At 43.5% G+C, this 288,358-nt stretch overlaps 1 long non-coding RNA gene and 1 pseudogene across 1 annotated transcript; one reads left to right on the forward strand and one right to left on the reverse strand.

Moving 5' to 3' along the window:
• Positions 1 to 6,733: 6,733 nt before the first annotated feature.
• LOC147578544 (uncharacterized) lies at positions 6,734 to 154,907 on the reverse strand. Its single transcript, XR_015254305.1, has 3 exons — positions 154,782 to 154,907; positions 141,261 to 141,378; positions 6,734 to 6,805 (listed from the first exon to the last, which is right to left on the reverse strand). It is a non-coding gene; the product is annotated as an uncharacterized LOC147578544 (long non-coding RNA).
• Positions 154,908 to 260,843: 105,936 nt separating this feature from the next.
• Positions 260,844 to 261,160, forward strand: LOC112872021 (large ribosomal subunit protein eL42-like; annotated as a pseudogene).
• The last annotated feature ends 27,198 nt before the right edge of the window (positions 261,161 to 288,358 follow it).

The following is a 288,358-nucleotide window of genomic DNA, read 5'->3' on the forward strand; positions in this document are numbered from 1 at the left end:
AGCTTCGGCTGAAGGCGAGGAAAGGATTGTGCTTGGACGAGGAGGCTGTGTGTGCGCATGTGCACGTGTGTGCGCATGTGCACGTGTGTGTGCACACGTGCGTGTGTTGTGTGCGTGCGTGCATGCACGTCTGTGTGTGTGTGTGTGTGTGCACGTCTGTGTCTTGATGGGGAAAGAAGAGGAGGAGGACAGCGGGAGAAATAGCAATTTAGTTTGCAGAGAAAACTAACGGAGAAGAAAACACGTACGAAAATGTTGACAAAACCAATAACAAAGTAGTTAAGAACGTACTGTCTGTAAAGTTTTTGAAGTATTTTGTTCTGTTATCAGTATTTTTGTTTAATAAGATGTATTATGTTAATATGCCAGTTAAGGGATATGGATCTTTCAAGTCTAAGCACAAAGACATTTTTCATCTGGCAAGTGATGAGCTTTGCTTTTTCAGAACAGTGTGGATCGGGTAGAAGTTTTGAATACTTTTAGAGAAAATATGTGAAAGAGTTATCACATTCATGTTGCCACGATTCTTTTAAAAATCCGGTTTAAAAGTGGATGGAAAGTAAAGAGGAAAACCCCCAGGCATTCTCAGATAATATCCCCATCCCAAATGAGTGAAGATTTATGGTACATTTAGTATCATATAACATCTTTTATATTAGAGTTGTAATAGAAACTCTAGCTATTTCATCTTTTAATCTGTCAAACGAATTGCAATATACCCATTGAAAAATTCATCCAGGATGTTGGAGAGGTGATCATTTTGTCATTATGAATAAAGTTGTCCTTTATGATTTGAAATAAAAATTTTACTTTAAGCATTCAGAGGCTCTAAACTAGTACCTGTTAATTTAAATTAAGCACGTTGCCTCTTAAGGGTCCTGCAAAAGCCTAGTTATTTATTAGACTCTACCACAGAAATATTTAAAAGCCATTCAATGTTGTTTTTAAAGTTGGACATAGGAAGTGTATGATTACCTAAGTCTCAGAGAGATTGGGACTTCATGGCTGCTTTGCCATATTTGATCAATAAATACTTCTGTAAGGGCAATGCTGCATTTATCCTGTTGTCTGTTATGTACTGAAAAGGCATTGCCCTAAAATTACAGAAGATCACGTATTGTTCCTCTTGTCATCTGCACTGCCTTCTTATTCAGGAAGGTTGTCATACGAACCGAAAGTACAGTAAACGCACACATGTGCTTTCACAAACTGATCGATTGTATGCAAACATTGTTGGTGTTGTCACTTTCGGCTCCACTAGAACCAAAAGGAGCTGAGCAGAAGCCGACCCAGTTTCTATTCGTTGCCGGGCCAGGCTGCACATTCACTGCCAGAGACTCACCAATAGGGGTCTCCAGTGTACCACAGAACTACTTACAACCACTCCGTTATGATTATTTACAGTATGCCGTCCATGAAGACAGAAGCAAAGGGGCAGAACAGATTTTTATGGGCTGGGGCTGATACTGGATTTATTCAAGGAGTGAAAAGGTGACGTCATGAGTTGTAAGTGATGAGGAGAAGCAAAGACATGTCTAGGTTTGGTGTGCGAACACCTTACACCTAACTGCAGACACAGCCTGAATGTTCCTCAAGTACAGGAAGGAATCTCCAGGCAGCTACATGGGTGTTTCCAAATATTTAAATGTGTCTTTGTTTAGATGAAACATCCAAAAGAGTGAGTAAATTTCTCTATTCTCACTGGAACGTTTAGGCCATATTTAGAAAGAGCAATATAGGTTCATGATATATAAAGCGTGTCATAACATACTTTCTTTTTATGCATCATGGAATTCCTTTGTGCCATCCATTCTGTGAGAAATCAGTTTTTTAAACCCTTGACTAACAAACTAAGACAGGTTTTGGAGTTTGAGGGTTAGCTCCCTTTGCAAGGCAAAGATATCTAAGGCAACAGATAGTCAAGATGCCTTTCTTATCATTCATTTATTCATTCAACAAACATTTACTCACTCATGCTTTGTGAGGTCACTGAGTACCTAAAGGAAACGGGGAGAAGAACATTCCGTGTGCAAAGACTTGGAGGCTGTTCATGGAATGACAAGTTATGTGCAGAAATGGAGTGAACTTTATGAGATGTGTTGGTTTGTTTTTCCTGAGAAGGGAGAATGGGTGAAGCTCTAAAGGATCAAGACAACTTTGGTGAAGGTGAATTGAATTTAGAGTTCAAGGTTGCGATGGAGAAGAAAGGAGCCCAGGCAAATATAGAATATCAATTTCCAGGAAGCTTAGAGGGATCGTCAAAAATGACCCCATTGCAATGAAGCACGTAGCTGTGTGAAGGCTGATCCAGTAAAACCCCCTGTGACCAGCACCATTGTGATCTATTTCATTTTCCCACATTTAGGTGTGGCCAAAGTGTTTCATCTAGGCTTGGAAATGAGACAATGACTGTAATCCATTTGTGTCATCCTAACTAGCTGGATGAGTTAGTTAGGAGATAGTCTCTTTGGTCTTCCCCAGATTAATTTTTTATCTATAAAATGAGAGATTGTATCACGTTATAGCTGAGGTCAAACATGGCTCAAAGTAAGTCTGAAGACACCGTCAGGCAGGCATATCCCACAAGACAAAGGAGTTGGGAGGAGCTGTATCTTTTAAAGGAAATACCACGCAGGATACTTAAGGAATGCTCTCATTGCTCACGCACACGAGAGAAAAGCCATTGAGGAATAACATGATGAAATGAGGACCAAAGAGCCCAAGTTCAGAAAATGATACTGCAAGATGTGAGAACAAGACTCAGACATCAGAGGCGAATATTATGAAAGATTCTAGGCTCCCTGAGATCATCTGAGTGAATGCAGCAAGACTGCATTTGGGCAAAACTGATTTCTTACATAACCTCCTTTCAGTCTAAAGTAAGTTGCTAATATAGGGCAACACTTGAGGATGGTGTGAGTAATTCTAACTTGAGGGATGCCAGAGGGCTTCCCAGAAGAGAATCCTTGGGCCCTCCCACGACTAATGAACGGTGGTTCTATAGGTGGAAAGTGGCTGGAAGGGCACTTTGAGTTAAAGGACCAGCATGATCAGGGGCGCCTGGGCGGCTCGGTCGGTTAAGTGTCCGACTTCGGCTCAGGTCATGATCTCACGGTCCGTGAGTTCGAGCCCCGCGTCGGGCTCTGTGCTGACCTCTCAGAGCCTGGAGCCTGTTTCAGATTCTGTGTCTCCCTCTCTCTCTGCCCCTCCCCTGTTCACGCTCTGTCTCTCTCTGTCTCAAAAACAAATAAATGTTAAAAAAATTTAAAAAAAAATAATAAAGGACCAGCATGATCAGATAACAATCAGAACCACGGAGACTTCTTAGGGTTGATGAGTTACATTCAGAAGCAGAGGAAACCGACTTGGGTGGACGGATAAGGAGAAGAGTTTTCTAACATAGTATTGGCTAGGCAGATAGTCTTCTGTAGATGCCAGCTATGAATCTGTAGAAATTCTTGGGGTCTTAAAGGATAGAACGGCACCAAGATGGTGAGACAAAATGACAAACAGAATTCGCAGTCTTACAACCTTCCAGGTTATAAAAATGGCTAGACATAGTTGGCATAACCCTTAATAGGAATATATACAGGTGATGGATGTGGGAAAAGAAATGTCAAAAATGAAATTTAGAAAATGATTCGCTGTGTACATTGGACAGGAAATGATCTAGGGTTATAAAGTTGAATGTAAATCAATAGTATAGCTATATACATTCTGAGGGCCATGTGTTGGGGTCTCCCAAAAGGTAAGAGAGCTTTGAAAGAAGATTCTTTTGCTACGCCATCCCAAATTCTTTAGTTCGAGGTATAAGATAGACACAGCACTTAGCAATTTCTACTCTTTGGTAACCATTCTTGTGGAGAAATATGGATATAAAGCCATTAGAAGTTTGTAAGTCAATTTGTTAAAGCCAACATTGATTGTAAATACCGCAGATGCTCTTGTAAAATTCAACACAGTGTTTAGTCCGGAATTGGGGTGAAGTTGGGGAATGGTATAAAACACGAAAGAAATAGATACAATGCATTAGATTATCTTTCAGTTTATGCAAAGTAGAAAGATGTAAATAAATGGAAGGATCAAAAATGACTAAAGCTGGGGCGCCTGGGTGGCGCAGTCGGTTAAGCGTCCGACTTCAGCCAGGTCACGATCTCGCGGTCCGTGAGTTCGAGCCCCGCGTCAGGCTCTGGGCTGATGGCTCAGAGCCTGGAGCCTGTTTCCGATTCTGTGTCTCCCTCTCTCTCTGCCCCTCCCCCGTTCATGCTCTGTCTCTCTCTGTCCCAAAAATAAATAAACGTTGAAAAAAAAATTTTTTTAAAAAATGACTAAAGGCATAGGAAACAGGTCCTTGAAAGAATATTGTAACCATTCTGCTTATCCAGCTTAGAGAAAGGAGAACAAAAGTATGTCATAATTACGCTCTATAGAAAGGAGTTTAATAAAACTAGTGATCAGTTTTAGCTCTTTACCTGATTAGGTTTAACTTGAAACATCCTCAGATTACAGAATTACAGACATTGAGGTTAGTTGAAAGAATGCTGATTTTGCTAATAGAAATGATTATTAAGTATAGGAATTGGCCCAGGATAATGCCTGGACGTCAGACTGACTCACTGAATTTTAGCTCTTCTGCTCAGTAACTGTGTACTTCACTTCTCTGAGCAAAGGGACCTAACTTCTCTGGGCTTCCATATTTATATCAGTAAGGTAGAGATAAACAAAAAACAATTTTCATCTCAAAGGATTTTGCGAAGATTAAACGTATTAACACAACAGAAGGAGTCAGCACAATTCTGAAACATAGCAAATGCTCAATAACAATGAGCTTGTATGGCAATCATTCTTTTTGGCACAGCTTTGAGCCTTGCTGGCATTATATACTGACTTGCTCACGGTTGTCCTTTCTTAAACAGGCGCGCGGTGGCTGCGCACAAAATACTTCTAGATGTTATGAGGCAGAATTGAATAACAAAATACCGTTGACAACTCAGCGTGGAAATAGGTTCCGAGAATTAATTGAAGGCATGGAATGCCTTTGATGGGCAGCTGTCCATCTCTGATTGCCAAACAGGCAGAGACACAACTGTCCCAAAGCTCAGGATGGTCTGAAGCTGGAGCCCAGCCCCATAGTCAGTGACAATGTACAGTGGTTGATGAGTTAGTTCTAGAGGCTTCTGAATTTTAATGATGCTGGAGATGATATTGTGTGTCCTTCAGCTTGTTAGAGTGACACCAGCACTCCATAAATCATAATACCTGTGTATTGTAAAATCGATAACAAAGTGCTATCTCAGCGCTAACCCTTAATAAGTTTTTCAGTGCTCTAACAGCTTAAACTTTGCCGTAATGCTATTGGACCTGTAGGTTAGGATCAGAGCATGCTTAATTTGTTTTGTAATAGAGACTTTTCACTAATGAAGGACCGATTAGTTAAGCTTTGGTTGCCACTCTGGTGATCAGTTGGCAGAACAGCCTCTGCAATTAAACTCGTGTATCTCTGTCCTGAAGCAAAAAAGCAGGCTTAAACAGTCAATAAATGTTAATCCAGTCACAACCTGTCTCTGCCTTTGAAGGCTGCCCATGAGGGTTTTTTTTTTTTTTTCCCACATCACATTTTTTTTCATCTTGTTTTAAATGTGGTGGTCCCCATGGAGTCGGGATGTGGCGTACATGACCTCCCACGGTTCTGTAATAAGATCTGGCATGCTAACAACATTGTCTACAGATCTGTCATCGATAGGTCTGTCTGTCCCCCCCCCCACCTCATCTCCTCGCCTCTTTATCCAAGGTTGAAGAATAAATGAGCAATTGAAACACATGAGACCTCCAGAAGAAATTGGCTAAATATGTATGCAAAAACGAGGGTCCGCTTTGTGTTGTTGCTAAGACATATATTATGGTCTCTCTCTCTCCTAGGTCGGGATGGTGCGGGAAAGCCTTTGCCTTATTTGCTTTTATTGCAGTGAATGGGGGTTGTAATTGTCACATCAGTGCTAGGAAGTGAGAGCTCAGGGCAGACCGGCAAGCAAAATGAAACTTCAAAATAATTTCCAGGGTAGGGAGAGAGGGAGAAAGGGGAGGCGGGATGGAGAAGGAAAACCTGGGAAATGAAAAAAAAAAAAAAAAAACCCTCAAAACTATATAATGCTTTCCATGTTATCTGTGTTCTCAAGCAGAATTCCAGATATTTTTCCATTGTTTTTTTTTTTTTTTATTACTCTTTCACATAAGAGAGAGGAGGGAAGACTGACAGCCAGAGAGGAAATGAGCTAATACAGATGGTGCTCCACAGATGTGTGGATGAATGAGAGAGAGTGGTCTGAAAATGTAAATGTCTTCTGTTGGATCCAGGACCGCATGCTTGGGGAATCAGTGACATTTGTTTATTTCTCTCCCTAACTAGGAGCTTGCATGCCAACGGGGCATGCATGGAGACCATTTGACTTTATGTAATTCAGTCTGCGATCCCTGATTGGAGGATTCAAAGTTGTGTGAAAAGGTGGCGCAGAGGGGAGTGGGGGTGAGAATACAGAGAGTGAGTTTTCTGGGAGTCACCGGCGTGGGGTGGCGGTACTGAAAAATGATCCGATGAGCGAATCAAAAGAGTGCAAATCCGAACAGGGAGGTGTCGAATTTAACTTGCCCTTAACCTGGGTTTTTGGTCTTTTGTTTGGTACACTAGCGATTTACGATAAAATTTTGTCTTTTAAAATTAGGTAAATTGGTACTCACCAGAGTCTCAATGTAATTATGCTTTTCAAACTTTCTGAAGCTGAAGAACTCTTTTAGGTGGGTCTTCTTCCTGGAATGCAAACACTGGATAAGATCTAATAGCTCAGGAACAGGCAGGAATGAATCGCATCCCTAGGAACTCATTTGTCTTAGAAGAACGCCCCCCCCCCCCCACCCAGTGATTCCTCTGCAATTCACTGTTTTTTCGGAGTTTCAAATACACAGATATATTAACCCTGCCTTAATAAAGGCAGGCCCTTTCAATTATTCAATTATTCAGCCAACAAATATTTATTGAGTGTTTACTATGTACTTCTTACCAAGCCAGGTACAGAAGAAACAAGGTAAAATAAGACAAGCATGGTCTCTGCTCACTGTTGGGAAATCTAATACATGCAAAGAAATAAAACAACAACAACAAACAACAACAACAACAACCCAACAAAATCAAACACAAATATATTGATCAAGAGCACTGAAGGCAAAGAATAATTAGCATTACTCAAGTAATTTATGACCCTAATGGACATTGAGCCCACATGCCGCAAGCCTGAAGTCATTCAGTTAATGGTGTCTTTCTGAGCTCTCATTCTGTAGAAAGGCACTGTGTCAGATACTGTGAATAATTGTCAAGAATGTCCAAGATATTCAGCTCTCAAACGTTATAATGGTATCTTTCTCCCCCAAGAACCTAAGCTGGAACATATACGGCAGAAGATTTGTAATCAATTAAAGAGATGTAATATACGTAACGTATACAGAGACCTCATTTCCTCATTTTATATTATACATGTTTTGCCGCACTGTTGGTTGTAAGGCGTATCATTTGAAATGCACGATTTAAAGGAATCCTGCTGTGATGCCTTTTTTTAAGAGGAGGAGAATCTTTTTAGTGTGGATACATTCCTGTAACTATTTTGTTCTCCAAGTCTGAATTTTGGTCAGTGGGGTTTCCTGAATAGGACTGAATGGACAGATGTGCGTGCAGACGTGTATCAAGTCTCTTAGTGAGTCTGAGTAACCAAACAGGCAGGCAATGCAAATTGACCCTGTCAGGGAGTTTCTTAGGCAGAACCGACTCTGCAGCCGGTGGTCAGTGAGGGTCACTTTCTCCTGGACTTTGCATATTCCCCATGCTACCAACAAGCCCCACACCAAGGACAGTCATTCTGAATTAGCGGCAGGGAGTAAGCAGGAATGGAGAGAAGGAAATCAATATCATCATCAGTGTTGTTTAACATTTCTTTGTTAAGCTTTGCAGCCTAACAAATATTTTACAACTCTTTTTGTTCCCTAGTCTGGTTAACCAAGAAACAAATCCGGAAGGCGAGGAGCTCTGTTCTCAAGCTTCTGGGAGGGAACTTACTGTTCTCCTTAACCAATTAAAGGCCATTAAAATCATGTGGTTTTCCCATAAGGCTCTAATTTAAATAGATAGAAGCCAGGATGTTCCTACTGGAGGCACTCCATATTTCTTTCATTTATGTAGGGATGGCACAAATATCATCCCCGTGGGGAGACATACAGCTGGACGGAAGAATGGTGTGTGTTGAAATGGAAAAGAAGGTTGTTTGCAAGGCGGGAGCCTCCTCTGCCCCGTGGCCTTTCCCCACTGCCTCTTTCCATCCAGGGCAGCACTCAGTAGGGCCAAGAGTCAGTCGTCTGACGGGCTGGTGGCCCCCAGTCATTCTTCCTAGTATATATAATATGAATGGACAGAAGGGTTTCTCATGGGACACTGGTCTCCAAAGAAGCAAACACAGCTTGTTTAATAGATAGGTATAGCTTAGCGGTAAATTGCAAGAAAGCATAAAATTAATCTTTCTTAAGGCAGAGCCCCTGAAGTTAAACAGATTGGGCAGCTACCGTGTACCTCGGTAAACTGAGACCCAGTTTCAGATCTTCGTAAAAGTGCCTACATGACTTTTGGATGAACCTCTTCTGAAGACGATTCAGAAGCTTGCATTTAATTCTCGATGTGTAAATCTGTCTTAACAGTTCCCTGGGAAAGGGCTGTCAGTGTTTCTCTGGTGGCGGCCCTCAGACCCTTCTCCAGTTCGGGTTTGCCAGGAGAGGAGGGCATACGAGGAGTCTCAGGCTCTAGAAACCAAACCCCACTCTCCCCACGTTTGTTAGGATTCGACGCTTCTGCTGACGACCAGCCAGGCTAATTTTTTTTTTTTTTTTTTTTAAATTTTTTTTTCAACGTTTTTATTTATTTATGGGACAGACGGAGACAGAGCATGAACGGGGGAGGGGCAGAGAGAGAGGGAGACACAGAATCGGAAACAGGCTCCAGGCTCCGAGCCATCAGCCCAGAGCCTGACGCGGGGCTCGAACTCACGGACCGTGAGATCGTGACCTTAGCCAGGCTAATTTGAGAGTTATTGTGGGCAGGAACTGAAGAAATTACCAAGCCCTAGTTCCACAGTAAAATGAGTCAAGGAGAGGAAAGAAAGGCAACTGTATAGTAAATTACAGCAAGCAGCGTATAGTTTTTGAGGCCTGACACACCGTTTGAATATCTGCTTTGCCATTTAACTTTGTGACTCTGGGTAAACCTCTTTAACCTCCCGGAGCCTTATTTTCATGGGATTGCTGTGAAATTTTATTGAAACACGCATATATAAGGCGCTGAAAGCAGGAGCGGGCGCAAGGGTCGCTGTTCTAGACATATTGATTTCCCCATCCTTTTCCTTTCTTTTCGGTTTTCTGCCGAATTCAGACACTCATGCTGTTTTAACCTTTTAACCTAAAACGTCTACCGACAAGACAAAACTCTAATTAGCGACGGGAAAATGAGGCCAGGGCTGAGGCGATCACGTTCAATGTTATTTGGGTACAGGGTGTGCTACAGTAAGTCCATGGGGTTTGTGCATTCTCCATGGCTTCTTGCCCGGGTGTAGAAAACGAAATTATCATTTGGAAGCATTAATGGATAATGGAAAACACCGTTGTCGTTGCAAAGCTTCTCTCGCAGTAAGTCCTGTCAACGTGTAGGAGTTTCACTTCACCACACGACGACGCTTAACACGCGCTAATCGTGAAAAACCACCAATACCCCTATGATTGAAAGCATTGTACATTCTTTATTTCCAAATTGATTTGAGCCAAGCTACATCCTAGACCCACAGTGTGAAACAAAAATAATGTGTGGCAAGCAACAGTTTTTCCTAAGCTCCAATAACTCAAATATTTTCATTAAAATACACAGCACCCTAGACTCACTTGATGCCTGGAAAGGGCATTTATTTTTTCCTCTTTATTTTTAAACAAAGCAAGGAGCTCAAAACATCAGAAATAATGAAAGCAGCATATTTTTATTGCTCTGTTCTTACAAGAACTGATTTTTAATGAAATTTAGTTTAAAACAAAAAAATCTCGTTCCCTTGTTGAACCTTTTTGCGTGGCGCATTCCAGCCTGGGGCTATCTTTTATTGGCCAAGTTATAAACCCCAGAAAAGGGGTTTTATAGTGGAAATGCTGACAGAACCCGCATAGTGCTACTGGGTGCCTCTCTAATTAGTCTGAAATCCTGAAAGCTGAATTCCATAATATGTGGCCTGTACTGTAGCAAGATTACAGTGTGGGCCAAACCCCCAAGCTTAACTGGGCGTTTCATGCGCAATCAGGGCTTCGTATAGACGATAGACGACGGTGGAGCCTTTTACAGCTGTAAAATGCCAGTACTTGTAAGCAAGAGGAATCTTTATTGGTCCTCTTACTGATTTAAATGTTAAATAGGGCTGTTTGGATATTTTTTGATAATGGAGGAGTCCCCCCGCATGCCTTCCCTACTTTGCAGACGGTGAGGTTCTAACTAGGCCCGGACAGTCGAATTTCTAGGGATTCGTTGTAGCGCTTATTTAAACGTCTTCCATAAAGCCAACTTTGATTTGTGTTCAAGTGTTGGGGGCCAATGTTGACGGGGAAACGTCAGGCCGGGGCCCTCAGGTGAGTAAACAACAGGACACATGAAGCTTTACGCGCACCTACAGGTCTCCCACTTTGGCTTGCCGCCCTCTCTCCCCTGCCCCCACCCTGACTTGCCACGTCTAGGCCCCCTGTTTGCCTGGAACGATGACAGGCGCTCCCACTCTCTGGGTACAGGTCTGATAAACCTATTTCTCCTGTAGCTGCAGAACCTAGTGGAAAGATTTCCTCAGCTATGGTGCTCTGGCCTGGCCTGACGCCGGGGAGGCTTTCCCCGTTAAGGAAAAACAAAAGCATCAGCTTCAGTCAACAAGGGAGGGGACGTTCGACAGGCCACAGCTTGTGAAATAGGCCTCCCCGTTCCTCAAGTGGGACCTTGATTTCCCTCTTACTTCTCCTTCATCTTTCGGTTGGTTGGGTTCCTTCCACCGTGGATTTCAGTTTCCTGACGTGCTCTGCCATGTTCAAGAGGTGAGGGGACACACACTGAATAAGGCCCCTCAGCTCTCAGTGATTGTCCGAGGGGTGCAAGTAAGACTTTGATAACAAAGGAAAGGGCTGTGATAGCAAAATGTCTGAAAGACTAGAGGTTCTCAGAAGTAACATCCTGAACTGCCACCCAGGTGCCTTTTGGCTCAAGGCTCTATCTGTGAGGCATAGCGCTGGTCACGTGGAAAACTTAGAGAACATTTATTGAGACTGTGACAACCGGACTGTCTTTCTCCTAGTACTCCATCCCTTGGCACAGTATTTTTGATCCAGAAATCACTCCTTAGCAATTTTCAGGGCGTATAGTATAAGAAGACAGCAAATACCTGTGATAGAAATTACCTCCTTACAGTAATCATAAAAGCAATAGCAAACCCTTTTTTTTCTTTTTTGTCCTTTTTTTTTTGGTTAGGTGAGGTGCATGGGGATGTTAGTATGTTTACACTCAGCTAACACAGTTCCAATATGTTTTAAAAATCAATTATGTATTAATTATAAATATATAACTAAATTACGTAATACTTGCATACATATATAAATCGGACGTGTCATAGGAGAAAAACATTTCAGAGAAAAGTCATAAATTTGATCAGTAAAAAATGACGTTGGCCTTTTTCTCTCCTTTTTTTCCTTCTGTGAGAGAGTGACTTCCAATATGACCCAATGATTAGTCTTCTCTTTTTTTAAAATTTTTTTTTTCAACGTTTATTTATTTTTGGGACAGAGAGAGACAGAGCATGAACGGGGGAGGGGCAGAGAGAGAGGGAGACACAGAATCGGAAACAGGCTCCAGGCTCTGAGCCATCAGCCCAGAGCCCGACGCGGGGCTCGAACCCACGGACCGCGAGATAGTGACCTGGCTGAAGTCGGACGCTCAACCGACTGCGCCACCCAGGCGCCCCTAGTCTTCTTAAGATTTCCATGAATGTAATTTGGCGAACTATTCATCTTGGATTTCTCCAGGTCCGTTGTGATGACAAATATTTTGCTAATTGTTACACCATGGGTTAAACCATGTCTACTGCTTTGGGGTTGAGAAAATACATGATCATTCTGCCTGCAGTCCAGCGAGCTGGTCACAAAGTAGATGATCACCTCCTGGGGTGTGGGGATGTTGGAATGTTGTGTGGAGGGGAGAGAGAGAAAGAACCTCAAAGCAAGCCCTTGAGATTATTTATGCAACCATATTTGCCCGATTGAAAAGGCATTCTAATAAAGAAAACCTTGAGTGAGATAAATGACAGAGGACCAGTCACCTGTCTAGGATTCAGCCGATTAGACGTACAGCAAAGTACTGAGGCTCCCGGAAAGACACTGGAGCATGGGCACACCAGTGGACTCATTCTCAGGGAGCAAACTGTAGGTGGAAAGAGTTTACTGAAAAAGAGGGCAGACAAAACTTGACAGGCTGATTTTCTTAAAGTTTGCATGAAAGATAAAAATCAAAAATAGTCAAGGCACATTTGAAAAAGATTAGAAGGGAGAATTCATCCTAGAAGACATCAAAGCTTCTTACAGAGTTACAGTAATTAAGACATTGGGGTATTGATTAGAAGACAGACAAATAGGCCAATGAAACAGAACAGAAAGCCCCAAAATAGACATATGGGCATTTAGCAGTTGGCAGAGATAGAATGAGATTTCAGTGGCATGACAATTTAAAAAACGTTGCTTGGACAAATAGATATATAAGAGAAATGTAAATTTCTTATCTCATACTATATACAAAAATACATGTAAGATGTGTGATAAGGAAAAAAAAATTAAACTTTTTGGATTAAATGTGGAAAACATCTATGTAAAATGGGATAGAGAAGGATTTGTTAAATAAAAAGTATAAACCATGATGGAGGAGATTGATGAATTAGACTACATTAACTGTAAACTTAGAAATGAGCTGTGGAATAGATATTTGCAATACATTTAACTGATATAAGATTTGACTGTGTGTGTGTGTGTGTGTGTGTGTGTGTGTGTGTGTGTACAAGCATTTATTTTAAGTGCTGGCCCTGTAAATCAGCCAACCCTCTGGAGAGAATCTGGCAATATCTACAACAGTTAAAGTCAAGCATATTCTGTAGCCCAGCAATTCCTCGTCTAACTTAATACAGTAAAGAACTTTTGTTTGTGTATACAGGGAGTCACGTGTAAGACTATTCAGCACATTATGACGTGGTAAAGAATTGGAAACAACATAAATGTCTGTCAGTTATACATGAAATGGAAAAATAAATTGTAAAATCATTAAATGGAATAACATTGCATAGTGGTTAAAATGAATGAATTAGATAGCTCTGCATGTATATCTGTGGGTACATCTCAAAAACATATGGTTGATTAAAAAAGAAATTTGCAAAGAATATGTATAATATATATACACTTTGAAACTACTAATAACAATTTAAAAAATTCACTAGGTATTTCTATTTATGGGTGTGTGTGTGTGTATATATATATATATATATATATATTAGTATAATGATAAAGTTATGAGGGCTGTATTACATCTTTCGCATAGTGGTTTCCTCTAGGCAGCAAACAGGGAGAATAGTTAAATCTATATAGCTTTATAAGTTTTATAAGATTTTCTATTTGTATTTTGAATCTTATCCTCTTAATATTTTCATTTTATGTATAATTTACATAACATACACTGTTATTCATGTAGTAAAACACAAATATTCTTAATATTTAGGTAATCATGTTATGCAGTCATATGCAATAATCTCACACAAAATGTTTTCGAAGTACCTTTTCCAATTACATGGAAACAACTCTCTATACTAGTAAATCATTTTCTTCCGTATCATTTATTTAACTACTACCCTTTTTTGTTAGATTTTTTTTGTGGTATTTTAAATAACGTGTTTCTTTCTGATGATAAAAATAGTACATATTCACTATAGAAAATACAAAAACTAGAAAGAAGACATTTTAAATTGCTCATAATCCCATCACTCAGAGAAAATCAAGACTAATATGTTTGTGTGTGTGTTTTCCCATTCTTGTGTGTTTGTACATTTGGAGTATACAGACTATAGTTCTAACTTTGGAAATACTGTTAAAAACTAGCATGTGCAGGGGCGCCTGGGTGGCGCAGTCGGTTAAGCGTCCGACTTCAGCCAGGTCACGATCTCGCGGCCCGTGAGTTCGAGCCCCGCGTCAGGCTCTGGGCTGATGGCTCAGAGCCTGGAGCCTGTTTCCGATTCTGTGTCTCCATCTCTCTCTGCCCCTCCCCCGTTCATGCTCTGTTTCTCTCTGTCCCAAAAATAAATAAACGTTGAAAAAAAAAAAATTAAAAAAAAACTAGCATGTGTAGTCTTGCCTTTTTTTTTAAACTTAGCATTTTATCATCAGCATTTCTCCATATCATTAGATATTCTTTAAAAACTTAAAATTTAGTGGTTGTAGTTTCCATCAAGTAGACTGACCATAAGTCGTTTAACCAGGCCTATACTGTTGGGCACTGATGATATTTCCAATTGGTTACTATCATAAATAGCACTGTAATAAACATTCTCATACAGAAATTGCGGTGAGCCTTGGTGATTATGTCCTCATAATAGAATTTGGGTCCAAGGATAAGAATTTTTTAAGGCTCTAAATACACATTGCCAAATTGTTTCCCAGAAAGAATCAGGCAATATTTTACCCTTACACATAAATGATACGGGGATATATAAAAGACATTAAAAGTTTTATTCTCATATAATCTGTGGGCGTATATTAATTCATGGAATGAATGTGTCCCTGTATTTAATAGCAGAATCTATGCTAGTGATTTAATTTGCCTTGAAATCCATGAATAAAAGTAGATGTTATAAGAATAAAATGTTTTCTTAATTGATACATTGGTTATCTAACATGATAAATGTCCTTTTAAGGCACACTGGAAACTAAAAGGGAAAAAATTGACCGTTACTTTTGTGGGTAAAAAAAATGAATAAATCTGGAAATGCTATAAATTTATATGTAAATTATTAAGGGTGCCTCAAAAAATAGAGAGAAAATATACTTGGAAGAGGAAAAGATTCAATGCTTTTTAAATAATATGTACCATAATTGGAGCTTATTTATAAAACATTTTCATTATTAAAACCAAAACATATGGTTGTTTTTCATGAGAGTTGGCAAGTGTTTTTATTGCTTTATAAAAAATTATTGAATTATGCTCTATAAATCTAATCGGCATATAGATTTTTAATGGTATATATTCTCTTTCATTAACTTAGAGCTGTTTTCCATAAATACCAAATACTGGTTAAAGCTCAGACTGAGGGCGTACAAGGTTAAACCGAGGTGTTTAAAATTTAGATAAATCAAATTTTGAAATATAATTTTAGAACATGTTCTAGATCCTTTAGGATTTTTAAGGCAGGCTAATTTGGGTGATTTCTAAAGGAATGCTTTATTCCAACTTCCACTTTGGATATAAAGACCCACGGAAAAACAAAGACTTGGGGATGTTAAGTAGTTTTTAATTTCAGAAGTCAATAAAGGTCAGAGCTCTCTGGCCACAAAAATGAGTTGTTTCCTGTGTTCATTCTTTTTAACATCCACACAGACGTAAAATCTCGCAGGTATTTTTTGCCAGTCTCAACCCAAGAAGGAAGAATCTCATGGACATAAAGACAAACACTGTCACGACTGCCCCTTAGAACGTGAAAACCAATCAAAGTGAAATGGTTACATTTTGTTGAAGTTCGGAATTCAGTTCCCAGACTGAATTCAACTCAGGAGGTGCAGTCTATGAAAATAGTCTTTGTCTGTGTGTGTCACTTTCTGCCTTTCCGGAATGGGTTCTGAACTCCTCCACAGATCAATGCAGCCACCCACTGGGTGACTGAGGCATGAGGGCTCATATGCAGGAGGGGAGGGATTAGACAGTGGATGGGGAGGGAAGCATGGTTCTTCTCCTTGGAGCTCCTAATCCCAGCTGCCAGGTCCTATCAGTGTGTGCCACAAATGTTCCAGGGGTAAAATAAGGATATTGTAATTACTGAGTTTAAATCATGATGACTTTTACGGTTGAGAGAGAGAGAGAGAGAGAGAGAGAAGTTAAAAGAACACATTTTATCGGTCTCTGTGTTGCTTTAGAACTGGGAAGTTAGGTTATTTTCAGTTGCAGTCGTTCTCGAAACAGAAAAGCTGTATTGGTTTGCGTATATGGTCAATTGTCTAAAGGAACAGACTGTGGGGTTAACCAAATATAAGAACTAAATTTCATTGTTCATTATAGACGCCGCCAAGTTGTTCCTAGACATTTCATTCTATTGTAGGACATTCACTGTACCTCTGTGTGCACATGTGGAAACTAATTTAAATATGCATATTTAGTGGCAATAAAATATGCCCTTTATGCATATGTGTAAAAGTATTAGTCTATATGCCTCCATGCTTTCCCTTTGGTTCCTTATTGTCTGTGAAATTAGACAATATTTGTTCTCTACGCATAAAACACATCGTCAGTATTTGCAGTTTCTAAATGCTCATTTTCTTCTTTAAAAGTTACCATAATATCTAAAACATATACGGAGTTTTAAAAATGCCATGTCGAAAATTACAACGGGGAAGTTCCTTTTTGTGGAAAAAAACAACAAGTTTTAGGCAGACCCAAAAATGAATTCTTAGCTGTTGAATCCAAACTCCCAATATACCAGACAATAGTAAGAGTAGGTGGAGGAGTCCAGATTTCTTTTTTTCCAGAAACAAACTATAATTTGGTTTCTTTAGGATGATGATTAACTCGTTAATCAGTATATACTGATTGCTTATAATGTGCCCAACATGGACAAGTAAGACAAAGGGCTATGAGCCCTGGTTTTGTGCATAAAAGGAGTGCTAATTGATTGGGGGACCTTATAGCACAGGGGAAAACGAGACCAAAAGATGGCAGCCTTCTTTAGAATCCGATAGTGCCATAGGAACTTGTTCAGCTAATGATGTCTTCTCAGGCCACTTGGGCCCATTGTATTGATCATCAAGTGAACTAGCTCAAACAGTTAGGCATTCAGAAGACACAGCTACTACGTCCTCAACAGAGTCGCTGTGACTTTAGTGCTAGCAAGGAGCGGGGAGGCAATAGCCCGATGGTCAAGGACTTTGGCACTGGAGTTAGACTAGAAACAAGTTCACGCGCTTCACTGCTGTCCTAGCCATATACCTTGGGTAAGTGACCTAAACACCCTGAACCACAGATTCCCCATCTGTAAGTTGAGGTGTCTCCCTCATAGTGTTGCCGTAAGGACTAGAGGAGAGGTGCATGAGAACGCCTAGGACGTAAATATCACATTTCCTTGCGTCTAAGATCTTATTGGTTGGACAATGCACCCTGGGGGGAATAGCAGCTTTGGAGACAAAAGAAGAAACATTAAGAACAGACACGAAAATGAAACCTACAAATAGCATACACTTCCGTACTTCCCTCTTATTCATACTCTTAAGTTTACAACTTAGCTCTCTCCATATTGAGATAAAAAGCCTCTTAAATCGCTTTCGCTAATCACTAGTTTTGTGTATATAGCAAGACAGTGACACGTGGCTTTCTAGAGCGGACACTTGTGACCTTGATCTTGTTAGCACCTTTAGGACTAAAAATACAATTTTTGATGGCTATGGAAGAAAACCATGTTTTCACCTGCATGTCCTGTTTGGTTAAACATGCAGAGTTTTCTGCTTAGCTAAAAGAAGTTTTAAGTAGCTCTTCTTGAAAGTCAGATGGAATCTCCTGACAGATTGGTATCTGGTGCTTGAGACACCCTTAGGATACTTGAATGGGCCACAGCAGCCTCTCTTAGTTTTGGTCATTCTTAAACGCAACTGTTAGATTTGGCGAGTTTGATCCCCTCTAGTCATATTGCCAAGCACAAGACAAGCATTCTTCTGTGTCCCCAGTAACTTTTACTGCATCGCAATGTCATCTCTTTTTTTTTTTTTTTTTTTTTTTTTAATTTTTTTTTTCAATGTTTATTTATTTTTGGGACAGAGACAGAGCATGAACGGGGGAGGGGCAGAGAGAGAGAGGGAGACACAGAATCAGAAACAGGCTCCAGGCTCTGAGCCATCAGCTATCAGCCCAGAGCCTGACGCAGGGCTCGAACTCCCGGACCGCGAGATCGTGACCTGGTTGAAGTCGGACGCTTAACCGACTGCGCCACCCAGGCGCCCCGCAATGTCATCTCTTAAAAAGATATTTTCAGGACAGTTCAAGACCCGTTTGAATATAGTTCATCCACTTGTGATGCTATCAATGTAAATCACTTAATTGAGATGATAATCAGGCAACCAAATACTTCCTAAGCAAGCCTGATTGCACACACACCCCTGCAAGGACACTACTTGCCCAGAAGCCAGGAGTTTTCTTCTGACATCAACTATAAGATTCCCCCCTCCTCCTCAAAAATGCTAAAATGTTCCTCTTGAAGGGAAGGAAGTGGGTAGAGATCAGGCAGAGAAGGAAAAGGCCTTCTAGGAAGAAGAGGCAGCATATACAAAAACACAGAGAAGAGGATGTTGGAACAGTTCAACATGGGGGGGCATAGGATGTGGCTGGGAAATCACAATGGATTAGAATCTCGAACACATTTGTTAAGACAGTGGCTTGCCACTCATGGTAATTTGGGATGCAGCAGTTTGAGAATCCATAAAAAGTTTCCTAGCAAAAAAGTGACACGGGAAGCAGTTATGGTCCTTGTCAAAGTCACGGTCACAGATGGGAACTCTGGGCCAGAGAGCCTCAGATAGCTTGTCCCCATGGCCAAGAAGCTACCAAGGCTATTGTGACAAGTCTCTGTCTCCTCCCACTCACCTGTGATTAAGTTTGGCAGGGAAGATTTAGAACTAGGCCAAGTAACTCAGAATCAGAAAACAAAAAGTAAGCCCGTAGGCCTTAGGCGAGGGATAAAGAAACATTTAGAGAGGTGGAATTGCAGCATTTAAGACAGTATTAAAGAATTTAGGTGTTACATTTTCTCCTATTCCTTGTCACTGTCAGGTTGTGTAAGTGCAGTTAACTAAAACATCTTGCACTGTAAAAAAACACCTAGATGAAGATTCACATGGAGCACAGATATGCCCTTCCTCAGATCTCACCCTGGGTATAAGCAAAATGGTGGCACTCATGCTACCCTAGTCCAGCCACCCCAGTCCAGTATGATGTGCCTGGTGCAGCCACAGAGCCAGGCTAGAAGGACACAGGTTCGCTGAACTTGCCTTGTGGTTGTAACCTTGTTTCAATGGTTTCAACGTCTTACCTTCCAACATTCCCAACATTCCAATTCCAGTTCTCATCACAGAAGAGAATTTGTAGCCTGATATGTACGGATACATGCCATGTGAGGAGTTAACCTATGGAATCTGGGCGGGTCTCAGTGATGAGCAAAGTTTTAACACCCAAGATGGAAAAGAAAAGAACATTAATGCAACTGGTTTTCAAGATGACACTGGCTTTGCTCCCTTATCCAAGGAACCCTGGATTCCATGTCAGGAACGTTTTCTGTTCCCCGCCGGAGACAACGACTTTGGAATTAAGATGTTTTTTGTATATGTGAATTCATAAGGTCACCCAGAGTACCAATAAGAACAAATACATTTACAGCATGCTGGGATTTTCCCTGAATTTTACAACCTTTGGATATCGCAGAGCTCTATCTTAGTGTAGTGTTGGGTCAGAAAACATATTTAATATTTAAGCAAATACGTAAGTGTAATGAAGCATTGGTATACATATCTTCTGAAATTTATTCATAACATGAAACCACGATGCCTTCTGTTTTCACTCTTTGCTAAGCCATTTGTTCTTTATTCTAGAAATATAAACCAATGACACAATCATAAATATAGAGGCTTTATGGAGAGGGAGACCTCAAAGCCAAGACACAAAAGGGGGTAACACCTCCTCAACATTGCTGAAGAAGCAATGATGAAATTGTGATTTGCTATTTGAAGCGGAGACAATGGAAGGACAAACAAAAGAGGTTGAAGAATAAAACAAGAGGCTGTAGAACACCAGAATCTTTACAAAAAAACACGTTCAGCGCATATAGATATAGCCATATAGTTCCTGAAGGCATCATATTAGAGAATGTGTATGGAAGTGCTCAGAAACAATAAAGCATTATACAAATATGTGATTATTTATATCACTAGTACAGTTTAAAATAAGAAAGAGAGGGGCGCCTGGTGGCGCAGTCGGTTAAGCGTCCGACTTCAGCCAGGTCACGATCTCGCGGTCTAGGAGTTCGAGCCCCGCGTCAGGCTCTGGGCTGATGGCTCAGAGCCTGGAGCCTGTTTCCAATTTTGTGTCTCCCTCTCTCTCTGCCCCTCCCCCGTTCATGCTCTGTCTCTCTCTGTCCCAAAAATAAATAAACGTTGAAAAAAAAATTAAAAATAAAATAAAATAAAATAAAATAAAATAAGAAAGAGAAAATATTTCGTAACTAATGTGCTGTGTATGAGGCACGTTCCACTCACATGTCACTTAGGATCTAACTTAGACTGATCCTTCAGTGTTCCACGGAACCTTTTCAATCTTCTTATTTGTTTTCATGGTTTATGGATTTCTAATTATTACGACTTCTGTCATCTATCCCTGAGAAAGAGAAAGGCCTAAAATTATGACATAACATGAGGCACATTTTCAAGATGAAAAAAGAAAAAGAAACAGGAATATAGGACAGAAAGACAGCACTGGGAACAGAAAACTAACATTCAGAGTAATTGATCATTCAATGAACTCAATCAACACATTTCTATTGGGCTACACGTCAGACATTGTTAGGACCTAGGAATCCAGAAATGAAAAGACAGGAAGTTCAATGTTTACTGTTGTCTTGCGTTCCTTGAAGGAAAGGGATACTTATTTGAAGCGGATCGAATTGACTACGACCACCTTCGAGTAAGTTGAGTAATATGTTTTCTGGTAGAAGGGATTCTTGCAGCTTCATGAGTGACTTCGAGATAGCCAGAGGTAATGTTGTCACACGAGATGTGATATGTTGGGTCACCGGTCAAATGGTTGATCAGGTGTCAGTAGCAGTACTTAGGTGTAATTTCATAGGCTTTTTTCTCCATCATGTCAAAAAATACACAGTATTGAGAAATGCACAGCATCATTTAGTTTGAAAAATGGACAACTCCTACCCTAGTCAATGAACTGAAGGAGTGACATCAGGAATTTAATGGTGGCTTACTGGAGGACGAGGTGATATGACAGAAGTCATTCATTTATGAGAGTCACAGAACAAATGGGGAGTGGAAAGCTGTTGTCACTGGTCTAGGGTTGTGAAACATACTTAATACAGCCAAGCTGCGCTGATAACAGTTAAGGAACACTCACCTGGAAATTGATCTATACATTTGGGAAAGAAGATTTCACTCAGCCAAGTTGTGAATATCAAATATTGTCAAATTCCTGTCTGGGTAGCTGAGTTTCAGAAAGGCAACTATAAGGGGCAAAGAGCCTTGTATAGAGGGAGTGCATGTTCGTCTAGGAGATGGTGGATGGATTGGCATCCACAATGACATAGAATGGCATTCATTACCTTGCTGGATTTACGTGGCCCAGAGGCTGATTCTCAGTTTCACAAGTATAAAAACTTGATTTTTATGGGCACACCAGGAATGGATTTAATCTCTCGGGACTGAGCTCATGGTAACCAAGCTCATGAGACTGATGTATAAAACCACAACTTCTAATTTTCCATCTAATTGATGGTGGAAATGTATTTGTTCTTGGGATGAATCTATTCCAAGTCTGGAAAAAAGACGTAGTTTTTCCCTCTAGGCAATCGCATTGTAGTCAGAGGGTGACTTGGTAAGTGTTGAATCAAACCAAAGAAAGTTCAAAGAGTTAAAAGTTCAATTATGTCAGATTAACATACCTTGATGCATAAACTCACAACAGAAATGGCCTTGCCCAAAAGTTCTGAGAATCCACAGTCCTTGGACTGATGTTCCCCTGCCACGGCCAGTGCCATTTAATTGTTATTTCTGAGCTATTTCATTTTCTTTGCTTCCACTGTTTACCAAACTTCTCTGATTCACGAACAGTCAGGTGGTGGAGAGTTGCAAGAGAATCAGATATTATGTTCTAGAGGAACAACTTAGTGTGCCCTGGAAAACACCTGAAGAACTATTATGTCAGTTGGAAATGACTTTGTTAGCACTACCCAATTCCCTTGAGTCACTCTGCCCCCATAGGTCATGCAGCAACCGGCGAATGGATTAGATAGTGGCGATCGGGAATTGATATCAAGACCTGTACTGGTGTTAATGAAGAACCCTGACTGTGTGCCCGATGCGATCATGCCTTAGGCTCCAGTTAGAAAAAGAAAGGAAAGAAGAGGAAAGGAAGGGAAGGGAAGGGAAGAAAACTTAAAGCACAAGCTGAAATTGTGAGGGGAAAAGATCATGTAATAAACAGAGAGTCTGTAACCGTTAATTAAAGGTCAGGAGTCTCAGCAGGAAAAGTGTCTTCCAAAGGGATGTTCTTTGAGTTTTGGCCAAGCGTCTCTTCACCTCTTTCCTTAGCCTGCTCCACCTCTGCCCAGGAGTCCAAAACCCCAAACCTGGTGGTAAATATTGGGCCTCCTCCATGCGACTCACTGTATTAACTGAAAGCGGATTTGTGAAAATGGTTTTCTGCAACGAGAACGATGAACAGCGAGGAAGAATGCGAGGTGAAGGTGCTGTCTTTTTGAAAAGGCTTTTAAGCCTAAAACCGCTAAGCGTTCCAGGAAGGAAGTTTTCCTTTTGGAAAGTCCTCCTTCGTGCGTGTTCACCCTGAAGCCCTTAAATACGTCTTCCAGGCACCACAAAGATGTTAGCCAGCAAATTACACGTAATGAATGCTGGCACAGCAGCACAGCATCGGAAGAATTGACTCCAGGAATCCGAGAGTGAGCCAAATTAGCCCGAATGCTAAGCAGGCCCTATTGTTATTATGTCTATGAAGCACTGGGGTTTGAAATTTCCCTTCCAGACGTATATTTTACGGTAGGATCTCCCCAACAGAGCCCAGCTTTGTTCTTTCTTGAACTGTCTTTCTTCCAAAGCACGAATACAGGCAATGCTGCCCCAGAGAATGACACCGACAGTCGAGCAAATAGAGGTGACGGAATTGAAGCTGGAGGTCAGGAGGAATTACTGAATGAATGTGTATGGCCAGGCAGTGATTTACTCTTAATTGTATATAATCTCATTGTGATAGGAGGTGGGAGAGGGAGGAAGATACTCATATGCATTTATTATTTGTTAATCTTCTTTCTTCCTTCCTCCTTCCCTCCCTTGCTTCCCTCCTTCCTTCCTTCCTTCCTTCCTTCCTTCCTTCCTTCCTTCCTTCCTTCCCTCCCTCCCTCCCTCCCTCTCTTTCTTACTTTGGTACTGGACAGGATCTTGTAGAAGTATTAAACTCAATTTTAAGTCCTCAGTAAAAATAAGTTGTGGAAAATTCAAAGAAAGTTTATAAGAGACTTGTTGAAAAAGTGTCTTCCTAGGTGTACAGAAGGCCTCTGCTTTCCAAATTCTCTGCTGATGTCAGCAAAGCCCGTATTCTCTGAGAGCAAGTTTTGAGTCAGTTGCAACTCTGTTTTCTTTAGCCCCTAATTTTAGTTCCATCTCTAGTTCCTACTGAAACTCCCATGTCTTTGATTTGGCCCTGTCTGTTCACTTTCCCCATCCTAATCATCCCGTCTAGAAATTACAGTGGTAATCGGGTTGGTCCGTGGTAACTTCCTCTGGTCCATAGATCATCTCTGCTCACCCCAACCTCAACCTTAAACATCATTTTTAATACAGAATTTTCTAAGATAGCTCTTCTTTGTGTCTTTGGTAAATTAAGTATTTACTATTTCACCATCTTCAAAATGAATTAATAGGTATTATTTCGAGTCAACACAGATGTTCTTTGGGCCCCAAATAAGATGCACTTCTGGAATGGGGAGGTAAGATCATGAGGAATCCTGATAAACAGAACGAGGAAGTCACGTAACAAAATGTGTTTAGCGGCCTTTGGAAATCATCCTGAAGCAATTCACCTTGCAGGGAGAATTGCAAATCTATTACTGATGAGACTGGAGTATCTCTCCCAAATACCCCAATCTAAAATAGAATAAAGATAAAATAAGATACAAGCATATAGTATAACATGAAAAAACACAGTGACAGCTTGGTAACTTGGAAGAGAGGCATTGAATGAGAAGGTGGTAAGGGATTCTGTCCCAGATGCTCTGATTATATATGGCTAGTACATGTGCTTGGTCTGACACATTCTCATCGAGAGCCTAGGATAGGGTAATGTTTTACCACAGGGTAGAAATAGCCCTCAAGGACGTTCAGTTCCCTTTGCTTTCATCCTGAGTATGCCACGTGACTTTATGACTAACAAAGTCATAAGAGCCTCATTATGAACTGGGAACCAATTTATTGATTTTTTTGGTTGGAGCTACACGGTTGTTGACCCCGGGGCAGGGGAAACACCTACATTGTGCACGGGCCACTTGCACTCACAGGGTTAGGGTGAGGGTTAAGGTTAGCACTAGCATGAATGGAGCACGTGTAGACTCATCAACCTTAGATTAAATAAGAAAATTACATTTAAGAACCTGAAACTAAAAATTCTAACCTCAAGACAAAGTCTTTGCTCAAGAAGATCACATACCTCTAAGTCAAGCAATCTTTCTGTACAAAATCCTTAAGGACCCCCCCCGATGCTGGTTCTGAACATACACGTTCATAAAAATGACCTGAGGAGCTAATTAAAAATGCAGACTCTTGGCCCCACCTCTAAGGATTCTGGGATTCACTTTACTTTGAGAGACACCGCTTGACAGAAATCCTGAACTCTAGCTACAACTGTTTGGTATTTTTCGGTCTACAAATCACTCACTTCTGAGGACATAGCTTTGGATGCGGCTGTATGTGAACTTGCCCTACCTTAGTGGAGTGGCAGATGTGTGGCAGGAATACGGCAGCCCTCTCCTGGGCTCCGTGGCAGACACCCTCTTAGTTTATTCCAACACTTTTTCCTACCGAGTCCTGGTATAGTCTTGGAATCCTTCGCAATACGTGTTCCCAGAGATTACAACCAATTGGTAGGATTTGGCATGGAGTCAAATGAATTTTCTTTCCTTGTTCTCCATCAGTGACTCTCAGACCTGGATGCTCTGAGGAAAAAAACCTCATGTTCTAACCTTGGCACGCTACAGATGCATGGCATACTGCCTGACACAGAGTGGGTGATGGGTATTTCTTCCCTCTGTCTTCACATGTTAGGGGAGGCTCCCGATCTCCCGATCCTTGTCCTTCAACTGGGTAGATATCTTAGTAAGACACTATGAATTCCTTCTAGTGTCCGTCTATCTGTGTGGTCATCCCCAGGGTGACCGAGAAGAGGGCCCTTTAATCACCCATTCTGTTTGAGAGGATCGTCTCCAGGCCAGCAAGTTACCTTTGTTTGGGGAACATAGTCACGGCAGACTTTAAACCTATTAATAGGATATGCAAGGTAATGTCAGAACGGGAACTTAACTAACGGCCGGGGCTCTGAAAAAGCCCACAGTCCTCAGCTATGGATTTTCCACCCAGCTTTCTCTTTGAACCCTGGGAAAGTTCCTTGGTGGGTACATGGTCTCCCTTTCATACCGATAATCCGCTAGTAGAGAGGATGATTTAGAACCACTGGTAGAGAGGATGATTTGGTTTTTCAGTATAGAGACCGTCTGCGATTGGAAATGTTAGAATTTAATAAATAATTTAAATCGCAAGCATGTTGTTATTTTAGAAAAGCACAACTTCATGAAGGCCAGTGAGATTTTTTTTTAAACTATTCATATAGCAGGAAGCTGGAATTTGCTAAATAAACCACACACCTCATTTCACGTGTCAGACAACATTTGCAAATGTGGCAGAAAGTGGCTCATGCCTGATGGCTTTAGGGGTTCTGATTCATTGGTGGATGTGCATTATGGTGGAAATATTGTCAACGTCCTGCTGCTGTGGTGTTGGTTATGCCCTTGACCTTATGCGGCTCCTTCCCCTCTGTCTGCAGTGAGTTTCACTCTGCATCTCCACTGTCCGCTGTATCTGTGTCTTAATGGATCAAGCGATTTGTAGGACTTTGGGATGTCTTGCCAGTCACTCAAGTGCCTGACACAGTGCTGGGACACAAAAGGTAAACGTGGCAAATATTTCATGAATTATTCACTGATTTTTAGAGGCATTCATGGCTTAAGAGCTAAACAGTGGCCTCATACATCCAAGCCAGAGTGACAGAGATTTATTTCATGATGACTTATGATCAAAAGGCAACATTTTCCATCCATTGGTATGAAATACTTTTATATACCTAACACACACACGCGCCCCAACGTTATTTTCATGTAGCAAAGTAAAAATAAAATTTCCTCTAAAAAGACCAGATAGAGGCTGTGTTCTCAGCGGTTTTCTACACCATCTACAAATACTTTATACGCACAATGGCCAGAATTCCACTCGGGAGTAGGAGTATTCTTTCCTAGCTCAGTTGGGTCTGATTGGGTTCATTTATTTTGGAAGTTCACCTGGCCAATCTTTTTCTTAAAAAACAAAAACATCAAACGATCCACCAAGATAATTTATTAGAATCTCATCAATTCTTAGTCCTTCTGACATGAGGTCTCATCTGTTCTCAGCCTCACGATGAATTTAAGAGAAATTGAAAATGAGTGGAATAAGTGTGTCATTCAAAAACCTGTAGGATCAATGAATCTTGATGTTCTAGAACTGCTGGTGACCCCAGCAGTCAGCTAATCCAACTCCCTCATTTCGTAAATGGGGAAACTGAAGATCACTTTAAGAAAACTATCGGATGCCCCAAAGCTCGTTGGTGTCACAGTCTGAACTACAGGATCTCTTCACCCTCAGTCCCTTAACATAATTGGAACTAAATACTAGAATTTATTATTTGTCATCATTATTGGTTAAATGTTTCCACATCCTTAGGAAGCAGAGGTGAAACTGAAGTGGCTCTCCCAAACTTAGTGGATTCAACCTGGGAATTTCTTGATTCCCAGAATTTTTAAAACCTCAGTTCAACGAGATCGTGTGCAAAGCATCCAGGACAACGTTTGGCAAATAATAGGTGCTCAATAAAGATTTGTTTCACTCCTCTTTCTGCCTCAGTTCCAGCTCAGACATTTGGCATTTATTCTTTTCAGTAGTTGTACACTTAAAACATTGTTTTTGGAACTGTAGCTATAGCCCTTCTTCCCCTCTGCTATTGTTTTGAAGACCATTTGTATTAGACAAAAACAGGCAGGGGGTGGAAGATGAAGGTCTTGGACTATAAGGGTTTTGAGCAAGATTCTCTGAGACCCTGTGGCACAGGGCGTTAGTGGCTCTTGTAGTTGCGAGACTGGGTTATAATTTGTGTTGAAGCTACATGGGTTTTCAGCAGCAGGTTTTGTACATAACAGGGAGTTTCTGGATCTTGTTAGCTCAGGGCAAAAAGTCATGCTTTGGAGCAGTTACCCCAGCAGGAGGAGAAAAGATGATGGTTGGTAATTACATCAGTTTTGCACTGTTGAGCAGATGTTCTTGCAGATAGATTTTGGCTGGCATTTTCAGACTATCACTGGTGATTCTCATGATAGTGTCAGAGCTTCTACAAGTGGAGGGGACGGCGGGTCTGTAAAACATTGTGGGAAGGAGGGTGAGGGAACCAGACAGCAGTCTGGAAGTTAAAAAGCAACTCCTAAAAAGGGCTTTAGTGAGATTTACTTGGAGATGATAGTTTTGTGGGCTTGGATAATCAGATCTAATACGTATCTGGTAACTTATTTTGCGGTTTAACTTGGAGAATAATTTAGTAGCCCCTCGGTGTTTTTTTTAAAAGCAGATTATTATTATTTTTTTTTTAAGTTAAGGACAATTTAGAAAACAGATGAGGTTGCTGAACTCTGATTAGGACATAAAATTAATGAGGAAGATCAAAACACGTAGTGGGTCACAGAAAAGAACGGCCCAAGGGTGTTAACAAGAAATGCCTCCGATTTGGCTTTCTAGAAATTCTGGCCAACTTCAGGTCAGGTTGAAATCAACATGGTCAGCAATGGGACACCACTGGATAGCAAAGTGCCCTAAGGAAGAACGTGTTTTTCCCCCTGGGCTTAAAAATCTTTTTAAATTTAGGGGTGCCTGGGTGGCTGAGTCGGTTGAGCGTCCGACTTCAGCTCAGGTCATGATCTCATGGTTTCTGAGTTGGAGCCCCGCATCGGGCTCTGTGCTGACGGCTCAGAGCCTGGAGCCTGCCTCTGATTCTGTGTCTCATTCTCTCTGCCCCTCCCCCACTTGTACCGTGTCTGTCTCTCAAAAATCAATAAATCAATAAATCTTTCCAAAGATTTTTATTCTGTTCATTTTTTTTTAAATACTGATTTAAGTTCCTTCTCTCTGTGCTTTGGGATATATAAGTACATTCTTAGCACTAGATTTTGGAATCTTTGTTCGTTGATGTCATTTTCTCTATATGCAGTGATAAGAATTTTTTTAGCTTACTGACAGGCAACGTTAACCGAAAAGATGTACTCTAGTGCATCACTAATTACATTGGAATCCATACCATTTCATTTTCCCAGGCCACAGAAAGACTTTAAACACTGCCAATGTGTTGTCATGGGCTCTTCTGGGTAAATGACTCAAATAGGAAGGAAAGACGGAAGGAAGGAAGGAAGGAAGGGAGGGAGGGAGGGAGGGAGGGAGAGAGGGAGGGAGGGAGGGAGGAAGGAAGGAAGGAAAGAAGGAAGGAAGGAAGGAAGGAAGGAAAATATGGCACTAGTGGAGGTGTGGAAAGTAGGTGGATAGGAGGGCCTGGTAAACATTTCTTGTATCCTAGCGCCTATTAGCCACTAGAATGGGTTAATCAATGGATAAATGAAATGACATAATGTTCTAGAAAAGTCATTCCCGAGCACTTGGTTACCTGTTAACAGCATCGTAAAGCCAGTCACCTCTTACACAGAGGTAGTATGTGCCTTTTAGGAAACAGATGCTCTATTGTTTTGCGAAGCAAATATTTAGGCTCAGAATTGATTGGTAACCGCAGAAGGGGAACCATTTTGCCCGCTTCTATGGCTCTCAAGAGAGGAGCCAGCCCTCCTTCCTTCCATTCTTGATTTGCCATCAACTTACATGTGGCTTTTGTGAGTTGTCAGTTGCTTTCATCTTGCTAATCATTCGGTGATGTTTATTTTTCTTCTTTTACAGAATCTCTATTTCGACTTCTCTACAAAATGGGATCAGAGGTAGTTACTGTAATGTAACGGGATGTTTTCAATTAACAAAATATCAGAGGCACATTTTCGCATGCTAAACATTCTTCTGCAGTGATATAGAGTGTTCCATTGTAGAGACAAAACATGGTTGCTGGGCATTCAAGGTTTTTTTTTCAGAATTTTGTCATAGACTATGCTGTCATGAGCATTTTTCTTTTTGGCTAAATCTTTGCCGCATCCATGATTCTTCCCTCAAAATAATTTATATGAAAGTAGACTTACTGAGTCCAAGGGTGGGATGAACTGTAAACGGCCAACTCCAAGCACAGTGACAAATGGTGGGAGAGATATTTGGGAAGTGTCAGGATTTTCTGGTGTTCTCTCCCCTCCCCTCCAAAAGTGCCACCTAGGCCAGAGATAATTCGAGGCAAAATAGTAAAGTGGGAGGTAAAGATTTTTTCTCCCATTGCTTTCAGACTCCTTCTATGTTCTCTTTCCTTTCTGCAAACACCCACTTTCTCCTTTTCCAAAGCAGTGAATTTTAAGTTATAAAATTATGAAACTTATTCTAGGAAAGTCCATTTACGTTCAAATCTAAATGACTGAGATGCCATTACTTACAATTACCTTAGGGATAAAACCTCTGTTTTGGTAAATCAGAAGAATGAACATCCAAGTATGGGGTTGGAACATCCACTAGAGAGGTTAACAAAAACCCCTTCTGAATGTCTTGGAATCATACCTCACAGGCAGACATTCACTCCTAGCCAGGAGGCCATGCCTTGTATATGAGATTATGGATCTGTTTAGTGTTTAGCCTTAATGACTATCTCCACGTGTAGGTCATAAGACCTCCACTCCACTCATACAGTAAAGGGATCTCACTTAATTCTGGTTACTAAGAGCTTACAGAAGAATTATTCTTGTTAATAATCATGGCATCTGAAATTGAGCTTTAGAGCCAACCAAGGAGGGCTGTTAATAGGAAAAGGCTACTCGAAGTAAATTTACATAAAATGAAGAATCAAATTTCATAGTATTTGTTGCCAAATATAGGAAACTCTGGCTTAAAAAAGAAACCAAAAATTATCAAAGCAAATGTGTTTTCTCTAATGTCTGACCGCCTTCAGATCGTACTTGCAACTACGTGCCCATTCTAAAGACAAAGGACCAATCGAGAGTTGATTTTTGGTATGATCCTTCTGATGACACAGTGACAACATGACTCAGTGTCTTGCATGGCATGTTTGACCTTTTCAGTGTAAATGTGGAGTCAGTGCGTTTACAAAAAATAGTCTAGGCCAATTTTCCACAGGCCTTTTTTCATTCTTGGATACTTAAGTCATTGTCTTTTGAACTGCCTGTTGCGTTGTCAATTCTTAGCTGGTCCAACTTGGCCAAGTCCTCCCTTGTCAGTGGCCTTGCTCTGTGATGTGAGTGGTTCCAGGCTCGTGGGGACAGGGCACTTCTTTTTGACGAAGTCAATTCATTAGCGAATATGTTCACGTGCTGGTGACTTTTGTGTTCCTACTCAACCTTACCACGGTAGGGATCCAGGCAATTAATGCTTGGTTAACAAGCGACACCCTGTTCTCAATTTCTTGTCAGACGTTCCGTGCCAGGATATGTGTGTTAAGGAGCAAAGGGTCGTTCATTCCATTCTACAGATACGTACACTGAGGTAAGGGCAACCCCAGGTTCAGTCAGAAAGGTAAAATCTGGAATGGTGTAGGTTCTCTCTGACTGTTGTGCTCACCCACAACCCCACTCCACTCCTCTACGTCGTGGAGCCTTATTTCAAAGTGGCGTTGCTGGCAGGTGGGAATTCGACCATTAAGAAAAATACTGGCTTCGCCCCGGCCTATCCCATAATAAACCGAATGACAGAAAAACAAACGTCACTTATTAGACCATTGAGGTTTACTGTTCAAGTGATTAACTAAGAATCATTTGTATGATTAAATGCTGGAAAATAATTTGCTTTCCCTACGAACCTATAGCTTAGATCTCATTACACAGAAGTGCCGCATATTAGTTGAAGCAAATTAACATTCAAACACTTTCTGGAGTTGCCGCTAATCACAGGCTGTTAATTACTGTCATTACATTAGGCTGCGGCAGAGACTACCCAAAGAATCATTCTCATGATCTCGGTATTTGAAAGTGATCTTCACCAATAAAAACACACGTCAGACATACAGAAATGGCAAATTGCAGAAATTGCTGACGGGGCCGAAAATTCCGCTGACTAGAAGTACCCATGTAGTGATGGATGCATTCTTGACACAGTTTCAGTGTTTGGACTTAGGAAATAATGAGTATCAATGTCCTAGCAAGGGAATATGCAAAGATGAAGGGGCCCTTTTGTATCCTTAATTAAGGAAAGTAGTAGCAGAACTCGTTCACAGATAAGTGACTGTACATAATAATCATGTATTTATGTAAGGGACCGCTATGCTATATTACTGTAGTGGCAATTAGATTTTCACAAAGTCGTTTTAATAAAAGGCATACTTACATAATAAATAAACAAAACGGCTCATTTTCATAATAAATAAACAAAACCTCTCTAATTATACACTGGCTGAAAATAAAATGTTCTGCAATGCTAAGTTAAACATATAGACTCCAGCTGCCTGCCACAACGTGCCCCAAATATTTTTCCACCCCGCCGTCTCGGTCGCCCCGGGAACTCTGCTAAACAGGGAAAGGGTATTTGTGCATTTTGCCTGTTCTGCGCGAGGGAGGAATCCTTCGAGAATTTAGAGGTCGAAGCTTCCGGTATCTGCTGACCTGACTTCCTTTATTGCCCAGAAAGTCTGCTGTCCACCCTGTGGCTGCCAATAATTGGGATCGGCCACGTGCCAGGATGGCAAGAACCCAGGTGACCGCCACACACACGGGCTTTGCGGGCAGTCCTGTTCATTAGCAACGCTACGTCAAGGAAGCCTAGGCTGCGGGTCTTTGCGGATCCATCTGTAGGGCTCCTGATTCTGGCTTCTCGTTCAACAAACGTGTATCAAACGCCTTCTTTGTAGAAAACATTGTCCCGGGTGTTGTGGGAACACAAAGATGAATGAGAGACGGCTCTTGCCTTTGAAGAACCTAACAGCTTACGAAACAATCATCTTATCGGTGTAAGCCTCTGGTCCCAGGGGGCAGAATGGGAGCTCTTGGGGTGGATCTGGACAATCTTCCTCTGATCCTGTGACTGTGGGACCCCTCAGAGGACTTGGCCTACCACCTGTGAGTGTGGTTTCATCAGGACCGAAGGGATCCGTGTCCCTGAGTTCATAGGTAAGACACTGTCTCCTAAGGACTAATTAAGACACATTCGCGGCTATACATTCCTTCCTTCCTTCCTTCCTTCCTTCCTTCCTTCCTTCCTTCCTTCCTTCCCTCCCTCCCTCCCTCCCTCCCTCCCTCCCTCCCTCCCTCCCTCCTTCCTTCCTTCCTTCCTTCCTTCCTTCCTTCCTTCCTTCCTTCCTTCCTTCCTTCCTTCCTTCCAGATTTGCTCAGGGTCTGCTATGGGTGTGTGTCAACTTCTGGGGATTTGAAAATGAACATGATATAAGTGATTCTGCACAGAACTTGCAATCTGGTGGGGAATATAGATAAGTGGACAGGCACTGTCACTTTCGGGTAGAAATACGCGGGGCACGCAATGAGAGCACGAAAGAAGCACTCATAGACACGAAGCGGCAGACTGACTGGGATTTGAGAAGAAAAACTACCACTGGACGGTGCGAGTTTTGGCACGGGGGGTGGGGAGGGGGATATTCCAGCACGGTGTGTTGCAGGAGCTCAACGAAGTTCGATATGACTACTTTACAGAAGGCAAGGAAGTGGGAGCAATGACCCTGATACTGGAGAAGTAAGGCTTGTAAATAATAGGAATGAGTTTAAGAATTTAGGATTTATCTCAAGTGTTTCCTAAGGGAAACCACTGATGTTTTAACATAGGGAATGGCATGGTCAAGCTTTAAAAATATCACTTAAGCGGCACCTGGGTGGCTCAGTCGGTTGAGCACCTGACTCTCGATTTCAACTTGGGTCATGATCCCAGGGTCCTGGGATCGAGCCCTAGGTCTGGGCTCTATGCTGAGCATGGCGCCTGCTTGAGATTCTCTTTCTCCCTCTGCCCTCTCCCCTGCTCACGTGTGTGCTTTCTCTCTCTCCGAAATAAATCAAATGAAAAACAAAGTCACAAAATGAAAAAAAGATAGCACTTTAGATTTGCCCAGAAAATGAATTGGAAAGAGAGTGCAGTCAGGATGCTACCGCAGTGTCTACGTGGCGTGGCTGAGGTGCTCTGGGATGGGGTGGCGGGAGGTTAGCGACGAGTTTGTTTGGGCTGTTGATTGTGAAGTCTACTTGAAGGACTTCCAGATGGAAATGTCCAGGAAAGAGTTGGCTGTGAAAGCCCGAGGCTCAGGAGAAAGAGCCAATATGAAGCCTAGTCCTTGCCGGCGTCCTTTGTGTTTCTTTGCTTTTAGTTGCTTGGTTTCCCTGCATTTCACCGACAGAGGCGGAGATTAAAGTCAGTGTTTTACTCAACAGTGTTTCTCTCCCAGCATGTGTACTTACCTTTTAATTATCTTGCTTTATGTATTATTAAATATAGGAAATTGCGCTCAGATATCATGAGCTTAATTTAAACTGACAAAAGCAAAAGACTTTACGCATTAAAGATGCTATGCTTCCCTTTCATGCCTTTAAAGTTTCCATTTATTAAAAATGAGAAGTGCTTGTGTTCTTGTCTGGAAGAGGTCTCTGGGATCTATCCAACCTTGAGGCAAGTTCTTGACATGGTGTCGAAAGAGAGTATGATAGTACAGACACAGATCAGCTTTGGGTGGGTTTACAACACGCCCTCCCTCTCTGACAGGAATAGGAGCATGTTTAGCTGTAAGAAAGCACTAGAAGAGGCTCAGAAACCTAGGCTTGTTTGGGTGTCAGTCTACAGCTGGTCCACCAGTGTCCTTGCCATTTCTTTCTCCATTAAGGTTGTCTCAGTATTCAACTCCATGCCAAACCAGTGATGGGAATTTTTAGCTTTCCTGGGGAAAGCTGGGAGAGTTAAGCGGGGAGGTGGGGTCACCAGGATCTGCCTGCCAGCGAAATAAGAAGGGGTTACTCCCCTCAGAGCCATCTGAGGAATATGTGGGACTCGAGAAACCACGTGGCACAAATAAACTCACCCGTTAACACAGATACTCTTTCAAGATTGGAAGCATTGTCTCCCTCTCACCAGCTCACCAAGGAGAAACCACGATGCCATTTGTCTGCCCATTCGAGAGATCAAGGCTCCCTCGGCCGGACTCCACTTTGTGGTAGCTCCCAGAGCGACAGACAGCAACGGCATATGTTCTCATCTGACAGGAGACTCTCAGTCCACCCTGAAGTATTGCAGCACCATCCGCACTCTCTCCCTTGTCACTAACTACCGTCAACACATATGGCGGCCACTGGCCAGAGGTAAGCCAACAACCTGCTGAAGCATCGCCCTGATCAACACAGAGTCATGAGGCATCTCCTTTGGCCACTCTGCGTGTGAGCCTCTTCCCAACCCCAGCGTTTTCCCGAACAGAGGTGAACTCTGGCTTAAATGAATATGAAAATCAGCAGTATTCAACTGGACTCAGATGATGGCTGGCTGAAGTCTCTAGGAGTTATTTGTGGGGGACGGAGCTCAGCGATGGGGTCCGTAGAGGTTTGGAGCATGAGGGCGTATGGAAGGGTGCCGTCCCCAGGATGTGGCATGTTTTTCTAAGCACAAGGACGTTCTTTACATAACAATTACCAATATCAGCAAATTTGACATGAAATACAATACTCTAATTTACAGTCTTACAGAAGTTTTGCCATTTATCTCTTGCCCTACCCTGGGTTCCAATCTAGGATCACCAATTGCCTTTAGTTGCCACTTCTAACCTTGTTTTGTTTTGCTTCGTTTTTTCATCTGCCAGCAGTGCCTCAGTCTTCTTTGTCTTTCACAGCCTTGCATTTTTGAAATGTACGGGCCAGCTGCTTTGCACAATGTCCCGGAATTTGGATCTATCTGATGTGCCCTCGTGATGAGATCCAGGTTACGCATTTTGGGCAGGTGTACCACAGGGGTCATGGCGGGCCCTTCCCAGTGAATCAGACCAAGAATCACAAGATGCCGCTTTCTCCCAGTATCAGCGATGTAAACTTCAGTTCTCTTGTTCAGGTGGTGCCTACCAGGTTTCCCCTTGTAAAACTGCTGATTTTCCCTTTGTAATTTCTACACGGTTTGTAGAGAGTTACTTTGAGACTCTTTAAATATCTTGCACTTCATCATAATTTTACTCATTACTTTTAGCATTTATTGATAATTCTTGCTCAAACCTATTATTACTAGGAGGGTTACAAATGGTGATTTTGAACTCAATTTTTCTACATTTATAAGTTTGCATTCTACTGTAAAGATGAGCTTTTCCTTCTGCCTCATTTACTTTTTATGCATTCATTTATTCAAATCAATATGAACTCTAGACTCTCATACGTGCCATTATTTATTATTCATTATTTATTTTGATGCTCAAATTGCCCTAGATTTGGCCATTTGGAACCCCTTCAGATTGGCTCCTGTGTCTTTTGTGACGTGTCTGCATTATATTTCGATCACCCCCAAATTATTCTAGACTTATATGTCTTGTATTTTCTTTATTCCATTTTCCCAAGGCGATCCAATTTGCTTTAGTGGAAAATGTTACTTAGTAAGCAAGACCTGAGCATATATAATATTTTTTAAATAAATAAACAATAAAGAATAATAGAACTAAGCAGTTTTTCTTACCTAAAAATGGTGTACTTGTTGGAGGAATTATGGGAAATTATGGCAACAGCCATGAATACCTGCCTCTAGATGGCGTAGCCAGGCAGTGGGGAGCTTTGGTGTGGATGGAGGGTGAAAAGTTGAAAGTCTGAATGTCTTGTTACCTCTTTATCTTTTGAGGATGCCAAGAAAGAAAAAAAAAAAAATTCAGTAATTTCCACACCAACTCTCTTTTCTTCTTTCCTAGCTACTGAAGTTGCTAAACTTACTAAAAGCTAAACTTAGCTTCACAATGGCATAGAAAAATGCGTTCCATACAAATGAGCAACAAACAGAAGAAAATATGCATAAGCCAATATACGTAAGGCAAACCTCTGCATTTATTAATTCCTTTTATATTTGAAGAAACTGAGGTTCATGGAGATTGTATAATTTGCTCGAGACCAGATAGCTAATCTCAGAAGGGGGTTGCACCCCGTTTCGCCAATTTTGAGTTCCCTTATTATGCTGCTTTGCCCACTTTGTCTTTGACATTTAATTAAGTATTATCATACTTAATAATACATGCCCAAGGGCCCTCCAGATTGGAACTGGTTTGGGGAGGGGCTTTATTGTTTAGCTGTTAGCTCTATAGTCTTTAAAATAATAGCAATAGCTAATATTTCTAGAAAATTTCCTGTATATGTGTGTGTTATCTTATTAAGCCTCCAACAACTCTATGAAATGAATATCATCATCAACATCATCATCATCACCATCGTCATCCCATTTACAGCCAAGGGAACCAAGGCTTAACGCAAGTTAAATAACTTGTTCGCAGAAAAAGCTGGTCAATGGAGGAACTCAGATTTGAACCTGGGTAGTGTGGCTCAAAGCCTACATTATTTAACCATTGTGCTCTATCAGAACCCATCAAGGGTGTACAAGTATTCCCAGTGGTCCAATTGTTCTGCAAAGCACGCCAGCGGGCTATTCCTACGCTTGTAGCAACATGCCTCCAGTGCTGAAATAAGCCATTTCCCTTTCATGTATAGTTAACTCTCAACTAACCAGGTAAATTAAGAAAGCAACAGCAAGAGAGCTCACAAGTCGTGGATACTGCTTTGGAGTGCTGGGGCTATTCTCCCCAGTAGATGCTGCCTTCTAAATCTGTCCCCGACAAGAACATTCACTTGTATTAAGGGGGAATAGTTGTAAACTTGTTGGTTGAATGTGACATAGCAAATCGCTATGAAAATATTATTCCAGATAAACTATCCAGTAGACAGTGTACTGATAGACAATCCAGATCGCTACGTTAAAAAATCCAGCAAAAACCAAGTTCTCTGACCATGACAAACAGTAGTCAGGAAACAGGCTCACATGATGGTTACAAACACGGCCTCTGGAGTTAGGCCATCCATGTCTGATTCCTGGCTTTGCCAGTTGCTAGATGTGTGACTTTGAACAGATTACTTAAACCGTCCTTGTCTCAGCATATTTTTCCTGCTTTTTAATTTTTCTTAAAAATTTTAAACGTTTATTTATTTTGGGAGAGAGAGAAAGAGAGAGCACGCAAGCACACGAGCAGGGGAGGGGTAGAGAAAGAGGGAGAGAGAATGCCAAGCAGGCTCCACGCCATCATCAACACAGAGCCAGACATGGGGCTCGAACCCACGAACTGCGAGATCATGACCTGAGCTGAAATCAAGAGGCAGACACTTAACCTACTGAGCCAACCAGGCGTCCCCAGCATATTTTTCTTTCTGTAACACTGTCCACCCATCTACTTTCTTCCCTCTACCCTCTACCTGGAGAGAGGACTACTGATCCAAAGAATTGCTTAGAAAAACTGTACATTCATTGTAATTCTCACTGCTATAATCAACACATCCAATAATGCATAGTGGCTCAAATATTACACACGCTTGGGTTTTTGTCCCTGTAAAGCCCAAATGGGTGTTCCTAGCTGGTGGTTATTTAGAGATTTAGGTTCCTCCAGCTTGTGGCTTCACCATCTCAGTCTTGACTTCCAAGGTCACTGGGCTTGTGTGCACCAAGCTGGTAAAAGGGGGAAGAGCATGCAGAATGCATCTGAGAACTTATTCCAAGCCAGGCGTGGAAGTGGCTTGCACCGCTTGTACTCATATTCCACGGGCTGGATCTGAGCCACATGGCTGTACTTAAGTGCACATAAAATCAGAAGGTGTGCTCCAGCTGTGTGCCCAGGAAGAAGAGAACATGGGTCTGGTGAAGAGCTAGTCCACCTCCAATAAACATCGGTAGCAAAATTAAGTTTAGAACAAAAACGTCAGGCTTGCAATTTGCGTTGTTTTTTTTTTTTTTTAACGTTTATTTTTGGGACAGAGAGAGACAGAGCATGAACGGGCGAGGGGCAGAGAGAGAGGGAGACACAGAATCGGAAACAGGCTCCAGGCTCTGAGCCATCAGCCCAGAGCCCGACGCGGGGCTCGAACTCACGGACCGTGAGATCGTGACCTGGTTGAAGTCGGACGCTTAACCGACTGCGCCACCCAGGCGCCCCCAATTTGCGTTGTTTTAACAGTCATTAACATAGATCTGCACTTCTTTTGTTCTGACCCCAGCCCTCCAGGATGTACCTGGTCAGTTCACCTGATCTGAGTCTTGAATTGCTAAAATGGAATTTTACTATGGACATTTTAGTCAAGCAAATGCGATACTGTATAAACTCTGCAAACATTTGATCTAATACCAGTGATGGCATAGGTGGTAAAGATTGGCGCATTAACATAGTATTGCCATTACCAGAGGTCACTGTGTAAATTCCACTGCACAAACAGCCCATCGAGAGAAGTTAAATTTTGTCTACTCCAGTGAGCATAAAATACACGGTTGCATTTGACTCTAATATGTGTTAATTATGAAAATCAGCTCCAAGCAAAGCAAGCCATAATAATTAAAACCCATCTTTTCATCTTAAAAAAGCCTCCCTCCCTGAAGTATTTATGTATTCTAATGAAACGAAACTAGCTATGGCAAAGCCTAAATAATAACCTCTATTAAAGTAGTATGTACACACACTCCATAATATGTAATTATGTTGCACTTAAATAGCAACCAACACTGAACAAATCCATTCAGTGAACAGCAACAAAATAGATAACAGATTGTGAATGTTGCTACTTCCTTTATTGTTTCTTTCTAGTTGCTGGTATATGTAAGTTGTGAAAGAAAATACCACTTTGGCATGATCCTCACCCTCCTTCAGGCACTTAAAATTTTCAACCGCTGAGATACTGGCTCTAGGACATCAGATAGGATTGACTTCACATGTAATTCCAACCAGTTGTGGTGGCTGCTTGGAACATTGCATAAAATTGTGTGACTCTGTCCAAACTCACTGGGGAGAGTGCCGTGATCAATTAGTGATGTCTGCCCAGGCATCGCAATTGGGAATAGTGATATTCTCGTCCAATGTTTCCAAGCATGGTTACATATTTATTAAATAGACTGGAGATAAAAGAAAAAGAGAATAAGAAAAGGTCAATTTAGGTCCTTATATTGGATCTACAGTTTATCCTTTCAATTTTAAGAACCAGTAGGGTAAAGCGGACAAATCCCAGAGCCAAAAGCAAGAAGTAAAGCATAAAGTTACTTAAGCTGCTTTTTTTTTTTTTTTTTTTGGTTTGGTGTTTGTCTGTTAGTTTTGTTTCCCCAGGCCATCACAACGCAGCTGAGTCATAATGTAGCAACTTCTAATAACTTTGAGCCCCATATCTCAAATCCCTGGGTTCTATAAGTAAATACACAAAGAAACACTATGTGGCCTATGACTGTTAAATATCAAGGAAAAAAAATTAATATATTTCCCTTTTTCAAGACAGAGCAGCGTAAAGGAATTTGCATATAAAAACCCCAAATACACGTATGATCTAGAGAAAATGTTAAAAACTGCAAGTTTCTCTCCTACTTACGTGGAAGATCATAGTGGAACTTCCTTTGGAATCAAAGCATTTCTGGGGCAGAACCAGACGTGATTTTAGTTCTGCAGGGATTCAGAGCAGACCACCCTCCCTTATCACTCAGAAGAAAGAAGGCATGCATTTGCTTACTTGTTTGTTTCTTATTGTGCTTGCTGTATTCGTTGTGGGGCAACTTGAGTTTAATCCTAAACGACTCACTTCTTCTTGCGCCTCTAACCTCCCACTCCCACTTCCCGCCCCCCCCCCCCAGTGAATCATCTTTGCCTTGAAGTAAGCTCTTTGCTACATGCAGTGTAACAAATTGCATTTATTTGGACGATCCCATGTTTCTAAAGGTCTGCACATCCCCTGGCTCCAAGATCTCCCTTTCCAGAACGGAAGGTTTCCTTGGCACGCAGACTCTAACACTGATCTCCCGCTGACCTTAAAGTTTAAGCCGTAGAAAGTTCATTTTCATTAATTTTCTTAGCATTTTTATTTTACCATGTAAACATATCCCCAGAGGCTTTATTTCTGAAAGGAGAAATTACTCCCTCCTTCCCTCCCACTTGAATCTACCTTTTAAATTATATTTAAATGAACTGGAATAGATTTAGAACACAGATACGGAATGGTTTCTACACAATTGACTGAAAAAGGGAGATTTTATTGTTACATATTCTTAAGTCCTGCTATTCTCTACGTTTACAACTTCATAGTGATCTACAAAACTCATGTTCTAATTTTTCTCCATTTCACACCGCAGCTGAGTCATTCTCTTCCTATTGTAGAGGGAAGGACTTGTCCTAGTCTTTTATTTTCAACCCTAAGAACGGGTGTGAATGAGTCTGAAACTTTGTCTTTTCCACATAGATAAATATAAATGTTGATGCTATGAGGGAAAGTTATTGATGATAATTATAAACTCGCTGGTAGATTTAAAATGTTCTGTGAAGTTTTAACTTTATCCATCACCAAAATATCAGCCTTTTCCCCACAGCAGGACTACGATTGGCTTGTTTGCTGCTGCTGCTGTCAGTCATTCAGAGACGAAACAGTAACTAAAAATTCTCAGACCCCTACTGAAAATTTGAGAGCTGGTGCCTAGACAACATGGAGGAGATAGGACTTGTCACAGATCAGCATAGAAGGGGTATTCCACAGCACCTTGGTCAATCAAGCACTGGGCAGAAAGTTCTCCTTGAGTGTCCTGTTTTGATTCTATAGCGTGTGTATTAGTATATTAATATATAATGTATTTTAGGATATTAACATTATATGTTTGAATATTACATATTAGTATGTCAGTAATTATCTGTACTAGAATATTATATTCACATATTTAATATTTGATACTTTAAGTATATATGTTTTTTACTTCTCTTCCCTACTGAATACAGCTCCAATTGTGTTCCCAAATGAAATCTGCTTTGGAATAATTGATTTTATTTAATGGCCTGTTATTTGCCAGTTTTTTTTTTTATTGATAATTTGATTGGCTACAGGAGTAGGGACCTTTGTGGGGCAGGAGGTATAACCACCGCAGAAGTGCTGGAGAGAGACCAATTGGAAGAGCCAAGGGTGAGCTCGAGATCAACCAGCAAATGGTCAACAGCAAAACAGATGGGAGCCCTTTATCATCTCCAGGCACTTTCCAAACATAGAAATCAATAATAATTAAAGCAGATTATGAAAAGGCAATACTGGATAGTTAAATCTTTGGGCTTGATTGAAACTGAGCTCCATGCTTGCACGTGGAAATTTCCTCCACGGAGAGGGTTCAAGGCTTGCCAGAGAGAGTAAAATAAAGCTGTAGATTGGGTTAAGGCTCGGAAGCACAGCTAATACTTCCTGGTCATCGTAAATTATATACACACATATATGTGCATATATGTATACGTACGTGTCTATTTATGTGTGTGTATATTTCTGGTATGTGAGGATTGTGCAGTTACACAATTACAACGTGTATACACATTCCAGAAATCAGCATCACAAGGTGAACTTTGTACTGTTTTCTGGGCTGTTGGTAAGCCCTTTCTTGTCCACCCCTGATGTGATAGTTTTTGTTGGGCTCGTGGCTAACTCTGGAGCTAGAACTCAAAGCGAATTCCCAGCCTCACAGAAAGTCTCAAGGAGGCTAAAAACCAAAAACACTGAACAACTAGACAAAAAATGAATTACTTATCTGGGCCAATGCCTGCAACAGGGTTTAAGCAGCATGATAAAGACGCATTACAGTCCTAGTATCTTGGCACAGTGTAAGGAATCTTCCCCAAAGATCATGCAAATCCCGATTTCCTGACGCTATGTAACTTCCATATCTGCAGGAAAGCCAGTCTTTCAGTGAAAGCAGTCAAGGGGGAAGGAAATAAAAAGTGAATCAGTCTCTGGGCTATCGGGGTTTGGAGAGCAAAGTGGCAGACATTGCTCATCGAGAGGGGCTCAGCGGCTGGAGAAGACTGCAGCGGTCAAAAAGGTGAAAGGTCCACCACATTCCACGTAGCCATTTTGCCAGGCAGCAGTAGGGACTCCGAAGGCCACGCAAGTGAAGGGCAGAATGACCGCCGCCTCCAGGAGAGGCAGAGTGTCTACAGACAGCTGTGGCCACGGGCAAAGCAATGGTGCCTTGAGGGGAGATTCTGGAAGAAGGGACAGCCTCACTAAACAGCGAGATAGCAAGCAGGGCTCACCCACGGCACCGATGGATTTCGGTTCACGTGGCCCCACTCAGCCTACCGACACTCCTCTTCCCCAGCACTGCTTGCCAGCCTGTGGCCTCTAGCCCATTCTCTCCTCCGCTCCTAGTTTTCTGTCTTCTCACTTTATCCCATACACTGCTGAGCACATGACCTTTCTGCAAAGTCTGCCCAAGCAGAGTTAGTCTTCCGTGTCTCCTCTGGGCTTCCCTGGCTCCTGGAGCCTTTATCTCTCTGCACTGCCATGATCTCTGTATGCATCTGCTCTACCCACCTCTAAGTGGCTTTCAGAAAGACAGGGGTGGCCTCAAACACAAGTCTGTAAGCCCAGGGCTTCCTGCACTCACCGCTGAGTCCGTCCTCCCATGGTCATTTCCATCTCAGGAAATGGTGATCCGACCTTCCAGTTATTCAGGTCAAGAACCCAGTAGTCATTCTCGATTCCTTCCTTTCCCTCTTGAGCTCTTCTGTGCCCTGGCACAGAGGTCAAGATCTGGACCCGCATTATCTAAACCAATGGTTCTCAACTCTGTATGTTAGAAACAAGTGAGAAATCAAAAGCATTTAAAAAAATGACCGACGCTCTAGCCCCACACCAGACCAGTTAAATATGGGGCAGGGTTTAAGGTCCAAGCATGGGCATTAAAAGACAAGAGAAAAACCAAGTGGAAGCTTCTTAAAGCTGATGCCAATGTGCAGTCAGGATTGAGGAACCTGGACTCAGGTGCTGTATTAAGGATGCGAAAATCCCCAGCCCTCAACCTACACCTTGACCCAAGATGAAAAATCTGGGATAAGGACTCGGGTTTTCTCTTTTCTTACAGTCTCTCTATTTAACCACGCTGCACACTCATCTCAGTCTGACCCAAGTGAGGCTTCTAATATCTACCCCTAGTGACCCCCTGCTTTCCAAATGGTTTGCCTTCCTCATTCATTTAGCCTCGGCCATTGCTCCTGAACCCCGAGGACCCTTTTAGTGTACTTCTCAGTGTGCATGAAAATAATGTAACGTCAGCACCTATGATTTGTAGCTAATGGTGCACAAAATGATTAAGCTATTTCAGTAGAACCCACTACGGTCTGATAAATACTAGGAAGCTTCAAGTTGGTTACTTTAGATTTGATATCCTTTTAGAGGCTGCTTCCGGGCTTCCCCCGCAAAAGCTCTTGGGATAACCTGTTGGCTGTGGACTTTGGGGAGGCTGAAAAGCTATCTTGCACCCTTGCTCTTGGGATGCCATCCTCTGAGGTTAGTGAGAGAGGCCCTCCTCAGAGCCGCTGTGGCCTTGGCTTTCAGAAGCGGCATGGTCTGCATGACCCCAATTCCTTTCCTAGATGGAGTTGTTTTAGTTTTCAAAATTGCTGCTGGCATTGAAAGAAGGTGAAGCGAGAATGTGGAACTGATCTACAAATAACCGTAGCTTTGTTCCCAGGTTCCCAAGGACACATGAATATCAAAATAAAGCCAATGCTGGGGGGGGGGGGGGGTTCAACCCAAGTTCATCCTTCTAAAAGGACATGGGTGGCTTATCGGTCCACTTGGCCTCCACCTAGTTCCTCTGCTCTCACCAGGTGGCCTCACGCTTGCAGTTCCCAGGCTACCGAATGCTTATTCCTTCCAGCCCAGGCCCAGCTCTGCTCCTTCCCTTTTCTCCCTGGGAGGTTCATTTGCTCTGAAGCCTGTAATCTGTAAATAACCTGTGCTGGGTGAACTATGGAAGCTGAACATAAAGGACGTGTTTAAAATGTTCCGAGATGTGCGAGCTTAGTCTGTGCCACTATGGTTCACTTTGGGTCCCAGCAGCAAAAAACCCTGGTGAAGTATGGCAGGATGACTGACAGGAAATGAACATATTAGCAGAACCTCACGGTTTATCTTCCTCAGGGTAACACGGGCAGTATCTTATTTAGATGCTCCCTTAAGACCTGCTATAGCTTCCTATGCCTAAGCCTCCCACAGCGGGCATTCAGGATTGGGGGCCACTAGGTTACCAGTTTAAATCAGGTGTTTAGGTGAAAGTGAGTTATTTGGAGCTAAGGAGGGGCCACAGTTAACCACTGTGCGCTATTTTCTCCTGATGTCAGTGTGAACCCCAGTGGCCCCTGAACCACCACATGTGCACAAGACTGCTTCATCCTGGCCCACTTCACTCATGCCTGCCGCGCCCCCCCCCCCCGCCCCCGCCCCCCAGTCCCCACTCCACCCTAGACATCTGCTCCTTGAGCACATAAGAGCACGGACTAGGGCTTTCTTGTGGAGATCTCAACCCAATATGTAATGTCTGATCAATGATTACCAGGAATATAAGGGAGCAGGATGACATAAATAGAAGAATTATCAACCCATTGAAACGGACCCAGAATTGACCTAGATGTTAGAATTCGCATAATAAAACATTAAAACAGTCCTAACTGCCTTTCAGACATTTAAAAAGTAAGTAGAGGCAGGGTAGATACAAAAAGGATGCAAACTGAACTTCTAGAGAGGAAAGGTACAATGTCTGAAATGGGAAACACGTTGGAAGCAATTAACAGCAGATTAGAGATTGTTGAAGAAAAGAGGAGTGAACTTGAAGGCATAGCTATAAAAACTAGCCCGAGTGAAACTTGCAGAACAAAGAGGACCCAGAAAAATTAAAAGAGCAACGGTGAGCTGTGGGACGACTTCAAGCTACTAAAAGTGCAGTGCCCAAGGGAGAGAAGAAAGGAGGAGAGAAAGAAAAAGAAAAATATTTGAAGAAAACATGGCTAGAAAATGTCCAGATTTGATGAAAAAAGACTCACACACCTAGGAAGCTCAATGGACAACAAGCACAAGAAACATGAAGAAAACCACACCAAGTCACACCACAATAAAATTGCTCGAAATTAGTGATAAAGAGAAAATCTTCAAAGCAGCCAGAAAGTCTTAAAAACACTTTATGGATAGAGGAATAAATACAAGACTTAGAGTAGCTTTCTTGTCAGAAAGAATGCAAACAGGAAGACAGCAGTGCAGTGTTTTTAAATTTCTGAAACACACACACACTCACACACACGTGCGCGCACACACACACACACACACACACACACACACACACACACACTGGTCAGCAAAAACTAAACCCAGTGAAAAATCTTTTAAAAAATGAAAGTGAAATGAGGAACTTTTAGACATACCAAAGCTGAACTATTTCATCACCAGCAGACCAATTAAGAAATGTTAAAGAGACTCCTTTAGGCAGAGAGAAAACGATGCCAGGTGGAAGTATCGACCTAGATGAAGCAATGGAGAGTGCCAGAAAGGATGTCTACACGGATAAATAGGTAAGATGCTTTCCTAATTAGTTAAATCTCTTTCAAAGACAATTGACCGTTTAAGTAAGAGATAATACAATACACTGTGCAGTTTATAACAAATGCATAAATAAAACACATGGCAAAAACAGCATACAGATTGGGAGGGTGAATCTTGAAAACTTTGCTGTAGTGTATGATTCTACTCTCATGAGTTGTCCAGAATAGGCAAATCTACAGAGACAGAAAGGAGATTAGTGGTTGCCTAGGGTCGGCAGGGATGCAGGGATCGGATAATGGCTAAGGAGTATAGGCTTCTCTTAGGGATAATAAAAATGATCTTAATTTGAGTATGGTGATGGGTATACAACTCTATGAATACACTAAAAGCCATTGAGTTGTGCACTTCAAATGAGTGACGTGTATAGTATGTGAATTATATCTCGATGAAGCTGTTTCAAAAATATTTAAGAAATAATAGCAATTCTATGTAAGAAATGAAAACCCCATGAGGTCATTATCTCTCACAGGCATAGATGAAAAAATTCTGAACAAAATGTTAGCAAATCAATTCAATAATATACAAAAGGATAATACATCATGATTGGGTTTATCCCAGGAATGCAGGGTTGGTTTAACATTAGAAAACCAATCACCATATAAGAAACAAAAACAAAACAAAAACAAAACTCACATGATCATCTTAATAGACATAAGAAAAATCATCTGACAAAATCCAACTTTCATTTCACACAAGAACTTTAAGCAAACTAGTAAGGGAAGGGAACTTGCTTAACCTGATAAAAGGCATGTACAAAAAACCTACAGCAAATATATATTTACTGGTAAAGACTTAATCCTCTCCCCTTAAGGTCAAAAACAAGACTGGAGTATCTTTGTTTGCCACTTGTATTCAATATTGTAGTCAAAGTTTTAGTGCAGTCAGTCAAGGCAAAGAGATAAAAGGCATCCCAACTGTAAAAATAAGAAATAAAATTACCCTCATTTACAAGCCATGTAATTGTTTACAAAGAAAATCTAATAGAATCTACAAAAAGCTGTTAGAACTAATAACTGAACTTGGCAATATTGCAAGATATAAGATCAACATATAAAAATTAGTAGTATTTTATATACTAACAACAAAGATTCAGAAATCTAAATATAAAGCAATAACAATAATTTAATTCATTGATGTTAAAAATCAGTAAAATTTTTGGGTGCCTGTGCCTCAGTTGGTTGAGCAACCAACTCCTGGTTTCAGCTCAGGTCATGATCTCACGGTTTGTGAGTTCAAGCCCCACATCGGGCTCTGTGCTGACAGTGAGGAGCCTGCCTGAGAGTCTCTCTCCCTCTCTCTGCCCCTCCTCTGTGCGTGCTCTCTCTCTCAAAATAAGTAAATAAACTTTTTCAGAAAACATTTTAAAAATCAATAACATTTTAAATGGATACAATTTATAATTGGTATATTTAGGGATAAATATGAAAAGATGCAAGATCTGTACACTGAAAACTACAAAATATTACTGAGAGAAAACAAAGAAGACCTAAATAACCGAAGGGAGTTACCTTGCTCGTGGGTTGGAAGGCTCAATATTGTTATAATGTTACTTCTTTCCAAATCGGTCCATATATTCAACAGAACCCCAATAAAAATATCCGCTTGCTTTCTTATAGATAGTGGCAAAAAGAGTCTAACATTTGTGTGGGGCTAGAAATGACCTAGAATAGGCAAAGTACATTTGAAAAAGGAACAGAGTTGGAGGGCTAGTGGTGTCAGTTATCAAGACCTACAGTTATAGGGTTACAGGAATCAGACAGGGTGGTATTGACGTAAAGTAGACAAATGGATCAATGGAACAGGACAGAGAGTCCGAAATAGACCTAGCGGTATATAGAGAACAGATTTTTGACAACTGGGCAGAATACTTGAACAAACACCTCACTGAAGAAGATATATGGATGGCAAATATGCCCATGAAAAGATGCTCAATATCATCACTAGTCATTAGGGGAATGAAAATTAAAACCCCAGAGAGATATTGCTATACGTCTATTAAAATGGCTAAAATGAAAACCACTGACCATATCAGGTGTTGGTCAGGATGTGGAGGAACTGGAACGTTCGTACACTGTTGGCAGGAGTGTAAAAAGATAGGACAGCTTTGGAAAACACTTTGGCGTGTACTCCAGTCATTGTATTCCTAGGTGTTTATCCAGTAGAAAGAACGGATATGTCCATACCAAGTCATGTGTGAATGTTTGTAGCAGTTTCATCTGTACTTGCCAAAACCTGAAAACAGGCCAAATGACCATCAGCAGGTGACTTGGATAAATAAACCATGGTATATACCTACCATGGAATGTTCCTTGATAACAAAAGGGAGTGAGTTACTGATAAACGCAAAAACATGGATGAATCTCAACATCATACTTTGCGAAAGAAGCCAGATACGCAAAAAAAGAATACACAATGAATGCACCTATTCATATAAAACTCTAGCAAATGGAAACCAATCTATGGCGACAGAAAACATTGCAGTGGTTTCCTGGGAAGGAGGAGCAGGGAGGTTGGGAGGAAGGGCTTACACAAGGGCATTAGGAAATGTGGGGGCCATACATATGGCCTCCATGATTAAGATGGCTTCACAGGTGCGTACATATGTCAAACTCAAATTGTATACTTTAAATGGTGCAGTTTTCTGTATTTCAGTTATAGCTGCTTTAAAAAAGTGATAACAAAGTTGGTAGAATAAGGAAAGACTGAAAAGAAATGCATCTCTTATCCTGATTTTCATGATAGGCGTCGGGGTTTTCCTGGATCCCAGCTGTGCAACATCACAGGGGACCCTGGTCCCCATGCCCTCCTGTAGCTCCTACCTGTGCTGCTCCATTCCTGTTCCCTCTGCACTTACATGTCTGACATTTAAAGAATTTTATAAGGAACTGTGAATGAACAGCCCATTAAGTGGCTCATAAAAGTGACTTGTATAAGAATAGCTTCTCCTGTAACCGGAAGGTGGGGAGTGGCGAACTGATAAGTTTCTCGCTCCTGGTCTCAGCGGGGAAGGTCTTGGCCCTTTTGGGGGTAGCCTAAGGAAAGCCAGGAAGTATCATGTCAACTTAACCCAAACTAGGTCATGTTTACACCCTTCTATGGTAAATTCACGATCAGGTGATCAACTGTTACAGACTTGCGAAGAAAGTTCTAGTTGCCCCGTGTGCCCCGCCTACCATGTGTGAATGTCAGACATTCTCCTAGTGGCAGTCTTTTTAAAAAATACATCGTAAGCACTGACACTGCATCCGATCCAAATGGGAATGCTGTGTTCTCATGTCAGAGAGTTTTCCATACCATACCATTCCATTGCCTTGCAGCCATGACTGTTGGTCTTCAGAGAAGGCCAACCCACTGTGCTCCACAAATAGCCAGCCACCTTTGCCGAGGAGCCTCTAACGCGAAAGACACAAAAGCAACGTTAACTTACAAAATAAAGAACTACTTAACAGCATGGAACGGTGCATAAAAAAGGATGGACTGGTTTGAAAGTAGAGTTAATTACGGAACACCAATGGCGACCAATATATGCCAGGCTTTCTTGAACGTCCGTTTTATTTTTAGCTGAGAACAAACCCCAAGTGTCCTCATGATATGCATACTATTTCTCCTAAGCATCTAATCTGCATTTTCTTTTCTCCTCTTTTTTTTTTTTTTTTTTAAACTAACACGAGAATGTCACAACTGTTCCTATTCTGCACCAGGCTCTGCTTTCGCAGCAGAAACAGGTTTTATGCCGGAGCAAGTATTGATGTCTGTGAGAGCGTGCTGCCTGCTGCAGTGTTTACCTTCGCTGGGGCTGCCTGGCTATTGTCGAGCAAGTTGAAATGATTCATGGGTCTGACAGATGTCTGGTACAGCTGGATGTGTCCTTGATTATCCCAAAAGTCTGGACAGCACTGTCATTCACCATTGCCCAAATTATCTTTGTATTGACTGTGGAACCCTCTGTGACAGTGCTGTAATGGCTAATTACCCAAGATACCTTTGGTACTCACTTCCTAATGGTTTCGTGGAAGAAGAAAAAGACCGTAGGAAAATGAGAAAAAACATACCGAGAAAATAACATCCTGTTCTTTGCAAAGCACGCGGACTCTGGCGGGACACAGAATATATATTTATTTGCCATCATGCAGTTTATGCTAATGAAATCCAGGGCCACAATAGTGAAAGCATAGATTTCTCAGGAAACACATAAGGAGGAAATAAAATGTAAAGAACCTTGACAGTGATAAATTATGGACAATAGAAGGAGCTATTAGCTGTGAGAGAATTGTATGTATAACATACTTGAAAAAGGAATGACGAGTGGCCATTTGCCTACCTCATATGTTGCAGGGGGAAAAAAGAACATGTTCTGTTTAGCAAATAACCTCCCCAGAAATAGAGAAGAGGGAGGGAGAAAGGAGGGGATCCTTAGCAAAGCTGCCCGAAGGAACAAGAATTGAAAGCTGAGGTTTCATTTTTTTCCCCATAATGCCATAAATTAGCACATTTTGACAAACATAGCTCCCACAAAGCAGATATATATTAGGGGGGGAAAAAGATAAGGGAATAGAGGGTGCAAAATCCCATTTTGACTTTTAGTGGAGATGATGAGATCCCAGGAGGGCAGACAAAGCAGACTGGGAACAGCTTTTCACACAAAGAATACAGTAATTTGCCACGTCCTGTCCAGGCTGTGTTTGAATGTCACTCCTGTCTTAATTACCAGACTAACAAAGCTATTCTGTTATTCTGGAATCTCTGCCACGGTCCCTGCAATGCAAGACAGCGGTCGGGAAGCATTGCTCATGGATCGTTACTAAGAGAGTAGGCGAGGCAGGAGGCTTCCAAGGCAGTGGGAACAGTGGGGCCACCGGGGGGTAGGGAACAGTACTCTTCACGGAGGACTGTACTCTCGCTCTCGGGTTTTGGAGTGCGTAGGTGGGCACAGCTGGATGCATCAGCTTGTGCCGAAGTCTGGGACCAAGTCTGGGACCATAGTGCTTCTGCTCCACGTGCCCTTTGGGTGAGATGAAGCGTTCCACTTCTCCCCTCCCTGTCAACCTCATGCCAGGTACCCATAACACCTAAGACGTAATCCACCTGACCGCGAAGCCTTGGTTACTGAAATTCTAACTTAACCAAACTGTCCTTTTTAACTGAAGATAAAGAAGAAAGCCCTTCTCGTTTCAACCCGTTGCTGAAAGCAGTACATAGACATCATGGCACCCTTCTGGGTATTCCTTGGGCTAGTCTTCCGTGTTTCGGAGACACCTCAATCATTCTAACCAAGGACCACGGGGGTGGTTTAGGTGAGGAAGGTGCAGAAGTTTGCGCTGTATGTGCCCTGAGCTCTGGGCTGATGAACATCCCGGGTGGTGATTGTTTAGACACAGCCTAACAATTCTGTACCCTGTTGGCACCCATCACATCTTCCTCCTTGAAAAGAACTTAGAGTGAGACAATTTAGCGCATCGTAGGCTGGTTAGCTGAACTGTTTTGTACTTAAAAAGAAGCTTGCTGCCTTTTGAAAACATCCAGATGATGTATTTATGTTTCTTTTTTCATTAGGATTGGGGAATAATACAATGATGACACATTATAGAAAAAGAGAGGGAAGTGAAACATAAATCTTTGGTTCTACGCCCATCCCCAGGGAATAGTTCTCTGTCTTTTATATTCACTAAAGTTATTTTTTAAAAAATTTTTAACGTTTATTCATTTTTTTGATAGAGACACAGAGTGAGTGAGGGGGGGCAGAGAGAGAGGGAGACACAGAATCCGAAGCAGGTTCCAGGCTCTGAGCTGTCAGCACAGGGTCCCAAGCGGGGCTTGAACTCACAAACCGCGAGATCATGACCTGAGCCGAAGTCGGACGCTTAACCAACTGAGCCCCCCAGGTGCCCCTGTATTCACTAAAATTATTAAACACAGACAATTTCCTGATCACATTTGATCTATAATCATTAGGACTTTACTTGGAGAAGCTGGACATTGACCCAAAAGTATTCTACAAAGTATCAGAATGATTATTTTGTCAACCTTTAGTAAGTAAAGCTACTAAAAAAAGTAAATCATTCTTATTTCTTCTCTGTACTTTTAAAAGAGTCTAAGAAAGGGAAGATTTCAAGGCTACAAAACCTGGCGTGTCTTTCATACAAAGGTACCATCCGTCCTAAGACAAGGCATGACAAACGTAGCTAGAATGGCAAATTCTAGGTATAGTGTGGAGCTTGTGTGGAAGTTACTTCTCAAAAGGAAATAATGGTTTCAGGCTCCTAAAACCCCTGCTTATATGAATAGGATTTAGGGAAGAAATGAAAGGGGGGTCTGAAAATAAAGCAGGTTGCCAAAGCTTGGAGAGAGGCCTATCTCATTATAAGCAGATAATAGAACTTCTCTGTTACGCTGGGCTTTGAATTATTTCATAACTATATTAAAAACATGTCATGTAGTCACCTAACTGTTTCTGTTTCCGTCTCTCCTTACAGATGTGATACACAACTTAAAGTTAAAAGTATAATCTCTTAAAATGCCTTCGGTTATAATGACTTCTCTGAAAGATGGAAAACTCAAAAGTGAAACCAGAAAAAGGCAGAAAAAACATACTGATGCACTGTTATGAAATAAAAGTACTGCCTTATGAATAAAACTGTAAAAATGTATATTTAGAATGGTCAGCCTAGAACTAATTATTGTGGATGTAAGGCACACATGTTGTATTCACTAACTCACTCAGTGACAGCGAGAGACCAAAATTCTAGAGGGGGAGAAAAACCGTCATGAGAGAAAGAAAATAAAAGAGAGAGAGAGAAGAAAAAGGCAGCTCTGTGTGCTGACTTAAGAATTTGCCATTGAAGGGGCGCCTGGGTGGCGCAGTCGGTTAAGCGTCCGACTTCAGCCAGGTCACGATCTCGCGGTCCGTGAGTTCGAGCCCCGCGTCGGGCTCTGGGCTGATGGCTCAGAGCCTGGAGCCTGTTTCCGATTCTGTGTCTCCCTCTCTCTCTGCCCCTCCCCCGTTCATGCTCTGTCTCTCTCTGCCCCCAAAATAAATAAACGTTGAAAAAAAAAATTAAAAAAAAAAAATAAACGTTTTAAAAAAAAAAGAATTTGCCATTGAAGATCTGAAAGCATTTCCTGGGTGCGATTATTAATCAGTTATGTTACAAATAAAAACCTGTGTCACGGAAACATCTAGGAGGAGATGCAAACTCAGATACTTACAGGGGCCAGGCGCCAGGCAGGAACGTAATGGGCTGGCTGGTGGAGGTGTGACAAACGAGTGTGCCCAAACTAATGAGAGTATTTCCACCAAGTATCGCCATGTGGGAACATAAGCCTCATTTTGCCGGATCTCTTACCTTTTCAGGAAAACCTGAAAATCCAAATGTTTCGAGGTTATGAGCCCCTGTGGCCCCACAAGCTCCTAGTCTGCACGAGCTAGCCAAGTTCAGGGGAGAGAGCTGGGTTGGGGGGCGCTTACTGTGTTCAGTGGATTATTATTATTATTCAATAGACAGTGAGAACCATAGAGAACAGACGCTGTTTGGTATTAAGTCCTACATGGTTGATGGCAACAGGGTGCTTACATGCAGATACTTTAATTCAGTTAGTAGCACTTGTCGTATCACACCATCTAATTCACATGGTCACAGAGATGAAGGTCTGTCTACACTGCCCACTTTATAGGTTCCTCCTGTCACAGTGGTCTTTGCCTAGGCTCTCCTTCCCGATCTTCGTCATCTAGAAGACCCAACTCATTCTTTTTAAAAAAAATTTTAACAATGTTTATTTATATCTGAGGGGGGGGAGGAGGGAGAGAGAGACAGTGGGCGAGCAGGGGAGGGGCAGAGAGAGACAGAAAGACAGAATCTGAAGCAGGATCCAGGCTCTGAGCTTTCAGCACAGATGTGGGGCTTGAACTCACGAGCCATGAGATCGTGACCTGAGCCAAAGCCGGATGCTTACCCGACTGAGCCACCCAGGCGCCCCAGCCCCAGCTCATTCTTCAGGGCTCTGAGGAAGCTTTCGTCATGTCTTTAGCTGGGCTGGGGCCTTGTGTCATTACCCCTGGACCTCTCCTCTGCTGCACTATGACATATACGAATATGTAATTTTTATTGTTGGTATTCCCTCCTAGACTCTAGGCATCGTGAGGACAGGGAACGACGTCTTTACTCTCAGCACCTGCTTCAACGTCCAGTTGTATTTATGGTTTGCAGAAAGAGAGACATTTCAATGAGTCACGTAAAAATTTACATAGGTGCCCAAAGATTATTCTTGTCATTCAGAATCTTCTCTGCAGAGCCTAAATGAAAACTACATTTTATCTACTGTCAGGTGAACTTGTTACGTATTTCTGAGAGCTCTTCTGAATCTCTGTTCAGCTGGAGACTCTTTAATCTTTCCGGGGTTCCCGTTTCTCTTTTTCTGATATGTATACATCATGGAGGTTTCCTTAAAAATGTCCTTTTAGAACACATGCTCTGCTTTGTCCAGATGACAGGAAGGAAGAAAAATACTAATTGCGGTAAATTGTAAAAATAGCCACAAATTATTTCCCTCTCTGTATGCATGCTCTCAGATGGTCCCCTCACACAAGACTTGGCTATGTGGCTTGTTTTGGCCAAGGTGACAACCCAAATACGATGCAAGCAGAGACTCGGGCACTTGGAAATCTTCTCGCTCGCTGTTCTTGGAAACCCTGTGACCGCCATCATGTAAATAGGCTGGGCTACTGAGGATATGTAGGCCAATTATCTTCATTACTACAGCCAGTAGCCTGCAGACAGACAGGTCAGTGAGGTCATTAGACTGACCAGTCTCCAGGCGACCTGCTTGTCCGACTGCAGTTTGTATGAGTAAACCCAGGCAAGCCCCGCCTCTGTTGCTGGACCACAGAACTGTGAATTAATAAATAACTGTTGTTTTAAGCCACAAAGTTTTGGGGTGGTTTGTTATGTAGCAAAAACTAACCGATACACCATTTTTCAGGGTTGTGGCGCTGTTTCCACAAGACCAGACTGGAAAATCTGGATCTCGATTCTCCCTCCCCCTCCCCCCTCCACCTATGCGCGATTACTGTTGGCTTCAAAACTGCAGAAGCCATTCAACGTGGGAGAGCAGCTGATAGAGACAGGGAATGCGAGCGGAAGGGACGGAGTTCAATGCTGTTCTCCCAACAGCCCCTCTCCAGGGCTCATTAACACCAGAATGTGAGCAGCCAGCCGATCTGACAGTGTGGAAAGAAGAGGAAGAAGAGAGTAGGAGGTAGAGGGACTCAAGCCGCCTGCCGCTCAAATCTTACACAGAGAAAATAAAAGAACCTAGTGTTCTGGCATTGGATCACAATGTCCTTATTATATTTAAAAAATCCAGTTAAAATTTCTAGCCCCTGAAGGCTAAAGAATAAAGCCAAGCAAATATGGGGACTGTGCAGTGTATCCTTTTAATGTAGAGAAAACATACCCATTAGATGTGTAAGCCTGCCTTTGTTTGAGGCCCTTAAGCCTTTCTTAGCATCTTCAGGAAAACTCGTTGAACGAAAACATTTGTTACTTTCTAAAATGCTGCTCCGGAATTTTTGTTTTTGTGCTGAATCTTGACATAGTCGTTTAGCAAAGCAAGAACCACACAAACTGTAGCACGTTGTTGCAGAGTTAGGGTAGAAGAGGGTGAGTGTTTACTGAGTGCTCGCTATTTGCCAGGACTTTAGCTCATGTAATCTTTGCAACCACCCTATGGAGACTCTGTTTTATCTTTTATTAAAGAGATGAGGTTCCAAGAGGTTAAGTCACTTGGCCAAGGGCGCACAGTAGTTGGTAAGGTTATAAATTATAGACACAGACGTCAGTTGGAATCCACTGGCCGTGTTACCTCAGCAATAATATGGTACTTAATCATTAGCAATAATAATAATGATTATTTTTATCAAGGCCTTAATTATAGAACATTTTTCATTAAAAAAATAATAGCTGAAAATTATCGAGAGTTTACATGTCAGCAGTGTTCTAAGCACGTTACGCATAATAAATAGTTTAATCGTCACAAAAACCCTACGAGGTAGGTGTCTATATTGTCTCCATATTCGAGATAATGAAACCGAGGCACAAAGAGCTCAATTTGCCGGAAGTTGCATAATAAGCGAGGGATGACGCGGATACTGAATTTAGATCTGTCAAAGCCCAACACTTTCTATTAAACCATGCATCGTCACTTTTATGTTTTCCCCCAAATAACTGTGATATATTTTCAGCTCGTTGCTATAACATCTGCTGGGACGCTGGGTCTCCAAAAGAAAGGGTGAGTGGTCACTACTTAGAAAGTCTCAAAGAAAGCCAGCCCCCTGGAATATACCCTCAATGAGATTACCCGCCCCCCCCCCCCCAAATCTTGTTCCAAGAATCGAACCCCTCTCCTGGAGCATAGTGTCTGACAAGTGGTAGGAGCTCAATTTATATGTGCTGCATGGATTCAGTTCTCCTCTACAAGTAGTCGTAGAAGGGACAGAGGACGTAATGCTAGACGGCCCTTTGGGCTATTGGTAGACAGATATTATATTCGTGTCCTGGGGCTTCTATAACAAAGTACCGCGGTCTGGGTGGTTTAAAACATCAGAAATGTATCCTCCCCTGGTTCTGGAGGCTTAGAAATCTTGAAATCAAGGGTCTGGCAGGGCCATTCGCTCTCCGAAAGCTTTAGGGAAGGAACCTTCCATACCTTCTCTTTGCCTCTTCCACAAACCAAAGAATGCCACACAATGTGGCTTATGGCGCCATAATTCCAACCTCTGCCCCTGGCTGTATTCCCTCTGTGTGTGTCCGTGTCCGAATTTCCCTCTTTTTAGAAGCACACCAGTCACGTCAGGTTCAGGGCCAACCTTGAATCTAGTATGACCTCATCTTAACTTGCTCACATCTGCAAAGACCCTATTTCCAAATAAAGTCACATTCACAGGTTCCAGGTGAGTGAATTTGGAGGAGAGGGAATAATTCAACCCAGTATGGTTTATAAATGTAAAATATGTTGATGTTTGCAGGGCTAAACATAAGAAGAGGCAGGACCAAGCATACCTGGTCAAGGCTGGGAATGGCCTCACCCACCCCCAACAAACAACAGCCCCAAACTCCTTTCGGCATAGGTTTGATTTTTTTTTTTTAATTTTTTTTTTCAACGTTTATTTTTATTTTTGGGACAGAGAGAGACAGAGCATGAACGGGGGAGGGGCAGAGAGAGAGGGAGACACAGAATCGGAAACAGGCTCCAGGCTCTGAGCCATCAGCCCAGAGCCCGACGCGGGGCTCAAACTCACGGACCGTGAGATCTTGACCTGGTTGAAGTCGGACGCTTAACCGACTGCGCCACCCAGGCGCCCCGGTTTGATTTTTTTTTTAATGTTTATTCATTTATTATGAGAGAGAGAGAGAGAGAGAGAGAGAGAGAGAGAATCTCAAGAAGGCTCCACACCCAGCCCAGAGCTCGACATGGGGCTCAATCCCACGACCCTGGGATCGTGACCTGAGCTGAAATGAAGAGTCAGGCACTTACCCGACTGAGCCTCCCAGGAGCCTGTAGGCTTGATTTTTAATTTCAAACACCCATGAAAGCGACACATGGCAGACTGTATCGGCTAACTGATATCTAACCGCAAATAAATCTCTCTGAGAGCCAATCTGGGTGACAGAGAAAGAAAGAAAAAAAAAAAAAAAGCCCAGAAACTAAGGTAAGGAAGTAGGGAAATGCCACTGGACAAGCAGAAGAGGGGCAGAGCTCCCAGATACAGAAAGTCTGAGTGGATCCATGCAAAGACGAAAGAGACCTTAGCCTTCGAACAAAAGGCAGCTGAAAGAAGAGAGCTTTCTGTTGGTCACTGGCAGAGGCATCTGATTAGAGGCACCAAGGCTAATCACTTTCCAGGAGGGGGTATAGAGGGAAGACTCTGAAATGTTACAGAAAAAGCAAGGAAGCCACTGGGAATGGGTACCCTAGAATTCAGGACCTAAGGCAGGATGATAGGAGTCTACAAAATGCGTGCGTTTCCCGAGAAAAGATACCATGTGTTACGTGTTTTCCTATTTCTTTCCACTCGTGCCTGGCACCCATCGGAGGGTCTGCATCCCTAGCAGACCTGTACTTACTCGGGAAGGCAAAAAGGGAATGTGAAATAATCCTTCTCTGAAGCTCTGCCAGTCAGTGAGTGTATCTGGGCCAGTGCCATGGCCCCGGGGCGGGGGGGGGGGGGGGCCAGGTGGGAGTGGGAGGAAAGAGGGCTCGCCTGGCCCCCAGGGGAGGCTGGGAGGGGCAACTTCTCTTGGTTGGTGGTCTCGGCACGTCTCTCCAGGGGGTCACAAAAAGAACGTGGGGAGGGGTTGGACTAGCTGTGTGGCCTTGGGTAAGTTACTCGCCCTGTCTGAGTTTTCACTAAAACAACTAAGTGAAATATTCATGTAGCGCCCACCATTCTGGGCGCACGGGATAAGCTCAAAAATTGTTGTCCTGCTTTCTTTCCCTGATCATTGAATTCCTTCTTCAGATAAACCCGTTCTGTGATCTAAGTTTCCTTAGCTGAGTTCAGAAATGTTAATCTTCATCATAACTTCATTTGCTTTGTAAGAACCCCCTAGTCATCTGGGGCCTGAAGTTTCATTAGGATTTTAATGCCAGGACCTAAATTGAGTTCCTGGCAGAGGTGGAGTGAAACATACACGCGTTCTACACCTGACTGAATGGAATGCTGCTAGGGTTTAAATTTTGATAAATGCATAGCTTTCTATGTGCTTCCCAGTTCAATTTTGCTCTGTTGTGTATTGTAGGATTTATTTTAAACGCTCCATTTTAAAGGAAAGTTTCTCTTTTGCTGCAGGGGAATGGGGCAGGGCTCTGGGTGTAGGCTGTGAGGCAATCCCCTAGGTAAATTTGGTGATACTGTTAATGAAGAGTTTTAAAAAAAATGCTAATTAAGCTCTTTATTTAAGCACTCCAAACTTTCCTCAGAATGGTTACCATCCCAATGATTCAAAGTTGCAAAGGTATTGTAAACTTCTCTGGGGGGTATTCTTTTCAATAATGCAAATGATCTCTCCAGCTCTTGTAACATCATTTAAAAATGAATTTTGATTACTTCTGAGCTTGTAAAAAACCGGAATCATAAATGTGCTCATTTCCCACAATGAAGGGGGACAGGGAAAGAGAAAAGCAAAAGAATACATCACATTTCTAAGTAAGCAGTCACAAAAGACCTTTAAATAACTCAACTTCCTACCATATTTTATTATCTTCTCTCAGTTTTACAGCATTATCTACCATAGAAATGCAGGGAGATTTGTAAAACACTATAGCATTTAAGTCATTACATTTTATAGCTAATTTCTAATGTGGATTTGATTTTTTATGAGCAGAAAAAGAATCTAATTTGCATTAGTGACAGTAACTAGAGAAATTTAACACCTGGCCCTGGTTGTACTAGAAATTGAATATTAGGTACTTGGGTGCTAAAAACCCATTCAGATCTTCAAGGGGGATTTTTCATTTATTTATGTGCTGCTCTCATGTTTATCATTATAAAACTGTTCATATTATGATGGCAAAAAAATCTCAGCGCCTACAAAAACTCTGGATATGCATTTTTCATCCTCTGTAGGAGAACAGAATTATTTCCCCATTAGCAAGAACACACCCTGAAAAAAGCACCACCATTCCCCTCATCTAAAAAATACCGCAGCAGCCTGCGTGAGAAGTGCTTTGATTCCTCCTGGCCTTTCCTGTCTCCCCCCACCCTGCTCTGCTCCCCCAAGCTGCCCTCTGTTTTCTCTTTCTCACTTCTCCTCCCAAGCCCCCTCCATGTCGCCGTTGCCCAGGGAGAAGCTTGGGTGCAGTGTATCCAAGCAAAATTAAACCTCTGCTAAGAAGATCACATTGTTGTTACACGAGCAATCCATATGTTTATAAAGTGTAGAAAATTAGGAACTGCAAAAGAGGCGAAGCTGGTGTTAAATGATATGGGAAGTGACACTTTACATAGCCAGTTACAATTAACACATTGATGGCATTTTGCTGGCTCCTTGCAGTGATAATGCTGTTGTCAAATGTGTTTAGTGCACCAAATCTCCCGGAGCCTTCAGCCAGGCAGCGAGCTTTTGACAGATTGAAGGTTCGGAGATAGGCTATCATGACAGATGGAAACTGGCACCGATGTTCAGCTTTCGCCGATCACAGGGGACCTGCCCCCCTTATTCTGCAGGGCTCGGCTCTGCAACCTTCCCCCTTCTGATGAAAGCAGGGGATGGCATTGTTAAATAGTGCATCTGTGTGAGTTAGACTCCTCTGATGAAAGCATAAGGCAGACGCGCCGTGAAGCAAAAGACAGCCTCTGCTCTAACTGCATTTTAGATAGACTTGAGGAAGACCCCAGGGAGCTGGGAGAAAACTTTGGTAAATTTCAGACAAAAATGGAAAAAGGACCACCTATTAATCTCTTCTCTTCAAACGATATTAAAAATGCACCTCTGACGGTAAAATCCCAATTAATGACTGCCATGAATGGTTCCCCAAGCTAGCAATCTTTATGGAGTTGGGTTGGATGCGCATTCCTTCTCTTACGGTCCTTTTCTTGTTACTCATCAATTAATTCCCAACCAACCCAAGGAAATCTGTAAGGAGGTGCCCAGGGGCAGTTGTGAATAGTCAACTTGTCGGAAACTAATTCAATTACTCCAAGTCACTCTTCTTGAGATCGGGCTGGGTTCTTGAATCTAGGTTTTAAAATCCAGGGTAGGGGCGGACAGAGCTTTACACAGCTGGGTATAAACGGGCAGATAATATAGTTAATTAACCTTTCACCCTCTCCCACCAACCCCCTTTTAAAGAAAAGCATTCGTCATTTTATCTCCAACGCCCATCTACTTTAAAGGCTTTCCCTCCAGCTCCTGCAGTCCTTTCTCCCTCTCGCTGACAAATTCCTCTTTAATTTTCCTAAACTGGCTGAAGAGCCCTCTTTCTTTCAGTCTTAATCTTCGATTCTGCTCTTGCCCGTACAGGTTGGGAGCAGCAAGTACTGCAGCCCATTTGAGGTATGATAATCAGCTGATTAGCTAGTGGAGTCGTTTTCCCTGAGGCTCTTTTGTGTGAAAAATCCTCACGCTCAATTGACGTGTGGACATCATAAAGCTGATGAAATGCAATTGTAATGAACAAGAGGGAGCGGCATCTGCAGCCATCTAAATGAAGGACCCTTCCCTCGCGCCATGCTAATTCAGAAAATCTGCTCTTAACGTGTACTCCCCGTGGATTCCAAATCGAGGCACATCTCCATGAATGCATATTCAAGAAGTGAATTAGCCTCCGTGGCAAGTGAGTGCCTAGCCTGGCCAGACTGATTCTAATTTCAAGACAGATTATACCGTATCAACTGTGGTAATGATCTGACAGTTCATTTGTGACGAGAGTCCTACAGTCAGGTTTACTGCACAGACAGACACAGGTGCATACACAGAGCCAGCAAAACCTCTCAGACAAGACCAAAGGTTACTTTACTGTCAAATTATTTCAGCCAAAATAGCCCGATGAAGGAGAAAAGAGGTAACGCATTGAAAAAACCCACTCTCTTGCCCTCATATTTAAACCCCGGTTGTAATGGTGGCCAGTGGATGTTCCCCGCCCTATTATAGGGTCATGTCATTAAATCAGGAAGAGAGAGGTGAGATTTTCCTCCCACACCCCTTTTCAGAAAACTACGTTACTTGCTAAGAAATTTCCAAGCGAATGAAACTTGGCATACAAGTTTTTTTTTTTTTTTTCCTAAATTGAATTTCACATGAATCAGTTTGTAGGAAGAAAAACTCTGCAGTATTAGGGAGAGAGGCTGTTCATTTCCACTGCTGGCTCTGTGACAGTTGCTAATATAATATGACAGGTTTGTTCATCACGATTTTGGCTCACCTTTGGGTTTTCTGTGCTATTCTTTCTATTAATACATGTTAATTAATGATGGTAAGGAGTGCCTGCCTTTACATCGACAAGCTCAAAGCACTTTTCAGACATTGATTTATCTTTGAGAGTTGGAAAGAGGGCAGGCATTAGCATGTTATTTTTACAGAGGTGGAAATGGAAGGGCGGTGACGAAGTGACTCGTACAAGGTCACACTACAAGCCGGTCCCGGAGCTCTGCCTTGAACTCCTTCTCACCCCTCTCCACAGCCTCAGACACAGCAAATACTCCAGGGAGAGGTGTTGCTAATCCAACATTAAGGAGACTCCTTCATAAGCATTGCTAATAAACACGGCACATGCCTTAAAAGCAAATGAACAAGACAAGCTTAATCAGGACTGTTGTTACCACCGGGCAAGCTACCCGGCATCTGCACGGTTCCCACGGAGGTCCTTGTCAAGGAGCCACGTTTCCGAGATTACAAGGACCACTCCTTGGTCTCTTTATGCTTCTCTTTGGCGCTCACGTGGACCTTGATCTGTAGCCTTTCAATTCAGTGTAGCTCAATAACAGTGTTGCACGTGCCTGTAGACACGAGCGTAGATTACTTTGCTTCCTCCGGTACGTTTGGAGGCAAAATTTGGGGAGGCTGATGAGAGCCGTCATTGTCCAGCCCTGTGCTCCAGGGCTCAGGAGTTAACCAGTGGATCACTGGCTGTCCACCGTGGGCAAAACAGTATAGCGGGCCCTTCAGGGAGCCGAGCGGAGCGACAGAAGTCCGTACCCAAAGGCCAGAGCGCCTAACACTCAGCTACAGGAAAGACAGAGTTGCATGGAAGCAAACAAACCAAAAAGCACGAACCTCGTGCTGACTGTGTCGAGACACGTATGCAGACACCAATTAATTCACCAACTAGCTGTTTTCCAAAAGCTGCTTGCAAATCAGTTGTTTCAAACTCACGACCCATTGTCCCACTGGAAGCTGACTTCTAACTGGCGGTTAGGCGCCCGGGGCCAGCTGTTAAAGCCCTGCGTAACTTATAACATAGCTGACTGCATTATTAATAATAGTACACATGCAAATATGGCTGAAAAAGTGCACTGCACGAAAGGTCACAGTTGGGCTCTGAGATCAGGTGGCTTGAGTTCAACTACCAACCCTGCTAGTTGCCATCCTGGGGCCCTCCACAAGCTACCTAAGCCTCCATTTTCTCATCTGTGAAAGGGGCTGCCGACACTACTCCACAAAATTGTGTTAGAAGGATTAAATGGGATAAGACAGAGAGTAAAATACCTGACCAGATATACAGTAAGTGCCCAGTAAGTGCCAGGTAGGAATAATGGAATCGTTGACATCATTTTGAGCTCCCGTTTCTCAAGTTCATGGCTAACATTCCTCACGCCCCATTCCAACGATATGAAGAGAGTTGCGCGTATGTGCATTTCTTTGTTCAAGAAGGGATCTTTCTCATTTGTTTAAGAGAAGGTATTATATGGGGCACCTGGATAGCTCGGTCGGTTAAGTGTCTAACTCTTGATTTTGGCTCAGGTCATGATCCCACAGTTTGTGGGATCGAGCCTCAGGTCAGGCTCTGCGCTGACAGGACGGAGCCTGCTTGGGATTCTCTCTCTCCTGTCTCTCTCTCTGCACCTCCCCCACTTGTGTGTACATGCATGTGTTCTCACTCTCAAAAATAAATAAACATTTAAAAAAAGACAGAGAGAGAGAGAGAGACAGAGAGAGAGAGGGAGAGAGAGAATGTATTATAACCTAAAGGTTAAGAGTCGGAGATTCGGAATCCAGGATGAGTTCAGGTTTTGCCCCTGCTATTTACTCAACTGAGTGACCTCGGGCATGTTACCTAATCTCTTCATTCCTCATCTGTAAAATGGGGATATTGTTAGGATATACGTCACAGGGCTATTGTAAGGATTAAGTAATTTAGCATATGCAAAGTGCCATGCTTATAAGCATAATACAATGTGGCTATAATGAGGATACCATCCTGTTGTTGGCAATGACAAATGATCCGGAAACCGTGGCCCAGTTGGAGATTAATGACTGTGTTCGGGTGACTGTTAGTAAGTAATGATTTGGGACTCCAGGTTGGTCTTCTAATCCCTCGTCTCATGCTCTCTCCAGATCACAGTTTTCCCTTCACCACGTACCTACGAGGCACCCCGGAGTGTTAGCTAACATTTATTGAGTACCCAGTGGGTGCACAGCACTGGGCTGATTCCTATAGAGTTCCCTTAGAAAAAGCAAGTTATGCTCTAGACTCTAAACCAAGGGTTGGCAAACTGTGGGCCAAATCAGACTGCTGCCCGTTTTCGGATGGCCTGTGACCTAAGACGGGCTTTTGTGTTTTTAAACGGTCGAAAGCCATTCAAAAGAAGAATAGTGTTTTGTGACACATGAAAATTACATGAAATTTGCATCAGTCTCTGTAAATGAAGTTTTACTGTAACAGAGTCATACGTATTGTCTGTTGGTGCTTTTGCCCTAGAGCAGCAGCAATGACTAATTGTATCAAAGACCATGTGGCCACCAAGCCTAAATTATTTACTACCTGACCCTTGATGATAAAGTTTGCCACCCCGTCTGGTCCCAAGATCGATTCTGCCCGGCTGTTGCTGAGAGGGGTTAGGAGGTCCGATGATCTAACTCAAGGCATATACACCAAGCCTCGCACTGGCTGAGATGAGATTATAATTGCCTTCCATGGCCTAAACGAGGTTTTAAACGTTATGTTCTGCAGTGCATTGGAGGCAGAGCCCCGGGGTGGTAGAACTCACAGACCCAGGAACCAGGCTGCCTGGATCCAAATCCGGTTCGACAATTTGCCAGTTGTGTGACCTTAGTCAAACTACTGCATTTTTCTTGTGTCACTGCCTCCTTACCTACACAGTGGGATCGAGTTAAGGATTACACGAGTTTTGACACCGAAACCACTTTGAAGAGTGCTTTGCGTGTTGCCGGCACTATGCGCATATCAGCCATTATTATTTTTGAAATCTCACGGTTCGGAGGACGAGAGAAGGATGCCTCCCTCAGAGCAGTGGGCGAGTGTCTGCTCCGGCTCCCTGTCCCCACTGTCTCTCTGGGCCAGCACCCACTCATTCGTTAGGCCAGTGCAAATGGCAGCATTTTTCCTGCTATACTTGCCTTGAGTTGTTTACTTCTTCCAGCTTTCGTAGAACATTGTACCTCCCTCCTTTAAGGCTTATGCTGAATTAAAAAAAAAAAAATTGTACACATTTTTGCGCATGCTAGATGGTGAGCTCCCGGAAGGAAAAGTTTCTCATCTTTGTCTCACAGTGCCCGGTACGTGAAATATAAGAAATGTAGGAGTATCAGTAAATATTTGCTGAATTAGAGAAGGAATAATAGGCCAGAAAACTGCAAGGTTGAGGTGCCTCTAAGTTTTGTTTTATTTTGTTGGTTTGTTTGTTTACCGTGTGAAAGCCTTCGAAGGGTGGCAATTACTTTACCCCTTCAAGGTGCAAGCTCGTGATGCAATTCAATGGGAAATTTTGAGGCTTAAAATCAAAGGCACAAGGATGCCTCTATTCACTAAATTTAGAGATCACAGGACAGAAATTTGGGGTTTTGGAGAAGCTTTGTATGCGTGGGCTAAGACACCCTAAGTGACTATTTGATCTTAGGCAGGGTACTCACTGACTTTGGACTGTCAAATATCATTGGACAACAGGGAGAATGCACAACAGATCATCACGAAGTCGTCTTCCCCTCCCCAAACTATGATGTCTGCCTCTCCCAGAAGATATACCCAATTCTGCTCATCTGTGAGCGGGCCTTCTAGATAATGCTGATAGGTAAGCTACTTAACTATACTGACCTGAGCTTGGCAAATAAAGAGCGATGTGATCACTGAAGTAGACACATAAGGATGAGAGGCAAAACATGAACATACAAAGGGGGCTGGGGCTGCACCATGACAGGCTTCAGGTGCCGTGCTGGGGGATCTGGGCTTGAAGGACAGTGGACAATAGGAGGCTAGGGCTGGCGTTAAGAAGTGGAGAGATGCTTTGTGTTTTAGCTTAAGAACTCCGGCCACAGTGTGGAAACTGGGTTGGAAAGGAGAAGGACAGCCAACGTACAAGAGTGCTCGAGGAGGGATGGGCTAAGAGGGGTGTTGAAGAGGTTGGATTTTGGATTTGGGAAGGTAGAGAAAGCTGTGTACCTGTGCAAAGTGCCATTTATGTGACAGGCAGCAGGAGAGATAATGCTGATGGTCAGCTTTGATTTCTTGGGACATATTCTTAATTAAGAAAAAGTCCTGGATTTATATATGTGTGCCCTCACATTGGAGCCAATCTAGGGTAGTGGCTGAGAGCTCAGGCTCCACATTTCACTCTAAATTCTTAATTAGCTCTGAGATCTTGGGTAGCTCATTTTACCTCTTTAAGCCTTAATTTCCTTGGCTGTTCCTCCCAAGGTCATGGTGAGGATTAATGGCACGACACATGTGAGGGTGCATATCCTGGGGCTTCGTAAGCGGCAAGAAGTAGATTAGCATTGGCTATTATCACCAGAGAGCTTTGGGTTTGCTCCAGCGGCCATCTCCTCAAACCTTCCGACTACATTTTCATTCTAGAAAGATACATTTAGAAGATTCAAGCTTAGACTCTTTGGCCAGAGCTGGATTTTTAAAAAAGCTAGATGACGAAAATAAAAGTTAAAAGCCACTATTATAATAAGAGTTTAATCCTTAGAAACCCAGAAACAATTAAATGAAGCTATTTGGTTAAGTTAAATGTAGTTCTTTGAAATGAGCTTCAATGCACGGCTCACTACTCAAAGGTTCCAGAGAACTCCACTTGCCTGCTTGAGAAGCCGCAAACAAGGTCAGTATTGATAGCTCACACTTCAGTGAGTGTATCAATTTAAAGCTTCATCAGTGATTCTCACTCATCTGCAGCCCTGCGTGGCTGTTGTCTTGTAAGAACGGGGTGACTTACGAACCTATTAAGTAACTTCTTCACTTGTGCTCTAATGAGCTTATTGTTTCCCTGGAAGAACACAAACACCTGAGAACAAGCCACAAATAAGAGGGCACAGACTTCGTGCGCCTTACCGAGAGGCAGTGTGTGTTTTGATTCTCTGTCCTTCCCAGTTGCTTTGCCAGCCTCGCACGGTCGGTAGGAGTTTTGTAACAGGTCCTGAGAAGGGCTGTCAGGGTCCCGCTGTCCACTTCAAAGGGCTTGGATCACAGCTGACTCATCTACCGTGTAGGGCACACGTGTCGAATTTGAATATTGGACACTTGCTTATCTACTGTTCCCCCTGCCGCTGGCAGAAAGCCCACCCACAAGGAGGGCATCCTGGGCACGTCAGCCAAGAAGTTCTCCTCCACAGCCCTTCTCAAGTAGGAAGGCTCTGGCCCTGTTTCTCTGCTACCATAATTCAAATTGAGTGTCCCGGGTCCTCTCTACACAGTATCATTGGCGAGAGATGAAGGATTGAAAATCAGACCCTTAGGGTTTGGGCCCAGCACTCTCCACGGAGGGACAGTGGGTAAAGAAAATATTATATATGTTGATACTTGGCACTCTTTGTTTAGGGAACAAACCTGATCAGGTTTGAGGGCCGGGGGTTGGAAGACGACAGAGAGCAGCGAGCTAAACAGTTCTATTTCGGAAATGCAGAGGAAGCTGGGGGGGCGGAAAAGGGCAGATAGGAAGGGGTAGAGGACCAGACACGGGAGGAGCCTGGCGCCTACTCAGAAAGAGGGTCGTTGAGAAGCCTTTTGAGGTTATCGGAGGAGTTTTAGGAATATCTAATGCTCAACTTCAAGTGTCCTCCCTAGCTCACGTTTCCAACGTTTCAGAAGTTACTTGCCTGAGTTCAATAACGAAGGTGATGGGCAGGAGTACCCAGAGTCTGGGGAAGGGGAGAAGAAGCAGATGGAAGAGAAGAGCCCAAAAAGACAAGGAGTGAGGGCCGTCAAGAGGACCCAAAAGTGGCCATGGGAACATAAACCCTTGGGAATTTTCAGAAATCATGGGAAGGATCTAGACGTTCCAGAGGATGTGGGAGAGAAAGCTAGAAGGACTTTCATTTAGTGTACAGAGTAGCCTCAGCTGAGACACGGGTCCATACACTGCAGGGAACGACAGCCATCTGTCACTAACGTCCTCCAACTCGTTGATTCTCTGTGTAGGTTTTCACATATCTCGTCTTCAGTGAGTTTCCTTTGTGAAGATCGACCCCTCCGTGGGCCTTGAAAGAGAAACCGGGTCAAACGGAACACTGGGAAAGTAGGAATTCGAACAGTCAGGGCTTCTTACGCTTATTGGAATTCATTTCCTGCTTTGTATCCTCCATATGGCCATTATAGGGGTGGGAATGAGAATTGCCCCTGGGGGGGTAATGAGACCCCTCCCCATTACTGGAGGGCTTACGCGGCGCCTGAGTGACCAGTTGACCCAGAGCTGTGCAGGGGATTCACGTCTCAGGTAGAAGCTGGACAGATAGGCCTTCAGGCCCTTTAAACACTGAGCTTCCACCAGGGGGAGGACTTAAAACTTTCAGAGGAGTTTGAAATATTCCAAATGTCTGTGGCCGTTTCTAAAGAATGTATATTTAGCCCTTTCTACGGCTCCAGGTTAATCTGTTCCAGCTTATGCTAATTATGTTCTCATTATTTGGAGGAAGGAAAGGAGACTTGGACCCTCTCCAAGGGGTGGGGGTGGCAAGCAGCTCATGCTATACGCTGGCAAAAGGGAACATTTGGCATGCTGGGGGGGGGGACCCTCTGAGTGCCCACGGGACTGGGGAGCTGCAAGGGACCTTTTGGTCCATGCGCGGATCCCATGGCAATGTGGGCGATTCTGAAGGCACGTTGCACCTGTTTGCAGAGGTTTAGAAGGCGGTGGCTGGGGCTGAACCACAGCCATCAACCCCCGTAGGGTTTCTTCTGTGCGGTCTCAGGAACTCTGGAGCCTGAGGAGCTAGGAGGAGGGAGACAGGAGAGTGTGGCTTCATCAGTAGGAGCCGTCATAGTGTCTCTTGATAACCTACTATTCTCTCTTCTGTTGAAAAGTCGCTGCAGGCAGGTACGAGGTGGGGAATCACAGCTCGCTCACGTTGCAACCGAGCCGGGCAGAGAAAATGCACGTTTACAATTTGGCCCTTCAACTGATTTCTTTTCTCCGCGAGCCCCCGCTCATAGTGTGAGGGCGAAAGACGTTTTTCACTCAGTCCAGTTTAAGGCTTAGTCTGATCCAATAATTTGCACATAGGTCGTTGTATCTGCTTCTTCCCTAATGTGGCTTCCCGGTGAGTATAAGTGACCTCAGGGCACCGGGGAAGACAGGCGCTCAGTGTCACGCGGTGGCGGGGGGCGGCGCCCCATCCACTGGCTGGGCCAGAGCGGCATCCGCTTCCGCCCGTCTGCGTGAATCCTGTTGGCATTTGCAGTTACAGCCCTTGGGGGTGTGGCCCGTCACGTGGGCACGCTCCCGGTCCCGGTCTGGGTAGGAGTATGGAGGTACCCCTGCCTTCCGACTCTGCCTCTCCTGGGCCTAACTTGCTTCAGGACTCTCTGCAGCCTGGTGCCAGCTCTTGGTCAGGCCCAGGGACGGTTGCCGGATTTAGTCAATAAAAATACAGGGCATCTACTTAAACCCGAATTTCAGATAAACAGCGAGTAATTCTTCTAGCGTAGAGTATGTCCCAAGTATGACATGTAATATTATCTGTTGTCTATCTGATGTTCAGATAGAACTGGACATCGTGCATTTTTATCCAGCTACCCTTCTCCCGGGTCCAGTATCCTCGGCCACAAGGACTGTGGCTCCTGATGAGGGAGTCCTTTTGGCCGACTCACCAGCTGTACCTTCAGGAACCTTCTGTGTCCTTCGCAAGGCAGAGGCTAACACCGAGATACCTCTTGTGCCCAAAGGAGCCAGGGATTCCCTGGGGGAGCTGAACCCAGGCCTTTCTGGCTAAATAACTATTCTAGGCTGTCATTTCTCCCCGAGGTGGCCACCCAGCCTGATGCCAGGGAAGTCTGTGGGCACCATGGGTGTGGGTCAGCCCTTGGTGTGACTGCCCTCCCCACCCCTCCCCTGCCCTCCCCATCTCTCTCCTTCTCTTCGCCAAATTCCCCAGACAAGAAGCAAGGCGTTTCTCTTTTATTTCCCCCATGTCATACCCTTCCTGCCATAGTGTAGCATTCGTGCCTCATGCCTGGCTGCCATAGCAGAGAGAACATTTTCTTTGTGCTAAAGGAGGGCTCAGTGACTTCCATTCTCCAATCTTGGTTCCCGTTTTGTTCAAAGCAGAAACGAAGGAGATGTAGAAAGCACCCGCTCGAGGTCACAACCTGGCTTGCATGGTTGACCTTCTGCCACATGGAATGTCTGATATTTCTGCTCTTTTTTCTTGCATTCCTTCCGTATCAATCCTGTTCCCCGCCCTGGGTAAAAGGACACCACTCGCCGATTGCAGAGATCATGAGCTCCGGAAAGCTCCAGAAAAAGAGCGCAGTATCTCCTCACTGTATTCACTTCCTAAGGTACTGGCCGACACAGATGTCTCTCCCTTGAGCTGGGCAGCCGCCTCCTCCCGCTACCGAGAGGCGTCTTGTCGTATGAACTTCCGTTACGGGAGAAGTTGACTTTGTCTCCTGAAATCTCCAGGAGATGAATTAATTTCTGCACAAGAAAATATTTAAGTTTTGCAGTGGATTATGAAATTTCCCAAAGACCCAGAAAGGTAAATGAAATAAAATAGTAGCGTGCAGGAACTGCCACCTAGATAAGATTCTTTAGACAGGATCTCATAAACTTCAAGTTTATAAAGACGGCAATCAATTTTAAAAGAGATGAGAAAATTCTCTGCCGCCTTTTGCTCTCTGTCAAAACACTTTCTCTGTATTTTCTGCCAGTATTTTAGGCTGCAAGCCCTGCCTCTCTGAAGTAGATAATCTAGCTCCAAGGATGAAATTACATTATTGGAGAGGACACAACTGGAAGATGTAAAGAAGGGCAATTGTGGGGGCGCCTGGGTGGCGCAGTCGGTTAAGCGTCCGACTTCAGCCAGGTCACGATCTCGCGGTCCGTGGGTTCGAGCCCCGCGTCAGGCTCTGGGCTGATGGCTCGGAGCCTGGAGCCTGTTTCCGATTCTGTGTCTCCCTCTCTCTCTGCCCCTCCCCCGTTCATGCTCTGTCTCTCTCTGTCCCCCCAAAAATAAATAAAACGTTGAAAAAAAAATTTAAAAAAAAAAAAAAAGAAGGGCAATTGTGTACACAGGATGAATTCCGTTTTTGACTTCCTGAAATGCCGTTGGTAGGTCGAGCACTGGGGAGAAGAATATGCACTTCTGTTAGTTTGAAAATGAAATCATTGCTGGCCCCAGGTAATCTGTGTCTCCGCTGGCCTCCCCGGCTTCCTTCCGCTCTAAGTGGACCCGTTGCTCCAATCCGTGTGATGACGCGGAGCGGACTCGGTAAGACTGCTCACACAACCCATCAGTCCTGTATTCTCACGTCCGTGCTTGGAAACGGCCCGTGCCTCGCACTTTTTCTTCTTTAGTTCGGAAAATCTTTCAGGTTGGAGGGCAAAGGGAGAGGATCCGGGGCGATCTCCGCATACACTGGCTTCACAAAGACGTGGAGCGATCCGGCCTTCGGCCAGCGGGGGGCAGAGCTGTGTCCGGACCTGGGCAGCCCGCGCTCTCTCGCATCACCTGCGGCACCACACCGCCTTCCTTCTGCTGATTAACAACAACAACCCACCCTACGTTCTGGGATCAAGAATGTCGTAAAGTTTAAATTGGCCTATCTTGTAATTAACTACATTTTAAGGGTTTGGAGGTGGGCTAAGCACCCCGCTTCAGCATATTAACCGTTTCACAGGGAGGAAGGGGAATTGAAACAGAAGACAAAAAGGGGAAACATGTTCTTTATTTGGGGGCAATGAAAACGGCTTCAGTGCTATTGGGTTATAATGGCCCAATTTTTATCTAGAATCTGTGCCTCTGGAAACAAAACCCTTAAAAATGAGTCAAAATTATTTTCATGGACTTTTTAGGTGAACCTCAATAACGGGTATAGAAAAGTTACCTATTCATGGCTATTTTTATATGCACTGGGTTTCCTTTTCATAGTCTTTCCTGAGAAATACTTTCTGCATCACCGTTTGTTTCAGTAGAAGGAAGATCCAAACACTCTGTGTCCAGATTTAAACCCCTCCCTTATCTGATTGTATTTCTAAGAACATGGATTACTTCTTTTTTGCCTCCTGCTTCCAAATTGGACCACCTAACACAGACTCACTGCTGTTGGTTTGGGCTTTTGTTTATGATTTACTGATTTTCAAAGCTTGACCCCTTTTTACAAAAGCGGCTCAAATGCTACTTGCTTCGTGAAGCTTTACCCCAGCTCAATTTCTACTCCGCCCTCTGCAAAACGGACCTTCACATCCTCAGTGTCCCCATGGAATGTTCTTTGTAGTCCTAATATACTTAATAAAGAGCCAGCATGTGGAAAAGTTGCCACTTTGTCAAATGCACTTCACTTCATTATTTCACTTAATTATAGCTCGTGTAACATTCTGCATTCTTCCTTGCCTTGGCATTTAGCGCTTTCATTGGAATGTAAGAACCTTAGCCGTGAACTTTAATTCCATATTTTGTTTTTGTGTGCTCCACTGTATTATGTTTTGCTCACGGTAAGTATCCCAAATGATATTTATTGGCACTGAATTGATAGCGTGGTCCACGCTGACCAGAATGGATTAAATTCCTAAATGTCAATAGATTGTTCCTTGTCCTCAGATGAAGGCTCTGGTCGTGACCCAGCAGGCACCGCTTGCCTCAAATTCCACCTCCGACTTTGAAGTCTGGCAGCCACCTCGGAGCATTAATAGGCAAAGCTGTGACTTGCTGGGTAATAACACACTGCCTTGGAATAATCATTTTCAAATGAATCAACAACAGCAGCTATTTGCCTGATCTAATTAGCATCACCTTTTTTTGAACAAGCGGAAAAAGGTTGGCATATTCTGTATGATGCAACATGAAGCAAATTATATAGACAAGGCAACATCACAGGGTCAGGCACTCACCTCCGTGGCTGAAGGCTTTCTGGCAGTCTCCCCCCGCCCCCCTTCCTACACTAACTCAATAAATGGCTTGTATCGTTTCAAGGATGAGAACCAGAAGGAAATCCTTAATTTGAAATGTAGTCCAAATATGCTTTCTGTATTTAAGGAGACTTGCTTCACAGGGGCATTGCAAGAACAAAGGTGAAATTCTCTTCATGGTCAAGAATATTCGGGAAGCAATTTAACCTGAATGAGAAGTCAGACCCGCTTATTTAGCTGTCAGGAATGTCGAGCCAGAACAGTGTTACCCTCTTGTCCATCCTAAGAGTTAAGAGGGGAGGTTCTTGTTTCCAAAGTCTGGGCTGGAGACACCCCCCGGGGGACAGGCTCGAAGGGAAGATGGACGGAAGGGATGGCTCCATCTCTATGCAGAATGAGAACCTGAAGGAGGATGTGTGCACGGGGAGCACAGTCTGCTAATGGCTAAACATAGTGCTCTCCGTCACTTGGAAGGCGCAGTGGGACCTTGGGTTGAGGAAAGCTGACAAAGGTTTTGGGGAGGGAACTCCAAGGCAGTGGTATGCTACAGCCAGCTTGTCCAGGCACATCTCTCCCCAAAATGTCATCAAGGTAGACTGAGAACTGTCCTTTTCCCATGTCTTCGGGACCGTGTAAGCCCCCCCCCCCCGCCCCCCGCCCCCAGACTCCTGGGAGACCGTAAGATGAGGAAGGGCCCTCCGTGCTGACCAAAGCTGAATGCTCTATCCACCCTGGTGGGCTTGAAGCCAGACATAATTTGGTTTCAAAGACCCAAACGTGGGCTTAGGAGGCAGACTCCTTGCATTCATAAACCTGGACCTGCCACTCGCTAGGCGGGCCAAGTGCCTAGCTGCCTCATCTTTCACCCGGGAAAACTGTAGTATCTGTAAAGTCGCTGTGAGGGACAAGGAGCTAACACACGTGAAGCCTTTAGAGCAGGGCTTGGCATAGATTAAGTACCATCCAAGTGTTCCTTTTCACCGTTGCTGTTGGGGGGGTGGGGGGCTGAAGCATATTTGTATATGCTGCGTTGATCATTCTATTCCAGTCTGTGTGTCCATATTTGTATACGCTGCGTTGATCATTCTATTCCAGTCTTTCCATGCTGTTGATTTCGGATGGTTCACTCGTAGAGGGTAAGTGTGTCTACATCTCTTTCTCTGTGCCTTCCCGTTACCTCTGTGCCCTCACAACACTGCCTATTACAGCCAGTGGTGAATGTGTCCATTTCGTAAGTCCTCATCGCTGTACCCCCCCGCCCCCCCACCCCCGGTTCCTGACACGTAGGATAGGCACGCCACAAACAGGTTTTAGGTTGAATTGAATTTAAATCTGTTGTGTGGCGTTCGACAGAGGATTCAGGCTTCGGTCAGGACTTTCTGATGAGGCTGACAGTGAACAAAACAAAGCCAGCCAACAAACCAATCATGATTATCTGTTCAAGGGTTTGACACACTACGGCTCCTTGGTCAAGAGGAAACAGGGCCGGAAGAAAGTTACTGCCAGAAGGTCACATGGATCTTCAGAGGCAGAATTGGCTCCCTGCTCCCTTCTCCACGTTGGAGAACAGCTCGTGCTTTTCTCTGTAGAGGGAGCAACCCAAGCCCAGAAGACCTTTGTCAAAGCAAGAACTCAGAGGAACCCTGGATTGCCTGTGGAACCAGATTTTGGGGGCAGGGGACAGCTGTCTCACAGTAAGAAGAGATTTCAGCGGGGACTGAAATTGTTAACTAGAGCAGCCGATGACCTTTTCTCTCCTCCTGTGGTTCGGGGAAAGCCCCTAGCCAAAAGACACGTTTCTTCAATTCAGACCCTTCCCTATGAACTTCGTGCCTTAACAGTTAACCAAGGAGCTTTGACACAGCAAAGTCCTCTTTGCTTACCAAATAAAACCAAAATGCGTTTGGAAAGACAAAGGCTACATGGCAGGGGTTGGTTTTCTGAATTAATATTCCAGGATTAAGAGGAACAGTGATTGGACAGAAGATCCTGTGCTTGATTTTTTAAAAAAAATATTTTTTTTTTAACACTTATTTATTATCAAGAGACAGACACAGAGCATGAGCAGGGGAGGGGGGAGAGAGAGAGGGAGACACGGAATCCAAAGCAGGCTCCAGGCTCTGAGCTGTCAGCACAGAGCCCAACGTGGGGCTCGAACTCACAGACAGTGAGATCATGACCTGAGCTGAAGTCGGTCGCCTAACCAACTGAGCCGCCCAGGCGCCCCATCCTGTGCTTGATTTTTACGTATGTCACCTTGTTCAATATTCACAGAAGGCTTAGGAGATACGCTACTGCTTTTTTTTCATTTTACAGAGGAAATGAGGATGAAAGAGATGCTAATGGGCTCGTCCGAGGACATACGGCCACAAGCACCCAGGCTTTGACTTCTTCTTTCGGACCCCAAGTGCCCTGGCATCCCCTCCAAATATTACAGTTTCAAAGTCAAAGAGTGAACCAACTTGGGCCACAAAGGAATAGGAGTAGATAAACACGATGACTGAGGCTGAAATGAATTCACTTAACTCTTAAATAACGGTCCCAGAAAGTAAGGAGTTCAAAATCCACACTCTGATTTTCAAACAGTTGAAAATTTCTATCAAGGTTAAAATTATGGCATTTAAAATGCCAGCGTTAAAAGGAAAAAAAGGAAAATGCTGCGTAAAATTAGCAAAAGAAAGAGGACCATTAAAACAGCAGGAAGGAATAAAACCCAGAAAGCATGAAACAAGATGAAATCAGCCAGTTGGCTTAAACTTACAGTTTTGACTGTGGGGAAAGGCCAGGCTCCCCTTCTCCCATTTAACTATCAATCTAGACCAAGGGACAGAGAAAGGTTAGAAGCAAAAGAGCAAGGAATTATCTTAAAACACAAGTAAAGGCGGCCAAGGACATGGCATCATTAGTAGCAAATGCTGTAGAAATCAAAGGAAAAACAAAGCATGAAGCAGAGGACAGCTTTTAAATGAAGGTTAGAGTCTCCATTGAAGATATAATAGAGGCGAGTCTTATGCACAATACTAGGGAAAGACATTAAAATGCCATCTTCAAAAACCTGACTTATCAAGTAGGCACAAAACAAACTATAACGTAGTTTAGCCCAATCTCCCAAACCACAGATCCTGCTGGGTTAGCAGCATTTAGTTTAGACCCTTGGCCAACATATCCTCCTGCCCCGGGGGCCTAAACCCTACAAACAGTTCCAAGGGGTTTCTTTATTTGCTTCCTTCCTTTCCCCTTCTTTGTGACGCCTGTAAACACACCGCACAATTACAAAGTCGCAGCCGCACGCAATATTGGAGCAGAGACACCCTGTTAAATCCGTTCCTGACAGCTGCGAGCCGCTTTTAAATTTCAATTATAAGATCAACAACTGTAACCGCTAGCAGACCGTTACCACCCAGGGTTCAGGGAGTTCTGGGGCTAGAGCAAGGCACCTGGAGAAAGGAGGCCTGGCTGGGAGGGCCTCCTGATCTCCCTACCTGGCCAAAGGATAGACTCGAGAGCAAACGCGCAAGGCCCACACCCCAAGCAACCTTAATGCTTGGGGCTGGAGCCTGTGCGAACAGTCAGACCGGATCCCTGACTGCTGCTTGGGTTTCATTTCACCTTGCCTGAACTTGGAAATCAGCCTCATGCTGGAAGTTGGGAAAGACAAAGACGCGGTATTCCCTGCTAGTTCTCAACTCCAAAGTACTCCAAAAATTGAAGTACTCCAAAAATTCTGCTGTAAAGACCAGGCCTTGTTCTTTGCATACGTGAGCATGATGCTGCCCCCCAGCAAGGGCAGCCGGCAAGGTCCCCCATTGCCCGAGGCTCTGGTTTGCAGTGGGAGGCCGCACGCACACAAAACTGCTGCTGGGCTCCCTGGGCCTTTACCCTCGACCACAGCAAGTGGGGTTATTACCTGGTTCACGCCAGTCTCCACCTGTGTTCATGCCTGCTGGGTCTTAGCCTGACCGAGCTCCTGACAGTTTTTAAGTTGCAGAGCTGAAAAGGCACGCTTCCGCCCTAGAATCTCTCCGCCCATCCCAATCCACACCAGGTTCCTTCCGTTTAGGACTTAAATGAGACTGACTCCCATCTCGGGAAGGCTGGCCTGAGTTTTCCGGTGTAAAGTCCAATTAGCAAGTTTTTATTGAGCTTCCGCAGAGATCTGGATTCTTCAGGGTGCTTAGAAGTCATAGATAGAAAATTAATTACTCAGCGGCTCCTGGGTGGCTCCGTCGGTTAAGCGTCCGGCTTCGGCTCAGGTCATGATCTCACGGTTTGTGAGTTCAAGCCCCGCGTCAGGCTCTGCGTTGACCGCTCAGAGCCTGGAGCCTGCTTCAGATTCTGTGTCTCCCTCTCTCTCTCTCTGCCCTTCCCCTGCTCATGCGCTATCTCTCTCGGTCTCAAAAATAAATAAACATTAACAAAAATTTAAAAAAAAGGAAAATCAATTATCCATTCCTCTATTTTTTGGTCATAGTTATAACGTACAGATTCATACCTCCCTTTCAGAAACCATACATTCAAAAGTGTTGCATTCCAAAAGCTTTATACACCTTCCCCCAGAGCGGATTTGGCCATTTGCAGACCTTCCTCAAAGGAACAGCCTGTGACTGCCACATTCACATCAAACCCTGGCCACCCATATTCATCCCCTTGAGAACTCTGAAAAGCCACCTTTCACAGATTCGGACTTTTATAAAGAAGTCCTACTAATTAGCCTGGCTCCCTAAGCCTCGGATTTAAAAAGGATCTGGTTTAAGAGGAGTGTAAAGGTACATGAAATGTTTTGAAATTTTCAGTTTTTCAGGCATTCTTCTTGGCTCTACTCAAGCTCTTTGCCTGCAGAAACACCAGGAGACCAACGCTGGTTGCCATGGTTGAGATAAACTGAAGAGATTATAGTTGGGGTGGGGGGTCTTTGAAATAAGCTTGTAGAGAGCACTCCAATGTTAGCCCTCAGATATTTTCTTGCTAAATTTATGTTTATGGCTAAATTTACGTTTATGGTTGCAGTGAGAACTTGCAAATTCCTGTGTGTGTGTGTGTGTGTGTGTATGTGTCACATCGCAGCCAGATGTATTGTCACACAGCACTCCTCCAATGACCCAGGGAAGCCCTTTACTGTCTTTGTGAGAATATGCCTCGCACATTTTATATTACTCCAAGGATTTGCTTTTACAGGACCTAACCTTTGAAAACAGTATCTTTCAGTGCCTAATTCACATTTGCCTGAAAATGCAGTGTAATATTCCACAAAAGATACCCTTATTGAGCTCTAGTCTATATGCCAATATTTTGATAACTAGGCCACATTTTTAAACTTTTTTTTTTAACAGACAGAGGGAAAGAGAGCGTGTGCATACGCAGGAGAGTGGCAGAGGGAGAGAGAATCTCAAGCAGGTTCCACACCCAGAGTGGAGCCTGACGTGGGGTTCAATGCCAGGACCCTGGGATCATGACCCGAGCCGAAATCAAGAGTTGGTTACTTAACCAACTAAGACACCCAGGTGCCCCCCAAAATCTTCACCCGTGTCTGACACACAACAGCTCATCTTAAATATCATCTTATTAAAAAACTGTAGGGGCATCTGGGTGGCCCAGTCAGTGGAGTGTTCAACTCTTGATATTGACTCAGGTCATGATCTCATGGTTCCTCAGATCGAGACCCACGTCGGGCTCTGAGCTGACAGCATGGAGCCTGCCTGGGATTCTCTGTCCCTCTCTCTACCCCTACCCTGCTCACACACCCTCTCTCAAAATAAATACATAAACTTAAAAAAAAAAACACAACAAAAAACTGTAAAGTAGTTTGGCAATAAAGATTTGAAATTCAAATGTGATAACAATGGATTGATAAAGATTATCTTTCACAGTAAGCAGGAGTTATTAGATAAATAGCTATTAGTAACACAGGTATAACAATCTGTCATCTACAGTTCGAGACTCCAAAACTTTAAAGTTTTGGAAAATTATTTAGCAGCAAAACCTGACCCAAATCAATACAAGGCTACTTACATATTTATTTATTCTACTTCTTGTGAATATTCGTATGTTTCCCCATGGAAGTATTAATGTGCTGATAACGGAGTGCTGCCCCATACCCTGTTAGGGATGTTATCTAAGTGCGTGCACCACATTACCTTTCTTTTTTTTTAAGTCTATTCATTTTGAGAGAGAGGGAGAGAGAGAGAGTATGTGTGCAAGAGAGAGTGGGGGAGAGGCAGAGGGAGGGAGAGAGAGAATCCCAAGCAGGCTCCATGCTGTCAGCATGAAGCTGGTGTCAGGTCTTGAACTCATGAACCATGAGCTCACGATCTGAGTGGAAATGGAGTTGGACGCTTACCTGTCTAGATAATTTGAAATTCTGAAACATATCTTGTCCAAAGGTTTTACAATTTTTTTAATGTTTATTTATTTTTGAGAGGGGGAGGAGGGGCAGAGAGAGAGAGAGGGAGGCACAGAATCCAAAGCAGGCTCCAGGCTCTGAGCCGTCAACACAGCCCGACGCGGGGCTCGAACTCACGAACTGTGAAATCGTGCCTTGAGCCAAAGTCGGACGCTTAACGGACTGAGCCACCCAGGCGCCCCTCTTGCCCAAAGGTTTTAGATAAGGGATTTGGGGCCTGTAAAGTCATACCGTAGTGGATGCCGTTCCATTTATCTTCAGGGCTCGACCTCACTGTTGGTTCTTATTGTGAGATCCCAGCCGTGCACAGAAAATGTTTGTATAACATCTGCACCCGCTTGCGGTGAGAACGGGGTCTATTTCCCCGGAAAGGATTTTCTTGTCAGTTTCCTGTCGTTGCAACGACTGGGTGTTTTACCCGCATCCTCAATTCAGTCCGACACGCATTGCTTGCCGTTCTGTCCCGGCACTGTGCTGCTACCATGAGGGACGCAGGAGTGAGCAAGACACCACCAGCCACTAACAGCAATCTCGTTGGGCGGTTTTGACATGTAAATACTACTCATCTATAATGACCCGTTGAATGCCATAAAGGGCAGAGTTAGAAACAAAATGCTAAGGGACCAAAGAGGAAAAGTAGTACATGTCGAGGGAGGCTTCCCAGAGGAGGTGACCTTTGAGCTTATGCATTTGTGCCTTTCCCAGGATGTTGAAATTTTCCCATGTGAAGAAGGGAGAGATGCTGGTTCAAAGATTTTCACTGGCCAGAAGACCCTTGACCCTTTTTTTTTTTTTTTTCAACGTTTTATTTATTTTTGGGACAGAGAGAGACAGAGCATGAACGGGGGAGGGGCAGAGAGAGAGGGAGACACAGAATCGGAAACAGGCTCCAGGCTCTGAGCCATCAGCCCAGAGCCCGACGCGGGGCTCGAACTCACGGACCGCGAGATCGTGACCTGGCTGAAGTCGGACGCTTAACCGACTGCGCCACCCAGGCGCCCCCTTTTTTTTTTTTTTTTTTAAAGATGCTACTCTAGGGGCACCCGGGTGGCTCAGCCGGTTGAGCTTCCGACTGTGGCTCAGGTCATGATCTCACGGTTCGTGAGTTCGAGCCCCGCGTTGGGCTCTGTGCTGACAGCTCAGAGCCTGGAGTCTGCTTGGGATTCTGTGTCTCCCTCTCTCTCTACTCCTCCCCCGCTCATGCTCTGTCTCTCTCTCTCCTTCAAAAATAAAAACATTAAAACACATTTTTTTTTTTAAAAGATGCTACTGTATAACCAAAGAAAAAGTTTCAAAGCAGGATTACAAAAACCGAGGTATATTTTCATGTTTACTTTGAATGCCTTTTGCACAGAAAATCCCACGTCCTAAATTTGCAGTCATGGGCTACCTGTGTTAGATTGCAAAAAATGTTTACATCTAGTCTTCTACAGGAGTGGTCTGGTTTAATGAGGTATAATGAACAGCATCCTGGAATCCCATCAGTCATCCTGCGACTGAATGTATTGACTTATTTGGAGAGGAGATAAATGTCTAAGCATAAGAGCCCATATGAAAGCGAGACCAGTACGAAATAAAAACTCTGGAGTCCCCTGGCATCTGTTGCCTGCCTTCCCCCCACCCCCAGCTTGTTAACCCTACGGTGGTTTGAAGGAAGCCAGGCAAGGGAAAAAGCACAGGCAGAGGTATGGATGTGTGCCGACGTAGATATGTTCCGGGGAAAGACGCACCAGCCATATAGCAAGCTATGCACGGCTTTGGAACATGTTTTGCTTTCTTTCACGTTTGTGCCTTTTCATATGCACACCACTCCTTGAAAAAAAAAACAAAACAAAAAACAATGTTTGGCATCATTCTCAACATCATCCCAGAGAAGAATAAAGTGATCTCTCTCTTGTTCCTGTTAGACCCAAAGGTTAACTGTAGCAATTATCATGCTGTATTGTAACAACTCCAATGTGCGCATGTGGGTCCCATCGAGGGCGTGGGCCCTTCGTATTCCCAGGAACTATCAGAGTTGCCGGCACATCATACTCTCAGCAGGTTAAGTGAATGTGTAAAAGATAGGCCGAGGCCGGATGGTGGAGTGTCTTCAAGGTCCAGCTGAAGCCGCTTCGATTTTAATTTGTACACGTATCACTCAGGATATGCTGGATTATGCGGCAGCAACATGCAACTCCCAAATTTCAGTGATTTAACACAAAGTTTATTTCCTGCTCACATCCCGTGTCCGCTGAAGGCTGGCAGGAGGGCTCTGCTCCTTGTAATCGCTTGGACATCCTGGCTGATGGAAGCTTCATCTTGATGTATGTTTCTAATGATCACCAGAGCAGAGGGGCAAATCACATGCCGCTTCTTAAAGAGTCTGCCCTTTGTCATTTCCACGCATGTTGATCGACCAAAGCGATTCACGTGACCATAGCTGGTTTCAAAGAGGGTGGGAAAGAACGATCCTGTTCTGGAAGATCAAGAGCCAGACTCCTGAGGGCAAGGGTGCTAATGGCAACGTCAGCGGATAAAGGGGAGTCATACAAGGTTCTTAGGAACAAAAACAGGCACTATATGGTTGTGCTAATAAAGTGTGAAGTAACACGTAGCTTATCTGAAATTGGGTGCCTGGGGAAAGTGAGCTGGGAGACACACTGGACCAGCAGCGGGCTAGAAGGTTAGGGTTCTCTGAGTAGTCCTTGCACTGAACTGTGCATTCACGTTAAGCAAGATACTTATTCTGGCTTCGCTTCAGTACCTCCAAGGGGAAAAGAGATACAGCGATGGTAATGTATACAGCCTTCCTGTTAGTCTGAGGGTTAATGAAAGTTGGGGGATGAGGCGCTTAACTGCCTGTTTTCTATTCAGTTCTGGAGAGAGCTGCCTCTCAAACAAAACGAACATTTTTTTGAGTTCACAGTACATTTCCACAGTGACAACTTTTGCCAAGCTCACCAAAATTTGAGCTAAACCTGAATAACAAGTTGACTATTTATTTTATGAATTGGATGCACATCCTGCCGGGGTTTCCAAGTGGTTCTGACAGCAGAATCCCTCATCTATAGCTCCCTTGTTGTTCTGAAGATAATATATCGACTGAGCCTCTTTCGATGGCGTTCTTTCCATGCTTCTCACATGAGGAAGAATTACTGCTGTTTTCCCCAGGGGACCGAAAACGACTGCATTTTTACACGTGTTATTTACTGTATACATTCTGATATCAAAATGGTCAATTCATTTATAATCTTTTTTAACGGGCCTTAGAGAATAAAAAGTCTGTCCCCTTTGTGCGGGGAGGTTCTTATTTTCTTTTGTACGTAAGTTTTACTTTGCAACCCATTAATTGATCTCGTGTCCGTTAATAGTTAGGATTAATTATGCACAATTAGCATATGATAATGTATGACACGTTTCAAGTGAATACCAGACAGCATAATGATACTGAATATTGCTGTTCAGCTATGCAAGTCCCCTCAAAATATGATGGATGGTGTGTTTATCTCTACTGAATCCATTTACCTGACCTAGAGTGATGTTTTTTTTTTTTTTTTCAACGTTTATTTATTTTGGGGACAGAGAGAGACAGAGCATGAACGGGGGAGGGGCAGAGAGAGAGGGAGACACAGAATCGGAAACAGGCTCCAGGCTCCGAGCCATCAGCCCAGAGCCCGACGCGGGCCTCGAACTCCCGGACCGCGAGATCGTGACCTGGCTGAAGTCAGACGCTTAACCGACTGCGCCACCCAGGCGCCCCGAGTGATGCTTTAAAAATAAACACAGAGGCAAATAAACGCACAGAAGTTAAATACTGTTAAGCACTAAGGAGTGTTTCCAAGTACTGAGAGCTGAAGGTCAGCTGACTGGTTCTTTTGCTTTTAGCAAGAAGATTATTTTAGGCGCATATGGTAGGATTTTAGAGCTCAGCTTTAAAATCCTTCAGAACTCAAAGGCTGTTTTACGTAAAGTGTTCTGACAAGCAAAAACGATTCCTTTTTAAACATGATTCACCTCTGCTCCGCAGGCTTATTGTGGAGAACAAAAACACCTACCTACGCGTCGTAACAAACAACTATTTTTGGCAAGCGCAGAACGGAAAGCCTACTGCACTGTACTGCTGGTCCAAAGACACCACACGAAATCCAGCAAGAGAAATTAGGCTTGGGTAAATCCTCTCACCCGCGAGAATTATTAACAAGCGTTTATCTGTCTTTTGAAATGTTCTTTCATTAGAGCTTTTGAGTTTTCTATGCAAGTAAAATAAGACAAACGAATAGGCTATGATTGAACTTTGGCTTTCTAGTGACGAATTCACTATTTGAAGTCTATTAGCCTCCAACAACAAGACTTCCTTTCAAAAGAACCACAAAAGCCTACAGTATAGATAACCTTCTGTTACCCGTTGTGAGCACAGAAAATGAGTCTATTCTGAGTTGTCATACGAGCCAGTGTCTGTACCTGGACTTGGTCCAGCTATTAGCGTAACTGGGAAAGGCTCCTTCTCCTCCCCGCCCTTTTCTCCCTTTGTGTCCTCACATTAACTTTGAGGGACCTATCTTGAGAGCTCTGGGCTGGTGTCTATTTTAAGAACCTAGTTCAGCCATTATAATTAGTCCCCAGTTTGTCTGGAATCCTCTTAGGCATTGAAAAAATTCCAAAGATCTTAAATAAGTACTTCTCAAATTTTTCCACTAAAACATCCCTAATGGCAGAAGAAAGTGAATTTATCTTTGGGTGTCTGGGGCCCTAACCCCAAGTGGGAAATGTCTTTGAAGTATTTCCATTGCCCTAAAGTTCGATCTACGTGTTGTTTTCCTCTGTGTAACACATCTGACTTATTTTTTTTAATCAAAAATCTTGATATTCTAAATTATCCGTCATTGAGTAGAATGAATGTTCTCAGAAGACACACCGTGCCTATGGCTTCGCACATCAGTCGGCAAAAGTCACGGAATAGTGTGATTCCATTAATACATTTGCATAAAACCCTTGCAAATCTTTGCATGGAGTTGGGTTTGGGGAGATTTCACTTTCCACAGGAATGCATGATCTATTTTTTTGTTGTTGTTGCACCAAATGTGAATTAGTGCAAATCTAAAACAATTAATACAATGCTATTTTGACAATAAGAAACAGGCTTTGCATGGGTTGCACGTGGTCAACCTGACCAAATGGAAACAGACCCTGTTTATTCAGTTTTTTAGTTGGAGATTTGTATAGTCTTTACACTAGAAGAAAAGATAGATTCTACTGTCCTGCACAAATCAGGAATTCTCTCTCTAGTACTCCTGATGAATGGTTTTATGGACTCATTTTGAATAATTCTATCTGACGCCTTGGTATAATTCGTGGTAGAATGCTCAGGACATATAGAGGACAATTAAAAGGTAAACAAAGATATCCCCTATTCCCACGATCCAGAGAACTAGAGATTTTTTTCTCAAGTTGAGCTGAATCTACCTAATCGTTCTTTTTTCTAGACATGCACTTCTAAGAATCCCTCTGTTCCCTTGTTCTGAGACAGCCTCAACCAAGTGAAGGCAGGGTTGACATTTCTCCTTAGTCTTTGCTAGATTAAGCAGAACTGTTACCTTCAGATATTCCTCAAAGCATACAGTTTCCTTTGGAGGCTCAGAAGTTTGACAGTGCCCATCTTAAAACTTGCCCCAGAATGATTGCAACCTTCTAAATAAGGTTGTACCTTGGCAGAGAAAAGTGATCGTCTCTCTGTATTTTGGGAATCTAACTCAAAATGGGAAATTTCTTGTAAGTCATATATTTTATCATGAAGCTTCATATGCCTTTTGTATTAGTATGTATGGCATATCTGGATTTTATTACAAATGAATATTTTACAGTACTTATCAAGTAAAATGGATGGCTCAGAAAGCCACACTGCACCCATAACTCTGAATATTCCCTAGCACACTGCCACCATACCCTCCTAAATGGTGCATTCTCAGAAGCAGCGCCCGAAGAATTGTTGCCATGTTGCCCTTAAAGTTCTCCAAGCACAGATGTGATTCTCTTAATCATCCAGACCCTTGATAAACACTTATTCTCTATACGAGGTCCTAGGATACCTTGAGAGACTGACAAGCTCAGTTCCTGCCTTCCCAGAATTTACTGTCAAGAAAGGGATTTAGACAAGTAAACAGACAATTATAAGGCAGTGTCTGTGACACTGTCATGGGCCATAGGATCCAACAGGGGCTCACCTAACAGGTGCATGGGGGTTAGAGGAGCCTTCCTGGAGGAAGTGATACCTAAGTTCAGATTTGAAGGACCAGCGAAAATTAGCCAGGCCATGGCGGAGGGCACGGAAGTGCATGAGCATAATCTCGGGGACAAAAGCAAGCCCAAGTACGGAAGGAAGTGCAGCATCCTGCCAGGGCGATTGAGGTGAGGTGGAAGGTTTGAGAAGATAACTGGGGCCACATCACAAAGGCCCTTGAAAAACTTGGTAATAAGTTTAGACTTTGTTCTAAAGGCCAGGAGAAGCCACTAAAAGCTTTGAAGCCTAGAACAGATGGGAAGTGGTCCGCTAGACTGGAGGCAAGGAGGCCAGCCTTAGGCATTGATTTATTTTGATTTTTCTGAGCTTCATTCAATTTCTCATCTTTGAAATGAGGACAATAGCACGTATCTCAAGGATTGCTAGGAGATTTAAGTGGAATATTAGGAAAAAAAGAAGCTAGATCAGCATCTGGCATATATTAGGAGCCCAGTAACACAGCCTGACCCCTCAGAAGTCTGTGCTGTCGTGCTTATATTGGCATCTGACATATTTTCAACACGCTGATCACTGAACTGATACTGAAATACTGAGTGATTCTTTACGTAAAGCAAGGCCCATATGGCCATTCAGTGAATGACCGTGCTTATCAGCAAAAGGGCAATCCATATTCTTGTACAAATTATTAGAACTGTGAGCCACATAAGTTTCATGACTACTAGAAGCAACAGCATTGGGTGTTTTTCCTTAGTCTTTTGTCCTTTTAACTAAGCACATGTGCTACGTTTTCATATTTACTATTTTCTTTAGAGTTCATAGATGGTGTTTTTAAGATTGCTCAATTTTTGCTCACATATCAAGTCAGATCCACAGTAGAATGGAGAAAAAGGGGGGAAGAGGAGGAGAGGGGGAGAGAGAGGGGGAGAACAAGCAGGGGAGGGAGGTGGCTGGGCAAACACAACTGAAGAACGACATTTTGTTTTGGTTCATGCAATGTAAGATCAAACTTTTGACTATGGAAAACCTTATGCCAATCAAAAGTAGTGACGCGAAACACTAACCTATTGATAGTTGAAACCGTATCAGCAATAGGCATGCTTCAAAGGGATGTTTTAAAGGAAATCATCTTTGGGAGTGTGACTTTCCCCAGAGCTGTACAAGCAGATTCATATTTTTCTTCATTATTTTGCCAAGTAAATTTGTTTAGTGAAACCAGGCAATAGTGACCCTATTAATCCTGATATTACTTAAAACAAAAAATAATCTGGCTAGGGAACAGAGTCTGGAATCCAATGGCAAAATCTTCTTACCAGCCAGGGATTCTTATAAGGGACCTCACGCCGAAGGTAACTCTGAAGTTGTACCAAGATGGAAGGAACAGAATAGCTTCTATCCAGTACCAGTGGGGACGTGGAGAAAAAAAACAGGGACACAAAATCCTGGGATTTTTTCCCTCCCAGGAATAGGCAAGTGATTTCATAGAGGTCTAGAGCTTTAGCACCTGGCCCTTAAAACAGAGACTGATGCATAGAGAAAACCATTATATTCTGCGTAGTTACAAGGTTAGTGATTGTGAGTCAAGATTCGACATTTACTTTATTTTTCACATTCCTTCAGCAGAATTGGTACCATATGGCAACTAACCATTGGGAGGTTAAAAAAAATCACAAGATGATCAATTTCTGCTTTTAAAATATAAGTGGATTAAAATGCTTTAGGCCTCTCTTTGTTTTTATACTATTCTACCTTCTTCTTTCTTTTTCTTTCCCTGGGAAGTTCACCATACAGTACCAATCACGTAGAAGGCACTTAGTAATAAATTGGTGATGACGAATATTACACGTATACGTAAGATAGCGTCTGTCCGAGCTTGGGTTTCCTAGTGGAAGTGGAGAGGCCTTCACAGAAAATACTTCTTGGGGCGCCTGGGTGGCTCAGTCAGTGACGTCTCTAACTCTTGATATCAGCTCAGGTCATGATCTGATGGTTTTTGGGTTCGAGCTCTGCATGGGCTCTGCACGGACCGTGGGGAACCTGCTTGAGATTCTCCCTCTTTCTCTGCCCCTCCCCCTGTCTCAAAATAAATAAACTTAAAAAAAAAAAGAAAATACTTCTTTATAAGATATCACTCATTTTTTTTCTCATTCTCCTGAAACTTCAGCTAAGGAAAGCCAAGCATTCTCTTTCTTTCAAGTTTTAACTAGTATTTTCTTCACCATTTGCTTAAAAATTACTATTTTTTTTTAATTTTTTAAAATTTATTTTGAGAAAGAGACAGATCATAATTGTGGGAGGGACAGAGAGAGAGGGGGAAACACGGAATCTGAAGCAGACTCCAGGCTCCAAGCTGTCAGCACAGAGCCCCACGTGGGGCTTGAACTCATGACCCATGAGATCACGACCTGAGCCGAAGTTGGGACGCTTAACCGACTGAGCCACCCAGGCGCCCCTAAAAATTACTATTTCTACTTAAAGGTGCCCCAAATATCCCCCATCCCTTAGTGCCCTGATTATACTATTAGAGTTTTATTCCTTTAGCTGAAAGCTAAACGGCTTGCTATAATACAAATACCCCACAAAAGTGTTAGCAGTTAGTTTTTTGCACTATCCAGGGACTCGTGGATCTAATGTAATCACAAAGAAGAAATCGGGCGCTCCAAATTATTAGGCACATCATTGCCGAAGGGGAACGATTTGAGCTACAGAGAAGCAGAATAGGGAGACTGCACCTGCCAACATATAAGCTCCCACCCAGGGATCTGGCTGAGCTCAGCTGCAGGTGGTTCCAGGCAGGTGGTTCCTTTTATCTCCATGGTGTGAATATTTGCAGGCAACAATGCTGGAGGATCCAGTAGGATCAGCAACCAGTGGGAAAGCTTTTCCTGGCTGACCCCAAACAGACCCAGGGGGTAGTCACAGGCAATCCAGAAAAGTCCTGCAGGTTCGCTCCTTGAATGGGTTTCTGCAGAAGGGAGCGAGGACAGAAACGGAAATGGCAGTAGCGAGAGCAAAGTTACTGAATTTGTACCGGAAGCCTAGTGTTCAAGGCCGGAGAATGCAACTTTGATGATGGAGCTGAGGAGCTCTTTGTAATTAGAATAGCGACCCAAACCAAGAAGTGACAAGAGAATCCAGGGGCAAACCTGAGTGGGGACATTAGCCAGCCAGCCCAAGCTGAACACCCGTCTAACCCCAGCCAGGTGGGCTCCAGAGCTAACACCCCAAGTGCATTTTCGTTACTTGTAAGTGAATATTCCCAGTGATACCCGACATTTATTGAGCACTGCAGCTGGTACTGTATTAAGCTTCCCTCAGTTGATTTTCATGGTAACCTGGATATAATTACCCTCATTTTACAGAAGAGGACACGGGGGCTTAGAGCTAACTCGTTAACCCCGAATTTCAGAGACAAGCAATTGTATTCCGTGTATTTCCTAGTGTTAGTAAGCGACAGACCGGGAGGCTTGAACGATGGAAGCCGATTGCCTCGTTGTTCTAGAAGCTAAAGGTCCAAGATCAAGGTGTCAGCAAGGTTGGTTTCTTCTGAGGCCTCTCGCCTTGGCTTCTAGATGGTCTGTCGGACGGCCATGTTCCCTGTGTGTCTGTGTCCTAATCTCTTCTAAGGACACCTCAGGATGAGATTAGGCCCCACCCTGATAAACTTGTTTGACCTTAATAGCCTTTCTAAAGATCACGTCTCCAAATACAGTCACCGAATCTGAGGTATTGGAGGTATTGGGGGTTAAAATTCAACACATGAATTTGAAGGGGACACAATTCTGCCCGGAACAGCGATTAATTCTTCAGTTTGTATGTAGATAGAGATTTAGCACAGAGAAGCACGGCTGAGTTACAACAGTAAACTGTTACAGCGGCCAATGAAACAGAAACCACTCCGGGTACCTCAAAATAAGAAACTTGTCACAAAGAGATGGTCACATAGGTGAGAGAAGACCGAAGAAGTCCAACAGAAAGAAGCTAGTGATAAATACGCACAGGAAAATATTCGTCCTCCTCGACTGGCGAGACAAAGGAAGGAGGCGGCGTCGCTGGAGCGGCTTGAGATCTGGGGCCACCCAGTGGATGTCAACCCCGGTGGGCCTGACCAGGAGGAGCTGGGATTACAGAGGCAGGTCTGTCTGGCCAGCGATGATGCCATCTGAAACAGACAGGAGGAGACATGGCCTCACTTCTCCTCTTGGCCAGTGCCTGCCTCCGGCTGGCCTCCCCACTCCCAGGCTGGAGGGCATGAGAAACTCAGAGATGTAGCGCCCTTAATTGCCGACAGTGCGTAGAGCAGAGCAGGGGACGGGCAAGGAAGAGCTCCGAGAGCAACGAGCCAAATCCCCACACAGCTATGCAGGGCGTACAGTCCTTCGCAAGTTGGACGCGATGCGTCTCAAGTACTGGCTGTGTGGGCCTTATAATGTCACCAGTGACATTCCTCCGACGACTGTGAAGCAGCACTCCCTGAATTGTTTAGACCTGGTTTCAGGCCAGGATGCCGGCCTTTGCTTATAGAGATCAGAAAAGCCCCCCGCACTCTGCACCGATGGACGGTCTTCCCAGTTTGGTCTGGGTTGGGCTTTGCCTAGGAGATTGTTCTCTAAATGAGCAAATGCTGGCCAAGAGCTTTGCGGCTGTAAAAATGTGACTTGTCTGACAATTGCTTGGTTCACTTGCTACCTGTCTCTTGCATATCGTTCCTTTCGACTGTGGTTCTTTGGGAGAGGGACAGATCTTTGCAGAGATCTGTGGCTCCCAGCAGCATTAGGATTGATCATAACATCCATGTGGAGCCCTCTGTGGGGAGGGGACCTGGAGGAGGGCGGGATGCACGGTTCATGTGGCCAGACTTCTCTGCGGCGGTGAACAGGAGAGAGCGAACAGGAGAGAGGCAAGGGATGTCAGACGTGTTAACAGAATCATTTAGAGCCCCTTGTTTTCTACGCGGAGACTTTTTCAAGACCTGGGCTGTTTTGCCTGCTTAATGTACTCGGCATTTGCTGCAGTCAGACCCCGCGGCACGGTTAATGACACAAGTTCGAGGAAGCTTGGGGATCGTGTCAGTAGACACCAGACACTAACCTTGTCAACGCGGAAAGAGACGACATACTTATGGCACCGGGAGACACTCGGCTCCTCAGCCCCTAAAGCACCAGGGAAGCAAGAGATTTGATGTGGGCACACTTACCTCGTGGTTGGATTTCTCCGAAGGCAACAGCAATCGATCATAAAAGTGCAGATCAACAGAGGACTAATTCTGAGTCGTTCAATGGGGTGATCGTGGTAACTTCCTAGGGGCGGGTAATTTCCGAGGGGCGGTAACTTCCTAGTGGCCACGCCCACGGTCGGGCACAGACCAAGTCGCCTCTCTGAAGCCGGCACTGCCACGTAGAAAAGGTACATGTGCCAGAGGGGTAGCTGATGACACCACTTCAGATGGAGGTACATCCGTTAGTAAATAGAATTCAGCTGTCGGGACACTGCCACGCGCCCCAAGCAATACCGTACTCATGGGATCGGTATTGATGGCCCAGAAAACATAAGGATTTAACACAGGTGACGCCATCTTTATAGGTGTCACTCTGGCTTCTTGGTGGGCCTCGGCTCCTCAGGTGCCCAGCCTATGGCTAGCAGCCTCCCCTGCTCACTCTCCCGATCATCCCCGACTCCAAGCGACCATTTTGGCACGACATGGATCTACATTTATTAACTGTTTTAGCCCCAGCATCCAGCCCGGTGCCTGGCACGTGGTGGGATAAACTGATCTCTAGGATGCTCTCGGGGTTTGCCCATAAAATGTTTGAAGCGGTTGGGGCGCCTGGGTGGCTCAGTCCGTTGAGCGTCCGGCTTTGGCTCAGGTCACGATCTCACGGTTCCTGAGTTCGAGCCCCGCGTCAGGCTCTGTGCTGACCGCTCAGAGCCTGGAGCCTGCCTCGGATTCTGTGTCTCCCTCTCTCTCTGACCCTCCCCTGTTCATGCTCTGTCTGTCTCTGTCTCAAAAATTAAAAAAAAAAAGTTTGAAGCGGTTGGCCATCCTATTTAATGACTGCTGTGGTTGAAATCATTTCACTTTCTTAGCAAATAAAATCGTAATGTGAAGAGTCAGCGGCACTGAATCCATTCTCAAATTCTGTCCCAGAGTTTTTAGAGAAGGTGGCGTTTAATTATAAATAGAAATTTGGGCATGAGGCTCAGGTTTGGAGTGTTCCAGAGCTCCGTGGAGGCCACACCACCTTATTCTTCAATTTAGGGCATCTGGGAATGGTGAGATTTAAAATGGTTTTCAAATGTGGCTGCTCGCTGGCGTTATCTGGGGAGCTTTAACGGTTCTGATGCCTCGGTCCCAGGATTCTAGTAGAATTAGTTTGAGGTACCGCTGGGGCATGGGGGGGCGGGGTTTAAAATTTTCCCAGATGATTCTAATATGCAGCCAGGTTACCCACCAATGTAAGACTCTTCTCTTTTGCAGGTACGGATACTTAACGTTACTGATGATTTGTCTCAAGTGACTTCATCTGTTTATTTTCTGCTCTTAAGTTACCAGTAAAGGGAGATGTGTCCCATCCTCCGTGGGAGTCACTGTTCCTCATGAACCCGGTGTTTGGCAGATTGATGGCATAGATCACACAGCCTACTTTCTTTTCCTCTTTATAATGGACACCTCCCATTTTTGCTCTGGCTTCTCTCCATCAGCCACCTCCCCCGCCCCACGTATCCCTACCCGTCTCCTAGCTTTAAAGTGGAATATAATCCCCCATTCATCCCTCTGCCTTGTGGGCTCCCAAGAGCATTTGGTTTTTAAGGAGTTTCGTACTATTCACTGTGAGGAGACTGGTATAGAGCAATGAAACATAAGGAAGTTACCAAGGTTCCAGAATTTCTAACCATCTTGACAGTGGCCGCCTCTTCTTTTTTTTTTTTTAACGTTTATTTATTTTTGGGACAGAGAGAGACAGAGCATGAATGGGGGAGGGGCAGAGAGAGAGGGAGACACAGAATCGGAAGCAGGCTCCAGGCTCTGAGCCATCAGCCCAGAGCCCGACGCGGGGCTCGAACTCACGGACCGCGAGATCGTGACCTGAGCTGAAGTCGGACGCTTAACCGACTGAGCCACCCAGGTGCCCCCCTTTTTAAAAAAAAATTTTTTTTTAACGTTTATTTATTTTGGGAGAGAGAGAGACAGAGCATGAATGGGGAGGGGCAGAGAGAGAGGGAGACACAGAATCGGATGGCCGTCTCTTCTATAGCTCATGCCCTTCCCCTCTGTCATGGTGACTAGAGGTGGGGCCTACCAAACCTCTCCCCTGACTTCCAACTTCTTTCCCTCTCAGATAAAGAACATGCTAAGCTTTAGCCATCACTCCCCGTCTCCCCTGTCCCCACCAACCACCTCCTCAGTGTCCAGGCAGATGAACAGGTGGATCCTGGCCCTAAGTGAGCTGTTGTGCTTGTCTGAGACCCTCCAGCCTCCAGGCTGGATGCCCACTTTACTGCCCTTTTAAAATTATTATTATGAAATTTAATGTCAAATTGGTTTCCATACAACACCCAGTGCTCATCCCAACAGGTGCCCTCCTCAATGCCCATCACCCACTTTCCCCTTCCTCCCACCCCCCATCAACCCTCAGTTTATTCTCAGTTTTCAAGAGTCTCTTATGGTTTGCCTCCCTCCCTCTCTTTCTTTTTTTCCTTCCCCTCCCCCATGGTCTCCTGTTAAGTTTCTCAGGATCCACATAAGAGTGAAAACATATGGTATCTGTTTTTGTGTATGACTTATTTCACTTAGCATCACACTCTCCAGTTCCATCCACGTTGCTACAAAAGGCCAGATTTCATTCTTTCTCATTGCCACGTAGTATTCCATTGTGTATATAAACCACAATTTCTTTATCCATTCATCCGTTGATGGACATTTAGGCTCTTTCCATAATTTGGCTATTGTTGAGAGTGCTGCTATAAACATTGGGGTACAAGTGCCCCTATGCATCAGCATTCCTTGGGTATCCCTTGGGTAAATTCTTAGCAGTGCTATTGCTGGGTCATAGGGTAGTTCTATTTTTAAGTTTTTGAGGAACCTCCACACTCTTTTCCAGAGCGGCTGCACCGGTTTGCATTCCCACCAACAGTGCAAGAGGGTTCCCGTTTCTCCACATCCTCTCCAGCATCTGTAGTCTCCTGATTTGTTCATTTTAGCCATTCTGGTGACCACTTTACTGCCTTTAATGTGTCAGCCTGGGCACTAACCTCTTTTAAAACATTGCCTCTATGGAAAATGTGTTTCAAATTGTAAACAACGCACATACAAATAAACTTTTTGGAATTCAACCTGTTTGTAAGTTGGAGACAGCTGATACTTATAATGCAGCAAATATTATTCAAAGGCAAGAACTCAGAATATGAATTAACCCATTGTTTCAGCCTTAAGCAATAAATAATGCTAGCAATAAAACCAAGGTGCTGGAAAGTTTCAGGTCAATCGGGAGCATAGTGTGTGGCGTTCTTGTGTTCTAGCATAAGCTACAGCTCGCTATGGAGGTAATTCCCAAGACCTGAGGGGGTGCCTGGTCCTTAGAATTAGCATCAGTTTGGAATACAGGGATAGAGCCCTTACTAGGAGTCAAATGCATATTGAATATAATTTGATCTTCACAACAACCCCATGGATTAGGGTCTATTATTACCCCCATTTTATTTTATTTCATTTCATTTTGAGAGAGAGCGAGAGAGTGAGAGCATGCGCGGGGGTGGGGTGGAGGAAGAGGGTGAGGGAATCTTAAGCAGGCTCTGTTCCCAGCGTGGAGCCTGACATGGGGCTCGATCTCATGAGCCGTGAGACCATGACTTGAGCTGAAATCAAGAGTCGGTCGCTTAATCAACTGAGCCACCAGGTGCCCCACCTACATTTTGCAGATGGGTAAACTGAGACACAGAGAAGTGAAAGAACTTGCTTATAGCATAGGGCTTGTAAAGGGCTAAGCTATGATTTTCACCAATGTGGCCTCTGAGTCAGCACACTTCACCACGCCCAGGTCGCAAGAGTTGGGTAAAGGATGTCATCTGAGTTATACCTTATACCTAAAGATGAAAGAGAAAGAAGAAAGAAAGAAAGAAAGAAAGAAAGAAAGAAAGAAAGAAAGAAAAGAAAGAAAGAAGAAAGAAGGAAGGAAGGAAGGAAGGAAGGAAGGAAGGAAGAAAGAAAGAAAGAAAGAAAGAAAGAAAGAAAGAAGAAAGAAAGAAAGAAAGAAAGAAAGAAAGAAAGAAAAAGAAGAAAGAAAGAAAGAAAACAGACACTGCCTTGGCCTGGGCAGTTCCCTGTGCTAATGCAACCAGGGGAGGAAGAATCTCGCGTGTGCATGTGTGTGTGCATTTGGAAGTTCAGAGCTGCACCCTCAGCATGTTTAAACTTAAATGTACTGAAGGCTTGGACTTCGGGTGCCTGATTTCTACAACACTATTCTTGCTCACGCCTCAGGGCCATGACAGGGACTCCTCTACAGTCTAGACCTTCTCCTGGTCTTAAAAACAACTGATTTGTTCTATTTAGGTCTCCATAAAATACAGTGAGCTTTGACTTTTAGGACTTTCCAATATCAGTTTTAAAACTTGCTTCCTTCTCTAAGAACACCCTTTTTATTTTTATTTTTTTTAGAAAAGATTATCAAAACTTTACCAGATAAAAATTATGTTTTGGAAGTATTACTAATTTTACACCCCCCCCCCCAAATTGTGAATAAATACTTTATAAGTCTCTTGAATGAAGAATCCCAGTTCTTAATTTTTGGAATCGTTTTTATTATTTGTTAGGATTCAGCTATGCCTCTCCTAGGAATAGGTTGTACATTTCCCTGGCCTCAGGGCAATGGGATAATCACTGGCCCATTAAAATAAGTGTCACTGCACCATAAACTAGTATAGTTTTTCTTGGAGAGCAAGGAATGAAGTATGAGTAAGATGCACCATAGTGTGAATAAAATATATTAGGGAACAAGGAGTTAGGGCTTTAAATTTCCACAATTTTAACCCATAGTCTACAGAGCAACAATCTGGGAAGACAGGTGTTTCTATAACTGTTGGTAGAAGGTTTAACCTGAACCAATGTGATGCTGTTTGTGGTCTCGGAAAGCCCCTTCCTGAGTGCCTATACCTATGCTTTGCTTCAGAAATTTTCATGTGTTTTATTATTGAGTGGTGCCCAGGTCCTGCTGTAGATGTCATATAATAGTATGCATACAGTATTAATTTTTTTAATGGAAAAATTCTAAATTCTGAAAAACATCAGGCTTCAAGGACTTGAGATAAAACACTGTAGGCTTTTCAATTTTTTCATTAAAATTTTTTTTTTCAGGGCGCCTGGGTGGCTCAGTCGGTTAGGCGTCTGACTTGGGCTCGGGTCATGATCTCATGGTTTGTGGGTTTGAGCCCCGCATTGGGCTCTGTGCTGACAGCTTGGAGCCTGGAGCCTGCTTTGGAGTCTGTGTCTCCTTCTCTCTCTGCCCCTCCCCTGCTTGTGCTCTGTCGCTCTGTCTCTCAAAAACGAACAAATGTAAAAAAAAAAATTTTTTTTAAATTTTTTTTCATGTTTGTTTATTTTTAAGAGAGAGACAAGACTGTGAGCGGAGGAGGGGGAGAGAGAAGGAGACACAGAACCTGAAGCAGGTTCCAGGCTCCCAGCTGTCAGCACAGAGCCCTATGCAGGGCTTGAACCCACGAGCCTTGTGATCATGACCTGAGCCAAAGTTGGACACTCAACCGACTGAGCCACGCAGGCACCCCGAAACACCGTAGACCTTTTTACAAAGGACCATTTGACTGACATATAAATTCAGCAAAACACATCGCTTAATCTGCTTTTAAAATTCATTGAGTGGGGCGCCTGGGTGGCGCAGTCGGTTAAGCGTCCGACTTCAGCCAGGTCACGATCTCGCGGTCCGTGAGTTCGAGCCCCGCGTCGGGCTCTGGGCTGATGGCTCGGAGCCTGGAGCCTGTTTCCGATTCTGTGTCTCCCTCTCTCTCTGCCCCTCCCCCGTTCATGCTCTGTCTCTCTCTGTCCCAAAAATAAATAAAAAACGTTGAAAAAAAAATTAAAAAAAATAAAATTCATTGATTGATTGATTTAATTAACAAGTATTTATTAAATTAAGGGTGAGGATGCAATCGTGATAAAAATGAGAAACCAATCTAACGAGGCAGACAAAACATTTAATTGTCACATATAGAAATAGAGACACACAAGCTCAGTTAAAGACTATAAAGGATTTTTTTTTTTTTTTTTAACTAAACTCCACGCCCAGCTCAGAGCCTGGGTTGCAGGGTTGCAACTCACGACTCGGAGATCAAGACCTGAGCTGAAATCAAGGGTTAGGCGCTTAACCGACTGAGCCACCCGGGGGGGGCCCCTAAAAATGACTTTTGATATCACCCAGCCTCGAAAATGCATGTTTAACATTTTTTTTTTTAAACTGATTGTGCTGAAATCAAATTTGCACAGTGCTGGAGCAAAGATGAGAATACTTCAATGTAAATGCATATGAAACAAGGATGGATTTGCCAGCCCACAATTTGCTGGAATGAAAGAGGGCAGATATACTGAATTCTACCTGTCACAGCTGGAATTTTGAGTGTTTATTTCAATGTCTACTTAATAGCGTGTGTGTGTGTGTGTGTGTGTGTGTGTGTGAACTTGTTTAATATTTTCAACCTAATGCAATATGTACATATCAGTCTTGTAATATAGGTTCTAATATTATTGCTGTATTACAGATGTGATAACTAAGGCTCAGAGAGGTCAAGTGATTTGCCCAAGTCACATAACTAACAAGTGGCCGATACCTAAATTGAACATGATACTGCTCCTGGATGCTCACTGTACTTATGACTGTGGGGCATGAGTCAATGGGGACTAAGGTGACGGGGACGGTGCAGAACAGTGAAAGAATTCTGGATTTATAGGCTGGGGAATTGGGTTCAAGTTCTGATTTTATTACTGGCCGGTTCTGTGATTTTGAGCCTTACCCGTATAATATAGATAATAATTACTGCTTCTCTGGGTGGCTGTGAAGGCTGAATGTATGTGCAGTAGACTGGCAAAATTAAAAGTCTGAAAGTAGTCAGTGTTGATAAGGATGCAGAATAATGGGGATGTTCTTCATTCACTACCAGTAGGAGTGTAAATTGGTTAACCTTTGGAAAACAGTTTGGCATTATCTTGTTAAGCTGAATATGACCATTACTCCATGACCCAGAAAATCCACACATGGGGACACTCGTGCATACATACACCAGCACCTATGTGTAAGAATGTTCTTTGTAGCATTATTTGTAATAGCCCCAAACTGGAAATAAGCCAAATGTCTACCAACAGGAGAATGGATACATCAGTTGTGGGATATTCACACTGTGGAGCATAAGAAAATAGTGAAACCGAATGAACTTCAGCCATATAAAAAAGCATGGTTAACTTTTAAATCCATTGTTGGGGCGGGGGGGGGGGGGAAGCAATTCTCAGGAGAATACTTACAGTGTGATTCCATTTTTGTAAAGGAATAACATAGGCAAATTAAAAATATCTTGCTTAGATATAGAGCCATGTGGGGTCAAATTATTTTTGAATAATAAGGGGATGATACACTCAGAATTCAGAGTGTAGTCACCTTTGTGGGTGTGCGGGATGGTGTTGGGAGATGAGCACCTCCATAGATTTAACAAAATTAACCATGTTCTGGTTCCTCTATTGGGTGGTGGGGTCACAGATGTCAATTATTAAACAGTTTTCCCCCTAACATGTATATTACGTATAATCTTTTTGTGAGCATCAATCGCTATACAATGCCCATTAAAAAGCCCTAGATAGTGCAACTCTAAGCCTTTTGAGGAATTCTAGCCTTTGCTCCCTCTGTCCACAGCATCTTGTCCAGAAGTAGACACATAATAGATGCCCAGGAAGGATTAATTAAACTAATAACATTTGGCTAAAAAGAAACTGAAAAGACACAATATCCATGATGTGCTTTACAAACGAAAACTGCTATACAAACAATAGGTATTATTAAAAAGAGAAACTTACAGTAATATCATTTAGGTCCTACTCCCTCAAGACTGAATTGCTTTAATGGATGATCTTGTGATGAAATGTCCGTCAACACTTCCATTGTGGATGCATAATGCATTGAATCGGTGGCCTCGAACCCACTAGTTTCTGAGGGAACACCAAAGTAAGTTTATTTCCAACCCGTTTCTTCTCTTCATTTTATTTTATTTTTTTAGAGAGAGAGAAAGAGAGAGAGCGCACAAGTAGGGGAGAGGGGCAGAAGGATAGAGAGAGAATCTTAAGCAGACTCCGTGCTCAGCGCGGCACCCGATGCAGACCCCATCCCACCACCCTGGGATCATGACCTGAGCCAAAATCAAGAGACGGATGCACAACCAACTGAGCCACCCAGGCGCCCCAACCTGTTTCTTCTCTTAGATTTTAAGAGCAGAGCAAGTGTTTTCTTTCGTAGTAGATGGGGGTGCAAAGAATACTTGTCAGTTTGAAAATACTGAAAATGACTAGGAAAGAAGAAACGTGCACTCTTCTTGAAAAACGCTTTCCTGCAATCCTACGGGAATAACCCAAGGTGGCTGTTCAGGCGATCCACATTATTCAGAGACAAGGAGGAAAGAGCGAAGCGTGCGGTAGGCAAAGGCAAATGGCATCTGTTTCCAGTATGTGTTTTGTACCTAAACTTTGTCGGTCACCCACTAGGCAAAGCATGGGAAGGTGGCTCTTCCTTCTTCCCACTAATGGCCCACTCTTCACGACCTGATTATTTCCTCTGTCTGTTACTTAGATTTCAAATAGACCCTCAGTGCAACCTCTTTATCTTCGACGATCCCTTTTCCTTGTGCCTCTGGGCGTCACTCCTTTCTCACGAATAAAGAGGAAGAGCTAAGACAGAAATTCTTGGTACGATTATCAAACAACAATTAGAGTTTATTGTGCGTGTGCCTTACAATGCTGTACTGCGTTTCCCTTCCTCCAAACAGAGGCAGCCCTGAAGTGTGGTTCTGAGTCTGTTTACACCACCCAGATATCAAATTGACTTGCTAATGGTAACTCTTCCTTGGTATCCATGGGTTACTGTGTCATGTGATTTGACATCAAGTACAGACAGTGCTGATTAGGAGCATCCAGCTCTGTCCATCTCCGTGCATCACTGAACCATCTGGTCATTTATTCACTAATAAGCCCCTAATGGCCCAAATATTCACCGGCCTGTCATTGTGACATGGCATAAAATGCCTACATCTTTCAACTCGCTTTGACATGTTGCTTGTTTCACATCAAAACCCGTCATTTACAGGAAAAGAGCTCAGAGGGGTAAAAACTTGACCTAATCTGCAGTGTTAACACAAAGACAGAGGCTTGGTATCTGGTAGCCTGACGAAAAGCATGTAAATGGGCAGGAATTCATTTTGTACATTTTTTTCCCCATTCTCATTTTACAACGTTCTTTAAGTTTGGTATCATTCCTAATATGGGATTTTATGTGGGCTCTGTGTCGAAATATCTATCCTGTATCTGCTTAAAGAGTAAAGAGTGCTTTCAGAGGAGAGAGCTTTCTGGAGGCAGGAAGCTTGCCTGTTTACATTTAAATGGTAAGGAAAAAAACCTGCACAATCTGGATCCAGAAAGCAAGTGTCTGCAATCCTCAGAAGACTATGGTTTGTGATTTTAACGCTCTTACTCTCTGTCCTTCTTTTCTAGCTTAATGTGCTGTTTTTACACATTAGATCTGAGTATCGCAGGGAATGCGAGATTATCCACATTCGGAGCATTTGATATTATCACCAGAGCAATAATGAAAGGTTGTGATCTTTACTTTCAGTCGTGACCAGTAGGAAAGAGAGGCCCAAAATGCTACAAGGCGGAGGGAAAGTGATAAAAAATAGCAGGGGTTCAGGAGGGGAAATGCAGCATTCTATCACATTCAGTGCTGTTAAAATCTTGGTCCTTGAGTGGAACGGAAACACCTTGTAACTGAAGTTCACTAGCTGTTTTTGGGTGGTTCATAGTTTACAGATGTTATTAAAATGAACATCTTCCTCAGAAATCTCCCCATCCCATGTCTCTCTTTTATTGTCTTATTTTTTTCTTTTTAAAAAATACGTTTCCAAACACCACAGGCTGCCACGGTTTCGGTTCAGAGCATCTTTTTCCCCATTGTCTTCCCTCACCCTTCGCCGAGGCCCCGTACCCTCTCTGTCCTCCACATCAGTAGGCAGAGAGAAGACAGCACCTTTCCGCAGATTTCTCACGGCCCGTACCAAAGGAACTGAACCAAAGGGGGTGCCAGTGGTGGTACAGAAGGCAGAGTTAGGGCTTTCCGATTGGCACAAAAGGTGGAAAGGGCACCCTGGTTTATTTGCAGCTGGCTGGCTTTGTGGGCATAGCAGAGTCTGGATGTAGTGCTGTTGGTCCCACCAAACCCATTTGAGGGTCAGCTCCCATACCCGTTGGGCCCAGCTGACCTAGAGTTGAGCCCAGACCAGCACGTCTCTTCTCCCCTTTCCTTCCCACGGGAGGAAGCCAGACCAGAGATGCCTCAAGGGTGACAAAGCGGGCGCAAGCTCACCAATGAGCCTTCCCAAGTGCTCTCTTCACTCGGGTGTTCTGATTTATTGATGCAGACCTTTTCAAAAAGAGCAGCTTTCAATGCTGATTTGAAGAGAACCCAAATGTTCTACTGCCTCCGCAGCAGCTTTTCAAATTCGAATTTTCTTTTCCCCTATATTTAGAAGAAGTCTACTACGTTGGTCACGAACTCCCTCATCCTCTTGTGATCACTCATTCTTGTGTACCTTTATGAAAGCCTCGGCACAAATAATGCTCAGTCTTTATCACTCTATGGACTGCAGCGAAAACTTCCCTCCTCGTCAGACTGTGAGCCCACATCACCAGGCCGAAGGGAAACTCAAAAGTCCCCTTTTTCTTTGGGGAGCTAATATTCTTGATTTCCTAGGATACTCCTCATTTAAAATATTCCTTCCTGTCATGCCCTAGTCAGCCTTGCGTGAAACCAACCACAAGGCTTAGTGCTGTGCTCAGACAACTCGCATTTATTTGTTTACCCATTCGGTCGACAGATATGAGTTGAGCATCCAGCATTTTTCTAGATACCAGGGACACAAAGATGACTAACATGATGCTCCAGCCCTTAAGGAGGTTACAGGGCAGTAGTTTTTTTCGGAATGCGGGATTTGGGTGCAGGTGGGCAGAAATCAATAAATGAGGGCATTGGGGAAGACAACGTTGGGAATTACCAAGGCTTGGTCGTGCAGAAGCAAGTAACCGTAAAATAAGAAGAGAGAAAAGTTGGAGGTCGTATGGGAATAGAGGGGAGAGCGGAATACCTGTGTGCTCTTGAATTTTCACCCTCTTGTAAACAAAGACCCACACACCCTCCCTACTTCCTCTCCCTCTATTCATACCCTTTCCTCTCAGCACCAGTAAGGGAAAAGTCTCTTCAGAGTATAAAAGTACTCTAGCATGGAATGGAAAAAGAAGGGAGGAGGGAGGGGGGAAAAGAGGGGGGAAGGAGAAGGGTAAGGAGGACGACAACAACAACAGAGCGGTAAGGGGGGAGGGAAACTCTTGGAGGAGTGCCAAGCCCTCTGAACCCCAAAGCCGCTGAATTAAAAATCCGAAAGACCCTTACCTTACAACAATAATCCGTGGTTTTTCCCACCAAGTGCTCATTGCCCAGCCCTATGCTGTGTTCACCAGGACGGGAGGAAGGCCTGCATAGGAGACTAGCTCCTTCCTTCTCTGTCTCATCATAGGCACACCTCTTCACCTCTTCTCAGTCCTTTCTGATATGAAGGATTGTCTTCATGTGCCTTTTCTGTGGCTTCTCTTGTTCTCCCATCCAGGTTTTCCTCCATGATGTGTCCTTCATGCTTTTCTGAAAAGTGGAGGAAGGGCGGGGTAGGTGCCATCAGGACTGGCACTTGTCCTCGTCTCTGTTCTTCCAGCCAGGGGGGAAGGACTAAAGAGTTATTCATCGCCGGGCCTCCAAGATTCTCACAAGATTGCCGGGGTTACAAAAGTGATTCCTAGAATGCGCTATCTTGCTTGTTCGTTTGTTATTCCTGATACGTGGGATAATAAGTGACCGGGAGACTTATTTTTTGTTCATCTGAGTGTGTGATTGTGAGAAGCTGGGCATTGTCTTCACATCGGACGGCCTGGGTGCCTGGAGGGCCACTGATAGAACATTCCTGTTCTACAGGAATTCACATTTTACATTTTAAAAAACTTACAGAGGGGCGCCTGGGTGGCGCAGTCGGTTAAGCGTCCGACTTCAGCCAGGTCACGATCTCACGGTCCGCGTCGGGCTCTGGGCTGATGGCTCAGAGCCTGGAGCCTGTTTCCGATTCTGTGTCTCCCTCTCTCTCTGCCCCTCCCCCGTTCATGCTCTGTCTCTCTCTGTCCCAAAAATAAAATAAAAAACGTTGAAAAAAAAAATTAAAAAAAAAAAAACAAAAAAACAAAACTTACAGAACCAGAGAAACTGAAATCATGGGTACACACGATAAGGTTATCTAGGTAAACAAAACAATCCAATTTCCCTATTTTTTTTTTTTTTACTTAGGTAAATAGATAGTATAAAATTTGCCATTTCTACAATTTTTAAGTGTGTACAGCTTAGTGACATTGATTATAATCACAAGGTTGTGCAGTCATCACTACTATCAATTTCTAAAACCTTTTCATCACCTTAAACAGAAACTGCATCCATTAAGCAATAGCTCCCCATTATTGCCTCCCCCTACCCCCTAATAACCTCTAATCTACTTTTTGTCTCTATAAATTTGCCTATTCTTGGTATTTCACGTAAGTGGAGTCATACATTGGTCCTTTTGCATCGGGTTTATTTCACTCCACGTAATGTTTTCAAGATCGATCCATGTTATGTGTATCAGAACATCATTCCTTTCTTTGTGGTCTAATAATATTCCATTGTAAGTATAGATCACATTTTGTTTACTAATTTACCTGCTGATGGATACTTGGGTTACGTCCACCACATTTCTTTGATTTTGTTTAGAAGGTTATCAAATGATTCTACTCAAAACTTGGGAGAAAGGGGCATTACCTAATTAGAAAGGCAGTAGAGGATATAGATAAAGAACCTGAGTCATAGCGTTAGACTTGGGTTCAAATCCTGTGACCTTCCTATCAAATGCTCAGTTTTACACTCACCTTGGGTAAGTCAACATCACCTCTCTGCACCTTAATTTCCTCATTTTTTAAAAAAAAATGTTATTTATTGGGGCGCCTGGGTGGCTCGGTCGGTTAAGCGTCCGACTTCGGCTCAGGTCATGATCTCACGGTCCGTGGGTTCGAGCCCCGCGTCGGGCTCTGTGCTGACCGCTCAGAGCCTGGAGCCTGTTTCAGATTCTGTGTCTCCCTCTCTCTGTGACCCTCCCCTGTTCATGCTCTGTCTCTCTCTGTCTCAAAAATAAATGTTAAAAAAAATTTTTTTTTAAATGTTATTTATTTTAGAGAGAGAGAGAGCGAACACAAGTGGGGGAGGGACAGAGAGAGGGGGGACACAGGAGCTGAAGCAGACTCTGTGATGACAGCAGAGAGCCCGATATGGGGCCCAAACCCACGAACCATGAGATCATTACCTGAGCCGAAGTTGGACACTTAACTGACCAAACCACCCAGGTGCCCCAATTTCTTCATTTTTAAAATGGGAATCATAACCTCTATTCCACTGACTTCTTGTGAGACTGATAGACAATAACATACTTTGTACAGTTTTGGCATGTAGTTGGCAGTCAATAAATAGAAGCCATTTTTCTTCCTTAAATGAAATCCAAAAGGCAAGCGTCTCTCACAATATGGAGTTTAGAGGAGGTAATTAAAGAACAATAAAGGAGGGCCTCAGTGATGAAAAGTTTGGGAACTATGGAGGCTTAGTGGTCTCTAAGGTTATTTCTAAGCTCTAAAGTTCTATAATTTGGTTAAATTTTCAGCTTGCCTCCCATGACTTAGAGGAAAGAAATAAAATGCCTTAAAAATCAGACAGGCAAGTTCTACTGCATCATTGACTCCTCTGCTCCTGTCTTTAGCATACGATTTAGAGGCAGTGAACAAGGATATTGCCTTAAGATTAACATCATTAAAACAAATTTGTGAATGCCCATCTATTTGGGTGGTACTTACCAAAGTACGAAAGATCCATTTGTTTACCCTGTGTTAATTATTGAAAGTTAGCTCAAAGTCTCTCTTCTAAAGGGACTAGTCCCCCCCACCCCGCCCGCCCTATGGGTGAAAACCTTATGAAAAGTTAAGGAGTCACACAAACTAAAATATAATGAAAATCAAATGAGAAGAAAAGGAAATAATTCCTCTAGGATCCCAGAGAAAGACTGGTTTACTAGAAAAAGATCTGTGAAGGATGCCAGACTTTAGGAGTACCTTGAAAACAAGGTAGGAAAGACAGAGACGACTGTATGGATATTCAAAATGGAACAAGGGTAAAACATACATAAAAATAGAAATGAATACAAATATATTTAAAGGACTATAAGAGTAAGGAGTTGCAACAGTTAGGAGGATGGAATTTAAAATTTACTTCATATCTATTAAAAAGATTTCTTAGTCGTGTAGGTCAAGTACTGAGTTAAGCACTGCATAGTAGAAACAGTATTTACTTTCATCGAATTTGCGGTCTCTACCTATTGGCATAAACAGATCTATACACAACTTGTATCTCCACCCATCACTGGCTGTTGCAACACGAGCAAGTCACTTAACTTTTGGTAATTCTTGGTTTCATCGTCTACATAATGAGGATGATAATGGCCCTACAAGGTCGTTGTGAGGATTAAATGAGATGATGAATTTGAAGCATTTAACATGGTGCCTAACGCACAGTAAATCCTCAGTAAATGTTAGCTGCTGTTGCTTGGGAGCGATGGTGGTGGTGACAGCAGCAGGACTGCTCGGAGAGGAGGGGAGAGAGATTGTGTTGCCAAGAGTGGGGTTGGAGACGGGAAATGGTATTTTGGCCACATCCATGAAGTCTCTTGAATGTCAGACCAAAGACTTCGGGTTTTATCTTTAGGCACCGGACAACGGGTGAGGATTTTTGAGCAAGGAAGCAAAATGGGAACCCTAAGGTGAAGGGATCTGGATTGGGGGTATGGAAAAGGAACAAAGGTAAAGAAGTCTGTTAGGCTATCATTGCGACCAAAGCTGTAATGCAAGGAGTCGTGAAAACGGAAATGGATAGAGCATTCCTAAGTTTTCCAAGTTTGGTCAAATGAAAAGTGATGCTGGCATGATGGGCGAGGGCAGGAGAAAGACATCAAAAAAAAAAGACTGACTTGAGTTATAAATAGAAGTGATTATACTGAGTGCGTGAACTTAAGATTTTCTTACCTAATGTGTATTTGTTGTGTTTGCCACCCTTGCGGGGGTGCTCAGGGGAAATAAACCGTACATTCAAGGATCCACGTGGTCTAACCTGTACCACCTGGCAGCCAGCGCTGTATGAAAGGAAAGCCATAGCTAGAAATGATAGAGCTTTTGGGAATTAGCTTGGCTTAGGAGCAGCAGGGGAGCTTGCTGTCTGGATTGCTCTCTCCACCTCTCGCTGTGACAGAGAAGGTCCAGCTTACCAAAGCAAATTAGCTTAGGACAGTGGTTCTTAAACTTTAGGGGGCGTCAGAACCACCTGCAGTGCTTATTCAAACACAGATTGCTGAGTCCCACCCACCGGAGTTTCTGACATAGTAGGTGTGCGGTAAGGCCCAAGGGTTTACATTCCTAACAAGACCCTAGGTGATGCTGTTGCTGCCGGTCCTGGGATCACACTTTGGGAGCCACTGACTTAGGCAGAAGAAGGAAGTCACATTTACGACTGCAAAAAAGTCAGGGAAAATGACACCTAAGAAAGAGCCACACTTTGCCTTTAATATTTGCATTTTGGTAACTTTTGAGATGGAGCTTATTAAGAGCTATGAAAATTACAAAGAGCTTCTAGTGTCCAGCTGGTAAAGAAATAGAAGCAACACACATATAACATTGGGTACAATAAGTCAGTTTCACATTGGGTACATAATCCTAGTGGGAAATAAAAAAAATGTTATCCATTGAGCTAAACTTAAAAAAAATGTTATCCATTGAACTAAACTTGAATATGTTTATTAATTCATTCATTTGTCCAACTTATTCATTTATTTATGTGGTAGGCATGGTGTTAAGACTCTGAGTGATCTCACTAGACATTGTGCCCGACATTTTACCGAACTTCTAGTTACAAGGAATTTAGAAAAACAAATTAAGTAAATGCAAACTTACATGATAAGGTACAGGCTTCAGGGAGCTTAAATAGAGAGCATCCAAATAGCATGATTTAGGGAAGCTTCCTAGAGTAAGTAATAATTAAGTGGAGCATTGAAGATAGGTGGGATCACCCAGTAGAAAGTTGGGCGGGGGGTAGGTCCTGGGAGGACGGCAGAGGAGACAAGTGCAATAATCCAGAGGCAAGCAAGAGAATGCCAAGTTTAAGGGACCCAACACAATTCAACATGGTTAAAGTACGTAGTCATAGGGTATAAATAAGGCTGGTGGCTGACAGTAAACCATTTAGAGCATCACAGACTGTGTCAAAAATCTCAGAATTTAGGTGAAGAGCATTCGGGAGCCATTACAAAGTTGTGGTTTTTTTAAACAGTGTTTTGAAGACATAATTCCCATACTATATGATTCGCCTATTTATTAGCTACGCAGTTAATGGTTTTTAGTATATCCAGAGTTGTCCAGCTACCAACACAAGCAATTTTAGAATATTTTCATCATCCCCCAGAGAAACCCCATACCCACTCGTCGTCACTCCCCATTTCCCTCCAATCTTCCTAATCCTCCGCAGCCACTAATCTATGTTCTGCCTCTATAAATAGAATCCCACAGCATGTGGTCTTTCATGGAAGAGCCTTAAGCCAGGGAGTGGCACGCTTAGACTGACCGTATAGAAAGATAAATCTGGCTGGCATATGTGGCCTAGGTTGGATGGTGAGCCTAGAGGCAGAGACATCCATTAGGGAGTTGTAGAAGGAGTCAGATGAGAGAATCTGGTGGCCTGGACCAGGGCCGTGTTGAAGAGACAGAGAAAAGGTAGTATTTGGGTGGGCTTGGTAATTAGAAGGATGTGGCATGTGAGGGGGAGTGAGCAGAAAGACACGGCCCTCAAGTGTCATCTGTGACAGTGGGCTTGTCCCCGAGATGGGATCCCTCACGGGAAGATCAGGTCTGTGATGAGCCGGGGAAGATGATGGGTCAGAATTCACTATGATACACCACTGTCCACACTTCGGATGGCCTCAGCATGTCATAACCGGGGTGACACGGATCCTTAGGCAAAGGGGAAGACGGTATTTTTTTACAGTCTTGCGTAAGATCCCAGAAAGACCAAAGCAACTTATATACAGATTTCATCCTGATTCAATAAAATTAAAAGTTTATTTAAATTTTAATGGAAGTATATTGGTATCAAAGGGGAAAAATTAACCACTTTGCTCTGAATAATTTTGCTGTGTCAATAATTTGTTGCCTTTCAAAATCATCACCAAAGGTCCATCAGGCCCCATGGGCTTTGGGAGGCCACAGAGTGCATTCCCTCGGCCCTGGTGAGGAATTCACCTGAATTAAATCAAAGAAACGGGGATTGATTACAGAGTCAATTTTCAATTACCTGTACTAATAGAGCAGTGGTGTGGGTAATCCCAAACTGTGGTTAACGAAAAATCATTTATATTTGCTTTTGGATGGCATTATTTAAACTATTTATAGCAGCTGGGATCCTAACTACATTTTTCTTTTGTGATTACTGGAATTAATTTGCACCCCCAGACTTCACGTTAAGTTTTGGCAAATGGAAGCAGCCCAATATGATAAGTGAGAAGGATATAGCATTTGGGGAGTTTATACATCCCACACATCATCTACAAATTTAATAATTCACATATATGGATTTTTTTAAAGGTCTGCAAGGGTAGAGATTACAAATCTCCCTTGATAACCCGTTTCTCCATTTAAGAACATTTGCCATTGGGAAATGATTTTCCAATGCTAATCTTGATCCTTCTGCCGAAATACAAACTGATCTTTCCTTCTTTCCTCAACGGGGAAAAAATGAATAAACAGGCCCCGTCCTCCACGGACTTAACTCCGATAATGCTGAAAACTCCTCTTGACTCGTCTCTTTTTCAAGAGGGACCAGGGCCGTTCTGTTTGTTGTCCTTACTTCCCGGCCCGTCATTAGCTGCTCTCGGAAATGAAAGATCATTAAAAACCACGAGGAACGTGACATTTTCTTTTTTTCTTTTTTTTTTTTTCAACGTTTATTTATTTTTGGGACAGAGAGAGACAGAGCATGAACGGGGGAGGGGCAGAGAGAGAGGGAGACACAGAATCAGAAACAGGCTCCAGGCTCTGAGCCATCAGCCCAGAGCCTGACGCGGGGCTCGAACTCACGGACCGCGAGATCGTGACCTGGCTGAAGTCGGACGCTTAACCGACTGCGCCACCCAGGCGCCCCGGAACGTGACATTTTCTAAGAAACAAAATAATAAAAACCAAAAAAGATCCTGTAATAAGAAATCAGTGAAGAATTTTTACCTGGTTTTTTTTTTTTTTTTTTTAATTAAGAAGTATATATGTTTACTAGAGAAAATAAGAATAAAGAAACAGAGAGGAGAAAATTGCAGGCACCTGTGTTCCAGCAGCTGGAGGTAACCACTGGATCTCTGACTCATCTCACTCCCACCACAGCCTTCAGTTACTGGGGGAGCTCTGTAGGGCAGGCATTCTAGGCAAAACCACGCTAGCCAGTATCATAATGCTTAAAAGCTACCCCCTCATTTAGAACCTGATGACTTAAGACAGAATCGCATGGAAACCACAAAGACCGCTTTCGTGCCTTTAGTGAAAGATCTACGCTGAAAGCGGGTGAGACGGCCTCCGCGGTCCATCTCCCGTGCGCACACATCCTGATCTCACTCCTTACGCCTTGAGACGAGGGGTTAGCCATAGACGAGTGGCGCTGGCATCATCTGGAAGCTTGTTGAAATTGCACAAGCCCAGGCCCCACGTCAGACCTACCAAATTGGAATTTGTGCCAGATTCTGACTCACTGGTCCCACCGCTTGGCTGAGAAGCCTTGCTGGATGGAGCTCATCAATTGGCTGGTGAGTAAAGGCAAGCGGGGGCAAAAAAAGAGCACCGGGAAGGACACAACAAAGAAGAGAAATTCTTCACGAGGTCTAGAGGCTGAGCTGCTCCGGGAGGCTCTGCCCTGGGCCCTCCTGGGTAGGAGGTGTTTCTCATCTTACTGCGCCAACTGCGTGTCAAAAAATTGAGAAATGATTTCAAGATTGAGTCAGGGTCCACAGAAACTGGTCGGAACTCCTCCTTCCTTATGTTGAACAACAGCCCTTAGCACCAGGGCTCAGTATACCTCGTCCTGCCTCTAAGTGAGACTCCTTAAGGGGGAGGAACGGCATTAGGGTATGAGGGTCTTGGGCTCCCCCTGGAGGCTAACAAAGGGGCCTGTATGCTCAGTCTTTTCTGTTCAGATGCCACCCTTAGTGCTTCTGTCAGGGGTCTGTAATAAAGAAGCAGACCGTCAGCGTGTTCTTGTCTACCGTTAGCCCACTTCTCTGTTACGGTTTCTCTCCCCTCCCTCCTTCCCCATTATGCAAGTTAAATGACTCTCTTTGCTAATTCTTTCCCCTCTTCCTGTGTTCTTTCCTGCATTTCTCTGTTTTCTGACAGTAGTAACCACAACGGTTGCGACAAGACTCACCTGGGCAGGAAATGGAACTAAACCATGTACTGGGGGGACAGGAAGGCTGGAAAGAGAGAAGGCCAGGAAAACTCAGTCACACGTACACACATATCCCAGCATACGCACACGTGGGCACACAATTATACTTGTATTCCTTCAAAACTTGGACCCTACCAAATGGTTTTAGATCCTTTTTTTTTTTTTTTACTTAAAGCATTTCTCCAGCTCAGTAAATATTCCTATAAGACATGTTTAATAGTCTCATAGTATTCCACTGTGTGACCATATCACAAATCATTCAGCGAGTCCCCTGATGTTGGGCATTTAGGTTGTCTCCCATCTTTTTTCATGTTTGTAAGTAATGCCGCAATGAACATCCTTGTACATAAATCTGTGCTGATATCTCTGGTTACTCTTTGAGGGTAAATTTTGTTTGACTTTGATAACAGCAATAAACAACCTGACCTTGGATTGAAAAATCTTTGTTTGTCCAGCACTCAATTATATTGTGGCTTTTCTCCAAAAGAAAACACAGGGTCTGCATGTCAGGTTTTTAATAAGCAGGTTCCACAAGATTGACTCTCTTGCACCTACCTGAAATTTCAGCCACAGTGAATTGCAGTAAAAAAAATGCCTGCCTGCATTCTGCAACTCACCTAGGACAAATTTACTCCAGAGTACCTCTGGATTGGGACATACTGCAGGATGGGGATTCTCAACTCAAAAGGTGACATTCTATCTTATGGACTTCCATAGAGTCCGCTCTTGAGAAGGCATAATGTTCACTGTTTAGGCTGAAACATTGTCCACAAATTTGAAAGTTTCTTGGCGATCCCAAACCTTCTTTATTTGGAAGCATAGAGGGAATTATCAGGGTGTAATCTTCATGTGCACAACAATAATAGCCATCCTGTATAGAGACTGTATTATGTGCCAAGTACTACACAGAACACTTTACAACATGTATTAGTTATCTAATGCTGCGTAACAAAATGCTCCAAAATTTAACAGCTTAACACAACAAACACTCATTGTCCCACAGTTTGGGTGGGCCAGAACTTTTTGTGTGACTTAGTGCCCCTTAGAGGCTAAAATCAAGGTATCCACTCTCTACTACCTTACGGCTCAACTGGGAATATATACATGTAAGCTCACTCATGTGGTTGTTGGCACGACTCCATCCATCCTGGACTGCTGGACCAATGGCCTCGGTTCCTTGCCGGTTGTTGGCTGGAGGCCTCCCTCCGTTGCTTGCACTTAGGTCTCTCACGGGCAGTTCCCAACATGAGAGATGGCTTTCGTCAAAGTGAGAGAGAGGATGCACGAGACAGTAGTAAGAGTTTTTTTGTAAACACATCTTGGAAGCATCACCACTTCCTCAATATTTTGCACACAAGGAGTCACTTGGTTCGGTCCATACCCAAGAGGTGGGGATCACTGGGAACTAGTCTTAGAGGCTGCTACCACACAACCATTATCTCATTAATTCAAACAACACCTCTTTGAAGTAGAGGTTGCTAATCCCCATTTATAGATAAGAAAACAGACACTCACAGCCAGGAAGTGAAGAGTTTGAGATGTAAACTTCTTTCTCTGGCTTCGGCGCACACGTGCTTGTTCTCTGAACTATGTCCTCGGTAGGACACTTTATCTGTAAAGATCATATGGTCCTGGAAATATCTCAGTAGGGATTTGGGTCCACTCGTAGCTTCTTTGGTTTACTCCGGCACTCTTGATTTATTTTCTCACTATCTTCCAACGTTTACATGAAATTGCTTAGCTTACGCTAATAAGAGAGGGTAGCATACCCAGGGGTGTTAGGTTAGCGATGGAAGATCCAGAGTTGTTCAGTTGTCTGCCTTTTTGGGGGGTTCTGATGAAAGCTAACTGGCTTCTAAATCTCTACCCAGAAGTCTTGTACATCGTTCTCATTCTCGGTTTACGTTGCATATTAGCATTGAAGATGATTTGTAAGATAAACATCATTGGGGAGAAATCCCTGTGGTCAAGAATTAAACACATATGCGTGGTTCTCAACACGTTCTCTAGGAGTTGTCGATTTATTTTCCCTAACCAGTGGAGCTATAAATCTGGCCTGTGCTCAGCACACTGTATGTGTTTTGCTTTATGAAGGCATAAATCACCAAGATACAATTTGTGTTTGATTTTTTGGACACTTAATTTGCTTAAATGTTCAGCAGTTCATAGACGTAAATTGTACTGGGCATAGCTCCAAGTGGAGTAAGCTGAGAGCAAGAAGCTATACATATTAGGATGTAATTCAGAAGAAAAATCATCTTGGCTGGTCAAGTAAGTCCTCTTTATAAGTTATTTATAAATAATTTTTCTCCATAGGCAATATAAACATTTAGTAAACACTTCTGGAGGAGGGAGCATTGTAGTAAATTTCAAGAAACCTCACACATAATACGCTTCTCCACTGTTGGTGAGGGAGTGACGCACAGGGGATGTGCCCATTTGGCAGATCATGGTTTAACGTAGAAGCATGTCTTCTTGAGAATTAAGACGTGGATTTTCACACCGTCTGCCACGAACTAAATGTGTGGAACTTGAGCACGTCACTTAACTTCTTTGTGCCTCAGTTTTCTCATTTGGAAATGAAGGGTTGGACTAAATAATTTCTGAATTCCCTTCCACTTCTAAAGTGCTGTGGTTCTAAATACTTACTGGGCACCCACAAAACCTCCCCCTTCCGTGCCATGGGAAGGACAGTGGAAAACAGGAAGGAGCTGGGGGACAAAAATACAAGGAGGTTTTGAAAATCAGGGAGGGCTGCCTAATAGTTTGAGCCATAATACCACAGAGAAGTCTGTATAACTTTATAGAGGCTGGTGTTTTCCCAAGTGTGCACAGCATTGTCTCTGGTACAGTGCACTGGGAAGGGGTACCTAAAAGTGGCCCTGGGAACTGCCTCAGAATGACCCCCACAGTAAGCCAGCTGGGATTGTGGAGTGGCTCCTTCTATTCAAGGATGAGGCTGCACGTGAACTTCTCAACTACCCATGGGATTGATGGCTTCTTTTCCCTGGGAGGAACGGATGCAACTTCCCACGTATGCTGGGCCGCTGGCTTTCCCAGGCAACTCCCGGAAACAGCTGGTGCCCGAACCTTAGCCTGACAGGTCTGCTCTCAGGCTCGCCTTTTAAGAAGGAGGAGCAAAAGGGGGAAGGGTCCCTCCACGAGCCACAGACACACCAGGCAGCACCTGCCCCAGCACCTCTGTGGGTAGCAGGGAACCAGTGTTTCTTGCTGACCCTTAGATCTCAATTTCCCCAATAAGATCTATCTCTTAACCCAGTGGTTCTCAGACTTCTGCACACCTAGAATGGAGGACTGAACACATCAACTGCAGGGGTCTGCCCCTAGAATTTCTGAGTCAGTATGCCTAGCGTGGGCCTAAGAGTTTGCATTTTTAACAAGTTTCCAATGCTGTTTCTCCAGGGCCCACACTTCGAGAATCCATGCCATACGACATTATAGAATTTGTCCTAAACTCCATTGCGAGGCAAGTGGTAACAGGAAAGATCATTTAAAGTGCTCTTGGATAAAAAAAAAAAAATTTAACTTAAATAGTTATATGTTCATATGTATTAATATGTTTCTAACAGATGCTGATTTTCCATTTGTAATATCAATATCCAGTTAACTTCAAATACATTTATTTTAGCAAAAAGGGAATCAAATTAAAGAACATATTTAAGTATTCATGTAAATCATAAAACAAGGTGGCATATCATAACGAAATTCATAAAGGTGGTAACATAAAGTTGGGTGAAATTTGGGAAACACATAAGCAATGAATGCAATAGAAATTGTTAAAGCAGAACCATGGGATCAGACTACCGGCAAAGAGTGGTTCTGCAGGGGATGGGTACTTGAGGTGAGTCTTAATGTGGACGGATTTAGATAAGCCAAGAGGCAGTGAGAATGTGAGCAGGTGGATGGAGAGGGTCTGGAAAGAGCCACGGACAGGCGAATGAGTGCCAATGTCAAACGGTGAGTTGAAAAGAACAAAAAATCTTTGCTCAGCCTGGTGTTTGGTGTACAAGACAACAAACAACCATTATAGCAGATTTCCATTTTTGACTTGTTATTCTGGTAATGGACGTTGGCCGTAACGGGTCTCAGTAATCAGCCTTCTCTGAGAGTCTAGGCTCTCATTTTGTTGGCTTTGTTTTCCCCTGCCATTTGCTTATCTTTTTCTGGCAAGTCTACCGAGGCAAGGTTTATGGCTCTAGGTTTCTTACGTATCGGATCATCTTTAGAGGTCAGCAGCCCAAACGAAGACACTCTTAGACTGATAGCTCTGTAGGGCCATTATTGTAAACCATCAGAAGCTACTTCAAAGATCTCTTTGGAAGATAACTGTTTCTGTTTTCAATTAGCTGAGCTTGCTTATTGAAAAATTGCCACTGGAAGAGGATGCCATGAAGAAGTGACCATGTAGCCCATTTCATTTTGCTAGCCTGTAATTTAATCTTTGGAAATAATAAGTTGTTGTTACAGCTGAATATAAACTAAAAGTGTTATTTGCCACTTTCCACAAACTTGTCATATAAAGAGCCATAAAACCATTCTACCATTTACGCATCATGCAAATTCATTTTCTTCCCATAATGTCCTACAACGAGAGGGCATTTTTGGGCCCCATGCAGGTCACAAACAGAGGTTTGGAAACCATTTGTCCTGCTGTGCCTTATAAATGGTCATTGAATTGCTACTTTCAAAAACAAACCCTGAAGACTAACAATTTGGTCAAAGACTTACGAAATTGCTTTTAAGAAAATTCCATTGTCCTGACAATCTAAGATCGTTTGCTCTACTTAGGCAACAGTGTAGGGAGAAAACAAACAAACGTGTAGAGCCTTCTGCGACTCTCCTGACTACTTATGACCTGAGACCACTGGTTCCCAATCAGACTCATCCCAATCCCAGGGGGATTGTTAACCTATAGATCACTGGGCCCTACCCCAGAGTTTCTGATTGAGTAGGTGTTGGAAGGGATCAAGTATTGCATATCTATGAGGTTCCTAGATGATGTTAATGCTGCTGGTCCAGGGACACTTTGGAAACCACTGACTTAGAGGCTGTCTCTGGTTTGCCCTATCTCCTTCCCTCTTTATACCATCCGAAATGACCATGAGGGGCGCCTGGGTGGCGCAGTCGGTTAAGCGTCCGACTTCAGCTCAGGTCACGATCTCGCGGTCCGGGAGTTCGAGCCCCGCGTCGGGCTCTGGGCTGACGGCTCGGAGCCTGGAGCCTGTTTCCGATTCTGTGTCTCCCTCTCTCTCTGCCCCTCCCCCGTTCATGCTCTGTCTCTCTCTGTCCCAAAAATTTAAAAAAAAAAGTTGAAAAAAAAAAAATGAAATGACCATGAAAAATTTGTAGGTCCTCATCAGCACCATAGTCCATGATTCTTCTACTTGACTGTCTGCCTCATCTTTATCTGCATGTCAGAATCCTACTCATTCTTCCAGGCTTATTGTAGGGTCATCTCTTTTGAGAAACCTCTTCGGACCTCCAGGGAGACTTGACCATCCCCCCCTTCTGTGGTTTACATATCTAGCATGACGGGTCTACCATAGCATTGCAATTATTCCTTTACAATTGTAGATTTTCTGCTATCATGAGCTAGGAGCTCCTTGAGGACTCTTATCTCAACTTTTTTAAATCCCCAGTTCCTTGCACACACTAGACACTCAGTAAAGTTTCCTGGATAAATAAATTAAAATTGTTAATAACATGATATTTATAACCATTTTTTTTTTTATCGCTTCTCAGCCTTTCGGCTGAGATCAAATGTAACCATTTTTTTAATGTTTATTTTTGAGAGAGAGGCAGAGCGCAAGTGGGGGAAGGGCAGAGAGAGAGAGAGACAGAATCTGAAGCAAGCTCCAGGCTCCTAGCTGTCAGCACAGAGCCCAACGCGGGGCTTGAACTCACGGACTGCGAGTTCATGACCTGAGCCAAAGTCGAATGCTTAACCGACTGAGTCACCCAGGCGCCCCAGCAATATATGATATTTAATGCAAATCCAATTTAGAGGAAGTACAGCACTGTGCTTAAGCACATAAGCATTTGGGGTCAGACAGACCTGGGTAGGTATCAGAGCTGTGGGACACAGTGCAAATCACTGAACCACTGTGAGTCACAATTTTCTCATCTGTAAATTGATGACAACTCATGTGTTCATCAGGTGGATTAAGTGAGATTATATAGGTGAAGCACTTAGCATAATGGATCACAGACATGCTGAAAGAATTATCATAATTACTATTCATGGTTAGTCATATAAATCAAATTGACATGTTGAATTTCAGAGGAAACAAGATTTTAGTTATTATTTTATTCATTAATAGGGTACTTTGCATGTGCAGAGATTTTTGTATGATGTTTCCGGTAATTTAGATAACGGAATAGCTATTTAAACATGAAAGTGCTTACTATTCCCATTCTGGCCACTATTCCCATTTAGGCCAGAATTATTCATTCAGTGGATATTTTTTTAATGCCTGAAGTGTGCCCAACACACTGCTAGGTTAAAAGAAATACCTAGTCCCTGCCCTCATGAAGCTCAGAGCGCAGCAGGGAGCCTGACATTAAACATAATTAATGAATTAACGAAATTCAACTATGATCGATACTGATGCAAAGGTGGTAAATGTTTAATTTGTATGTTCCCTCCCTGCGTAACTCACTCCTCCTCAACAGGGCTCTGATGCTTTTTCTATAACAATCCACACAGGTCAAGTTCATCACGTGAATCTCCCAAATCATGGAGGCTGAATCTAGGAAGCCTTTCCTCACTAAATACTAAAAAGCCCATTTGACTCCGTAAACGAATGACACGTTGTGGGCAAGGCTTTCCCTGGCATGGGCTGGGCATATCTGGGTCTAGTGACTGTGTAAGGGAGACTTCCATGGGAAGAAGTCCCAAAAGGCCGCACAGAAAGGAAGAAGTGGGGAAGAATGAACTCATCGGTGTGTCTAAAGAACGGGAGACATTTTTTTTTTTTTTTTTGGCCTGGTTTTATTTTGTTTGTTTGTTTTGATTTGGTTTTGGTGGGTAAGAACCAAAGGAAAGATCTCTCTCTCCTTGTTGCTTTGCAAGGTCTCTGCTCGGCACCAAGAAGATGTGCAGACCACTCACTCTAAGAGCAGGCCTGTGGCTGTCACGTGACTCTTCTGTAGCTGGCTGGTTATGACCCACTTGGGGAAACCTGTCCTTCGCAGATGGGAGTAACCGACAGCTGATTGGCAGGGCACTCTGTTCAGGTGATGAAAAATCATCTAGAACTGTTTAAAATCAACTCACGAGGGGCACCTGGGTGGCTCAGTCGGTTAAGCGGCCGACTTCGGCTCAGGTCATGATCTCGCGGTCCGTGAGTTCGAGCCCCGCGTCGGGCTCTGTGCTGACAGCTCAGAGCCTGGAGCCTGTTTCAGATTCTGTGTCTCCCTCTCTCTCTGACCCTCCCCTGTTCATGCTCTGTCTCTCCCTGTCTCAAAAATAAATAAAAAACGTTAAAATAAAATAAAATCAACTCATGAAATCAGACTGAATGAATGAAGGCGAACAAAATCGTTGCCAAGTGAGAACTTTGCCAACCTCTGTCTTCCAAGGGACCCAAACAAAGTTGCCGTATACGTATAATTTTCTAGCCCAAGCCATGTGTTATCATTGCTTTACTCAGTGAAGCTCAAGCTCAAGGAACGTTGATGTCAGGATTTCTAAATGAGTTCTTTGAAAACACTATTAACGTTTCTTTAAGGGATTTAACGCCTATCTTAACGCGTATGTATGTATGTGTTTTCTGTGGTGATAGCTCCCTGTGGTAACTATGGTTATTAATTATAAATAAGAGTTGGGTAAACTACATCAGTATTTCAACGTATTTTCTGATCATGATATGTTCTATATGTTGCATGAAATTACCAACAAATAGAAAATAGAGAATTTGAAAATCAGAGCGCCCCTGTGGCTCAGTCAGTTGAGCGTCTCTTGATTTTGGCTCAGGTCATGATCTCGCAGTTCTCGGGATTGAGCCCCATGTCAGGCTCTGCACTGACACCGCGGAGCCTGCTTGCGATTCTCTCTCTCCCTCTCTTGCCCCCTCCCCCACTTGTGCACGCCCTTTCTCTCTCTCAAAAGAAATAAACTTAAAAAAACATTGAATATCATCTATTATTCCATCTCCCAGCGTTAACCATTATAGCTGCTTCAAAATTTTTGATAGAATTTATTTAATAGATTTTTCGATAAAATGGCAATCTTGTGGTGTATATAGTGTGTGTGTGTGTGTGTAATATTTTTCTTTGTTCTTAAGTTTTCTTTAAAAAATATAGTTTTAATGGCTAAAAACATATCACTGTATGAAACTACTTATGTATTTTTGAAAGTAAAAAATAAACTGGAATTCAGCCAAATTTCTCTTTCCCTAAGATAGCAGTGAAAGTATGCCACGTACTATTCATTGTGGAATCCTAGGCTCATGGAGCTGGGAAGGACCTCCAAGGTCATGCATGAACATGAGAAGGCTCCAGAGAAATGCATGAATTTAGTTATCTTTTTCTCAGTAGTCTAACCATTATAGCAGCCAACTTCGTTTGAGTACTAAAGGTAATTAACCCTGGCTGTAGCCAAAACTTTTTTTTGTATCTTGCATGATGGGTGACTGATTTTAAGCAAATGTACCTTTATCCCAGATAGAAATCCTAATTAGAAATTTTGCCTGAAGAAGTTCAGGTTTGTGAACATTTTACAACGAAGCAATTACTACCAAACAGTAAAAGAGGAACCATGGGTTATTTCTCATTAGACCTTTCCTTCAAAGTTCGAGAAATGTGAATTTATACTAAATTTAATTATAAAAGTACCTGATAACTTCTTCAGTTTCTTCCCTTACCCTGATAGAAACTGCCTGAAACTCTACTCTCACAAACATGCCTATGATTTTCTATTATCCCACACACCTCACCACCACCTTGTATACGTTTTATGATACGGTTTGCTGAGAGAAAGCAAAGTAATGGAAACCATTTCCATGCAATCCGAAGCAGGTTCATTCTACCTGCTTGAGTTTCAAGAGCTACATTCTCAAGGAAGCTTTTATTTAACAAATGTTGGCTCTATCTACATGACAGTGATATTTACTAATGTTAATTAAACATTATAATTAATACTAATTACAATTGCATTATAACTAATAGAATTAATTGAAGCAGTATTATCTTATTAATACTAGTAATTAATAGGTAGCTATGAATGTCATTAAATAACAATAATTCACACAATAATATCATTGCTCAATGGTCCCAAGTATTATCACATTTACCGTCACAATGAACTGGAGAGGTCTGGAATATGTATTGTCCAATTCTTCATGCAGAAAGCTATGAAAGATGAATGAAGAATTTTAGGCGTTTTAAAATCTTCTGAGGAGGAAATCTCAGTCTCCCCATCCTGACCAGCTGTTCATCAGACCTGTGGCCTCACTGGTGGGGCAGATGAACCAGTTTGATTTTTTTTTCTTTAAAGGGCATGCAACTTATTCAAGAATATTCTTTGAAGCCCTTTTCACTGTTTTTTTTTAACAGTTGAATATCACATTTACTCTTAGGGGAGTATTTTTTTTTTTTTTCTATTGTGAAGGTGAGGCTGGACAGATAACTTCATGTTCCAACTCGGCCGTACTGTTGGATAGGAAGGGTGCACAGCTTTGACTGAATTATTCTGTAACAACGCCAGCCTCACATTTGATGTCTAATCTCCACCAGGAACCTGTGCATCAATGCATTAGTCTAAGTGTATGAGGAGCATTCGGTTTTAACTCCACACAATGGCTCCTCTTTGGGGGTGTTCTGTCTTTACCCTTTCTCCTTAATGTTCTTCCAGGTTTTGTCCTTAGTCCTCTTCTTTCTTTCCATGTTCCCTCTTCCCACGTCCCCATCAACATCTCTCAAAGCACCAGGGATCTCCCAGTGTAGGTAATTCTAGCTTAGCTCTCTCTATATCGTCCAGAGCTTGCTCCTGGCATTTCAGACTCAGTATTTCCCAAACGGAACTTTTCTTCCTTAAACTTACTTCTTCTCCTGGCTTCTCCATCTCCATAAATGGTACCGTCATTCTCTCAGTCATTCCATCTTGAAAGAGGTCTTTGAGACTTCTGACTCTCTCCTCTCCTTTGGCACCTACATCCTGCCCATTCCGCTTCCAGAGTCGCTCTCCCCTGTCCTTCTTTTCCTTCGCCACAGTCCCAGTTCAGCCGTGCGGGGCGTTTCAACAGTGGCTGCACAGTAGGTCATGTAGTGAGCTTAAACAACAACAGAACCAGGCCAGCTCCCCGTCCCAGACCAACTGAATCAGTAGCTCTGAGGGAGGAACCCAGATTTCAGGATTTTTCAAAACTTCCTCAGGGGCGTGTAATGTGAACACATGCTTGATAACCCCTGCGTCGGATTCTCTGTGAAAGAAATCCTACATGTTTTCCTGTCTCTCTCTTCCTTTTTATCTCCGCCTGAGCATTCATTTTCCTATTGCCCTGCTCTGTAAGGGCAGGAACTTGTTTAAATGCTTTCCATGTCTCCCCACCATTACTTCAGAGTAAAATCATATTCCTTATCCTAGTCAGAGAACTCTCCTGGAACTTGTTTCATGTTAGTCCTAGTCCTCTCCACGTTCTAAAAGCATTTGACAAAATATGCATCACCCACTTGGCCTTACCTCATTTCTTTGCTCCTTATGTTCTCCCTTTGTGAATGGATTTCCATAATCTTAGCGTATCACTTTTAAGATGCCTTCAGCTGCAGGTTATAGAATATCCAACTAAAAGGGGCTTCGTGATAAAAAAAATTGATGGGGCGCCTGGGTGGCGCAGTCGGTTAAGCGTCCGGCTTCAGCCAGGTCACGATCTCGCGGTCCGTGAGTTCGAGCCCCGCGTCAGGCTCTGGGCTGATGGCTCAGAGCCTGGAGCCTGTTTCCGATTCTGTGTCTCCCTCTCTCTCTGACCCTCCCCCGTTCATGCTCTGTCTCTCTCTGTCCCAAAAATAAATAAAACGTTGAAAAAAAAATTAAAAAAAAAATTGTTATTGCATGTAAAAAAGGTTAACAGGTAGGGAGTTCTGGGATTGGTTATGTCCAGGATGCAAAGTTGCTTATCTGTAATGCTGTTGCTTTCTCCCTACATACCAAGATGGTGGATACAACGCCAAGCATCACATCCTTGGGAGACAATGTTCAAGCCAGTAAGGAAGCCAGTTTCCGTTCATGTTTTAAAAGTCAAGACATAAAATTTTTCCCAAGGGCCCCCTAGCCAGCTTTTATTCAGTGCCATTATCCAACATGGAGTCAAAAGACGATATTCTTGCTTCAAGGAAGACTCGGAAAGTGAATATCTGGCATTGTCCGTCTCTAAACTGGAAGGCTGGCTCTTCTAGGAAAGAAGTGAGTGGGGAAGGCGACCAACACAAGGAGACAAGCACCAGGGTCTCCTATATTTTGTCTTTTGAAATACATCAGTACTTCTCCTAAAGTTCTATTCAAATGCGTCCTCCGTGAAGCCTTTCCCAATCTCTGTCCAGACGGAAGTCCCTTCTCTCTGAAGGCCTGTGGTATTTTCGTTTAAATGTCTCTCCTTGATCTTTGTGTGCTTCAGGTTTTTGTAACATCTGTGTGCCTTTTAAAAAATTAATTTACTTTGATACAGAGAGAGAAAGAGAGAATAAGTGGGAGAGGAGCAGAGAGAGAGAGAAGGAGAAAGAGAGTCGCAAGCAGGAACCCCACTGTCAGGGTAGACCCCGACGTGGGGCTCAAACTCACGGACCATGAGATCATGACCTGAGCTGAAGTCACACGCTTAAGCAACTGTGCCACCAAGGCGCCCCTGGGTAAGTGTCTTGTTTCCCATATTGAATTACAAGCTCCTTGAGGGCAGGGGCCATGACTCAGTCATCTTCATATATCCTGTAGCACCAAGCCAATGGAAAAATATTTTGTTGCAAAAGTGATATTCTGGCTTTGATGGCCTTCACGTTGTTTGCTCAGCTAGTGGCCTTCTCAAACTTGTTTCCGATGCTGGTTTCAGGTGGCCAGTTAGCCAACGGAGATCAAGTGATAGTGACAACAAGGATTCATTCGTTGTCTTCCCTCCTGGCCATTTCCTTCTACCCAGTCATCCGACTGGGGTGGCCACCCTTTTCCCGTTTCTGCCAGTTGCACACAAAGCAGATTCAGTAGTAATAAACCGGTTGTCACACTCTGAGCCCCTCTAACTAATTTCTAGTAAAATATTAGAAGTTCTTTGCTTAGAGCCTAAGGCTGACCAGGCTGGGACACACGCTGGCGGCAGGGCTAATGAGAAAAGTCCCTCCAGGTGGCAACTCCCCCCCGCTGGGGCTCTCCAGGAAGGGTCGGCCCGGCAGAGAAGGGTGCTACATCTTTACCCACTTGGGGAGATGCCGGCTTCAAAGACTGGGCTCCGACAGGAAAACGAATGGAAACCAGTGGGCGGGGGGAGCCGGCAGGCATTGCAGGCTCATGAAAAGAACCGTAATAATAATAATACTTTTCAAAGCTTTATTTCGCTGAGAGTGACAGGCGAGGGATTTCATTGGCCTGAAATGCGAGAGGCTTGGTGGTTTTCAACACCCCCGTGGTGCTTCAGCACAACCCACAGGGAGGGTGTAGCAGCTTCTGGGAAAGACGGAGCTGCCCCAGATCCTTCTCTGCTCCGACTTTCTTCAGAGAACCGTTCTCGGAGGTCCTCTCCTTTCCCGCTTAGGCTAGCTGGGGGCCCAGACGATTGTTCTCTTTACAACACAAACAGCTATTGCCGCCTGTGGTCCAACTTGTCTGGTGCCTGAGGGACAGGGTCGGGGCCTAATGAGGTAAACAGGATTCATGCTTGGCTCAGGCCAACTTACAAGGACTCTGCAAGGACAGGGCTTAGCTAGGTGAACTTGGGGCCTTAGAGGAACCAAAGGAAACTCTTGTGTGAGTAACCCAAATGTACCAGGGGACGCTGCCAATATCGGAAGTGGTCTCCAAAGGTCAATTCTAGCGAAAGGAAGCCAACCAAAATAGATTTGGCCTCCAATACTTTTGCTGAGTGACGAATATGCCTGAGGTTCTGGACTAGGCGGTATACATATGTCATCTGATTTTATATTTGGAACAGCCCTTCGAGGTCGTTTTTGTTAGCTTTATTTTCCGGATGAGGATGAGGAAACTGAGACTTGGGAAGTTTGTCAGCGATTCCTGAACGTCGGTGGGCAATGGAATCACCTGGAAGCTTTGCGAAAACACAGGTCTCTGAGATTCCTCACTGCCTGACTCATCTTGAAACTGGAACGGGGGCTTTTCTCCCCCCCCTGCTCTGGTGCTCGAGCTACAGCGTCAGTTCTTCCTGGGTGTCTAGGCTGCTGGCCTTCTGGTGGAAAGCACACACAATTGGCTCTCCCCGCTCTCCAGCATGCTGACTCACCTTGCAGACCTTGGAACTTGTCAGCCTCTACGGTCGCACGAGCCAATTCCCTGTAATAAATCTTTCTCTACCCACATCCTATCGGTTCTGTTTCTCTGGAGAATCCCGACTCATACAGACTTTCTGACTCAGTGGGTCTGGGGCCAGGCCTGAGAGCACGCATTTCCAGGGTTCCCAAGCGGCGCTGAGACTTGGGATCAATGCTCTGTGTTTCAGAGACCACACTCTGAGAACCTCTGCCTTAGGTTCAGGGAAGGCAGACAACCTCCCTTCGTAATTCCCCCAACCCAGATCCTGTCGGCCGGCTTCTCCCGCGAGACTCAACTTTCTCGAAACACACATTTAATTTGCTGTGCCCAGGAGGTGAATAAGAGACAGGCCTTGTCTTCGATGTGCTCACTGCCCAAAGGTGGCAGCAGGAGACAGAATACGATGTGGAATAAGTGTACGGGGATCCGGGAGGGGGACAAAGAGAGTTTACCTGAGGGCAGAGAACTTCTGGAGCTTTCACGTGGAAGGAAGACGTAGGGAGGAAATGAAGGATCTGAGGAACCAGAGCTCAGAAAGGGTGGCTAATCCCCTCTCACATCTCATTTCTTTTCAGTTCGACCTAGTTTCTCCCAGCTCTGCGGGGGCCTGATTGCCCTGCCCGGAGGCACACTGGTTCCCTCTCTGCCGGCTCTGTGCCCCACGCTTGGTCTGCCCCGGCCCATCCGGGAGACGCACACGGGAGGAATGTATACCAAGCGCCTCGCTCGTCAGTTGTTCCGGGGATTGAAAGAGGCTCCACGAGCTTTACAACCAGCGAAAATTGTCGCCAGCTTCACAATTCTGGCCAACATGTCGATGCTTTGAAGTCCGGTTGCCGCCTTTTACAATTCTATTTTTAAAATGTATTAAAGATGTTTGAACGTGGCAGAGACTCCCAATAAAAGCCAGGCTGCTTGAGAATCAGGATGCTGGTCTCAATTTAAAGTGCCTGTTAAATAATAGGATACCCGTGTAAAAGGGGCTCCACGAGACTGACCCGCTGGTTCTTGTGGAAGGCAAGCTCAGGCGCCAGTGCCCCTGAGAGGATTCCAGAGGCTATCGAGCCCTCTATCTGTCCCCTGTCGATGCCACGGAAGTGCCTTTTCATACACAGTGATAGCATTTTTGTTTGAGTCCGTCATTGACATAAAGGCACGAAGCGAAAACAGGAGAAGGTCCCTGATGAAAGATTTCGGCATGAGTTTTGCCTAAAAACCAAGCAAGTGCTAACCGATAAGTTTCCGTGACTCTGCAAGGCCTGGCTCCCTGAAGAGGGGTCTGGGGTCCTGCTATACGCCCACAGAATCACAACTCTGAACATCTTCTGGGGACCTATCTTTGACGGTCCATTTTATCTCGAGGACTTTATTAGGCCCTTCAGGAGGCTACTTGAAAAATGAGATGTGAGGGGCGCCTGGGTGGCGCAGTCGGTTAAGCGTCCGACTTCAGCCAGGTCACGATCTCGCGGTCCGGGAGTTCGAGCCCCGCGTCGGGCCCTGGGCTGATGGCTCGGAGCCTGGAGCCTGTTTCCGATTCTGTGTCTCCCTCTCTCTCTGCCCCTCCCCCGTTCACGCTCTGTCTCTCTCTGTCCCAAAAATAAATTTAAAAAAGTTGAAAAAAAAAGAAAAGAAAAGAAAAATGAGATGTGGTTCCTGACCTCTGCCCTCCCCATCATCACCCACCCTCAGTGACTCAAAGAACGTTGTTGACTCCAGCTTCAATCCCGTCCGCAGTTCTTCCTCCTTGCTGCTACTGCCCTTAATTCGGGTCTTTGCTTGTGTGCCCGACACGGCAGCCTTATTCACCCACTTTTCAGTGTCTCCTTATACCCTGGAGAGCGACAATTCCCATTCCTAGACTCTCTTGAAGTTGGAAGTTGCCATGTGGCACAGTCTGGCCCATAAAATATAAACCAAAGTGGTCTAGGGATTTCTGGGATGCTCTTGCTTTCCTGAAACGAACACTGGCCCTTCCTTCTTCACATTCTCTCCTCCGGGCTACTGCCTGAGATGTGATACGCCCGCTGTTTACGTAAGTGCCGTCTCGCGACTATGAGGGAAATGCCAAGAGAAATGTGGGGCCCTTGGTTCTGCCATCTTGAGCTACGAACCAATGCCTGCAGTTGGCAACTTTTGTACTTCTTATGGAAGAAAGATTAAAACTCGAGTTTGTTTACGCTGTGATTTCTCAGTTCCTCACGACTTAGAGCCACGGATACTTTCTAGCCGCGCTGTTACACGGGCTCAGAGTGATCGACTTACTTGCTTGAGCACGCAGCTGCTAAATAGCAGAATCACGATTAAATCTGATAGGTAGCAGGCTAACTCGAAGACTTATCTTCACTGAATTTTTTTTTCTGTGAATTCCCCGCATAGCGTCCGGGTGCAATGCTAATATTTTTTTCGTTCCCTCAGGACAAGGTATCTTTTAAAATCCGCGACAGCTTTGGTAGATATGGCAAGTTCCCTTGCAACCTGTTCTGGAAGGCCACTGAAAAGACTCCTCTCAATTATGTAACTGTCAAGCAATTGGGCCTTGCTGCTCCAGGGGGAGAGTGAGTAATAGGCCCTTTCTGTGGCTTGACAAAGGCAGCCTCTCCAAATAACAACCCGGTATGTAGATCTGATCATTGTGGGGGGGAAGGAGGACATGTTCGTGGACATCAAGAAGCCTTGTAAAAGGAAACTGGCAGTACCAACTCTATCACGTTCCCAGCTCTTTTGAGATTCCACATCCTTAGATGCTTCTGCCAGATTCAGAGTCTCAACTGACGTCTCCTGGGAGGAGAAGAAAGTGAAGACCACCCAAGAGGAAAATCCCCACAAGGGACGGCAGTCTAGAGTACGCCTCCTGGCTCATCGGCGACACCTAGACTCAGGGAAGGGCTTGTTCTGGCACAGTGCGGACCTGCTTTGAGAATAGGAATTGCACACGTCCCCGTGAACCGATTTTTATTATCCCAAGCACTGATAAGGTCTGTACACCAGTCTGAACCAGAAAGAGAAACGCTGCACAAAGGCGTAGCGGAGTATGGCATCGACAATAATAGGAAGTCATTTTCAGGCTGCCCCCCCGCCCCCAGTCTGATTCCCTAGCTGCTTTCTGAGAGGTGTCCAGAGCAGGACTAAGCCACTTTAGAATGAGGGAATATCTGGGGTTCTTAGATGATGGGCAAGGATGACCTTGAAAGATCCTGGATTCATGTTACTCTGATGAATGGGGGATCAAGCAATTTTAATTTGAAGATGACAAGACGTAATCAAATTTGTGTTCTGAGCTGGTGAACGAGGTCGCAACAGCTACACAAGTGATAGCGTTAACAGACAGAAATCAAGGGAAAATTTTATAACTGAAATGACTAAAATAAGGGTAACTAAACAGTTGGGCATTGTTAGTGAACTGTCAAAAATCTATTTGAATTCAGAGCATAATGAGTCAGCTAACTCGTATTTCAAACACTCCTTTTATGTCAGAATTTTCCTCCAATGGTCAAGAGTCTCCATAATCAAGAATTATAGTGGAGACGGGGTGGGTCACTAGGCAAGTCCATGTTATTCAGTATGACTTCATGAGCCAATAAATATTTATGCCGGCCAGAATAAAAAATAGTATTGACCTCCTGGAATGTGTAGGAGGGAAGCTTTGGCTCTAATGCTAATGGATTTTACATTGTTTTATCAAGATCTGGAAATCTTGGATTATTCTGAATCGTAGTACTGGAGAGTCAACATTGTTATTTTAAAAGTATAAATTGCGGGGCACCTGGGTGGCTCGGTCAACAGAGCCTCCAACTTCGATTCAGGTCATGATCTCACGGTTTATGAGTTGAGCCCCACATCAGTCTCGCTGCTGTCAGTGCAGGGACTGCTTGGGATCCTCTGTCCCCCTCTCTCTCTCTGCCCCTCCCCTGCTTGTGTGCTCTCTCTAAAAAATAAATAAACTTTAAAAAAAAGTGTAAGTTACGTATACAACATAGTGACAGATGAGTCCACCAAGGGTAGAGTAGATGATTTAATTGGTGTTCGGCATTATCGGTAACATCGGTAACAGTAACCATTTAGACTTCCACTAATAGTCCCAGATTTAGAGTTACGGTTTGAGAGATCCATCCAAGATATGTAAGAACAAAACCCTGAACATTACCTATCTTAAAATTCTCCAAAAGGCCTTAAGTTTTTAACTCCAAGCGGGAATCCTCATTAAAGACATGCCATGCTAGCTTTATTTCATCAGATGCCTCCAGAATCAATTGGGGGAGGAGGGACCTAATGGGTCTGAATGATTATGACGTTGTACCGGGCTCTCTGCTAAGCACTTCATAGGTCCTTATTTAATCCCCAAAATACCCACATGAAATAGATGCTATTATTATCTTTGTATTACACAAAGAAACAGAAGCAGAGAAGAATTGCATGGATTGCCCCAAATTACACAGTCTGTAAGAATCAAAGTTAAGGTTAAATGCTGATTGTCTCTATAAAAATAACCACTTACGTTGCATCCAGTACCACCCTCCATCTTCACTTTTCCTCCTCGCCCCTCCTCCCTTCAGGTACTTCTCAGCTGGGTTTCAGGAATATTCCAGAATCCACCTTTTTAAGTCTCAACTGGAAAGGTAAATTTCCAGGCACACATGGTTTCCCTGACATTTCTATTCTGCTGAAATGTTACATGATTGGTCTTTATCCTATGGTAGGAAATTTATATGCATCTCTACCACTGTTGGGGGTTCCTTGAGGCTAGGGCCTCACTAATTTGGAATTTCCTCAGGAACTGACAAATGGCGTCTCTGGAATACACTTGACAAATGTGCTGAATGACTGATACAAAGTACAGACAGAGCAGGAAATCAAGCTCACTTGATGTTGGCCAGGGTCCTTCTCAGGCAGAGGGTCACAGATAAACTCTGGGGGCCTTGCCTGCTGGGACACATGCTGATTTTTGCTTCTGTGTCCTCATGGGAAGCTCGCTGCGCTTCAATCTTGGTTCTCATCAGATGGAAGTGAGAACTTGGAATTCTTTGAAGAGAGTGCATTAAATTACTTGCACAAAATTAGTTTTACTTGATCATAACGTGGTAGCATTAAATTGTTGCCTAGAAAAGCACTCTGGCTTTCACAGTTCTGTCCTTTCTTTCCCTCCTTCCCTTTCTTCCCTTCCCTTCCCTTCCCTTTCTTTCCTTTCCTTTCCTTTTTTTTGTTTCTTCTCCTTTCCTTTCTTTTCCCTTCCTTTTTTCTTTTTTCTTTTCTTTTCCTTTCCTTTCCTTTCCTTTCCTTTCCTTTCCTTTCCTTTCCTTTCCTTTATCCTTTCCATTCCAGTATAGCTAACATACAGTGTTATATTAGTTTCAGGTGTACAATATAGTGATTCAACAATGCCATTCACAGTTATATTAGTTTTTTTATTCCTGCCATACCAAATTCATTTTATATAAAATTAATGTAATGTACACACATGTAGCGTTTTGTGTCAGGTTTCTTTCACTTGGCCTATTTTTAAGGCTCATCGATACTGTAGCATTTTTAATAGCTCATTCATTTTTGTGACTGAATAATATTTTGCTGTATGGATATGCCACATTTTTGTTTATCCATTCATTAATTGATGAACATCTGGGTTGTTTCCACATTTTTATTGTTATGAATAATGCTGGTATGAACACATGTATACACATTTTATGTGAACATATGCTGTAAATCTTTGGGGTATATACCTAGGAGTGGAATTGATGGGTCATATAGTAACTCTGTGTTTAACTTTTTTTAATGTTTATTTATTTATTTTGCGAGAGAAAGAGAGAGTGCATGAGCAGGGGGAGGGAAAGAGAGAGGAGGAGAGGGAGAATTCCAAGAAGGCTCTGTGATGTCAGTGTAGAGCCCAATGCAGGGCTCCATCTCATGAACCATGAGATCATGACCTGAGACGAAATCAAGAGTTGGATGTTTAACCGACTGAGCCACCCAGGTGCCCCTCTATGTTTAACTTTTTAAGGAATTGCAAACTATTTTCCATAGCAGCCCCACCATTTTCATCCCTATTAGCAAGATATAAGGCAACTTCTCCACATCTTGCCAATACTTGTTATTGTCTAATTTGTAAAAAATTATAGTCATTCCAGTAGATGTGAAGTGTATCTCATTGTAGTTTTGCATTTCCTAATGAGTAATGATGTTGGGCATCTTTTCATGTGCTTCTTGCCTTTGAAGCATAAAAGGTTTTAATTTTAATGAAATCAAATTTATCTATTTTTCCTTTGGCTGTTTGGGTTTTAGGTGTCATATCTATGACAATGTTGTTTAATCCACGGTCATGCAGAATCATACCTGTGTTTACATCTAAGAATTTTATAGTTTTCTACTGAGGTCTTTGATACATTTTAAGGTCATCTCTGCATATGGTATGAGATAGAGGTCCAACTTCATTCTTTTGCTTGTAGATATTCAGTTGTTCTAGCATCGTTTGTTCAGATGACTTCTTTCCCTATTGAATGGTCCTGGATCCACTGTCAAAAGTCAATTGACCACAAACATATAGGTTTATTTCTGGACTCTCAGTTCTAGGACCCTGATCTGTAAGTCCAACCTGTGGCAGTACCACACGGTTTTGATTACTGTAGCTTTGTGGTACATTTTGAAATTGGGAATTGTGATGGACAATTTTGTTCTTTTTCAATACTGTTTTGGCTATTATGGATCTCTTGCGTTTTCCAAACTTTAGGATCTGTTTGTGAATTTCTGCAAAAAGGGTAGCTTAAATTTTGATTGGTATTGCATTTAATTTATAGATCAAATTGAAGGGTATTGCCCTCTTAACACTGTTAAATCTTCTAATCCATTACAATGGATGTTTTTCCATTTATTTAGGTCTTCTTCAATTGCTTTCAATGATGTTTTAAGTATTAAGCTTATTCCTGTTTTATTCTGTTGCTGCTATTATTAAAGGAACTGTTTTCTTAATTTCATTTTTGGATTGTTCATTGTTGGTGCACAGAAATACAACTAATGTTTGCAGATTAATCTTGTATTCCGCCAACCTGCTGGACTTGTTTACTGCCTATAAAATTTTTTTGTTATTCCTTAGTGTGTTTTAGGTGCAACATTATGTCTTCTCCAAATAGAGACAGTTTTACTGCTTCCCTCCCAATATTCCCTTTTAACTTCATTTTTCTTGACTAATTTTTCTAGCTAGGACACATACTACAGTGTTGAACAAAATTGGTAAAAGCAAGAGTGAGCATCCTTGACTTAATCCTGATATTAGGAAGAAGGCATTCAGTCTTTCCACTGTATGTGTGATATAGCTGTGAGCTTTCTTGTAGAGACCTTTTTATCAGGTTCAGGAATTTCCCTTCTAACTTACTGAGTCTTTTTATCATGAAAGAATATTAGATTCTGTCCCATACTTTTTCTGTGTCTATTGAGATAATCCTGTGGGTTTTGATTTTTATTCTATTAATATGGTGTATTATGGTGATTGACTTTCATATGTTGAGCCAACCTTGCATTCCTGGGATAAATCCCACTTAGTCATGGCATATAATCCTCTCTGTATGTTTCTGATTCAGTTTGCTAGTATTTGCTTGAGGATTTTCATTAAAAATATTAATCTGTAGTTTCTGTTTCTTGTGATGTGTTTGGCCTTATAGAATAACTGGAGAAGTGTTCCTTCTTCTCCTGTATTTTAGAAGGGTTTGTGAAGAATTTGTGTTAATTCTTTAATGTTTAATAGAATTCATCACTGACGACATCTTGTTCTGGACTTCTCTTTGTGGGAAACTTTTGGATTACTAATTACATTATTTTACTTGCTATTGGTCTGTTAAGATTTTCTATTCCTTCTTGAAACAGTTTTATTAGTTTCTTGCCTTTCTAGGATTCTGTCTATATCATTTAGGTTATCCATTTATTGACATACAAGTATTCAAAGTAGTCCCTTATCTTTTTATTTTTGTAAGGTCAGTAGTGATGTTTCCTTTTTTTTTTTTTTTTTTTTTAGCAATTTGAGTCCTCTTTTTTTCTTAGTCCATATAGCTAATTGTCAATTTTGTTGATCTTTTCAAAAAACCAACGTTTAGTTTTGTTGATTTTCTCTATTGTTTTCTCCTAATTTATTTTTTCTGCTCTAATTTTATTACTTCCTTTATTCCTTTTGCTTTGGTTTTTAATTTGCTCTTTTTTCCCCCCTAGTTTCTTAAAGTAGAAGGTTAGTCTATTCATTTGAGAGAGTTTTCTTTTTTTTTTTTTAAGTAGGTGTTTACAGTTATAAATTTCCCTCCAAACACTGTTTTCATTGCATATCATGAAGATACATTTGCACTCATCTTGAAGTATTTTGTAATTACCCTTATGATTTCTTCTTTGATCCATTGATTATTTAGAAATGTGTTGTTTAATTTTCACATATTTGTGAATTACTTAAATTTCCTTCTGCTATGGATTTTTAACTTCATTCCACTGTGTTTGCCGAATATACTTGGAATGATTTCAATATTTTTAGGTGTATTCAAACTTGTTTTATGACCTAATATATGATCTATTTTGGAGAAATTTACATACGCACTTGAGAAGCAGAATATGTATTCTGCTGTTGTTGGGTGGGGTGTTTCATAGATGTTTGCTTTGTTTGATAGCTGTGTTTTAAAGCTGGCTTGTAGTTTGGGCAAGTCTTCTACTTGCTGATTTTCTGTCAAGTTGTTCTAGACAGAAAGTGGGATATTACAGTCTCCAACTATTATTGTTGAATTGTCTATTTCTCCCTTCAAGTCTGTCAGTTTTTGCTTCATGTATTTTGGTGCTCTATCGTTAGATGCATATATGTTTATAATTATATCTTCTTGATGGCTTGACCCTTTTACATTATAGAATGTAATTTAAAAGATTTTTATTTATTTCTGAGAGAGTGCAAGTGAGGGAGGGGCAGAGAGTGGGACACAGAGCATCTGAAGCAGGCTCTGTGCTGAGAGCAGCAAGCCTGATGTGGGGCTCAAACTCACAAGCTGTGAGATCATGACCTGAGCCAAAGTCGGAGGCTCAACCAACTGAGCCACCCAGAATTTTTGTCTCTAGGAACAGTTTTTGTCTTACAGTCTATTTTGTATGATGTTGTGTGGCCACTCTAGCTTTCTTTTAGTCATTGTTTACATGGTATATCTTTTTTTTCAACGTTTCACTTTGAACCTACTCATGTCTTCCTATCTAAAGTGTGTCTCTTTTAGACAGCATGTAGTTGAGGGGTGCCTGGGAGGCTCTTGGGGCACCTAAGTGGCTCTTGATTTTGGCTCAGGTCATAATCTCATGGTTTGTGGGTTTGAGCCCCACATCAGGCTCTGGGCTCACAGTGCGGAGCTTGTTTGGGATTCTCTCTCTCTCCCTCTCTTTTTGCCCCTCCATGTGTTCTCTCTCTCTCTCAAAATAAATAAAATAAACTTAAAAAAATTATACAGCATGTAGTTGAATCATGCTATTTTTAATCGATTCTGCCAATATCTGCTTTTTAATTAGTTTGATCATCCACATTTAATGTAATTATTGATAAAGGGGATTTATATTTCTCATTTTCTTATTTGTTCTCTGTATGTTGTGTCTTTTTTGTTTCTATATTCCTCCATTACTGTCTTCTTTTGTGTTAAATAGATATTTTCTATTGTACCATTTAAACCACCTTTCTTGTTATATATTTTTTAAGGTGATTGCCCTAGAGATTGCAATTAACATAATAATTTATAATAATCTAGCTCTGATTAATGCCAACTTAACTTAAATGACAAAACTTTGCTCCAAATAGCTCCATTGCAAGAGCCTAAATGTCCATTAACTGACGAATGGATAAAGAAGATGTGGTTTATATATACAATGGAATACTACTTGGCAATGAGAAAGATTGAAATCTGGCCATTTGCAGCAACGTGGATGGAACTGGAAGGTATTATGCTAAGTGACATAAATCAGGCAGAGAAAGACAGTTACCATGTTTTTACTCATATGTGGATGCTGAGAAACTTAACAGAAGACCATGGGGGAGAGGAAAGGGAAAAAAGTTACAGAAAGGGAGGGAGGCAAACCATAAGAGACTCTTAAAAACTGAGAATAAACTGAGGGTTGATGGGGGGTGGCGGAGAGGGGAAAGTGGGTGATGGGCATTGAGGAGGGCACCTGTTGGGATGAGCACTGGGTGTTGTATGGAAACCAATTTGACAATAATATATATATATATATATGTATATATACATATATATATACATATATACATATATATATACATATATATATACACGCACACACATACACACATATACACACACACACATATATGTATACACACACACACACACACACACACACACACACAAGTAGCTCCATTGCTCCTCTCCTTGATACTGGTTTTGTCACAAATTACATCTTCGTACATGTTGTGCACATCAACACCTATTTATAATGATTGATTTAGGAAGCTGTTTTTGAAATCAGATGGAGGGAAAAGTAGTGAGAAACACAAAGTACATTGTTTCTGTCTTTTATATATGTACCTATATAGTTACTTTTACTAGTTTGCTTTATTTCTTCAGGTTGAATTGAGTTACGATCTGGTGTCCTTGCATTTCAGCCTGAAGAATTCCCTTTAGCATTTCTTGTAAAGGAGACCGGCTAGCAGAAAAGGCTCTCAGTTTTTATTCATAGCAATAGACCCTTTTGATGGTTGCTTATTTAGAAACTTTTACTTGGTCTGTCTGTTGTTTATATTTTTGTCTTATTTTCCCCTTCATTTTTAGAGGATAGTTTTATTGAATATGAAATTCTGGATTGACAGCTTTGTCTCCTTCAACAGTGCACATGTCATCCCACGGCTGTTTGGATTCCATGGTTTCTGATGAGAAATCAGCTGCTAACTGTATTAATGACCACTTCCACATGACGAGTGTGTGCTGTTCTTGCTGCTTTCAAGATCTTCCCTTGGTCTTTGAACGCTTTGTTTATTAGGCATAAGTCTCTTGAGTTTATTCTACCTGGAATTCATTGAGCTTCTTGGATGTATATATTAATACTTTTCATCAAATTTGGGAAGTTTCCTGCCATTATTTATTCAAATATTCTTTCTACCCCTTTCTCTTAATTTTCTTCTGGGACTACCATTATGTGTATGTTTCTGTGCTTCATGATGTTTTTTGAGCTTCTGAGGCTATGGTCACTTTGTAAAATTCGTTTTTCTTTCTGTTCTTCAGACTGGATAATCTCAATTGACCTGTATTCAAGTTCGCTGATTCTTTCTACTGCCTGCCCAATTCTGGTGTGGAGCCCACCTTGTGAATTTTTGGTTTAAATTATTATACTCTCCAACCCCACGATTTTTTTTTTTACAATTTCTATCTCTTCAATAATATTATATATTTGGTGAGACACTGTTCTTATGCTTTTCTTTAATTTTTTTTGACATGCTTCCTTGAGTTTTTTTAAATATATTTAAAATGCCTGACTTAAAGTCTTTGTCTAATAAGTCCAACATCTGAGTCTTTCCAGAGACCACTTCTATTGATAGCTTTTTTGTTGTTGCTGTATACTGGTTATATTTTTTTGTTTCTTTGCATGTATTTTAGTTTTTACTTGAAAACTGGACATTTTACATACTCTAATGTTCTCTAGAAATCAGATGTTTCCCTCTCTTCAGGACTTGTTGATATTGCTGCTTGATGTAGTTGTTGTTATCTATTTAGTGACATCTGAATTGTTCCATAAAGTCTATGTTATTTGTCATGTGTGGCTATTGAAATCTCTGCTCAGTCATCTCAGTGGTCAGTAACGATCGGAGAGAGATTTTCTTAAATGTCTAGAACAACAAGCCTCTCCATCTTTGCTGAGGGATTCTGTGTGTATTTGGGGGAACACCTTCAACGCTGAGCCAGGCAGTTGACAACTCTGCCTTAGGCTTCACTTTCCTGCTTGTGCAGACCCTCCAAGTCAGCCAGAGATGAGTGGTTAGGGCCTTCTCAGGTTATTCCTAAGCATGTGCCCAGTCCTATACTTGTACATGGACTTCTAGATTCCCAGGAATACGTTGGAGCTTTACAAGCCCTAATGACATTTCATTGCCCTTTTAAGCATCCGTGAAGGAGGATTGGCTCAGATTCCACTGCCTATCTCTTTGCTCCTACTTTTCTTCTTCTTCTTACTTTCATGGCTTGGCATTATCTCCTCAGCCTCAATTTGTCACAGTGGGACTGGCTCCGCTTTCTCTGGGATTTAAATTCCAGATGGCCTCTTTCTTCTTCTGGACCTCATGCCCAGCAGAAATCTTCCAGCTTTGGTGTTTGTCAATAGTTTGGTTATTTAGAAAACATGTGGCTCCATTGTTAGCCCCCTTGAGGCTGAATATGCACAACTAGACCAATTTGTATTGGGAAGTATTAATCTTGTCTGGCAATGCTGGGCATATATAGGATCCTTTTCTCTCTCCGTTTCCTGATTCTCCTATGCTCCTAAGCTATTTATCTCATCAAAAACTATTTCAAAAAACCTTCACACTGCTTCTAGTATTCTTTTGCCTGCTTCGATCCATAAACTTTGTTATTTTGTGTGTGTGTGCTGTGCCTTCAAAAATGCAAAGCACCACCTCCAGCCTTCCTTTACTTTCACGAATCATTTTCTAGAAGTTGAAGTCTCAAAATTCACATCAGTGAAAGTGGACAGAAGGACACCAGTTGACTTAAAAAGTGGCATCCATTTAATGAAGGGATGGCTGCTGAGTGTTTTGATTGGTGTAGTTTTTTAGTTTCTCAGCCACGGGGCAGACAGATGGAGAGGAATATATTATTTCCCTATTTACCTTTTTGATGGCAGGTGTCATTGGTTTTCAGCTGCACAGCACTGCCAGTCCTCAGTTTTGTTTTTCATCGTAGCATCATTGGTGGTGGTGGGGCGGGGGGAGGCACAGTTCTGAGAATATTATTCCCACATGCTGGAAATAATAATCACTATCTTTCCTAACATTTGGGAAGTATTATAAAGTTTAGTCATTTTTTTTGGTCTCTTTATGGGTAATCTTAGAGAAATCTTGGGAGAAGCCAGAGCAGAACCGAAGCCATTTTACTTTTTTTTTTTTTTTAATTTTTTTTTTCAACGTTTATTTATTTTTGGGACAGAGAGAGACAGAGCATGAACGGGGGAGGGGCAGAGAGAGAGGGAGACACAGAATCGGAAACAGGCTCCAGGCTCCGAGCCATCAGCCCAGAGCCCGACGCGGGGCTCGAACTCCCGGACCGCGAGATCGTGACCTGGCTGAAGTCGGACGCTTAACCGACTGCGCCACCCAGGCGCCCCACCGAAGCCATTTTAAATAAAGTCAAGCAGACAGATCCAGATTTCTAAGGGCAAAATCTTGTTTTCTTGGTTGTGGCCCGGGGGTTTGTTATGTTCTCAAATTTTAAAGATTCTTCTTATCTATGCACACTCAGCCTTCAACTCTCCTTATGTATAGGACTCCCAAGGATGTTCGACATGGGAAAAGCTTTAGCAGTTAACTTTTTGAGAAAAATTTTGAAAAAGTAAACTTGGGAGTCTAAGAACAAAGTCTGAAATTTTCTTGTGAATTTTTACATCATGGGCGTCACCAGCTGGTGATGTTTAAACTCTTTCACAACTGGTAGGCACGAATGTCAGAATGAGTGAGCGGAATGGACGCTGGGCAGAATGCCTGGACAGGGACCTGGGGCCCCGATGCGCCAGGCATTTATTTTTTCGTTGCTGGACATTTTCCTATGAATAAAAGAGGATTATGATATGTGCCCTTTTTTCTTTACCTCGCAGAGAGAACTCCGAAATGACACTCAGGAAAAACAATTCATTTTACCGTCCTTCGGAGAAAAGCCCGCTGAAGAAATTCTGGGCGTTGTGCTTGGCACGCGTCTGGCACCTGCCGGAGCCAGTGCAGTCAAAACCAGCCACGACGATAATCACGGTGATGTCGCTGCACTTGCTAATATACTTTTCAGCCGGAGTTAATAAGCAAAGCGGTAGTCCGAATATTACCATCCATCTTCTTCTGGAAAATATTGTCAACGCCTCTCGATGAACTGAGGGGTGACCCAGGCAAACACTCCTCTCACGTGTTGCCTGGTTTACGCCCAGCCCTCCCTCACTGCCTAGTTTTCACCCCCACCACCGTGCCGGGCAGACCACACCATTAATATGCAACTTTGGGAAACCGTCTCCAGGCCCAGGCGAACACATCGCCAAAAAAAACTCCTCAAATGGTGGTGCGCTGGCCTTGGGGAATCCGTCGGCTTCTGTGTGCTCCTTCTCAGCCTTCCCCGTTCGCCTACAGTCTAACTGCCCGTATGGGCAATCATAGCACTTCATTGTCCAGTCCCATCATTACAATATTGTTATCATCTGAGCTGGAGTCTGACACTTTCTCTAAGACCTTTCCAATAACCCCTTTACTAGGCTTCAGTACCAAACCATTCAGGGCAAATCTCTGCTTTGTGCTTGTCAGCCTTAATAGACTGGATGTCACTTGAGCCTGTAAAAAGTGCCTGCTCCTCAGCTGTCAGTCAGTCCTGGCGGTGTCAGCGGAGAGCGTGGCTGGAGCTGGCTGGATTAGAGGGTAGTTACGTTAGCTGTCAGATTACTGACAGCCTGACACCCACACTTCCAACTTCCTCTTACTGTATTTGGTTTCTGTTGAGCTCTCTGGACCTTTCTTAAGGTGGATCCCTCTGTTGGAAACGGGTCATAATTTGGCCAGCATCTTCTGAAGTTGGGCTCTTTTCTCCCCCGTGAGGATCTGTAGAAAGCTTCTCATTTTAAGCATCTTTCACATGGCGGTGAATATTTATAACCCCGTTACGGCAAAACGTCACCACCTTACACTTTCCAAGTTATGGAAACTCCGTGAGCGTGCATACGTGGGCGTTTCAATTTTATCATGTTAATTAGTCAAAGAAATAGAACTCTCGACTGAAATGTGCCTTCTTATCCCCTCCTCATCTACAATCTTTTCATCCTCCTCTTCGATCGCACCTTTGTTTGACCCTTTGTGCTAGGCAGGAAGCTCCGTGAGAGAGAGAGAGAGAGAGAGAGAGAGAGAGAGAGAGTGTGTGTGTGTGTGTGTGTGTGTGCATGCACGCGCACGCATGTGTTAGAAGGTGTGGGTGTATATGGAACTGTTGACTTATCTACGAATGTGGATATATATTCATACTTAATGAAAGGCAGTCAGCTAACGGCTGAGGCAGGAAGAACAAATTGGCAACTCTCCAAACCATGCCTTCGTTAATATTCACCTTGAATGCAGCCAATTAGCGAATGAAGTGTCTCTCCCTCCTTCCTCTTCTCCTTCTTTTAATTTTTCATTCACTCCTTTCTTTTTCTCTCTCTCTCTTCCCCTCCTTTATTCCTTCCCACACTTGTTAAGTGTTTACTATCTTGCAGTCTCCACACTGCGCGCGGGGCAAACAACAGCAAATGTGCCTACACCCTTGTCACAAGTTCACAGCTGCCTGTTCACATTCCTCAGGTATGTTTGAATTTCACAGGCTTTTATTTCTGACCAGGGAGGCGAGATTAATTAACACTTTCATTTACTTAGGCAATAATCAAGGCTGATTTGCTTTTATTAAACCAGGCTTTAGGACCAGAAATGCAACTTTTGCACAATCTTGACTTTGCTTACTGTTTCACCCTGCTACAGAGTTAAACCTGAGTCTGCATCCTGAGAGCGGCTTCTAGAACACACGGGCCCATGCACATTGGACGCTGTGTGATTCTAGGGGCGAGAAAGCACTAGGCTTCAGAGAACCGACCTGTACTGGGAGAGTTACTTCCTCTTGTTAAACCTCAGTTATCTTTTTTTAAAAATGGGGATGATGATGCTTATCTGCCAACCTCATAAGCTTGGCCTATAGTCCATACGTAACTGACCATCTATATGAAAGCCCTTTCTAAACTGCAAGGTGCTACAACAGCACGTTGTGATCCTAGTATTCCTCGACCTGGTTATGTACAGAATTGATATCGGCCTTAGCTTATTTAGACCCTTTTACTTATTCTTATTTCCTTGGCCACACATATTTTGCTTTTATTTTTCTACCATATAACCACAGGGCTAAAAAAAAAAAATACTCCCCTGTAAAAATAATCGATTACGTATGATTAAACTTATGAACTCACACTCAAATCAGGAGCCTTTAGTGGTCCTCCCCGGTCCTTACCGTGCTTTTAACAGTGTTGTGGCTTTTTAAGCCCATTGTTGTTTTCAATGAGCCCAGCAAAATGGTTCGAATTAAAATGAGTCAGTATCTACCTCAATTGCTAGGAAGTTGCATACTGCTTACAAGTCCAGAAACTTGACAGGATAAAGTTCAAACCAGAGACTAAAAAAATGTAGTAAACATATTAGAAAGGCAGGGGGTAGAAGAGTGGTACAAGAACGTTATGGTTTCAGTGTCAAGGCCAAAGACATATTTTTTCCAGCACTTCCTCCCCGTTCCAAAAAAAATTTTTTTTAAATAAAAAGACCCTTATATTTCACCCAATTAAATGTTGGAAAACAGCCTTTCAATATTATTTACAAGCATCCAGAAGTTTTAAACTCAACAACTCTCCCACCTTCTCGCTTTTGCTCTAACACGCATTCTTTATGCTGTGTGCAGTTGGGGTCTGTCTACCCTGGGCCACAATAACCACGGCTCCCATTATTCAACTCATGGGGCGAAAAACATCACATCTAACAAATAATAAGTGGGTTGTGAAAATGTTTCGTTTGCAAACCGAGGGTTCTGGCCACATTTTCGTTGAACTTCCCGGGCAAGGATTCCGTTCCACGTCAGCACATTTCAATGCTTTTCCAACCCAGTTCCTTCCTGAGCAACGCTCAAGAATGAAGGCCTGCAATTTCCAAGGTGGCTGTCACCAGTAAGGGGCTCACCGGTGGCCCCAAAGCTGAGAAAGGTAGCTGACTGATGGAGAGAAAGAACTGCCAGCCTAGCATGGCACCATACTTAGCGGACGGAATAGACCGGCCAGCTTTTAGTAAGACCCTCCACCTTATTTTCCACCCGAAAATACAAAGCGTGTTCTCCATACCTCCTCTTCATCTCTGCTGCAGGCTAAATTCCAAAGTGCAAAACTCCTAAGACCATACTTGTGGACCATGCAGCCAGTGTAGGCCTAGATATGTGGCCTTGAACCTCGGTTTCCTTATCTGTAAGAGAGAGAGAGTTATATTTATAAGACTTACACTGGATTAAATGGGATAATTCATGTAAATTTGGCATGGTGACTGGCACACAGTAGGTGCCTAACGAATGGCGGTTATTATTACCATTAGTATTACAACTTCTGTTTGTGTTCTCGTTTTGTTTCTTAATTTTTTTTAAATGTTTTTATTCATTTTTGAGAGACTGAGACAGAGCCCGAGTGGGGGAAGGGCAGAGAGAGGGGGAGACACAGAATCCGAAGAGGCTCCAGGCTCGGAGCTGTCAGCACGGAGCCCGACGCGGGGCTCGAACTCACGAACCTCGAGATCATGACCTGAGCCGAAGTCGGACGCTTAACCGACCGAGCCACCCAGGCGCCCCCGTTCTCGTTTTGACATAGGCTGAGCTCCCCGAGCCACCGTGGAAAGTTGAAGAAACCTTCAAGATGTTAGTCTTAGGCCTACCTGACCCTGTGCAATGATACGTTTCTAGTCATTCATTCATTCGTCCTCGCGCTTATTTCGTTCATTCATTTAACAAATATTGAAAGGTCTGCGGTGTGCCAGGCACCCGGCCAGATGAAGAGTCACAGAGATAAACATTCCTTGCCCTCCGGGGATTCCCGGTCAAGAGGAGTAGGCAGAGATATTACCATTCCGAGGAATGTAACCACAGCTGTAACAGAAGTATGGAAATGTGGTGCCAGGAGCATTTAGGAAGAGGCATTTTCTTCTCCTAGAAATATTAGACAAGGCTTCCGAGGAAAGACACCTCTGAGGTGAGTCTGCGATTACTCTGCTGAGTAGAACAGGGAAATGCGGGGCGCCTGGGTGGCGCAGTCGGTTAAGCGTCCGACTTCAGCCAGGTCACGATCTCGCGGTCCGTGAGTTCGAGCCCCGCGTCGGGCTCTGGGCTGATGGCTCGGAGCCTGGAGCCTGTTTCAAATTCTGTGTCTCCCTCTCTCTCTGCCCCTCCCCCGTTCATGCTCTGTCTCTCTCTGTCCCAAAAATAAATAAACGTTGAAAAAAAATTTTTTTTTTAAAAAAAGAACAGGGAAACGCATTTTAGGAAATATGCCAAGACGGGACCAGACTGGGACCAGGTGTGTGTCTGGAGCAGCAGGGAGGGGCGTGGAGCCGTGAGACAACTGCAGCCACCGTGCTGTGGGGGGGGACAGCAACACGCAGGTCCACTGACGGAGCCTCGTACCCAGGGCTTTCCCCAACGTTTAGGGATCTGTTGACAATTTTGAATATGGGAATGGCAGGGTCGGATTGCATTCCAGAAATACCATGCTGGATGCAGGGTGAAGGGCATATCCGTGCCAAGAGTACAGCCCAGCAGGGAGATAACAAAGGCCAGAGACAGGGAAAATGGAGAGGAAGGAATGAATCCGGAGGCATGGAGGAAGAGGGGGAGGACACCGCCTGGCTTTTGGAGAGCCGGGCCTCAGGAGTAAAAGGAAGCAGGGGCTCACGGTGGTTTCGGATTTCACTCAGGTGACCCTAGAGACAGTGAAGTCTTCACCAGGCCGGCAGGTATGATGGAGGACCTGGCTTAGAGGGAGAACCAAAGGATGAGGACAGTCGGGGCCCCAGGAGAGAGGAGTTTGTAGTCTGGGGCAGGTGAAGTACGAGGCGTCCATGGGATATTTAGAGAATACGTTCAATAACGACGTGATGAGTTAAGTGAGAGCCCGGGAGGAAAATGAGGCCATTTCTAGAGTGGGCTTGGTGGTTGAGGCCACAGCTGTGGAGGAGGTTGGAAGGAGACGGTAGCTGAAGAGGGCACTAGACAAGGACCGGGGTGGAACCCCTGAGGCTCCAGTGTTAGGGATGAAGGAAGGAAGGGGGCCCTGGGCAGAGCCCAAGAAGAGCTGGGAAAGCAGAGTGCTGGAGAAGCCACATGGATGGTGGTGAAGGTGAGGGCGGAAGGGTGGCCATTTGTATCTCGGAGAGAAGTTTGGGAGGCTGAAGGTCTTCAGGGTGGAAGATGACCAGCAGCCCTGGTGAGAGGAAGTGCCAGGACTTCTAAGGGGTAACAGGAGGCTGCGGAGAGGGGTCAGAAACCAGGGGAGGGTATTACAAGCTTGTGGGGGTGGAGTGGGCAGGACAGGCTGAGCATGAGAGGCAGAGGACTGGCCCCGAAGGGCCATCAGTTTCCTGCTTTATGGTTAAAGTCGCACCTCTCTGCATCGTGCCTCATTTTTCTTACCACAAACTTGATTGCAGCCTGGAAATCTTTAGGCCTGTTTCTTTACCCCTTTAAGTATGTTCCTTTTCCAACATACATAATAAATTGAGAGAATTAGCATTTGTCATCCCCGAGAATCCCAGGTGGCTCCAAAAGAGTCCCGAGTAGCTTCGGTTACATATCTTTTCGTTCGGAAACCGCTCCTTTCAAACTGATTGCATCACTGCCTCCCGGAAAACCCGACAGGTATGCTACTCCCCTTGCCTAACCCCGCTTTCTTCCTCGCAGCAGGCAGGAGTGACAAGCTGCCTGGAACCGGCAGCTGAGACACCCAGAGACCCGGTGTCTTTGAACAGCATCTAACGCTCCCTTCCCCAAACTGCACGAGCGCCTGCCTGGGCTGAGCAGCAAGGAGAGACATCTGTGATATCTGATGACAATCATCTCTGATTAGACTGTCACTACCCAGCACAGGCGAGCCGGGGCCACAGCTAATTAGCTATGTGAGGCCAGCTCTCTGTTTACTGGAACCGTACTAACAAGTTGCAGCTTTTCCAACGCAGAGGAGTCACTGCACATATGCCAGCCGGGAACCCTTCACTCCAGCAGTTTAGGGACAGGGCTGCTACTTCTTTGGTACACAAAAACCATGAAACGTTAATGTCTTTGTGCCGCGAGCCGCTCTTAGTCCATGTTTCCACCTTCTGCAAGCTGTCACTTCAAGAGAAAGTAGTAGAATAAACTGCTTGATAGAATCCGACATTATCCTAAGTGGGCTTGTACTTTTAAGTGGACATCTCTTAACTTCCCGGTTTTCCGTGGTTCCTGGCCTGTGTCAGGGAATCGGTCAGGTCTGAGAAACGTAGCTACGACTGGCCCTTCTCATTTGAGCTAAAAGGTGAAAGAACCAGATGAAGAACTAGATACTTCATGGAAATTAAAGACACAAGCTCTTTCTTATCCCCTTGGGGATTGGTAGGGTTCGATTGTTCATGAACGTAATGCATGTAAGGATGTATTTCCAGTTGTTGCTATGGAACCAGTACAGCTGGAATTACTCTCAAAATGTTTTTCTGAGCTTTTTTAAACCTAAGTGAAAGTGTCCGTGTAAGTTCTCATTTGCCCATTGCAAGGGTTTCTCTGATAACTTCAAGAGATTATATGCTATTCTGTAGCTTACGTTTCCTTTAGAAACAAGTGCGTCTCAGTCATAACAAACGTAGGGGGCAGAAAACTCGAGTATTTTGCAAAGTTAATGAAAATTAGCAATACCACTCTTTGGATTACTGTCAGAAGCCCAAACCCTTGCAAATAGATTCATTTTTTTCACATGACATATCTACAACCTACTCTTAACGGTCGCTAATTTCAGGTCAGAATAAGATCAGTGTTTTGCTGAATTCTTACTGTCTTTGCCTTAGAACCAGTTTGTTCAGAGACTTTCTGAAAACAGAATTTCAGCATAATTCTGAAAGCCTGTATGTTGTTATATAAGTGGATGACTGTGGGCTCTTAACATTTGAAATTGATGAATAGTTTTACTCATTTTCTGATGAAAACTATAGATTATGCTCTTGAAAATACATATACCACAGTACAAAATGCAATCTGCTGGGAATATAAATATTTTCAATAAAGTGTATTATGGATGCGGCATTTACTTTTGGCGCTGTTTAAAATTTATGTATTTACATTTATCATCAAAAGCACATTTCGGGATGGGTTTAGACAAATCTCTGTATTTAAAATTCAAAAAAATGTCTTAGGCATGTTCATTCATTTTGTTTATGTCCATAATTTAAAACAAGCAAACTTTTTCTCTTAATGAAAGTGTGTGTGTGTGTGTGTGTCTGTGTGCGCGTGTGCGTGTGCGTGTGTGTGTGTGTGTGTTTTAACTTTAAACGAAATTCCCTCTCCAGGTGGAAAGTTGATTACCAATCTTTGGTCTGGAGGTAAATTTTACAGCTGTTTTAAACCCATGAAAGTGGGTCTTATATTAGAAGTGCTGACACAACCTATCCACAATGTATGGACATGAACTATACCGCTGTAATAAGCGGTTATTATGTATGTGTAAAAATAATGAGAGGCCGTGTCTGAAGAGAGTTAATGTAAAATGCTAAGCAATTATAGTTGGTTACACAGTATAGGTTAATATTCCTTCATCTAGCTGCACTTTTTTCTTCTTTTGTCCTCCAGAACTCCTAATGAAAATTTGAGACCTGACTGTAATGATAAGCAGCCATTCACACGTCCTCTGTGTCAAGGCTGTTGCATTAATGCTTCCCTTCATATAACATTTTGCATAGCCTAAAGCATCTATTAAAATCCTTTGTAAAATTCATGAAACAAAAGTGGTGGGTTGAGTCTAGGGGGAGAGAAAGTAAGCTGCTTATTAGCAAAAAGTCAAAAACACAGGGCCAATTACAGATCCGAACAAGCAGGGCTAAGGACCAGCATGGGGAGTAATTCTTTCTCCAGCCCAATGGGCTCAAGCGAGGGGCAGGTTGGGTGAAAATACAGCAACAGTCAGAGCAGTAATTAAACGGAGATGTTTGCAGTTAGAAACAGCTCTATAACAACGCAAGGAAATGCTCAACTAACACCATTGTCTGGCCTCACAAAGATGCTAAATTGGAAGGATTTAGGGTTGCTCCCTGAAGAAGAGACTGGAGGTAGTGAAGAGGGGCAGGGGCTCAGGAGATATGTAAAGAATCTGTTTGGTATTTCAAATGTTATAAATTAGATTTTTAAAAGAGAGAAAGAGAGAGGGAGAGAGAGACAGCCCGCGCCTTCCTACCGACCCAGCAACATAAAACCGAATAAACCACAATAAGATTGCCCTTTTTCTGTTATAAACTTGGCATTAAGCCTGTCATGTTCAATGACAGCCTACTAGGCCTCATGCTTTACCCTTTGGAATTTGAAAGATTGGCAGGTGTCGTGATTTCCTTAACATAAAAGACCTTGCAGATAATGTTCACCATGCACATTTATACGTCCATAACTCCACTTTCTGCGTTTCAGTATCACTGGACGAGCTTTCCAGACAGGCTGGTGGTGCGGGGGGCTCCCCAGAAGTATATCTGGCCCGAGGACAGTGTTTACTGCCAGAGGAGCTTGCGGTCGAGGCCGTACTTTTACGATTTGCCTTAGCAGTCTAAACATGCGCCATTTACAATAATGAGCTGCTTTGTAGAAAGCGGCTCTCTGAGAGCATTGTTACTTTTCTTTGCAATGTCGAATGCAACCAGAATGGCTCTCCTCTGACTTAATGCTAGAAACAGGGTCCCATTTAAACAATAATCCCCTCTCTTTCTCTTTGCAACCGCCCATCCCAGCCAGATTCTTCCAGTAACTCCAAGAGAAAAAAAAAAAAATCAACATTGAGGGAAACACAAATCCCTTATTGAAGGCTGAGAGTTCTATTTCAACTGGCATCACCTAATGGCACCTGTTTGGTACCATCCAATATCACTTTAAAATAAACGAGTAAGTCTTTTCGGGGGAATCAGTGGCCAGAATGAGAATCTGGCTCTTTTTTCCAATCCAAAGAGAGAGAATGAATGTAAGTACTAACCGTTTAACAAAATAAGTTTCAAGTGAGAAATTCAGTAAATCTGTCCCCACACATCTTAAGCTTTTTAGTATAGACAAAATTAAACACATGAAAAGAGACAGTAATACAATAACCCCCATGTACTCATCACCCAGCTTCAACCAATATCACCTCATGCTTATGACCAATCTGGTTTCATCTGTATTTCCACTCACTCCCCACCTTGTACTGTTTTGAAGTAAACCCTAAGTATTATTTCATTTATCAGACCTGTAAACATTCCAGCAGGAATCTCTAAAAGATAAGAATTCTTTGGTATTTTTTGAATAGGTCAAGGAAAGAGTTGAACCTCACTGCCTTTAAGACTTGTGTGGATATGTTTTCCCATGAGCTGCATTTCTCTAAATAATATCATTCTACCACGTGTTGAAAATATAAAGAACAATTCAAGAGCATTGCTAATCTCTGGTTTGTTTCAGAGGAGAGTTTTTCTCACTTATTTCGGGGGTACAGGTAGCCAACTTTGCTTCTGTGAGCTATTGTCTTATTTATTACTTGTAAATGATCACTTTTGGCATTCAAATATAATTATATGCTTCAAGGTATCTATCTTCGTGGAAATCGGTTCCACAAAAAGTTTGATTCAAAAGGATATACTGACCTCTTGCTATATGCCAAGCTCTGTTAGATACAGGAAGAAAAGAAATGGCCAGGCTAGGAATGAAAGATACATGGAATAGACCCATTCCTCTCACAATGACTTCCAAACTTGTTGGACATCTTACAGGGATCATGTTACTTAATTGCTTTTTACAGTGCTAAATGATGCTAAATAAAGAAGAGTTGTTGTTGTTTTTTTTTTAAGAATGGCAAAAACTTGCCATTTCCAGCCCTTATACCATTGTTGTTTCCTTAATTGTCCCAAAAGATAAATCTGCTACTCAGATGTGAACTCTGATGTACTCCCTACTCATTAGTAGAGAAGGCTACCCAAGCCTTGCAAAGACAAATACATTTACGCATAAATTGTAAACATACAAAAGTGAATTACTGTATTTGCAGATTTTTTTTCATTAAAGAAAACGTTTCTCTCCTTTGGTTTCTTACGTTTATATTCTCAGTAATTAGCCAGAAAATACAACAACTTTTAAATGGCAACATTTTACCTCTGATTTCCTTAGAAAATCAAAGGGGGGGGGGGGGGGGGTTGACTTGGTTATTTGAAATGGCAAAATGATGTAAGTTTCAAAGGAGTGGAAGATACTGATCCTTTTCAAAAGTTTTGTTGTAATATATAAACGACCATCTGTAACAGAAATTTGAGTTATGCATCATATTAAAATGAATACCCATGAATTTACCACCCAATTCAAAAACTACACTACGGCCAAAAACTTTGATAACTCCTGTGTGGCCCTACCTCACCTTCTGAGATGACCTCTATCCTGAACTTTGATTTTATACCATTTCATAGATTTTTAAAAGCATAATTTTGCTACATATGTACATATCACTACAGTTGTTTAGCTTTGCTTATTTGGGGGCTTTTGATCACATCATGTGTAGTCTTTTGAAACTTTCTTTTCTACCAAACATTTTTTGCTCAAAGATTCATTCGTAACGTGGGTGCCTGTATGCCACCCACATTCCCTGCCTGCCTAATACTCCATTGTGCAAATATAACACAATTATTTATCCATTCCCATCAGTGGGCTGGGAGTGGTTTCAAGTGTCTCTGTTTGTTTGCTGTTTTTACAGATGCTGTTGCTAGGAACATTCTTGTCTTTGCCTCCCCGTGCACAAAGGCAAGAATTTCTCCAGCACTGAATTTTTTTTTTCCCTCCTAAAAATCCCAAGAATGGCAGTGGGGGAATATACTGCTTCTCTTCCTGCTATTAAAGCTGTTTTACATCCCACTAATTAAATACGTTTCAAGTAAAAAAAGTATATAGTTTTTAAATTACAGTTTTTATGTAGGTAGGACAGTGGGATTATGACCAACAGCAGGCAGCTTCTGCATGGATTGAATCATGAAGCCCTGGAACTGGGAGAGTGAACCAAGATAGACGTGTCAGAGGTTTCTGCACAGAAGAACCCCAAAACCTGCTCGAGGCAACCATGCTGACAGCAACCTTTTGCTAGAAGTGGTTGGGTTAATAAGAAAAGAGCACGAAACGAAATGAAGTCATTTCAAGCCAAATGAATATGGGAATTTAATTCAGGCTACTTTTTTTTTTTTTTTTTTCCAAGGGAACATCACAAACAAAACAAGGGGCGGGGGGCGGGGGGGACCCCACATGGCTTCTATCTCTGGAAACTTAAATGAAAATGCATGTTGGGCAAGATATCTCAGAATTTTCTAAACTATTATCTCCCTATAGTTTCACTAACATGTTAACCTACTTAGAGCAATTAGTGCTTCATTAGTAAGGCTAACTAACTGTTGCCGGGCCCTGTAATGATTTGCCAGGCTTTCCAGATACAAGTGCATAATCAATGTTTTCCAATTACTTCTATAGTGCAACCACTATTTCAAATAAACTAGATAATAATACAAACCCATTACTGGAGCTGGAGTAGCAGAGGCATTTAATTGCAAGGCAGTTCTTCTCAGCTTTTAAAATTTTTCACACTAATGAAGTGTCATACAAAAAAGTTGTATTGATTTTTCCACCACATGGCTTCAACCACAAATATGTAATTATCCCTTTTATATCTAGCTGGGGGATTAAAATAATCTATAGTATATAGCCTTTACTTATCCCTGATGGGTTTGGTAGTACTTTTACCCTTTTCAAAATATGCAGCCCTTTGATGAATGAACTTTAGGCAAAATGTTGCTTTATCTGTTTCAAATCTTTGCTTTTTAAAGTCAGTTTGTGTGCAGGCATTAAAGTCTGAAATCTCAAGCTTCCAAAACCTCCTAAAGAACACATTCTGATATAATTTAATTTACCGAGAGCATCATAGATATTTTTCTCCATTAGAGAAATCAACATGGGTACATAGCACTGGGCATTAGCAGTAGCCCCATTTGCATTTCACTATAGTTACATTTTTATTCACAGCTAACGTTTTATTAACTATGTTATATTTTTACACAAATAAAGTGGTCTTGGCATTAATTGGAGCCAAGTCTTTCCCAGGTCTTCAGAAAAAAAAAAAAAAAAAAAGGTAGGAATAATCCATTGGCATTAAATTTCTTATTTTCTCATCACGGTTTGGTCAATAAAGGAGGAAAAAGTATTCTCTTTACAAAAACAGAAAGTCATTATAAGCATAAAATGAATTTTGCAGAGATCGAGAATTAATGCTGGGAGCATACGGCTTTTTAAAAATTAGCTTGTCTTTCTTGATCTTTTTACACATAAATTGGTCCCTTTCAACATTTTTGCTGAGAATTCTTTTGGTTACATTTTAACATTATTTCAATTATGGTCAGTGTAAAAATAGATCCAAAAGGGTAAAAAAAACACAGCTTAAATGTCTACAAGGCCTTGTTCTTAACATTCATATGTCAAAAACTGTATCTCCCTATAGTTTCAATAACATGTTAACCTACCTACCACTCTTTTTCCCAGATGCAAGGATTTTCGCGATTTCCTGCCTTTCTGTGTTTTTGTCTTAAGGAAACATTCACAGTCAAATTAATACTCTATATTTCGGAGTCTGAAAATTCTGTCAAGGTGACTGTGGATATTAAAAAAATGTTATAAGTCAACACCGGAAAATCTTGAAGCAAAAATTTGGTGGCGTAGAGATATAAACTTATTTTTTTGTGTGACATTTTAAACCTAGGTGTTTCATGTTAACTTCAAAATGTTTCCAAGCAGAGCATTATGAACAAAGAACTGTCTAAAAAGAATTGCCTCATAATAAGAAGAGCAAGCAAAAAATAAAAATCTTCAAAGTTACCATGTGTATGTAGATTTCCATATTTAGTACAGTATCTCTAATCTGTTTTGAAAACAGCCTTTTTATCAAAAATACCTTTCCATCTATCAATTTTCTATATTGAGCTATACTACTAAATTGTGAGAGAAGCAAAATGTAAACAAATGTACTTTTCATTTTTATTCATTTATTTATCTTTAATGTCATTTTTAAATAAATGAAACGAATGGATTTAGAGGCTAGTTATGTACATATTTAGATATAACATCCATGCAAAATATCCTTCATGGTAGAGATATCTGCAGAGAAAGAATAAAAGGTAAATGAAAAAATTGATAAAGTAGGGCAGCTTAGATACTATGGAGAGCTGCAGTTTATTTTTAAATTAATTCACACACAAAATGTTTTAATATTGATTTCTTAAAAAAAAAAAAAAAACCATGCCCTTGAGATCTATTTCACACGATTCTTCCTATATGTAGGATTAGTTTCCTTGGCCTTCTGTGGTTTGCTTTTCTTATATTTTAAAACACTGATCTAATCGCCTTTAGGGATCCAGAGAAGCCGTGGTCGTGCCCATGCTAAAACTAAAATTGGCTGGGAGGTGAAATACTCCTTCTATTGTAATAGACAAAATTAGCTTCAATTCCTATTTTCACATGCTGTATACAATGTATGAGCAGGCTTATGCGGTAGTATAGTACAAGCAAGAAATATGACTGTATTAAAAACAGATTATCATCAAGAATTGTGAGAAAGATAAAAAGTGAAATTTCTGTCAAGAGGGAAGAATGAGATGAGCTCCACACTGTGGATTTCAACTCTCAAGTCCACATATGACTGGTAGTGGTGTACGTTTCCAAGATACTTAACGCCATTACCTTGACCGTCGACATGAAGCGATCAGAGTCATATTTATTGATGAAACTCTCAGCTCCCAACCAGCTGCACTGAGTGTGCATCATACAGCTGTCAACAGAGCCGGGGCCCCACAACGATGTGCACTTGTGACATTTCCCTTTCATCATTTATGAAAACAAAAGATCTCGAAGTTTGTAGGACACCAGAGTAATTTTAAAATAGTTTTCATGAATATTATATCGTGGTCTGTAAAATAAGCACTTTTCTGGCTTACGGTTTTTAGGAGAATCAATTGCACGCCAAATTAGAACCATAAACACGGTAGTTATTTCAAGGATTCTACTCCTCACGTGAGGGTTACAAGTACAACCAGCTATTTGGGGAGGTACTGAATTACCATAATTCCAGAGCATAATTCTTTTCATGATGTGTGATGGTCTCACCTACATGCGACGGCACAGGTGTCGTATAAGTTTAAGACCCTGAAAAGCCACTTAATTATTTTACTTCTTCCAGGTAATATTTTGCGTCTTTGACATCGTTTGGTAACTAGAAGATGCAGGATGATGCAAAACTAACGATAGTAAGCAAAGAGCAAAAGAACTGGAGGGTCTGGTGCCCACAGCGATATTAGATTTGATTGAACTAGTAAGTCAGTAATGACCTTGAACTGTAATTTAGGGAGAGGGTTCCTCAAGAAGAAGTTATGCCTGGATGAAGACGAGCAAATTATATAAAATTGTGAGATTTTTCACATATAGGTATTTTTTACGAATAGAAGAACCGGGATACCTGACATAATGTGAATACATGCATTTTGGAATCGAATGACCTTTGCACTCAGGTTGGTCAGGTACGATCTTAACCTAGAAAAGAGCTTAGGAGGGAGTCTAGTCAATTGCTTGTTTGATTTTGTTGTTGCTTTGGTTTGGTTTTGTGGTAGGGAGGTGGAGGAGGAGGAGGAGGAAGACGAGAGGAAGCATCGCTGGACAGAGGTGAGAAAGAAGTGTGGTTTTCGTCTCCTCATTCAAAGCTGCCTGGGATACCCACGGACCTACCTACGAAATATAATGTGGACTGTCACTATACGGCGACAAAATTACGTCCAATAGGAACATATTATTCATGTAGATCTAAAATCACTTGATTATTAAAATCGATTGTTATCTCCGTATCTTCTTGCATCATCTTTTCCAAACAGACACAGATCTGTGGTTTTCATTTTACCCACAGGGAAGCTCAGGTGGGAACGCGGTGAACGTTTGGGAAACCAGTTATTTAAACGAAAGAGAAATCCGGCAAGTGACTCTGAAGAGATTCAGGGCACGTGTATCTACATATTTTAAGGCTAGGATGCCTTCCCCAGGAAAGGCCTGAAGCCTTACTTGAGAGGAGAGACAGAGAGAAAAGACTGCCTTGCATTACGTGTATGGAAACTAGCACTAGGGTCTCCAGTTGATGGAAGCAGGTCTTCCCACTATCTGGCAGGTAGTCCAGAAAGCACTGGGATGACCCTTTCCCAGGTGCAAGATCAGAAAGCCTGCCCCCAAATCGCCTTTCCTCCCTCGTACTGGCATCTCTGGCAGGAAAGCACGCCCCGAATCCCGACACCCTGAGCCCAAGGCCACAGTTTTGATCTCACTGCCCCGCAAGCCCCACCTAGATCAGGGTGCAGTTAAAGAAGTGCTTTTTGGACCTGAGTGTGAGCAGCTCAGGTCCTTACACCTGAGACACACCCCCGCGGGGGCCACCAGTCCCTGTGTGACTCCTCGCAAGCCCCAGCTGCTGGAAGTCAGTGTGTCTGGAGGGATTACCTGTTCCAGATAAGACTGAGAGTGAAAATAATTCCAAGGAGGGATGTTTTGCACCTGGAGGCCATGGACTTCGGAAGTTGGTCTCTTTTTCATCCACCCCCAAGGCTTCTATTAGCTTCCTCATCTGTAAAATGAGCTTCGTGGAGATGATTTGAAGATTATTCGAGATGATGCTTTGCAAAGCACAGACCACAGTGGCTGGCATGTAGAAGGCCCTCAGTAAGTGATAGCTACTCTTGTTGTTCAGTGCACAAGATAGTAATGCACCTCTGAGTGTAGATGTGTATGCGTTTCTCTGAGTGAGTATATGTGTGTGCCTATCATCCAAAGAAGAACTGGGAGAGAGAGGGGAGGGATAAGGAAGGTAAGAAAGAAAGAAAAAAAGAAGACATGTAAAAAGTCTTGGCACCTGTCCCCTTCCACAAAGCGGGCATCACCTCAACCCCTCCCGTCCCACCCTTCAACTGTGGCACTAGTCCCTACAGGTTGGGGAGGTCCCATCCAATTTACGCTGTCAGTTCATTTTCCAGATCCCCCGTCCCTCCTTATTTGTATCTTACAGCGAAGAAGCCAGAGGAGCAGTGTTCCACGGGGGTTGAGATGAAGCCTGTCAGGCAGCATCAGAGCTGAAAATTACAGCTGATTAAAGGAATAAAAAAACCTCCAGGATCATTTGGTAGTCTGGAAATTGACAAGTTTAGGTGCTACCCCTTTAAATAGCTGCTTGGCCTCTCGGGCTCCGAGATGGAGCTTTTCCTGGAACCGTGTTTACGCCCCGAGAAACAGAAAGGAGTGAACTCACAACCTTTAATGGAGCTTTAAAAGCTTTGTTTTCCCTCTCCAGTGTTTTTTAATCTTCAAAACAAAAGCACTCGGAAACTCGCATCCGAGCAGAAACAGCACATCTTCCTAACCTAACCGAAGTAAAGCTCCCAAAGCCTCGGAGGCGGGCGGGCTGTGAATACTGCAGCTGCAGTCTATTTTCCAGGGGGGTGAAAAACGCTGCAAAGCCCCGTTTCCCTTCCTAAAGGAGCGTAGGAAACGATCTGCTCCGCGGTGGAAATAAAAATGTGAGGTTGGCACTTACCGGCGGTCACACTAATATAATGCCCTCTAAAAAGCCCGCGATCACCGTGTTCACAGCCATTAAACTTCAGGGATGCGATGCAAGCTGGCGGTGACGCCGGCCTTCTGGAGCCTGCGCTGCGCGGCCTCAAATCTTCCCGCTCCTTACTGTGTTTTGTGTTTGCTGCTCTTTATGGGAGCGCACGTTTTTATTTTTTTATGGATGTTAAAACATTTATAACCGTACAAGGTCAACGCAGAAAGGCTTGCATCGAAACTGAACCGGCACAAGTAGCCACAAGGGATGGATTAAACCTAGAAGTTAGAGCGAACATCGCAGACGGGGGGGGGGGGGGGGGGGGGGGGGGGGGGGGGGGAAGGGGATGCCATTTCAGGACAAACGCCACCAAAATGGCAGCCCGACGAGGGCGGAGCCAGCAGACCTGAAAGGTGTCGTGGGGTCAGCCTGCGGGCGAGGTTCCCAGGCCCCGGCCTGCTGACCTAGGGGGGTGCCCCCGTTCTGCCCCTTTCTAGGCTATTTCTGCCTCCCACCGCCCACCTCCCCGAGTCCTCCCTGGTGACCCCGTTCTCACCCTTCCTGTCACCCACGGCCTTTGGCTTGTCCTCCGGGCCCTGCCAGGACCCAGACTAGCAGCCTGTCTCAAAGACACATGGAACTTCATTCGGGGACATCTACTGTGAGTCTCCTAAAGTTTTGGGACACGGGTGTGCCAATTGATTGATCATTAAAAGATGAGGACAGGCGTTGCAATTTCCTCTTCAAATATCAGAGAGAATCAACTTGGAAACCAGCTGCAGAGGGTTCTCTCTGGTTCGCCTTCAACCTGTATTCCGTAGGGCCTCAGTTGTGGCAACTTAAGTGTCTTGGAGAAAATCCACAAACCCAAGGAGCTGACAAGGGGGGTTGTTTGGAACCGTGAGAATATGGTGAGCTGAAGAGCAGAAAGGAGAGCAGCCCTGTTTGATACGCGGGGTCTCTCGAGCCGATGCATGTGAAGAAGGCTTTTGAGAAGAGCAGGAATGTTTCCTTTCTCGGTTCTATAACTTACTACCTGTACAACCATGCACAATTCCCTTGATCTCTCAGATCGCCAGTCTTCTCCTCTGTAAAATGGGGATGAGCCTACCTGCCCTGTTAGTGCTGTTTACAAGCACTGTGCGAACGTCAGGTTGTGTTCTGTCCATCCAAAGGATAAACAGAAATAAGCAAACTTCTGGAAAGAGTACTGGCCCCCAAAGCAAAGACCAGCGTCCTAACATCTCTGCTTCTTCGCCGGTTGCGTTAACCTCTTTATCTCCATTGTGGTATCTGTAAAATGGAGGAATATGCCAGCCCCAGTGCTTTACAGAAGACAGACTGAAGCGTTATTGATGAAAGTGCCAAATGCTGTACAAATGTGCGGTATTATGATCTCTACTACGCGCTGGAAACACTTCATAAAAATTTTCTCCTGATGTTGGAATCGGATATCTTTAGGCATTGTTCTCTTTAAAACCTGATATTTTGACCAAATAAATACATGCACATTTAACAGTCTCCTGACGATACATTTGGAGTCTCAAAATATCTAGTTATGCAATTCACAGATTGCTCATCTCACAATGGCATATCCCCTGGTGGCCTTCCTTTCTTGATTAGTCACAGACTTCGGGGCAATGTCTAGACCATACCAACTGTTCATCTGAAGAGGAAGAAGTACTGATTTTTGCCTATGTCACTGGAAACAATGAGCTTGACGGATGACGGCTACTAAAGCCGTTCATTCCGTGGATGGTCTTTTTTACCGAAAATAGAACTTGTGTGGCCCCCGAAAGAGATCCCGAGACTGGACAAATATCCATACCCTGAGGAGGGAGTCAGTCTAGCTGGACAGAGGGACCCGCACACAGAGCAGACATTAAACATTTCTGTCATGTGTACAAGACCGGCCTTTTGCTGAATGTTTTTTAAAACTATAAACCACTTTCAGAAGGATAAATTTGTTTCAGCACCCATGATAATTATTGGCAGTATTCCTAAATCCTCAAACCTTTACCTGTTGCACTGGAAGATACATATGGGATTGAGGATAATAATTTATGCCCAGCTTTTTTCCTCTTTTGACTTTAGTTTTGATATCACATCATGATTCAAAGCTTGGTGCACCATAAATTTTCTCCAAATGTGTAGTAATTCCTGGGTGCAGTCTAAAGTTATGATTCATTTATACTGGAGTGACAGCATAATACCTAGGTGTCAGAATCCATTAAAACTGTTCAATGTCTTCTGTTTATTTTTAGAACCAATTGAGACTTAACTGATGGTGAAAAATATACAGTCAAGTGTGTTTACTTCACCTTTACAAAGAATCCGTTATAGTCCCAATTAATTTGTTATTCCTGTCACAACAAGTACTAGATACTTCAAAACTGTCATTACTGTTTCTGCCTTTCTTTTGAGGGCTTGTGTTTATTTTTAACCCATTCCGAGGTATCTGCCGATTGTGAGCTAAGGATTTCTGTGTGTTTGTGTGTGTGTGTGTGTGTGTGTGTGTGTGTGCGCGCGTGTATGAGAGAGAAATTGAGAGAGAGAAATCAAGAGAGAGAGAGAGAAAAACCGAGAGAGAGAGAGAGAAATCAAGAGAGAGAGAGAGAGAGAGAGAGAGAATAGTATATTCTCAGGACAACATAACCTGATACAGATTCTGCACTAGAAACCTTCTTCTTACTGCCAAAGTGAGGTGTCCTTTATCCTAACTTTAAAGATTGCTCTCAGAGAATATAGAGACCGAGTCCTGGTGTGCTAGATCAGAGAGGCAACAGTGAAATTTGAGATATTCTAAATGTGGTGGTCATTGACCTTGAGGCATTTTTTTGTTGCATAATATTGTCCTTTCTTACTTATTTCTGGACATTTTGCACATGTAGTTTCTGATGAGAAAGTCTACAGGACATGGAGAGGAGTGGCTGTTAGCTCTTTCAGGCAAAAATCAAGTCCTGTTCTCTATTCTTTGAAGCAATTACAATTTTTGGATTCTGAAAATATAAAAAAAAAATACAAAAATGGGGTTTCACAATAAGCATGAGAATTATCAGAACGTGCGTGCCCAAGACGATTCGCGTGACAAAAAAAATTCCTGTCTGTACTCAAGCCAAAAATGACAAAACACCTAAAAGTAAATTAAGACATAGGTGTATGAGACAAACACCTACCCCTTACCTGTTACTGCCCCAGGAAGATTGATGGTTTACTGACATGTGATGATCAGAATTTGCTGTGATCACTCTATGGCGTGGAGCGCACCTGGGGGGAAGGGTGCTGTGAGGTTCCCAAGTGGGTGCTCAAGAGTCAGACGGTCTTGGTTCAAGCCTGGTTCCATTCCTGGCTTTGATTTGAACTTGCTTAACTATGTGTCCTTGAATAGGTTATGGAATCTCTCTCAGTCTCAGAATTCTCTTCAAAAATGGGAATGAAAATATTTCTGAACTCTTAGGAGTTCAGTGAGGATTAACTAACCTAATTAGAAGCCCTCAGCATGATTCTGGGCATACGATGATAGTACGTATGTGTTGGTGACTAATGTAACTATTATTAATAGGAACACTTACTGGGGGAAGTACAAGTCTAGGTGACCTCACCAGGAAAGGTTGGAAGACTGGACCCGAACAAACCTCTGTTTAGTGCAGCCTCTGTTCTAAAAGACAAGCAAAAAACTAGAGAGTCCTCTTAGTATGGAAGTGAGGGCGGGGACGTGGAGTGAACCAAATGTTGTGGGCTTAGAACAGGGGGCAGAGGCGCCTTCTGTGGGGACAGGGAGGGGAAGGTCCCCAAGGAGAGGTCAACAGGAAGAGGCGACCCACTTTGAGGACCTACTTGCCCTGGTGATGGCCACCTTTCTGCTCCAGAGTGCACACAGCTCCAAACTTTTCCAGTGACTGTCCGCTAAGACAGATGTAATGTTGTCGTTATATCTGACTGAATCAGACGGGAGGGCAAGGAACTGACACCTGAGAACTTGTTCCAGGCAAGTCCATGTGTGCCTCAAACTCAGTTGACAAGCATTTATTAATGAGAATTTGCTTATGGCTCACTTCTTCCCTGAAAGAATTTGAGTGCCATAGTCTAAGCTCTTAAGAAAGGGACTTAAGCAAAGAGAGAATGGAGATGGAGGAAACGAGTGTAATCCCTAACATTTGTTATAGCTGAGTGTACAAATTTGGCTGTGAGCTTCCTGGTAGCCAAGGCAAAAAGTGAGGCTGTTTGCCTTCTAAGAAAAGATATGACATAGCAATTCTTCCAGGAAGCCAAAGTACTTTGACAGAAAATTGTGGGAGCTATGCCATGCATAAGGAAATCTAGAGGGGCTATTTTTTTTCATTGACATATGATAAGAAAGCTGTCCCCTGTAAAGTATCTTTAAAAAATTTCCAACACTAAAAAAAAATTTCCAATGTTCTCTCAGCCAAACTAAGGAGTCAAGAGAACTATTAATCACAAGTTTAGAAAAGTAAAGGAAAGAATGTTTCTAGAATCAGCTAGAGAAGTCTGGGAGGTGAGGAATAGGGAGCTGAGGAAATAGACTCACGGTGTTGACAGAGTTGAGGAGAACTGTGGTTGTGGACCTCTTCCCACCCCACCCTCCCCACCCCCCCGGCCTATTGCCTACAACAGTAACAGAACTAAGAAAAGTCTGAAGAAAGACATAAAGGAGTTTCAAGTATAATAGAACATAAACTATTCAGCAATACAGCAGTTAGGGTCAATTCACATTGGCAACTGGAGAGCTCAACATGGGCACAGTGATCTAATAGTATAGTTTTTGATGATGATAGCTAGCTAAAGAGTATCGTAAGCTAGTAAGGAAACGAATTGCTTCCTGTTTTCCAAGAAGTTGTATTTACACTTGATCTTAGCCAAAAGGCCGAGAAGCGATAAGAAGTTGTATTTACATGTAATCAGATAATGGGGAGCAAGTTCCGTTTTTATTTTATGGTACTGAGTACCCCTGGATTTACTTCCCCAGTATTGATCATCAGTACCAAGGCCACTTTAGCTTCTCTGCCTCCACGCTTGGCTCTTGAGTGCAGGCTCCCAGAATGTCTGGCAAGCTCAGGGCTCGAACCCACCAACCATGAGATCATGACCTGTGCGGAAGTCAAGAGTTGGACGCTTAACCGACTGAGCCACCCAGGCGCCCCGGCAATCATTACTTTGCATTGTAATCATTTGTAAATATGTCTGGCTTTCTCACTTAAACTCTTTGAGAAGAGACAAAGATCTGAGTGCCTGATAAGTGTAGGTTCTTAAAAATATTGGTGTAATTCATAAAGGAAATAGACTTGACCTAATGGTATTACAAACAAGCATGATATTGGGCATTGGAATTTGGCTTTTGGTTCACTGTGAAGAGAGTGGGTATAAGTATCAAATACTTCCAATAGAACTCTCCTAATCACGGGTGTCAGAGTTCATTAGCTGCAGAGAGTCCTCGGGGAAATTGACATAACCAAGACGACTTATTCTACAAGGATCAAGGAAAGAATTAACAGCACTTTTGTCTCTTCATTTCTTGTAGACTTCATATTTCAAAGAGATTACTTGCAGCCATGTGACCTTGGGCAGATGTCTTAACTTTTCTGAGCGTCAACTTCCTTTCCTGTAAAATGGGGATAACTAGAGTATCTTTCTCATAGGATTCTGAGAATTAAATTATATAACATGTACAAAGTTCTTAAAACAATGCTGGCGCATAGTTAGTGCAATAGACTGAATTGTGTCCCCCCCCCCCCAAACTCCTATGTTGAAGCCCTAATCCCCAATGTGACTGTATTTGGAGATGGGGTCTGTAAAGAGGTAAGATTAAATGAGGTCATAAGGTAGGGCCCTGATGTGATGGGATTAGTGTCCTTATAAGAAGAGACACCAGAGAGTTCTCCCTCTTTCTCATTCTCTTTCTCTTTCTTTCTCTTTCTCTTTCTCTTTCTCTCGCTCTTTCTGTCATATGAGAACACAGTGAAGGCAGCCAACTATAAACCAGGGAGGCAGCTCTTGCCAGAAATCAAATGGGCTGGCATGACCTTGGCCTTTCTAGCTTCCAGCACTGTGAGCAATACATATTTCTGTTGGTTAGCGTAATTAACCAATCTGTGGTATTTTGTTATAGCAGCCTAAGCAGACTAAGACAGTAAGCACTTAGTGAATGTTGATTACTACTGTTATTGTGATTTTTCTCATTTGATATTGTAAATCTCCCACCAAAAGGTTCTCAAGTTCTTCTAATGGGTGTTTTCTTTTGCTTGGCCAAACTACCAAAGCAAAAAAAAAAAAAAAAAAAAAAAAAAGACAAGAAAAAGAAAAAGGAAAAGAAAAGAAAAGAAAAGAAAAGAAAAGAAAAGAAAAGAAAAGAAAAGAAAAGAAAAGAAAAGAAAAAAAGGCCACCCAACCTCTCTTACTGCTTTGGTTTCAAAGCAGAATTTAACATTGGACTTCAAAGAGGAGTAGAAATGACCAGTGCTGTGCCCATTTCTTCAGGTTTCCAGCTTGAGACTATCAGGCAGGTGATGAAGGTTTTGTGTTTCCTGTGCAGAGCAGAGTGTCCCAGCTGACGGCAGAATATCCTTCCAATTTTGAATAAAATGAGTGGAAGATATCTGAGAAATTCTGATCTTTCTGCTTGAGTGAATACCTGTCATGCTTCTTACATCTACTGAAGCAATTAACACACACAAAGCTATATTTGCTAAGCCAGTGCTCCCCAACGGGGGTGTTCGCTTATACCAGTGAATAGCAAAGAGCTCTGAATTTTTTCAGCAAACTAGTTTTTCCCTGAGCTCCTGTCCAGACAGCCATGGAGTAACGCCTGCATATGTGCTTGGCACCTCTCTTCTCAAAAAGGCTGCTTTCCCTACTGTCGGGACTGCCCATCCACTCGTAGGGCCCAACTACATCTCAGCCCTCTCCCATCGGCTGAGCTCTTATCCTCTCCACGGAGGCTCTGAATCACCCAGGGGCTCCCAACCCTGGCTGCTCATTAGCGTCACCTGAGGAAGCTTCTAACAGAATGCCACAGCCTAGCACCGGCCCCCCGAGAATTGGGTCAGAATCTGGGGTGGAACACGGGCAGGGATGGTTTGAATATGCTGAGCAGATTGGAGACCCCCGGAGTAGGCAGCCCTAGTTGGTAAGCTCGGACCCCCTCGTATCACTTTCGGCCGCCAAACATCCTAGTGTTGGCTCAAGGCCTGCCTGCTGGCATGCTCCAGCTGCCCTGCTCTGAGATGCCTGCCCCCCAACCCTCCACCTAGCAGTCAGGGTCCTTCTTTCCGATTGGACCCTCCTTCGTCACATATCATCTGGACACCATGCTGTTTCTGGACCAGATGGGGTGCCTTCCATCAGCTATGGCTTTTCACATCACTAACCTCATTACATTCAAAGGACTGTCTTTTACTCCAAGGCCATGTCTTCAGAGTTATAATGGTGTTATAATGAATGCCCTGTCTTTTAAGAAATGATGGTGGTAACAGATGACAACAGCATCTTGGCAAAAACTGTTTTGAAAAAGGGCAACCGTAAGAGACTCTTAAATACAGAGAAGAAACTGAGGGCTGCTGGAGGGAGGTGGGTGAGGAGATGAGCTAGATGGGTGACAGGCACGAAGGAGGACACTTGTTGGGATGAGCACTGGATGTTGCAATGTAAGGGGTGAATCACTGGGTTCTACTCCTGAAACTAACACTAACACTGTATGGTAACTAACTTGAATTGAGATAAATAATTTTTTTTTGAAGAAGAAGAAGGGCAACCTGATGATTGTTTAGGTTTTTTTTGGTTTCTGTTTTTCTTTTAACCTATTGGACCAGACTTGGGAACCACTGAGTTAGATGATCTCAAGTTCTCTCCACCTCCAAATGGTAGTTCAACCATGATGGACACGTCTTGTTTCTAGATCGTAGGACCTCTCTCTCCATGTGGCCCATCCCACTGCCTACCAGCCGCCATGGCCCTTTTCAGACACACCGAATCCCACATTCCCTTCCCAAATCACACCTTCTGGAATTGTTCTCAATCCCTCCTATAAGTTGTCTTGGATCAAGTTCTTGTTCCAGCAAGCAGCCCAAGAGAAAAATATTATTAGAGATACTTCGTATGGCCAGAGGTTTTACAGCTAAGAGGCGCTTGAGATCATCTAGCTCAGTGGCTCCCAAGTCTGGGGATTTCATGGTCCGATAAGTTAAAAAAAAACAAAACAAAACACCCACAACTTTGGGGCACTTATCAGGTTGCCCGTTTTTCATTTTTTGCCAAGATGTAGTTGCCGTCTACTATCACCATGGTTTCTGAAAAGAAAGTACATGAGAAGTCAAAAAATCAGAGTAGACACGATTTCAGATTATAGGCAATCCCTGAAGGCATGTTATGAAAAACTACCTAGAGTGTCCTTTTTTTCCCCTTTGCACAATGCATACCGGTGTAAACTTGGTTATAGGCTAGCGTTAGTTTCCAGAAAGGTGTTTAGGAATATTAATTGTGTTCAAATCCTACAGTCTACTGGTGAGGAAACGGAGACACGGGGGCATTCCTTTTCTCCCCCGGGTCACCCAGCAGATGAGCAGCAGAAGCTGGGCTAAACCCCAGCGGCCCTGACTCCCAGGCCAGGCCACCTGTCCATGCTCCCTGTTGCCTCTGGACTGAATGGTCCTGATCTCTCTTTCCTTACAGAGTATACTCCTGCACCGGCCCTTATTCTCTGCGCAGTAAAAACGTTCCTCCGACACTTGTCCTTCCCTGCTGCTTCAGCTAAATTGATGAGCAGGAATAGGAGGGAAACAATAACAGTTTTCATCCATTAAGTGACCACGGAGTGACAGGCACCATGCTTGGCGTTTTACAAATGCTAGTTTTAATCTTTTAATAAGCCTGGAAACTAAGTCATAGTGTCTCAATGTTTCAGGTGAGGAAACTAAAGCACAGAGGACGCTTGCCCCAAACTGTGTGGTAGGAAATGCCAGAGCCCCGATTGAAAACCAGGTCAACTTTATTCCAAAGCTTGCTTTTCTTTTTTTTTTTTAAATTTTTTTTTCAACGTTTTTATTTATTTTTGGGACAGAGAGAGACAGAGCATGAACGGGGGAGGGGCAGAGAGAGAGGGAGACACAGAATCGGAAACAGGCTCCAGCCTCCGAGCCATCAGCCCAGAGCCTGACGCGGGGCTCGAACTCATGGACGGCGAGATCGTGACCTGGCTGAAGTCGGACGCTTAACCGACTGCGCCACCCAGGCGCCCCTCCAAAGCTTGCTTTTCTGGGCAATCCTTCCTCTCTTGGAAGCAAGGGTGGGAAGCCTGAATCCGTGACTCAGTTCTAGATTCTCGGCTTCTTGCTATCTTTAAAAACACAGGAGGATCACTGGCATACTTCTAGGTCGTCAGCTTTTTTTGCTTTCTTTTCTTTTGTTAATATGCAGCACCCAGGACCCACACCCATAATTCTTGTCTCACGATCCCAAGCGTGCCCTGGAGATCCAACAGGACATAGTCTATCACGTAAACCTAGCCCTCCCAGTGTGCTCGATAAATTACAGATGTGGCTAAGGAAACTGAATCTGTGTTTGAACCTAACGATCTCCGTGATCTCTGAAGATTCCCACGGACAGTCCCAGAATCCCTCTAATCTGTATGTGTGTACTTGATTAGTACTTGTTATCTGGCCCAGTCCAGCCAACGCCGCCTAATCACTGCAAAATGAATGCTGGTACATGCTTTAATTCCCAGGCTATCTTATTATCTAGAGATATTTGTCCTTATTATTGTTATTCTGGGGAGTCAGTGTCAGAAAACAGGGACTAATTTGACCTTCCTGGGAAGAAAGATTGAAAACTGGCCTGGTGTGAGAACCACTGAAATTTCTTGGCTCACGTGTGCGTAGAAATTATTCTTTCGGATAAGGAGAGAGGCTTAAAAGGAGGTGCATTTGGAATCCCAACTCCAGAATAAGCCCAAAGACGCATCACCGCGTTCTTATGCTACTAGGCATGGGTGTGTAATTTTCTGAAGGGAAAGGACTGGGTCTTATGCCTCGGTGGGTCCGAGCACACCTAGCATATAGTATTTGGCACCTCGTAGGTGCTCAATGAATGTGAAAACGAAATGAGGTATTTCTGAAGAAAAACAACAACAACATAAATAGCGTAGGGAAGCGATTGAGAAGTATTGGACAGAAACCAGTCAGGGAGTATTTATTGAACGCTCACAAAATCCATAATCAAAGGAGTAGGGCTAGAAAAACCAATCTGACATCACTTCATGCATTAGTTTCCTGCTGCTTCTGTGACAAATGACCATTGACTGGGTGGCTTAAAACAAGAGGGATTTATTCTCTCCCAGAAGTCTAAACTCAAGGTGTCTGCTCGGCCATGCTCCCTCCAGGCTATCGGGGAGATTCATTCCTTTCCCTCGTCCAGCTTCTGGCTGCTGTGGACATTCCTTGGCTTGTGGCCACTGATTCGCTCAAGACCCCACCCTCACACGGCCTTCCCTTCTCCATGTTTTCTCGGCCCCGTCCACCTGGATAATCAAGAACGATCTCCTCTTGAGCTCCTTAGCTTAATTATTATCTGCACAGATCCTTTTTCCGAATAAGGTTACATCCGGCAACGCGTCTTTCTGGGAGACGCCATCCAAACGGCTACACCTCGCATGATGTCAAACTTCGTAAGAAACCTGAAACTCAGGTTCAGACATGGACTTGGCTGTGTTTTACTGAGGTGGAGAGGAAAAAGTTTTGCAACTGGAAAGAAGCGAAGTGAAAAGGTACATATAAGGGGAATCATATTTCAGAAACGGTTAAGTTTGGGATTCCTTCTTCCCTCACGTGCTACTCACACCCACTGCCTCACGAGTCCAGGCTCAGGGGACAAGCTAACAGAGGAGAAGTGTGTGCCTGGGAAAGGAAAGAGATACCCTTCATCTTTCAAGCCTTGCGGGCTTCCTAGAGGAGGGGGAGGAGAAATGTATCTTGTCTCACTCATTCTGGGCCCAAGCCCTGGACAGAAGTACGCTAGAAAGGTCTAGAGAAGTCAAAAGCAGAGGGGTACTCTCCCCGCTTCTCATGTGAGGCTGGGGAAGGAGACCCCCCCCCCCCCCCCCCCACCCGATGCCTTCACAACCAGGAGCTGTGGCAAGGCCACGCGAAGAAAGAACCTCAGTTAGTTCTCTGGACCTGCCAGATGTGTGGGAGAGCCTCACACGATCTCTCCCCCACCGCAAGAGGGCACGTGCCAAGACACGGATCCTGCCTGAGGGTTCCCCACAGTGGAGGCAGAGGAGGCCTGAAGTCACAGCGTACAGGACAGCCTGCCCAGGCTGGACATAATTGGGGCCATCAGCCACACTTCAGGCACACCCAGAACTTACAAGATCGAGGGGGAACCAAATCACCACATGAGACTGAGCCAAGCAAACAGATCACAAGTTCATCAGCCACAGAAGTCAGCATCGGTGCCAGCAGGGCGCCCAGGGACTTGGCGGACGTGGGATATCCATTTCTCAGGGATGAGGGGACACGACAGTGACCTGACCTGCCGTCCAAAGATCCCTTCCCCCGCCCCCCACCAGACTCTGTGTAAACCCTTCCCTCCAGACACCCACAAAACTGTACCAGAAAGGCACAGGAAGAAGAGTAGAGAATCCGAAAATCTGCAATGCCTAAATAGTCCATTGAAACTGTTGCTTCGGATTGAATTTCACAGCCTGGACTTAGATGATCCCCATACCCACTCGGTCCTGTCCTAGGGTCTGGAGTGCACAAAAATGATTGCACTAGCAATGAAAAATGGGAGAGCTGTATTATCTTTGCACACTTGTAAGAGTTGGTCACCATGTGATCACGTACAATCGTAAAGGCGTGTTGAAATTACCTTAAATATTTGAAAACAATTATTTGGCAGCCTTCAGACCAGACATCCGTAGTTTGACATCATTCGTCTAGGCCCATCCTTACCACCAGAGAGGCAGGAAACTATAATCTGGCAGGTTTCAGAGCATTAATTCTCTTACCCCCAGAAGGTATGTCCCCAAACCATCTTGGACTTCATTTCATTTCTATTTCATTCCATCCACCACCCATGCTTGCAGTAGACCTGCTTTACAGGAGACCCTGTCCTGGGATAGAGAGTGAATAAATCAGGAGCTTGCCCAGAGCGTATACAAGTATGGTCCACAGCCCTTCCCTAAATGCACGGTCCAAAGCCCCGTTAAGCGTGTCACAGCTCTGAAAAGCCAGTCACCACTCTCCCATTCATTAGATAATTGTTGGGTAATCACCTATTTAATGAAGCCCCCCAATTCTGGATAGATTCCGTCGGAACCCAACATTTACACTTTTGATTATTTTCTTGCCGATATTTTGTGGTCTATTTATTTACAGAGAGAGAAAGCTGCCTTCATTTATAACAGACAGAATATTTAGGTCACTCCAAGCATTTTTATTTTTTTTCTTTGTCTGATTACTAAAAAAAGGATCGCACTGAACAGGAAATAGCTGGATAAATAATGTACCGAAACCCTTACAGGACAGCCGTTTTTTAGAATGATTCAGGCTTCGCAGTATTATATTCTAAACAATAGGGGGTGAGGGCTCAATGCTATGCTCCATTATTATTTAGGTATTAATTTCTCCTTCTTACTAGTGGGTGTTAACTCTGCCAAATGCATGCTTCTCATTCTGAATAATTACTCCCTCAATGATGAGCATATTATTAATGATCCATTTTAATAAAATGTAAATAATTTCCCATTTATTTTTTTCCACACTGCCTCCAAGCCAGGCGAAAACAAAGGGTAGAAAGAAGCGTCCCGCGGCCGCCTTCTCTGAGAAGGAACACTCCGTTTACTGTCATTGAAAACACTGCAACCGTCGCTTTCGCTTCTCCCGGGCCCTTTCTCCGTGCAACCCCCAAACCACCGCTTTCAAAGCCTCCCTCCGTAATAGGGCCGATCCTTGCACACCTCCGGCCCAGAAGACCCAGGAACGAGCGACACAGATTTTTTGCGCGAGCGCGGTGATGGTCTATCATTATTAAACGTCTCTTGGTGGGCGGGAGAGGCGCTTCATCCCAAACGGCCATTCATCAGCGCCCGCCTAGCCGCTCACACCTGACCCCAGAAGCAATAATGCCACATCAAGTAGGCCAACTACCCAGTTTAGCAGCCGAGCAGAGAGCACAAGCTGGCTCCAAGATTAAGTACGCTGCTGCAGGCTTCCGTTCCCAGGAGCTCCTCGGGCTGATGTTGTATTGATTGAGAAACTTTGCCAGTAAGTATCACAAACAACAATAGCCAGGTCAAGGACCTGCGGTGCCGGAATGGGAATCCCCCACGGGGGGCTCGCCGCGGGGCCGAGGGGCGGCTCTCATGATGTGTGAGCACAGGTTGAGGAAGGTTTCCGAGGAAGGCAAGAGTGAGAACCTGCAGTTGGAAATGACATTTAAGCAAGTCCACGTGGGAACAGAATGAGAGACAATGATGTAATTATCTATTCCCCAGCCTCCAACTGCCGCGGAAACCTGTCATCTCCCCGTGTTTCTCTGTTCTCCGAGCCTTCCACTCTTTGCTTTTAATGCTTGTGGGGGGTCTACGAAGCCTCGGCCCCGTATGCAAACACGGGGAGCCTTCTGGGTAAACAAAACATAACTATGGCCACATAACAATAAGCAAACCGTTCTAAGTTGAGAAATGCAAAGGGAACTTTTCTGGCATACCGTCCCTCACACCCTGAGAAATGCACTTAATTTTCCCTCTTACCAAGTGAGTACCAAATAGGAGAAATAAAGATACACACCCCAAAGCATATGTTAATGTACAAGTTGTGTTTTTTTTTTTTTTTTTTTTTTTTTGGACAAGGCACGGCTTGTGAAATTGGTCCCTGTGGTTGGGAGAAGCCCTTGAACCGTGGCAAGGCACAACTTGCAGGCAGGAGGGCTCAGAGGCCTGCGGGGAGCCGGTGTTGCTCCTGGTGCTGATGTGCACGTGTGCAAGCACACACACATGCAGGCATGCACGCACAGTGCCACACATTTGATGGGACCATTCTAGCACGCTCACATCATGTGTGTGCTATGGGCGGATGGGATGCTACTCTGTTCACAACCAGAGTCTATTCTCTTGCAGGGTTTCTGTTCATGCTTCTCTGACCTCTTTTCTCATCCTCCCAAGGTCAGGGTCAACTACCACCCGTCTGAACTCTTTCTGTCCTTTATACACACTTCTATTATCATACTACAGACGGTCTCCCCTTCTAGACTATGAACTCTTCAAGAACAAATGTTTTATATTGTTAATTTTTACCTTCCTAGGGCTCAGCGTGGTGCCTTACACATGGCAGGTGCTCAATAAACCTGCTACAAACTCAACAGTTTAATTTGGACATGGTAAATCCAGTCAGTTGTCCTAATAACTAATCTATCCTCCTCACCAACAGGAGCTTGGGTTTTTCAGGGTAGCAAGGTGCCTAGCTAAAAAAAAAAAAAAAAAAAGCAAGATCGTCACTTCTCGTGAGATCAAAAGTTTACAGTTGCGTCTATCTAGAAAGCTCTTATTTTTCTGATGAGAAGAACAGGCTCAGTGGGCGTTCAACCTCCTGCCCTTCACCCTTGCTTCTTCTTCCAGCATGAACGAAATAAAAATTTGGGGTCAGGAGTGGGGTAGCCATCCTCAATACTAACATCTTGATAAGGGTTGTTGGATTATGCTAAGATTTGCCAGATATCAGCTGTTTTCTCAAATTAAAAAAAAGAGTGCAAGTGGAAGATGAAAACCAAGAGTAAAAAGTACTTCGCTTCCGAAGTTATTCTTGACATCTACTTTTAGTATTAAATGACAACTCTCCACTAAGTGGCTTGACAACATTGACTACATTCTGTAGCGATAGTTGCCAGTCGAATGACCAGCAACCTTTGGCCCCTCGGCTCGTCTCATGGACAGGGATTTACTGTATAGTCACGGAGCGACATAGATCTCGTTTTTGGCAATGACAAGAAGACAAAGCTCCCGGGATCTTTGGGAGATAATCTTTCTGTCAGTATTCCAATTTGATTCCCAAGTGCTATGGCAGAGGTTGTTCATGGACCCTCAGTGTCCATTCCTTTCCTTTTCGGTAGTAAACCCCCTCAAGTTTTAGCTAGAAACATGGCACCCCAGCTAGAGACCAGATTCATTCATTTATGCACTGTCTGTGGCTGTGTTTGTGCGTCTACCAGCAGAGTGGAGAAGTTGTAACAGAGGCCATATGGCCCACAAAAGCCTAAAGTATTTACTAGCCGGCCCTTTACAAAAAAAGTTTGCTGACCCCTGCTCTGGAGAATGGTGTAGCAACAGGAAGGATGGTACCAGAGTCCGACTTCATGAAATGCAGCCACTTGACCCCCCCTGTTGCCTGGAAGCTTGGTGTTGAGAGACATAACCTTTTCTAGCTCGTTTAAAACACTGCTTTTTGGTCTCTGTTAAAGCAGCCGAACCCTAGTCTTGGCGAATACAACTGCAAGACGCTTTTTAAGAATCATCGAAGACAAGCTACAGTTGAATGAGAAGAAAAGGGAAAACTGCTTCTTTCAAGCGAAGTGAACGCCTCACGCCACTGACATTTCCATGATCGTTTGATGGGTTACTTCCCCCAGACGTGCAAAAGGGACCACTGCACCTTCGTGAAGAGTGAAGGATATGATGAAATGCTGCTGCTAGAAGATTATTTAAAGCATTGAAGTTGTCAGTGGGGCCTTCCTTCTTCCAAATTCCCCACACGCCTCCAGGGGGAAGCAGCAACGACAATGGCAGCACAATAATAGTAACAGACAACATTGATCAAGTGCTTGCCTTGGGCCAGGCACACTTTAAGATCTGTACGTATGTTAACTCTTTTAATCTTCACATTTCCCATGTGATAGATACTCTTATTATCATTCTTATTTTACAGCTGAAGACACAGAAGCTCAGAGCAGGCAACTCTCCAAAGGCTAAACTGCTAGGAAGTGGCAGAGACAGTTTTTGAACCCAGACTCACTCTAGAGTCTGTGTATATAACCACTTTCTACGTCCTTTCTAAACTTGGCACAGAATAACGACCTGATTCAGGGTTCGTATTTTGGCTAGAGAAGTGGGAAGGAAGGAAAAATGGAAACGCGAAGGATTCTGCGGAAAAAGACTCCCTGGACCAAGATAGCAGCAGGAGTGTGGGCAATGAAAGGTAACAGAGGGTCTGGAAATAGTCACACTATAACGGATGTTAGAGGTCGGTCTGGTCTCGTGGTTTCAGACCCAACCAAGCATTAAAATCAACCACAGATTTATTAAATACAGATTCCTAGGACCCTTTACAAGATGACCAAAGCAGACCTACCCAATCAGTTCTCGAGGGCTAAAGCACTTTTAAAAGGGCCCTCCAGACAATTCAATATCTAACCTGGCAAAAAGTTAAAGCTACCAAGAATTGAATAATGTGTAGGATAGTGGAATCAATATGCTGTACGCCTGACTCTAATGGAATATTGCATGTTAATTATACTTCAATTTAAAAACAGGAAAAAATGTCTGAAACCACTAACTCTTGATGAAGATGTGTAACAACAGGTGTAGTGTAATTTGGGATAAATACTTGGGGAGGAAATGCATATACCCCACATCTTAGTAACTACCCTGCAGAGCAGATAGTCAAGAGAAACCCTTGCACATATGGGTAAGAAAATAAGAACAAACAAGAATGCATAAAGCAGCATTTTTTGTTAGCAACAAAAATGGAAACAAATGTTCAACAACAGGGGAAAAGATCAACTGTGGTATACTATACAGCAGGCTATCACTGTGCGTGAACACAAATTAATAAATGATAATAACACATATTCAGCATGGATAAATCTCATAAAACATTGTACAGCAAAAAGATCGAGGCACAGAAATATACACATAATATGACTTCACAGATATATTTGTTCCAAAATCAGCAAAACCAAAAATAAGCACACGAATGTATTTACATGTAGGAACATTATAAAGAAAAGCAAAGGAATGATGAATTTCCGGACATTGGTTACCTTTGGAGGGAAGACGATATATGCTCTCTGTGAACGGTATACGGAAACTTTAAAGATAATTGTATTTTTTTAAGTGAGTGGTGGGTATACATACATTTGTTTTCTTACTCTATAAGCTGGGTATATTTATAACATACAATCATTTGTATGTATGATGGAAATCAAAATTCTAAAAATGTAAGAAAACACAGCTAAAGATAAACATGTAAGGATATTTACTTCAACATTTTTTTTTTTGGTAGCCAAATGGAAAATTTGAATTTTTATTGGTAGGGGAGTGGTTATATATACTATGATAAATTCATATTATGGAATGTTCTATAGCTATCAAAAGGAACAATTCCAATAACAATACATTGACCTGGAAGATCGTCTGTAATATGTTAAGAGAGAAAAAAAAAAAGAACCCAAGTTGTAGAAAACATAAAACGTAATCTCATTTTGCTACACTTGATCTTAGCCAAAAGACTGAGAAGCGATAAAATGCAATCTCATTTTCTGTTTTTAATTTTTTTTTTCAATGTTTATTTAATTTTGGGGGGACAGAGAGAGACAGAGCATGAACGGGGGAGGGGCAGAGAGAGAGGGAGACACAGAATCGGAAACGGGCTCCAGGCTCCGAGCCGTCAGCCCAGAGCCCGACGCGGGGCTCGAACTCACGGACCACGAGATCGTGACCTGGCTGAAGTCGGACGCTTAACCGACTGCGCCACCCAGGCGCCCCTGCAATCTCATTTTAAAAAACAATCACAACAGAACCACCAAATGAAACCGTATATTGATATATGTTTGCCCAAGCATGCAAAATAAGTATGGAAAGCTACACACTGGGGAAAGATACACATTTTTCTCCTTTCTTTTTGAGTTATAATTAGTTTTTATCCCGGTATGTTACCACCCAGAATGTAAGACTACATTTCCCAGCCTCCTTTGTGATGAGTGTGACCATGTAATTTCCAGCCAATAAGACGTAGACAAAATTGTATGCCTAAAGGGAGATGACTCAGATGGGAGAGATTCCTCCACCTCTTTTTATTTCCTCTGTCTTTCCCCCTTCTTCTGACTGCAATGTGTCTCTGTTGGCTGGAGCTCCAACAGCCATTTTGGGTCATGAGGTGACTCTGAGGATAGCAGCCATGAGCTAGGACAGTGGAATGGAGAGACGATGCCAAAGTCTCTGAAGACACCATGAAGCTGCTGTACCAATGCTGGGCATCTTACCTCTGGACACCTTTTAGGTGTGCGAGATATGAACTTCTACTTTGTGGGAGTCATTTTTGTCCGTGTATTTCAACTATGCACAACTAAGTGTAATCCTAAGTGATACACACACCACGTCAAACAATGGTTATCTTGGGGGAGTGACACCGGCAGCGAGTGTGATGGAAGAGGGTGGATCATTATCAATTTTTGTCTTTAAATTTCCTTATCACTTGACATCTTAAAATAAGTACAAATTACTCATATAAAGACTACCTAACCGAGTTTTAAAAAGAGGAAAAAGGAAAACCTTCCAAGTATGTACAATGTATCTGACGTCAGGTTTGGGAACCTGCTCTCTCACATCATAAATGAGAAAACCGAGGCCCAGCGCTCATACAGCAAAAGTCAGAGGTGGGGCCGAACTAGAACCCAAATCTTTGGACTCCTAGTCCAGTGCTCTTCGCTTCATAGCGTAACAGAAAACATTTTAAAATGTGAAACCCGGAGAAACCCGAATCTTGGCAGAAACAAAGTCACGATAGCCTTGTCTCTGAATGGGATATCCAGGTGACTAATTCAAACCACGGTGATGACACAGAAGGTGAGAAACTGGCTTGAATCCAGACGAATTAACAGTTTTGTTCTAGAACCTTCTTATGTAAGACTTGGCATTGTTTTAGGAGCTAAACCTGCCTAGTGATTCAGACATGCGGCCAGCTTCAAAACATTAGAAACTTTTTATTTTCTGACTTTTCACGGAGAAAAAAGATCCCATCCAAGGCCTGAAGTGGGCACTTCCTTCCCTCTCTACTAAAGGAATACTGAAAATTCTGAAGTGTGAAATTACAAATAAAATTAGATGGTTAAACAATATGACACAAATTGGACAGAATGTAATTTTAAGCACTTACAAAAGGAAATCCAGTCTTGTTTCATCACCTAAAATGGCAGCCGGCTTGGGATCATGGTTTTGAGCTGTGATTTCCTACATATTTCTGAAGTTATATTTCGTTCTCAGTAGATCTTAGCCTCCTAGAAAGTGATTTGCACAATGCTTTTTTTGTTCAACGGTGGAAACATAAGCAAGCAAAAAAGATAGGACTCTTGCAAGGTTAAAATATAAAAGTTAAGATAAAAATAATCTGAGTACACTCATGTTCAATGTCTTGATCACATGTTAGTCCACACTGTCTACTCTGCACAGCCCAGTGATGGGACCTGACCATTCTAACCTACTCCTTTATTAATTCGGGCATCCCTCATCTGTGTGCCTCTTGCCCACTTCAAATAGAGTTGAGAAAGGTGTTATAGAAACTCTTTGGTGCTTTGTCAAACCATCAGCTCAAAACATGTAAAGAAATGCTAGACTTACTTGCTCAACACTGAGTTTTCCTAAGTTTCTTTCTCCTACACAAAAATGACGAGTTACATGTGTATCATTAGAAGTGTCTTTTAATTGTTACTTTGTTGAAACTGAGCCCCTCTCTTCTACTATCTTGGAGAAAAAGCTGTCTCCATCATTTCTACAATTCTAGAAAATGGAACGGGCTGAATTTCACTGTCACTAATGCAAGATCAATATCGCGTGCTCTATAGAATTCAGAAAAACAAGAAAATACACTGTACGTACAGTTTTTCTTATTTTCTCTAAAACATAATCGACTTAATAAACTAAGAAGCTTGGAACACAAAGATATAAGTGGTGGAAACACTTCAACATTTCAGAGAACACATGTTGCTAATGGCCTTTCCACTCATCTCTCTTCACTCACACACATACCTGTGCGCTGAGCCCATATTGAACTTGAGTATCAACCACCAGAGCCAGTTTATAGCTGGTGATAAGGAAACAGTCTTACCTCTAGAAGCAGTTCGTTTTTCAGTGCCAAAGGCAAAGTGTTTAGTAGGCATTTTATAGGTCATATATCCAATACACCATAGGACATCTGCAGCTGCTCAAACTAAAAGTCCTTCACCAGGGATGTGCTCACGTTCTGCGTCTGAGCGTGCGTGCGCACGGGCGGATGTGTGCGCATTCACGCGTGCATATGTGTTTGAAGGTGAAAGGATGCCCGGCGGAATATTCTTCGGGAATTCGAAGAGTAGGCCGGTTGGCCCTGCATCCTCCTCGAGGAAACACTCAGGTGAGCGACATCTGGGTGCTTCGAGTCCTGCGTCCCAGGCCCAACCAAGTGTTTCCCACCTGACTGTGTGATCCCGACTCATTCCCTTCACCCCGGGGCCTCGTGTCTCTCGTTGATCACGTTGGAATGGCAACCCTGCCCACACACAGCTCCCAGGATTGTTTGAAGGCGAGAAGAGCCGTGAGCAAGTCCTCTGAGACCGTGACAGCGCTATGAAAGCGAGGGTGCCCTCGTGGAGGATGGACTTAGCACGAGGAAGTCAACTCCTCGTCAGCTGCTTAGCAAGATCACCATGCAACCGATCCGGAGGACTTTCTTCAGCAAGGAGGACGAGTCACCTAAGGAAAAGTTCTTGATGAAGCCGCATGCGGGGAAATAAGACAGGCCCATCGTTTTAGAGTGTCTCTATGTGTGCCAAAGACCCAGTGCCCGCAGACAGAAGTAAAAAAGGGCCGGTGGCTCTGGCAAGCCCTTTTGTTGCCATCCCGATGTCCCTGGAGGGGCTGCCCCAGACCCAGGGTGGAATGCGTCACCCCTCTCCCCAGCCCACTTAGTGAGTCACCACCGCGTTGTAAAGTGTTCCGACCGTTTTTACGTGAATAAAATAAAAATGAAGTTTCCTGGGCGTACATGCTTTATCACAGTAAGTCTGTGTTAATATTTCCTAATCATAGTGACCTCAGCCTGCCAGAATGCACAGGCCCCTAATCCTCGCTGTAATGTTTTCTCATTAGCTACGCAGCATAGCCACACCAGTGGCAGCGACCAAGCACCGCCTCAGGCACCACTGGAATTAATTACCAGAAGAAACACTGCTGTTTTGAATTGTCATCTTGAATTTATCACTTGCCACTTAATGTAACTCATCTGACCTAATACCTCCATCGTGTCACCAGGGGCCTTGGCATGGGTTTCACCAGGGTAATAGCAGGGGGGTTCTGTATACCTAATGTGGCCGAGACGCCAAACACACAGCTGCTGGAGGCCTGGTTAAAATCCTACCCTGGAGGCAAAGCATGCTAACAATGCCCCTAGCAAATTGCAGATTACCCACACGTCATGTTCTATCTGAGGCTGAGAGTGATTCAAAGGTAGGCCCGGGTACATCTCATTTCGGCCGCCTGGAGAAGATAATCTTTCATTTCTTTGGATGTAACAAGCCTTCCCCCTTTTGTTGCTTTCAGGCTCTGGTTTTGACCCTAATGAAACTGGCTATTCACGTAAGGCAGGGAAAGGGGCTCTGGGGGTCCTGCAAACGCTGGGTCTCCGGCCCTCTTCTTATAAATTCTGAAGAAATTGCTCATTAAATTACCCACACAAAGAAATGCAATTTCACCGCAGGTTAGGCTTCCCTGGGAAAAGGAACCGGAGAGTAACCCAAGTTTCAGTCCGGGCTGTGCTCTCGCAGCGTTGCCATTGACCTTGTACTTGCAAGAGGTGCTCTGCGTTAGCTATTCAAAACTGCGCATGCAATAAGGAGTTAATGGTTTGTTTGGTTTCGTGAAAGCCTGAGAAATTGTTTGTGTGAAAAATGAGCTTCCGTGCATGCTCTAAACGAGTCCTTTTGATCAAAATTTTCATTTGTAACAATCACGTACTCAAAACCAACGTTTTTAATTTTCTGCCCCTTTGGGATTTACCTACATGCCGCTATGTCTACTTCAAAGTTGGCCTTCCAGTTCTGCTATAATTTTCATTTCAAAATATGACACGTACACGTATGCATGGGGAGGTGCGCACACATATGCATATAAAAGCTAGCCCCTAGAAGCTTATAGACGTGATCACATAATACCACAATGTAACACCAAAGCATGAAAATCCTACTGATGAAATAATAAGTAAGACAGATTTACTTTGATAATGACAATTCCTAGCCTATTTCATAGACAAAAACATTTCCTTTGGTTATCACACTCTACCCTATACGTAGTAAACTTCGGGAGATGTATAATGTAATATAAACATTAATAGTTACACAATTGTGTTGTTTTAGAAAGACTATTTATAGAGAAAATACAAAATGCCTCCCTAAAGTATACTTAGACCTAAGCCACCATAATCTTCCTGCTCATACAGCAGGAAATCTAATACACCAGCTCAATAAACCTGTAGGAAACAAAGGTTTTATGTAGCATTAAGTGTCACAATATTAAAATGCCCACATTACTTTCAATTGCTCTTATAAGCTTCTTTTTAACAATCCAGAAAGTTGAGTGCCATTACGAGAACATTGTCCTACGTAGTAAAGGATAGGGAAGGAAAAACAAAAACCTCGCCCCTTTACCTGTGCGGATCTCTGATTAATACCACGGGTGCTTTTACACAAGGGTCTCCCTCCCTCGAACTCTCCTGTCTTACACGTTTTGGCGTTATCAGGGTATGTTCTGTCAAAGGGGACAGAACATTTAAAGGGGTGTCAAAAAGCCGTGACAGCAATGGCAGCTCGGCCACATGACCTCTTTCGGCGTGGATTCCCTCTCCTGTAAATGTACACTCTGAGCTCTCGAGGCTATAATTAGACTACAAAGCTCTTTCAAAATACCAGGTACTTCATTCCATGAATGCTCATTACAAATGGTAATGCGGCCACAACAAAGATCACCACCCCCGGAAGTATACGTTTTTCCCAAACAGGGACAGTTGCTTTTGTGAGTTCTGCAAAGCATCTAGCACTCTGTCGCTGCTAATTAATACCTAATGACAATGATGAACCACTGGTGATATTCAGCTAACTAATTGGGGTCTAATAGTATCTCGGAAAGTTTCAACTTAATGGCCATTAAAATAGAATATCTTCTATTACTTCTGCACCTGCCAACTCCCCAAACTTTCTACAAACAGAAATTCATTAACCGAAGATCTTTAATGAAATATTAATGGTACAGAAGTACTTTTTGAAGACCTAAGAAATGCCCAGGGTCAATAAACGAATAGTGCCTTTAAGCAAAACTTTCCCCCTTTTTGTTGCTTGGGCAAGCTCAGGCAACAGAGCCTGACAGTCCTGCCTTGGGGTGTGTGGATGGATCTGAATCCACGGGGCTGTCATTTGCATTTCTCCACGTGAGGGTGAATTGAAGGCATTTTCCATAAAAACACGGCCGCTCAGGGTTATGGAAACTATTGGGCTATAGAGATTTCACGATATTCACACATAAGGAAGCGTAACATGTTATAACACACTTCTAGAACACTGGGGTAGTTTGCATGCAGGTGATGGCAAACATCCGCCCCTCCCCCCACCCTGTGCAGATGGCCTAAATACTGCAGCCTACAGGGAGCTCTACGGCCTTATCTTACAGAAAACCCTGTGAGCTAGATTATTTTTCCCCACCTTTCTAGAATATCCAACTTGTTAACTTTCACGGTCCCACGGCCCTACAAACCCTTTCCAGGCAGGCCTCAATGGCGGAAGCTCTGCGAAATCTTTTGCTGATCTTTAGATATTTTTAAGTGACTTAAAATGAAATATTTTAAAATCCTGACTGTTAGCACTAAAAATGTACCAGTGCATTCTGGGAATCAATGGCATTTAGCGCTGCTGCCTTGTAAAAAACCAAATCCTAAATGGTTCATCCTAATGTTATTGGCAGATGTGGTTTTATACTTTTAAATTCCTTGGAGTTGCTGGAAAGGAAAAGAGAACACAAAGATATGCCTATGCAGATGAAATGACATCATAAAATACCCGACTGTAAAGCAAGGGGGCTCTTTGTGGCTGGATTACTTGTTATTGAAATAGGGACCCAGAGCGAAGGAGAAAACGCATCATCTGCAACTGAAGGTTTTCAATGACTTTTTCTCGTGCTCGGTCATTCTCATCACAACCTACACGTCGGGGCGGAAGATTATTTTACGTTCTGAGGGAAAGACGCGCACATGCAGCCTTTACTTTGCAAACGGAGACCCTGGTGCCTCTCCCCGCTCTGCTGAAATACAGCAAATCTATCGTAGCGCCTACACGGTCACCAGTATGTTGTTTCTCTGTCAGATGACTCCCTTTCATCACGACATCCAATTTCATCACAATTAATTCTATCCGCCACATAGTCCACTACCGGCATACTCCCAGACAATACTCGTCGCTTTGGTATTTAACACCAAATATACTCCGTTTTTTGTTTTTTGTTTTTTGTTTTTTTTTTCTGGGGTGGAAATGCTAGAATGGAAGATGTACCCTTTTGCCTTCTTTTTTCTTTTTTTTTTTTTAATTTCAAAACAATATTAAAATGCCTGTATTATTATAGTTTAAGGACCAAAGACAAAGAATGGAAACTACCACCGCGATGCCAATAACTCTACCGTAATGAACTGTTCCAACTGGAACTTGCCAGGGCAGGAAGTAGGCATTGAAGGACACGAGCTCAGGACAGGCACGGAGAAAAGCTGCTCCAGGGAGCAGGGGCTGCTGCTCTGCATGAGGATCCTTGGACGTATATCCCTGCCTATATATCTTTGCCTCCTTATCGGTCTCCGAGACCCCCCCACCCCACCCCCGCCCCCACCTCGCACCCCGCCCTTTGACTCACTCATAATATCCTATTTGGAGCTAGGAAGAGAGAAATTTCATGCAAAATACTTTTCGCCACCTGGAAAACAATCTACCTAAGAGCAAATTCCTTGTGCTGGCGACTGTGAGGCTGGGCCCATCGCAGCCATTGTCATGCAAGCACAGTTGTAAGTAATAATGTGGCCTTTAATGACGGAATGATGGACCTGCCAAACACTTGCTCCTGCCATAGCCTGCCTGCATTTCCCTGCTGGAGAGCACAGAGATGCCCATCTGGGAGTTATTAACATATCCTCGTCAATTCAGAACCGACTTTAACATAATCCATATTTGTTGGAGAAAGTCCAACATCAGCTTGAGAACAGCAGTCACGTGGCTCAATGACACATTTCAAACAGCACACACGGAGCATGCTTGGGCAGCTAAGCAATTCAGAAATGCAAATCGCTGAAGCCCTCTCCTGACTAGATAAAAAGGACAAATCCCTTTTGGCAAAAGACTGGATGTCCTCTTAATGTCGCAGGAAAACAACCAAACCTAGGTAGGAAAGGTGCAAATTCCAGAGGCATCAGGTTGGGTTTGGCGAGTGGCCAGGAAGCTTATCTCTTGCGGTTTATTCCAATCAGGTTGGTGCAATCAATCTCACGTCGAACCTTGGACTTCAGCGGTTGTCAGGCAGAACTGTTTGTCTGGGATGCAGGAATACAGATGCTTTTAAACCAACGCTTGCTTGTTGACATATGTATAAGCACAAACCTCTCCCTTTAAAAACACACAAAGAGCTATGGGTTCCATTTCAACATCATCTCGCTTTTTGTTCTGAATGGGTTATTTAATATAAACACATCCCTGGAAGAAGCGAGATAGGCTCTGCCCCGAAATGTGAGTCCTCAGGAAATTAAATTATATCAAAATGTCATGTAAGGGCTCTGGAAGTTATCTCCAAACTAGGCACAGATCTTTGTGGGTATAGAACACCATCTCCCCCCCCCCCCGCAACCCCGCCCCCCGCACCATACTTTTTCAATGATTTTAACATGCAAAAAGTACAGTTCATCAACCAAATTCCTTCGGTTGATAGATATTATTAGTGGTATGTACGCTTTATAAGGGAAATAAGTTAAGGAATAAGAAAGGGAAAAAGCTTTTCCTTGAGGCCACCACCCAGTTCTCTTGATGTGGATTTTCGTGAAACTGTCATAAAACCCTATTTTTAGATTATGTAAATCAAAGCCAAATGCAGATTCTTCCTTCAAATGTTTAAGTAGATTCACGTGGCTGGGACACTAGAAAGTAGCTTTGTACCAGGATTACATTTTCTGCGTTTGATAATTATGTTGCGGTAATAGGAAAGAATGCCGTTGTTCCTGAGAGATGCATGTTGAAGCATTTAGGGATAAAGGGTTACGATACTTGCGACGTTCTCTTAAATAATTCCACAAGAAACGTAATAAGAATGAATACGTATACCCTGATAGAGCAAACAAACGTGGCAAAATGTACAAATGGTGGACCTGGAAGAAGGATCTATGTGTCTTCCAGATACCATTTTGGCAACTTCTTGGTGGCCTTGAAATTTTTCAAAGTAAAAAGTTGGAAATAAAATAAACTGGACTCACAGATACTACTCTGGAATTTTAAACAACAGAACTCACTGCGTGGACACGTTCTCCCGTCGACTATCCTTTGCTTAATGATACTATTGTGTACAAGGGTAGAATGTCCTGGAAAGAGAGGGAGATAGAGAGTAAGAAAAACTGAGGGGCACTACTCTACTGAGGGATAGGAGAGTGAGGTGGAAGAGACACAGAAAATGAAAGGAGTAAGATAGGAGGGAAGAGAGTATTGATAAAAGGAGAAAGCACGCCTCCTGATATTCTGAGCCTGAATATCGGGAGAAACCAGGGGCAATGGCTTGAGGCTGGGAAGAAGATGGCAGTGGTCTTCGGACAAAGGTCTTACCTGCAGGGGAGACAGAATGCAAAAATCCCATTCTTTCCCTCCCAGCAGAAGAGGACAGGGCAGCCCGGCCCCTCGTGGCAGCATGCCCTTCCCTCCCCAGGGAGTGGAACTCAGCCACGGGGCACCTGGAAACTAGTCTGAGCCTTGTGCCACAGAGCTGGACATAGGCAGTGCCACAAAACTTGTGTGCCCCATACCCCACCCTCCTGTGGAAACCCATCAGACCCTGGGACCCAAGAGGTAGGGCTGGGTATGGGGGGTTGGTCTTTAGACTTTTGACATGTCTCTACCTTTGTGGTTTGGGGAATACAGGAAGTAGAAAATAGCAAATCATTTGCCTTCATTTGAGTACATACGGTTTTTAATTCACCCCTGTGAACTACAGAAAACCCTGATGGTGAAAGAACTCACTACAATTGTCCAGTCAAGGTTGGGAACCAAGATATGCCCAGAAAAAGTGTCCATGATAGTGAGTAGCCATCAGACCAGGAAGAGGTACCGATATAAAAACCAGGGGAAAGAAAAGGGTGAGGGGAGATGGGGAGAAAAGGGGCCAAGGGGTCTGATGTGTTGAAGTGACACGGTCCAGTTGTGGGTCACAGGATTCTAATTATGGCTATACCCAACTGGGTAGGTCACTCCAACTAGCCTACCCCAATGAGGAGCGGCTTCGGGGGTCTCTTTCGCCTCTGAATTCTGGCAGGGGGAGCCCTCCATGGTTGGTTCAGCCTCAGAGTCCAGAAATTCCCATGGACTGATACCAACAAAGCCGAGCAAACCCGTCTTTTTTTGGTCTGGAAATAAGTTGGAGCAGGAAGAAGTTTAAAGAAACTGCTTGCCTTTGTCTTGCTTGTCCTATCCTCCCCCAGTTACTAAAGAGTTTGGAGCAATACTATTTGCTCCCAGGGAAAGAAAGAGCCTCAAACAGCTTCAAAATTCACCGCCGAGGTCAACTAACCGGTGTCAAACAAAAGCCCCCGGGGGATTCATAGGCCCACGTGCAGAGAAACCGTGGCTCTGCGTCACCTTCCTACAGCTCACCCTGGTCCTTGCTCTCAGCATCCTGGTGCCTCTGTGTGGCCATCTTCTGGTTTTCTGCTCCCCTTGATGTACATTCATTTTAATCTGATCTTCCTTATAGAAAAAGATTAGGGGGTGGAAAGTAGGATTTGTTCTGTCCTGGAGATGGCCCCAGGCAGAGAGGCACTGGGGGTTCAGAGCCAGTCCGCTCAGGGATCAGTCCCAGAGCTGTGTCATCTGTGGTTTTCTCTCATGGAGTTCAGGACTTTTGGCTACTTTGATGCAGTGGGCATTCAGTAGGATGGAGACAGTGGGGTTTCCATGTGGGCTCTGAGGAAAATGCCAAGTGACTAACATAAAAGCTTAGTCTGAGAACTGACCGTAGCACGTTACAAGTCATATCCTAGGGAGATCGTGTTTGTTCTTTTAAATATGGCAGCTCTTCAGCCAAAAGCAGCAAACAAAGTGCCTGCTCCTTCACGTGATGGAAAGGGTTGCTCAGTTCACGCTGCGAGGCAGCTGTATGGTAGAATATTGCCGATTCAGGCTAAACTGCTGCCTCCTTGGGGTTATTTGGTCTTTTATTTGAAACCTGAATTTCACACAAAAGCATAACAGAAGGGAAAATACAGTTGCCGGAAGGAAGAAGGGACATCAATGCCACGACTCCACCACATGCCAAGGGTTCTGGCATCCAACCTCCTTCCTGCTCCTCTCCCACACTTTGCCTTGGCTGCACTTCCCTTCATGGCGCTGTGGAAGACTAATTCTACAGACATCCCCTGGAGCCTGAGCCCGGGGTGTTTGTACTTTTAGCTTGGCAGTGTTGAAATAAAACCTACCTCTAAGAAACCTACATAGCGGCAGACATCTTAGGTCCCGTCTACTTAACCATCGAACCTGGAGTCATACGAGAATTACACACAGCGGAGTGGAGACCCCGGATTGTTAGAGGAGATCTAGAATATGGAATTCTGTCCAACAGACCGAAGCAGTGTGGAGAATGCAGAAAGTTCTGCAAGGGGGTAAAAATGAACACCAAATATTTACTCTTGGGATGCGTCCGTTGTTCATTTCCAGCCCTGCAGAGCAACGCCCTGGCGTTTCTCCCCACAGGATACAGAGGCATTATACCAAGCCACATCTGAGAACTCAAAGTGTAACGTGTCAGCCATACTCTGGAACAAACCAGACGTGGTAGTACCTGGGAAAGTCGGATATAGACTATGTAAGGGGAAATTTACTGTGATATTTCAGCTAATGCTGTTTTAGTGGCTTGTGAACCCTCCAAACGTACCAACAGGGGGACAGTTCAAAGGAGTGAGAAATCGATTTCTAGGGTGTCGCTCTCCTCTTGCGTCTGCAAGGGTATGGGCTCAACTATCCACTTCTTGCAATAATCAATTCCCTCACTGTATTGAGGAGCTGGGATCCACAACTCCTCTAGCTCCGGTGTCTTCCCTTGGGACTAAAGCCACACCAAATGCCAGGGAGGTGCCACTTCTACCCTAGAGCTATTGAATCTGTTTCTTTTCTCTGTCCTCTCACTAGGAACAGATGGCAGCCCCTGCTCCCTGCTTCTACCTATAGTGGGAGACAGTCAAACCCTTGTGTAAGAGAGACAACTCGCCTCCAGTAGAAAACGAAATAGACCAGGTCAGTGGCTCCCACACTTTAGCCACATGAGAATCCCCTGGAGGACTTGTTAGCCCACAGGACTTGTTAGCCCAATTTCAGGGGTATTTTCCACTCATGTCTCATGTCTGTCACAGGCCAGCTACAGCTCTGCTCTGTGTCACCTTCCCTCCGTGATCCGGTGTAATGAATCTGGCTGGGATGGTGCCCGTCCCGTGGCAGAGGGCAAAGGACATGGTAAACTACTGGTTAGCTCTTAAAGCTTTGGCTTGATAGTTAAGTGGCTCAATTAAATCACATGGCCAAATTGGGCGTCAGTGGCAAGGGAGGGGCCGGTTTTTGTGAATACTGACACAGTTTGCCACCTCCCCCAATATCAGCTATCTCCTTCTTCCATGGTCAGTGAGATCACAATCTGACAACACAAATCGCTGCCCAAAATAAAGACTGAGTTTCTCAGATTGTCCTCCAGCTAGGGGTTGGCCCATACCAGTTAGAGTCAATGGGATGTCAGCAGACTGTGGTATAATTATTCCAGAAACTTTCCTAAAAGCATAGCACAGACATGTCCTTTGTGTGTGTGTGTGTGTGTGTGCTTCATTCCTTTCTCCATCCTCTTGCCTACAATGCCCATGCTGGCATTTTGGAGCATGAGATCGATAGAAAAGATACAATGTATGTGGAATACCATACCAGACCCAGACCACCTACCCACACTTCAAGATGAGAGAGAAATAAAATTCTACCTTCTTGAAAGCATTATTATCTTTGATTTTGTCACTAGCCTCTGAATATAATCATATGTAAGGCACCCTCAGAAAGACTTTCTTTTGAAGTTTGCTCACTTCTGTCTGTAGCTCCTTGGGTTCCACTCATCCATCAGCTCTTTTCTGAGCTTCTGAGCCACAGTCTTTCCTCCACATCCATTTTTTTTTTTCTCATCCTTAGCAATGCGGTGAGGGTGTCTACAAAAGGGGATCAACTACGGCTTCATTCCTTCTAGGAACATAGACTGACTATAGATGCGTAGAGTGTGACGGGGGGAAAGTGACAATGCAACGGGGAAAGCTTGTCTGGCTAGACCTTTCCTAAGGAACTTCCAAAATAGGCTTCAGCACATAGCAACTCAGATGACATTGTTCCTCTTTCCTGTCAAACTTCCCCTGCGATTTAGGAACATTTCCTACGTCTGGGTTTATGTGACCCGCACGCCCCGGGTTGCCTCATCCGACCACAGGTAGCAGTGACGACACATAAATGTTGAAGGATCATTGTTAGCAGCCAGGTGATCATGTTTCTCTCCTCTCCTCTCCTTTCATTCTTAACTCCCCATCCCTGTGTCTGCACTCGGGCAGCTTGTTCCCACCCTGCCTGGTTCCGTCATCTGTCCAAAGTCTACTGCTGCCTACATCTCCCCACAGACAGAGTGGGCGTGGGACAAGAGGAAAGAAGAGGTGTTAACAAAAGCCAAAAGGCTGACAAGGGGGAAAGAGACGCATCGAGTGGGAGGTGACCAGCCTCAGAGCTGAAAACCAGAGTCGTGCATGTTCAAGGCCTCACTGGGACACAGTAAAGAGCTTGAGAAAGTAATCTAGAACGTTCTATCAGTGCGCAGACATGCTACCAGTTTAGTGACATGGTTTGTAGAACATAAATTTATATACTTTTAGGAGGATTTCTCTTCTGCTGGAGAACCATCTGTTGGGGGCATTTCACAAAAGACTCTATTGCTCTAGACATCATAAGTCATCTAATAAAACAGGATGTCCCAAGGTGACAATGGTTATATTTCCAAAAATCAAACAAACAAAACCCACTTTTCGCTGTCAAATAGGGTTGAGATGCACCACATACAACGTTCTCCTGGAAATCTACAACGTACGTTAGCACATTAAAGGCTCTAAGAATTTCTGGAGCAAAGAAGCCCATTTATTTCTTCACATGTATAGAACCAAATGTACTGAACCACAGAATCCTTCTTTTGAGTATAATATCTATTAATATCTTATGGAACGTTCCTCAGGACACAGTTTAAGAAACTGTTTCAAAAGAATACAAACTTTATGCGCTATGTGCTGTCATTTTTCATAAAGGAGCTATTGCAACCTGTACTCCTGTGAATATTCATAACCTATTGGCATTTCAGCGGAACCACACAAGCATTAAACACGACAAAGCAGTGCTCGAAATCACATGCCAGTGGCACACAACTCACAAAATTTGGTTCATGCCATCTACCCCAACCCCAAAACTGTACCGCAAGAGAATAGTTTCAAAGTAGAAGGAATCAACTAAGAAAAGAGAATGAACCATGATGAATAGTTAATAATAAACCACAAGGGAATACCCGCCTAGAAATGTCTACATGTAGAAGAGACCACGACAAGGAGGAATGATTTGGATCCAATTATGCAAAAGGAAAAACACAGCGAGTTTGGGAGGATACAATGTACTACTTTAAGTAGGACATTAGCCTAGGGCTTTAGTGGCTCAGCAGCTTTCTCTGCCCAGAGGCAGTGGGAACTAGAAAGAGCTTAGGCTTTAGAGGCCACTTATCCTCATAAAGCCCTGCATTTATTGCTATTACAACATTTCCCACAGTGCATTGTAATCATTATTTTTTGGTGGTTTACCTTATTATGCTGTGCGATCCCTAAGGACAAGTGTTATCTCTTACTGCTCTCCCAATCCCAGTCAAGGCTGGCCATACTAGGCCCACAGTCGGCGTCCAGGAATGTTCGTTGAATGAATATCTATGAGAATTCTGGCTGCGTCGTTGGATAGCCAGACTCCAGGCGGAACCTTGGTGAGTTAACGGGACTGAGAAGGTTTACAATTGTACAGATTATGTGCCCGTGTGCATGTGGCAGAGGGAAGACAGAAGCAGCAGCAAAGGTTTCACTCGTTGAGCAATAATGGTTGCTTCTGGAAGTGGGGGGGGGGGCTGGGTTGCTAGTTGTCAGGAGCGGGTAGGAGACGTAGGTTTCATTCACAGGCTTTTCTTCATCTGGATTTTATCTCCTGATAATGTACTTCCTATTCAAAAGTTAATAAATAGTATTTTCAAGTCTCTATGAGTGACCACTGGAGTATGAGCTCCTGAATGCTGGCGATGAAAGATTCCACTTTTTGTTTGTTTATGTTTGTTTCCCCTCTGCTCACTAACCACCATCTAGCACTGGAATAAAATTATTTGTTGGTTGAATGGCTCATGGCCGGCATAGGTAAGAAGCAAACCTAAACCAGTCCCTCCACAGAAGGCCTCAAATCTGCTTTTCCAGCCTTGGGTCTCACCCAGCACAACCCTGCACTAAAGTGTAGGAACTCTTGCCATTCTCTGAACACCTCGCACATTCTCCTGCCTGTGTTTGCACAAAATCTGCCTGTAGAAACCCTCTCCACGTTTAGAGGGCCGGCTCAAACGCCTGCTCTTTTCATGAAGCCTCTCCTGAAACCCTCATCAACATCAGAACGAATCCCCCTTTTTCTGTACCTCACCGTACATCGCACCTTACTTTCTGTGCTTGATTAGTGCCTAACTTAACCACAGAGCTGGCCAAATGTAATCACCGCAGAGCAGGGGTCCTGTGCACAAGCTCTGGAGCTGCCGAGTGGTGGCTGTGTGCACAGGCTGTGAAGTCCAAGTGCACCAGGTCAAATCCTGTTTCCGCAGTGGACCAGTAGGACCTCCTGCGAGTTTTCTCGCTGGCCTAACGGTAATCTTGGTACCCTTTGCAAAAGGGTTATTTTGCGGATTAAAGGAGCTATTCTAACTATCTTTACATGAGACCAGTTCATTTGGAAAATAAAGCAGGTGGCACAGGGTAGTAAATTTCAAACGTCAGTGTGCACAGGAAGTTCATGTTGAAATTCCGATTCCAGACTCTCTTTGAACGGTTCTGTTTCAGTAGGTGTGGACGGAGCTTGGGAAGATGCATTTAACAAATGCCTCACTCAGCCAAAACATAAGAGACTCTTAAAAACTGAGAACAAACTGAGGGTTGGATGGAGGGTGGGAGGGAGGGGAGGGTGGGTGATGGGTATTGAGGAGGGCCCCTGTTGGGATGAGCACTGGGTGTCGTATGGAAACCAATTTGACAATAAATTTCATATTAAAAAAAAAAAGAAAAAAGAAAAAAGAAATTAAAAAATAAAAACAAACAAAAACACAAATGCCTCACTCAACTTCGTATGATGGCTCTCTGGGACATTGCCCCCAGTCGGTGGCTTCTAACTTCTGATCTACAGGTTAGAACCGCGTGAGGAAGGCTTAAGAGAAACCCCGTAGAGAGTCAGAGCCCCAACTCCAAGGTCCTAATTTAAGTTTTCTTGGGTAGGCCTGGGATATCAGCATCTTTAAAGACTCTCCTTGGTGGTTCTACCATGCAGCTAGAGCTGAGAATACCTGCTCTGTTTAGGTTGTTCAAATGTGTCCATTTAAAAATCATTAAAATCCAGTTGAAATGGATTCCCCTTGAAACAGAATATATGTGAAAATAAGGATTCTGAAGATTTGGTTTGTATCTAAATGAATAAAATATCATAAAAGAGAAATGTAATTCAAGTACACAGTGACCAAATGATCATTCCTGTTGCATTAATTTGTCTTAAAAACTTACAAGACAAATGTCAATGGGTGAGCCTCACCAAACGTCAGCATGCACCCATCAGGAAAGGCAAAGCAGTTGATTGGCAGTGACATTTGCAATGTACCTATTGTTTGATGCACGCAGTTCTTAAAGTGGAACATCTTCTAAAGTCCGTGGTGCACTAACTGCTATGAGAGTTTTGGGCATGTGTTCTTACGGTTAACAATGAAAAAAGGTATTTATGTCTTTAATTGAAAGAAGCAAGCAAATCGATTCCACTAAGATACCAATTTTTGTACAAATCTAGGAAACCAAATTTCTAAAGAATGTCATTTTCAATTCCGTAGTCTTCCAAGAATTTCAGCCCAAACAGACTGAAGTAGAACATGAAATGACTCATCAGGATGAAAGGGTGAAATTATTCAGGACAAACAGATTTTGTTTATTTTAAAACCAATCTGAAATAGTCTGCTCTTTAAAAAAATATGACTCGGGGCGCCTGGGTGGCGCAGTCGGTTAAGCGTCCGACTTCAGCCAGGTCACGATCTCGCGGTCCATGAGTTCAAGCCCCGCGTCAGGCTCTGGGCTGATGGCTCAGAGCCTGGAGCCTGTTTCCGATTCTGTGTCTCCCTCTCTCTCTGCCCCTCCCCTGTTCATGCTCTGTCTCTCTCTGTCCCAAAAATAAATAAACGTTGAAAAAAAAAATTAAAAAAAAAATATGACTCAAGGTAGATAGCAAGTAATTTGTATGAAGTGGACAATGTGATTCATGAAAGCCAGCCATTCTGGCTACCTAACCATAAGTGTATAATATCTCACAGAACAAGTCATTTATACAGAGCTGTCAGGAAAGAAAAGTAGGAATGAAATTTGTCCCATTGTGGATTTCCTGTTGTGGGTTTCCCTAGAAATCCGGCTATAAAATAAGATATCAAATTATCATCAGTGAAATGGCGATTTGGCTGAAATCTGAAAAACTAAACGCACACTGTATTTTCCACAATATGCATGTAAGAAACCAGCCCCTGGATTGAGTATAGTAACAATTCACTCATTTGGAATCATGAATTGAATCACTCCAAACTTGAAGACCAAGGATTTTTTCTCAGGAAACTATTTTTGGGTTCACGATGTGTATGCCCTGAAGTCAGACCTCGGGTGCTACATCCGTCATTTTGTTGAAAGCCCATGCGGTCATCTTCTGGATTTCTGGTGTACCGTATTCTCTGGAACATTCCCGGGACTTCAAAGACAGTGAAGCATCGTGGAAATACCACGCTCGGGCAAGTAGGACTTCACCAACCACTTTGATATACGGCACCCAAGCTTGCCAAGCCAAAGACACGAAATCCCCTTTTAACCATAATCTCAATGTGATGTGTCTTCAAATATCCAGTAAAAAATTAAAAACACGTTCCTCTTCTCTTCACACAAATCCTCCTGCCCCCACGCCAAGATAAAGAGAACTTGCTGTTGTGACTTCTGATGTTTGGATCACTAGAACCAATGACCTCTGGAAGCCTCAAAGGAAAGATCGTGGTGTATGTACTTGTGGCCCACAGCCACCACCATTGATTCCAACGTAGGCCCTTGAGCCTCAAAGGACAAGTGTAAACAAAAGTTTCTCATTAAACCTGAGGTTAGCATTAGTAAGATTGCCCAAAGATCACATTTGAAGATAACCAAAGTGTTACTATATTCCTTTGTGCAGCCCAGCCATGACCCTAATTAATGTGTCTAGGGTGGACATGTATTTCTTCAAGTAATGGGTAGTTTTGTTTGGACAATTAGACCAAGCTGACAAGGAAATTTTCCATTAAACCAAGTCATAAAAAGTACATTATTCAGCATTATGATGAGTTAAGCAGTATTTATTACCTGAACTTTACAATACTCTATTATCAATCATTACCTGCCATTAAGGTATGTTAACATGAGATCAAAGAGAGAAGCCAAGCTAAACAAACAGTCCTGTCTACGAGTCGCTTTAGTGCTGTTTGTTTAAAGAGAGGCAAATGCCGTTGAACTTAAAGATGAACAATTTGCATTTAACCAGAAGATGCAAATCAGCGGTACTGTGACAAGGCAGTAGTTCTATAAATTCCACGTTTGTCATTCAATTGACGAGGCAAAGCTGGTTTCTAGGGAATTTCTAAAAGAAAAAATGTAATCAAAGTAAAACGTGAGATACGAAAGTCCGATTTTGATGGGTGCTAGTAAAGATTCATTGTTGTATCAATTCTCAGCAACAATGCTGCCTCGGAAGTCACTAAAAATGATATCAGCTGAATGGATCTAAAGAGGAGGCTGAATGTTTTTAGCAAAGTTGTAAAACCTTGGAAACCACCTCCTGAACAAACACTCTGAGAGCTCAGAAGTCTAAGATGAGCTTACAATGCCTTGACTTAAAAATCTATCCTTGTCTCCACCTCTTCCCTTTTACTCTGGAGCCAAGAGCACAAACAAGGTTTCTGAAAGATATTTCTTTGAAAAATACATTCCTCTTTCTTTGTTCCAGAAGCACACGGCCCATCCTTTCTGAAATAAAGCTTGTTCATCCGTGCCCACTGGCTTCTCTTCCCACATCTTAGAGCTGATGTTCAAGAGACGGCTAGTGTTCAACTTTGGCTCAAGGTCGTCTACAAAGAGCTGGACGGGCTCTTTAACACTTCTCATGCAAATATAGTAAAGGGTCGGCTTGAGGATCAAACAGCCTTTCCAGTTTCTATCTGCCTTTTCTAACTGATCTAAGATGGACAATACACAACCATGGCAAAGGAAGGGAGGCAATATCCTCATTTTCTTTATATTTAGCATTAGGCAATCCTACAGATTCAATGTGGAACTTTTCCTTATCATAGAACATCAGTTGGACAATTGTTTTCCAAATTATGTTACTGACAAGGATTCTCAAAAGTAACTAACCAAGTAACTAACCAAGTGGTTGGAACCAACCACCAGCCAGGGGCGCCTGGGTGCCTCAGTCGGTTAAACGTCTGACTTTGGCCCAGGTCATGATCTCGTGATTGGTGAGTTCAAGCCCCACACTGGGCTCTGTGCTGATGGCTCAGAGCCTGGAGACTGCTTCAGATTCTGTGTCTTCCTCTCTCTCTCTCTGCCCCTCCCCTGCCCGTACTCTCTCACTCTCTCTCTCAAAATAAATAAACATTTTTAAAAAATAATAAAAAAAAGAACCAACCACTAGCCAATCAGCAAAGAACACTGAGCAACTCACTGCAGTGGGGGGTCACAATGGGATGAAATTTGGCCTCCACTTTATAACGTGCAAGGCTAGATACATAGGAAGAAGGCTGACGCCATTAACCAGGATTTGGGAAGAGCAAGGAGAGTCAAGAGAGAAGTGGGCACCATGGTCTGGTAGTTAAGCCATCTCTCCATTCAGTGCACAGGGGCACAGAACTCTGAGTTAGCCACTGAGCAGTTTGGATGCAAGCTGGGGTAGACTTCAGACAAGCAAACGGGGGCAAGTTGTAGCCATTCTCGGTGGCCAAAGGACTGGAGCAAAATTCCTCTATCTCTATATAGGTGACCTTTCTTTTTTTATCCAACAGCTGAGCCACAGGAATACACATGACATAAGTAGACCCACCTGACAGGTGTAGAGAGGATCCGTGGGGGCTCTGAGGGAGGGATCTGCAAGTTTGCAATGTATGTTTGGAAGTAAATTGTGAAAGCCTTGAAGGCCAGGCTTAGCGGAAGGAAGTTGACCGTGTTAAACAGTGATTATCCTCTGCTAGTCTCTAAAGAGGGGCATGGCCTGAAGAAATGGCACTGGGGAAGATTCATTCTGTGGGAGAGTGGTAGGGAGGATGGAGAGTGGAGAAGCTGGAAACCAGGAGTCCAGCCCAGCCCCGACCACGTCAGCCATCTCAGCAAGGCCATGGGGTAGAAGCCTCAGGCTGTTGCGAATGGCGAGGCACTGGGAAACTAGAAATAACAGAGCAGTAAAGGAGAGGATCCCAAAGCTTGGGGCTATTGCAGTGTGTGACAAAATAAAAATGGATACTGGGGTGCTGGGATTGTCATAACTGAAGGCCCCCCAATTCTCATTCTCCCTTCCTTCCTCCCTCTACTAATGGAATCTTGAATTTAGAGGCGGTGTCGTAGAATGGTTAAGACGACAAATTTCAGACCCAGCCTGTGAGTGTCTGGATGCCACCCCCAGCACTTCTTCGATGACCTTGGGTAAGTTAGTCTACCTCTCTGTGCTTCTGTTACCTTACCTATAAAATGGAAATAATGTCAGTACTCATCTCATGGGGTAGTAACTCATGTGTGTGAAGAATGGTGCTTGGTTCCTGGACGTACTTTGTAAGCATCAGCTATTACTATTAGCTGAGCGCACAGCCTTAGCATTTCCAGCTATGTGTGGCCATGTGGCTGCATTATGGCCATTGGGATGTGAGTGGGAGTGATGGGCACAATTTTCCGGGGGCCCTTGTGGGGTGCCTCTTCCCCTTCCTGTTGGTCAGATTGTGGACGTGATAAGACCATGGGCTGGAAACCGTGTGTGAAGAAGCCAAAGTTGTGGACACAGTGATTGCCATATCAGCCCTGGGCCGCCTATGGTGAGATTGTTGCCTGAGAAAAAGAAACCTGTATCTGATTTAAGGCACTATGACTGGGGGGTTTTGGTTATAGCAGCTGACCTGTATTCAAATTAATACTCATGGCTATCATGGATCTGGATACAGCTTCTTGGGGGCCTCTTATAAAGCTTGTTGGGGGGCTCTGGACAAAGCTGACTGCATGGGCTGTCTCCAGGACTCGGCTGCGAGAGGTAAAGGTAGAGTGTCCACCCACCGCTGCTCAAAATGATCTGGGCTCCTGTCAGACTGCTTACAATTAGACTTTTAGCTTGCGTCACTTGCGGGGAGGGCCGGGCTCTCCCTGCTTCTCAGCACCCAGGTTGTGAGACAGCGAAACTGACTTTTGTGCGCTGGCTCTGCCCTCTCGGTGGGTCCTCCATGTTCATTTGCACTTAATTTTTTCCCACATGAAAATGTTGGCATTGGGGCGCCTGGGTGGCTCCATCCGTTGAGCATCTGACCCTTGATTTCGGCTCAGGTCATGATCCCAGGGTCGTGGGATCGAGCCCCAAGTTGGGCTGTGTGCTGGGCATAGAGCTTGCTTGAGATTTTCTCTCTCTCTCTCTCTCTCTCTCTCCTCCCTCTGCTCCTACCCCTGCTTGCGTACTCTCTGTCTCTCTCTAAAAATAATGTTGGCATTTGAGGATACCGTGGTGACTCACCTAGATGTCACCTATTCTCAGGAATGGCCATGCCTGAATTACTAAGAAAATGATGTTACCAGAAAAAAAAAAAAAAATGATGGGAGAGGGGGCATAGAACGCAAGGTGGCGGTCCACGACACGCCAGGGGATGGCCAGCTACTGGTTGGAGATGTGGGCCTGAGTTTAGGTGAGAAATGGGGCCACGTGATACAGTAAAATTTGATTGTGGCCTGGCAATTTATAGCTACTACCCCGAACTCTGGGTATGGCACTTAGAGCTTTGCTTCAAGGATAGCAATCCCACCGATTCTGTTCACACAGCCAGGGTACCCTGCTGGCTCCCACCCATCCGTAGGTAGGTTCCTGAAACTGTAAATTCTCCATCCAGCCCTTCCTCGCTGTGACTGCCACCGGAAACTCTTTAATGGAATGACTTGGTCTGGTCTCTCCTTGTTCCAGAACCTTCACTTGTTCTACATAGCCTCCTGGAAAAAATGTGGACACAACTCTCAGTTGAAATTGAGAGCTTCAAAGTCTTCTGCGATCTGATGTCACAATTTCTTACCAACTTTGGCTCACATTCCTTCCTCTACGAAATCTGTATTTTATTCAAGACCCTAGCTTTCCTCCTTTCCCTGTCTCTTTGCCGTTCTTTACCGTTCCTTCCTTCCAGAATGACTGTCCCCCTACCCAATTCTTTACCATGAAATCGAATCCTTTTTTCAATAAACAGATGAAATATTTTTCTTCAGGCAAGCGCCCCGGTCGTATTGAAACGATGTCTCATTTCCATCATTTAGACTTTTTTTTTTTTAATTTCCTCAATTTTACATGCTGCCTCAAATTAAGTGATATTTGTTAATGTCCCATACCTCTTACCATTTTGTTACCGTTAGGAGTCCTTTTATTATTTCCTCATATTTCCTGGATCAGTGCCTCAAACACTGGTTGAAATAGGGTCTTCTAATGAGCATTTGAAACTACAGAAGCTATTGGAGTCTTTTAAATTTTATGTAAGACCCTGCAAGAAAGAAGTTCTTTTTACCCCTTCATGGAATTGCTAATGGAATGATGTAAGCCTAAAGCTGTCTACGTGAAGGAAGGACAAGCTTGGGATGAAGGAGGAAAACGATAAGGCTAATACTTAGAAAGAGAGTAAGGGAGAGAGGGCCAGCCTCACGCAAGTCAGGACAGTCACCGAGAACTTCAGCCTCAGGCTTCCCCAGATTGGGACCTAGCAGCTCGCCTTGGTGTTCTTGCTTGTTGGAGGCAGGCTTCGATTCCTTGTGAATACAAGAGCCTTCACCGTTTACAGATGCTGAGGGGCTTCTCCTGTTTTGAAGCATATAAGATAAAGTTACCTCAAATACGTTCCTGCTGGGTTTCTGAACATCTGTGACGCACAATATATGTTCTTCTGAAGCCTACCACTATTCTTGCTTCATTTAAGATGAGGGCATTTGGTAAACATATTAGGTTGCTTGAAAAGTATTTGTTATCTACCCTAACAATGATAGAAAAAGGAACTAAAATCTCGTTTAAAAAAGAATCCACAGACCAATGAGGGTATCACAGCACCTACAATGGCACCCTTTCTCAACCCACTTTGGGGGATTTCTGAGCCTCTTGCCTAATTCAAATGTCACATTTCTAATGGCCTCTCTCTCGTCCGGCTCTTCGTGCCTCGGATACTAGGGGGGGTAGCTTCTAATAGATTGGCCCTCTGTCTCTTACTAAACGAAAGCACTTGGGGCACCTGGGTGGCTCAGTTGGTTGAGCGTCCGACTCGTGATTTGGGCTCTTGTCACGATGTCACAGTTTCGTGAGCTTGAGCCCCACATCTGGCTCTGCACTAACAGTATGGAGCCCACTTGGGATTTTCTCTCTCTCTGCCCCTTCCCTGCTTGTGCTCTCTCTGTCTCCCTCAAAATAAATAAATAAAACTTAAAAAAATAAAAAGAAAGCACTCACCCCCAGAGCTCCCGCGTCTCATCACAGATAAACCCGCTTCTGCTCTTGCTGCCAAGGACTTCATCAGTGCTCTGCTTACAAAGTCATCAGCCCAGAGTGCAGACTCTAAAGGATGGGTCATGCACTCTTCACTTCTGTTAAAGTGAAGTTGAGGAAGAGTTCCCCCTACCTGGCACTATGACAGTAAAGTCTAGGAGTTGTATCATGTTCAGAAAGGCAAGGGAAAATGCCTCCGGCTAGTTCAAAAATAGCAATGGCCGTGTACAGGCAGCGGCAAGTCAATTCTAGACGGAGACAGATACTTTCTTACCACGTTACTTCAGAAGTCCTTTTTGTTGTTCCGAATCGAAACCTAGTTACATCCATCAACTTTGTGCCAACGTACAGCTGATGGTTCTGGAAGCTTTGCCGTGAAGTGTTCCCTCACAGGTGGCTCTAACTTGTCAGTAGAAGGGAAAGCAAAAACGTCTCTTGGGAAGAAACTGGGTCACCCTTCTGGGAATCCTAGCAGAAAGCATTCACATCATTAGAAGATCCTGCGGTGTGAAAATTGCCATGTGATCTCCCTGAGCATTTTCTGAGGAAGGTGGAAGAGGCATCAGGGTCTCTCCACCTGGTTCCATTCATTGCACCAAATACTTGAAAGTCTTGAAAAAAAGAAGTCTGAAAATCAAATCAAACTAGTCACCCAGTAGCCAGGAGGCAACCCCAGGTGGGCAGGCCCTGAAACCTAGTGGTGCATTGAGATCCTTCTGGTGGCTTCTGACCAAGTCACAGGACAATAATGATCAAAGCCTACGGTTCTTCTCCTTGTATTTCAGGGCTTGTTGCGGTGATTTTTTTTCTTTCGGAAAATTTAACCTCATTAAAGTTTATCAGCAGTCGGTTATTGATGATACTCTTCAAATCTTTTCCCGCTGCTTCATACACAGAATGTTTTCTGAGATCCAAAGATGCTATTATTCAGTTTTGAAGTGTTCCATATCCAGAAACCAGTTAAGAAAAAGCTTGATGACAGATCTGAGGAGATCTTGAATCACCTCAGTGCAACAAATATCAAAGGAAAATAAAGACATGTGGGATTAGACATTCCAAGTTCCTACTACCCCGTTAGATAACTAGCTAACAAGTTACTTAAGCTCTCTGAGCTCTGGTTTCCTCATCTACACCATAGGAATTAAATACTTTACCCACAGAACATCACAAGTACTTAAAAAAGACCTAATTAATTCTCGTGCCCAGCAATCCCTTGTTCTGCCTGAGGACCCCTGTTCAGGAAAGCCCAAATGGCCTGTTGTTGCCAGAAGGTGATCAAGGCATGATTATTACCTCAGTGCCCACCTGAGACAGAAGTCCAATGGAGTCTGTTGGCCTGGGTGACACTCCCCCGTTAGTATTATATTTCACTCCCACCAAAGAGAGATGAGCATTGTTGAGCTACTGCATTGCCAGACGGAAAAATTGCCCCACATTGTTGCCTCAGCCTAGACTGCTTTCTAGAATGTCAAACGCATGTTGCTTTCCACCCTAATTTTAACACAGACTGCAGCTTCTTTCCGACGGCATTTCCCCTGACTTAGTGTTGGGCCCTTGATTGTCCTCAAAACCCTAGAGACACCAAATGCTCCCTCCTCCAGAAGAATGTGGCCTATACAGGAACAACACTGTACCCCAACTGAGAAGTTTTGAACACTTCCAGAAATGGAGTTGAGCTCTCCAAATGATATCAGGTTAAGCTCTTAAGGTCTGTACTGAACCTGATAATGGGAGAACATCTCCTCCCTCAGGAAGAGTCTGTCCCTGAGTTGTTGCCTACAAACGTAGCACGGATGCCCACCGCCATCTGTCTATGGTCAAGCTTGGAAGAGTAATGTTGAATACAGTGCCCCAGTTCTGCAGTCCCTTCACGCTGGACATGCTTGATGTCCCAGGATTTGACTGGCTCACTTCTTTAGACTAATATGGCTGAGCAAATAATTGCACTGTACAAATGCCTTGTACATTCCTGTCTTTAACTGGGATAAAGGAAGTTTCCAATATGGCGAATAGCTGAGGCTTCCAAAACTTACACAAACTATCCACACTCAGTTATCTTTCAGAAAGGACACGTTGTGAAGAATTTGTTGTTTCAGAATCTGGCATCGTATTCTTCTTCCACGGAAGGGAGGGAATTGTAGTTTCTTAGTTTGAGCTGCTATAACAGATACCTCAGGCTGGGTGGCTTAAGCCATAAACATTTATTTCTCACAGTTCTGGAGGTTGGGAAGTCCAACATCAAGGTGCCGGCAGAGTCTGTACCTGCTAAGGGCCCTCTTCCTGGTCTGTAGACAACAGTCTTCTTGCCGTGTCCTCACATGACAGAGAGAGAGCTCTGGTCTCTCTTCCTCCTCTTGTAACGACACTAACCCTGTCATGGGGCCCCATCCTCATTACCCATTTAAACTTAATCACCTCTCAAGGCCCTAATTCCATATACCATCACATCAGGAGTTAGAACCTCAACATATGAATTTGGGGAGGAACAGAAACATTTCAGTCCACAACAGGTGGGGTGGAAAGGAAAGAAGGCTGGAACCTACATTTGGTAGTCTAAACTGTACTGTTACATGATAACCTGATTCATATTTTATGATAAAAGTAATACATGCCCTTTAAAAAATGTTGAAATACAGAAATATGGAAAAAGTGCAAAATCACCACTGAGTCGATCAAAATTAAGCAACTCTTTCTCTCTCTTTTTTTTTTTTTACTTCAAGACTTCTCAGACCCTTTACTATGCAAATACATGTTTCATCAGGAATGCTTTTTTCACACGTCACCTAATCACCTGTTCATAGTCCCCCAAAGCACAGCTTGGAAGATGCTGTCCCAGGTCCCTAGGGAGTGGTCATATTTCAGGATTTACACTGTGCTGATAATCAATTACGATAAGATTCTTTCTTAGGAATTATTCTGCTAGTGAGGGACAGCTTGAGCAAAAGGTGGGGAGTTACAATTCATTCTACGGAGTGGGAGCCTGCGGAGAGCCAGAAATCAGACAAAGGCAAGAGTTGTTTGGGCCCGGGATGACAGACATCGCTTGCTTCCGAACTGGGCCAGGCACGCACTATCTTTGCAAGCAGATGTCACGTGGACAGAGAACTGCACCTGCCTCTGTATCCTGCCTTCCCTGGTTTACACTGTCCTCATCCCTTCACTGGTAAAGCCCATTTAGGGAAACATTCTACTCAACTCTGCATGTACTAGTTGGAAAGTGCACGTTAATGCTGACGGTACCAATGCCCAGTGTAGGGTTTCCATTTCTTTCTTTTTTTTTTTTTTTTAATTTTTTTTTCAATGTTTTATTTATTTTTGGGACAGAGAGAGACAGAGCATGAACGGGCGAGGGGCAGAGAGAGAGGGAGACACAGAATCGGAAACAGGCTCCCGGCTCTGAGCCATCAGCCCAGAGCCCGACGCGGGGCTCGAACTCACGGACCGCGAGATTGTGACCTGAGCTGAAGTCGGACGCTTAACCGACTGCGCCACCCAGGCGCCCCAAGGGTTTCCATTTCTAGCCCCTTTCCGCACTGCATATCTTGGGGGGTGACTCTCCACCGTGTAATACAAAATAGATTTCTTTGTTTCTTCTTTTTGTTTCTAGCAGATCAGTAAGTCTTATGGAACATGGTCCCGTGGCCTATGTCTGAGTAATTCTTGCCACTTACACTTTCTCTGACCTTCTTAACTGTCTAACAAACTCCCCTAAGTAGGTGTTTCTGCCTTAATATTTGGGCTACAAGTTCTGGTGACCTAGGTCTAAGGGGCAGACTCTATTAATGCCACAAACTGCCGTCCGTAAAGTCACGTCCACGTGCCTGACGCCATGCTAAGCGCTCAATACAGGTTATCTCATTCATTTTCACCCGACAGACCAAACCAAAACAAACAAGACGTTTGCATCCCCTTTCTATGGGTGAGCAAGCCTAGGCTTGGTAACTTCTCTAAAATTTCACAGTCAGAGAGCAGGATTCAAATCCAGGGCTGTCTGACTCCAAAACCAATCCCGCTATCTTTCTAATCACAGTCTCAGGCAGCGGTGCCCGAAACAAGTGGGGCCATCAGCTGAGACCTTATTACAAATGCCAGTTCTCGGGCCCTACTCCAGACCTCCTGGATCAGGAATTTGGGAGATGTGCTACCCAAGCACGCGCGCATGCATGCATGTGCACGCGCGCGTGCACACACACACAAATATTACTCGGTCGTAAAAGAAGAAAGAAAATCCTGCCATTTGTGACAGCATGGATGGACCTCGAGGGCATTAGGCTAAGCGAAAGAAGTCAGACAGAGAAAGACAAATGCTGTGTTTTCACTTATCTGCAGAACCTAAAAAAAGGCCAGACTCAGAAATAGAGAGTAGAATGGTGGGTTCCAGGGGCTGGGGGGGTGGGAGAAATAGGGAGATATTGGTCAGAGGGCTAAACCTCCCAGCTCTAAGATAAATAATCTTGAGATCTAATGTAGAGCATGGTGATTATGATTCACAATGCTGTATTATATACTTAAAAGTTAAGAGAGTAAATCTTAAAAAAAATTTTTTTTAATGTTTTTATTTATTTTTGAGAGGGAAACAGAGCGTGAGTGAGGGAGGGGCAGACAGAGAGAGGGAGACACAGAATCTGAAGCAGGCTCCAGGCTCTGAGCTGTCACAACAGAGCCCGATGCGGGGCTGGAACCCACGAGCAGTGAGATCATGACCTGAGCCAAAGTCGGACACGTAACCAACCGAGCCACCCAGGAGCCCCAGGGGAATAAATCTTAAATGTTATAAACACATGCACACAAAGTCATAATTGTTTCAGGGGATAGGGGTGTTAACTAACCTTCTTATGGTAATAAGTTTGTGATATATACATGTAACTAATCATCACGTTGTATTCCTTAAGCTTGCGTGTGTTACATGTCAATAATACTTCAGTAAAGCTGAAAAAAGAAAAGAAAAGAAAAGAAAAGAAAAGAAACGAAACTCAGAGTAAGCCCAGCAATCTGTGTTTCAGTCAGCTCTCCACGCGATTCTGATACATGCTAATGTTTAGAAACCAGTGTTCTGTTTGCAATCTAGAAGCTTACTGGAGTAGCCAATTGCTTCACTGCGTGAAACTACACTGTTTCTTCCAAGTAAGATCTTCTTTTCTTCAGATGTAAGTTTCAGCACACCTATGTGTAGAAGCCTGTGGCAACAGCCCCATGCTTAAGTTCTTAAAACTACAATGTGTATAAAAATAAAATAAAATAAAAGTAAAAACCACTGTCCTGGAAACCAAGCAGGAAGACTTGAGATCAAAGGTGAGGAACAATTTTCAGGCAGAATCGTCAACACTAGGGTGGGCCATCTCAAAAAGCTGGGCCCAGCTCTCCCCGTTTGGCCCGAAGGATGGGAGGGGCCCTGAATCTCCAGAAGATCCTTCCATCTTCATCACTCCCCCTGTCTCAATGACAGCGTCATACCAGCAAATCTTAGGGTGACGGCTAACATGTAACCCAACAAAGAACAGGATATTCCGATCCCATGAACAGGTGCTGGAAAAACAATGGGCAGGAACAGGGAGGGCACCATCACCGCCTTCTCCCTTCCACTCTCCCCGTGTTGTGGCATGCCATATATCAGCAGGCATTTCACATTAGCTCCTCAGATTCCCCTGTCAGACAAATCCCACCTGTGAGCACTGCCGTCTACACCGCATAACACCTCATAGATCAAGAGCGGGGCGAGGCCCAAGTCATGACCACCATAGCTTTCCATAAAGGTTAATTAACGACGGAAGCATATTGCTAGGAATGGCAACTCGGCTGTTAGTTATGGCTCAGGAAGCCCCAAATGTAGGACTTGCCTTTTCCTTTCTCCCAGCCCCAGCTCTACCCAGGAGAGGCTCTCCAGCCCCAGGAGTTTGCTCACCCCATTTTAGTCACCCGGTGAATCGTTTGCCAAGTTAGCAAGAGAATGTAGCATGGAGTGGTTAAAATGAACATAGCAGCTGGACATCCAACACCCACCGCAAGAGAAACAGACCGCCCAATGGAGGCTGCCCTGTTCTTTTCTATCCCTGCATCTCGATGCTTTTTCACACCTCACATTTCTGCTGTTAACAGTTCCAACCCATCACCCTAGGAAAGGGATTTCTCCAAGGAGCCCTTGCTGCTGAAAGGCTTCTAGAAACCCCCTCTTCCCCTTCCCAGCCACACCGCCACATGCAGGCATGGGCTGTGGAAACAGCTAGGGAACTAGCTCTACACCAACAGGAAGTTACCTCTATGGGAGGCTCCACAGCATGGCGGTGGTAAGTATCCATCCGGCATCAGACACTTAGTGTTCTGATGTATAATAATAAGGGTGATGCCGATTGTTACATGTGGGGGCATGTATGCTTTTTTCTGAGGACAAGTTTAGCGCTTTCCGCTTATTCTCCAAGGCACTCACGGCCCCAATGCAGTGTCTCGGGAAGAGAGGGCAAACCGTACTCTTAAAAAGCTCAGAAAGAAACAGTACCCATTTGTGCTCGAGAAGACGGTCCCGTGTGTTGGAAAGGGTACTGCATTATGAGCCATATGATTCGGGTTTTAATCTCTCTTCTATCATAAATGAACTGCAGCAAATACCTTATTAGAGCCCGGCTCCCGGTTCTTCATGTTTGAAAGAAACATCATCATTATTCCTTTCCTTGCCTCACATGATTGTGGGGCCCACGATAGGCAATGTGTGTGAAACCCCCTTTAGAGCAGAAAACACCCCAATAAGTGCATGATAATTTAGGTTTTAGGTGTCTCAGCGAGATCTCGATGGATAGACCACGTAAAGTGGCCGGTGTGGTCTAGAAAACCAGGTGAAAAAATGACAACAGGATGAGTTAAATTGTTCCTTTTGTTCTGCCTATGGAAAACATTATAGTTATCCCTGGAATAACTTATTAAAAATAAGCAGGCAGGGGCGCCTGGGTGGCTCAGTCGGTTGAGCGTCCAACTTCGGCTCAGGTCATGATCTCACACTCCATGAGTTCGAGCCCTGCATCAGGCTCTGTGCTGACAGCTCGGAGCCTGGAGCCTGCTTCACATTCTGTGTCTCCCTCTCTTTCTCTGCCTCTCCCCTGCTCATGCTCTGTCTCTCTCTGTCTCAAAAATAAATAAAAACATTAAAAAAAATTTTTTTTTAAATAAGCAGGCAGAAATCCTTTGAGGGAAAGGGAAATCCGTAAATATTATTTGATTCCACCCAATCCAGTGTAACCCTTAGAGCGACACAGCTTCCCCCCATGGTTTGCTTTAATTAAATGTCACCGCTAACTTCCTTGTAAAGAGACAGGCCTCTGCCATTTCTTCTAATTATCCAAATCGCCAGCCACTGTGTGTGGCCTTACCTAAGGCTTTTAACCACAAGTAATGTCACTAAATCAAAGCAAGTGGGAAGCGTCCCTGTTGCAGTGTCTCTAATAAATGCTACATGACATTCCTTTAAGACCGTTTGGAAGTATTCTCTCCAGGGTTACACCAATTCCAACATGATAACTCATCACGTTAAAACCAGTCAGAACCGGAAGCCCACGTGTAAGCCATACGTCTCGCACCTCCTCTTGCGAGAGCAGCTGTATTTCATCCGGCAAGGACATACATTTGGCAATCACACTGCTGGCCTCGCCCATCCTCCTGCGAAAGGATGTTACGTGGTTTAATACAATTACGTGACTCTTTCTGTGAGTTCCCCAAACCCAGAAGCTGATAGTGTCCTTGATAATAATAATAATAACAAAATACCACGTATTGATGATTTCGTCCATGCAAATGTCCCGTCTACCCGGTTCTATACCTTAGCACAATCCTGTGTAGAGCTGTTGTTCCCAACCCACAGCTGCGGAAACCGAGGCCTCGAGGGGTTAAGTAAGGTGCCTAAAATATGAGAGAAACGCTAGAGACAAATGGAGTGGGTGGACCCGATGAGAAGACAGTTGCCCAGGAGACTGAGCGAAAGGGCTCTGAATTCTTATTATCTGTGTATCTAGCTGTGTTATTCCTCAAGTCTATTTCTGTTTAGAATTTGAGCTGAAAACTTTAGGCAGCTAGAAACATGAGTTCCTCCTATTTCCAACTTACGAATGTAAAAGTATAGAAACCCTGGAAAAAATGTGTGTTGTTCGTGAGAAATACTGTTTTTTATATTTCAGCATTTTACTATGTAGCTCCAGATATTAAAAATATATGCTGCACATTCTTGATTTGTGTGCTGGTAAACACGGGTGTGTTTGGCTCGTGAAAATAAAAAATTATGTACATAAGTGCACTTAAGCTGTGCACTTACAGTCTAGATATTTTCCTACGTGGACGTTAGGTGTTAGTAAAAAGTTTCAAAACTGTATCTACATTTATCTGTATGTTTGTGTTTCATCACTATTTTGTATACTTTCCCATCAAGCTGTTAAGTACATCTTCTAATTCTCCCCCAGAATGATTTTCCTTTACAACGAAAATCTATCGAACGGCATCGTGGCAAATCTTTGCTGGCACTAGAAAACCGATTACCTTATGACCACACGTCAAGTCTAAACCCCTGATCCGGAGACCCAAGCAAGCTCTCTGTTTGGCAATTCTTGCTTAGAAGGTCAAAAAGGAGCGCATTACAAATAAAGGAGGAGGTCAAAAGAGACTGCTACCCTTTCTCTGTTGACCCCATTAGCCAGGGCAAGCACAGTGTTTGGCAACAGGGGTACAAGGTAGGGAGAAAGGTTGTTTTGCCGAGGTGAGGAGCAGTGCCCAGGCAAAACTCTGTCCTTTCTGCCCATCCAAATGAGGTTTGAGTGGAGACACTTCCTGGATAAGTACTGCTCCCTGCCCTCAGTCCTTGACCCAGAGTTTTGTCCTACCTTTCATCCCTCTCCTCCACCACCAGCCAGAGCAACCATTAGGCAACTGGGGATGGAGTGACAATCAGGTTTAAATGGTTTAAAAATAGTTGAACCAAAGCCTTTGGTGCCATATTTAATTCATACGGTTGCTCAGTTCTAATCAGCTGGGATTATCTCATTCACATCTATTTTCATCAACATTATCTTCATTAGACAATTAACTATCAAAGGGCAGGGATTAAGTAAACGTTGCTCGGTGGGCAGTGTATTAATAAACTGATTCAGCTAATGAAACAAAGACCCAGGGACCACAAAAAAAAAAAAAAAATGAACAGTGCTCCAGACAAGAGAGCAATTTGAATATGAGATGCCCACGCGGGGACAGCAGGTCCATTTCATTAGGAGCCCAAGAATTGTTATATCTCATTGCCTTACCATCTTCAACAAGTGCCATCCATCTCATGGTCTAAGATGGCCGCTCCAGAGTTCCATTACACCCGCATGCCAACCAGCAGCAGGAAGAAAAGGGAAAATGGAGAGTATGCATCTTTCCTTTGAGGGTATAACCCATAAGTGGAACATCACCCTTCCATGGAAGTTGGCCATACCAATTTTCAGCCTTAACTGGCTGAGAAATGTGATCATTAGCCAGACAGCCATATGCTCTCCTAAAATTTGAAGGTTCTATTGCTAAACAAAGAGGAGAGAATGGGTATTGGGAGACAACAAGTGAAACATACATTTATTCATTCATCCCTATGTTCATTCATTCATAAACACAGGATGCCTACTTAATGCCAGGAACTGTGCTCGTGTTAGGAATACACTAATAAAAACCATCCTTCAGCCCTACATCATGGGACTTACACTCTATTGAGTAAGTACACATGGAAACAAACTGTTAATAAAAAACAGGTTGTTCTACCAGGATTATACACAAAGTACTGGTTCTCCTCTGCCTAGGAGAACCAGGAAAGCTCAGGAAGGAGGCAGCCTTTTGTACCGACCCTTGAAAGACAGTAATAATGACACAATAATAATTGTATTTCCTCAGTAGTTATTGTGTACCAGATATTGTTCTAAATCCTTTATATATATGTGTGTGTGTGTGTGTGTATACATACACACACACACACACACACACACATATATATATATATATGAACCATATATACATTAAATCCCTCTGTGATAGAATCCATTATTATTCCCACTTTACAGATGAGAAAACCAAAGCATTGTACCTGGTAGAATTGAGATTTGGACTCATGCAGTATGACTCCAGAGCCTGTACTGCCTTTCATAAGAAAGAAAGGGTCTCAACTCCATTGCTTAAATCTCCCAATGCTCCTTGCCCTGTGTAAGAAAGGAAACCTTGAAGAAAAGGGGGAAAATCAAAGACTAGAGGGTCTCACCAGCCTACCTATGACACGGCACAAGGGAACTCAAAATGCAGTGCAAGGGTCCTGACTTCTAGCTCTTTCTCTGAGAAGCATGGTTCTCAATGTACACTCTACAGAAACACTGGAGGATTCCAAGGACCTGTGGAATGCTTTCTAGAAACTTGGGTTTTTCAACATATAAGGCCATATCTGTTTCTTTACTCAGAAGTAAGTTTTTTGGATTTACCAAAACTCAGGCATCAGTTCAACAACCACTGCCCAAAACCAACATAATCACTTCCTTGATTCTGGGGGGCATTTTGTGTTGGCATGAAGGAAAGCAATTCCCCGATGTAGAAGGGGTCCACTGCCTCAAGGAAGTTTGGCCTTCATTAAAATCAATGATGCCTTTAGAGAAGCTCTTCTGCTTTGATGATCCCATTAAACACAATAGAATTTGTTAATTTGCAAGGTATTTACTATGATTCTCTATTATTCTTCACAAATTGTATTTTATTTAAAAGACACAAAAGTGCTGGCCTTAAAAGATGAGAAGAAAAACACAAGTGAAAGCATTCAATGAAAACTTGGTAATATTTCAGCATGTTTCAATGAGTCTCTTTTTCTCCTGTTTTCTTCTGGTCATTTCCCACCCTTGATTAGTAATTTTACACCCTAATAGTAAAATATGAAATACTTTTTTAATACTGCCATGGTGGTAAAAGTGTTTAGTTTTTATGATGTGTCTCCAGAGATAGATCTTTAGCAGTATATAGTGAGGTTAATTCAGCATAAAATAGTATAATACCTTTCTTATTTCTGTTCACTCATTTAGAAATTATGGGACAAATTCTAGCAAAAGGTTCACCCCACTGACTGGAGACTAGTGTCTTAAAAGAGATTAGGGTTTTTATTTTCTTTTCAGGGAGGTTAAACATTTTTTACCCACTTTTTTGAAAAACTAATAAACAGGAGTTATTTCCCATTTTTGTTTCCTCAGATTCCTGGAAGAAGGTGCCATTATCCAAAGCCTTGCAGTTACTAGAGATGCTTCTCCCATCGAACCCCAGCCAGTCAGCCAGCCCCTCACTCTTCTCATCCCGTTCAGGCTCTCTCCCTGAGTACTTGTGAAATGAAAGGACAGAGTCCTTTCCACTCTGCCATTTTGTGAAGATACTAATGATATTTCCTTTGGCTGTACTGTTCAATTATATGAGGCAGAGAAAGAAATTGAGTTACCTATTTGGTAACACAATGGTGAAGCCAGGAAAATTTTAAAAAAGGAAAAGATGAGAAAAAGAAAAAGGCAGGAATTATCTTCCTCGGCCCCAGGCTACACTTAAAATGGGGGGGGGGGCTCCCCCAGCTCTGGTGCCCAGGGGCAGGGACACCTCTACAGGGATGCGTTTCCCTCCCAGGAAATCACAGCACCCCATCTTCCAACATGCTCCAGCATCATACAGAGTAAAAAGAAGGTTAATTTCAGATATGCAATGATGTTCACTCTTCTTAATATCAGCACTTACAAAAGTCCAAATTGGGCTTGTACAATGAGCTACATTCTAACTTAATCTCACAGTCGCTTCTAATTTCAATCTCTAATGAATGCTTGGCAACTCGTGTGCTTCCTTTCATAAAAAGACAAAGTTCCTGCTTCTCACTTCATAAAAGTGGCAAGAACAAGTGAACCTTTAGCTAATATGGACAAGAAAAGGTTAATATGAGGAGAACGAAAACACAATCTCCCCACAATTTTAATTTTACAGTGAAATCCAAAGCTCTCTAGACTAGATAATTGTTAGTTTTTCTGGGTTCTTACTGCATTACCCCACTTGGAAACCTATTAAGAATCAAAAGTAAACATGTCCAACAAGAGCTGCTCCCTAATTAATACTAAGACACGTATGAAAACATTCTTGAACATGAGGCTTAGTAGTATTGTATATTATACTGTCCTCACTTATAAAAAGTTAAATGTTTCTTCAAATGAGAATGCAGACCAATAAAGATAGCTACATATGCACAATGTAGTGATCCATTTGACACGCAGACCAGTTCTGATAATGTTTCATTGCTTACCTGAATTTTAAGGATTAATTAATTCTAACTACCCTCCTGTGAGAGAAGCGATAAACAAACAAGTTGATTAACAGAAAAGTTAGAAAATACATAACATCATGCAAGGCTACCACACCTGAGGTCAGAATTCACTAGTTGTGACAAAGAGACGTTAATTCTCAGTCTCATTTCCAGCTGCTTGAACTAGGCACCATGTCACGGAGGCGACAAAAAGAAGAAAGAAAAAAAAAGGTGACGCAATGCTTCACAAACCCCAAGAATTCGCTTCTGGTGTTTAAGAGCAGAAACTAAAACCGATCATAAATATAGAAGACCCAAATAAACCTGCTGATCTCTTCAAACTCTGACCCAACCTTAACCCAAGGATTAATGATTTTCTCAGAATTAAGCCAAAAGAGGTTTTCCGAGAAACAGAACCTACCTTTCTAAACCATCGAAAGGCATCAAAGTACAGAAAACCGTGGCATCTGGGAAAGGTTATAGGGACCTGTCCTGATGTGGGCCCTGTGCTATGATCTGTATCCAGTCATGTAACCTCCTGCGGGATTGCAGAACCTCTGGACATATGACTTCCTGCCAGGACAATGTCTCCCATCCAAGTACTAACCAAGCCCGACCCTGCTTAGCTTCCGAGATCAGACGAGATCGGGCGCGTTCAGGGTGGTATGGCCGTAGACAAGGACAATGTCTCCATTCTTCACATACTTGTCACGTTTTGTTTGGGATGTGGTGTGGCCACGTCTGATGAATTCAAAGATAGGAAAATAAGGAGGGCCGAGACCTTTATGGAGGATCATCTACTGGGGGGGGGGAGGTGCTTCTCTGGGGATACACCAAGTTCAGGAGTTTAAGTCCAGTAGACGGATCACGGCCTCCCAACCACTCACAATTCGGCAATACTGCGTTGCCACATGACACGAGGGAAAAATAACATGTCATCCTTTTCTAGACTTCACGCTTTAAGTAGAGGAACGTTGATTCGTTTGTGCTGCTTGGCCAGCAGCAGACACTGGTCCACGGGATAATTCCACGTAGATTAAAACTCGAGTCTTTTAGGTGCTCTGTAACTGCCTGTCAGATGAAATTACTGTTCTTAGACACCAAACCGTATCCTTGTGGTCTGAAAAGCTACCATGGGTCTGAAAGTGCTTATCATGGTTACATGCTTACCACACCTACAAAGTCTGCAGCCTATTAACGGAAACATATGTAGAATGAAAGGGGGCGGGTGGGTTGTAACTGGAAGAAAGAGTATCAGGACAGGTTTTAAAAGTCATAAAACGCAGGTCTCATTCTTCAAGTCATTAAAAGACCCATAGCAGTCTGCTGTTTAATACAATAAAATATAACCGTGAGGACCGTAATAGTTTAGCCATATCATAGGAGGAAAGAAAAATTAAATAACGTGCTAGAGAAAGTTGACCGAAGGACACAAAACCGAGAGCGTGGCAGTAATTTCTGTGAGGAATAACCTCGGGTGAACTTCAATGGTTTGCATGTATAATGGGGATCGCCAGCCTAACCTCCAGTGAGGAGTCTGCAAAGTCCTACTTATGGACCCTTTACTCTAAAATCTAGACTCAAAGCTCCAAAAGTAGACCAGAATCTTACCAGCCACTGGGGAATATCAAGTCCCCGGATTCCCTAGTCTTCATTCTCAGGCATTTGCCGACTTGTCAGAGTTGAGAACAAGCATTCTGTGTTAAAGGTGGAGTACATGCTTTAGAAAAATCGTTGATTTTGAGAAATAATAGTGTCCAACTTTGCTACAATTCCACTTGGCCATGATGTTATGAGTTAGGAGGAGAGATGGAGAAGAGTTACAAAGATATTTGTACTTTCACTCTGTCCATAATAACAGTAATAATAATCCCGCCCAAATTCACTCCCAGATAGTTAGCAAAATGTTTACTACTAGACTAGAAGTCTATCACTATGTGTTGTGTGTGTCTATCACTATATGATGAGAAAAAACTAGCCTCCGCGTTACGTTTTTAAAATGTGTACCTCTTACGAGTTTTTATAATTGAAGTGTTGAAAATCCAATACACTCTTTCAAGAGGGAAATCTAAACAGTTTTCTGTCAGTAACAGCAACATACAGTAGTCTGGAACCTCCTTGAAGTTAATTGCAGCACAGCTCACTAATGAAACTTTCCGTCTATTAAATCTTAACAGGCGTAACTATAAAAATGGCGCCAAGCTTTCTCCTGCTCTGGAATGTCCCAGCTAGCACTTTGTGACTTTTACCCTTTATCTTTGTAACTACTGTAATTATTGCAGAGTTGGAGTAGAATCAAGATCTAAGAATATAGTAGTTTTTTCCCAAGTCCGATTTTTATCACATGCTTAGGATGAGAATATTTTGAGATGGGCTGCAAGGCAGGCGGGGGGTGGGGGGGGGGCGGGGGTGGACAGTTACACTCATTTCACTGTAGAACCCATATTCGGGTTAAGGGTTGTTGGATTATTGCTGCGTTCCAGGATACACATACGAGACGCTAACAGCTTCTCAAGAACGGTGATTTCTTGGTAAACTGATTTTCTATTTTATTTTGGATACTTTATGTACTAATAGAAGTCGTTTTATAAATAATATGAGGATGGAGGAGAACATGTCAAAATCGTTACTTTCAGCTTTATAGCCTAATTGAAAAAATGTTCCCCTCTTTTTTCCATAGGAGCCATCTGAAAAATGGCATAGTCAATATTTTGACGTTTTTGGAAGAAAACCAAAGGAAACAACAGTTCTTTTCTATATTACTTGCTGTCATGAAGAACAAAATCCCTTTTATTTTATTGTCCCTGAACGGTCTTATGTCCCTATGGTGGGAGGAGGACATAACGCTTGCCACCAGTTATTTGCTTAATTTCGTATCAATTTTTCCTAATATTAAAAAAGAAGTGCTTTAGGGTAGCACTCCTAGGAAGTGCAACCATTGTGCTCCTAGCTCCAAGCCTTTGTCCTAAATAGCAGCGCGAGAAAGGAAATGTCCTACTAGGAGACCGGTTGGGGGGCCAAATAGGATGAACTGTATACATAATGCATTGCAGGTATCTTCATAAATTCATACTTTGCTGCAGGATAAATGTATTTGAGTCTAATGCCCGGTGGGCATTTATTCCATTTCTATTTTCTCTTCACTAGGCAAGCCGGAGCCAGAAAGACAGCATGTACATATATAGTTTTGGCTACGATAACTAGGACATAAAACATGTTAATTAACTTGTGAAAAGTAAGTTTTGATTAGTTTTATAATATCTGCCTGGCACTTCAGTGATAAAGTGGATTTTTTGAATGACCCTGCAGACCAAATTTTCGCTTAAACGATCATCAGTTCCTACTTTATGTATTATATGGGCATCTCTTTACAACTGACCACTCAGCACAACATAGGTGCATCTACTGAAGCATGGTTTCTCTAAATGTGATCAGTACATAGACCACCTGCATCGTAATCACCCGGGGAGATTGCTTTAAAATGCAGATTCTTAGGCCAGCTTAATCACACGGTCTCAAGGAGGAGGTGGAGAAAGAAATCTGTTTCCCAAGCTCCCTAAATCACTCCAACGCACTGAAATTTGTGCCCAGCTATGTCAAGGGAACCTCAGCGTGATTTACTACCCTCAATTATTCCACTTAATGCGTCATCTTCATTGTCAACGAATGTATTTACTTAGCCCCCACCGAGTGCAAGACATTTTCCTGGGGGATGAGGTGAAGGCATGTCTGCCCTCCAGGCACTCGCGGTCCAGTTGGAGGGGTAAATCAAAGATGAATAGGAACACAGCACAGCACACACCAAGCCCAGATAACAATAATAGTAAGAGTGGCCACTTACCGAGCTCAGAATGTGAGGTCTATTTATACATTTTATCACTATGTCTCATAATCCTGGTTAGAAGATATAATTTTTCTTTTGTTATAAATTAAAACTTCTAACTCAGGAAGTTCAAGTGGCTTTCCCAATGCCACACAGCTTATAAACGAGAGAGGTAGAGCTGAGACCAGACTCTGACCCAAGGCCCATAGCCTTCCAGCCCACCGTGCTGGCCTATCCAAGGAGGGCTCAGGTACAGCAAATCTGGGCTCAGTCCTGTTCTCGTTGTGCTGAAAGTACGCTAGCAATGTCACAAACAAAGCTTGGGGGGGGGTCTCAATGAATAAAGCACCTCATGATATGTATACAAGGGTGTAGTTTACCCCTAATGTGACCCCATCATGACAGAGCAAAGGTATTATAGTGAAGTTGTCTGTGTTTTCTTCCCCCCCCCCCCCAATATTCAAGAAGAAAGTATTCTGTTAAAAAGGTTAAGGTTCATTGTGGTCAGGGGTACAATGATCTGACCTAGGTGTTTTTTTGAAACCATGAGCATTTTTTCCTAATTCTTCAAAACAGATTTAATTTAAGGGCAGATGGCAGCCAATTGTAATCTGAATTATTAAGGAGGCATAATTCTTTTTCAAGTGTTGCATTATACTAAAAAGAAAACAAAGTTCTCTACATCTCTGAAGACATGGCTTCTCGAAAGAAACAAAGCAGAAAATAAAGAGCAAAACCCAGACACCAACATATCTAGAAATTTATCACATAGAAAAGTAGTAAGTTAAATGGGTCAAAGGAATTTTATACCATCACAACTTAAATTGTTTTAGCTCTGCTAAGGTCAACGTAACCCAAAATAATTTCTCTACGTATTATTATCTTGAAAGTATGAAATCAGACTATTTTAAAATCTGGTTTTAGTCACTTTTTAATTATATTTTATTTTGACATAAATTCATATGGAGTTGTAAGAAATAATACAGAGAGATCGCATGTTTTTACATGGGCAACATTTTGCAAAACTTTAATACAGTATCACAATCAGGATATTGACGTTGACAGTCGAGATACAGAATATTTCTATCACCACAATGATTCTGAATGTTGCCTTTTTATCTACCTCCCTCCCACCCCCATGCCCTCCTTAATTGATCCAGGCAGCTAGCAGCCCGTTCTTCATTTGAGTAATTTTGTCATTTCAAGAATGTTGTATAAATTGAGTCACATAGGGGCGCCTGGGTGGCGCAGTCGGTTAAGCGTCCGACTTCAGCCAGGTCACGATCTCGCGGTCCGTGAGTTCGAGCCCCGCGTCGGGCTCTGGGCTGATGGCTCAGAGCCTGGAGCCTGTTTCCGATTCTGTGTCTCCCTCTCTCTCTGCCCCTTCCCCATTCATGCTCTGTCTCTCTCTGTCCCAAAAATAAATAAACGTTGAAAAAAAAAATTTAAAAAAAATAAATTGAGTCACATAGTGTATAACCTTTGGGGATTGGCTTTTTTTACTCCGTATAATTTCCCAGAGACTTGTGCAGATTATTCTGTATTAATATTTCTTCCTTGCTAGTATTCCATGGTATGAATGTCCCACCGTTTTTTAAACCATTCACTTGTCGAAGGACATCTGGGTTGCATCTAATTTTTGGTTATTTCAGATAAAGTTGCTATAACATTCACATCCAAGTTCTTGTTTGGACATAAACTTCCATCTCTCTGGGATAAATGCCCAGGAATATAATTGCTGGGTCATATGGTAGTTTCATGTTTAGTAGTTTAAGAAACTGCCACGCTATTTTTCATAGTGGCTGTGCCCATTTTACGGTCCCATCAGCAAGGTCTAAAGGATTCAGTTTCTTCTCATTCTCACCAGAATTAGGTGTTGCCCAGTGTCTTATTTTAGCCATTCTGATAGGTGGGTAGTGGTTATTTTCTTTCTACAAGATCTTTCGCAGAGAAAAAAAGGTTTTAATTTTGATGAAGTCCAGTTTATCAATTTTTCCATTTATGGACTCTGCTTTTGGTGTTAAGTCAAAGAACTCTAGGTCTCAAAGACCTCTTTTTTTTTCAACAAGTTTTACAGTTTTAGTTTCACATTTAAGTGTATGCCACGTTGAGTTAATTTTTATAGAAGGTAAGGCTTAAGTCAAGATTCGTTTTGTGACCCATGGATGTCCAATGGCATTTGTTGAAAAGGCTGTGCTTCCTCCATTGAGTGCTTTTACATCTTTGTCAAAAACCAGTTGAGCATGTTTGTGTGGGTCTATTTCTGGGCTTTCCATTCTTCTTCTTCTTCTTCTTCTTCTTCTTCTTCTTCTTCTTCTTCTTCTTTTAATGTTTATTTATTTTGAGAGAGAGAGAGAGAGAGAGAGAGAGAGCAGGGGAGGGGCAGAGAGAGAGGGAGAAGAAGAATCCAAAGCACGCTCCAGGCTGTGAGTTGTCAGCACAGAGCCCGACGCGGGGCTTGAAGTCATGAACCGTGAGATCATGACCTGAGCTGAAGTTGGACACTTAACTGACTGAGCCACCCAGGTGCCCTTGGGCTTTCCCTTCTGTTCTATTTTCTATCTCTCTTCAAATACCATACAGTGTTCATTTCTGTAAGCATATTACAGTTCTTGACATTCTTCTTCTTTCTTAATTTTTTTAATGTTTATTTATTTGAGAGAGAGAGAGAGAGAGAGAGAGAGAGAGAGAACGAACATGCACAAGAGGGGAAGGGACAGAGAGAGAGAGAGGGAGAGAGAGAATGCCAAACAGGCTCAGTACGATGTCAGCACAGAGCCTGGTGTGGGGCTTTAACTCGCAAACTGTGAGATCATGACCTGAGCTGAAATCAAGAGTCAGGCACTTAACCGACTGAACCACCCAGGTGCCCCAACATTATTCTTCTTTTTAAGTTACTCTTTTTCCAAGTTGATTGAGCTATATTAGTTACTTTGCCTTTTCATATACCGTTTTAAGGGTGGATTTTTCACCTTTTCACTTTCAACCTCTTCATATCATATTTGAGGTATAGTTTTTATAGATCACATACAGTTGGGTCATGTTTTTAAATCTACTTTGCCAGTCTTTCAACTGATATATTCAACTGATAAGGCTTAAGTCTGCCATTTTATTTTTATTTTCTGTTTATTCTTTCATATTTTTGTTACCTGATTTTCTTTTTTTCTGCTTTTCTGTGGATTACGTGAACATAGTTTCAAGTTCCGTTTTGATTTATCTACAGCGTTCTTGAGTATATCTTTTAGTATAGATTTTTCAGTGGTTGTTTTAGATATTACATGAAATATACATGACTTATCACAGCCTACTGGTGTGATTTCTCCAGTTTGAGTGAAGTATACAATCTTACTTTGCTCTTAATCTCCCCAGTTTATAATACAATTGTCTTAAATATTTGAAACATTTGGAACATTAGAAATTGGCATAATTTTTTGTTTCAACCATCAAATATAATTAGGAAACTCAGAAGAAGGAGAAGGAGAAGGAAAGGAGAAGGAAGAATGTATTTACCCACATTTTTGCTGACTGTGTTTTCTTCTTTCCCGATGTTCCAAAGTTCCTTTGTTCATTGTTTCCTCTCTGCTTACAGAACTTCCTTTAGCCATTCTTCTAAGGTAGGTCTGCTGAAGACAAATTCTCTTCCTTTTCCTTCATCTGAGAATACCTTGATTCCCACTTCACTCCCGAAGGATATTTGTACTGAGTATAGGATTCTGGATTGATAGTTTTCTTTCAGCACTTAAAAAATATTGTGCCAGTTCTTTCTCCATGGTTTATGATGAGAAATACAATATCATTTGAATTGTGTTTCTCCTGTAGGTAAGATACACTTTTTCTCTGGCTGCTTTAAGAATTTTTTCTTTGCCTTTAGTTTTCAGACATTTAATTATGATATATCTTGACATGGATTCTCCAGCTTTATTATTTTTGGGATTCTCTTAGCTTCTAGGGTTTGTCAAACTTGAGTTGTTGGTCATTATTTCTTCGAGTGCCTTTCACAGCTCATCTTTCTCCTCTCTCTCTCTGGAACTCCAGTGACATGAACGTTAGATATTTTGTTAGAGTCCCACAGCTCCCTGAGATTCTATTTATTTATTTTTCAATCTACTTTATATCTGTTCTTCAGATTAGGTCATTTCTATTCCATTTTCCAGTTCACTGGTTCTTTTCTTTGTCCCCTCCATTCTGCTGTTGAGGCCATCACCAAGCTTTTAATTTCCATATTGTATGTTCTAAATTTTCCACTTAATTTTTCTTGATATCTTCTATTTCTTGATGAGGCTACTTCTTCATTTGTTTCCAGCACGTTCATAATTGCTCATTGAAGTTTTTGTTTGTTTGTTTGTTTGTTTGTTTGTTTTTGCCAAGACTACTTAAAAATCTTTGTCTGATAATTATCTCTGTTCTCTCAGTATGGGCACTCATAGTGTGTTAAATATTAGCCCTTCCAAAAGATATATCCCCATATTAATCCCTGGAACCTGTGAATGCTACCTTACTTGGGAAAAGGTCTTTGCAAATGCAATTAAGGATCTTAAGTTATAGAAATTATCCTGGATTATCTGAGCACTACTTAAATCTAATGATAGGTATCCTTATAAGAGAAAAACAGAGAAGGAGGCAATGTGTCTATGGGAGCAGAGATTTAAATGGTGCAGCTTTTGGGGCTCCTGGGTGGCTTAGTCAGTTAAACATCCGATTTAGACTCAGGTCATGATCTCTTGGTTCGTGAGTTTGAGCCCCGCGTCAGGCTCTGTGCTGACAGCTCAGAGTCCGGAGCCTGCTTCGGATTCTGTGTCTCCCTCTCTCTCTGCCCCTCCCCTGCTTGCTCTCTGTCTCTCTCTCTCTCAAAAATAAATGTTTAACATTTTTTTAAAAAATGGTACAGCTTTAAGCCAAGGAATACCTGGAGTCACCAGAAGCTAGAAGAGGCAAGGAACAGAATCTCCTCTAGAGCCTTGAAGGAAGCTCAGCCCGGCTAATACCTTGATTGCAGATTTCTGGCCCCCAGAACTGTGAAAGAATAAATTCCTGTTGTTTTACACCAAATTTGTGGTAACTTGTTACAGCAGTCCTAGGAAATAAATATGACATCTATTGATTGTCTTTTTCATTCACTTTAAGACCTTTCTGGTTCTTGGTATGAGGAGTGATTTTCAATCCAAACCTGAGCATTTGTATATTAAATTAGGAGACTCTGGATCTTATTTAAACTTTCTGTTTTAGCGGGCATTTCCTGACATCACTGTGACAGAGGACTGTTTCATTACTGCCCGTAAAGGTAGAAATCTAGATTCCTTACTTGGCCTCCATTGACACCTGCGAGGTGGGGTGGGGGGTAGGGGGCTCTTTTATACTGTTGGGTGGGGTTGGGAGTTCTGGCTCCTTATGTGGTCTCCATCAACACTGTAGTGGGGATGGCCTCATTACCCCTGAATGATGGTGAAAGTCCTGACACTTCACTAGGCTTCCTCTGACATTACCTCAGTGGGGAGGGGAGGAGTGTCTCATTACTGCTGGGGAAATGGAGTTCCGTCTCCCCACATGGTCTTCATGGACACTGGAGGGGCAGGGATCTTAACTTGACTATCTACCTGGCTTTTTCTGACACTACCTCAACAGGAAACGGGGGGGGGGGGGCACTGGGGTACCTTGTTACAGCCTCAGGTGGATGCAAATTATCCTCTCTATGTGACCTTTGTTGGCCTGGGTGGAAGCGAACTCAGTTTTCTCTTTGATGTTGAACTAGAGTAGAGTGGTGATGGTCCAAACATTCTCTGTCTTGCCAGCCTGCCTTTCCCCTAGTCCTTTGGTTAGAGAGCAGGCTTTTGGTGGAGCTGGTTTTGTCTGTGTCCCTAGGCATTTCTGGATTGCGATGGCTTCTTCACGTCCAGGACTGGGATATGTAAGGCAACTCATATAAGTAACTCACCACCATGTTGTTCCTGGGGTTGTGAATTCCTTCGATGGCTTGCCTTCCTTTTTCCACCTTCCAGAGTCTTGTGTTTTATTTTTATGTAATGTCCAGAATTTTTAGTTTTACTAAGCAGGAGGAATAGGGGGAAATATACCTACTCCATCTCTAGCAAATGGAAGTTTTAATACTATTCTTAAATACATCTGTTTGAAAAAAAAAAGCCTCTACAAAAAATTTCACATTATAACAAACACATAAATGTTTCCTTGTAGGCATATCCCTCCACATCAACCTGCAGAAAAAATATGCAGTATGCTTCCTGACTTTGTGAATATAAAAGTTTATATGAGAGCCCTTTTTAATCCTCGTGCAAAGGATCGATCAATTTGAATATATAACGATTTAAAGCCTTTATTTATGAGGAAATAAACGCCCAAAGTAAAAAATACGTTAGAAAAATTATTTACAAAATATAAGGGAATTAAAATCTTCAATTTACAAAAAGTTCTTTTTTAAAAAAAATTTTTTTTCAACGTTTATTTATTTTTTTTGGGACAGAGAGAGACAGAGCATGAATGGGGGAGGGGCAGAGAGAGAGGGAGACACAGAATCGGAAACAGGCTCCAGGCTCTGAGCCATCAGCCCAGAGCCTGAGGCGGGGCTCGAACTCACAGACCGCGAGATCGTGACCTGGCTGAAGTCGGACGCTTAACCGACTGCGCCACCCAGGCGCCCCATAAAAAAAAAGTTCTTAACAATCGATGAACAAAAACAAAAGACTAATAGTCCAAAAATATGAAGTGGCAACCAATAAAAAAAAAATGAATACACACCATAATAGTTCAATCTTATTGGCAATAGAAAAATTCGAAATAAAACCATGAAGAGATAATTTTTGGTCTTTCATTCATTTGCTTGAATATTTAATAACTATTTATTGAACAGTGACTATACCCAAGATAGCAGACAATGAAAATACAATGGAATAAGCTAGATGTGTTCCCTGCTCTCAAACACTATCAAGCAGGGCAATTCTTTTTCTCTTTTCTTTTTTAAGTTTATTTATTTGGAGAGAGACAAAGACCGTGTGAGTTGGGGAGGGGCAGAGAGAGGGAGAATGAGAATCAAGGGAGCTCCGCACTGCCAGTGCAGAGCCTGACGCGGGGCTTGAACTCCCGGAACTGAGAGATCGTGCCCTGAGCTGTAACCAAGAATAGGACACTGAAGCGACTGAGCCACCCAGACACCCCAAGCAAGGCAATTCTTGAACAAATAACGGTGATTGTGTTTTAGGCTGGTGGAAATAGAGAGCAATGGGAACACTGAACAAGGAATGCAGGCAAGCTTAGGAACTGGAGAAGTGCTCCCGGAGAGAGTGGTGTTTAAGCTGAGAGGAAAAGGAGAAGCAGAGGTGAGCCAGTCACCAAGGGTCGGGGGAGTGCTACAGGCAGAGGGACCAGCTTGTGCAGAGGTGTGAAGGTGGGAAAGGGCATGGGGGCGTTTGAGGAACTGAATGAAGGCGCAGTGTGGCTGGAGTACAAAAATAGGAGGAGGCTACGAGAGATGCAGCTGGCAGGTAGATCAAGGTTGAACTGTGGTCCTTAGGATGTGTTTGGGGTGTTATTCTGATAACAACAGAAAAGAGTTAGAGCCGGTAGATTTTCAGTGTTAGACTATCCAATTAGCCGCAGCTTGAAAAATGGATTGGAAGAAGCCTAGATGCACAGAAGCCAGCAGGCATGATCCTGCACTGGCCTGGGAAAGTGGGGCTGGTGGTGTGGACTAGGAGGTCTGTGCAGATGTAGAGAAGAACTAGAGAAGGTAACGAACTTGTGATTCGTTGAATGGGCGGGGACAGGGAAAGTCAAGGTCAACTTCCAGGTTGCTCCTTGGGTAACAGCGTGGGGAGTGGTGCCATTTGTCAAGACAGGAGACACTGAGGGAGAAGCAAATTTGAGGGAAGAAGAAAGACCATGGGTGTGATTTTTATTATACTGGGTTTGAGTGACCTGTGTTATATCCCATTTGAATCCCAAATGGGAACCATTTGGAAGGCAGTGGATGTGCTTGTCTGGAGCTTGCGAGGCAGATCTGGTTCCCGTTGCTCTGGGATGGCTGAGATTATCCAGATCAAGTGAAGAGTTCAAACGCAGGCCCATGAACAGAGCCCTAAAGAACATGAGCATTGAAGGGCCAGCAGAGAAAGAGAGCCAGTGAAGGGAATGGAGAAGCAGCTGGCACAGAGGGAGGAGGCATGAGGAACTAGGCAAACCCCAAATGGGTGCAAAAGTGAAGCTGGTCCAGTGGTTTACTTATCTATACCTTGTGCCCCAGGATTTCCTCCTGTCAAAGTTCCTTTGGACCTGGGCTGTTCCTGGCTTTGCCCTGTCCCCTGCCCTTTGCTTCATCTCAAGCTTCCTCGGTAGAAAATATAGTCGCTTGGCCAGAAAGATGATGCCAGCCACATCTTGTAAAGTAGGCAAGAGAGCTTGGTATTTAAAACCAGCAAGGACCACCTTCTGTCAGAACCTGTGCTGTAAAAAGAGGACTGAGATCCCCTGGGGGAGGGAGAAAGCTACTGCCGTTTCCTATAAATCTGCAGGTCAGAGCGGCTCCAAAAGATAATTGAGCCCAATCAACATGAGGGACTCACGAGGTGACTTTTGCACGGGGAATTTAGTGACAGCATAAAAAGGGGAGAGAAGAAAAAAATAGAATCATCCTACTGCATGAAAACAGTCAGATTTCAAAATTCTCACGCCAACCCTGGTTTTTGTTTTTGTTCTTACCGTTTAGATCATTAAATGACACAAAACATGCTCTTCCTCAATGAATTAATTCTGAATTCGTAGAGACTATGGTTTACATTTTCATTGAAGTTTTCCTCCAGGACATTTTTCTGAGTTCTCAAGATTGGTTCTTTGTAGGCAGCACAGACCTGAAGACATTTATCAGTAGTAATAATGGCAGCTGACACTTATTAAACTCTTACTATGGACCTTGCCTGTGCAAGACTCTTTACATAGTTTATCTGCTTTAACCTCCCCAGTAAGCCTACATCACAGGCATGCTGGTTTTCAGAAGTCTAAGGCACAGAGAGGTTAAGTAACTTATCTAAGATGACACAGGTCCTAAGTGATCGTTTATCAGAACCAATCGGGCCTCATATACATGAATCTCTGGCGCTTTCCATCTAGAAGGAGAGAACCCAGTCTGGAAGGATGGCAGCCAAGCGTCTCAGCCACACATGGCCGGTGGTACCTCCACCAAGGAGCTTCTAAGTTGCTCACGGGGCTGTCTCAGTTTCCCAGGTGGAGGAGTTCATGGAATGTCAGCTCTCTGGAGGTGAAGCGAGCACCCCAAGTCCCCCTGCATTATAGGGAGCTGTGGCCATGCTCAGAACTGATGTGGGGGGTTATGTCCACATTATTGAAAGAAACTGCTGCTTCAATAAAGGGGCTTACAGTCAGTCCCACCTCCTCCTCCAACAGTTGGGCTGGTTCCCGACACACAACTTCAAACTCTTATCTGAGCAGATCAACCATTTATCCCGTCCAGAAAGTGGAAATGTACCAAGGGGCAGACTAACGGATTCTCAGAGCAAATGAAGGAAAATCTGGGCAGTAAGGTCATTTGCCTGGTTCTGAGAGCATTTCTACTAAATGTTTCACTTATATATTAATGCCATGAAATCTGAGCACCTGCCGGGTGCCAGGCTTGCGAAGATTCAGAGATAAACAAGACACCATTCCTACCTTTGGAGGGGCCAACACGCCAGAGGTGAGTTATTAAGCACTGAGGAAGGGCAATGAGTGAGCTGAGCACAAGGTAAAGGGGATGCACAGAGGAGTCACAGAGAACCCAGACCATGGGGTCCTGGGGAGGCGTTCTCAGAGGAAGATTCCTGGGTCAATGTTTATGGTTTTAACCAATGGATAGAGTTAGCAGTTCTAGAAAGGGCGGGGAGGCGGCGGGGTGGGGAGACAATCCCGGCAGAGAAAATAGCCCGAGCAAAGGTTTGGAGGAGAGAAACAATATGGGCCATCTGGAAATGACAGGCACTTTAGTGTGGAAAGGAAAAGGCAAAATGGTGGTAAGAGATGAGACGGGAGAAATAGAAAAGGCTTCTGTGCCCCACTAAAGAGGCTGGACATCTCCAGCGAGGAAGCAGAGGAGTGAGTTCAAGTCTGTTGAGTGGTGGGTGAGCCTTGGGTTTCCGACGGCTCGGTCTAGCCCTTGGGTAATGGGAAAGGTTTCCAAAGGGACACTAGCAGTGTGTGGAACATGTTGCTAGGTTGGTGGCATATTGTAAGAAGAGCTATAAGGGTTCCGAGGAAACTGCTGTGCTTACTTCCTCTCCTTTTGGAGGAAAGGACTACACTTCAGCAAGTTTCTCCAGTCTCAGATGAGGTCACCCCGCCCTCCACACATGTGCTCGTGACAAGAGGAAGAAAACGGGAAGACAAGCAAACGGTTCTAGGAGCATCTTTGGTCAAATCATTAAAGCCTGTTAGTTCAAACTTCTTCTCCCGTTGCGATTGGCAGGAAGTTGGCAGAGGGGCAGGGGAAATTACAGCAGGAAACTATTCATTCAAATAGGCACCGACTCGCCCCACCCTCAAGGAGCTGGTAAAGAACGCAGACAAGGATACGACAAATACATCAGGCATGAAATTACAAGGGCTTTAAACACAGAGAACAGAGGAAGCTCTTCAAAGGGGCCCCTAAACCCAGCTGGGAAGGGGTAATGAAGGATTCTTCCTTGTAGGAGTGATGTCTGAACCAAGGCAGTAAGAATTAGACCAGGAAAGGGGTGAAGAGAGTTGCAGGCAGGAGCAGCAGAGAAAAAGGTATGAAGGTGTGAATGTGAGTGAGTGAGTGAGTGTGTGTGTGTGTGTGTGTGTGAGAGAGAGAGAGAGACAGAGACAGAGAGAAAGAACACGTATGAACAAGAGCTGGGGGTCTCCAGTACTTACATGGGGAGTCAGATAACTCTGGATAGGTGGGAAAGGCTCATGTTGTAAAGATCTTTGTAAGTCTCATTATTCATATTAAGTTTAACTGCATATAGTAGAAAATCCCACAAATGATGGTGGCTTAATCAAGATAAAAGGATAAATGCGGACTTCTTCACCAAAAGACGCGGTTAAGTGTGCAGACCGACACGGGTACAGGGCTCCACAATTTCCAGTTTCACAAGGGACCCAGGCTCCTCTCTTTCTGCTTCACTACCCTACACACATCCCTCTGACCCTCAAGGCCTCCTGGTGGTTCCAGATCACTGCTGGATTCGTCAGTACAGCCGTAGGGCAGGACAGAAGAATGGAGAAACGCAGAGGGCAAAACGTGGCCCCTGCCCCCGGGGTTAGGTTAACTGGCTTTAGGTGGTCTTACGTGTCATTAGCCAGAACCGAGTCACACGGCCACCACCCTGGCTGCATGGGAGTCTGGAAGATGATGGCTTGCATTCTGGGTGGCTCTGCGTCCAGCTGCAATCAAGTTTCCCCTGAGGCGATGAACAGGACCTCCCATAAGCCATTCCAAACCATTCTAAAAAGGCAGACACAGCCCTGAATCGTGAGAGCCTGCGGAAGGACCCTGAACAAGGAACGGCAGGATCACACTTGGGTGCCTGCGGGCCTTCGTGTAGTCCCCAGGAGCACAGAGGCCAGCTTTGCTGTGCTCCCCTGATGGGCCACATTTGCAGCACAATGCCTGGATGTTAGCAAACACTTCATAATTGTGTTGTGGATGAATGAAAGGACCGATGAGTGAATGGCAAGACTGGTGGTAAGGAGAGTGTGAAAGCAACGGGGGCGGGGGCGTTGATAAGGGTTGGAACTCAAATAATAGCAGTAGGAGTGGAAAAGACCACAGCGGCTGAGGACTGACATGGTGTCATTCGAGCACGGGGAAAGAGTTACAGACGGGTCAGATTTACGGTTTAGGGCAACTGCGAGGGTGGTGCTGTCATTCACCAAGATAGGGAATCAAGGAGGAAATTTACAGAGTAGGAAGTGAGAAGGAGTTTGGTTCTGGCCGTGGTAACGTCGAGCTAACCATAGCAGCCCAGGGGGAGTCTCTGGGCCCCGAGGGAGACCTCAGCTACAGATCTGGTGCCACGTAAGGAACTACAGCATTTAAGGCGTGGAGAGGAAAAATAGAACTTTCACAGGACACCGAGACAGATCAATTCAAAAAGACTGAGGCGGGGTTGGGGGCTACGGATAATTAGGAGAGAGAAACATCCAGGAAGCCAAGGGTGAATACAGATGTAGGAGCGGAAAAAGTGGTGTCAAATATTCCAGCGGGGTCTGGTAAAACGAGAAAAGAAAATGTCATTGAAGTTGGCAATTAAGAACTTCTTCCAGGTTAGCTTGAGGGAAGAGAGGGCGGGCCAAGCCTAATGACTGGGGGGGAAATGAGGAAACAGGGACAAAAGTTAGATGATTCTCGGGGCGCCTGGGTGGCGCAGTCGGTTAAGCGTCCGACTTCAGCCAGGTCACGATCTCGCGGTCCGGGAGTTCGAGCCCCGCGTCGGGCTCTGGGCTGACAGCTCAGAGCCTGGAGCCTGTTTCAGATTCTGTGTCTCCCTCTCTCTGACCCTACCCTTTTCATGCTCTGTCTCTCTCTGTCCCAAAAATAAATAAACGTTGAAAAAAAAAATTTAAAAAAAGAAAATTAAAAAAAAAAAAGTTAGATGATTCTCTTCAGAAGGATAAAAGAGGGATGCAGGTAGTTATAAGGGCATATATTTTATACAAATTTAACTGAAAGGATAAAATAGCTTGGCAGTAAAACTCACACTGTGTGGGACTCTCACTTAATTTTAGATTCGACTCATTCACATTTATAAAGCACTAACTTTAGGCTAAGAAATATGCCGGAACTTTCGTGTACTTAATTTTTTATTACGTAAAGTTAGTACCCTTTATAGTGGGTGAACAAAGTTAAGGAACATTCTCTTCCCTGTCAGGCAAGTAAAAGTCACTTGGATTTTTTTTTATAGCCTGAATTCAAAATAATATACTTTTCAGAAGACATTTATACATGGAGGTCTTTCTTACTTTGCTTCTAGTGTAATTGCTCACTGGCTCGATGCATTCAATAACGCCTTGGTTGATCGGTATACTTTGGTTATTTCACGGCGTATTCTTTGTGGCTTTGCTAAACCATCTGGGGAACATTTTCAAAATATGCTACCCCGCTTGACACTATCTGGGTCTAGGTACGGTTTTACATCCCCCTCCAGGCATTCCCTAAATAAGCCACTCTGGAAGAACAAGCAGGGCTAGAAACAAACACAGCTGACACATAGATCTGTCCTTCTTGGTTCACATGAAGGTACCATTTTGTTTCCGAGACTGGCCCAAAGAGAATCATCACCGGTAACGAACACCAAATTCATCTTGGCTAGCCATCGCATAGAGCAATGCTGCCCAATTATAGACTCTTAAGTCAAAAAAATAACGATCCTGGAATTAATGGTACCTCTTTCATTACCCATCATCCAGCGCTTCGTCTCTTTCCAAATACCACCAGCTGTGCCTTCCTGTTGTCTTTGTCCTGTGTCCCTTCATCTCCATTCTTCTGGTGAGGCTCTGTCATGTCTCCCCTGGATGATTACAACATCCCACCATCCTGGTTCTAGTTATTTCTCAAGCTTTTTTGTTTGTTTTTTATTCTGACTTTACCTTCGCAACTATTCCAAAGCAATGGCTACCTCATCTGCAGTCATCAAGGGGCCCTTCTCCAGCTAGTTGCCAGGGGCACACAGGCCCCCAGTGACCAGCCCCATCTCACTCCTCCATACGTACTTGCCGACCTCCACAGAAACCCTCTGTGTTATTTCAGCCAAACCAGAACTCTGAACGTAGCCTTGAAGGGAAAGTGTTTTTGTTTCTGTTTTCCGAATTTTCCAAAATGGGAATGGAATAACTTTCATCCCAGCCAAGAGGATATGAACCACCTTTATCCCCACACCGCCTTGAATCCGTCCCTTCTCAAATGAAAGCCGGCCTTGTACACTGTAAAGGCCGTGAATCCACAGACTTACGTGTCTGTTAGAACTCCACAGAAAAACGCATTTTTTTTCACTAGCTCTTCCGTTCCGCGTCAACTGGTTCCTGCACTGCCACCATTTCCCGCCCTCCTCAGAACGAGTTCTGTTATTTGATTGCCACGAAGTAAAGCGACACTGAGGAGCATTTCTAATACCTCCCAGATGGTCAAATATGGTAATTCCCAGTGGTCAAGCTGAAATAAGCTGTGTGGCTCCTGAACCTCCTTTCTATTAAAAACCTCCGCTGAAATATCGAAGCAACGGCAGAGTCAAAAGTAGACACTACAAATGGATCTGCCGCTTTAAAGGTCAGTAAGTCTCTTTCTCTCCCATGCCTCAAAAACTCCCATTGAGACAGACGGGAAAATCCAATGGATGGTTTGAGACACACGCAGAGGGCCACTTGCCTTGCCTTGCACCGGAGGACAGGTGCACCGCCCCTGCCACGGGAAAAACTCGCTGAAAATTCCAGAGTCGCCTTTCTTACTTCTCTCCCTTCAAGTAGGAAGTTGACCTCGACAGGGAAGTCACTTGCTTTCACAGGTCTTCTTACAAGAAATGGCACTTTCAAAATCTTTTTTTTTTTTTTTTTTTGTCCCTGACCAAGATGCTATTTATAGCGGAGATGGGGGTGGGATGGGACTGCAAGCAGAAAATAGTTTGAGGCTACGTTGCTAAGGATAAGTGATTAATGAAAGGTAGTTAATGGGCAGGATACACGTGGAAGGCACCAAAGGCCCCTTAAGTTCCTCCTCTGATGCCTCTCTGTGATCTGGGCCCAGCAGGCCAGCTAGATTCATCCTATTTCTCCATCCATTACGCGATATTCACCATATCTCTTCTTCACACATCTTAAGAATGTAGGATAGAGGGGCGCCTGGGTGGCGCAGTCGGTTAAGCGTCCGACTTCAGCCAGGTCACGATCTCGCGGTCCGGGAGTTCGAGCCCCGCGTCGGGCTCTGGGCTGATGGCTCAGAGCCTGGAGCCTGTTTCTGATTCTGTGTCTCCCTCTCTCTCTGCCCCTCCCCCGTTCATGCTCTGTCTCTCTCTGTCCCAAAAATAAATAAACGTTGAAAAAAAATTAAAAAAAAAAAAAGAATGTGGGATAGAAAAGAAAAGATAATGTTTGTTTGTTAGTGTTCTCTTTAATGGAAAGTGATATATAAAATGAGGTGAAAGAAATCACCTTTATATATGCTTTCTGCCAGCTTTATAAATTCACTGTAATCCTGGGTGGTTTCTGGTCTTCTCTTAGGAATCTTTCTGTGGGTCAGTAGAAAAATTACCGTCTTATCTCCTATAAAAATAAAGGATCAAAGGATCATGGGTACAAAAAGACTTTTGTACATCCCTCTGCCTCCCGATGGGACCCACCACTCAAACTGGCAGGAAGCTACTCTTCTTTTTCTGAAACTCTCCTATTTTTTATTATGTTGACTCCAAACTCATCAAGGTGACTGATATCTTTTGTTATATACAGAACACTTGGCTACTGCTTTGTTTTTTTCAAAAGTATATGTATTCCAGAGGCTGACCTCTCCCCATCCCTACTAAGAATAGCCCCCCTGCTCCCACCACCTTCCTTCCATACAGATCCAGAAACCACAGTATCCATCAGTGGTGTGGGGAAAGTACTAGATGTCTAACAAATGGGATTCTCTGGTTAATTGAATTCTCTGGTCAACAGAAATCAAACCCTTGTGTTTCAAGCTACCCAAATATGTGCCCACATTTGTTATATGACTCGGGATTTGCAGGGCCACAGGGTCATCTTTCCAAATATCAGGTCTCACTGGGTGGTATTTTGGACCCAAATAAAGAAAGTATAGGATATTGGATTCAATGTGCACTGGTCTGGAGAACGTGCCCTAGAAGGTGATATTTTTAAAAACAAAATTCTCTTCGGTCATCATTTTATCATTTGTCTTTCTTTTTCCAGCGAAAAGCAGGGAGGATAAAACCAGTTGTCTGAGGATGGCTATTAGCTGAACCACAGGTGGGTTCTAGAATCTAATTTTACTCCCATAAAAATAAAGACATCAAAACCATACAATTTTAGCTAATGTCATACAAAATCAATCCTCTCTCTCTCCTCTCTCTCTCTCTTTCTCTCTCTCTTCTGCTTTCAAGATTATGGGACCAAATTTTAGAATGTGAAGCCACTAAGGTAGAACCTATTAGCCATTGTGATTAGCCATTTCCTGTTTCCAGCTTCAAGCTTCCTGTACTCTTTGAGTGTGATAATCACCTTTCCTTCTCTGTATTTTCCTTGGGACCAATCCTCAGGACCCACAAACCTCAGTAAGACCCATGGCTTCAAACATCAGTATTTAGATTCTCTGTCCTTATCGGGAACCTTCTGCTCAGGCTTAAGAGTATGGGTTTGGGGGCGCCTGGGTGGCTCAGTCGGTAGAGCGTCTGACCTCGGCTCAGGTCATGATCTCAAGGTTAGTGAGTTCGATCCCCACATGGGACTTGCTGCTGCCAGTGCAGAGCTCACTTCAGACCCTCTCTCCCCTCCTCCCACTTGCACTCTCTCAAAAGTAAATAAATATTTAAGGGGCGCCTGGGTGGCTCAGTCGGTTAAGCGTCCGACTTCGGCTCAGGTCATGATCTCACGGTCCGTGAGTTGGAGCCCCGCGTCGGGCTCTGTGCTGACAGCTCAGAGCCTGGAGCCTGCTTCGGATTCTGTGTCTCCATCTCTCTCTGACCCTCCCCCGTTCATGCTCTGTCTCTCTCTCTGTCTCAAAAATAAATAAACATTTAAAAAAAAATTAAAAAAATAAATATTTAAAAAAAAAAGAGCACGTGTTTTGTGACTGTAGACAATTACTTAACATCTCTGTGCTTATCTGTAAAATGGGCAAAACAGTGGTACCAGCTAGGGCTATCGTGAGGTTGAAATGAGATAATGTGGGTAAAGTGCTTAACACAGAAAGCTCTACTTAAATTTAGCTAGTATGATCGTTAGATTGGTTGCTTCTCCCGGGCCTCACAGAGCATCAGTATTTCCCAGAGGAGCTCTACAGATCAAATACAGCATAATTACCTGGAGAGGTTTCTGAAAAATGCAGATTCCTGGTCCCCACTCCCAGAGGAGTCTCATTCAATATGTTCAAGTGGAGTTTCGAAAAGCGGATTCTTATTAGGGACTCTTAAATATGCCACACCCAAAACTTTGAGAAGCACTCCCACATTGGTTCTAAGAAATATTGTATTGTTTGATTGGCTCTGTTAACTAGTAGGTATTCTTGAACTTGGTTTTGTTTTTTTTTTAATTCTGATTGGATCTGAGCCTTTCCTCCCCTTTAGAAGCTCAGACAATTCATGCCCCAGGGTCATGGGCTCTGGTTGTTTGTTGGCTACCTAACCTTTGAATCCCCAGCTTTTCTTTTTAATTTTTTTCAGTGTTTTATTTATTTTTGAGAGAGACAGAGCGTGAGTGGGGGAGGGCCAGAGAGAGAGGGAGACACAGAATCCGAAGCAGGCTCCGGGCTCTGGGCTGTCAACACAGAGCCCGATGCGGGGCTCCAACTCTTGAACCATGAAATCATGACCTGAGCTGAAGTAGGATGCTTACCTGACTGAGCCACCCAGGTGCCCCAAATCCCCAACATTTAAATTCTACATTGGATTAGTCTTGGTGGGAGACAGAGGCCCCGCTTCTACCCCAAAAACTGAAGTAGGAATGCCCCCCTTTTCTCATCCTCCTCAAGCCCTCACGTCTCCACACAAACACACACGAGGCAAGGGCACCACCTAGGATTAGCCAAACAGGCACTTCCACCCAGACTTTGAATCATGGGGACAGAGACCCAAGGACAAGGGATAGATGATTGGTGGCCCAGCCAGGGTTGGTGTGCCCAGTGTTTGGCGGCCCCAGTGATAAGGAGCCTACCCGCCCCTGCCCCTGCATGTTTGAATAAGAATGTCTTTCATGAGGTGGGGGAAAGTGGCTCTTTTAGCATCAAGATGTTCTACAATTATGCTGAAAGGTAGATAATCTCTTCATTTTCCATTTTTTAATGTTTTCTTTATTTTTGAGAGAGAGAGACAGAGTATGAGGGGGGGAGGAGTAGAGGGTGAGGGAGACACAGAATCGGAAGCAGGCTCCAGGCTCTGAGCCGTCAGCACAGAGCCCAACGCGGGGCTTGAACTGGTGAACCGTGAGATGGTGACCTGAGCCAAAGTCGGACGCTGAACTGACTGAGCCCCCCAGGCACCCCTAAAAGGTAGACAATCTCAAGAATATTTGATGAGGTTGCGCAAAGAGAAAAAGACTCAGCTGGGATACTAACACACAAGAATTATGCGATGTGCGGTCAACCAATATTTGTAGGAGAAAAGTTGGCTACCTTGAAGATGCTTCACTCTGAGCTAGCACGGGCAATGCTACTGTTTTTGAGCTCCTCGTACTTGTAGAACCTGAAAACAATTCCCAGCCCCGGCTGCAGGTCTGTCAAGGTAAATCCAGATTGAAATGAATGCCTGGACTTCATGATAACAGGAGAAAGAAGCACAACGTGGGCCAGGCAGTGCAATGCAACACAGACAGGACTGTAGGAAATAGAAGAGGGAGGGGCCCAGGGGCCTCTGAAGGTGGACGTGGGTGGATGGGAAGGCTGCTTCATGTAGGGAGGGCTGCCCATCCTCATCCCCAGCTCTCATGAGGGACGCTCAGCTAGAAACAAGCTCCTGTCTATTCCCTGCCCCTCACACACTCTTCTCACTCAGGAGCAGGAGGGACTCCAGTGAAAGGAGCTCTCCCGGCCTGCTCCCCTACCACACAAAATTTCTGTGGGACATGCCCTTGTCACCCTCCAAAGGGAAGACCAACAGACTGCGGGGAGGAGGGATAAGGTCAAGTCAAGGGGATGTAGCAGTAAGCTCTTGTGGCTGAGGACCTGGCCATATCAAGACCCACACTCTCAAAGTACTAGCGTAAGTAGAGGACCTGATCACATTTGCAGTGTCTTCCAGCCAAAGTGTTCTCTGTCCTGCGAATACTCTACACACCCTTTGTAAACAAGCACGGCTTTTACCAACCATGGCCCTGCTACTTCTCAGGCAAAGCCTTTAGCAGTCTGAGTGTCAGCTGTCTTTTACATGTAGGTTGGGTGTCGCAGATGCTCTGAGTTGCGTACCTTATGTCATTCCCCACTTCTGCCCTTTTAACATAAACCCCATTCTGTTCTGGTGTCTTCCACCAGTCTCCACGCAGCCATGTACCCCGGGGCGCCCTGACTCCATCCCTAGCCCCAGGAATAGGCCGGACTGGTCTAAAAGTAATCCCATTCCTCTTCCCAATGATTGGTTCAAGTGCATGTGATACAGCTCTGGCCAATGAGGCATGAAGGGAAGTCTGCAGGAAGTCTCTCGGAAAAAAATTCCTGCTCCTGAGAAAGGGCCATGGGGGAAGAAACGATCTTTCGTCTTTCTCTGAAAATATCTGGGCTTTGCTGTGATGCCTGGAACCACTGCAGCCATCTTCCCACTAGTCTGAGCGTGTAGGCAACACCAATGATAGCAGTTTGATAGAAATAAATTGGGGTCTAGATGATGCTGCTGAGTCACTGAATTAACAGTCAATTAATTAACCCCCAAATCTGCCCACAGATCTGAACTAAAAGAGTGCATTTATTTACTGTTAAAGACATTTTGGTTGAGTTTTCTGTTACTTGTAGCCTAATGCATCCAACTGATAGGGAGGAGATAACAATAACATAGCATATCTGCAAGAACCAAGGGAAATAAAATATACAGAAATGCGTTATAAAATGTTAAGCAGTCTAGAAGAGTGTTAATACATTATTATTATTATCAGGAACAAGTGCCTAATAGACTCCCACATCTTCATAAATTATGTCTCAAGATCTTCAAAACAAAATTTCCAGGTATATTTGAAAACAATCCAAAACGATTTCCAAATATAATTCATATTATCTCAACATAAACGAGGACAGGAAGATGAAAAATAAACAAGGATCTTTGATTTTCTGTGGCAACCGCAGGATTGGGCAGGAGGATGGTCTGGCACTCCTGTTACCCTCCTTGTAGGGATTCCACCCTGGCCTTTCAGCCCAAGTGTCAAACTAGCCTAGCCTTTCTTGAGCATTTCCTTTTACTACTTTCTTTGTGCTGCTGCGCATCGTTTTCTCTCTGTGCTTCCTTAAACTCCCTATCGTAATCCCATTGACTGGAATGACACTCAATAGCAAAGGCAGGCATGATCAATGTCAGAACGTAGTCTGAAATCAGCCCCAGACTCTTGCAGTTGCTCCACTTTCTAATTCACTTGGAACTTTATGGATGGCTTTTCTCTCTCCCATCACAGAGCAAATAACAATGCTGAGGAGATCGAGATAGGACTGCCCTCTGCTCCGCCCTGGGTCCTATTTAATTCTAAGTGTGTTTCCAACTGGGGATTTAGAGCAGAACAAGACAGTAACTGAAACATCTTTTCTTTATTTTTAAATGATTAGTAAATGAGAATGTACCTCCAAGACAGAGCTGGGGTGTGTGTGTGTGTGTGTGTGTGTGTGTGTGTGTATACTGTGCCAGTTTGCCTAGATCTTTTTTTTTTATAATCTTTTTTCAACGTTTTTTATTTATTTTTGGGACAGAGAGAGACAGAGCATGAACGGGGGAGGGGCAGAGAGAGAGGGAGACACAGAATCGGAAACAGGCTCCAGGCTCCGAGCCGTCAGCCCAGAGCCCGACGCGGGGCTCGGACTCCCGGACCGCGAGATCGTGACCTGAGCCGAAGTCGGACGCTCAACCGACTGCGCCACCCAGGCGCCCCAATTTGCCTAGATCTTGAAATCAGATATGATTTCATTTCTAATCTCAGATACAGAGTTCGGTTTTAAGAAGATCTTCACCTAGCAGGAGGGACAATTGGCATGAAAATCCTGACTCCCAAGAGACACACTGTTCTTTGTTAGACCTTTAATTAAAACTACACAGAGGGGCGCCTAGGTGGCGCAGTCGGTTAAGCGTCCGACTTCAGCCAGGTCACGATCTCGCGGTCCGTGAGTTCGAGCCCCGCGTCGGGCTCTGGGCTGATGGCTGGGAGCCTGGAGCCTGTTTCCGATTCTGTGTCTCCCTCTCTCTCTGCCCCTCCCCCGTTCGTGCTCTGTCTCTCTCTGTCCCAAAAATAAATAAAAAACGTTGAAAAAAAAAAAAAACTACACAGAGATTCCGGGGCACCAGTGTGGTTCAGCCGGTTCAGCATCCAACCCTTGATTTTGGCTCAAGTCATGATCTCACAGTTCATGAGCTTGAGTTCCACGTCAGGCTCTGTGCTTTTGGCCGAAAGCGCAGAGCCCGCTTGGGATTCTCTCTCTCCCTCCCTCTCTCTCTCGCTCTCGCTCTCGCTCTTGCTCTCTCTCTCTCTGCCCCTGCCCCAGTCGCACGCGCGCTCTCTCTCCAAATAAACAAGCATTTTTAAAAATTGACTATATATAGTTAAAGCTACCTCAAAGCTATCTAGCCCAGTCCCTGGAAACATTCAAGAGCCAAACAGATCAAGAGACTTTCCAGATATCACCTAGCTTCCCCAAGACTGTAGGCAGCAGTCTATTTGTTTAGTTCATATGATGTGCTTTCTATTCATCGTTTTAGACTTCAAAATGACCCCCTACAGTAGATGCTGTTTACTCACATTTTAGAAATAAGAAAAAGAAAACTTAGATATATTAAATATTGTCCAAGCTCTCCCAGCTAATACAGAGAGAAGGTTCTCAAACTGGACGTGTAACCCTAAAGCCTATGCTCTTAGCCACCCCACCAAGTTGCTATTTATTATATTACACAAGATGCCAGTAGGCCTTATCTAATCTCACCACACCAAGACAACACATTCAGAAGAAGATGGAAATTAGAGTAAGGCATTATATTTTAAACTTTTATAGCTCTTTATGGTTACTGAATTGTAACCAATATTCATTCTACTCTAGAGAAAAAAAAATGAGCCTCATAATATGATCTAAACCTGCTTAATGTTTGTAGACATTAAAAGAGCATCCTGGGGCGCCTGGGTGGCGCAGTCGGTTAAGCGTCCGACGTCAGCCAGGTCACGATCTCGCGGTCCGGGAGTTCGAGCCCCGCGTCGGGCTCTGGGCTGATGGCTCGGAGCCTGGAGCCTGTTTCCGATTCTGTGTCTCCCTCTCTCTCTGCCCCTCCCCCGTTCATGCTCTGTCTCTCTCTGTCCCAAAAATAAATAAACGGTGAAAAAAAAAAATTTATAATAAAAGAGCATCCGGACCGGACAGAACTCGATCTCATTTCAAAGCCCACCCTCCTCTTCCCTTAAAGCTCTAAAAGATTCTTAGAAACGGGAGTAAGTTTCTTTTTTTTCTTTAAGTCTCAAACAAAACACCTTGACTTTATCCTTTCAGATCTCCCCTATTTATCAGGCTGACATTTTGAAATTCAGGTTTGCTATGAAAATAGCTTACCCAACGAGCGAGCATTGCGCCGGGCCAATGTCTTTTTGGAGCACTGTGACTCTTGGTTTCATTGTTCTGTTTTGCTGCAGAATTACCATTGCTATTTTTAAATCATCGCTGCAGACCTGTCAGCTTTGAACCACTCTTGCACTGGCTCCAGTTGCCTTTCCGGTCCTACTGATAAGCCATCCCACGTGTAATATTTTTATGGCTCCTCATCTATTTGTAATTGCTTCTCAAAAGCTAGAAAATTGTGTTTGTGCCCTACTTTTGCTCCCCCGATCTGCATTACCCCTCGGACTGAAGTAATAACCTGTCACGCTTAAACAATTAGCATAATGCAGAGGACGCTCGGGCCTCCTACACGCTGCTAATGGAACACCAAATGTGGCTTTACAAAGTCAGATAAAGATGCATGTTACACAGGCCAGCGCTGCATCCTGGCAAACCACCTTTGCGCGCACATGACCGACACAGGATCGTCACTCTGAGGGCTTCTTAAGGGGTGGCGGCCTTCCTCCATCCGAAGTCTGAGACTCACTGGGGAGGTTCCCTGACTCCAATGCGACCGGTACGTTGGAACCGGCATTTCATGCTCGATGCGACACAATGACGGTACACCGTCCACGTCTTCCAACCAACGCGAATTCTCAGAGTATGGTTCTGAGACATGTCCCTGGCTTTAGATAATGAACGATTTGTTTTCATCCATCCATCCATTCACTCACTCGTTCATTTACTCACTCATTTGCAAGCTCGATATTGATGAACAAAGTCTCTCTGGGCTTTGATTCTGTAATATCCTCAACTGAAGAGCTAGGTTACCAAACATTCCGGAATTAAATTCTTAACATCTACCTTTCATAAAAATGGAAGTAATGGATAACATTTCTGAGCCTTTACGAAGAGGTGGCCTAACACAGAAGTTAAGAACACGGACTGTGGAACTGGTGAGCCTGGGTTTGAATTTTGACTTTGCCATTGAACTAGCTATGCGGTCTTCGGGAGATTACCCAAACCCCTCTGCCCTCAGTGTCCTCACCCTTTAAGTGGGAATAAGTATGGTAGCTGTCCCCATGGGGTCATTATGAGGACTAAATGAGAAAATGCAAGGACACCTCTTCAGGAAGAGAACCTAAGTCCTTGCTGTTAGCACAGCACCTGCTGAGGTAAAAACTCTGCTATACTGTCCTGACTTCTAGCTTTCTTACCAAGCTGGGTTGGGTTGGGTCAGATCTCGTGTGGTTTGGTCTGCCTGGGTTTAGCTTGTGGAATTGGACAAAAGTAAGCAGCCCTCTGGAGAATCAGATCTGCAGCACGCCCCCCCCCCATGTGTAAAACTGTGTCTAAATCATCTCCATTCACTTATTTTTCCTTTCCCAGGATTCTCGTTGGTAAGCACGGGATTTTTCTGCACCCTAAGAGAGGAATTGAGCAACCAAAACAGCCTGACCTTACTGAATTCGTTGTTATTCATGAAACAGTTGTATTGAAACAGAGCTGAATCACACAAAGGACCGAAAATGCCCTTTTGGAGTCTTTTAAGCGCACATAGATATTGATTCAAAGACAAAAGCTTCCTGTAATTTCTAATGGAAATGGTATGGAAATAAATACTGAAAAAATAACATGTAGACAATGAAATGATGAACTGTTCTGTCATCCCCTTTGAGAAATTCGAACTTTTCCCTCCGTCTGTGTGTAGAGCATACAGCAGGAGGAGGGCAGGGGCCATGATTTTATAGGCAGGCTTCACATCCTTTAGGGACTGTCTGACTGTCACACCGGCTAGTTTTACACCCCATCAAATAGATTCTCTTTTTTCAGAAAATAAACATGAGCCTTATCACAAATTGCTTGGCTAGCTATTTTAATTAGAATAACGTGAGGTATTAATTATGGATCTCTCTCTTGGGTGGTAATAAACTCAAGGAGAAGTTAACAACAATAACAATTGTTGAAATAATAGTTAACTTTTATTAAGTGCTTTCTGTGTGCCAAACATTATGAAATGTTACCTAATTTAATCCATATACCAACTTCTAGGAAGTAGATCCTGCTATTGTGTCTTTATTATGGATGAGGGAACTGAAATGAGGTACGGCAAGTACTTCTTGCCCAAGTGTGGCAAGAAGAGCCAACTTTTCACCAATGTTTGTGCCTCCTCCTTCCAGAAAGTCAAGTTTCCCAGCCAGAGACTACATTTCTCAGCTTTCCTTGCATCCTGACGCACCATGGGACGAGTCCTCACCAAAAGAAAGCGGTGGAAGAGATGTGTGTCCTGCTCTGTCCATTACGGGCTGTGCCTTCTCTACGTTCCATACTTATCTGTTGGTTGGATGCAGAAGATACTGAGGTTCTAAAGGATGCGAGAACCATAGGATGCAAGAGCCTTACCCCTGAAACCACAATATGGAAGACCGCTCCCCAGGAACACCAACACTGGATGGCTACATGGATGAGAAATAAACTTGCATTGTATCAAAGCGCTGATAACTGGGGGTTTACTTGTTATAGCAGCTAGTGTTACCCTAAGTAATACACTGCCTTGCCCTGGAGGAGCCAGAAAGCAAATCAAAGGATTCTGACTCATCCCCCTACTCCTAACCAGTCCATTGGAGCATGTCTTAGGAAAGGAGCAGTAAGCTCTTCATTCTGGTTATGGCAGAAACGCAAAGGAGGAGAGAGAGAGTACTAGAAGACCAAGCCTAAAGAGCTCTTTCTTTTTTTTTTTAAGTTTATTTATTTACTTTGAGAGAGACGGGGACAGCACAAATGGGAGAGGGGTGGGAAGAGAGGGAGACAGAGAATCCCAGGCAGGTGTCACAGTGTCAGTATGGAGCGAGATGCGGGGCTCGAGTTCACGAAAGCGTGAGATCATGACCTAGCTGAAACCAAGGGTCCAACGCTTAACCAACTGAGCCACCCAGGCACCCGTAAAGAGCCCTTCTGAAGAGAGTCCGGGCACACTTATGTCTCACTGCACTGTATTCGTCTTTGACTACCTGATATCAAAACATATCTACATTATCTTGAAATGCTGCCCACAGGAAGTTTGCATTTCTTTCTCACTCGAAACGGAGTGTCAGCTCTGCTTTCTGAGAACCTGCTAAAAAAGGAGGCTGATTTCAGAAAGAAGAAAATAATTCCGCTAGACACCTTCCTGAGTGAACTGGGTAATTTTCAAATCTCTAAAATTGGGCAGTGTGTCCCTAATGCAAGTGGCCCTCAAACCCTAGAAAGCACAGCCTCGAAGGGCACAACTGTGGGTTTAAATGCTAACTGAACTCAAGCAAACTAGATTTCCAAGCTCCTTGTCCCACCCCCCACCCCCCCACCCCCGACTCTCCCTCAACCATCCCTGTTATCCAAGCCAAAGCATACCATTTTTATGGGCGAAATTTCCTGGATGGTTATGATTTTAAAATCTCTGGCCTCAGAGTGCTATAATTACCTCTTGATGATGTAATTAGTAACAAAATTTAACAGGGTATCGTGGGACACCTAGAACCATTCCAAATGCATCCACCTCATTTTTTAAAGGGTTTTGAACCACTTCCCCAACCAACTGCCCATAAACCTGGGGCTCCCAGGGTGACAGAGCTCGCCCCTTCCTGGTGAACCGTGCATAGCGACCTGCGTGATGATGTTAGGTTGAAGAACATTATAAATGTTGTCAGTGACCAGTAACTCACAAGCACTCTCATTACCTTACCAGCAGTGGAGGCAGGTGTGTTGAAGTTGGCACCCTGGGACACATTAGACATGATGTAGGGAATTAGTCATTAGTCCCCATAAGGCGTGTTTTTCTCCCACTGTGGTGATGCGGAGGGTTTAACATGAGAGCCCCGGTGTGAGAGCTGAGCCATTCTCTGGCAGCTTAGACGCTGTCTAATGAGAGCTGTGCAGGCCAGCCCTGAGTTCACATGAGATGGGGGTTTTTCTTTCCACACTGCCCCTCCCCTGCCACCCCCATCACACTGAGAATTGCCCAAAGAAAACTGAGCATAACCCTAACGTGACATTGTAAAGGTCCCTTACAACGGCTTTGTGTCCAACGCACATATCTTCAGCCCAGAGGGTGGCTGCTTACTTTTCCAGGGTTTAAACATTTCAGATGTGAAGGGAAAGAAACTGGTCAGCAGCTAATTGGGCAGGTGTGAAAGGAGAGTTTTGTGGCCTCGGACGTACCGATGTGTCAGATAAGAGAGCAGAATTCTATAACCGGATAACGCTTCATCTCATCGGTGGGGAAGAAGCAGCTAAAATTCGGAAGCCCTCTGGGACTCTCTGGAAACTTCCAGAGTGAGTTTAACGGATCACCGGCCTCGAGACTTTCAATGGAGCCTGGATACACAGACGAACAAACCAAGTGCCCGCTTTGTATTGCTGGCCTAAGTTCTGACATTTCAAGTCATCAGTGACTTGGAAGGGGATGACGGAATTGTTTCTGAGTAGAGGAACTTTGCAGAAGTGACAGAGATCTCTGCAAGAATAGAGAATGCACCGAATGCCGAATGGGAGATTCAGGAGTCCCTAAAACAAGGACAAAGCTCAAAGTTTCCAATGTTCTGCCTGAAACTGATTTGAGGTTAGCCTATCAGTGCTAGAATTGGACTGAGGAGCTTGGAAGAAATCCTATGGATCCCGGTAGAGGAAACGGAGGTTCCCGCTCTATTCACTCAGGGTTGTCTCGAACATCAATACTCGAGGTGAAAAGTTTTAAGCCTGGGGTCGTCTTTCGTTAGCTGCGTTGTCTTAAGCTAGGCATTTATCTCCCCCGAGTCTCATCTGCAAAGTAGAAATAATAATAATCTTTTCCTGATGTATTCCTTATTTTTATAGAGCTCAAATGGAGTAAAGTAGGAGATTCCATTTAAAAAGAACCGAGGGACCAGCTCATTCCTCAATCAGAGAGAGGAGGAGAAAGCCCACGCTCTGACAGCTTCAAGTCCGGCTCAAGGAAACCCCTGGCCCTTGGCAGACGAACAGTTTAGTTTGAAGGCCAAAGAGTTATGGAAATGAGCCAGACCTATACACCAGGTCTCGTGTGGCAAACCCTGCTGTGGGCAAGGAGATACTTACACGTGTTATGGGGGAATAAATAGTACCACCAGGATGCATGTCCTGTCCTTCTATAGCAAGGAACACATTGAGGATGCTTCGTCAGAGAGAGTGGCAGAGAGGACACAGAAGTCCATTGTCTTGGGGCACCTGGGTGGCTCTGTCGGTTAAGCGTCTTACTCTTGATTTTGGCTCAGGTCACGATCTCACGGTTGGTGGGGTGGAACCCTGCGTCGGGTTTTGTGCCGACGGCACAGAGCCCGCTTGGAATCCTCTCTCTCCCTCTCTTTCTGCCCACCCCTGCTCTCTCTCTCTCTCAAAATAAATAAAAAACATTTCTTTTTAATCCTAAAAAAAAAGAAAAAGAAGTCCATTGTCCTGATGACATGCCTACTTCCTGGTGAGCAAAAATGGTGTCTCCTTCAGAAAGTGAGTCTGGCTTGAGTCCCAGCTCATCTCTGCCCCAGCGGGTGCGTGTGAGATAGAAACCCTCATTGCTCCCCCTTCACTACCCACCCTCTCTTGTTTACCACATTAATTCCCTGAGACATATACCAATTACAATTCCTCAGTGGAGCCCGCCAGCACTGTGGCAGCAGCCTGTGAGGTCTCCCTATGGCGGGGCCACTCCAGCCTGAGCACTGTCCCTGGCTGTACCTTCCTAAAAGACCACCTTAAGAAAAAAATTGTGCATCTCCATGATATTTAAAACAAAAATTTTTTAAGCTTATTTATTTTGACAGGGAGAGTGTGAGCGGCATAGGGACAGAGGGGAGAGAGAATCCCAAACAGGCTCCCACACTGTCAGCACAGAGCCCAATGTGGGGCTCGAACCCACAAACCACGAGAGCATGACCTGAACCGAAATCAGGAGTCAGACGCTTAACCGACTGAGCCACCCAGGCGCCCCGGGGATTCTCCGTGATTTACTCAAACTCCCTTACCCACCTGGTAAGAGCATCCATGACCTGGCCCCATTCCTCCTCTAAAGCTTTCTCTGCTCATACTCTGTGCTTTATTCAAGCTGAACATATTTTCCAATCATATCACGCACTTCCCCACCTCCCAGCCTTTGCCTAGATTAATTCTCTCTTTTTGAGGTAGGACATCCAAACCAAAGGCGAGATCTTAACAGTACCTTACATCTGCCCACGTTTGTTTGTTTTTTAACTTTTTAAAATTTTGCAGTCTCCTTGCTATTTCCCTGCTGAAAGGTACCTCTTACATTAAGCATTTTCATACCCTTTAGCTGAATTCACCCTTCTCCTATAGTTCTTTGGATTTTGCTCAGAACCATTACACTTCCCTTGTAATGTAGTTATTTACTTGCTGGCTATATTCTTTCTTCTAGACTGTAAGTTCTGTAAGATCAGGGAAACGTGTATTATCTTTATTTACCCTGATCATCTAATTCGGTAGGTGTTTGATATTTAAAAAAAATGTTTTTAACGTTTATTTATTATTGAGAGACAGAGAGACACAGAGCGTGAGAAGAGGAGGGCTAGAGAGAGGGGGAGACACAGAGTCCGAAGCAGGCTCCAGGCTCCGAGCTGGCAGCCCAGAGCCCGACGCGGGGCTCGAACTCACAAACCGTGAGATCGTGACCTGAGCCGAAGTCGGACGCTCAACCGACAGAGCCACCCAGGTGCCCCGGTGTTTGATATTTTTTAGATGAATGGATGTGCTCATGAAAAAATGAAGTTTTACCTTTCTTCCTTTTCCCATGCTGTTCTACACAAAGTCTTCTGCCTCTCTGCTTCAAAATACCAGCCATTATTCAATGTCAAGCCCTGGGCTCATTTGCTCCGTAAAGCCTTCCCCAAACGACCTCAGACCCCACCAACCCCTCTTCTATACTTATAATCTATATGCCAGAAAGCCAAACAGATTATGTCCTAAATGTTCACTATCTGTTCGAAGACGCCGGTCTCCTCTAAAGCAGAGGGTCTTAAGTCTGAGATCCGCGGGTAGGATTAGGAAGACCATGCACCCTTTGAAATTGAATGCAAAGGTTAGTGTAAATGTCCAGGAGCTCTATGATCCCCCAAAAGGTGAAAAGAACCACTGTTCCAGTGAGACTACACGCTGCTTTTCTCGAACAGAGATGGGGTCTGCCTTGTACATCTTTTCTATTTCCCTCAGTGGCAAGCCAAGTGCTGGGGACGTGAGTGGCCAGAGTACCCCCTTGACACGACCAACGTCTCTTGACTTCCATCGTGCCTACCTGACGCAGCCCCAGCCTGAGAGGTGGTGGGGAGAGCTCAGCAGCGGCATGTAGGCAAGCAGATGCTCTAAGGATTATAATGGTGAGTTCATGCCTAAATCGGAATGGCAGGACAGCATCTGGCCTAACAGAATTGCCTTTCTCTATATGCAATTCTGTGATGAGATGGGGCAGGCAGCGTCATCACTGCAGGAAGGCAGTGAGCCCTGAGAGTTCCGGGTAGTTACAAAGTAAACCCACACGGAGCTGGGTCTCCTCTGGAGGCAGGCCTGGCTGGGTCCCGGGGGCTCGGGCGGAATCCTCACCATTGTTTACCCTCCTCCCTGTCTGCCTGGCCTGGCCTGCCCCGGCCACCTTGGTGCGTCCCAGCAGCACAAGGTCTGGAGAGCGCCGGATCCCATATGTGTTGAATTAATATAAAATAGCCTTTATAAAGTGTGCTGCTTTAGGGAGATAGTGTTAGCGAAGAAAGGTCAGAATTTTCAAACCGGGGGGGGGGGGGGGGGGGGGGGTTGAGCGGCAGGACCAAATAAGGTCTGTAACCAGCTGTAATGATTTTATGAAAAGAGAAATCACCTATGGGGTCTTTTTAAGTTACGAAATGATGACTTTGGCTGTGTAACAAGAATCGGTTTAAAACAACAACGCGGATGACACCGGGGAACGTACGATTGGTGATTTTTGTTTTCACAAGCTGAATTCCTTTTGGTTTCTCCTCGGTTTAAGTCACGCTTTGTGTTACCAACCTAAAAAACCAAAAAAAAAAACGTAAGCAGCTAGGGTAGTCGTGGTTTCGATAAAACTCTCTTAAGTAATGATGATCCCACCTTATTTAGACAAGTCAGGGGTCAATATGGCCTTATTTGCTTCTGGTTTTCATTAGTGGCGCTCTCTCCGAGGCATAGCACTTCCTGCCGGCTCCTTGAATACACAGAGGATTCATGCTTCAGTTCTGCATGTGTTAAGAATGCAGCCATAGCAACTACTAGCATTAATGAACTATTTGCTTATGCAGTAATAATTAACTTCCATTACATTACTTTGTGTGATTACTTTCTTAATTGCCTGAATTATGCATCCATTTAATATTTAATAACCATTCTCAGAAATCAGACACTGGTAAAAAACAAATTGCTCACAGTTTCCTTGCAATAATTAAGCTCACAAGAATAAATGAAACCTTTTAAAAACGAATGCCTTGTGATTATATCCTTGCATATAGAACAAGATCCTAAATTAGTTATTTATTAAATCTAGATTTAAGTCCAAATAGTGCATTTTTCACTTTCGCCTCGGGAAATCAACCTGCACGGTACCTGATATCAACAACAGAATTAAGTGCCTTCTATTTTCTTTGGGAGTCACAAGCTGCATTAATATTTATTACCATGCAAAATTCAAAAGTCCTTAAAATATTGTGTGTTTATTATTTATTTCGACTTGGCATCTCTTTTACACGAGGTAAGTAAGACGTTTAGTTGGAGATTAAAGTGTTAGGAAATGAGATCAATAGCTCTCCATTAAGATGGGCTATTGTGAGAGTCCCCGTTCTTTCCTGCTTCGAGCACTCCCTCCCCCCCACCCCCGACACACACACTCGCACACATACTCAGGTTCATGCATTCATCTCCTGGCCTCTTCTAAGACAGTAAAAGAACAAATAATGCCATGTGTTTTTAACCAAGCAGAAGAAGATTCATGGCAATTTATCCTCCTACATTTGCACTCACAGCCAGGCGGTCTGATCTCGCCTTTCCAGGTTGCTAGCTAGAGCTCTCAGAACCCCGTGCCCTTCTGCCAGCACCCAAGCAAAGCCACATGCTGATTTGCAAAGTGATAATGCTATTATCCTATTGTACATCAGCCTCAGTTCCCACCGGCTTGCAAAGTCATCGCTGTCTTAACAAATAAAGCGTGCGACTGCTTTATCGCAGATTTCTTGGTGAATAGATTCTATTGAATCTGGACAAGACAGCTTTTTTTTTTTTTTTTTTTTTTATCTTCCTGGGACGGCATCTGCAAAATTGTTCTGCCATTCCACATTGATTATGGCAGCCATGTACAGACGTGTTTATCTGAACCATAACCATGTTAGTCTTAAGCTTACAGGGACGCTGGGATGTTATTTACCCACTGTTACCCTGTGCATACATAATACACACAAAATAATGTGTGCCCCATGAAAAAAAGGGAGGGGGTGCTCAAAGCACTTTGTACCAAACGAGCTGGTCCAGAAAAATAGATGCAGCCTGAGAAATTAGGCACACAGTGCCAAGCAAATAATTGAGATGAACTGTTTTCCTACCAGAGAGGGGAATCTTTTTTGCAAGGCATGGAAATAGCCATGGGGAAGGGGCAGCGTTGAGGGCGGGGGCCGGTTTGTGGAGAGCAACTGGAGTGTAGGGTGTCACAAGTCAACAATGGCCGCTATCTGGAGTCTCCAAACGGAGCTAAACTGATGCCAATCTGGCTGACTCTTGTTACAGTGGGCAGAGTCATTAGGATTTGCTTTTTAAATGATCTCTCAGCCTGTAAGGCTGAGAGCTGCTAGCAAGGCAAGGTTAGAGAGAAAATGATAGCAGTATGTTGATGCTTCACAGACCTCATGATAGTTTCCGTCTGTCATTATTTACGTCTGACTAGATGCGTCATGTCAGCTACCTAGAAGGCACTTTACTCTGAAGCCCTTGTTTGCCTCGGCTCTCGCGCAGCCAGACTGGGATACTATTATTTTTGCATCACTACACTTAGGGGAAGCTTGCTTCAATCTTTCAGTAATGACACACAAAAGAAATGAAAATGGTTGTGTCCGAGTTATTATACATGCTCGTATGCTAACAGCACTCGTCAGCATTGCTCCGAAAAAGAAAAAAAAAAAAAAAGTGAATTTAAATCAATGAACAGACATTTATTAAAAGGTCAGCTTAATTGTATTTGTTTCGGCTTCCTGGCCAATATTTTCGGTGAAACTATTTTTCTTCGGCTTTAGATTAGGGTTCTCGTTACTGGGTGGAACCACTTCGGGGGAAAAGCTCAGAGTGATTTTTGAATCTAAGATGGCTATTTCATACATCAGAACAAAAATACTATTATGGCAAAAATACAACGGAATGTTTATATTGTCTTTCGCCAAATCCCATCTTAACAAATGAAACTACCACACTCCACACCTTTCCCTGCCAGAGAAAAGAAACGGTAGCCGAACAGAGCTGTAGAATGTTAGAATTTGTTGATACCATTTTATATTGAACACTGCAACATGGCTTTAGCAGGAACTCCATGTTAATAGGGCCAAAATATGCTGGGTGATTTTTCCCTGACGCTCTGAAAAACAGAATAAATATAACTAGATTTCAGTGTGAGTGAGATAATCTACAAACACACTCGAAAACACAAAAGCATATGCGTATATATAATATATCAAGAAAACACAGAATCAGTTTGCAATCTTTCTTTACGTGTGTCATTTAGTACAAAGGCTTGAAAAGGTACCGTTTTAAAAATAAAATGACTCACATGGACCATGTCTGAGGATGATCTGTTTATAAAGTTTCCACCAAGCTTCTCTATTTAGACAGTAAACAGCATTGTCATAACCAGAAAATGGGTTATTACTCTAAAATGAGTAATTAAGATATGAGAGAGAAAAATGCACTGACCCATCCTGCCTTCTGAGCCCTAAGCAGTTAACAGAATCTCAGGAAGGCAGTGTTAAGTGAACAGATTTCTCTCAAAAGCCTGGGTCATTCTGAAATAACTGGAGAGACACGGTACTTGATCTCCTTATTTAGGCAGAAGAAGTGCTTATATTTTTGAAGTCTGCGCAAGCCATGTAGGCATAAAAGTATGATGATAGAGATCTCTTTTCTGTTTTAAAGATCAGATGCCAGCTTCATAAGATGGTATTTTCAGGTTGATGAATCCATGTTTGTGGCATATTTTTATAAATTGCAAGTATAAAGCTTTATTCAAACTAAATGAAATGTCCTGTATAGATGTACACACACACACACACACACACACACACACACACGCACGTTTTTAGAATGCCACAGAATTTGCATTGTTAACCGATGTAACTGTCATAAACTACTAAGACAATTACAGTAATTTGAAATAAAATCAATCACATTTTTTCCAATCTCTTAAATTTTTAAAATAAGTATGTTACAGCACATACATTAAATACTTTTTTAAAAAAAAAAATCGTTTGCCTAAGGCGTTTTTCTTACCTCCTGCCAAGCTACATGTAAGAGTTGTGTCAAAAAACGAACAGTAGGTGGCAGTCAAACCACTAAACTGCTTCAAGACTTCATTAACCAGTATCTGTTGTTAAAGAGTAGCAGGAAAGTCGTGTATTTTTCCATTTTAAAGAATTCATTTTATAATTAATCTTGAAATACATTTCTAAGGTCCCAAGCTGATGAAATAGTGAGTTGATGGCATCCTTAAGTGAATGAGCCCAGATAAAAGTAATTTAATTCAAGAACCCTTTCTGCTCTGCTCTGTCTCCATGCCTTTTTTTTTTTTTTTTCATTTCTCTGTTATTACTGTTTTAATGTGAGTCTTTATGCAGTTTTGTAGTTGTGGACATGATCAGCACGTTCTTGGGCCAGAGCCCAGGACTATGGAAGTCATGCTTGTGTATCTTTGTGCTGATTTTAAATAACTTGCAGGAGCTTTTCCTTCCCTGGATCTTCTGGACTAGGTATATCTAATCCCTCCCTGTGCCTCTGAAAATAAACTTGTGTGTAGGGAGAAGGTTCCAGACAAGTAGCTGATACACAGAAGGAAGATCCTCGAAAGCAGAGAATTGTGGACAACTGAAAATCTAAACGGCATGAGTGAAAAGTCACTTTGCAGAAGAGGCTGTGTCACCTCCATGACAGGCAAAGCTTTATCTGTTGGGTTCACTACGCTGTCCCCACAGTTGAGAAGGAGGTGCTAGGCACATGGTAAATGTTCCATGAATATGTGTTGAATGAACCGAAGAGTGACCAAACCCCAAGTCCTTTTCATTTCTCAGAGCTCCACCCTAGGAGTTTTTGCTCTTGTCTCAGTTCTTCGCAGACAATGGCAAAACGACTTCTCACTCGCCGCCACTAAGCATTGCTGTTAATCACGGTCATTGGCAACTGCTATGGCACCAGCAACACAACACAGCCGAACAGGACTCCAGTCTCGAATTTGTTGACACCATTTTATTTGTTATAAAATTTCGAGGGGGGTGCTGATGCCTTTCCTAGGAGTTACTGGCCACAATTGCTTCCAAAAATCTGAGCTCCGGCTACAGAGTAAGCAAACTATGGAAGAAGTGGCATTGGTCTGAAGCTAGGGCAACTTGATTAATTTCCTCGCCTGCCTGTACCTCAGTTTCCTTGCCTGAAATGTGTGGATGGTAATGGTACCTACTGTACAGGGTCGTTGTAAGAACTAGTCGGTACACACATAAAAAAAAAAAAAAAACAAAAGGGGCGCCTGGGTGGCGCAGTCGGTTAAGCGTCCGACTCCAGCCAGGTCACGATCTCGCGGTCCGGGAGTTTGAGCCCCGCGTCGGGCTCTGGGCTGATGGCTCGGAGCCTGGAGCCTGTTTCCGATTCTGTGTCTCCCTCTCTCTCTGCCCCTCCCCCGTTCATGCTCTGTCTCTCTCTGTCCCAAAAATAAATAAACGTTGAAAAAAAAATTAAAAAAAAAATACTCTTATCATTTACCACTGGCCCTTGCCCATACGTAACACTTTACACAACAATTTGTGTTCACCCAGTCTGTACATTTCAAGGAGAATGATCGTGTCAGTAATCGAACATAGTTGGTGTAAGGTTTGCACAATAGAACCTATAACGATGACGTATGACATGAAACAGGGTATGTTTTAAGTTGACCAAGAGCTTGATTTTCTTTCATTCTCTCTTTTTTTTTTTTTTTTTTTTTCTTTTGAGCCAGCTTTAGGTATGGCCAGGAAGTAACGAACACTCCCTACCTCCCGTACACCTGCTCTGTGCTAACGGCCCGGCCCGGCCCAGCCCGCTGCAACCGAGCCCTGAAAACAGTTTCCAAACATTCAAAACCCACCTCAAACCCAAAGACTCAAAAATTCCCACTGAGTTTGTTTTTTTTTTTTTCCCTCACAGCTATACCTTAGTTCATTCAAATAGACATTTGAAGGACAAATAGTTTGAAAAAGAGACATGAAAAGGTGATCTCCTTTTATCCCTTATTGAAATGGAGAGCCGCATTTTCGTCAAAACTAAATTCAGATCCCAAAAGCACATATAAGTTTAGTTGTAACGTCAGAAAAGGAGGCAACTCGAGCTGCATTTACACTCTGGCAGTTTACTTCCCTTTTATGCGGACAGCAACAGGCCGGCCCTATGGATCAGATTTTAAGGTAGCAGCAATAAACATTTTCCAATCTTGCTGGGAAATGTTTAGGGAAATAAAACCCTTTCCTTCAACCTATCCATACATTCCTCTCTTTCTATGGCAAACTCTCCTGCACATTTTAGTAAAGAAATGGGAACTAGTCAAGTCTAAAAAAAATAATGAGTAATTGGATAACTTTCTGAGAAATAGGTTTTCTTTTTCCAGAATCTTCTAGTCTCTTAGATGACTCTTTGAGGAAGGAGGTCAAAATACTGAGTTTGATTTTAAATAAGAGACATTTAAATAAGAGACATTGAGTAATTTAAAAGTGAGACCTTCAGTACAAGACCCATTCATTTAAATTACTTGAAAATCCAAGGTAGACTGTGTATAATTAGGAGCCGTGGAAGTCCTCGGGCAATTTCAGTGGAGGTTGGAAGATTGCTTTAATAGAATATGACAAGGTTCCTTTTGTTTTTCATAAAATATTGTATTCCCCCTTGAAATGTAACACACCCTTAATGAAATCACAGCCCCTTTCTTATTAGCAAATACCTTTTTATGTTTTGAGAGATCAACAATGTGAAAACAATTACTGCAAATTAGTGACAGACGAGCGAAAGAGTCACAGGTGAGTTAGTTCGAAGCCTCATGTGAACCAGCCTATACGAAGGCTCTCCTCGAAATTGCACCTGGTAAGGTGGTCCTGAGAGAGACAAGAGGGGCAATACAACGTGGGCTTGCTCTGGGGAGAAAATGCTGGGTGGGGAGAGAGGAAATCTGACTTTTACCAGTTCTGTGGCTTACTTCCTGGACCATTCCCCCCAAAAATACCGAGGAGTCCCTGGACATGTTTTTCTACTTGGTTATCTCTTCTTGGTTGAGGGTCATTTATTTATGAACAGAGATAAATTATTTTCCGTGAAGCACTGGAAGACTTCTGAGGCAAAAAAGAGACTATTTTCACAGGTTAGAACTGCAAAGCACAATCCATGGTTGGATTAATAATAATTAGTGTCTGCTAAACCAGAAATACGCACTTCCATTGGGCCCTCAACTAGTGAAATTATGTGTTCTGGCCAAGTCCATGAGCCAAATTACGGTGGTAGCTGTGTGTATTATACCCAATGCCACAGGTATTTAATGTGATTTATTAATAACTGAGAGAATTGAGGAAGGAGCAAACCAAAAATGTGCTTTATAAATAAGTCATGCCAAGCCAATCTCCTTTCCTTGTGTTAATATAAGAATACCCAGTGGTAAGTCAACACAGGAGCCTTACAAGGTGGACACCTTGTTTTCAGACAAACATGAAATCAAATAGCTTATTCTATCATGGACTAGATAAATAAGTGTAGGCTGGATGATGATGCAATTGTTCTCGTCTTACTTGGCTTCTTTTTTTCAATAAGAAGGTTGAAATCACAAAAGCCATGCCTATCAAACCCCCAGAGAACAACAACAGCAACAAAAAGATGGGAAGGAAGACTTATTATGCGATGACACCATCAAGACTGAAAACACTTAATAATCTGGAAAAGATACCAAAGTAAATCAGGTTAATTTTAACAGAGATAGAGTCCTTCATTTAGGTCCAAACACACACACATACAGACTGTACGCACACACACATAATAGAAGAGAGAAGAGACATTGATTTTTAGTGGTTTGTACATAAATGGCCACGGTCTTTAGTTAACTGAAAGTTCCGAATGTACTAACAAGGTCGTATGACCTGCCAAAAATATGAATGTAATGACAGCTCGCACAGAGACTTATGTGTCAGGCACCGTTCCAAACTCAAAAGTATTATTTCCATTTATTCCTAAGCGTCATCAGTTTATAGATGGAAAAACAGAGGTAGACAAAGGGTAGGTAACTTATCTCGGGGCAGAGCCAGGATAACGATACCAGCATCTGCCCCTGGAGATGCTTTGAATCTCCACTTACACATGGCTTTTGACTCTGGGAAAGTAACTTCCCGCTGTTCTCTGGGCTGGAGTCTGGCTCTCAGTAGTCCGTACACATAAAGAGGGACATAATAAGAGGTAAAATACGGTATAAACACAGGCAAAGCTGCAGGAAATAGAAGGGAGAAATTGTTGGAGGGGAGAAAATTTGGTGAAGTCATAATAGGTGTTATCTCATGTCTAGACTAGAGATTGTCAAGGCAGAGATTACACTTGTTTATGTATTCCCATATGAGATGGAAATCATAGGAAGACAGATTTCAACCCTATATATGTTCTGATAGCACAAACGGTCTAAACTAGGATGTGCTGCCTTGTGAGATATGAGCATCTCATCTGTGAAATGATCAAGAGGAAGCCACATCAAGGAGTCATGCCATGTGGTGATGGGAAGTTGACCCCAATGGCTCCTAGGGTGCCTTCTAAGATACTAAGCTTTGGATAATCAGGGAAAAGTTTGAAGTGGAAACACTTGTGAACTGCTTTACTCCCTTCACCCAACACACACACACACACACACACACGCTTTCCCCAGTCTCCATCTATATCCTTATATGGCAGCAATTACACTGGGTTTGCAGCTATTAGATTTGAATTCTAAACATTTTACTTAAACATCTCTGTCTCTTTAGTTTCTCTTTCTGTGAATAATAAAGAAGAAAGGAAGGCGGGGGTGGAAGGGGGCAATGGAGGAAGGGAGGAAGGAGAAAATGAAAAAATAAAGAAAAACATATGTAGTCATGCTTGTCTCTTCATATCTTTCTAGACTTTTGTGAAACCACAAAAGATAATACATAATAGATTAGCAATAGTTTGGGGGAAGAGAACTATATATATTTAAAGCACCCTGTAAAGTCAAAGCATTGGGTCGGTATCCCATGTAAATCCTAGGTCATAGGTTCGATCCATATGAATTGGTTAATTGCATCCTGTCCTCTGACCCCATGCTCCGTGCCTAAGTCAAATCTGGCATCTAGAAAATGGTTGCTCCTGATTGTACCAGGGACTGTGGGAGAGAATGAGCAGAACTCAGTACAAAGCTGCCTCCACCACCAAGAGATAACTCAAAATGAATTTTTTTTATCATGGCGCACAGATGCAAGGCTTGAACTCATGAACCGCGAGATCGGGACCTGAGCTGAAATCAAGAGTCATGGGGCGCCTGGGTGGCGCAGTCGGTTAAGCGTCCGACTTCAGCCAGGTCACGATCTCGCGGTCCGTGAGTTCGAGCCCCGCGTCAGGCTCTGGGCTGATGGCTCGGAGCCTGGAGCCTGTTTCCGATTCTGTGTCTCCCTCTCTCTCTGCCCCTCCCCCGTTCATGCTCTGTCTCTCTCTGTCCCAAAAATAAATAAACGTTGAAAAAAAATTTTTTTTTTAAGAGTCAGGCGCTTAACTGACTGAGCCACTCAGGTGCCCCTCAGTGACCCGGTTTTTATGTATTCCCAACCAACGAAGCGTATGAACCCTTATTACTGGTCATCGGTATCTGGCATCTGCCCCTTTTCACTCACACCAACTTTAAAATAAAGCTGCAGATATCACAGGAGATAATATAATAAAGCAACAAAAGAATCTTGTGAACAGTTTTATAATGCGATTTTAAACTTAACAAATCAAATACTACTATTTGTGTGTCAAGAATGAAAATATAAGCAAGTCAATTATAAATGTAATACCCTCAAGGAGTTGGATACTATGTTATATCCATAAGTAAGATAACACATGTGGCATAAATGTAAAGCTGGAAATGAGGTGGGCCATTTTTCAATTTCCCTAGATTTACATTAAGGAAGTACAATTGAACCTTGAGATCATAATTATAATATAGAGGTTAAAAGGTATTCAACAGGACTAAAGCTCTTTGCCTAAGGAATGGCTTGGGGCAGGAAATATTACATATTGCTCAAAAGAGCCAACTCAAGAGAAGTAATGTATCAACTTGAATTGGGGTTAAACTATCAAGAATAATAAAATACACTGAAAGCATTTAGGTAAAGTGCCAGCGTGAGTTTTCCATATTAAAATTTCTCATGGTGCAGATTATTATAGCACTCTTTTTTTTTTTTTTAAAGTAAGCTCTACCCTCAATGTGGGCTTGAACTCACAGCCCTGAGATCAAAAGTCACGTGCTCTATGGACTGAGCCAGCCAGGCATTCCTATTATAGTCCGCTTTAAAGGGGTAGCTTGAATATCATTCTAGAAAATGTCTTGATTTGCTCTGCAGTGACTTGGAAAGTTACGATTCTCTAAATAAAGTGCCAACTATCCTAGGTTACACCTGTGATGGAAAGCTCTTCCAGCCATGGGGGATATGGCTGGCAGTCCATCAGAAGTTATGCTTCCCTTCCTCGTAGGCTTGTAGCTAAATGACATTTCTCAGCCTACTTGCGGCTAGATGTGGTCATGTGACCAAGCTCTCACCAATACGCCACAAGCAGAACTTATGGGAGCAATTTTCATTGCTTAAGAGGGAACTTCAGGCTCTGGACTTGAACACATTACCCCTTCCTTCAGGCTCTGAGAGCCAGAACTTGGAAAAGTGTATGGCGAACCACCTGATGCAAATGGAGGGCTGCCATCCTGAGTCTCTGGTGGGATTTGACAAAGCAGCCTTATCCATCTGCTTGGAACTGTTACGTGAGAGACAATCAACATCTTTGTTTTGCAAGCTACCTTCTTATTGCATCTCTTATCAGAGCTGCTTAACACGTTATCTAATGAATAATTAGCTGTCAGCATTATTTTCATTACCTTCTTGGACGCAAAAATGTTGGGCTTTAGGGATAGACCTAGATTTAACTATTTTAATGAAACTTTCCATATAAAAAAGCTTACAAAAATATTTTTGCTATATTAATGTTGGCAAAATAATGTTTTGCTATATTATCTCTAAACGTTAACTAGATTCTTCATTTTAGATGTTTGTTTCATTTTTGTTATTTTCATTTCACTTCATCATACAACTTGTGAGCTCTTATAGGAGCAGAGTAAATTAACTGAGTTCAGAGCGCTTCAAAGAGAACTCTCAGCTCAGAAATGCTGTCATCAACATGAAAATAACGCTTCCAAATTTTCCCGAGTTATTTTTAGATCCACGCTGTTTAAACAGGTAACTAGGAAAAAAAAATTGAAGCTTACCGAGCAGAAACGAATTAACATAGCGGCTCTGGGCTCTTGATACACGTTAGGCAGAGGGAGCCTAGGTGACCAGCCCTTGGTGAGAACCTTGGGCAGTGAGTCTCTACGGAAGCTTTCCTGATAGATAACACTTGGCACGTGGTGTTACCATTTGATTTTGGAGGGATTACGCACAGCCTGTGTGGTTCCACAGGGAGAGGATTGTTGGAAGCTTGTTCCTGATGTCCTGTAGACTTTACCCCATGCACCTCTTCCCTGTGTTGATTTTGCTTTGTGCTTTCTGCTATAATCCCATGTGGAGTCCTGTGAGTGTGTGTGAGCGTTCCTACTGAGTTACTAGAGGTGGGTCTTGGGGACCCCCGTGCTCTTACCAAATAGGATTTGAAGTCAAGATAGCTAACAGAAAAATAAGAGAAATGGGAATCTCCTAACCCATTGGGAAAGCTGGGCACATGGTATGAAATTCTTGACTACCAGAAAGCATTTATTAAACATAACTTTTCCAGAAGAAATAAAATATTCAAAGATTGAGAATACTACTGCAAATGACTACAAAATAATATCACTAGATATTTATATAGGAGCTCTGGTTTCCTAGGTCTTAATAGCCCTATAAAGTTTGGAAGACCGTGCGTCATCAACATCTCCAGCATCTTTCAGAGTAAGGGACTGAGGTGCAGACTTGTCCGAGGTCATCGAGCTGGCCAGAATTAGAATAAAGACAAAAATTCTACTGAGTTTTGTTGTCGTTCTTTGAAAAACCACTGAATTATATATATTAGTTCCTTGGAGGTAAGATTGAAAATCAATGCAAAACAAATCAGTTTTTTAGTTTTCACAGATATTAGCAAATGACTCTAAGGTAGATTTATACTAAACCAGCTGAAATTATTCATGGCCACACCATAAATCTTTGATTCTGCTCGTATACAGCACTTGCCTGTTAGTTCCTCTGCTACTTCCTTTGTCTTAGACCCTGTCTGGATTTCTCACTGTTCTCCTTGCACCCTGGATGCTTCTGTTTCTTCCATACACACTAAACCTAAACCTAAAGTCTGCCCTGATTCAGTTGTACCCAGGCCACTAAAGACCAAAGAAGATTAGCTATGACAAATTTACTATTTACAAATTTACAGACACTGCTGGCCAGTCATTCCTACCAAATGTCCTGGCTGATATAGAGAACATAGATGCTGGAACCATACAGACCTGGAAATCAAATCCTGAGTTCACCACTCTCTAGGTATGTAGCCTCAGGTAGGTCAGTTAACCTTTCTAAGCCTGAATATATTGTCAAAATGGTCATAACAGCACCCATGTTGAAAGTATTAAAAGAAATAGCATCAAACCCATAGGAGCCGCTGCTATAGTTACGCAGCCCTACCCAAATCCTACGACAGCTAAGCCTCTCCCAGACTTGGGATACTTTGCCACTATCAGGGGTTCAGCTGTTTGTTTACTCACAAAGGAAAGGGAAAGTTTTAGCCTGTTAGGATTAGAAGTATGTAAAACGCTGAGAGCTCCAGCGCTGTGGCTGAGAAATATTTTAGGGTAAATGAAAGTTATCCCTCGGGAAGGAAGTGGGAAGAAAGAGAATGGCTCACAACAGAGTGGAGGGACCAGAGTTCCTTGCTCATGCCGGCAGCTGGAGCCAGCGGGGAACGAGGAGAGGCAGGGAGGTTTAGGAAAAGCAGGAAGAGACCGAAGAAGCATGATCTTGTCGTCATTTTTTTCTATTTTCGATTCACATAAACAACGACAAAAGCTATAGATACAACTTTTAGCCTAAAGCTCAAAAGAGAAGGCACTGATTTAGTGCCACACATCACATTTCTTTACATCATGTACCAAATTTCTAAATTTGAAATACAAGGGTGGGTGGTAAGTGTTTCTTTATGTTGTAGCAACGAAAAGAGGATTTTAAAACTGAATACAGAGGCCTCCCCTTATCTGCAGGGGAATATGTTCCAAAACCCACAATGGATGCCTGAAACCATGGATGGTACCAAATCCCATCTATTCGATGGTCTTCTGATACACACATAATTAGAATAAAGTGCAATTTGCAAATTAAGCCGGGTGAGAAATCACTAATAGAACAATCGTAAAAAATACATTATAATAAAAGCCATGTGAATGTGGTCTCTCTCTGTCTCAAAATAATTTGTCGTACCGTACTTCTTGTGATGATTGAGCTGATAAAATGCCCAAGTGATGAGGTGAAGTGAGGCGGATGGTGCAGGCATTGTGACGTCGCGTTAGGCTACCATCAACCTCCTGACCACACATCAGAATGAGGATCATCTGCTTCTAGACCCACTGCGGGCTGTGGTAACTGCTATCATGGAAAGCAAAACCATGGCTAAAGGGATACTACTGTATTCAGGTATAAAATTTGAGTTTTATTTGGTTGGTCTCCAGCAAAGTGTCCAAAAGCCTCCCGGAACGTCATCGTGCGCTTTATCGCCTATTCAGAAATACACCCTTTGCTTCCTTGGCCAGTGGCCCAGGTATTACTCGAGAGTCTTGTCCTCCTGGAAATCTCTCGCCTTACCTCGGCACACCGAGTTACCTGGCTGAGCTCACCAGCTCAAACGATTCACCCGGCGGCCGGCCAGCGGCAGCTCTGAGCAGCGCCGAGAAGGTGATAGTTTGGACAGCTCCAGAGCCGTGACAGCAATGACCCAGAATGTGACAGTCGTGATGGTCTGAAAGAGCTCAGCGCTTTGAAAGGGATCTTTGGTCACCCGTCTCCTCTACAGGGGAGCACCCCGCTGCCTGTGAGTGGAGTCTCCTCTGCTGTGTGCATCTGGTCCAGCAGCTCTCAGTCTGTGTAGTAAATAATAGGCTACAGAGCTGACTTAAAATACAGTTTTCTGGATCCACTCCAACAAAACTCTGTTTGGGTAAATTGAAGATCGGGCTCGGAAATCTGCTTTTTGCACAAGCGTACCAAAGGGTTCTCGTGCGGGGGATCCTGGGACTACATTTCAAAAAGCTGCATAATCTCTCTTCCTTTCACCCGTAACCTCATGACACACAATTTTTAATTCTACTATGAGAAATTCAGGAGTTACAGTCCCTGTGGAAGAAATAAAATAAGCAAAAGCCCCTAAGACTGCAATGCTTGCAAGGGGTTTCTCTTTTCTTGACTTCTCCGATATCGCGGGGGGCTGAGCCGAGGGTTCATACGTAGGACGTGGCCAGACGATGAACTCTACAAGGGAAACTGTTCACAAGTGTGAAAGTTGGGTGTATTCAGAAGTACTTGGGAAGAGTTGAAACGTAGGCGATGCTGAAGGTGATCAGGTGTATCTTGTCACAATGATAAGTTTCACCGGTGCTTTACGCATTCGGAAGGGATATAAAAAGGCAGCGAGTCAGGCTCTTTCCCTGACTCCGAACTTCCTAGACTTGAAGTATCCTCGAGTCTGTGATGAAGGCTCCTCGAGTAACTTCCAGTGGCAGGAGTAGTCATTCCCCGCTGTCTTCGTTCTGTACTAGACATCTGTACCTATATGCTTAATGCTCGATAAACATGCATACGCCCGTGCTAAAATGTGTGGGAGCACGATCACTTGTGTGCAATCCAGTGAACCAGAAAAATAGGCGCCTGTATGTATTCCATCTCTAACCAGCTAGCTTCCTGGTACCTCCAGTTGCTGCAGCATCATCTTCAAGCGATCCACAACAATCTCCTTCACCAATGGAGATAGATAGAAGAGTTGCAGATCCCCACTTCTTATCCTGCTACTCTGCATCACGCACTATGCTAGGTTCTGTATATTAACACATGATCCTTGTCCTTGAGAAGCTCACAGTCTAGTGAGCAAGACAGAAATGTACGATCACCGACAATAGAAGTTGACGCGTGCTTTCACAATATAATGGTATAATGGAGGCACAGGGAACAGAAGGTTGAATGGATTGGGAGAGGAAAGCTTGGCATCGCAGGGAGGTTTTAGAGGGAAGGTAATATTGAAATAGGCTTTTGAAGCAGGAGCTGGTAGTATGATGGAGGAGAAGAAGGCACCGCGGACAGCATCTGTAAGACTCGGGGGTGTGAACAACTGTTGGGTCTAGGACAGGAGGAAGGTGGGGCAGTGAGAGTGTGGCAGTCATGACCAGAGAAGTAGAACAAGATCAGATTGTGGAGGGCCATGCTCAGGGGTTTGAATCATCTCCTACTGGAAGTAAGCGGGGGGAAATGTGATCCAGAAAGCCAACTTGTTGACAACATGTAGGAGGAACTGGAGAAGGTGAAAACTGGAGGAGTAATGTAGGAAATCTGCAAACCTCTAGGCCAGGGAGGATGAGAGCCTGACCTGGAGCTCAGACAGTAGAGATGAAGACAATGGTGTGGATTTGAGAATACTTCAGAGGCCAAATCCACGGCCCATGCTAATCAGGTGGTGTTAAGGAGAGGGAGCATGACCTTGGATAAGGGTAGATAAGATAACTCAGTCAGCAGGCCGCATGCCACACGTGGAATATGGATCAGGCAGTCGGCGTGGCGAAAGACCTAACAATTTGTACAGCTAGTCTCCAAAAGTGTCCTACCAGTTAGGATTGCCAGATAAAATACCGAATGTTCAGTTAAATGTGAATTTCGGATAAACAGAAAACAATGTTCTAGTAGGAGCATGCTCCAAATACCGCATGGGACCTACTTGTACAAAAAACAATGTTGTTCGTCTGAACATAAAATTGAACTAATGATCCTGGTCACTGGGTTTTTTTTGCCTTCCCCCTCTCTCCAGATCTGGCAACGCTACACTCTTTTCAGTATTATTATAACAGCTCGTTTCTCAATCCACCTGATCAATACCTTGCCAACCCAAAATGGTAAGAGCTCAAATTTGTCCCCAAATGGAGATCATTTCCTACAATTTCTGCGACTCGTCAGTGCTCTCCGCCTTCCTTCCGCGGATGTGATCATTCCTCCATCATGCTGCTCACCAGCTCGATGCCATTTGCTCCACAACCCCATACGTGGCTTGATGCTGAATGACTCTCCTCTACTCCTGCCCCAGTCCTGCCGGGCACCTACTTCACTGTCGCCGATGTCTGGAATCTCTCACCTCTTGAATCTACCTCCACGTCTCACGTGTTTGTTATTTCCTTCAGTTGAATAGGGAGGGCTCTTCCCCCACCCCTCCCCATTTTATCTCTTGGTTTATGAGGAAATAAGGGTTTTCCCGTAGCTATTTTGGCCCTTGTGAGCCATTCTTCCCCCTGCCCCCAAATTTTACAACACAACCCAGGGAGTAAAATCAATTTTCCAAAGAGCTTCTGGTACATTCAAGTATAATCTCACATGGAGAGGCCATGTTGCTGAAACCAGCCATCGCACGGGACATGCCCCTTCTGACTCAGCCACTCTGCAACCGAGTCGACATTTATCACCATAACTATGGCTTCATTTTAGCTTTCATTTTCTTATTCATTTCAGTGTTGGCCATTCCTACAGTATCTCTTCTCTGGACTCTCTTTTAAATCAGTTATAACATCTGTGGTCCCTCATTGATCCACGAGTTAAGGAAAATCTTTAATGTGTATTTATTTTATATCTCTGTGAGAGTCCTAATTTTGCCTTTTTTGATAATTGTATTTTAAACAGAGCCAATAAATGGTTCCTCTGCCAGTAAGGGCTGTACAACTTGTTTATATTGTAACCGCAACCACGATCTGCAAAGCACTTCTCCCACGATCTGCAAAGCGCTTCTCAGAATTTCTCTTCTGCAATGTATTTTCTCCATTGCTTTTATCTGACACTGGTTAATCTGAGGTTTTTGTGCATATACAGAGAGTTAATAAAGAGTAGTTATTAACTGCTCTGGGAAGTTAATAACGTCTAAATTGGAGAGACATTATATGATAATCTGAACAAATTAATCATTTAAAAAGTAGCAGCACCTTAGTCCTTTTCCAATTTGCAAAAACCTGAGAAATGAAAATACTACGCTTACAGAACACAAGCAGGCACCCAGAACATAGACCCAGTGACGCTATCTGTCCAGCGTCCCAAGCTTTTCTTGAGAAACTCAATCTGCCTTTCTCTTCCGGTTTGGTCATACAACCAGTTAGCCCTCTTCACTCGGCTACTCTGTGTTTACTGAGGACCCATTTCACGGCCTTGAAAATGCAAAGATGGATAGACACAGTCCCACAGACAGACTATTCCAATGAGGGTGCCGGGTATTATAGCACGGGGCAGACAGCCCAGAAAGGACAGGTGTCTCGCCTTCACTTGCAGGTCACGAAGGCACTTAAATTGAGACCTAAGAGGGGCACCTCAGAGGCTCTGTCGGTTAAGTGTCTGACTTCAGCACAGGTCATGATCTCATGGTCATTGAGTTCGAGCCTCGCCTGGACAGCTCGGAGCCTGGAGCCTGCCTCAGATTCTGTGTCTCCCTCTCTCTGCCCTCCCCCGCTTGTACTCCGTCTCTGTTGCTCTCTGTCTCTCTCTTTCTCTCTCTCAAAAGTAAATAAACATTAAAAAAAAATTTTTTTTTAATTGAGACCCTGAGAGCTGCAAAGCGGCTAACCAGTGCAGGAATGGGAATTCGAGCTTCTAAGACTGGGACTTGTACATGCAAAAGCCTAAGGGTGACAGAGTGCATGCTGCACTCAGAGACTACCAGCCATCCAGCACATAGATGCAATAAAGGATAGTGTGGAGGAAGGCAAGAGCCAGGCTACTGTCTGCTATATCTAACTGGAGAAAAAAAGCAAACAATAATATCCAGCATTTCTCAGATGCTTACTAGATATCAGGGATTATAATAAGCATTTTACAAGTATTGTTGCATTGAATCCTCACCAAGTTTCTGAAATTTCCCTCTTTGTATCGTCTCTTAATGGCAAAACTAATATATGCTTGTTCTTTTTCTTCTACAATTTTTTTTTAACGTTCATTTTTGAGACAGAGAGAGACAGGAACAGGGAGGGTCAGAGAGAGAGAGAGAGAGAGAGAGAGAGAGAGAGAGAGAGAGAGAGACAGAATCTGAAGCAGGCTCCAGGCTCCGAGCTGTCAGCACAGAGCCCGACGCGGGGCTCGAACTCACGGACCGCGAGATCATGACCTGAGCCGAAGTCGGCCACTTAACCGACTGAGCCACCCAGGCGCCCCAATATATGCTTGTTCTAACACATTAAAGAATCTCCCAAACCCTAACCCCCCAGCAAAAGTGACAATCTGGCTTTTATTCTTTCACGTCCTTTTCAGTACTTACCCAGCAGATATAAATATACGACACATAGATATTTGTAGAAAGATGGGTTTATACTCTGACACTCTCTTGGCAGCGGCTTTTTAAAGAACCCATGTAGCTCTTTCTTTCTGAGCCAATAGCGCTCTGGCGAACATGGTGAATGTTCCTGAGACCCGCCGGACTCTGCAAGAGGTGTGCCAAGCCCCAACCCCACAAAGTGACCCCGTACAAGAAAGGCAAAGATTCTCTGTATGCCCAGGGAAAGCGGTGTTAGGGTAGGAAGCAGAGAGGCTATGGTGAGCAGACTAAGCCGATTTCCCGGAAAAAGGCTGACACTACAAAGAAGACTGTGTTGAGGCTTGAATGTCTTGAGCCCCAACTGCAGCTCTAAGAGAACGCCCGCTGTGAAGACAGGCAAGCATCTTGAACTTGGAGGAGATAAGAGAAAGGGCCAAGCGATCCGGTTCTAAGCTTCAGATTTTGTTATATTATGAAGATGAAAAAATCTGGAGGTTATGTTCGAAAACAAAACAGTACACACGGACATCCTTCCAGGTCAATACACACAAATCTAAATCACTCTTTCAAGCATACACATAATAGCTTACAGTAAGAATGTGCCAGAATTTATTCATCTGTAACTCTACTAATAGACATTCAAGGGCTTATCCCCCCCCCCCCCCCCCCCCCCCGCTACAAACAATACTGAAATAAACACATCTTGGTAAATACATCCTTATATACTGATGCTTTCATTGCATTTCATTGCATTTCTGTATCGTAGATTCCCCCACAGTGGGGAGGTACATTGAAAATTTTAGAGACACTGTAACAGTGAATTGTTAATGTTCTTTGCAACCTATTCATTTTTATGCCTCTGCAAAGTTGCAGAAAATAAATGGTTTCTCCAGGCAACTCCACGAGCGGTGCACAGAATGATGAGGTCCTCAGGTCTTTTTTTATGGCCAACCTGAAGGTTTTAGGCTAAATTTTACATACTTGGACAATGAGACCAAAAAAAAATATGTTGAATGATAAAACATCTCCTTATACCCACATCCTTTCATTTGCTGCTGAGGGGCTCTTTGCTCACTGCTAGGTTTGAGCAGGTGCTGGGCTGTCGGACTGCCAGATTCTAGGTGGAGAAGTCATCAAATCGTGAATGAATGCCTGTCATCATGGTCACATGACACGCCCCTTCTGACGGAGCCACGCTGCAATCGAGTCAAAATTTATCGCCCGAACCACTTCATTTTTAGAAATATAAGAAGACATATTCTTAGAACTATTTGCCACGTAATATATTTTTTTAAAGATTTATTTGCATTACTCCTCACTAGGTTTGGAGAATGTGGCAGAAATGGCCCTTTAAAAAAAAAAGACAAAGACAGAGGGGTGGGAAGGGGGACACAGGGGGAGGGGGGTAGGGGGGGAATCTTAAGTCCAAAGCTAAAGCATCAACCTTATTCTAAAACTGAGCGATTTGTTTTCCGTATCGTGACATAACCGCACTGGCCTTTCACTGGTGGATGTGGAAGAACTCGAAGCCTCTCCTTTTCAAATGTTTAGCTGCCTTGCTGCTGACACACTTAAGGTTCCCTTTGTCCTGAGTAACTCAGGCAGCATCAAAGGCATGTGCAAAGGCCCCTCCTTGTGGGAGCCTTTGTCATTCCGTTTGGTTTCTTTGCTCCCTTCAAAGCCCCTGGCCCCCAGGTTTGGACTCCCCTGCCCTTTATGAGTCTTGGTCAGAGAGAGCCTACCTATCACCCGAGTGCCAGACACTCCCCTTGCCAGTCCATGGCACGGGGAGCATGTCTCTGGACTCACCCTTTGGATGCAAAGCTGCTAGACTTTACCATGGAAGCTTGTGAGCCAAGGAGGCTTTTTCTAGAATCCATTCTGGTGAAGTAGACGCAATCTCCAGAGGCAGTTTGACAGCTCTGGTGAAATTACTTAGCCCCACATTCAGGGGTGTGGGCAGCTCCCGGTGCAGTCCCTGTGCCCAGAGCAGAAGCAGAAGGGTCTCCACGGGACCACTTCCGCTGTATGATTTTGGTCGCCATTCCCGGCAACAGACAGAGCCTCCGTGCCTGGTTCACAAGCCCTCCTGGAGATTCTCTGTGCTCCTGAATACCCTTTAATAATCTCCTTTCCTGCTGACATTAAACAGGACTGAATTCTGCTGTCTGCAACTTAGAAGCCCTTTGATGGCCCCTCAAAAATGTTACCGTAAATCTTTGTGGTTTTAAAGTATTTAATAAGCTGAAGATTTAGGTTCATCATTTTTTTTAAATGTTTATTTAATTTGAAAGAGAGAGAGAGAGAGAGAGAGAGATTGAGAGAGAGAGAGAGAGAGGGGTGCCTGGGTGGCTCAGTCAGTTGAGCGTCCAACTTTCGCTCAGGTCACGATCTCACGGTTTGTGGGTTTGAGCCCTGTGTCGGGCTCTGTGCTGACAGCTGGGAGCCTGGAACCTGCTTCAGATTCTGTGTCTCCCTCTCTCTCTATCCCGCCCCTGCTCACGTTCTGTCTCTCTCTCTCTAAAATAAGTAAACATTAATTTTTTTTCAACGTTTATTTATTTTTGGGACAGAGAGAGACAGAGCATGAACGGGGGAGGGGCAGAGAGAGAGGGAGACACAGAATCGGAAACAGGCTCCAGGCTCCGAGCCATCAGCCCAGAGCCCGACGCGGGGCTGGAACTCCCAGACCGCGAGATCGTGACCTGGCTGAAGTCGGACGCTTAACCGACTGCGCCACCCAGGCGCCCCATAATTTTTTTTTAATGAGAGAGAGAGAGAGGAAGGGGCAGAGAGAGGGAGAGAGAGAGAATCCCAAGCAGGTTCCACGCTGTCAGCACAGAGCCCAACATGGGACTTGATCTCACGATGGGTTCATCATTTGAAAAATAATCAGAACTCCATACCATTTCCAATTTGACCCTGATATTACACTATCTTTTGGAGAAACTGAGTCTTAAGCCACCTCTGGATTACTGCTGTCTTTCTCCAGGTGCTCCACTCCCCATGCTCTCCGGCTTTCCCACCACCCTCCGTGTCTCACCAAAAACCTCGTCTCCGGAAAGCTCGTGTGCATGCCAGCATGGTTAGGTTTAAGTGACTTATGAGAATACCCTGTGCGGTAGAGAAGCATTTAAACAAAGGAATAAATCTCTAACTGTGGGATTTCACAAGTATCAGCAAATAAACGAGAGAGATGTAGGTAGGGCTGGGGCCGGGGTGGGGGAAGCTGGGGCACCGTGACTATCCCTTCTCCCACATTAGCCTAAGGTCATTTCTAGAGTAATAAATACTCTCTCATGAATCACCCACATTCCAGTTAGACAAATCCATACTTATCTTGAAATAAAAAGCTTCTGCACAGCCAAGGAAACAATCAACAAACCTAAAAGGCAACTGACGGAATGGGAGAAGATATTGCCAAATGACATATCTGATAAAGGGTTAGTATCCAAAATCTATAAATAGCTTGCCAAACTCAACACCCCAGAAACAAATAATCCAGTGGAGAAATGGGCAGAAGACATGAATAGACACTTGTCCAAAGAAGACATCCAGATGGCCAACAGACACATGAAAAAATGCTCCGCATCACTCACCAACGGGGAACTACAAATCAAAAGCACCTCACACCTGTCAGAATGGCTAGAATTAGCAACACAAGAAACAACAGGTGGTGGCCAGGATGCAGATAAAGGGGAACCCTCTTGCACTGTTGGTGGGAATGCAAACTGGTGCAGCCACTCTGGAGAACAGAATGGGGCTTCCTCAAAAAGTTAAAAATAGAACTACCCTACAATCCAGCAATTGCACTACTAGGCATTTATCCAAGGGATACATATGCACTGTTTTTTTTTTTTTAAATTTTTTTTTTTCAACGTTTTATTTATTTTTGGGACAGAGAGAGACAGAGCACGAACGGGGGAGGGGCAGAGAGAGAGGGAGACACAGAATCGGAAACAGGCTCCAGGCTCTGAGCCATCAGCCCAGAGCCCGACGCGGGGCTCGAACTCACGGACCGCGAGATCGTGACCTGGCTGAAGTCGGACGCTCAACCGACTGCGCCACCCAGGCGCCCCACATATGCACTGTTTTGAAGGGACACATGCACCCCCATGTTTATAGCAGTCCTATCATCAATAACCAAACTGTGGAAAGAGCCCAGATGTCTATCAACTGTTGAATGGATAAAGAAGATGTTATATATATATATCATATATACATATATGTGAGATATATATATCACATATATATCACATATATATGTATATATGTATATATATGTATATGTATGTATGTATGTGTATATATATGTACATATATGTGATATACCTGTGTATACATATATGTGTGTGTGTGTGTGTGTGTGTGTATAATGGAATATTACTCAGCCATCAAAAACAACGAAATCTTGCCACTTGCAATGACATGATCGGAGCTAGGGTGTATTATGCTAAATGAAATAAGTCAGAGAAAGGCAAATACCATATGATTTCACTCGTATGTAGAATTAAAAAAAAAAAACAGAACTGATGAACATATGGGAAGGGGGAAAAAGAAAGAGGGAAACAAACCATAAGAGTCTCTCAGGGGTGCCTGGGTGGCTCAGTCAGTTAAATGTCCAACTTCAGCTCAGGTCATGATCTCGCAATTAGTGAGTTTGAGCTTTGCCTAGGGCTCTGTGCTGACAGCTCAGAGCCTGAAGCCTGCTTCAGATTCTGTATTTCCCTCTCTCTCTCTCTCTCTCTCTGTCTCTGTCCATCCCCCACTTGTGCGTGCTTTCTCTCTCTCTCTCAGAAGTAATAAATGAATCAACTTAAAAAAAAAAAAAAGTCTCTTAAATACAGAGAACAAACTGAAGGTTGATGGAGGGAGGTGGGTGGGGGATGGGCTAAATGGGGGATGGGCGTTAAGGAGGGCAATTGTGATGAGCACTGGGTGTTGTATGAAAGTGACGACTCACTGGATTCTACTCCTGAAACCGTATCGCACTGTACGTTAACTAACTAGAATTTAAATAAAAAATTGACAAATAAATAAATAAATAAATAAACAAACAAAAATAAAATGTTTAGAGCAACGTCTGGCATATAGTACTCCACTTAAGGTTAGCTATTATGATCATTATTAAATCTGAAATCATTTAATGTCCTTGAACATTATTCAAATTTATCTATATGCAAATTCCACTAATGTATGCTCAATGATGCCAACATTAATCATATCAGAATATGCCCCATAAGCATATTTTGAGCACAGGCTAACGTGCCCGTATGCACAAGATTTCAACAGCCACCGTTTCACGGGCTAGCTGCGAGAAATGTTTTTCGGTGAACTTTGCCCTGGCAGTTAACAAATGATAAGAAAGTTCATTCGATGGGATTTTAAAGGCAGCTAAATTGCCCCAAGTTTAGACTACCTGAAGCGGCTGGTATGGCAAAGCTCACCGTGGCAGTGAGGGCACCAAACCCGTGACCCCTGCTAGTTAATATGAAGAGGAGGGAGCTGAGGGAAGAGGGCACACACATGAACAGAGAATGCGGAATGAAAGAGAAAGCAGTGGTCTGACACGCCAAAGATTTCTCTCGGGAGAAACAGACGAGCTTGTGAAACACGAGTTTTAAGAAGAGTTGTCGGGCTATGTTTCACCCATTCTGTTTTCCACGCGTATAGTTTCTTCCACACTACTTGGTCATTGTGACTATTTAAGAGTATTACCACAGCTTACCAACACGCCAAACTGACTCAAAAGCATCGCAGAGGGATTCATTTTTCTAGCCTAACTTGCTGTTTATTTCCAAAGACCGAAATTTCAGAGACGTATTTTCCCATTTGCCCTGGCATTATCCGGTCCTCAACTCAGGACCGAACATGTTTCCGCCAGATTATAAGATCGTTTTCCAGCCCCCATTTGCCAAGCGCTCTACATTCATTCAGGAAACTCGCTTTAAAACAAGACCCATTTACTTTTGCGTTACTTTTGTCTGGATCTTGTTTCAATCAGCCAACTTACTGCCAAAAATATTAACTCGGCCCTCACTCCACTGTTCGAATACAATGGAGCAAGCTTTTTATACAAACAACATGTTAAATTTAGCATGTAACTGTCTTTGGCTCCACGGTTATTTACGAGAGTTTCAAGAGGGACAAGAAAATTAGAAGGGAGTAATATTCCAGATTCCATAGCTGTTACAGGCTGAATTGTGTGCCCCCAAAATTCACATGTGGAAGCCGTAACCCCTGGCACTTTAGAATGTGACTATTTGGAGACAAGGTTTTTAAAGAGGTGATTAAGTTAAAATGAGGTTTCTAGGGTAGGGCCCTCATCCAGTCTGTCTACTGCCCTTATCAAGAGACATCGGGACCCACGGAGAGACACCAGGGGTGTGCACACGCAGAGGGACCAGGTGAAGAGGTACGTAGCAAGCCGGCAGGCATTTGCAAACCAAAATGAGAGGTCTCAGAGGAAACGACACCTTTCAGCACCTTGACCTTGGACTTCCAGCCTCCGGAACTGGGAGACAATACATTTCTGTGGTTTAAGCCCCCGCAGTCTGTGGTCGTTTGCTCTGGCAGCCATAGCCATCTAACACTAAGAATTCAGGTGTAGCAATCAATCCTCTACGAAGTGACAAATCACATTCCTTAAACCCTGAGCCATATCAACAATATAATCATGAGGAATAATTGCCAAGTCCTCATCTTTGGTCCCGTTCCCCTTGCCCTTGGTCTGCATGGGAGCGGGTCTCCAGCAGTCCTCCTGTTCTCAAATATCTGCCTGATGCATCAGTAGCACTGGAGGGCTTGGGAAAACAGACGGCTGGGCCCCACTCCCCGATCCAGTAGAGCTGAGATGGGGCCCAAGGATGTGCATTTCTAACAAGTTGCAAGCGATCCTGAAGCTTTGAGGACCACTGCACCCGCCGTCTCCCCACCTCAGGCATACCTACAATCAAAAACAGTGCCATTTAGGGGCGCCTGGGTGGCGCAGTCGGTTAAGCGTCCGACTTCAGCCAGGTCACGATCTCGCGGTCCGTGAGTTCGAGCCCCGCGTCGGGCTCTGGGCTGATGGCTCAGAGCCTGGAGCCTGTTTCCGATTCTGTGTCTCCCTCTCTCTCTGCCCCTCCCCCGTTCATGCTCTGTCTCTCTCTGTCCCAAAAATAAATAAACGTTGAAAAAAAAATTTTTTTTAAAAACAGTGCCATTTATCTAGAGGGCCCTGCGTGGACCTGGTAGGTTAAACTTATAAATTAATTTATGCTAATATAAAGAAATATATTACCCCTCCCAGGGTATTTGATTTTATAGGGTCGTTTAGAGAGAGTATCAACGATGGCTGGAAATATCTTGCTATAAGTCATAGGCATGCTGTATTATTTAGGGCAGGCTAATTGCCATTACAAGGAACCCCAAATCTCAGTGGCTTTAACATAATAAGGGTTTGTGTTTCACTCAGTCCAGTGCAGGTTGGGACATGGGATGGTCACTCTTCTCCGTACAGTCATGCAGAGACCCAAGTTCCTTCCATCTAGTGGTTCCCCATCCTCCACAGCCTTGGGGACCTTCACTGATCCTCCATCTGAAGCAGAAGAGGAAAGAGAGGAGGATTTGCGGGAGATTCATAGAGGCTGGGATTTTCGCCCACATTCCGCATTCTCATCATTACCATCCATGCTCTATTGGCTGTCACATAATCACCTAACTATAAAGGAGACGAGGGAATATAGTCTAGCTGAGAGGAAAAGGGAAAGAGGTTGATGAACCACTGGCCAATCTCTGCCACATGCAACTGCCATGGGCTCTGAACTCATGAAGCCAAAGCAATTTCACAGGGCTGACCGTGCAGACTTACTTAGGTCATTTGGCCTTACTGGAGGAGAACCATGCCATCGTGCCAATTGTCCTAGCTCCTTTGTGCCTGGCCCTGATACAAAGTATTTGGCTATTCATGCAATCTCAGGTAAATAAAATGAGGCACAAGCTAGGCAGATCAAAATGGTCCATATTCAGGTATCCAAACCAGTTCATCTGGAAGCAAACATTTGCTGGAGAAGAAGACAGGGCAGAGGAGATATCGTTTGCCAAGAACAGAGCTACATTGTATACATGGATTGTATACTTGATGACCCCATAGAGTATGGACTCTTATTTTGATTTTACCAATGAACAAAGAAAGGCTCAAAGGAGGTAGGGATTGACCCAGTAAGGCTAAGTGTTGCCAGGATTTGAACCCAGGACCGTCTGACCACAAAGTCTGGTCTGTCTTGCCCCCTTCACTATACTGCCTCAACTGTGGCAATACACTTGACAAAAAGTTGATTAACTTTTAATTGATTAACTTTAATCAACGAAATGTATCACAGATTATTATTTGTCCCCAGAAGCCTGTCAACTTGCCCCTTAACTCCCCCGGCACTAGCTTTGGACGGAGAGTGTCCCGCTTTCAACAGCTGGTTCCTTCACACCCTGGACTCTCTGAGCCTCAGTGACCCCATCTGTAAACCGGGAATCATGTCACTGCCTTGTAAGGACACCCAAGGCACGTCAGAGCACCTGGGGCCTTTCACTTCTCTGCTGGTGCCAGTTTCTTCCTGATATTTTCATGCGAGGCTGGCAGGAGGTGGCTGTTATGAACCGGCAGGGATAAGAGAAAGGGGCGGGGTGAGGAGGGGTATTAGCGCCCTTGCACCTGCTCGGAGCCTAACTAACGCCAAGTACCTCATCCACGTGTAGACACTGAGGAAATGTGGGGGGGGGGGGGGGAAGGGAGGTGATGATAAAAAGGAAAGCGAAGGTTAACACCCTGACAAGGTTTTAATGCTTCTTATCTGGGAACGCAAGATATATTCCAAGTTCGGTCCCGGATTATCCAGTCCTGCTCGATAACTGGTACTGGCCGGGATCACACGGAGGGCAAGGCCTGACCTACCATAACAGCTGCTTGATCCTCCCACTTTTCTGTTGTGAACTCCCGCAGCGCACGCTCCGGGCCCACCTGGCCCATCCCATCCCCTCACCTAGCCCTCTCTGCTCAGGAACTTGCCTCCACTTGCTTCCCCGGGCCCACGCTCCCCCCCCCCCCCCTCGCCTTAGAGTCCTAGGCCCGCATGACAGCCAGGAGCAACCCCTCTCTGCCGGCAGGGGTCCTCTGAACTTGCACCATCTCATGGTACTGAACAGTCCTGCTTGTTGCACTTGAGACGAACGAGCATGTTCCCGCAGAGGCAGCCTGGTAAGGAAGGGAAGGTTTTGCGTCACAGAGTGCTGTCGCTTTCCAAATGGGGGACTCCAAGTCAGTCACTTCCCCTCCCTTAGCCTCAGTGGCCTCATCTGTAGAATGAGAGTGAGAATACGGACCACATGGGCTTCTGGTTGAGGGTGACGCGAGTTCGCCCAGCGCCTGGCACACAGCAAATGCTCATCAAATGGTAGGCCCCTTGCCCTCGTCCTCCCTGCCAGCTTGCAGAATTCTCGAGGGCAAAATGTGCCCCATGCACCCTCATGTCGCCGGCGCTCTACGCAGAGTGGGTGTCCAGGACCCGGAGAGTAAAAGAATGAGTGTCCTCGGAGCACAGAGTCGTTTACTGAACATGAGTGAACAGATTAACGGCTCCGTGTTTTCTAGAATGTCTCTCTCTTCTCTTGTCTTTCTTCTCAAAAAGATGATTAAGAGGACATGGCCCCTCAAGTTCTTCAGAGAGAAAAATTAAACCAGTCGGAATTGCTCCCTAATGTTCCAAGGCTCATCCAAGCTTGGGCTGGCCCCCTGGGAGACATTAGGGTGGCCCTGAGGGAGACCACGGCAGCTGCCGCTGCAGCCTGCCGTTCCTGTGTCTGCCTTCTGTGAGGCAGAGCCTGGCTCCCGGCTGCTCTGGAGAGGGGGCTGGCCTCTTGCTCCAAAAGGGGCTGGGTGGATGCTGGTGGCTGTCGCCACAAGGAACGGCCAGAGAGGGATCCTCGAACCCAGCACGGCCAGACATTTTGAATTCCCGAAGGCAGTCCCAGTGTTGCGCTTTAGGCCTCCCTCTCTGCCTGAGGAGACTCGGGCTTGTGGCCAATGGGTCTGGACTTTGGGCTCGGAATATAAGGTTCCCACCACCTGTTTTCCTATAGCGTGAAGTAGGATCGACTATGGTTTAATTCCATCTGGATTTTGCGGGAAGACTCGGGAACCGGTGAGCCGCTGGAGATGCTCAGGAGGCCCCGTGCCCAGTCCTGCGGGGTTCACCCCAAGGCAGCTACAAAGGTTTGGATGGAGCTGCAGAATCTCTGAGAGAGAGAACGTGAGGAAAGGTCTGGAACTCACACCATTGAGCTACCAGAGCTAGAGACATCTGGGATTGTAAGAATCACAAGACTAATAAGTAAAATGTACTGAGCACTCAATAAATATGGGTAAGGCTTTTCCTGCATTATCTCCTTGGAGCTTCCCAACTACCTTATGAGGCGGACCCAACCATTTCGAAACCAAGGAAACTGAGGCACAGAGGGACAGTCATTTGTCCAGGGTTTCCTAGCTGTCAAATGTCAGTTTGAACTATTACTTTGCGCTCCCTTTCATATTATCTTATTCGACATTGCAATTTTTATTCCAGTTCAGGGCTTCTCATATCTTAGAGTGCAACTAGAATCACCTTGAGGCCTTGTTGAGACACAGATCTCTGGGCGCGTCCCTAGACATTCCAATTCCATAGGCCCAGAGTAGGGGCCACAGTTCTGCAGCTCTACCAAGTTCCCAGGAGAGGCTGTTGCTGCCGGTCTGGGGACCACACTCTGAAAAGCAAGGTCTAGAGCGAACGTACCCCTACAAGATCTCCACCACAATAGCCTAGTAGATAGAAAATCAAATCAAGAAGATTAAGACTTCCCAAGAAAACCAAAGGAGTTTGTTTGTACTGATGTCAACTTTCAATTCCATGGAGCAGGAACTATCTATGACCTTTTTTTTTTTTTTAATTTTTTTTTAATTTTTTTTTTCAACGTTTATTTATTTTTGGGACAGAGAGAGACAGAGCATGAATGGGGGAGGGGCAGAGAGAGAGGGAGACACAGAATCGGAAACAGGCTCCAGGCTCCGAGCCATCAGCCCAGAGCCTGACGCGGGGCTCGAACTCACGGACCGCGAGATCGTGACCTGGCTGAAGTCGGACGCTTAACCGACTGCGCCACCCAGGCGCCCCACTATGACCTTTTTTTACTAGAATGATCCAAACCCATTTTTTCTCAAGGCTGTTGCCCACATCACCTATAACTTACACCTGACCAGGTTAAGAAAAATAGGAAAACAGTTTAATATGGAGTTTGAGTAACTCCGTAATCCCATTTTAGTTTCCTGTCTCCCTGTTTGGTTGGTTTTGGGTGATTTTAGCATCCCTTTCACCCAAGGTCAGAATGGGCCTGGATACCACAGGTGGGCTGGAGGTTTTCACAGAAAAGGCCTTCCTGAAAGTTCAGAGAACTGAATCTAACTGCCACCTCCAGCTGCGTGACCCTGGACAAGTCATTTCACGTTTCTGGGTTACACTGGATGGGCTCGCAGTTCCCCTCTTGCTCTAGCTTCCTATTTCCAATCTAAAGCTGCGGACGGCCATGGGCTAATCTTGGTGCCTGGGACCTGGAGACTGACACGGGACACTGAGCTGACTCTAGCGTCTCCTGCCCAGCTCTGGGATCTCACTTGGTCCCCCATCTCTGGCATTCGAACCCTTGCTTTTTCTTCTGACTGCTGGTATGGCTTCCCCCCCCCCCCCCGCCCCCAGGTCTTGGCACTCCACGCAATGCTGTTGCAGAGAGGCTCCGGCTCCCGGCGCCAGCTCCCTGGGTGCCAGAATCTTCCCTGAGAAGTCCCCCGATGCCTGGGGAAAGGGTGGAAGGAGTCTTGTCAGTAGTAAAACCCAAGCTAGAGCCCAGAGCTCTGTTCCCTCTCTTTCCGTCTTTCCATTATTTCTCATGACCCCCTAAGAAGGGCTGCTAGGCCATGGCAGGTTTAGTAAAACTGGGGCTGCCACAAATTAGCTGGTTTTCCTTCCCCAGAAGGAAATGAGCAAGTACCTCATAGTAACATGACATTTTAGCTAATCTTTCTGTAATTATGACCCCTGTTTTAATTAATTAGTCAATAGCCAAACGGCGTTATAAATGAACTAGAGCTATTCCCTGGGGTTTCAACATGACCCTGCCCTGACAGTCCACACCCCTAAGGCAATGCAGTCGGTAAACTACCCAATTACCAGAGTCTTCCACTGCTTCCAGAGTAAGGTGTCTTTGGGTAACCACGCTCACCTAATCCTCAACGTTTTCTCTGCACGGAGGTCAGTGAGCTTTTTCCTAGTACGACTAGGAAAACTGCATGAATGAAGACTTAAATGGAATTCTTTTCTCTCTTAATTTCCGAGAGATGAGCCAGAAGAAAGAGATTGTATGTACCATCGAAGAACAGGACTGAGGATCCGAGTCCCCAGAACAGGTCCGGAGGGCGACGCCACTGTCCCTGCGGTGGCCAGGAGTTCTTGTCACCTCTCTCTGCTCTGCAGTCAGGTACACACTCTGTCCACATCCAGCAAAATTCATAAAACCAAGGCAGAGAGCAAAGTCTGTGCCTGGGATTAGTGTTCACAAGCTTCCCCTTGGGCCACGTATAGTAACAGATTCAGGTCCACTGAATCCGTGTGCCTACGTGGACGGTTACTATTTCCTCTGCACTTATGGTTTCCTTTCGTCTCAACCCAGCTTGCTCCTCATAATCCTGCTGGCCTTTTATGGTTCGTGTACTCATCACAACAAGTGCACTCTTTAATCCCCGTCTTTATTTCACCCAAACCCTACCCACCAGATTTTGAGTTCTTAAAATCTGGACTCATTCAACTTACCTGGAGTTAGAGTACTTATTACAGAGACCCCTGAGAGACAAGGCCCAAGCATTGGGTAGCCACGACTCCACCCACCCACACCCACACATGCAGATTCTCGTTGCTGGCCTCTCGCAATACCTCGCCACCCAAGACCTTCCATGCCAGAGAGACGGGGAGACAGGGTGGTCGCCGTGGTGGGGGTGGGAGGTGGGGCCAGGAGAAGTCCATTCCTATACAGGAAACATTCAGTATCTTGTCCTGTTACCTCCCCCCACCCCCAACACCTCCCCCAGTGATGGCTTTATCTAAAAAAGATTTAAATTTCAAATGGTAAAACACGCATTTAAAATTCCCCAGCCTTCTGCCAGTCCACCCCTGACCCTACCTTCTGCTGCCACTTGAGTTAAACTTGAACAAGTAAATAGGAGTGATGTTGTTCCTGAACATTTCATTTATGAAAAAAAGAAATACGCATTAATGGGACGAAAAACAAAAGGCCACTGGTAGGAGCTCCCTTACACATTTAGCACGAATAACGGTGAAGACACGATTACTACAGCATAAAGCAAACCAGGCAGTAAGTGGGCAATTCCCCTTCTGTTCCAATATGCCCCAATTAACACAAACTGAGGAAGGAATAAATTTAAGCAGGAACAGCTTATCAACATACAATTAGCACTCAATAATTTATCCCTATAATGCCAGATCAAATAAAAACACCGTGTCATAAATCACTTACTCAAGGAAACCACCGACCCCTGCGCCGAAATGATCTTTTGCTTGATTTGCTTCCTATCCACCACCCTTCTGCTACAAAAGGGTTTTTTTCTTTTCTCCTTTCTCAGATCCCAGACAGCGAGGCAGCTGCAGTGGCATTTGGTACTCCCCAGAGTTCAAGGTGATATTAAGCCACCGACAGAATTATAGCGAGGGCCAGCTCAGCCCCTACTGAGCATGCACCTATCGCCAGCTAGGCCAGCCACTGAATAACGGCAAATAAATTGGTGCCTGGCCTCTAACATTTCTAAGGAAGGGAATTCCACCTTCTTCCTCTCACAGGTATTTTTAGATCTCTATTTTTACAGGTAGAGGAGTTTTCAGGAATCTTCCATCCAACACCTAAAAAAATTTTAAAAAGCCTAATTTAAAAATGGGCAGAAGACACGAAGAGAGATTTGTCCAAAGAAGACATCCAGATGGCCAACACACCCATGAAAAGATGCTCCACATCACTCATCATCAGGGCAACGCAAATGAAAACTAGAGTGAGATACCGCCTCACACCTGTCAGAATGGCTCAAGTCAAAAACACAAGAAACAACAGGTGTTGGCGAGGATGTGGAGAAAAAAGGAACTGTTGGGCACTGTTGGTGGGAATGCAAACTGGTGCAGCCACTGTGCAAAACAGTATGGACGTTTCTCAAAAAATTAAAAATAGAACTACCCTACAATCTAGTAATTGTACTATGGTATATATATATATATATATATATATATATATATATATATATATATTGGAATATTATTCAGCCATAAAAAAGGGAATGAAATCTTGCCATCTGCGATGACATGGATGGAGCTAGAGAATATTATGCTAAGTGAAATAAGTCAGAGAAAGACAAATACCAGATGATTCCACTCAGATGTGGAATTTAAGACAGAAAACAAACGAGCACAGGGAAAAAAAGAGAGAGAGAGACAAACCAAGAAAAGACTCAACTATAGAGAACAAATATGGTTACCAGGGGTGGGGGGATGGGTGAAATAGGTGAAGGGGATCAAGGGGTGCACTTGTGATAAGCACTGAGTAACGTATAGAACTATCGAATCACTACAGTATATACCTGAAATGAATATAACACTGAATTTTAACTATACTGGAATTAATGTTAAAGACTTAGTAAAAATGTTTAAAAAAAAAAAGAATCTTTCATCCAGAGCTTCTATTTTCATTTAAATCAATTTATGCCGGTTGTATGAAAGTTAAAGAGCCTGTCATCGTCTTCTCTGGAAGCCCTATAAGTCTAGAGGCAGCCATCAAGTCCTTGCATGTTTCCCATTCACTCTTTCACCATCAAATCTTAGTTCCTTAAATTTTCTGGGGTGCATCGCCTCTTTGTAATCAGATGTGTTCTCCATCCTTCTCCTGCCAACTCTGTTTCCCAGACTCTCTTGCAACTGATTGAGCCAGAGAACACCGGTCGATGACTAGAATGTAAAAGATGGGAAGAATTCAGGGTACTACTCCACGTCTATACTGGCAAGTGCAGTCCAGCTTCATTAGTCATGACTTCCATATTTGCCAATTTGCCGACCTACAAAAATTCGTCCGTAATCCCCAAATTGATATTTGTGACACTTCCACGGTCGTTTGCAGACATGCGTAGAGCAGTGAAAAGTCTGAATCATCGGATACACATGTCTCCAGCTGAGGTCAAACAAGGCAACGGTCTGCCTTCTTATTTCAGTTCTTATCCTGTAAGTAAGGTTCCTTTTGATGGTATATTTGGTGTCATGTTTTTCTCGTTTGTGTGCTTTTCACTGGTGCTTTCACTGTTTAAAATGGCCTCCACACACATTGCTGAAGAGCTATCTGGTGTTCCTAAGCACAAGATAGCCGTGACATATCTTAGGGAGGAAATACATGTGTTAGACAAGCTTCCTTTAGTCATGACTTACAGTGCTTTGGCCATGAGTTCAATGTTAATTAAGCAATAATATATTTTAAGTAAGGAGCATTTAACCAGAAACACATAAAACAAGGTTATATATTGATGGATTGAGGAAAATGCTGTGTGACCAGAGGCTCACAGGAACCTAGCCCTATATTTTCCCTAGGAGCAATGGTTCAGTATTTGCCAATTCAGGGTTTGTGGTGACTTTACAGAACACAACCACCACAGATAATAAGAAGGTACTGTATTTTCCAGTGATGTCTGTTTTATCTGGGATTCCAACTTCCCACCAGATAGCCAATACCTCCTGGCTCTCAACTTCCACTGGGAAGTCTCTGCCATGATTCTCACAAAAACACCCCAAATCCTGGATCCTGGTACCACCACCTTCCTTCCTGTGTCCCTACCATCTTAGAAATGATAGTAGTTTCTAACCAGAGACCCCACTAAAAAGGAGAACTATAGACCAATTTCCGTGATGAACATTGATGCAAAAATCCTCAACAAGGTATTAGCCAACCAGATCCCAACAATACAATAAAAAACTTATTCACCATGACCAAGTGGGATTTATACCTGGGATGCAGGGCTGGTTCAATATCAACATGATTCATCACATCAATAAAAGAAAGGACATCCTCTCAATAGATGCAGAGAAAGCATTTGACAAAATACAGCATCGTTTCTTGATAAAAAACCCTCAATAAAGTAGGGATAGAAGGAGCATACCTCGAGATCATAAAAGCCATATATGAACGACCCAACGCTAATATCATCCTCAATGGGGAAAAACTGAGAGCTTTCCCCCTAAGGTCAGAAACAAGACAGGGATGTCCACTCTCACCACTGTTATTCAACATAGTATTGGAAGTCTTAGCCTCTGCAATCAGACAACACAAAGAAATAAAAGGCATCCAAATAGGCCAGGAGGAGGTCAAACTTTCACTCTTTTGTGAAGAGCAGATGACATGATACTCTGTAAAACCCTAAAGATTCCACAAAAAAACTGCTAGAACTTATTCATGAATTCAGCAAAGTTGCAGGATATAAAATCAATGCACAGAAATCAGTTGCATTCCTATACACCAACAATGCAGCAACAGAAAGAGAAATCAAGGAATCGATCCCATTTATAATTGTACCAAAAACCATAAAATACCTAGGAATAAATCTAACCAAGGAGGTGAAAAATCTATATGCTGAAAACTAAAGAAAGCTTATGAAAGACATTGAAGAAGACACCAAAAAATGGAAAAAGATTCCATGCTCCTGGATAGGAAGAAAAAATATTGTTAAAATGTCGATACTACCCAAAGCAATCCATGTATTCAATGCAATCCCTATCAAAATAACACCAGCATTCTTCACAGAGCTAGAACAAATAATCCTAAATTTTTTCTGGAACCAGAAAAGAACCCTGAATAGCCAAAGCAATCTTGAAAAAGAAAACCAAAGCAGGAGGCATCACAATCCCAGACTTCAAGCTATACTACAAAGCTGTAATCATCAAGACGGTATGGTACTGGCACAAGAACAGACACTCAGATCAATGGAACAGAATAGAGAACCCAGAAATAGACCCACAAACACATGGCCAACTAATCTTTGACAAAGCAGGAAAGAATATCCAATGGGATAAAGACAGTCTCTTCAGCAAGTGGTACTGGGAAAACTGGACAGCGACATGCAGAAGAATGAACCTGGACCACTTTCTTACACCATACACAAAAACAAACTCAAAATGGATGAAAGACCTCAATGTAAGACAGGAAGCCATCAAAATCCTCGAGGAGAAAGCAGGCAAAAACCTCTTTGATCTTGGCCGCAGCAACTTCTCACTCAACACGTCTCCAGAGGCAAGGGAAACAAAAGCAAAAAATAAACTACTGGGGCCTCATCAAAATAAAAAGCTTCTGCACAGCGAAGGTAACAATCAGCAAAACTAAAAGGCAACCTACAGAATGGGAGAAGATATTTGCAAATGACCTATCAGATAAAGGGTTAGTACCCAAAATCTATACAGAACTTATCAAACCCAACACCCAAAAAACAAATAATCCAGTGAAGAAATGGGCAAAAGACGTGAATAGACACTTCTCCAAAGAAGATATCCAGATGGCCAACCAACGCATGAAAAAATGCTCAACGTCACTCATCATCAGGGAAGTACAAACCAAAATCACAATGAGATACCACCTCACACCTGTCAGAATGGCTAACATTAACAACTCAGGCAACAACAGATGTTGGCGAGGATGCAGAGAAAGAGGATCTCTTTTGCACTGTTGGTTGGAATGCAACCTGGTGCAGTCACTCTGGGAAACAGTATGGAGGTTCCTCAGAAAACCAAAAATAGAACTACCCTACGACCCAGCAATTGCACTACTAGGCATTTATCCAAGGGATACAGGTGTACTGTTTCGAAGGGACACATGAACCCCAATGTCTACAGCAGCACTATAAACAATAGCCAAAGTATGGAAAGAGCCCAAATGTGCATCGATGGATGAATGGATAAAGAAGATGTGGCATATATATACAATGGAGTATTACTCGGCAAAAAGAATGAAATCTTGCCATTTGCAACTACGTGAATGGAACTGGAGGGTATTATGCTAAGTGAAATTAGTCAGTCAGAGAAAGACAAGTATCATATGACTTCACTCATGAGGACTTTAAGAGACAAAACAGATGAACATAAGGGAAGGGAAACAAAAATAATATAAAAACAGGGAGGGGGACAAAGACATAAGAGACTCATAAATATGGAGAACAAACTGAGGGTTACTGGAAGGGGTGTGGGGGGGTGGGCTAAATGGGTAAGGGACATTAAGGAATCTACTCCTGATATCATTGTTGTACTATATGCTAAATAATTTGGATGTAAATTTTAAAAAAATTAAATTAAAAAAAAGACCTATAAAAAAATGATAGTAGTTTCTGCTATTGCTAAACTCTGGGGTACTTCACCATCCTTTAACTTGTCAGAACTGCCTTCCCTCGTGTAACAAATTCTCTGTATTAAATGTCCTCTGTTTAAAATATTAGAATGGTTCCTATATCCTGGCTGAATCTTGACTGGTATACTTTCCCTTATTAATCTTGTCTTCCAACTTCTTTAGCTCTCTTTGTGGCAGGCAAAATCATGGCTCTCCAAAGATATCCACATCCTAATTCCCAGAACTTTTGAGTGTCGCCTTAGATGGCAAAAAGAAAAAAAGAAAAAAGTCTTTGCAGATGTGATTAAGCGGAAGATTTTGAGATGATGAGACTACCTTGAATTCTCCAGGTAAGACCAATGTAATCACAAGGGTTCTTGTAAGGGAGAGAGAAAAGAGCAGAGTCAGAGGAGCGATGTGAGAACAGAAGCAGAGATCAGAGTGATACAGACATGGGCCTAAGAAACGGAGGCAGCCTCTGGGAGACAGAAACAGCAAAGAACAGATTCCTCACTGGAGCTTTCAGAAAGAACACTAGCCTGTTGGGGCGCCTGGGTGGCGCAGTCGGTTAAGCGTCCGACTTCAGCCAGGTCACGATCTCCCGGTCCGGGAGTTCGAGCCCCGCATCAGGCTCTGGGCTGATGGCTCAGAGCCTGGAGCCTGTTTCCGATTCTGTGTCTCCCTCTCTCTCTGCCCCTCCGCCGTTCATGCTCTGTGTCTCTCTGTCCCAAAAATAAATAAACGTTGAAAAAAAATTTTTTTTAATTAAAAAAAAAAAAAAAAAGAACACTAGCCTGCTGACACCCAGTGTGAGCTCAGTGAAACTCATTTTGGACTCCTGACCTCCAGAACTTTAAGATAAAATGAATGTGTATTGTTTTAAGCCACTTAATTTGTTGTAACTTTTTAAAACAGCAATTGTAAACACACTCCTTTTGAGGCTACTAGCTGTCCATATCTTTCAAGTTGTAGCGCACCAAGTTGGTTCCAAAATGTATTTAATTTCTGGTGTAGACCCCATACCCGGAAATATCCAAGGAACTCAGTAGACAGCAATCACTGACAGCCGAATTCATTAAATTTCCCGAAATCAGAAAACTAAGATCTACCTACACCTCTCCAGATATTTTTCACTTATTCATTATAGAAAATTTCGAATATATACAAACTTAGAGAGAGGAATATCATAAGCCCCCATGGACCTATCATCCAGTTTCAACAATTATCAACTCGTGCCAGTTTTGACTTGTATGTATCTTTTTAAAAAAATTTTTTTTAACATTTATTCATTTTTGAGAGACAGAGAGTGAATGGGGGAGGGGCAGAGAAAGAGGGAGACAGAATCCGAAGCAGGCTCCAGGCTCTGAGCTATCAGCACAGAGCCCGGCGCAGGGCTCGAACTCACAGACAGCAAGATCATGGCCTGAGCTGAAGTCAGATGCCTAACCGACTGAGCCACCCAGACGCCCCTGATTTGTATGTATCTTTATCATTCTCCCTTCCCTGGATTATTTTGAAGCAAATTCCAGGTATCGTTTCCCCACAGATACTTCAATATCTGTGAGAGATAAAGACTCTTTTACAACATGACCACAAGGGATGCCTGGGTGGCTCAGTCAGTTAAGCATCCAACTTCGGTTCACGTCATGTCTAGCGCTTCCTGGGTCTGAGCCCCGCATCTGGCTCTGTGCTGACAGCTCAGAGCCTGGAGCCTGTTTCAGATTCTCTGTCTCCCTCTCTCCCTCTGTCTCTGCTCCTCCCCCACTCGTGCTTGGTCTCTCTCAAAAATAAACAAACATTTAAAAAAAGTAAAAACAAATAAAACATGGCCACACAATTATTACTGACCCAAAAGAAAATTAATAATTTTTATATATTATGCAGTGTTTAAATTTCTCCAATTGTCGTATGATTTTGCTCGCATCGGTATCCAAATAAGACTCTACATTGCAGTTATTTGACATTTCCCAAGTCCCTTTTAACTTACAGGCTCCCCTCCATTACTTGTTTCCTGTTCTTAAAATTTATGCATGTCCAAATCCACATTATGTATCATGTGTCAAAACCCACAGTCTAGGTTTTGCTGATTTCATTCCACGATGTTGTTTAACATTTTCCTCTGTTCTCTGTAATTTGGCAGTTAGTTCTAGTGGATTTGTTAGACTTAGGTTCAATTTTTTTAAACTAAGAGTGTGTTAAAGATGGTCGTGTGTATTTTAATAGTTTATCTGGTTCACTCTCTTTTTGTAATGTTAGTCATCATCGATGTGTACTGCCTAAGTCCATTAATTTATTAGGGATTACAGCAAGCTGATATTCTAATTCTATCCTTCCTTCTTTTGTAATCTGGTCCTTTTATAAAGAAGAATTTCCTCTAATCAATTATTTGATTACTGTGCAACACAAGTCATATAAGAAGGCCAGAATAAAAGAATTATTTAGCCATGATACGAGTTGACTCTTTGGCATCCTCCAAAGATGGCCAATAATGTTTCCTATTTTTAAATTATTATTACAATCTCATGTATTACAGCATATTTTATGTGCTTTAATCCATTATAGTTATTACTCTTACTGATGTGCAAATTGACCCACAATTAGCCAATGGGAACTTCTTCAACTTGGCACCTGAGTTTTTTTTTTGACACAACACCATTGGTCTTTGATAGCTTCCTTGCTTCATGACATGGCAAGATGTTTTAGAATCATCTTGTACATTTCCTGCCCCAGGCCTAGAATCACTTATTTTTCCAAAAAACCCTGATTCTTTAAATTGGGAAATGATATTTAGAAATGGCAATCTGGGCATGGAAGGTGCTCATTGCTCATGGATTGGTCATTGCTTTTAGTCCTTCTGGGGGGACAGAGATAGGAAGTACATTATTAAAGATACCTGTCTCTGTCTCTCTCAAAAATAAATAAACATTTAAAAAAATGTTTTTTAACTGTCTTTCTCTCTGCCCCTGCCCCGCTCACACTCTATCTCTGTCTCACTCAAAAATAAACAAACATTTTTTAAGAAAATTTAAAAAAAGGGGGGGGGCGCCTGGGTGGCTCAGTTGGTTAAGCGTTCAACTTTGGCTCGAGTCTTGATCTCACCGGTTTGTGAGTTTGAGCCCCGCATCAGGCTCTGTGCTGACAGCTTACTCAGAGCCTGGAGACTGCTCCAGATTCTGTCTGTCTTTCTCTCTGCCCCTGCCCCGCCCACATTCTGTCTCTGTCTCTCTCAAAAATAAATAAACGTTAAAAAAAAATTTTAAGGATAAGATGCTTCAAGAGTTTAGAATGCTAATTCCAATGGCAATTCAAAACCACAGAGTTGCATTTTGTTTATTTTTTTTTTAATTTATTTTAGAGAGAGAGAGAGAACGTGAGTTGGGGAGAGGAGCAGAGGGAGAGAGAATCTTAAGCAGGCTCCTTGGTCAGCAAAGAGCCCAACGCAGGTCTCAATCCCACAGCCCTGGGATCATGACCTGAGCTGAAATCAAGAATCAGATGCTCAACTGACTGAGCCGCCCAGGCACCCAAAGACCACAGAATTTTTTTTTTTTAATTTTTTTTTCAACGTTTATTTATTTTTGGGACAGAGAGAGACAGAGCATGAACGGGGGAGGGGTAGAGAGAGAGGGAGACACAGAATCGGAAACAGGCTCCAGGCTCTGAGCCATCAGCCCAGAGCCCATCGCGGGGCTTCAACTCACGGACCGCGAGATCGTGCCCTGGCTGAAGTCGGGCGCTTAACCGACTGCGCCACCCAGGCGCCCCAAAGACCACAGAATTTTTAACGTAACCTCATGGATCGCTTTTTTTCCATTCTGAAAAACTTCATGCACCGTGACATCAACATAACTATTTATTTGCTTTACATACACTGCTCTAGAAGAAACTCAGAAAACAATACCGACACTTCTAGCTACATAAGTAAAAACAGTTTAAGATGCTTTTCTCCTTTTGATCGTTGGCTTGCTTGTTTGTTTTATGGCAATCCTTTTTGTTCTTTGGATATAATCCACTAGGGCTAGAGAGATGCTTTATGTATGCCCGCTTGCCGTTTACTCTATATAAACTATCTTTAATTTCTTTTCATGTTACAATAAATAATATCAGCCAGCAGATCAAATTTATCTTTTATCTGTGACAACGATGCTATTGGCTCTAAGAAATTTCCCCCTATCCGTTTTCAAGCCAACGTCTAGGCCAGAAAATAGAAACCGCTTCATTTCAAATGGGAGGGGAGGTGGCGACTTGATACCGAACATTGATTACGAAATATTGGAAGGGCTAGAGGTGCAAATAAGAAAAGGCAAAAGGTTCCCCGTGGATAAGTAACTATAAGAAAATGTCAGGGCCAGAGAAGGGAAAGGGAAATTTCTCTGAACGTTCTCTGAACGTCATTCAGAGCCATGAGTCACACAGGCCACACGTGCTGCTGCTGGGCAGAAACCACGCGCCCACGTTCCCACCAACATCGCTGCCTGAAGTCGAACCGTCTGAACTTCTCATCCCACCAGAGTGCCTCTCGTTGGTAGAACCCAACAGAATCCAGCTGGCAAGGGTGTCGGAGTAACATAGGGACTAGGTTTCTGGTCCCGGAAATATGAGATCGTAGAAAGTCTGTGAGGGGCTGAGTGCCAACCGACAACATGCGGCTTATCTACTCGGTGTCCAACATTTAGGTATGTTTTTCAGTAGAAACGGTGGATTCATCTTCTCCCCGGGGCCTTCTGAAAATCAACAGTTGAGGACCAAGATTAAGGGCATCATCGGTGGTAAAGCATAGAGAAAAGATAACTTACGTGAAAGAATTTAAAAGCATGGCCCTGGCCTTGTTAGTACAAACCACAGTCATCCACACTTCTGTGCTCCAGGCCATAAATATGAGGAAAACGAGGGTCACACGTTTGTGAATAGGTATCTAGGTTCAGAGGAACTAAGTAACTTGCTTTTGAATTTTATTCTTTCTGGTTCTCTGATGAGGAATAACTTGCCAATTAAGTAGGACAGCAGCCAAAGTAGAAAGAGACGTACACTGAAATCTGTTAGCGACAACCGTGAGAGTCATTCTTCTCTCGATGACATGGGTTTGCTATATATAGTTTAGATATGAGTAATGAGAATGTGATTGAGAGCCAATAGTTAGGGAAAAGCTAGGCCTACCACAACCACAAGACTCTGATGGAATATCTTGGTGATGGATTTAGTCTTATACTCTCATACTTTCTCATATATTTTCTCATATATTTTTCTGGGATGCTTTCTATTTAGGGTATTAAATGACTTGCATTCGATGGACAGAGAAGGACACTTAGTAATTGTGAAATCTTAGGCAATTTATTTGCCCCTTCCAAGATTCCTTATCTACGAAATGGGGATAATAATAGCATCTACCTCGGGGCACCTGGGTGGCTTAGTCGGTTAAGCGTCTGACTTTGGCTCAGGTCATGATCTTGTGAGTTTGGGCCCGAGTCCGGCTCTGCGCTGACAGTGCGGAGCCTGGAGCCTGCTTCAGATTCTGCATCTCCCTCTCTCTCAAAAATAAGTAAGCATTACATTTTTTTTTTTTTAAATAACGGCATCAACCTCTCACAGTTGTGTATGAGGGTTAAATGAGACAATCCACAGAAGGAACTCAGAATTGTGCCTGATACATAGTAAGTACTCGGTAAAGTGGGGGGTTTGTATTTTTCCTAGAGAAATAGCTAAGAAATGAAAGGTCATTTCAACTGTCATTTAAAGGTAATCTTATTTGAACCTTTCTTCTTGTTAATCACAGCGGATAATAGATCCGGGAATAGAACTTAATGCCGCCAAGAAAGGAGTCAGAAGAAATCTTATATGCAGCAAGGGTTAATGGCATCCATGGAAAATGTAGAGGTCTTCGATCTCTGAAGTCCAAGAACTTCTACTCCTCTGAGACCAATGGGGATGATAATCGTAAATTGAAACAACTTTAAATGGGAAAAATAACCTAGAGGACAGTTGTGGAGACCTGGTCCTCATAATCTTGCTACTTCACAGGGGCAGATCATCTGCTTAGACATGGAAAAATCAAGCTACTGGAAAATAGGGAGATGGATGAACATGCCCAGCATGGACCAAAGGAGAAAGAGCCAAGAGAAGAGAAGCTTTCTCTTATTGAGTTAGAGAGACTCTTGTTCTACTTCAGCAGAAGAATATCCTGCTTGGCTCTCTCACGTGGTTGAAGATGAAGGTCTGGCTCCATGTAAAGAAGTGTACGAATATCCGCATTCCCTAGAGGGAAATGTAAACTCACAGTGGACCATGTAGATAAAGGTGATAACATCTCACTACAAACCATTACTCTTTGATGAAAACCTCAGTGCTCCTTCATGATCCAGGATAGTTAGGACAGCTGGAGACCTAAACGGAGACTGGGGTCCTTCCACTATAGCCACAAACAGATATGTATGTATGTATACACAGAATGATCATGAATGTCACCACTCCAGGACAGACTAACACAAACTGTATCACGGCAACTCAAACTGGCAGCTCTTACTGGTATCATCAGTCGATACGATTTTCTGAAATGAAACATTCTTGGTATTACCAATTTCCCGACAAAAAGGACAATCTCCTCCTCTGTAAATGGTGGTCGTGTTCCTAGAAGTTTCAGTGACCGCTGAAACCTAGCCCGACTGCTTGGTGCTTTTAAGTTAAATGGAAGTAGGTCTGAAGTTCAGATCATTACACATAGATCTTGGGAGAATGCAAAATGTGTGTGGGTCATGGCACAAATCTTCAATATCTAGCATCCCTGGCCCCTGATCATAAATGACAGCAGTGTTCTTCAATCATGTCTCCATCAAAATTGCCCCCCACATGTCTTCAATATGCCTCCCAACCTAGAGGCCGTACGACCACCGTTACGGTGCACTGCTAAATAGTATCCAGGGTTTTGAAGGGAAGACAGCCACCGTCCGGGTGAATAAAACACTATTTTCAGGCAATACCCCACAACACAAAACATGAGCATATGCATTCACTCTGGTGGTCAATTCAGTTTCCTCACTGGGTCACGAGTATTGTAAACTCGGCCAAAAAGACACTAAATGGCCCTAGAACACCCACGCCTGAAGAGACATACACATATCTGTCCTTTGGCCACATCTGACTTCCCATAGTAAGGCTATTACTGGCCAGCATGTCCCAAATCCATAGCTGACATCCACCCTAATCATCATGAACAGACCTGGAGGTCCCTGTTCACATAGAAAAATCCTACGGATGATACACCGGCAACAACACCTGCTATTCTGTGGGAAATGCTACCTTAAAATACCTCAAATAGGACAGTCCTTATAATTCATTCAAAATCCTATTCGCCTGTGTGCGGACAATATCCAGTAGAAAGGCAGCCACATCTGAGGGCCCCCTAGGTTGAGTGTAATGCATATTTATTAAGGGGCTCAATGAGGGATCTTTCTAGTTACACTGAGTGCAGGAACTCTAACGATACTGATCCTTCCTGAGGTTGAGTCTGGAGACCGACCTCGGATTCCAAGAAGCCCTGGAGGGCTCCGTGGCAAGAGATTCTCAACTACAACTCCTCTCTCTTAGTCGCCACCAACAGGTCACTTTCCTCTGTGTCACTAAGTTCAAATTCCCAGGGAGGGATGTCAATTGGTCTGGCTTATCCTTTTGATTCAGGCTACAAGTTACGGGTCATCAATTTACTTAGAGATAGGCCCTTTCTTCCCAGGTCAGCGTTCACACTTGTGGGTAGAGTGAAAAGCAGGGACATCCGGCCCACTGCTCACCTGGCAGAGACCATTCTCTGAGAAAGTGGAATGGTAAGAAGGCACTCTAAAATATGTCTGAGATGCCTGAAGACTAAAGTAGTTTTCCAAACAGGGATAAGATGACTGCTCCTCAAGACTGTATGAGGGAAGAGAAAGATAGAAGAAAGAGGCCGTGCAGTGTAATGATGCATTCATCAGTCATGGTGGCTTCACTCAAATTTCACAGGCTGGTGGCCTAGAACCATTAAACAAAGAAATATCTGTCCCAGGAAACATGGAATCTGGATTCTTGTACCTCCTGACATCGTAGGCAAATCATTTTCGTGTGACCAGAGATGGGTAATTAAAATTTTATGAACCTTAATTGCCCCCCTCCCCGTCCTTGTTAACGGATAAAAGTTCTCCATACCTTTCACAAAGTTGGTAGAGTAAGTGGGCCCGTGGTGGCTCTTAGATCCATGATTCTAAGGCAATAGAGATTGAGCTTCTCTGAAAAGTCAGAAGAGAAGGTCCTAGAGATATTTTAATATTATATTAACCCTCGGGAGAACCATGAATAGGCTTCAAGCACACCCCACCCTTTGGAAACTTTGGATGTACCTGTATATTTCCAGAGTTGGGGTCCTCAGACCAGGCTTGCTTTTACCCTCCCCCCCACCCCCCCCCCCCCCACTGCCGGGGATGCTTGGCAATGTCTGGAGACAGTCACAACTGGGCAGGGGAGAAAACGGTGGTCACTGACTTCTAGTGGGCATAAGCCAGCCATGCTGCTAAACGTCCTATCGTGCACAGAAAAACACCATAATAAAGATTTTTCTTGCCCCCAAATGTTACCAGTCCAAGGATAAGAAACCCTGTTCCAGAGTAAGGTTCCATAGCAAGCAGTCATCGCGTTCTCAGTGGGTCCACAGCCTAAAGAGGTTTACGCACTGCCGCTCGACACTTTGGTAAAAGGCTACAGAGAGTTCTGCCCGGCACCCCCACCGCATACCTGGCTCTTCTACCTGGAAGGATGAGCGTCCCCGCCCAACCAATTTCCTCTCCACACACACCTCTAGCCCGACCACTGCCATCACTCATCTTGCAGAAAGAAGAACCCGTGTTCGAACTCCAACTCGCCTTTGAACAAACCATCTCTCTAGAGATCTGACTTTTAGTTCCCTGGGCCAATTCGAGGTCCTTAGCATTCCACCCTCTGCCCCCTGTCACCACCCCAACACGTATCTGCACACACACCGAAAGCGGCAAAGTCCTTCTCAAACCCAGCTGGCTGCTCGGTGACTCTCGCTCAGTCGGTGACAATTTCCCTGTTGCGAATAATCAACTGTCTTTGCACCTGGCCTACTGCAGGCCATTCCCCTATCTCTATCACCCTCCCCCAGACAAATCAAACTTTCTAAAACGAGTGACAAAGCAATAGGT

Source organism: Puma concolor, chromosome C1 (genome assembly GCF_028749965.1).
Source record: "Puma concolor isolate L17-30 chromosome C1, mPumCon1.1.hap2, whole genome shotgun sequence".
Classification (NCBI taxonomy): domain Eukaryota; kingdom Metazoa; phylum Chordata; class Mammalia; order Carnivora; family Felidae; genus Puma; species Puma concolor.